Source organism: Pipra filicauda, unplaced genomic scaffold (genome assembly GCF_003945595.2).
Source record: "Pipra filicauda isolate LSUMZ 115617 unplaced genomic scaffold, ASM394559v2 scaffold161_size1661140_pilon, whole genome shotgun sequence".
NCBI lineage: Eukaryota > Metazoa > Chordata > Aves > Passeriformes > Pipridae > Pipra > Pipra filicauda.
The window spans coordinates 48,144-320,210 of NW_024104118.1; the positions used below are offsets into that span (position 1 = coordinate 48,144).

Genomic DNA, 272,067 nt, shown 5'->3' on the forward strand with positions numbered 1-272,067 from the left:
CCCCGTCACTGACACGGATTCTTGCATTCCAGGCAGGAGCTGGTTTGCATCCCACCTCTCTGGCCCCGTGGATCGGTGCATTTCCGCAACCAGAAGTTGTGAGCGGCCGCACAAAAGGAGAACTGGGGGGGGGTGTCTCAAACTCCTCTTGCAAACTTTTGCTGAGAGAAATGAGATGTGGCACCACTTTGAATCAAGGACTAGGAAAGGCTGGTTGGCTCCTGCCTCCCAGCAGACGGAAGACGACGAGCATCTCTGCTCGTGCTCTTTTCCCTCCATGAAACGCAGGGAAGAGGGTGGAAATGCTCTGTAGCTGCCAGGTGGATCTTCCTGAGGCTTTGCTCTGCCAATCAATCAGCTGCTGAGGGGTTAAAATAGTTTAACAGAGTCCTCAATTAGACCCCTAATAACAGGACACGGCACCTCCGAGACTCTTAGTCAGGCTGATTTCCCCACACGGGTTCATGTTCCCCTTACATCCTAAAAGGGTGCTGAGGGACCCTCCCTCTGCCCCCCAAGCTCCAAAATTCCGATTGAGGTTGATTAAGATTTATCCTTTTTAATTAAGATTGAGAGGCTGGAACCCCAGGGTGCACCAGCCTCAGGAAGAAGGACAATTACGCAGCAATTACACAGCCTTGTAATCACATTAAACATGGGATGTAGACTGAGATCTACCAAAGCCATTGTAAATGGGTCATCAGAGAGCCCCAGAGATGTTAAACGACTTGGGCACCTTCAGCTCTTGCCGAGGGGCTTGGACTCAGGCTGGGGAGGAGATGCTGGCTGAGAACACGACGTGACCTCGTCTCTGGGTGAACTCCTGTCCCTGGGACCTCACAGGATCCATCAGCACATCCCAGCCCTGCAGGCGTGTGAATCCCTGCCCTGTTCTCCTCTCCTGAGTTGGTGATGCATCAGCAGCGCTGTGGAGGTGTCGGGTGCCTCTCCCAAACCAGCATCTCCCAGCTCAGAGCCTCCTCCTTCTCCTGAGTCTGGGCAGCCCTCCTGTTCTGTCTTCACTCCTCTTGGAGAGGAGTAAAAACTGGGCGAGCCTTCACCCTCCCTCTTTTTAGCAACCCCCCCAGATGCTATTCCCAGCCCAGTGGATTTCCTTGGGAGATGAAAAGCCAACTGCACATACAGAGGATGATTAAAACAAGCCATAAAGGTGTTTCTGAGACAGGATCTGAAAGGTCAAACGCCTCTGACTTGTGCCTTGGTAAGCACCGGCCAAGTTGGCATCTCACAGGCCCTCGGGCATGTTCCAGTTTGGGACTCCTGCTTTGGGGGTGTTGACCTGGCTTACCCAGAGCCAGCCTGGGTTTTCTGCACTGTTTCTCCAGCCCCACAGCCCTGAGGTGGCAGAGGTGCCACACAGGTGCCAATGTTGGGGCACAGTCTGCTCCCAGGATGGCCAGACTTCTCCTGAATCCCACTCTTTTGTAAGGAGGCAGCAGAAGCACAAATTCACTCACCTTTAATTTGGTGTTGGGTTTGAAAAAAAAAAAAAAGTGGATTTCCCTATTCCTTCTCCCTTCAAAAGGCTGGGAAGCAGCATCAGTGGTGTTCCTGTGTCCTTCTGCCTGCACAGCCCTTCTTCCAGAACCTGCCTTTGGATCCCAGGAGCCATGTTAAGTGTTTCTTCTGCTGGATGCAGAAATTTTGGATTCTGATACCGTTTCCTCCCCTGATTTTCATCCCCTTAATTCCTCCTCTCTGATCCTTTCTAATTAGCAATGCTAACCCACACTGCTCTTGCCTTTTATCCTCAACTAAAAGCGGGCTTGGACTGGAATTAAATGGAGCAATGTAGGCTCAGGGATGCATTTTCCCAGTGAGGGAGTCGGTCAATGGGAGCAGTGATGGAGCTGAGCAGGTTGATGATGTGGTTTATGAGCTTTGGGATGGTTTGAACCCAGGAGAGCTTTTCCTGCCCTTGCCTGGCTGCTCCCACTCTCCTCTGGGTTGGAGAGAGCCAAGAAGATTCCCATCGACAGGGCGAAGGGGTTCAGCGGCTGAGAGGCTTGTGAGATCCACCCAGGTGGCACTTCAAGGGGAAACCACCCTCTGAAAGTTTGCTTTTTCCTTCCCAATTTTCTAGGAGAATAGCTAAGCCCTTGAGGAAGCAGCATCCCTCTGCCAAGAGATGCTCTGCACTTATCCTCGCCTGGCATTTCTCACTCGCTGGCTCCTTTTTATTCTCTTCTCGCAGTTTACAAATTAGTCAGCTTTGCCCAGCGAGGGAGAATTGATTCTTACAGTCAAACACCTTTTTTTTTTTTTTTTTTTTAATTTCCTTCCCTTTTTTCTAGCCTCTAAAAACAGCTTTTCATTCCCCCTGAAAGCAGCCAGGAGAGCTCCAAGAAGAACCCAGACACCTTGTCACACTTGCAGAGAGCTGCGAAAACAGTCTGCTCGGGCTGGTGGTGAGAAATTTTACTGTCTGGGCTTAAAAGCAGTGTCTGGGAAACATCTGGAGGGGCCAGGGCTGGCCTGCTGGTGGCACGGAGGCTGGGGATGGTGCTTTTGGGATGGGCGACTTCTTAGACCTTTTTCAGCTGGTGTATAGAGCTAAATCCTCATGGGATGGGGAGATGGGGGAGAGGATGCTCCTGTCTCCTTGGAAATGGGGTTGTGCAGTCCAAGACAGGCCACAGTGTGGGGGGGATCTTGCAAAAGTGCTGAGTATCCTCCCTGTGTACTCTCCCTCTCCCGACAGTGAGGAACCCCAGAGAATGTGCAAATCTGCACTGAAAACTCTTCTGCTGAGTTGTTTGGATTTAAATGAACTTATAAGCTGGAGCTGCTTTTGCAGGAAACCCTGAAACTACTTGTCCAAGTAGCATGATTTGGACATTGCCATAATGTTGAGCCATAAGAGTGTCACCCCTGGGGACACAAACATGCAATTCCCAAGGCCCGGAATCCTCTGTGCCATCAGATGCATGGAAAGAGCAGTTCCCAGAATGAGATGCTTGTCGTCAACATCACTTGGAGCTACATCTGTCTGGCAGCCTGTCCCCCCATCCTGCACCCCCTTGTGGGTCTGAAATGAGGGAAAAATCAGTAGGAAATACAATTTTGGTCCAAATCCTGGGTAGTGTTTCAGCTGTCCCCCTCCCTGCAGGGAGCATTCGGTGTCACTGGAGACACAGCACAGGGATTTCTCCTACATCTGCAGCACCATCAGCAGGTGCTGATGGCCTTGGGAAGGGCAGGGAGAGGGTCTGGGAGGTTACAGTGACTTGAGTTGAGGTGTCCAGCTGAAACTGGACACTGGAAAATCCAGTTATCCTGTCTTGAGGATAACTACCCCCGCAGATGTGCATGGAGCGAGATGCAAGCTTGATCAGCTGGTGCTGGAGGGACGGGGTCAAGGCCACCAAAGACCATATGAAGGTCCTGCATCACCTGAAGCTGCCTGAAATCTTGTACTGGGACTGCAGAGAGAAGCTGCAATGGAATCCTGAATCCTCCCTCCTCTCCCCCAGCTGCAGCAGGACCAGGGCTGTCGATGCTGGATGAGACACCGGGATGGGTGTCTTCTCCCCACAGGGTGAGGGGTGACATCCCCCCTGTGCTCCCCCAGCTGGCTCAGCCCAGCATGTGTCATTTTATTCCTGAACACCTGAAAATCCGATTTATGGCATTTTCCCCCCCTCTTTCCTCTACCTGGAGCTGCAGCATTTGGCTGCTGGATGTGGCACCTGCGACAGCATCGCCTGGGGCCATCGGCTACATGATGATGGGTCGAGTGACCCGCAGACAGGGAATTATATATAGAAAGGCAGGAGATAGATGTCATTAGAGAGAAGCTGGGAGCTGGGAGAGAACCTCTGGGCCCGTTTCTGCGTGGATGAAAGGAGCTCACTTCAGTGAAGAGTGTTATTATATTCAGATTCACATTTAGGCTTCTCCAAGTTGTACAACAAAAGGAATATTAAATGATCTTGCAAAATTTATGTTACAAATCAATGTAACCTGCATAAATCAACCCAACCCAAGGTGAGGTTTGGGAGGTTTGTTTTTTTTTCCAGTGGCTAAGTCGCTGCTTTAGAAATAAAAGATGCTGCATTCAGCTGGAGAAGACCTCTGGAAAATATCACACCTTCAGCCAGATACAGCTCCTTGCTCCCTTTTTTTTTTTCCTTGACTGGGTGAAAAAGAAATCATTCTCCAACTTTCTGGATGAAATGAATTTCTCAGAGAGCTGGGGGTGGGGTCACACAGTTTTAGCTCGGAGCTAAAACTTCTTGTAGGCGTAGGCAAGTACAACTTGGAGCATCGGGGATGGTGGAACTCTTGGAGCAGGAGGAAATCCGTGGTCAAAATCAGGGTTGCAGAGCTGTCTTGAGGCCCCTTTGAGCCCTCCAGGCAAGGAAATCAGCTTTTCCCTGCCTCAGGCTTGTTTTGTCCATGATGGATGTCTCTCCCTCCAGACTTGTACCTGCTCTTTTAGCTCCTGGTCGAGAGGAAACAGGAGGTCCAGTTCTTTCTGGAAATATTCCAGTTCTTTCTCCAGAAAACAATAAGTCTCTGGGTGCTTCTTCATAGGACCAAATGCTCCAGGAGATGAAAGCCTATAATTTCTCCTGGCCCATTGTCCTTCCCTGAGGGAAACAGCCACCTGCAGCCTCCAGCTCCCCACCGGACACCTCCCTCCTCCCGACCACTTCTCCATGAGTGTCAGTTTGAGGGGTCCTCATCCAGTTTTCCCAGGCTGTGCTGATCCTGTAGAGCATGGAGTTGTAGTAAAAGGGTTGAATCCTCTGTTTTGGGGGCTTTGTGGCTATGGACAAGCTGGGCCACAGGAGCTTTCCCTGTCCTGAGTTCCCGCTTTCTGTGTCCCCCAGGAGCACAGCTGTGGGATGAGCATGGACACAGGGAAGACCCCAGCTCCATTTATGGATCCCACCTTTGCAAAACCCCTGGGTGAGCCCCAAGCCTCCTCAACACCCCCACAGATCCAGCAGGATCAGTCAGGGATGCCACTGAGCTCTCCCAAGCTGTACTTCCACAGGCCAGACCTTCTTATGCATTGCTGATGTTACTGGGGCAAAAAATATTCCCTCTCCTCCAGGTTTAACAGCCTGTGTCTGTCTGTCCAGGTATGCCAAGCATCCTGCTCCCAGCTTCCCAAGTACCCTGAGCATCCTGCATCCTTCTTCCCTGGCACTCTGATCATCCTGAATCTGTCTTTCAAGGTACCCTGAGCATTCTGAATCCATATTCCCAAGAACCCAGAGCATCCCGCATCTGTCTGCCCAGGTATTCCAAACATCCCGCATCTTCCCAGGCACCCTGAGAGTCCTGCTTCCACCTGCCCAGGTACCCTGAGCATCCCATATCACTGCAGCCAGCCCCGTGCTCGCACAACTCCTGATCCACAGGAAGGAGGAATTTCTCTTTCCTTGCAGCTCATCCCTCCCGGTAGCTTCGATCGTCTCAGTTAATATTTGCGCAGAGTCTCTCCGTGCTCGCCCGTCCCGATGAAGTCTGTGTGCCCAGTGTTTGTTCTCCTCGTTCTCCAGCTGACGAGGGATCAGATCTCCAGAGCTTTCTGTGGCTCAGGAGGTCCCTGAGCCATAAATTGCCTTTTTTCTTTTCCGGACGAAAGTGTCAAAAACAAATCGCGGAGCCCCCAAAACTACCTGTGCACGTGTCTGATTGGTGCTGTTTGTCCCAGGTCTGTAAGACCCTCATCCATAACCCAGGGAATGGATTTGGGATCCTCTGAGAAGGAACATCGAGGAATTTGGGTTGCTGCTTTGTTTATTGTGTAGCTTATCCAGCAGTTTAACGTTTTCAGGTTGATTTGTTTGAGGGCCTAGTTATCCAGGTTTGGAGATTTTGCCTCCAGGCTTCCCCCTGATATTAACTCCCTCTGTGCCCCTCTCCCATTTGCCTCCCAGGTATTCCTGATGGGGAAGCCTTGCCGAAATTCCTAAGGGCTTGTGGCCTTGCTGGTGCAGGAGCAGGTCCTGTGGGAAAACAGAAGCAGGAGTGACACCCTGATGGTGAGTGGCAGGTGCTGGGAAAGACAAAAAAACAAGGAAAAGTTGGGAAAGGAGGGGAAAAAAGGAGAGAAAAAGGGGGCGGGAGAAGAGGGGGAAAGGGAAAAAGCTGGAAAAAAAGCAAGGAAATATTAAAAAAAAAAAGAAAACTGACAGAAGAAAAGGGAGGGGAGGGGAGGGGAAGGGAAAAGCTCCCCTCCTTCATGTGGCAAAGAGATGGACAGGCTGATCTTCCCCAGCACCAGGTAAGTTCATGACAAGCACCAGGAGGAAAATTCCTCCTGAAATGGAGCAGGGAATAGGATGAGCTGTGATTGCTGCTTTAGCAGGGGAGATGCCCCTCTCAGAGAGGAGCTCCATGTGCTGCCCATGTCTCAGCCCCCTGGGTACCACATCCAACATGATGCTGGGTGGGCAGCATCTCCCAGAGCCCCCCTGCATGTTCTGTCTTCAGGGAAGGGATAAATAGATCCCAAACTAAGAATTAACCCTTGATTTTTATTTATTTTTTTTTAAACAGATGGGGAAACTTGCTGTGGAATAAAGAAGGGCTGGACTTTGTCATCTCCCCAGAAGGGCCACTCAAGGGGCCACCCATCTCCATGAGGGATAAAGAAGGAGAAGGAAGAGACTCCAGCCAGCCAGCATGAGGAATTTATCCATCCTCAGCCAGGCTGGCAGGTGGAGCAGAAAATCTGCCGATATGTTCAAGGTTCTAATAAGTTTGGGAGTGTCCAGTGGTTGGTCACACGGAGCCGCTGCTGCTGAACAGCTTTTATCACTCCAGACACTTCTGCTGACATGGAGCGATTTGTTTTCCGAGGGGTGCTCCCTGGGCAGGGATCAGGGGAAGGATGAGCTAATGCTGCCTGACATACTTCATTTAGGAGATGAGACAAGGCAGCGAGGAGGAGAGGAAAGCTGGGAAAGCCTCCGGGGAGGAAAGCCCTCCCGCGCTGGGAAGGGCAGCGCGAGGGCATTGGGATGCTGGTGGTACCCAGAGCCCAGCATCCCAGTCTGGAACGCTAAAAGCAGTGATTCCCAGGCTCCAGCAGGGAAGAGCTGGCAGAGTTGAGGGTGTTCCATTATTATTTTGTTGCTGCAGACCACGATGACGAAGCACAGATGTCCCTCTGCATCTTCATGAGACATCAAAGCACATCTATCCCAACACACTTGAAGCCAAACATCCTCTCCGGGAGAGATTTATAGCGTGTCCTATTTTAAATGGACAGGGCAAAAATTGCCTTGCTGAGGGAATTCTTTGAGGATGAGAGGGGCTGGGGAAGGCTGAGCAATGCAGCCACGTCAGTGCCGGCTGAGCTTGCAATGGTGCTTCTGCAAAATGAAGGAAAACAGGTGATCCCTGCAAAAACCCAGAGCAAATCAACCTGGATTTATTCACTCGATTCGTTTCACCCTGTAGCTGAAATGTGGGAAGATCTCAGCCTTTTTTCCCCCCTTAGAATTGTGGAGGAAGGTGGCTGTGCCTGTTCCAGCGTCCCCATCCTGCTCCTCATTTCAGCCTTGGGGGGATTTGGGTTCCTGGGAAGCCACAGCAAACCTGTCCCCATTTGCTGTCTGATAACGTGGAAAAGCCCCTTTTCCCGCCCAACAGCAGCAGAACAGGGAGGATTCATCCTGCTTCATTTGCCACAAAGCACCTGGAGGTACCTGCTACCTCCTCAGGATGATGCCACAGGCAATTTATCCCAAACCAAGGGATTGTTCTGTGATGGATTTGTGGGGATTAATTACACCTCATCCCTGCTGAGATCCGTAACAAGATTGTTTCCTGAGCCTGGCTGCTTCGCTCTCTCCTCTTCTACTTTCCTTCCTGATTCAAAGCACGTTGTGTCCAGTGGGATTTGGGTTTGGGGTTGTTTTTCCTCCTTCCCCTGGGATGTTGATGAGGGACAACAGGCAGCAGGAGCAGCTCCAGCATGGGGAATGTCACCCCAACTGGGGCGTGTGAGAATGAGTCCCTCTGGGATTGCACTTCCCTGGATGATGCTTCAGCTCCTGTCCTGGGCTCAGGAGGTGGTTTTTCCATGGATAGGGCTGCCTCTGGTTTCAAGAGGAAGGTGTAACCCCCTGGAGAAGGAGGTGGGACCCAGTGCATGGTGTTTGGTCACTCCTTTTGGCTGCAGAAGGAAATTCCCTCTGGGTTGGGCAGGAGGGAAGGAGACTGCTGGTCCTCTCCCATCTGATCCCAGAGATGGATGTTAATCCATCTCTGTGGTCCTGGCCCTGAGCTGAGGCTCTCTGGGGTGGCACTGGGTTGTTTTGGGATTGTCCCTGTGTCTGTGCTTGCTGTCCCATCCCCATGCAGCCTCCCAGATGGAAGGGGAGACACCAAGGAAGCAGTAAAGCTGAAGCTGGAGCTGGGAATTCTGAGGAGGAGATCAAAACCTCTTAGCAGCAGGATCTTCTCCAGCCCTGAAGGACATTTAAATGTTCTCGTGCTCCAAGTGATTGACGGCGCTCGTGCAGTGACAGAGAAAGTCCTGCCTTGATTTCCTTGGGTTTCTCCAGGGAGCCAATGTGCCATGGGGAGGGATGAAGGGGAGGAGCAGGATGGCACAGATGGGCTTTGAGGCTGGAGAAGGCGATGATGGTCTTTTCCTCCAGGATAAAAAGGGGCAAACAAGTTGCTCCAGGACAGCTCCAAGCCCCTCCAACCTCTGCAGAACAGGTAACGAGGTGCTGGCCACATTTTGGGGTGATTCACCCTGTCATGGGCATTCAGCATCCAGAAAAACTCAGCTCCAAGTGAGAATTTTCAAGCTGTAGCAGCACTATCCCATGTCTAGGATGATCACAGCCCATCTCCTCACCAGAAATTTGCTGCTGAAACACAAGTTCTGAGCTGAAACCTCGTTCTCTTGCTCTGGATTACGTATTTTCCCTTTCTTAACTTTATTTCTGGATCTTTTGGTCTGTGATGGACCCACACCACCCTGGCTGTGCCCACAAACCCCAGCTCACCGTCCCGGCTGTTTCCCTCCTCCTGCCGCTTCCGTGGGAGCTCCGGGGTATTCAGTGGAGTTTAAATTGCTTTTATGGAAACAAAACTGGCTTTGGGCTTGCGGCAGAAATTCCCAGAGCTCCCAGGCTGGGAGATTGTTTTTCCTCAGTCAGATTAACGAGGTTAGTCCACGAGCCTGAGCTGATTTGGGGTGAGGCTATTCCAGGCTGGGTGTGGGCAGCCGGTGGCTCCGCGGAGGCTTTGGCAGGATAAAGGAGAGCTTTGTTCCAGCTGGGAATTCACCCTGCTAAAAGGGTTAAAAGGGATGAGGGCTTTGCTTCCCCAGGGGTTTTCCATGGGGTGCTGTTGGATGGATTTTTTGGGTCCCCTGCCAGCTCCCAGGACAGGTAACAAGAGCTTCTTCCAAAGTGAGACTTGTCCTTCTCCTCCCGGGTCCCACGTCGGATGCTGCCAGGGACCAGTTTGCACCAGTTCATTCCACAGGCATTCCCTTCCAAGCCATCCCTCTCTTGCCACAGGACCTGGGAATGAGCCACCCTTCCTGCAGAGGGAGTTAAACCATCCTGGGGCACCAAATACAAGGATTGTCTTGTTTCCTTCTCTCCAGGCGGGACACCAGGTATGTGGTTGGGTTCCACCCATCCCTGTGCAGGAGTGGGTCCCTGGAATGGGATGGGAAGGGGTTGAGATAATGGGATGGGATGATGAAATGAGGTAAGATGAGGTGAGATGATAAGGGAAGGGAAGGTTTGGAAAGGTTTGGGAAGGAAAGGTTTGGGAAGGTTTGGGAAGGGAAGGTTTGGGAAGGGAAGGTTTGGGAAGGGAAGGGGCTGAGGGTACTCAGCACCCATAGAGGGGGTGTGGACAAACAGACAGGATGGATCCTGCATCCCTTTCCCTCTGGACCAACTCAAGGTATCCACGTGTCCCCTTTTCCTCCCTCTCTTTACATTAGGGAGGGAAACTGAGGCACAGTCAGGGCAAGCACCCTTTCCAGCTTCCCAGTTCCTTCTTCCAAGACCAGTGAGGCCAACTGGAAAGACTGGGAGCTGCTGGAAGTGTTTCAATGGGGAACATGGAGCACCTGGAAGAATTGGGCTTTACTTTTGTTTTGCAGGGATGAACGGAATGAGGGGATACTTCCTCCGTTGACAAAGATCTGACAGCCCCCAAGGGCTGTGGAGAGAAGGATTTGGGGTTGCTGAAGAAAAAAAGGTGCTGTTTCCACCCAGAAACCTCCGAAAACTGGGTTTGGTTTTTATCTCCTGTTTCCCAATCGATTCTCCACACAGCCCCAGATCCGGAGCTGCCTCTTCCACTTCCTCAGCAGCAGCAAAGCAACTCACTGGATTTATGTGACATTTCCACCTCTCCCCAGCCCCAAAGCCAATTTCTCTCTTTGATTTTTTTTTCCCCCCAGACAGTTCTTGTGGCTTTCCCGACTGCTCCTAATGGAGATGTCCATCAGGGAGGACATTAACCCAGATATGATTCCAAGCAGGAAGGGATGCATTAACAACCATTTAAATCCATGTACATCACTGATCTGACTGAGGAATATGGGATAATTCCTCTTGCTCTCCTGACAAGTGATTTTTTTTCCCCTCCTCCTTTAAACCCAGCCATGCACAAGGATGAGGGTTTTTTTGGCTTTCCAGGCTGGATTCAGCCTTTTTGTGGCTGGGGAAGGGGATGAGCACCGTGGTGAGACACCTCCAGACCCACAGTGAGAGCTCTCAGCCCTTCCTCCAGAAGAGATTTCATCCCACAGAGCTTCTGCAGCAAACATTAAGGAAAATAAACCAAGCAAAAAAAGCAGTTTTTCCTGGCTGGGAATGGTAAACAGGAGCTGAATTTGGGGGTTGGTGGGTAAACCCAGGGTTAACCCACAGTCAGCCTCGACTGGAGCAGAAAACCTTTTGAGAGTAAATGCTGAGGTCTTAATGTTGAATTATATGGCATAAAGCAGAGTAATACTCAACCAATTACACTAATGCTGCTTATTTGCTCTTGTTACAGAGAGTAATTGCTCACCCAGAAGGTGTTAAATTAGAGAAGAGCAGAACAAACAAAACTATTCATTTTATTCACTATATATTTAAACACCTACCACTCTGGAGCGCGAGCAGCCACCGCTCTCCGGGTGTTCCCTACCCCACTTGAGAGCCAGACAAAGACATTTGTCACAGCTGTGGGTGGTGTTTCTCCTTTTCAAGCGGCTCTGGGAATGCCAAGGGATGTGTTGGGGTTTATTTATCCTCCCTGCCATCAGCTCAGCTTCCTGCCTCTGCCTCTCCCAGGCAGGGAGGGGAAACCGAGGCACGGGGGGAGTGGGATCACGATGACATTGAGCATGTCCAGCTAATAAATGAGGGGGTTTGGGGATCCCATGGCAAGCACAGGCTATCCTGGCAAGGTCTGGGGACAATCATCTGCTGGTGGAACTGCCACCACTGCCCCAGCCCACCCAGGGCAGCCTGGATGATTAAATATTAATTAATGTTTAATTCATTAGACCGGGGGGGGAATATTAAATACTAAAGAGTGAGGAGGAGAAGGAGGAAGAAGGAGACCAAGAAGAAGAAGAGGGTGGTGGGAGAAAGTTCACTGATCCTGGGAGTGGCTGTAGCATCCCTGTGAGCATCCCTTGGGATGAGCTGGAGTTGGGTGACTGAGACCACCCCCTAGTTCCCAACTGGAGTTGGGAGGCACTTTTGCCCTGTCTCTACCCTGCTCAGGACACAACCCTGGCTCCTGCTCCTGTTTCCAGCAGCCTTGGGATGAAGCAGCTGGTCCAGCTCACAGTGAGTGTCACCTCCTCCTCCTCGGGGTCCCACGGAGAGGATCCTGTGAGGGGCTGCAGGATCCTCAGGAGTTCTGCTCCTCAAACCACCTCATTCAACCAGTGTTAATTCAAGAGGGAGATGCTCGGGGTCCTCCAGGAACACCCTGTGGCTTGTTTTGCAGTGTGCTGCTGCACCCAGGAGGGGCTGGGGGTGCCTGGGGAGCACCAGTGTGGGGGGCTGCACCCCCTTGAGATCCAGCCGGCGTCGTCCCCCTGGAGCCACACGGCAAAATTCCACTGCTTTATTTAGGTTATAGCCGTGTCCTATAAATAACCCACTCCAGAGAAGTCTGCTGCAAACAACATGCTTTAAAAAACATGTTATTATCCACTCTGCCTTCCTAATTAATTCCATCTCCCGCCATCCATGAGTGAAGCCCGCAGGGTACCCGGCATCTGTGCTGGGTGGGACCCCTGGGGGGTGCTGGCACCCCTGAGGGGGAAACTGAGACCCCCAGGGGGATTCTGAGACCCCCACGGAGCTGTTGAGAGCCCTGAGTGATGCTGCAGGGGTGGGTGAGACAGCGGTGGGTGGGTTTTCAGCTGTCAGGGGTGTTGTCTGCTGATGCTGGGACAGCTGAGCCACCACGGGTCACCTCTGCTGGGCAGGGAAAGTCTTGACTTAATAAGGATTTTACTAAAAAAAAAAAAAAAAAGAGGGAATTTGCTCATGGGAGAAGTGGTCTGTGTTATTTTAGGGTGTTACTGAGGGTTACAGGCAGAGCCAGGGAGGGCATGTCTCGCCCCGGGACTGCTGGGTGGGAGGAGGAGGACGAGGAGATGCTCACTGTGAGGTGGACCGGCTGCTTCCTCAGGATCTGCCTGTGGATCCAAGCTGGTGGCAACCACGGAAGCACAGGAAGGATGGAAAACAAGGAGTCCAGAGCTGCTGAGGGTGATGCCCACCCTACCTGCCCTGTCTGAGATGGGTCCCCCAAGCAAGGGCAGGTCTGCACTTGGGAGCCTTGATGGTGACCAGGCTCAGAAGATCAGGGGACGATGCCCCCTGGGAAGGCAAAAAGCTCCAGGGACTTTCCTCTCACCTCGAGGAACATGATGGATTTCCCCTGCTCCGCTGAGAGCCCGGCTGGATGGCAAAAAAACATTAAAGCAATCCAAAGGGGCTGGAAAGCCGAGGCAGGAGTTTTGGGGAGATAAGGGAGGGAACATTGCTCATGCAGAGCCGCGGAGATTAGGGCGGTGACAACTTTGTTCAATTTCCAGGAGAAACCTCCGGCGGAAGGCGGGAGCGCCGGCACGTGTGCCGGGAGCGGGCGGCCAGGCGGAATTAAGGGATGCTTTTCCCTGTCACCTTTCACGTCCCCGACGGCTGGTGCTGCGCTGAAGGTTAACCTGAGTGATGAAGACAGGGCTCAGCAGCTGTATTTCTCTTAGGCTTTGCCTAAACCCTGCTGCTCCTGACGGGATGCTCGGCGTGGGTGGGGCTGGGAGCGGGAGCCAGGAATTCGGGTGAAGCCGTGAGTCCTGCCAGCGACACCTGCCTGTGGGTGTCCCCTCGGGCTGGGTGCTGGGGCACAGCAGCTCCTGGGGACAAGTGGGTCTCTCATCCTTTGGGAAAAGAAACGCACTGGATTGGCAGTGAGTCTCTTGCAGGATCCCAAGCTATAAAAAACCCGGAGCGACGCTACGGGAGAGCTTTGCTGACATCTCTGATGAGGCCAGGACGCAAACAGGGATGCGAGTTAATTATAAGCTCCGTTCAAAACACGTGGGGGGAAAAAGAAAATCACCTCTAATTGCTAAATGGGATAGAGGAATGTCAGCGTAGGAAGCAAGGAGTGCTGCCAGCGTTCCAAAACACCGGGAAGCCGTGAAGAGCGTGTTGGGAGAAGGACCCCCACCCCTTAGAGACCCTCCCCACCCACCTCTGGGTCAAGCATGAGGTGAGAAAGGAGCTGGTGGAGCCCAGGTGGGGTAGTGGCAGGTCTGGCACCTCCCTGCTCCGTCCCATAGATTGAGCCATGGGATTCCTCTTGAATTTTGCATTATTTGTGGTGTTGCCCAGGTTGGGGAGAAGGAGGAGAGGAGCCACCTCCCCACACACATTTGATTTTTAGTTTTATTGCCCCAAATCATATGTTTCCCCCCTTTTTTCTTCCATTCCTGCCTCAAGACTGGCTCTGCGAAGGGAAGAGCACAACCCTCATTTGGCTTTGGAACTCCTTCCCATGGGGTGCCATCGCCAAATTCACGGAGGAAAAAGACTTTTAGGGACAAGATTATTCAAATAATCCCTCTACCACTAACTTCTGGCATCATTTCATGCTCTCCTGTACCCACCTGGGAAACCAGGAATACAAAGCCCGGGGGGATTTTTGTGGGTTTGGCCAGGGCTGCAATGACAAATCTGCCTTTCCTTGTCTTGGAAATGACCCCATGGGTGGAATCAAGAAGGTGATGGTTGGACAGGGGATTTTGAAGGCGTCAAAGTGGGATTTGCTCAGGTGCTGGTGTTTCCCTTGCTGCAGCCCAGGGTGGGAGGGAGGGGAATGCAGAGCACCCGTCCAGGCACAGGGGGGGAAGGGATGGAGCAGGAGACATCCCGGCTTCCCTGGGGTCCATCCTGAAGGATGGCTGAGACCTGGCACACTCAGCTTTCTCAGCAATCAGAGGGATGTGAAGAACAGGCGTTTTTATTATTCCCTTTCAATCATTTTTCTACTTGTTTTTTGCCTGGAGAGAGGAGAGCCATTGGATGATGGGATAAGGAGATGATTCCTTTGCAGTGGTGGCACGAGCAGATTTCCTTGTCAGGTGAGGCTGTAACATCTCTAAATTTGGCTCAGCTGGGTAGAAAATTAATAGGAAAACCGTGGCTCCATCAGGGAAAAGTGGAGGTCTCTCTCCTCTTCCACTGGGAGCCTTGGGAGGCTTTAGTCCCATCCACTCATCCCCACAGCACAGGGACTGAAGAGCTGGGGGATGCTGACCCTGCTCCTGGGGCTTGTGGTCATTGATGAGGTGGGAACTGGAGAAGAAAGGGGAATTTCTGCCATAAACTGCTAAAATTCCCTGGGGGAAAAGTCTGCTGTTCCCCAAAACCTGTTTTGGGGCAAGAAAGCGGAGATTCAGGTTCAGTTAAATTCCCCCTTTTTCTCTCCTGTGCTTTTCCTCACCCGGCTGTCTTGAAAATCAACTCAATCCTGGAAAATCCGTATTAGAAAGGAGGCAGGAAAATCCTGGGAATGAGCTTCTGGGTGAGTTTGATGGGGATGGAGCCAGTGGAACCTCAGTGCCACCCTGCCCCACGGTGATCACGTGTCCCCCTGAATTCCAGGAGGTGACACCCAATCACTCACGTGACTCTCCCAATTCTCCTAAAAATAATAGCAACGAAAACCTATTTTTTTAGGGAATTAAGTCGCTAAGGAATTTGATCACTTGGGAATGCAGTGAACTCCTGGCACTGGTAATTTATTTCTGCAAAGGAAAAGTAGGATGGACAGGCTGAGGGGAAATTTGGGATTTGATCCCAGCAGAGATCCCAGCTGGCGGCTGCCTCAGTTTCCCCAGCGTCCTGCTTCACCTCACCCTCTTCTTTGGAATTCCCTTAGCTCTGGTCCTGGATACCAGCTCCCACATCCATTCCCATATAAATACATAAATATATGAATATATAAATAAATATATATATATATATATATAAATATTTCCCCCTATAAAGATAAGGGGGTAAAAAAGGCTTCGGGGGGTCCAGCCCCTGTGCCCTCTCCCCACTCCCCGCCTGGGGAAGAGGTTTCTGTGGAGCTGCGGGGGAGAAGCCCCTGCAGAGGTGGCTGTCGCCGGTGTCACCCCGGCGCGCTGGCACCGCAAGCGTGGGCTGCTGGCACCATCTAGTGGGGGTGGGACCCCCGTACAGCGGGACAGGCCCCTCGGTGTGTCCCTTCCCACTCCTTGGTGGCCCAGGGACGGAAGCCCTCTGGCCACCCCTCTCTACGGAGTCTGAGCCCGTGTGGGGCTGTGGGGATTTGGGATGGGGCCCTGCGTGTCCCCTCCCCGTTAAGGGTCATGGGTGGGGGTGGCAGCTTGTCCCCTCGGCCACCACATCCCGGTGGCATCACATGGCCTGGGGAGTGGGACGGGGTGCAGAGCCAGGTGGGACCCTCAAACCTATACAGCCCCCCCCCTCCTCCCATAACCCCTCCACCTCTCTCCAGGTCTGTCCCTGTGCGTGTCCCTCCCTCTGTACCCCCATATCTTATCCCTCCCCATTTGGGGAGAAGCAGAGGGAAGTGACCCACGGCCAGCCCCCCATGTCCCTGTCCCCACTCAGGACAGGCGGCTGTGGGGATTTGGGATGGGACCCTGCATGTCCCTCCCCCTCCCCGTTAAGGGTCGTGGGTGGGGGTGGCAGCTTGTTCCCCCCGGGCATTACATCCCGGTGGCACCACATGGCCTGGGGGAAGGGATATGGAGCCACACAGGACCCCCACCCTTGCACCAAACCCAGACACCCCCCCAACCCTGTCCCTGTGTGTCCTTCCCGATCCATCCCCCCAGATCCTGCCCCTCCCCACCCGGGGGGATGCAGAGGGAAGTGACCCACTTACAGCCCCCCGTGTGCCCCCCGTGGGGCCTTGGGGTGTGGGAGGAGGAGGTTAGTCCAGGATTTCCTTCCTGGCCAGCGCTGCGCTGCCTATTACATCAACTCTGGTATTTCCAGTCCCCGCGGGGAGAAGGGAGGAGCCAGGAAAAGCAAGGAAATATTGGGGGATGCAGGGAACTGGGGAATCCCACGGGTGGGATTCAGGCCCCTCAATAACACTTGGAGCCGGGATCCCCCGTGGTCCGGCTGGGCTTGGCCCCTTGGAGCCTCAGCCTGGCTCCACCCCTGGCTTTGGAGCTGGGAACGAGAGCGGCAGGAGGGAGGGAAAAGGGGAAAAGGAAAAATCTACATGTGGAAAACACACGTCCCAGTGGGCGGGACTTAAAGCAACAGGGAAATGCCAGGTGGCACAAGGGCAGCTGCAGGGACGGGAGGGTGGCAGGGATTGGGGTGCCCACCCCAGCTTTTGGGGTGCTGCCTCAGTTTCCTCAGGGAAATGCCAGGATACTGGGATGCTCTTTCCCAGCCTCCTTCCTGCCCCAAAATATCCTGCCTATGGATGCCAGGCTGGGAGTGTGGGGCTGTAAAAAGGCAGGAGGGGGTTCAGGGGACCCAAGAGAGGACAAGGAGCCCAGATCCTTCATTCCATGAGGTGAAGGAGAGAGCTGTAGTGATGATTCCAGTGTGGTGATGGATTCGGGATCGACAGGAGCTGGATCCAGCTGGCAGCAGGGTTGGGGACCCCCCGGAATCACTCCTCATGTCCCCCCTTTTTATTTAATATTTCCAGCACCGAGTTACCAACTGGTCTCCGGTTTTATTCCGGATGTTTTATACAGGACCCATCCTCATTTGGGATACACTACCATGGGAAAAATAATCCCAGATTGACCCAAAGAGTAAAATTCTGGGAGAAAACTCCATTTTTTGAGCACAGTTTCCCTTTGAAACCTACTGAAAGCTTTTGTGAGGGAGTGAAGGTGCTTTTCCAGGCCCTCACCTGGCATCAGTCCTCTGTGTGGATAGGCACTGGTGGTAGGTCCCTTTGGGAGAAAATGGGATCCTTAAAGGGTTAAAAAAGGGCTAAAAAATGAATTTTCAGGTTTTTATCCCAACTGGCTTTTATCCCATTTTGCCTGCAGCCAGCGCCCTGCAGCTTTTCCTTCCAGCTCCTGGAGGGTGGATCTGTGTCAGAAGTGGGTCTTAGGACCAAAATCCATAAAATCTTCCCCAATTTAAAGTTGTGGATCATTCCAAGGTAAAAAAAAAAAGTGTAAAAAATTGAAATTTCAGGCTTTTATTCTGAGTGGATTCATTTTGCTTGGAGCCAGCACCCTGCAGCAGCCCTTTTTCCCAGCTCCTGGAGGGCAGAATCCATGCTAGAGGTGGGACCTAGGACCATGATCCATAAAATCTTCCCCAGTTTAAAGGAGTGAATCATTCCAGGGTTAAAAACAAAGTGCAAAGGCCTGAAATTTCAGGTAAAAATCTGAAATTACAAGTTTTTATTCCGAGTGGATGCATTTCCTCTCAGCTCCTGGAGGGCAGGATCCATGCTGGAAGTGGTTCTTAGGCCCAAAATCCATTAAACTACCCCCAGTTTTGAAGGCATGAATCATTCCAGGGTTAAAAAAAAGTGTAAACCACAAAATTTCAGGTTTTTGCCTGGAGTGGATGCATTTCCTCCTGGCCCCAGGAGGGCAAGATCCATGCTGGAAGTGGTTCCTATGGCTAAAATCCTTAAAATCGTCCCCAATTTTGAAGGCACAAATCACTCCAGGGTTAAAAACAAGTGTAAAAACCTGAAATTTCAAGTTTTTACCCCAAGTGGATTAATTTTGCTTGGAGGCAGCAGTCCTTCCTCCTGGCTTCTGGAGGGCAGGATCCATTCTGAAGGTGGTTCCTAGGACCAAAACCCTCAGAATTCAACCCAGTTTTGAAGGCATGGATACTTCTGTGGTTTAAAAATGTGTGAAAACCTGAAATTTCAATTTTTAATCCCGAGTGGATGCATTTACACCTGGGTCAGGGAAGGAAGGATCTGTGCTGGACGTGGATCCTAGGACTAAAATCCATCCCCAGTTTTGAAGGTGTGACTCATTCCAGGGTTAAAAAGAAGTGCAGAAATGTGAAATGTCAGGTTTTTATCCCAAGGGGATTCATTTTGCTTAGAGCCAGCACCCTGCAGCCTTTCCTTACAGCTCCTGGAGGGCAGGATCTATGCTGCAGGTGGTTCCTAGGACCGAAACCCGCATAATTCAACCCAATTTTTGATGGTGTGAATCATTCCAGGGTTAAAAAAAACTGTCAGCCCCAACATTGCACTTCTTTATCCCAAGTGGATGCATTTCCTCCTCGTCCTGGCTCAGGGAGGGAAGGATCCGTGCTGGAGGCGGTTCCTAGTACTAAAACCCTTAAAATTGTCCCTAGTTTTGAAGGCGTGCATCACTCCAGGGTTAAAAAAAAAAAATAATAAAAAAAAAAAAAAAAAATGTAGAAAGGTGAAAACTCAGCTTTTCCCCGGAGTGGATGCACTTCCTCCCGGCTCCTGGCGGGCAGGACCCGCGCCAGAAGTGGTTCCTGGGACCCAACCCCGCCGAATTCAACCCAGATTTTGACGGCGTGACTCACCGAAGGGCTGAAAAAAAAAAAAAAAAAAAAAGAAAAAGAAAAAGAAGAAAAAAAGAAAAAGCGCCGCTCACCGCAGTCGGAGTTTTTTTCCCCCGCGCATCCCGCCCCCGCGGGCGGGCGGAGGCGGTGCCGGGCCCCCGCGGCGCCGCTCCCGCCCTCGGCCCCGCTCCGTGCGCTCGCTCCGCGGCGCTCGGCGGCGGTCGGGATGGCCCGGCGGGCGGGCTGGGGGCTCTGGGCCGCGCTGGGCTGCGGGCTGTGCCTGCTGGCGGGCGGGCAGGAGCCGTGGCGGCAGCTCATCCAGTGGGAGAACAACGGCCGCGTTTACAGCCTCCTCAACAGCGGCGCCGAGTACGTCCCGCCGGGGCAGGAGCGCCCGCCCGGCAGCCGCTTGTTGCTGGCGGGGGCGGCGGGCAGCGTCCGCCGGCAGGCTCCGGGCTCCGGGACGGTGCGGGGACAGGCGAGACACCCCTTCGGCTTCGGGCAGGTGCCCGAGAACTGGCGGGAGGGCCCGGTGGGCGACGGCGCGGCCGCGCAGCGGCGACCGCCCGCCCGCGCGCGCCAGCCTTCATCCTCCTCAGCATCGTCAGCATCAGCATCAGCATCATCCTTCGCGTACGCCTCGGCGGGGCAGCCGCCGTACCCCCAGTACCCCTTCGCCCCGCAGTACGAGCCCTACGAGGCGCCCCGGGCCTACGACGAGGCGTTCACCTATTACCGGAGCACCGGGACCGGCGGGGCGGCCGTGGCGGCGGGGGCGGCGGCGGGGGCCAGCGTGGTGTACCCCTTCCAGCCCCGCGCCCGCCACGAGGACTACGGCGAGGAGCAGAACCCCTACAGAGCCCACTACCCGCTGCCAGAACGGCCCTACATTCCTGCCGTGCCCCAGCCGGTGGACGGGCTGGACCGGCGGTATTCCCATAGTTTGTACCACGACACCGGGATTGCACCGGAGCAGAGCCCGGACTCGTACGCCAACCAACAAGCCGTCAACCACGGCGCGGCCTCCACGGATAACCTCCAGGCGGCCGTCGGGACGGGGTACGGGGGTCAGTACCCGCCCTACGAGCCGCAGCCGCCGTTCCGGGCTGTGGAGCCGTACGGGGTCTCTCGTCCCGAGTCCTACCTGCCTGCCAGGAGCCTCGAAATCCCCCAGGCTGTCCCTGATAGCCAAGCTCGGGTCAGCGTGGGCAGCGTCTACAGGCCCAGCCACGGTGGACGGGGTGAGTTTGGGGGGCACCCTGGGGTGGGTGGCAGGTCCCCTGGGTGGGATGTGCCCTGGGTGCTTTGTTATTCCCGAGGGCAGAGTCCCCTTCATCCATGTCTGATGCCAGTCACTCTTCAAGGATGCTCCCCCAGTGTTGTGGGGACAAATATGGCTAAGAGGTCACCGAGGGGCTATTGGACACCCTACATGTTTTAGGAATGATGTTTGAGGTGGTGAAGAACGGAGAGGAAAGGGAAGGGACGTGAAGGAGCAAGTCCCAGTGTGAGGTCTGGCCTTGATGTGGGTCTGTGCCGTGTCCCAGGGCATCTCATACTTGTGGGATGGGTCTGTGCTGTGGCATGAGGGGACACTGTGCTCGTGGGGTGGGTATGTGCCATGTCCCAGGCCACCCTGCCTGCGTGGGGTGGGTCTGTGCCGTGGGTTGGGGTCACACCGTGCTCCTGGGGTGTCTGGATGCCACATCTCAGGTCATCCTGTATCCACGGGGTGGCTGTGTGCCGTGGGCTGGGGGCTTGCCATACTCCTGGGGTAGGACAGTTCTGTATCCCGGGTCACCCTGGCCGTGTGCCCTGTGCCGGGTACACTCAGCTCACGGATGGATGGATGGATCTGCGCTGCCTCAGCCAGGGGCAGTCGCTCCCAGCGCTCCCCCCGTGCCGGCCACACCAGGGCCGCAGCAGGGGACCGAGGTCACAGCAGGGACACCCTCGTTTCATGTCCCACTGACCCCGATCCTGGTGAAATCCTGTGGCTTTCAGCTGAGCCTTGCCAAGAGTGTTTTTGCTCCATGGTAAGTTTGGAAGCAAGGCTGGAGGGTGTGAGGAGCAGCAGCCTGGGGGATCAGCCTGTCCCTTGGGAAGCCCATCTCAGCTGGAGCCTCTGACCAGTCTGACCCCATAACCCATCCAGCCCCATCCCTGGTTTCTGGGAAAAAGCCATCCCAGAGGATTTGGGCTGGGGGAAGCGTTCCTCCCAGCCCTGCCTGTTGCATGCGAGTGAGTAAACACAGCAAGAGCAGCCGGGCTGGGTCAGCCCAAGGTCCAGCTGGGAGAGAGCTCAGGGACAGGGTTTGTACAGAGGATCTTCCTCTGGATCCCCGCTGGCCTCACCAGGAGCAGCCTCTCCTGCTGGGCATGGGGTGTGGGGGGCAATGGGTACCGGAGGTGAGGGATGAGGGGGGTGAAGTATGTGAGGATGTGGGATGCAGGGGCAAGGGATACAGGGATGAGGGATGCTGGCAGTCCCGTGCCTCTTTGAGGGACGCCTGGGGACAGCTGCCCTGCAGATGACCCAAAGCAGCAGAGGGAAAGGGGAAGACGCCTGCCAAGTTTGTCGCCTCCCTGTTGGCAATGGCTGTGTCCTTCAAGGATCCGTGGGAGCTGGGCCAGGAGGTGATGGTGCTGTGGCTCCACCAGGGGAATCAGGGTGCTCGTGGGTGGGTCAGCAACCCTCGTTGGTCCATCCGCAGGACACCCGCCTCTCAGTGCCGGAGCCCCTGGCCTCCGCCTTCACATTTTTCCTTAATAAGTCTAAAGGCAGGAATAAAGATCATCCAAGCAATTTAGAGAGGTGGCCTGGCCTCTCCTCTGGGTCACTTGCTGCCCTATCCAGCTGAGCTTTGTTTAGGGAAAGCTGTCACCTCCCTGGGGCTCACCGAAAGCCCCTCCAAACCTGTCACCTGCAGGGCCACCCTTCAGGATGGTTTCTTAATTGGTCCAAACACTTCATAAAGCCGAATCAGATGTTAATTATGTGTCTAAGCTCTTTAAGAGCCTCTTAATCCCACCCGGCTCTGCAAGGAATGTGCAGCATTCCTGGCCCCTCGCTGGGGTACCTGGGGGGTTAATTAAGCAATTAGATCCCACCAGCTTTTATGAGAGGGTTTATTGGGGCTTGTGTGAGCACGGTGGATTGTCCACCTCCCTCCACCCAAACCAGATGGAGATACCTTGGAAGATGAATTGGAATAGTTTCCAGTCCTAAATCTGTAGGTGACCAAGCCATGGTGGAGGTGGGAGAGGAGCATCTCTGTGTGGGTTGACCAAGGGAGGGGGACTCTGGGCCAAGGAGATGGGGAGGAGACCTCAGACGTTTTTATGTCTCCTGCTCACAACCCAAGGGTCACCCAAATCTTGCTCTGGGGCTGTATCACCTCAGGCCAGAGTACCTCCCCTCTCATGGGGTTTGGACAAGGTGCTGGTTCCCAACAGGGCTTCCCACTCTTGACTGACCCCTAGGAGGCATCTCCAGGGGCTTCCTCACCCTGACCCCTGCTTGGACCCCATCTGCAGAAGGGTTTTTCGCCTTGACCTCATGGAATGGATCACCCAGGGTTGGTGTTGGAATGAAAGTGGTGTTTGGGAATTCCATGGGGTGATAGGGATTTTGTTACCCACTAAACTTCAGTTGTGGTGACACCTGGGGGTGCCATCACCCATTGATGGGGCACCTGGGCCAGGAGATGATGGTCTTCCTGGGAATGTCTTCCTTTGGTGGGTTTGGAGGTCAGTTTGGGTTGATTTCAGGTGTTTAACAATGAGCTGGGGATGCCAAGATTCAGTGGGGATGAAGGGGGATGTCAGGAGGTGCTGGAGGAGGGATTCTGCAGGGATGGGATGGGATGGGATGGGATGAAGGGGTGCACCAGAGGGTGTTGGAGGAGGGATGCTGTGGGGATGCTGCATGGATGGGGTGAGATGGCATGGGATGAGGTGGGATGGGATGAAGGGGAATATCATGAGGTGCTAGAGGAGGGATGCTGTGGGGATGGGATGGGATGGGATGAAGGGGTGCACTGGGAGGTGCTGGAGCTGGAATGCTGCAGGGGTGATATGGGATGGGATGGGATGAAGGAGTAATGGGGTGTCAGTCACTCAGGGTATCCCCATGTCCCCATCCCCACCGCTAAAACCACCCTGCTTTGGTGCTCCTGCCTCTCCAGGGCTGGGACCCAGCACTGCCGGGCACAGGGAGGAGAGGCAGCTGCCCTCTCGGAAAACTGCTGGAGCTGGGATTTTTGGGCTAAGCCCGGCACACCTGCACAAACAGCGCGGCGGGAGCGGGCCGGCCTTTTTTTATTATTCTAATTTTCACGGTGAAGAAGAAGGAAATCTTCTCTGGCAGCTCCCAGGGCAGGCCGAGGGGCCGAGGAGGAAAAACAAACATTTTCCTGCTGTGGTTGTCCCGTTTCGGAGGCGATGGCGGGGGGGCTGCCAGGGCTCTCACTTGCAGGAGGTGGGAAAACGCTGCCTCAGCAAAAAAAGTCAGGATTTGTCCAGCTGGGATGGGGACAGTCGGGTTCCCTGCTGTGCTGAGGGGACATTTGTAGGGTGGCAAGGCAGGATCCTGCCATCCCATTAACTCCAGCAACTCCGGCACTTGCGGTTTGACCCTTCACTGCCGAAAGTCAGGCGCGAGACCCTACAATAACAGCGGGGCCATCCAGGGCGAGCTCCGTCGTGGGGGGAAAATAAAACTCCCCGTTGGTAAAGGAGTCGGATTTCTCTCTGGAGCGTCCAAGAATTTATTATAAACAACAGTGGGGAGGAAAAGCTGTTTTATAAATGATGACAAATGTTCCTCTCGCAGGCCCCGGGGTCGTTCTCCGTTGCTTTTTTTATTATTAATTTTTTTAAGGGAGGGGGGGGAAAGTCTTTCCAAGCTCTCCTGATTTTCTTGCCCCCGGCTTGTGAGGCCCCCCCTGGGCATTACATCAGCAGCGATGACCAAGCGAGCGGGGCAGGAAACGAGCTCCAATGGAGTGACGTGATCCCTCGAGGGAAGGCAGGCCCAGAAACAAGGAGGCATTGTTCTTCTTGTCCAAGGAAAAATAGGGAAAAAAAGGGAAAAAAAAGGAAATGTGCTGGAAACTGTCTGGGGGCAAAGAACGGGTGGGGCTGGAGCCCCTGGGTGCCTTGAAAGGGGGTGGGGACAAGGATGAGGATGGGAATGGGGATGAAGATGATGGGGATGAGAGTGGGGACAGGAGCCAGGATAGGGATGGGCAGGAAGGTGAGGATGGGAGAGGGGTGGGCAAGAGGAGAGGAGGATGAGGAGTGATGATGGGGATGGGGATGAAGATGGAAACAGGACTGGGGATGGGCATGGGCATGGGCATGGGGATAGGAAGGAGGAAGAGGATGAAGGGTGAAGATGGGGATGGTGATGAGGATGGGAATGAGGATGGGGACAGGGATCGGGATGAGGAGAGGGCTGGGTGTGAGGATGGGGATGAGGAAGGGGATGAGGATGAGAGGTGAAGATGGGCATGGGGATGAGAATGAGGATGAAGATGGGAACAGGGGATGAGGATGGGGACAGGGATGGAGAGGAAGATGAGGAGAGGGATGGAGAGGGGGCTTGGCATGAGTATGAGTATGGGGGAGTGGAAGGGGATGAGGGTGGGGACAGGGATGGGGTTGAAGATAGGGATGAGAATTAGGAGAGGGATGGGCATGAGGACAGGGATGGGAAGGGGATGAGGATAAGGAGTGAAGATAGGAATGGCCTTGAAGATGGGGACGGGAACAGGGATGGGGATGGATGAGGAGGAGGGTGGGAATGGCAATTAGGATGGGCATGTGGGAAAGGAGGAGGGGCAAGGATGGCGATGGGATGGGGACAGGGGTGGGGACAAGGATGGGGGATGAGGGTGAAGATTGGTTGTAGATGATGATGGGCAGGAGGACAGGGATGGGGATGAGAACAGCACTAAGGATGGGAATGGGGGTAGGCTGGCGAGCCTGCAGCAAGGACAGACCCTAAGCAGGACTTTGCAGTGGGCTGGCAGAAGGGAAACTGAGGCACAGAGTGCCTGGGGAGTATCCCTCCCTCTCCCAATCCTTCTTGAGGGGCAGATGCTGGGGCATTTTCTGGGTCAGTGGTGGCGGAGGAGCCTTTGGGAAGGGGAGGTGTGAAAGGGCATTGCTGGGGGGGAAGTTCCAGCTCCGTTAGGGCTCCATAATAGTTTTGGAAACTGAGTCAGCCCCTGCCTGTCCCTACCTCTGTCCGTCTGTCTATCTGTCTGCCTGTCACAGGTCTCTTCAGTGTGGCCCCAAAGAACTGTTGAGAATTCAAGGAGATGAGGGATAACAGCAAGGGCTTCCTGGGGTTAGCTCTGCACTTTCACCCCTGTTTTGGGGTGAAAAACAGGAAACGGGGAAAGAAATAGGGATTCTCCTATCTTGGGGGTCATGTCACCCCTGTCCCTGACTGCCACAGGGGTGGGAGGCTCAGGGGAACCCCAGAATCCCTCTCAGGGGGGCCGGGCAGGGCTGAGTGTAATCGCTTCCAGGAGGGTGGGTTGAGCAATCCCGCTGTAGGAAAATGGAGGATTGGGATTTGCCAGCGGGAGCTGGGAGGGAAGGGGAGGGGAAGGGAGGATTTTCCATCTGCAGCTTAAAATTAAAAAAACGTGGCGGTGACCGAAGGAAAGCTTCCCCCCTTGGCCGCTTCGAGGAGAGGACTGTGGTGTCCCCAAGCCTTGTCCCCAAGCCCTGTCCCCATCCTCAGGGCTGTCCCCAAGCCCTGTCCCCATCCTCAGGGCTGTCCTCATCCTCCTGGCAGGTCTCCCCGACTTGGTGCCGGACCCCAACTATGTGCAGGCGTCCACCTACGTGCAGAGAGCTCACCTGTACTCGCTGCGCTGCGCCGCCGAGGAGAAGTGCCTGGCCAGGTAGGAGCAGCTTTCCTGGGGGTGACATGTGGCCTGGGATGAGGGGGACATGGGGACACAGCGGGGAGAGAGGGGGGACCCGGGGAGTGGAAGGGGGGATGTGCTGATAGGGGAGGAGGATGAAGGTGGGGGATGAAAGGGGAAAGGGGAGGGGAGAGAGAGGAGGGATGGGGAAGGAGGAAAAGGATGAAGGAGGAGGGTGGAGGGCAGCAGAAAGAAAGGAGAAAGGGAAGAGGAAAAGGGAAGGGGAAGAATAGGAAAGAGGGAGGGGGAAGGGAATGATAGGAAAGAGGAAAAGGGAATGAGAAGAGGGATGGGAAAGAAGAAGAAGGATGAGGGAAAGGATGGAGGAGAAGAAGGGAAGGGGAAAGGGAAGGGAAAGGAGGGTGGAGGAAAGAAGTGGATGGGAGAAGGAAAGGGGAAAGGGAAGCAAAGAGGAAAGGGGAAAGGAAAGGGGAAGAAGGATGAAGGAAAGAGGTAAGGAGAGGAAAGAGGAAAGGGGAAGAAGGATGAAGGAGAAGAGGGGAAAGGAGAGAAGGAAAGAGGGAAGGGGAAAGGAAAGGGCAAAGGGAAGAGCAAAGCAAAGCATGATGGAAGGTGTGTGGTGGGTTCTCTCCTTTTTTCATCATTTCCTTTTCCACGGAGGAAACTCTCCCTACAGAGGCGCTCGCTGGGGATTTTCCTCCTCGGGGTGCCAGGGCTGACACTCCACCCTGCACCTGGGGGGCTTCTGTCCCCCCGGGGCTGGGGCTGAGGGGACGTGGGGTTTGACCCTCCCTGATGTCCCCAGCACCGCCTACACCCCCGAAGCCACCGACTACGACGTGCGGGTGCTCCTGCGGTTTCCCCAGCGGGTGAAGAACCAGGGCACGGCCGATTTCCTGCCCAGCCGGCCCCGGCACAGCTGGGAGTGGCACAGCTGCCACCAGTGAGTGTCCCAACCCCACCTCCCCTCCATCAACCAACTTTTGGGGGCAGCTCTAAGGCTTTTTAATGGCATTTCCCCCGTTTTGTGGCTTTGCTTTGAGATCTTGGTGGGAGGGGGGTCATTGCCACTTGTCCCTAGAGCCAGCACGCTCCTGCAATTAATGTCCCCAGGGAGGGAGCTGGAAAGCTGCTGGGGACCCAGCGTTGATGAGGAGCCCCCAAAATCACATCTGGGGAGGGAGCGGCGTCATTCTGGGCGTCACCCTGACTGCCATCCCCCCTCCATCCCCAGGCACTACCACAGCATGGATGAGTTCAGCCACTATGACCTGCTGGATGCCACCACGGGCAGGAAGGTGGCCGAGGGCCACAAGGCCAGTTTCTGCCTGGAGGACACCACCTGCGATTTCGGCAACCTGAAGCGCTACGCCTGCACCTCCCACACCCAGGTGACCTTGGGGGGGCTGGGGGAAGAGGCTGCTCGGGGTTCATCCCCTCCCCAGCACACCTGAACCCCCCTTTTCTCCTCACAGGGCTTGAGCCCGGGTTGCTATGACACCTACAACGCCGACATCGACTGCCAGTGGATCGATATAACGGATGTGCAGCCGGGCAACTATGTCTTGAAGGTGGCCAGGGGCCTCGAGGGAGATCTTTGGGGCAAATATTCCTGTTTTGGGGGTGGCTTGGGGTCTTCCAACCATCGTGTTCAGGACCTTCTTTGCTGGCATCCCTTTAACATGGGTTTAGGTGCTGCTCGTCCCCCCTCTTACTAATTTTTTTGGGGGTGTTTTTTCCGTCCCTTTTGCCCGTTTTTAGGTTCAAGTGAACCCCAAATACATCGTCCTGGAGTCAGACTTCACCAACAACGTGGTGAGATGCAACATCCACTACACCGGACGCTACGTCTCCACAACAAACTGCAAAATTTCCCAGTAAGGAGATGGCCATGTGTCCTTCCCCATCCTTCTCTTCCTTATGTCCTGCTCTGTTTTTCCCTTGGCCATCAGAAAAAACCAGCTGGGGGTCAGACCTGAGTGGTTTAGTTCTTTTTTTCCTCCCTTCCATCTGTGTTTTCTCTGTGAACCAAAAAAAAGAAGCTGGATTTGGCCAATGGTGGGGCTGGGGATTGGTGTCTCGCTCCCTTTTGGGATGTTGATACTGAATTTTCTGGGATTTTGTTTTCTTTCAGATCTTGATGGGAGCAGGGCCAGAGGGATGTCACCTGCCTCAGCCTCTGTCCCCTCTTCAAAAAGAAAGCCTGAGCTCCTCTGCCCCACCAGAGACCCTGGAGCCTACCAGCAGCTCCTCGAGACACAGACTGCCCCCCCGCCCCAAAAAACCCCCCATGCCTTCACATTAAAAGGAGGGGAAGCCAGAATGACTCTTTGAAATTTTTTTTATACTTAACTTTTCTTTAATCTTAGTTTTTTACCATTTCCTGAGGGGATCCAATGCTGGGTTTTAGCTGGAATAAAGGCAGGGACCCATAAGTGCTGTATAATGATATAAATGCATACTAGCTCTGTAGTCCTTAACCCCTTTGGCTTTTTTTTTTTTTTTGGGGGGGGGTCTCTGGCCATGTCATGTTTCCCCAGGGGGAAGAAGACAGCCTGGATTTGGAGCTGCTGCCCCAGGAAGGATACTTGGCCCCTCTTTTTGAGGTGGCTGCCACGCCAGGATGCTCCAGGCACTTTTGGGACTGAAGGTGCTGGAAATCCCATCACCTTTAATGCAGAAATCTCTCTGTCTGCCCAGCTTTTATAAACACAGAGAGTCCTTGAGATGACTGGAAAGCTTGGTTTATTATTTTTATTATTATTAATGTTATTTTTATTTTCACAAGCTTTAAAACCAGAAATCATTAAAACACGTTGCTTTTGAGGGGTTGGTGTTTGACCGAGGCCACAGTGGCACCACAAAGACCCACTGAGGGACGTCCCTGGATGTCCTTGGGCCATCCAGGATGGGAATCTCTCCTGAGAGATGACTGTTGTCCTTTAATCCTGGATGGTGGGGACCAAGGGGCACAACTCATGGGGAGATGGGAAGGATGGACTCCTCAGGACCCCCCCCCCCGTGCTTGTTGCTGCCTGCCTGGATTGGAGAGGGGGTGTGGGACACGGCCACCCTCTTGTGACATCCTGTGGCTCTGGGAGCTGCAGCCCTGTCACCACACCCCACTGCCGGGTCCTTTTTCCCCCCCTTCCACAGCCTGTCCCCCCCAGCCCTGTGTCCCCCTCATTCACTCCTGTCCCCCCAAGCCCTGTGTCCCCCTCATTCACTCCTGTCCCCTCCAGCCCTGTGTCCCCCTCATTCACTCCTGTCCCCTCCCAAGCCCTGTGTCCCCTTCAGTCACTCCTGTCCCCACTTCCTCCTGTGTCCCCCTCAATCACTTCTGTCCCCCCCAAGCCCTGTGTCCCTGTCCCCCCCCCAGCCCTGTGTCCCCCTCAGTCACTCCTGTCCCCTCAAGCCCTGTGTCCCTGTCCCCCCCAGCCCTGTGTCCCCCTCTTTCACTCCTGTCCCCACCTCCTCCCGTGTCCCCCGTCCCCCCATCACGCCCCCTGTTAGCCGCGCCTCTCTCCCGCCTCTATAAGCCCCGCCCGCGACACTCCCCGCCCCCTTTCCCGCCTTCTCGCACAAGGCCCGATCCCGGAGGCCCATCCCGGGGGTCCGGGAGCCCAGCGCGGTGCCGTGTTCTCTCCGGGGCCCTGTTCTCTCCGGGGCCGTGCTGTCCGGGGCCGTGTTCCCCCGGGGCCGTGCTGTCCGGGGCCGTGTTCCCCCGGGGCCGTGCTCCGCGGGGCCGTGCTCCGCGGGGCCGTGCTCTCCGGGGCCGTGTTCTCTCCGGGGCCGTGCTCTCCGGGGCCGTGTTCCCCGGGGCCGTGTTCTCTCCGGGGCCGTGTTCTCTCCGGGGCCGTGTTCTCTCCGGGGCCGTGCTCTCTCCGGGGCCGTGCTCTCTCCGGGGCCGTGCTCTCTCCGGGGCCGTGCTCTCTCCGGGGCTGTGTTCTCTCCGGGGCCGGGCCGGGCCGGGGGCAGCGGGCGGGGCGGTGGCTGCAGTGCCCGCTCGCGGCCGGGAGGTGGCGATCGCGCGGCGCGGGACGGGCCGGGGACCCCCAGGCGGGACCCCCGGACGGGAGGAGGTTTGGGGGATACCCCCCGCCGGCATCCGGAGCTTAAACTATTGTAATGAAAGACAATAAAGCTGCCGTGTTCTCCTACTGCTGCCCTGTTGTTGTTCTGGTATTGTTATTTTGTCCTGTTATTGTGTTATTCTTTTAAGATGTTATCGTATTTTAGCTCTATTATTCTGATGTTTTTACTTTTTTTATTCTATTATGCTCTTATTACGTATACAATGTTTATTAAATAAAGGTGGTAGGGCAGGGCTGGGACTGAAACATGGACTGTGGGGCTGGAGGGGACATGAAGGCCCTGGGGCTGGAGCCAGACACAAAGTGATGTTGGAGTGATGGAAATGCTGTGGCTGGAGCTGAAATAAATCCCATAGGAAAGGGGATGGAGCTGCCTGGGGGGCTCCTAGGCAGTAAATACCACCTAAGAGGTCTGCAGGGGCTGTTCCTGGAACCCTGCAGGGCTGGTGCAGCCCACCTCACCATTGAGATCATCCAGGCTGGGCCCTGCACCCCGCCCTGCACCCCCTTCCCCCAGGAGTGGTGACAAGGCCAGGAAACCCACCTGGAATTCCTCTAGGGTGAGGGGACTGTCCCCCATGATTGGGGCCATTCCTAAACTGAGCCTCAGAAAGGGCTGAAACCCAGGTAGAGATGTCGGGGCCCTCCCCTGGCACTGGGGGCTCCAGCACTCCCATGTCCCAGGGGTGGATGCTCCCTCCCAGCCACATCCCCGGGATGCTGTCACAGAGGGAGCACCATGGACTCAGTTTGTCCTTCCCAGGCTTTATTGGGCTCTGGCCCCACGCTCAGGCCTGAGCACGGGCGCACCTCCTGCGGCCCACGCCGATGGCCAGCACAGCTGCTGCCAGCCCCACGCCGGCCACCACGCAGAGCAGCACCGTCCCCACGCCGAGCACGGCCGTCACCCCGCCTGGAAAATCAAGGGGAGTGTCACCGCTTGCCACTGGGGCCGTGTCACAGGGGTACATCCAGTGGGGACTCACCCTGACCACCCTCCTGCTGCCGTCCCCCCGCGCCCGGCTCCATCGAGAGCAGCACGGGGCCGATGACCACGTCAGCTTCAGCCTCTTTCCCTAGGGAGGAAGGAGCGATGAGGCTTGTCCTGCCACTCTGGGCTGTCCCTTCTGTCCCCGCGGGGACCTTACCCTTGGTGTCGTGGCGGCGGAAGCGGCGGCTGGGCCATCGCTCCAGGGGGTTGAGGCTCCGGGAGAGCGCAGGGGACCCGCAGTTGCCCATCTCGCAGCAGCTGCAGATGTCCCGGGTGCCTTCCACGGGTGCCCAGCTGGAGCAGGGTGGGAAGATTGTCACCAGATCCACCCGTGGCACCCACAGAGCATTCACCCCCCAACTCTTGGTCCATGACCCATCCCTGTGCTGTGCCAGGGCTGTGGGATGCTGGTGGGGACCTTCTGGATGTGCCCCATCCTGGCAAGGCGACTACTCACGTGTTTCTGGCTTTGTTGAAGGAGCAAGCCTTGTTCAGGGGGTCCGGTGTTTGGTCTGCTGGGGTCACCTTCAGGTGACAGGTGATGTAGATCTGTGGGGAGGGAAGGGAGAGAGGTAGGCACCTGCTGGTGGGGACAGTGTTTGGTTTTGGGGCTGGCAGGGGACATGCAGCCTTACCAGGTTCCTGGTGTCCCCTGCGAACCTGAAGACATCGATCCTGAAGCGCAGCATGTCCTCCCGGGGCCGGGGGGTGATGAAGGCAGAGCTGGTGTCGTCCAGCCTCCCATCAACCAGGCACCTGCGGTGGGATGGGGTGGAGTGGAGGGATCAGCACCCTGCTGGATTCCCCCCCCACACCCCGCATGCCCCAGGGCTCACCCGTTGAAGTCGATGATGGTGTAGTGGGGCGAGGAGTCAGTGCCAGGGCTGAGGGCGGCCACGCAGCTGTCCACGAACAGCCGCAGCGGCACGTGGCTCTCAGTGCCCACCTCCGCCTGGATGTTGAGGACATCGCCCAGCTGGAAACCAGTGAAGGGTCTCTCGGCACTCCAGTCGTCTGCAAGGGGTGACAACAAAGAGGGGGTGGCTCTGTTTGTCCCCAGGTCCTCATGGGAGCAAAGCACAAAAGCAGAAGCAATGGGGTTTGCCGGGGTGTCCCCAGTGCGGTGCTGGGGAGCTCTCTTGCACTGGGAAAAGGTGGAAAGTCCCCATCCACGGGTCAGTATGGCTTCCTACTTACCATTCATGAGGCGCAGGGAGAACACCAGCTTCTCCTCTGCTGACAGCGTGGAGCTGAAGGGAGCCCAGGTGGGCCGGATGGCATTGCTGCTCACGTTCTCCCTCCTGGGCAGGGACCACCATGCATCAGGATACTGCTCCGTGCCGATCCCCAGGGAGCAGGGTGGGGGTATCGAGGGCAGGAAGGCCTCACCTGGGGTAGTGGCACTCGATGGGGATGATGGCGGGGTTGGTGCGGATGATGACGGGGTTGCTGGCAGGGCTGGGGTCGTAGTTGAGCAGCGTGCGGTAAATGAGGGAATTCGGCGTGATCTGGGCACAAAAGCATTGAGATGCCATTGGAGAGGCCACTCCCCACCCTCAGCACCACCACCAGGCCACGTATCCAGCCTTTCCCAACTGGAAACGCTGGGGAAATCCAAAGAAAGGGGGGAAAAGGGAATGGAGAAGGAGCCCTGTTCTGTCCGCAGTGAGTTAAACTAATGGGCTGAAACATGAGTGAAATGGGTCTGATTGTGAAATGAGTGAAATGGCTTTGTGCTATCTGCATGGCTCCAGCCGAATGGGCACAGCAGCTGTAGGAAAAATGCTCCAGTTTGGGGGAAATACCTGCTCGTCCTTCCCCTGGGCTGTTCCTCAACGGTGCTCTGCATCCTACACCTGGAGCTCCCCCAGCCTCGCAGGGGATGCCCGGTGCACAGCCCTTGGGGCTGCTCCGGGAGGAGGGAGAGCCAGACGGGATCCCGGGACCGGGGGACGCAGTGCAAGGGAGAAGGTCTTACCTGCACGGTGCTGCCGCACTCGTGGAGGCCGGCGGTGAAGGTGACGGTGTTGTGGGCGCGGTTCAGCGAGGAGTGCTTGCACGCCGCCGGTCCCAGCGTCAGGTCGGCCGCGCTGACCAGGCGGCCGGTGCCGAAGAGGTCCCTGTGCACCGTCACCACCAGCTGAGCCTCCTGGCACTGCACCGTCACCGGGTGCTGCCTGTAGGTCCCTGGAGACGGGGAGTCCCCCACCCAGGACCAGGTGTTGGAGTCTGCCCGCGCCTCCCGGCTCGCCGGGTCACCCCAGGAGAAGTCCCAGGGTGGGTAGGCAGCCACCTCGCCCGCCACCCAGCAGAGAAGAGAGAGGATCAAGCTGCTTTCGGGTCCCATCCCTCCTTCTTCCAGCAAACCCTGGCACAGAGGACTGGGGCTGCTCCTTCAGCCTTTATATCCCCTCAGAAGCAGGAGCCGTCTGCCCCCGGGCTCCCGTTTGGGGGCCAATGGCACCCAAAGGGCGGCCCTCGTGGGTGCGGGGAGAGGGGAGGCATGACCCCGTCATTTCCGGGGTGCCGGGACCCCCTGCCCCCGGGCTGCCCAAGGCAAGAGCAAACATCCTCGTCAGCCTCTTTGGGGAAGTTGTTTATAAAACTCAGCAGAAGCCGGAGACGGGGAGACGGGTACAAAGTGACTTGTTTAGGTTAGAAGGTGATAAGGGGCTTTTCAAGGCTGCTGCGGGGGTGACAGCAGTGGGGAGAGCAGGGTCCATGATCCCAAATCCCGGGGACCATCCCAGCCCGGCACCATTGGCCCCCCTGGGACTTTGGTTTTCTGCTCGGATGCTGATGGGGGGGGGGCAGCAGCCCACATGTTCACAGTTCAATCCCAAAGGTGGGCTCTGTGCATCCCCCTGCTCTCAGCAGGGCCAGGATGGGGGGTTGGGTCAGCAGCAATGATGCAGAGCCCTCACCACTGTCACAAGTGTGGCTGTTCTCAGTGGGGGCCCCACACCCCCATGTTTCTGCCTCAGCAGTGAGGTCAGAGCCCCAGTCATTCCTTTTTATCTCGGTTGCCCTTCCCTGGCTCTTTCTGTTATATTTGTTTTGTTGCCTTCAGGGAAAGGGGGCTGGTGAGAACAGGGAAAGCTGCTTGAAAAGAAATCTTATAGATTTTCAAGGCTCGTTATTTATTAAACTCATTATTATGGGGTTATTTAATTATATATTATTACAAGGCTCATTATTATTATTATTATTATTATTATTATTATGGAGTTTCTGTTCCCTCTTTTGAGTGTCTTCACTCTTTTTCCCTGCCAGAGCTCTGCCAGTATCCCCTTGACTCCACCTGATGGGTGTTCCATTTCATACCCCAAACCCCTCGCCACCTTTCAGGATGTCCCTGGCAAACCTTAGGGACAGAATAAATGTCCTGATTTGAATGCTTGAGCTGGAACGGCTGAGCCATTTCTGGGAAAAGAAAGAGAAAGAGAAAGTTTTGGGGGCAGATGTTGACCATCCCGATCCTAGCAGAAATCCCACTGGGTTTGGACCCAGGACTGGCCTGCGCCTGACTTGACATCCCCAAAACCCACCGGTGGGAACATTTATGGACCAGGGTAAAACCTTCTGCTTTTCCCCAGGGAGCCAATGCCCCAGCCCTGTTGCTGCCAGTGCGTCCAGGACTTCTCCATGTTTAAAATACCTTGAAAGTGGCACTTGCTTGGAAATGCCGGGGATTCCAGAGGCTGAGCTCCTGCGTCAGGGAGATAACAGCAGCAGGCGATGCTGATTCAGTAAATACGTGGCTGCCCCCCCTCCCGGGGGCAGAATCTCTGCTCAGATGAGTCCTTGGCTGCAAGGACCATGGGAGATGCCTGGTCTCACCCTGGAGAGCTCCAGCATGGGGGTCTCTGGGTACCAGGGCTTGATCCCAGCAGGAGGATAAATCCCTTGGATGGATCACCTCATGTTTACAGAGCACAAATGAGAAGAGGGGAAGACCAGAGGGAGATATGATGACAGGCTCTGGGAAGAGAGGGTATTTCTCTAGGGAAGAGGGGATTTCTTCTGTCCCAACTTTATTCCAAGCACAGCACATTGGATTCATAGAATTGGAGCCACAGACCAGCACAGCTGGGAAAGAGCATGATCTCATTTTTTTGGGAAAGGCAGAGGCCAGAAAGTCCCAGGGCAGTGGGAAAGCACAAACCCCAGTGTTGCCCTACCATCAGATAAAGCACATCTCACTTTTCCTTTTAACAGAGTTTAAAGTCAAACCCCTCAGTCAGTGCTGGGGGTGCTGCTGGAATTGGATGGCTGCTCTGGATAGTCAGAGAGCTTTTCCCCATCCCCCATTTCCTTATTGACCAGACTTGGCCTCTGCTTGTCTTCCATCCTGACGCCAGGGGAGGTATTTTGGCTGTGCCCAATGGCAGAGGGAAAGGGTTTTAATTTAAAGGGTCCCTCTGTGTGTCTCAGCAAACCAGAGACAGTCCCTGCACCTATGCCAAGGAATGATGAGGGCCCTGAACACCTGGAGAAAATGTTGATCAAGAAGAAATTGGTGACAAGAAGGTTCAATGTGTCTCAGCAGCCACAACTTGTAGCCTGGGAGGAGGAGATATTTCTTCACCAGGAGAAGGTTTGGGTCACCTAAAATCTTAAGTTCAGCTTGGAACCCTGTACCAAAGAGCCCAAGGTGACATTTATCCCAGGACATCTGGCTGAGGGTCTCCAGGGCGCTGGATGACACCCCAAGGCACACAAGTTTGTGCAAAATATCCCTTTCCTCTGTTTTCTATGACAAAGACAAGTCCCCCAGGGCGGGTTAAAGGTCTGCAGGAATCCTCCTGCTCTCTGCAAATCCAGCCCAAGAGGTGGCTGTGCTGTAGGCAAATCCCAACTCCTCACAGGTGTCACTTTTCCATAAATCCAGGCACCTGAATTTTCCTCCTACAACAAACACAGCATCTCAAGATGTTCAGCTGGTCCAGTTCCAACACTGCCTAAAGTGTGAACCTCTCCCAGCTTCTGGAGAGCACTGTGGGTTTGGGAATGAACATCTTGCCATTATGGCCACTCTGCTGAGCGGAAGAGCCCAAATTCCACAGCACTGGAGGAAAAAAAAAGAGCAAGTGTGACTCAGGCATGTCAGAAAGTCCCTTTTTGGAGCGGGGAGGGGGGGAAGCAGAGGAAGAAATTCCAACCCCAGTCCCAAGGACTGTTTATACATTTCAGCCAAGGCTCGTTACATACAACTATGTGTAAATAGTCCTTGGGACTGGGGATGGAATTCTTGCCTCTCTGTCCCATGAAGAGCCAAACCCACAGACCCTCAAACTATGCTCCCTCCCTCATCCAGCAAAGCTGCACTTTCCTCCCAAAAACAGCTTGAGGCAAGAGGAGAGTGGTCCAAGTTTTATTAAATGCTTCACTCATCGAGTAAGGAATTTCCAGCATGGAGCAGACCCACATGGCTCCATGAAAAAGTAAAAGTGTTTGGAGACTAAACCCAACTCCATGGTTCTACAGGTGAGCAAACAGAGCATCTCGGTGGGGAGTTTTCACATTAGTTTCCAAAGAGGTGCTCTGGTAGAAGTTCAAGGAGGAGGGTAAGGCTGCACAAAGCTCTGCTGAGAGCAGGGCTGGAGGAGAAGGAGATAAAGTTGGGATTGGGGAGGCAAAGCAGCTCAGTTAAAGTCAGCACAAAGATTCGATCCATCTTCTCAAAGAAGACTTCTCCCCTCTCCTCACCAAGTCCCTCACAGTCATACAATAAAAAAAGTATAAGTCCCTGGTTTCAGCTTTCAGACAGGGTTGCTGGGTTTCTGGCAGACAGTCAGAGCTCCCAGGACAGCCAGGATCAGGATGACCAACCCAGCAACTGCAGCCAGCCCCCAAACCATCCACAGGTGACCTGCAGCTAGGAAGGAGAAGGAAGGAGATAGTTACAGCCACAGCCAGAACCTGTCCCCCAAACCACCCCACTTCCTTGGCTTTGCCCTACCTTGTGAAGGGACCCTCCTCGCTGTGTGATCCTGCCAGCTGTGGATGAGGAGAGGTCCAACCACAACATCTGCTTCTTTCACCAAGGGATCTGAAAGGGAGGATCTGTGAGCACTCCAACTCATTTGAACCTCTCCAGAAGTCTTGGATTGGCATTGAGGAGCCAACAGGTCATGGAGCAGCTCCAGCTTAGCATAGACCAAGAGACATACCAGGCTGGGAGGGCAGTTCTCTCCGGACACGTGCTCCTGGCCATCGGGAAGGAGCATGGAACCTCCCGGAGTGCCTGGCCAAGCCACAGCTCCTCATCTCACAGCAGGAACAGATATCCCATGTGCCTTCCACAGGATCCCAGCTGGAAGAGAGCCTGGTCACCAGCCCACCCTGTGGTAGGAACGCCTCACGTGCTTTGGGGTCTGTTAGGAGAGACCCAAACCCTCCCACCCGGGTGTCCCACCCCACCTCCCTGCAAAGTGACACACCAGGTAAGAATCTCAAGCTCCCCACCCTTGGCCAAGCTGCTGTTCCAGCTACTCACAGGTTGCTGGCTTTGTTGAAGGAACAGGCCTTGTTCAGAGGGTCTGGAGCTTGGTCAGCTGGGGAGACCTTCAGGTGGCAGGTGACATAGATCTGGGCGGGGCAGGCAGAACAGAGGGGTTTGGCCATCAGGTGTCTTCATGTCTTTCCCACACTCCACAAGTTTGGTCTCCAGTTGGACCACCAACAGGACTACCAACTCCCCAGGGCAGCTCAAGCCCCTCCAATTCCTTCAAGCCACTTGGGATTTCAGCTACCAAGCCCATCAGAAGGGCTTGTCTTGACCAGCATCAAGACTGATCCTTGGCTCAGGGGGCCATGATGTAGCAGCAGTACTACATCATGAGCATCCTGAGGTACAGGATGACCTCATTCCTATGTTGCCTTGGGAATGTAATTCTAGACAATAAATTTCATAGTGGAGCAAGGTTGTCATGCGGAAAAGGGAGTTAACTGCTTTAGGAAGGATTTACCAGATTGCTGGAGTCTCCTGCAAACTTGAATGCATCTACTGCAAACTGAAGCACATCTTGCCTGGGTCTCGGGGATATAAAAGTCGAGGTGGCATCATCCACCTGCCCATCCACCAGGCACCTGGACACAAACACAGGGGCCAGCAGGGTCCCACTGTCAGACATCTCCATAAACCTGCAGAAAGGTCCTTTTGAACAAGGGCACAGCCAGCTCTTACCCACTGAATTCAATGAAGGCATACTGGGGAGAAGAGGTCCTGTCCGGGGTCAGGGTGGCCACACAACTGTCCACAAAGAGCCTCAGAGGCACGTGGTTCTCTGCATCAACACCAGCTTGGAAGTGGAAGACCTCTCCCAGTTGAAATACAGCGGAGGCTCTCTCAGCACTCCAGTCATCTGGAAGGACAGAGGTCACCAGGCACTCTTAGATGGGAAGCTGGTTTGGGCTTCACTGCTTCCACTCAGGGAAACCCCAATGTGCACAAGGCCCTGGGGACTGCCCAAAACTGAACCATCTAGTGGAATCATGGCCACCAGAGGAGATCCTCCCCCCAAACTTACCACTCATGAGGCGCAGGGAGAAGGGCAGCTTCTCCTCAGAGGACAGGGTGTAACGGAAGGGTGCCCACGTGGGCTTGACACCATGGCTGCTCACGTTGTCCCTCCTGGGGAGGAGAAATGCCCACAGGTGAGTTCTCTGTGGCAGCAGAGGGGATTATTTGTTGCTCACTTGCCTTGGCTCACCTGGGGTAGTGGCACTCGATGGGAACCACGGCAGGGCTGGTACGGATGACAACGGGATTGCTGGGAAGAACTGGGCTGTAATTTAAGCTCGTGGTGTAGATTAGAGAATCGGGGGTCACCTGGGGAAAGGCAAGGCAATTATGCAGTCATTAAGAGTCCTGTTCCTTTGACCACACGCACACACAGGGCAGCACATTTGAGACCAGAGACTCAGCACTGAGATATTTTTTCTGGTCCTCAGCCAGCAGCATTTGTGCTGGAGGCAGGTGAGTGGCACTCATGCTGATGTAGGAATCCTCTAGGGTGGGAATCTGCTCCAGCCTGGCCAAGGACAGCCTGTGGCCAGCAGCAGAGCTAAATGCAGACATTCTCTAGCTGATTCTTATTTCTATTCTACAGTTTCCACGCCCTGGAACAACAGACAGGAAGGTCTGTCTCCCAGGATACCAAAGGGTGACTTCATCTGTTGGATGGGGGCACTTACTCATTCTCATGGCCCCCCACGTCTCTCCCAGGGGAGAGACCACTTCAAACTTAAGTTTTTGGTGAAGTAGCTTCATGCTACACCCCATAAGCAGCACTCAGATGCTTCCTGAGGTATCCATAGGGAGCAGTGGCTCCCAACACCGGGTTTTCCGCGCTCCAGCCTCGAGGTGGCAGCAGCAGCACGAACAGTCCTGGAGTGTTTAGCTACCTCTGTATTTATCAGAAAAAAAACCCCTTATTTCTCTGCCTCTTCCCTGCTCACACAAGCCCAGACAACACAGAGCAGCTCCTGCTCCTCTTGACCGAGGTGTTCAGCCTCCAGGAAAACTTTAAGGCATTTCCTTTAGCCCAATTACACCACAAATCCCTTCAGTCTCAGCACCCCAAGGCACCAGGGTGCAAGACAAGAGGCAGCCCCCCCCCTCCCCCTTAGGGGTCCAGCCTCCCACAACTTACCCTGAGGGTGCTGCCACACTCGTGCAGCCCAGCCACGAAGGTCACAGTGGTCTCAGAGGTGCTCCAGACCACGGGCAGGCAGGAGGCTGACCCCAGGCTCAGATCCGCAGCCCTGACCAGGCGTCCGGTGCCAAAGAGGTCCCTGTGCACTGTGACCACCAGCTGTGCCTCCTGGCACTGCACGGCCACAGGGTGCAGCGGGGCCATGGCCTGGAGCTGGGACACGTCCACCCACGCCCAGGGCTGGGAGAAGGTCCGTGGCTGCCCCAGGGAAGGATCCCCTCCGTACCTCCATAGCTCTGCCTCCCCTCTGAAGAGACCCAGGGGGTCGTAAGCAACCACCTCCCCAAAAACCCAGCACAAAAGAGCCAACCCGAGGCTGCTTCCAGACCTCATCCTGCCTACCAGGGTCCAGCACAAGGAGTAACTGCTGCCCAGGGAGCTTTTATAGCCCACCTCTCCCACGGCCGCTCCCACCCCAGGTGATGCTCAGCACACCTCCCATCAGGGCAACTGGAAACAGCTGAGAGACCCAATTCTCTGTGGGACCCCGCCACAGGACCCCTGTGGTGGGATTTAACAAGATGCTGGATTGGGTCCCTTGTTCACAGGAGAGATGCTGAGCTTGCTGTGCAGCCAACTGCAGTTTTTCCCCCTGTTCTTTTGGGAACAACCAGTTAGGACACACAGAGATGTGTCCCACCTTCAGCCTGTATCTCCCATCTCCAGGTTATGGGGTCCTTCCGTAGCAGGGCTGTTGGGGGATGGAGCAGGGAGGTGATAATTTCCTTATCAGGAATAAATTAGAGCTATTTGAGATTAGAAATAATAATTATTAGAATGATTAGGCCTGGAGCAAAATAGTCCCCATGGTGTGCGGGCAGTCCAACCCTTGTGGAGATGATTCAGCAGCAGGTTGTCTCCTCTATGGGGGGACAAATACTCCCAACTGGTTGATCCAGATGAATCACCCTACAAGCTTCCTCGTGCCTGGTTTGTGTGCAGGAGGAGAAGCAGTTTGGGCACTGAAGTGACACTGGGGAGGCTTCAAACAAGGATGTTTGCTTGTGGCTTAGTGCTTTGCTTCCACACTCAGGTGAGAACCACGTGAGATGCCCATGAATTTTAGGTGACATCTGTGGCTTAATCAGACTGGTTTAGCATGATCCAAACTGGACAACCGCCAGCAGGAGAGCTAAGAACCGTCTGAAGGGAAATGACTTGAGTTGTTCCCAAGGGACCAGGCTGACAGCCTTTCTTGGCACCTCCCTGAGCAAACAGGACCTCTTGGTGTTCTCTTCCTTGTCTTCAAGCCAACATCCTTCTCATGGGGAGCTGCACATCTCCCCTACATGAGTCATCCTGTGCTTGTCCTCAAGCAAACTATGGGACCAGGGGCTCCACAGAGGTGCTCCACACTGTCCCATCTCGATGCCTGCCCATCCTAAAGCCTACCTGTGGATTTATCGCTCCAGAGGTGACTTACCTGAGCCGTGCAGCCCAGTGTTGTCCCCTGGCCTGTCTTCTAGCAGACTGTCCTTGGTGGGAGTCATGGGGGACACTGAACAGCTGGTCTGAGCATGGTTCCACTCGTTGTCATTGTCTTCAACCTTCATGGACTTTCTCCTCTCTGCAGGGGTGGAGATGGACACCTGAGTGTGCAAAGAGGAGCCCAGTGAGCAGTCAGGAATGGAGACGGCCTTTGCCACTGAAGCACAGCTGAACAAGGTGACCACACGGGTCTGTCCCTGCCCAAATCAAGTCCTCTTGCCCTGATGGTCTCTGCTGCTCTGAGGCACCAGCACCACATCCTCATTCCTGGGCTGTGGCCACTTCAGCCACATCGGTCAAGGTTCCCTCTCTGCCTGACACAGGCCAGGAAAACTTTGGTTCAACGGCTGCAGACGAGAAGATGGGAACCTGTCCTTCCTGAGCTGGGGCAATAAATTATCTTTATCTTCTTGGTCCAACCCTGAAGCTCCCAAGCTTGGCAGGGCTTGCAGGCAAGGGATAAGCCCTTCTGATCCCATGCTGGGGATGCAGGGGGCAGCCTGGGGGTCCTCAGCCTCAGTTTTGTCCCACGCAAAGTTACTTCTGATGCTGGACAAGTCATTCATAGAATCATAGAACCACAGCCGGGTTGGAAAGGACCTCCGAGATCATCAAGTCCAACCCTTGATCCAACACCGCTGTGGTTCCCAGACCATGGCACTGATGCCCTTCTTGTGGGAGATGTGTCGGGAGGCACCAAATCCATCACAGTCTGTGGCAGCATGTGGGATTTAAGCAAGGCAGGGCAGGAAATGACTTGCAAACCATTGTGCCTCTGAGAGCTGTTTCAGTGCATGCAGTGGCGTGTCTCGTGCTGACATGTTGGCACCTCAGCCAGAAAAGTGCCTTCAAGGGACAAAGTTCACCCTGGCCCTGCAGCCCTGTGCCCTGTCAGCTTGGCTGATCTCATTCCAGTGAAATCTTGGAAAGTCCCAGCCAAGAGCCAGAGCTCAAGCAGCCTTGAAGAAAAGCCTCTGCAGAAGGTGCAGGTGGCTCTGAGGGCACCTCCTCGGAGGGTCACCTCCTGGAGACGTTACTAAGGCTGAAATCCAGGAGCCAGCTCCAGGCTGGGCTGGAGAGGTGCCCATTCCACCCAGCCACCATCCATTCCTTCACCCTCCAGCTCTCCCTTATGGATTTGCTGACTACCCACCCATCCCAGACCCATCAGCCAGGAGGTCCCACACGCTGGAAAGGAAAGAAAAAGGAACATTAGTGGAATCATGCTGTTCCTGAGCAAGGTATTGCCATGCCACAGTGAGGGCACGTTCATGGGGGAGCTGTTGCCTTCCCAAACCCAGCAAAAGACCAACACGCTGATCATCCCAGGAGGATTTATTGGCATGGTAAGGTGAAATGGAGCCCTAAAGGTCTCCACAGGGACCTCTGGAGGGTTTTCCAAGCAGCCACAGTCCATGGCAAACGTCCTGCTTTGCAGACCCTCACTTCCTCCGCTTCCGAAGTCTCCTGCAGGGCTGCCCACCCCGCTTGCCCCTGGTGGGAAGCATTGATTTGGGGCATTCCCACTCAGACTCTAGGCTGGGGGTCTCAGAGCGCGCTGGGCTGGCAGGGGGGGTGGCAGGAGGGGGTGTTCTGGGGGAGAGGGCCACAGCAGCCACTGGGACCGGCAGTTCATCCTTCTGTGGGGTGCTGGAAGGGAATAAGTCCAGCAAGTTGGAGGGCAGCGATGGCCAGTCCATGTCTGCGGTGGAGGGGTTCTGTGGGCAGGCCACAGACTGCACCAGGGGTCCCACAGCAGAGGCAATGGTGGCCAGGGACTGGGACGTGGCCCGGATCTCCCGGGTCATGGCCACTAGGTGCCTGTTTGCCCTCTGCTGAGCTTGCAGGAGGCGAGTGCCCATCCTCAGGAGCTTGTCTGCCTGCTGCACGTTGGACCTGGCCCAGCCATCAAAACCTTCCTGCAGGGAGGCCAGAGAGTCCTGGATGCTCCTGGGAAGAGGCACAGTGTCCCCATGGGCTGAGCCTGAGTCTTCCTCTGCTTCTTCCTCCCTCTGCATCAGACGAGCTGGAGCTGCGGGTAGGGGGGGGGACATACCCCCTCCCTGGTTTGGGCACACATGTCCTCGGCCACCAGAGGGGTCTGACACAGGGGCACAGGGCTGGTGGTGGGCCAGCAGGTCCACAGGGAGATCTCCTTGTGGTTGGCAATCCTGCCCGGGATGCTTGAGGTCAAGGATCACAGTGCTCTCGTCAGACAGGGAGTTGTGCTGGGAAGTGGAGGTACCTGTTGCTGGAAGCAGGAATGAAGGAAGCAAGAGGAGATAGTCAGGGCTCCAAGGGTCCTCAGAGCATGACTCGGTGAGGTGGAGAAGGGAAGCAGAGGCATGATGCCTACCATACAAAGGAGATGCAAGTAGTGGGGTGGGGGGCAGATTGTCCCCAGGAAACCCCAAATGCCATCCAGGACATCACCCCTGGACTCCTATATGGACCATCCACGGCACATGAGCTTGCCCTGGGAAGCTCAGTGGTGGACACCCACAGAAAGCCAAGGAGGTCATAGCCCAGGTCTGGAGACAGCAGATTCATCCCGAGGGATCCCCCACGTTCTCCCCCAGTGCATCTGGGGAGCACCCACCAAAGGTGGGTGCATTTGGGGAGCACACCACCCAAGGGCAAGAGACACCATTGCTTTGGAAGTGATGGGTGCAACAACAACATCCCATCCCTGGGAGAGGCTGGAATGTGCTCAAGGCGTGAGCAAAGGCTGGGTGGGGCACAGCTCTCTCAAGTCATAGAATCACAGAATGGTTCCAACCTGCAGGCCATGGGCAGGGACACCTTCCACTAGAGCAGGTTGCTCAGGGCTCCATCCAGCCTGGCCTTGAACACCTCCAAGGGTGGGAATGGGAACAGTCACAATGTTGAAGGAGATGAGAAACCCACGGAGAATGTGGTCTACACAGGGGTTATAACCTTCATCTCTGCTTTCAGTTGCCCCCTCCCCAACCCACCTGGCCAAGTGCCTCCTCACCTGGGTGCTCCGTGACACGTTCCACCAGCGCCTGCAGCCTGGCCCTGCACTCAGCAAAGGGCCCAGGCTCCGCTTGGTCCCCGGCTGATGGTGGCTGCAGCCGCTGGAGCTCCTGCAGCGAGCCCTTGATGAAGGGCTGCATGTCCATCACCTCCTGCTCCGTGGCGTACAGGCTCATCTTCTCCACCAGCCTCTCGCCCGCCTCCATCCGCCGCAGCACCCCCTCCACGTGCCGCAGCTCCCGCGCCAGCTCCCGACGGCCCTGCTCCTGACGCGCCTCCACCAGCCCCAACAGCTCCTCTTCCTCCTGACGGATCAGCCGCACCAGCTGCTCCACGCGCTGACGGATCAGCTCCCGCGTCTCCCGCTGCGCCTCCTCCAGCCGGGCGGCCTCGCCCTGCAGGGACGCGTAGGTGGCCTCGAAGCCGCTCCGGCGACGCCGCAGCTCCCGCTCCATGGAGCTCAGCTCCTCCTGCCTGCGCTGGGTCTCGCTGCAGATGTCGCTGAACTGCGAGTGCTGGTTGTCCAGCAGCGCGCACGAGCAGCACAGCGCCTTCTCACACTGCTGGCAGTAGATGCTGGCAGGGAACAGGAGCGCCCTTCAGAGCCGGCACGGCACTGGGGCGGCAAAAGCAGCTCTGCTGCCCTGGGCACCATTGCCCCTGCCCGAGGGACAGTGACAGGGAAACTGAGGCACGGGGGCTTTGCCTCACTGCACCAGCTGCAGGGGCGCCCGTCAGCCTGGGCCTTCAACCCTCCTTTGCTGCCCTCCCTCCTCCCGGGCTCCTGACAAGCCCATAGCACACACACTCATGGAATGGCATCTCCTGAGCTGGAAGGGACCCACAAGGATCATCAAAGTGCAACTCCAGGCCCTGTGCAGGACACCCCAACAATCCCACCATGAGAGCATTGTCCAAGCGCTCCTTGAGCTCTGGCAGCCTGGGGGCCGTGACCACTGCCCTGGGGAGCCTGTTCCAATGCTCAACCACCCTCTGGGGGTCCCATCATGGGACCCAAAGAGATGACAAGAACCCACTCAGATGAGGACAAGCCTTCTCAGACCTACCTCACAGGCTGGCTCCTGTGGTCTGGTTTGGAGCAGGACAAGCTACCTGTCCTCCTGATTCCCTGCAGGAAGTCATTTGCAGACCCTGCCCTGACGTCCATCACCCTCTTGGCTCTGTGGCTCTCCCACCTCAGGTAGCGCTGGTGGGCCTCGAAGCACTTGGTGCAGAGGAACTCGAAGCACTCGGAGCACCAGAACTCCCCAGATTTCCTGCAGTTGTCGCAAAACAAGTCAACTCCATCAACCATCTGCTTGTAGACCCTCAGCCGGGCCTGCAGGTTGGTGAAGAGCAGGTTGTCCATGACCAGAATGCCATCGGCCTGCGGGATGGCCGTGCAGCACACGGGGCACTGCCCGACGGGCTCGTTCTTGCTCAGGCAACCCAGGCACAAGGTGTGGAGGCAGGTGAGGAGCTTGAGGTTGGGCGATTCCTGCTGGCAGCCCTCACAAAGGAGGAACTGAAAGTCATCTTCTAGGAGCTTGGGGAGAGAGAGATGGGGAGAGGATGAGGAATAAGCACTGAGGAGTGTTTTTAAGAACTTTGGAAACCTCATCTTGGGGGTAGAGGTGACCCAAAAACCCTTCTTGGAGCAACCAGTGAGTAACCACTTCCCACCAGTGATGCCCAGGACAGAGTTTGTCCCATGCACTGGGATGAGGTTGGATGGACAGGGCCCTGCTGAGCCTTTCCTCTCCCTCTAGCAAAGAGGAAACAGTCCCCCAGCTATGGGGCTGGGGAGGACTGAGGAGGGGCAGATCAAAGGGTGGGGGCAAGGAGGAAATAGCTAAAGATCCCTGGATGACACCCTGGTAGAGGTGGGGACCATGGTCTCAGACATCCCCCCCTCCCTTCAGCCCATCCCTCTGGCCTCGAACTTCCCTCTCTCAGCGGGGCCGGGGGGGATGGACTGGGTACCAGTCCCATCCTCCCCACCACCCACCAAACCGGGAAGCGGAGAAACACCCCAAACTCTCATCCCCATCCCCACGCCTTGGGACAAGGGACTTCCTGATGTCCTGGACACCTCTGGTCCCCTCACGCGGCCGGAGTCCCCTCGGCGTCCCGCCCGCATCCCTCCCGCATCCCCCCTGGACCGACCGGGGCTCGGGAGCCGGACAGGGACATGGCGGGGCGGGAAGAGACGGATCCCTGCGTCCGCCCGCGCTGCCTGCCCCGCCTGTACTTTCGGTTTCTGCGGCTCCGGGAATAACTCCTCCTCCGTGACTGGGCGGCGGAGCCTCAGAGAGCCCGCTCACAGCCCCGCTTCCCGCCCGGAAAACGCTTCACAGCCGGCTCAGCCCTTCCCGGCCATCCGGGAGGGAGGAAACCCCAAGATCCCCGCCAAAAGGCTTCTCCCCCAAGGAGAAGCACCCCCAGAAATGTGTAGCAGCGTCCCCGTCCCTGCTGTGCTTCAGACGGGCACTGCCAAAGGCAGTTTTGGTGCCCTTTGCAGGCCCTGAGGGAGCTCGGGGGCTGTCCCTCCACCTTGGAGAGGATTTCCACATCCCTTTGTCCTGTATTCTGATCCTTTGCTCCTTCGTGCAGGGCATCGGTACCCCCAGCCATCTGCACCAGGGGGACCATCATGAAAGGGTACCACCACAAACAGGGGACCACCATGACTGGGGGACCACCACAGAAGGGGGACTGCCACAAAGAGTGGACCACTACAAATGGGGGCCATCAGGAGTACTTGGGGTTCACCTCTCCTGGCACCCCCAAAGGGAGAGGGCATGGCAGGACACTACTGTCAACTCCTCTGGGGTCTTTTGATGCCCTGAGGATCCCCAAAGCCTGGCCCAGGCTAGAGCCACCCAGCCCCAGGCTTTGAAGAAGATGTTTAACAGGTGGTTTAGTCTGGTTGCAGCTGTGAAACATTTCAGTTCCAAACATTTCAGTTTTGGAAACATGTTAATTCTCTTTCCCCCCGTCCCATCCTCTGGCAAGGAGCCCCTTGCATGGATGGGACAGGACAGCAAGACCACTCAGGTTTGTCCCACTGGCCCAGCAGAACATCCTGGAGCTGATAAAGCTGCCTGGAGCTCTGAGACATTTTAACCCCTGGGGTGCTGGGTGCTGTTAGGGAGCTGAGCATCCCCCAAGAGGCCACACAGCATCCTGCCAGCTCTTCCTCACCATTCCAGGACTTCATGTGTTCATCACAATTGAGCCTCCTTGACTGGCAGCTCCTCCCATGCTCTGGTCTCTGCCTTGGGGGAAACTGAGGCACGGGGGGTGCAGCCACATCTGCCTGCAGAATTCACGAGCCCAGCGCTGCCCAAGGCTGCACACCAGGTTTATTGTCCATCGAGAGTGGATAGAAAGGAAGCTTACAAAATAAATAAATATCTCTATATGCCTATATCCAGTCCCCGCCCCCTGTGGACACACCTCACAGCACACACGCAAAAGGATCTTGAAGCACAAATTAGCGCAATCACTAATTACAAACCGCTGTGTGGGGAAGGCAGGTCATCCCTTAAATTGCCACCTCTGCCACTTCCCCATAAGTGCCATAATCCCATCAGTGGTGCCACACTGGATCCCACTCCAGCCTGCTGGTGGCATCCCAGCCTGGTCCAGCCAGCCCTCGTGGCCCGTTTTGGCTGCCCACCCCATCCCATGGCTCCTGTCCTCAGCCACACTGTCCCCAAGCTCTCCTCCACACAACTGCTCAGCTCACACCCCTTCCAGTGAGATCCCTGGCCATGCACCAGGTTGTGGGGACACCAGGACATCAGTCTGTGCCCTGGTGGCACATTGGCCCAGGAAATCAAGGCCACGTTGGATGGGGCTTGGGGCAACCTGCTCTAGTGGAAGATGTCCCCTGCCCATGGCAGGGGGTGGAACTTTAAGGTCTTCCCACCCAAACCAGTCTGTGATTCTACGAAACTGGAAGCAAACTGGCGCATGGTGAGGTGCCAGCTGGTTCCCGTAACGTTGTAAGCAGGGGATGAAGAACAGAGGGAAAGCCAAGGACAAGGATGGGCAGCGGAGCTCAGCCTCAGTTTCCCTGCTCCGATGTTCACCCAACTCCCACAGCCTCCACAGGAAGGGCAGCAGGAGCTCCAGCATGGCAAGGCCCCCCACCACACAGCACGGTCCTCCCAAACGTCCCCACGCCTTGGCACACGGACAGAGACACAAGCACACAGACACGCGCCCACGCACACGCTCTATCGACGCTGCTTCATCGCCTTGACGAGCTCCTCCAGCTTCAGGGCCAGGTGCAGGTCACCTGTCACCTGCAGCCTCCCGCTCATGTAGGCACTCAGGGGGCGCAGGTCACCCAGAAAGAGGTCCTGAAGGTCCTTCTCTGACACTTGCAGGGTGACATCAGGAACGCCCTCGGGCACGCCACGGCAAATCCGCCCGCTGCCTGTAGGACACAGTGGGTGGGAGAGGGAGAAACAGTGGGTTCAGGATCCAGCCTTGATCCACCTGGTGTTTCCCTCCCCACATTTCATGAGATTTGAGATGGGCCAGATGACAGATGGGCCTCCTCCTGGCAGGGAGACTTTGGAGACAGGAGTCCTTACACCTTATGGAGATGAATTTCTCTTGTGTTGCTCCACCAATACCCTTTACAGTGGTCCACCTCCAAGCCCCGTCCTGCTTTTGCCATAACCACCAGGAAAACCACAGGCAACCATGCGGGGATGTATTAGGGTGCTGGAAGGACATCCTCCAGCATGGCAGGGGCCCTCCATCACTACCCCCTTGTGCTGGTGTCCTACGAGAGTCAACAACTCCTGAGGTCTCCAGGCCAGCCATGAGACCTTGCTGTCAATTTTCCATCAATACTCTATTTCTCAAAGAACATTCATGGTTTTAACCCAGAACAAATTATACTTTGGACTGCCAGGCAGCGTGGATTCAAGGTCATGGTCACCAAATTATGTCGCTCACCTGATGGGCCCCAAGGTGGCTTTCATGGAGGTACCAAAGGGGTTTGGTTTGGGACCTCTGATCACCAAGCTCAGTGGGGTTCACAGCATGCAAAGGGGGCACAGGAGCAAAACACCCTCACAGCTCCAACACAACAACCCCAAAGAGTGCTGACCTGAGGAGAGGTCTATGAAGTAGGTGCTCCAGGTGCCACTGGACAGGGCGATGTTGACCTGGTAGGATGCTCCCACCTGGCTGACCAGGGCCTCAGAGAGGACAGACTCCACCGCTGAGAGCAGCTCGTCTGCACTGGGCTTCCTCTGGGCAAGGAGGGGAGTGGTGGGAGGCTCCACCTCGTTCACCATCTCCACACTGTCTGCTGGGACAATGGCACAGATTAGGGGACACCTTTGTGTGGTGAGCCAGACCCACCAGAAAAGGTCTCCAGAGGAAAGAAACCCACTTATCCAGAAAGTCTCCAGCTAAGCAAGAAGAGGGCAACTGGTCTTGCCAGTTCCTGCTCCACTGTCTGCCATGGGTTACTCTTCCCTGGCTAACAGGGCGAGGAAAATTATCCCTGAAAAGTTAATGGAGCACCAATCGGTGCAGGGTTTCTGGAAAAAATCCACATGACTCTTGGGAAACTCAGGGTCAAGTTTGCCTGGTGGGAATGCTGAGATATGAGTTGGTCTTGAGCCCAGGGCTCCTGCAGATCTGCTTCTGCCCTTCCCAGTCCCTTCTCCAATGTCTTGTTGGAATGGTGGTGCTGTGCCATGTGCTGTATGGAGTTGTGCCCACAGCTCTCCTCCCTGCTACCAGCCTGTCTGTGCTGTGCTCGTAGGAGCATGACATCTCCCAGACTTTGACTCCTCTGACAAATAGCCAACGGACACAAAGGTCACCTGGCAGGAGGGACATGACCCAGCAGAGGAGCAGTGACCCAGGGTTGGTTACCTGCCTCCGGAGCGCCGGTCCCGCCGCCAGCCAGGGCCAGGGTGCTGCCGAAGAAATGGGCAGCCAGCTGCTGAATGGTGCCATCCAGCCCCTCCAGCCCCGGCACTGGTGGCACAGTGGCCGCAGGCCCCGCCAGGTTCTCCCGGGGTGGCTGCAGCACAGCCTCCATGCTCAGCTCCACCCGGTCCACCTCCAGGCCCCACGACTTGGTCATGTCATTAATCTCCAGCTGGAAGAAAGGGAGAGGTGTTGACAGCCTAGGCAGAGCTGGATATGGCCATGGAGACCACCTCCCCACCATGGCACCCCCAACCATCGGCATCCTATAGCTTGTGCTGCTGCTGCCCACCAGTGGGGTGTTACACCAGGCTCAATAGTCCTCCTTCTCCTCCAAGCTGTCAGCTCTCACATCCAAACCCTCCTCCCCCAGTTGCTCTCCCAGCTTGGAGGAGGCTGGGACAGGGGAGACAGCTCTGCCTTGTTCCTTTTTCCATAGTCCTTTTCCTTGCTCCCTTTTGGGCAACACATCCTGGCATGGTGCTCCACCAGGCAGTATCTCTGGCCTCCAAACCACCCCAGGCACCCCAGAGGTATCCCCCGGTCTCTTTTTACATCACCCCTTATAGACATTGAACCCACAAGATCTTGGCCTGGCCCAGGCTGACTGCAGGCAGGACTCACTGCCCCTCTGCCACTACCTTGTCCTTCTTCTCTCACCCAAAGCCCTTTCCAGTCTCCCTCCAGACATTTTCCTGATGGAGATAAGGAGGTCAAATCACAACACGTCAGCCTTTCTGTGCACCCAAAGCCCTTAGAGATCAGCCACAGAACTCTGGAGATCTGAAAATAATTGCTCCCTGCTAATCACCACGTTTTCCCAGCTCCGTTCCTTGTCCAGGTCTGTGGCCAGATAAGACTTTCAGCAGCTCCATCTTTTCCTTACTGTCACTTCGGCACCACGATCCCAAGGGTTTGGGTGTCCTGGGGGGCTCTGAGGCAGTCCTCACCAGCAGCTGCTCCCCGATCCTCAGCTTCTCCACCTGGATCTCACGGAGGCTCTTCTTCATCAAGGTCTTGGTCATGGCGTTCTGTGCTGTCATCCGGGTGGCCGCAATGAGGTCCTTCACCATCATGACGGACAACACGGGGTCCCACACCCGGAATTGGACATCGGCACCCATGGAGATGATTGCCCCATCCTTGGAGGTCACCTGGGGCAGAAAGGAGTCAGGATCTCTTCCGCTCTCCGCCCCATGGCCCAACCCTTGTGTGTAGATCCTGGGAGCAAAGGCATTCCCAGATGTCTTTGTTAAGAGGATTACTGGAAACAAAACCAATCCAAATAATTAATTTTCGGCTAGCTTGGATGGTGAGGACAGTTTCCAGCATGGGCTGTTATTTAAAGACATCTGGGAAGGGTAGGGACTGATGGTTTTGGGATGTCTCCAGCCAGGAACACCCTCTGAACAAGGCAAGAGGAGCTTTTTGACCTCAGGCAGGTGAGGACACTGACTACACAGCACCAGCTACAATGTCCCTGGCCTTGCCAGGAGGAGCTGAAAGCTGGGTCACCAAGGGCCAGACCATCCCAAAATCCACCTGCTCTGGGAATTTGAGAGCTACTTCTCTATCCCACCCTGAGGGATGGCAGTCACCTTGCAGGGGGGCACGTTGAAGGCCCTCGTCCTCAGATCCACCCGCTGCCAGTGGTCGATGAAGGGCAGCAGCAGGACCACGCCGGGCCCCTGAGGTGCCTGGATGCGGCCCAGGCGGAAGATGATCATTCGCTCGTAGGTGGGCACGACCTGGAACGGGAAAGTTTAGACCAGGGCGGAAGCAAAACCCTGGATCCTGCAACGCCAGGACCAGGGGCAGCTTGTAACTGTCCCCTTATGGAGGTTGGTTCTCATGCCACTCCTCACCTGCTTTCCTCACTTACCTTCAAGGCGAACCAGCCTGAGATGGGGAAGGTGACAACCATCAGCAAGAAAACCAAGGAGGTGATAATCCCATGGCAGATCCAGGACAGCCAACCCTGGGAGGTGTCTGCAAGATGGGTGAAAGGGGGATGTACCTGCTCCAAACCCCCCTGCCCTGCCCGTGAACCCCCATCCAAGCCCCTCCCCTCCCTGCACCCTGCACCTAGGGCAGCCAGCAGGGTGGGGGACACCCAGCCAGTGCCACACCCTACAGCACCCGGGGGCAATAGGGAGGAAGGCAGCAACTCCCCTCTCGGTGTGGGAGTCACCTGTGGTATTCCCAGCCATCCCAGGGGCTTGGGGCTCACCTATGGCATTCCCAGCTGGTCCCAGTGAGTCTTGCTTGTCTCTGAAGCAGAAAAAGCCCTTCTGGGCACCGTAGAACCCAATGCTGGACTGCTGGAAGCGGTCAAAGTCCCCCAAGGGAAGGGCTTGGTATCCCGAGCGGCTGAACATGGTGCTGGTGCCTCGCACAGGGCCTTGCTCTTGGTGATCCAAGGTGCTCCTCTAATCCTGGCTCCCTGCTGCCATCACAGCCATCTCCATCCCTGTCACCGTCTCCCTGCCGTGAGAGATGCAGCTGACAAGCCCTTCTGTAGTCACATTACAGGAGGACATTTGCTGGAAGAAATCCAATCCTTCAGGGGCTTCCCTGGCCGGAGTCTCACCCCAGCTGAGGTGCTGGAGGCTTCACATCCTCCCGGAGACCCTCTGGGCAGGAGCCGAGTTTGGAGGCAAAAGCTGCGACCCCGCGGTCACTGCTCACTTCGCACCCCCTCGGAGCCGGGGATGACCCCGGGGCGTCCTCGGCCGCCGGCCCCGTGGCCGCGGGGAGCGGAGGCCGCGCCGAGGATGCTGAGGGGAGGAAGGAGGGAGCCGCTATCGCTTCCTGGTCCGCTCGTCATGTGGCCGCTGACGGCACAGGGACGACACGGCTCATGGCTCACGGCTCGGTGAGTTGTTCCGGAGAGGCCCTGCCAGGGAAACGCTCCGCCGGCCGCGGGGAAGACGGGGGTCTCCATCACACATTCACACCATGGGGGGCTCCGCAGGGTACCCCGACCCCCCAGGAACAGGAAAGCGGGAAAGGTAGTTTTCCCAGGAATTCCTGCTCCGGCGTGGCCTTCCCGCCATGCCAAAGCCCCCCACTCTCCCTCTCGCCGGCTCAAAGGGTAGTGGAGATCCAAGAGCGGCGCTGCCGAGGGTAGGGGATGACAATAGTGAGGGTTTAAAGTCCCCCTCGGCTGAAGTGGGAGCCTGACACTGCCCCAGAGAGAGCAGCAGCTCTTGCAGCCGAGACAACACCCAGACAGCACAGCTCGGGGGTCCTACCTAACAGCTGGAGCTGTTCCTTTGCCATCCGAACCCCTCTCGGAGCCAGCATCCCCCTGGTGCCAACATCCTCCCGGTACCAGCATCCCCACCCCAGTACCAGCGTACCCCCGGTGCCGGCTTGCCCTCCCTCCCGGTGCCAATATTCCGCCCCAGTACCAACATCCCCCCCTTCCCTGCATTTCCGCCTCCCTCGGATTTTCCACCGGTACCCCCAGGCAGAGGGCAGGCAGAGGGTGGGAGCGGGGAGCCCCCATCTCACTCCTTTCCCACCCACCAGCTCCCTCGGTCCCTCCCGGCCCGGGCCGCCCCCCCCACCGTGCCTTCCCCGCCTTTTTCCCACCAGCTCCTCCTCCTTCCTTTCCAGCCAGGCTGAGGAAACGAAAGTGGACAGGGACGGCTGTCCCCTCTCGCCGCTCTCATGCCCGACAACCCCGTCGCGCCCCGGCCGCCCGGCCCCGGACCCCCAGCAGGTAACGAGGGGCTCCCCGCTTTCCTGGAGAGGGAGGCGGGATGGGGAGGAGGGCAAAGCCCGATCCAGAGTCTCCAAAAGGGACCTGCGGGCATTGCCTGCTTGGAAGGGTGCGTGTGTGTATTAGTTTTTAGGGTACAAAACCGTTGCAGGGGGGAGGTGATAAGTGGGGTACTGGCTTTGTTGGCGGGGGGGTTTCTGCCCTACCGGCCTGAGGGAGGGCTGAGGGGACGAGGAGTGGGGAAGGGGACACCTTTGGGGACAGGGCTTATGCCAACATTCCAGTGCTGCCTGGGAGGTTTTGCAGGAAACTTTGGGGACCGTTTCCAGGGTCCCCCCTTTTGCCTCCGCTGCTTTTCCCACTTGCAGAGCGGGAAAAGGCGGTAGCAGCAAAACGAAAATCGTTTGTCCCCACCCCCAGTCTTGAAATCCGAAAGTCCTGGAAAGTCCTGAAAGGGAAGGCGGTTGGGGAGGGTGGAGGAGGGCCTCCAAGAGCCTCCCACACAGAGGGTAGGCGGGAGCACAACCCTTTGCCTCCAGCGGAGAATCTCCCCGGGAGAGCACCTGGAGTGCTGCCACCCGCTCGCCCTCGGCAGGAGGGATGGAGAGGAGCCTCAAGCACACCCTGTGGCTCCTTCATCCCTCCCCTGCAGCAGTTGGGCAAAGTGGGATGCCCACAGGTGGGACTGAGCCTCCCAAACTTCCATCTCATGGAGGTTTTTTCTCCACATCCCACCTAGATGGAGACGGTGCCACTGCTCCCATGGAGACAAGATCCCAGCCGGATACACCTGTGTGCTCACCTCCATCCCACCCTCCGGCGGTGGAAGATGACTTCCAGTTCCTCCTTTGCGAGGGCTGCCGGCAGGAATCGCCCAACCTCAAGCTCCTCACCTGCCTCCACACCTTGTGCCTGGGTTGCCTGAGCGAGAACAAGCCCGTCGGGCAGTGCCCCGTGTGCTGCACGGCCATCCCGCAGGCCAACGGCATCCCGGACATGGACAACCTGCTCTTCACCAACCTGCAGGCCCGGCTGAGGGTCTACAAGCAGATCACCAGCCCTGGTGGTCCCAATTGCAGCCGGTGCCGGGGCGAAGCGGCCCTGGTGTGGTGCTGCGAGTGCGAGGAGTTCTTCTGTGCCAAGTGCTTTGAGGACCACCAGTGGTGGCACAAGAAGAAGAGTCACAGAGTCAAGAAGGTGGAGGAGCTGCGTGCTGAGTCAGCCCATCAATTCCTGGAAGACACCAGGAAGTCTTGCAACCTTTTTTGCACCAGTTCCAGTCACCCCGACCAGAGCCGCGTCTGCAGGTGAGAGTGGTGCCTTGTTCCTGCATCCCATCCTGTCCCAAGGGCTTTGGGGCTGCTGCTCCAGGAGCAACCCTGCCAAAGGGGTTTCATCACCTGCCTTTGGAGAGGAAAAGCTGCAACCCTGGTGAGACCCCAGGCAGGAGCAAGTTGTGATAGGGCTGGGGGGAATCACATAGAGCTGAGCCAGCGGAGGTTTAGGTTGGATATTAGGAAAAGAACCCGCCCCCAGAGGGTGGTTGAGCATTGGAACAGGCTCCCCAGGGCAGTGGTCACGGCCCCCAGGCTGCCAGAGCTCAAGGAGCGCTTGGACAATGCTCTCAGGCACATGGTGGGATTGTTGGGGTGTCCTGCACAGGGCCTGGAGTTGCACTTTGATGATCCTTGTGGGTCCCTTCCAGCTCAGGAGATGCCATTCCATGAGTGTGTGTGCTATGGGCTTGTCAGGAGCCCGGGAGGAGGGAGGGCAGCAAAGGAGGGTTGAAGGCCCAGGCTGACGGGCGCCCCTGCAGCTGGTGCAGTGAGGCAAAGCCCCCGTGCCTCAGTTTCCCTGGCACTGTCCCTCGGGCAGGGGCAATGGTGCCCAGGGCAGCAGAGCTGCTTTTGCCGCCCCAGTGCCGTGCCGGCTCTGAAGGGCGCTCCTGTTCCCTGCCAGCATCTACTGCCAGCAGTGTGAGAAGGCGCTGTGCTGCTCGTGCGCGCTGCTGGACAACCAGCACTCGCAGTTCAGCGACATCTGCAGCGAGACCCAGCGCAGGCAGGAGGAGCTGAGCTCCATGGAGCGGGAGCTGCGGCGTCGCCGGAGCGGCTTCGAGGCCACCTACGCGTCCCTGCAGGGCGAGGCCGCCCGGCTGGAGGAGGCGCAGCGGGAGACGCGGGAGCTGATCCGTCAGCGCGTGGAGCAGCTGGTGCGGCTGATCCGTCAGGAGGAAGAGGAGCTGTTGGGGCTGGTGGAGGCGCGTCAGGAGCAGGGCCGTCGGGAGCTGGCGCGGGAGCTGCGGCACGTGGAGGGGGTGCTGCGGCGGATGGAGGCGGGCGAGAGGCTGGTGGAGAAGATGAGCCTGTACGCCACGGAGCAGGAGGTGATGGACATGCAGCCCTTCATCAAGGGCTCGCTGCAGGAGCTCCAGCGGCTGAAGCTGCCAGAGGCCATGGACCGAGGGCAGCCTGGGGACTTATCCGAGTGCAGAGCCAGGCTGCAGGTGCTTGTGGAGCGTGTCACAGGGCACCCAGGTGAGGAGGACTTGCCATGGGGATCAGATAATCATGGGATAGTTGGGGTTGGAAAGGACCTTAAAGCCCATCTCATTCCACCCCCTGCCATAGGCAGGGACACCTTCCACTAGACCAGGTCACTCCAAGCCCTGTCCAACCTGACCTTGAATGCTTCAAGAGATGGAACATCCACAACTTCTATTCTTCCACTTCTTCTGCTCCCTGCAGCAGAAGAAGCCCAGATCCATTCCTGTGGGTCCTTATTTCCACTGGGGCCAAGCTTCGCTCCTTTGCTTATATGTCCAGAGCCCCTTTCTGGTCTCCCACCAGTCTAACAGGCTCTGGTGATGATGATTTTTGGGTTACCAGAGTCTCCTAAACCCTTGGGCCATGCCAGACCAAAAGGCTGGGAAAGGGAAGAGAGACCAGAGCTGCCCCTTCTTTGCTGCAGCTGTCAGGCAGGTTTTTCCCAGCTTGGCTGCTGCCAGGGCCAGGTGGGAACTCTGGAGGCTCCAATTCGGGATCTCAACCCTGCTCTCTCCATTGCAGATACTGAATCCCAACCTGTACCCGTGGTCGAGGTGGCCCTGGAGAACAACCTGGTGAGACATCAGTGTTTCATCCCTGTGTGGTGCCATGTGGGGAGGCCTCCTGCATCAGCCAAAACATACATTCTCCCTTCCTCTGATCTTTTGCGAGGGTCTACCTTCCCCTCCCCAGCCCGTCAGTCCCATTTTTTAATCAACAGCAAACCCCCTGGCAATGTTTCTGCCTGGACAGAGAAGAACCTACATTGTAGCCATCATTTTCCATTACCCAGGCATTTGCCTACCCCATCCCACTTCTCCAAGCCTGCTGCTTCATCCCTCACTTTCCGCAGGGAAAACCACAACTGTAGCACAAACCTTTAGCCAAGCCACAGGGCCAGGCTGTCCCTCAGTTTCCCCCCTCCTGAGGATGTTTCTGCCCCCCACGCTGTCTGGGGACACCCCAGCCCTGCAGGGGGGTCAGTGTTCTCCGGGTCCACCCTAATGCTGCTCTGTGCTCTCTCCACAGCAAGATGATCAAGTCTGGCCCAAAAACCAGAGCACTTTGCCCACCTCACCCGCCAACCTCAAGGATGTGCATGTGGACAAGGTAAGAACCATCCCAGCCAGGCAGGAGCCCTTGGGAGTTGCCACCCCGGCACCTTCCACCGCCTGTGCTCTCCCCTGTCCAGGCTCGCCCTGTCCCCTCATGGCACAAGAGGATGTTTCACTGCAAAGAAAGGGGCAGCCAGATCTCTCCCAAAATACTGAAGCTGGAGTGTGATGACATGCCAGGCCCCAGTGATCCCAATTCAAACCAGAGGGATTTCCGAAGGGAGCCCGGCACCTCCATGCCCGGACGGAACTGCAGCAGCAGCACAGATGATGCAGGTGGGGGCCATGAATGTTGCCCTCCTTGTTATCCCATATCTTTCTCTCCATTATGGGGGTCCATTCCCAGCCTCTCTGCACCCCCAAGCACTCAGAGCCTTGGCCAACCTCCCCTGGGTGACAGAAGCAGAGGGTGGGAGCTGCTTCCTAGGGAATAAATACAACAGCAGTGCTCGGGGCGGACATGGATGCTCCATCCAGCTCCATGTCCCATTTTCAAGGTAGCCAAAATCCAAGCTTAGGGAAGAGTGCATCAGCAGGGAAAGTGCAGAAAGGCTCCTCTGCCTCCTGCTCCAGGAGTAGTAAATTTTCCTGGAGCAACACCCACTGTAATTCTTAGGAAAACACATTTTCTTCCCCGAGCTGAGCCAGCCCCACTGCATCCCGCAGTGAGGAATCCTGGGATCAGCTCTGCAAACAGGATAGAGGATGAAATGCACCTTCTGAAGAGGCTGGTGCAGGATCCATGGGGTGAAGCAGCAGTGGAAGGGTTGCCCCCACCTTGGGGTGCATCCAAAGGCTGGGTGGTTCATGGTCCTGCGGCAAAACTCAGGAGAGTCGATCTGGTGGCATCCAAAATCACAGTCTTGGAGCTTCAGCATCCTCCTGTTCCTTCCACAGAAATCACCAGCATCGTCATCGGCAGCTCGGATGACAGCGAGGAGGACACGGTGGTGAGTGTAGTGCCAGACCTCCCTCCTTGAGCTGCGCTGCCGGAGAAGAGGCGGCCGCACCCCGTCGTCTCTGGGTGCCTTTCCCTTTCCTCCAGCTGTGCTTGGAGCCAAGCCTTCTCCTTCCCAGCAGCACCCAGAGACCTGCTTATGGTTTTCTCTTCCACTTCAGGTGCTCCCAGGTGGCAGGGCGTCCAGGTCATCCCAAATCTAGTTCTCCCAGGCCAAGACCTTTGCTCCTGGTTTTTCTGGAGCAGCCGTAAACCCCGCCTTGGTCTGCTCTGAGGTGGGATCCCCCGAGGCAAACCTTCCCAGTTGGTCCTTGTGGCTTCCTGAGAGGTGGTTCTCAGCTTAAAACCAATCAATTTGGATCTAAAAATCAAATTTGTGAGTTGAATGTAGCATCTGTGCTCTCAGAGTTCATCGGCCCTGTACCAACACGGGCTGAGATGCTCCCGGGAGCCACTGGAGCAGGGATGGACCACCTGAGCACCCCCAGAGGGACACTGCACAACTCTGGTGCTGCAAACTGGTGTGTGGCAACCAAATGGCCTTGGCTGAGGTGGTGAGATGATCCAAAGGGGGGGATCCTTGATGAGATACCATCACGAGTAGGGGATCCCCTGGGAACCAGAGGCAAGTGCGGCTGATTTGGGATTGGGAATTGGGGTTGGTTTTCCGATACTGGCTTAATGAGGGGTGAACACCTTTTTTTTTTTTGTATAAACTAATGCAGAATCTTTTCTTGCTCTTTCAATAAAGCTGTTCTCAGATTAAACCCCAGCCACTGCTGGCTTCCTTATTCATTTCCTCCTGTCCTGTTTTTCCTGGCTCCTCTGATTCCTCTCTAACAAAGGGAAAAAGAGAGTTGTGGGGCTAAAACCTGTCCCCAGTCCCTGCTAGTGGCAAAAAATCCCAAGGCTGGGGCTTTGGGGGATGCTAACAGCTTGCTGGGAGAAATCCCTGAGTGCACCAGGTGTCGTGTAGTACGATGTGGATTTAAGGGTGTAGCAAAGACAGGTGCCAGGGGTAAAAATCCCACATTCCCTGAGCTGAGGAGCCTGAAGTTGTCTGTTCAGCCATGTTTCCACCACTCCTGGGCTGCGGGTGGAGTTGCAGAGAGCTGGTGTGGAGGGAGATGGATGTCCCATCGCTGCAGGATACCCAGGAAAGAGGTGCAGGATTGTCCTGGGGGGAAAGAGGGAAGGAAACTAAGGTTGGAGCCTCTTGAATGTGTTGCTGTCCTGCTCCTCCTGTAGGGAGATACTCACTGTGGGTGTCCATCCCTGCTGATGCTGGGCAGGGGCTGGTGGTGTGGCTACTTTTGTTCATCCTTGGGAAGCATTGCTGTAGGCACTGGATCTGCTGAGCCTGGAGAGGCCCTAAACCTCCTTCTGACCTGATCCAGTCTTCCTGATCCAGTTTCCTCTAGACACCAACAAGATCTTTAAGTATCTCATGGAGTGAGGTTGCTCAGGCATGTTTATGTCCCTCTGTGATCTGCATCCATACGAGATGAACAGCAAGGGACAGCAATCCCTGGACCTGTGTGTTAGTGCCTGCATCCCGACCCTGCTCAGGACAAGCTGGATTCAGGGCTCTGCTCTTGATCACTTGTTTCTGACCCTGTTTTTGGGCTCTCAACAGGACTCCCCATGGCCAGCCCACTCCAGACACAGGACACACCCAGTGCCAGGACATCACACCTGTGGTTTTTGTGGCATTGCCACAAGCAGATCCCTGTCCCTGGCCAATGGTCCTCCCAGGGGTTCTCCTCATGCCTTCCCAGCCAGGTCCAAGCAGGCAGATTGTACTTGGATCCCTTCTCCAATCTCTTGCAGGCCTTCAGCGAGGCCAAGGACAGCAAGAAGCCCTCCAGCCCCACATGGTCCAGAAGTGGCACCTCACCCCACAACAGCACTGGCCCCACCAGCCCCTTGGATGACAGGTTGGAGCCGGGTGCTTTGGTGTTCTTCAGCCTGAAGGTTGATCCGAGAAGTGAGCATTGCCCTTCCCAGGGGCTGAGGGGCAGAGAGGGGCCTCCCCAAACACTTACTCCAGCCCCGTCCTTTCCCCTCCGCAGCCCAGAACATCATGGAGATGGCAGCAGTGAATGGAGACCATTCCTTCAGGACGCTGATCCAAACCCCCGAGTCAGTGCTGGCACTGCTCCCCGAGGGCGTGCCCTTGGAGGTGGGGGTGCAGTACCTCCTCTGGCACCTCTCCCTGCTCCCCGGACCCATCCTCATCATCTGGAACTTCTGGGGACTGGAGCTGCCCGCTCTCTTTAAAGCCCTGGCTGCCACGGGCAGGAAAGTGGACTTCTGCCATGTTGTGTGTGGTTACATGGATATGTTGTCCTTGGTCAAGGACAGGGTGCCCCAGGCCCCTTCCTACAGGCTGAATAACTTGCTGAAAAGGTACCTGCAGCAGCGACTCGGAGAAGGCGCCCTGGCCAAGGCCAAGGCCTTGCAGAATCTTTGGGGAGCCCTGGCACTCCCTGTGAGCCTGGATATGGAGATGATGCTCAGCCACCGCAACGCACAGAGCTACACCCTCCTCTGGCCCTTCGTGCAGGAGAAGCTGCTCACCAAGAGGGCGGCCAAGGTGCTGGCACAGCGCAACCTCGTCCTCCGGGATCTGGAAGAGGAGTGAGCACAACCGTGGGGTGAGCTGAGCTGGCCAGGTCTCAGGTTAACTGCACCACAGATGCAGGGATGCAAGGATGCTCACCAGGAACACAAGGATGCTCACCAGGGAGGCAGGGATGCTCACCAGGGGTGCAAGGTTGCTCATAAGGAATGCAGGGAAGCTCTCAGCAGCATTAAACAGGACTCCCAAACCTTCTCTGCTCCCAGCATTGGGCTTAAAAGGTTCAGGCCCCTGGGCCAGCTCTAGGGGGAAGAAATAACCTAATGGAATTAACGTCCTTATAAAATAAATGACACAACACAGGCAAGTGCAATTTACTGGGGCATCTTTCTTCCTCCTTTTTCCAGCCAGGCAGGAGGGGAGATGCTTGGCGTTCTCTTCACCCTGCCTTGCTCCCCTCCCCTCAGGACTTCCCCCCCCACCCCAAGGCCGGATGTGGCCCTGGTGACAGTCGGAGGCGGCCACATCGGGTGTCCCCGAGCAGGGCTGTGTGTGACACGGCAGTGAGGGGCACATGCCACCAGGTGTCCTCTTTGTACAGCCGCACACGGGCTGGAGCGCCGGGGCTGGCGCCGTCCTTGGGGCACTCACACTCACTGGTGCTCACACTCACGTGCAAACACTCGTGCACGCTCACATGTGCACACTCACATGTGCACGCTCACATGTGCACACTCACATGTGCACACTCACATGTGTACACTCACATGTGCACACTCACATGTGCACACTCACATGTGTACACTCACACTCCATTGTGGACATAAACTCACTTGTGCACTCACACACTGTTGCACACTCACTTGTGCACACTCACCCTCCCTGTTGCACTCTCACACGTGCACTCACGCCCACTTGTGCTCGCTCACACCCACACGTCTCACACCACCCGCATCCCCAGGGCCCACCAGTGGTCCCTCCTGTGCCTGGGGGGCACCGTGGCCGTCACTGAGGTGTCTGAGCTGCTGTGCTGGGCACAGAGGGAGAGGGGTGGGAGGGGTGGGCAGGTGCTCTGGGGGGCTTGAGCTGGGTGAAGGTGGACAGGAAAGGTGAGGGTGAGCAGGGAAGGATGAAGGTGGACAGGGAAGGGTGAAGATGGACAGAGAAGGGTGAAGATGGGCAGGGAAGGGTGAAGGTGAGCAGGGAAGGATGAAGGTGGACAGGGAAGGGTGAAGATGGACAGGGAAGGGTGAAGATGGACAGGGAAATGTGAAGATGGACAGGGAAGGGTGAAGATGGGCAGGGAAGGTGAAGGTGGACAAGGAAGGGTGAAGATGGGCAAGGAAAGGTAAAAGTGGGCAGGGAAGGTGAAAGTGGGCAAGGAAGGGTGAAAATGAACAGGGAAATGTGAAGATGGACAGGGCCGGGTAAAAGTGGGAAGGGAAAGTGAGGGTGGGCAGAGAAGGGTGAGGGTCTCCCCTCCAAGAGGGTGATAGGGGAGCTGCCAGGCTTGGAAAACGGGGGATACAGGGAAGGAAAGTGCCTCCCATCTTCTGGGAACCCCCAGGGAACAAACCATGTCCTGGACACAGCGATGAGTTATTGTTGTTACAGCAGTGATCCCAAAGGAGCCGGCACGTTGACACACAAGGCTTGTCACCAAATTCACCGTGAGGATCCTCTGGTGGCTGCTCGAGGGTTCTGCGGGGGATCAGCCTCTCAAGGGGCACAGGCAGAGGGCAGAGCCCATCTGTCTGCTGTCACCGGCCTCATCAAAGCCTGGTAAAACAATGACGGAGCCAATGGGCTGTGGGAGCAGGATTAGCTGTTTCTCTTGCCTTGAGCTGCGGTAAAGCTCATTCATCCCGCCAGAAAACGGTCTCTCACTGTGAGGGGAGCAGAGCAGCACCCAACAGCCCTCAAACCCTGGAGAAAAGGGCTTTGAGGGTTCCCCAGAAGCCCCGCCAGCTTCCATCTCCAACAGGAAGCTTTGACACTGGTGCAGACCTCCCTTCCACCCAGAGCCGCCCTGTGAAAATCCTCCTCCCAGGAGGACTCAGAGCCTCTCTGGGTTTTCTTAGCCCAATAAATAACTTCACTGAATTAAGCGAACCTCCTGAAATGATATATATTATCCTGCTTGCTTGATTGGCTGTTATTAATAATGCATTGCTCAATCTAAACCATTCATAAAACGACTCCCCGCCAGCCCCAAGCAAAGTGCTCTGGGACTTAGGAGGGGGAAAAAAAAAAGGCAAGAAAGAGAAGCATAAATCCTTTCTGGTTATGAAAACAGATTTCTTCCCCCAACAATCATGCAAAACTAATTAGAGCCAGAGGGCTGGTTCCTCTGCGTTGATTGTGCCCTGCGGGATCGCTGAGGTCTGCTGGCCAGGGTGGGGGAAGTCTAGTGCAGAGGAGGGTTCGCCTCTGTGAGCCTGGGAAAGGTCACCTGGATTACATTCCTAATAAAAACATAACTCTACTATCACCTGAACAGGTTTGCATCCCATGGAACATCAAGAGAGAGGACGGGTCGGTCAGGACTCTTGAATATTTGGAGAAGTGGTGAGGCCAAGCTGAGGAAAGACTTTCCTAGGTGGAAGGAGAAGCCACATTGTCTCTGGCCAGGCAGGTCCTGCAACCAGGATGCTCCCAGGGTGGTGGTTCATGTGTTCACCTGATCCTGGGGGAGCTGGAGAAGCCAGGAGAGCCCAAACTGGTGGCTTGGCCTTCTCCTTCTGAAGTAGGCAATGTCCCTGACCAGTGGGAGTTGTGTCTCTGGAGCTGCGATGGCCAACACCAGCCCCTATGTGCCACATGTTTAGGAGCACAATGAAACTTGGGGTGCCTGGGGCTGAGGCGAGGTGTGAGAAGGAGAAGTGGGCAGCTCCAGAGCCTGCTTTTCCATCCATCCACCCACTTACCCATCCATCCATCCATCCATCCATCCATCCATCCATCCATCCATCCATCCATCCATCCATCCACACATCTATCTGCTCATTTTCCCTCCCTCCCTCCCTCCTTGGTGCTCCCATCTGACTGGACTGCAGAGCCTCCAGAGCACTGTTGTTCCTCCCTGTTCTCAGCCCACGGGAAACTGAGGCACAAATGGTGACATGAACCCCTTGTGTCAGCTGGGAAGGGGTGAGTGGGGGTCTGGATGGATGGTGTATCCCATGCCATGCTGCTTCATGCTCCGATGCCCTCCCAGGTGTCTAGGTGAGGGTCTGGCCCTCAGGAGCATGGGGAGGGATGTGTATCTATCTTGTCACACGTGCCTCATCCCTGACCCATTTCTAGCACAACGTGAAATGTTCCTGAAATGTTGCCACTGTATCTAGGACACTTGGGTTCCTTCCTCTTGCATGATGGATGAAGGCATCATCCATCCCTTCGGAAGAGCTCAGCGGAGCGCCGTGGATAGCAGCCAAATCAGAAAACGAGTGTCCTCTCCTCACTGGTCACATTCTTGTGGCATTTGAACTCCCTTCCATGCTCCTCAAAGCAAGTTTTCCATCCCTGTGTCTCCCATCTGAGCTCTGCAGCCATGGGGCAACACCAGCATGGGCTAATCCATGGTCCTGCAGCCCCACAGCAGCACGGGGAGCTTGGGATGTGGAATAACCTGGGTGAGGAGCAGGGTGGGTCTGTTTGGAGATACTGAGCCCACAAGTGCTGCCCCACTAACCAGAGAACTCCCTACTGTGGGGCTCAGGAGAGAGTGACAGCCCACGGGTGTTCAGAAAGTGAGCAAAATGAGGGGAAAACGCCTATAAACCACAACTCCAAATGCCTGATGCTGTAATTCCCTGAGCACGGGTGCTTGGGAGTGTCACAGTGAGGGTGAGGACATGCTGGGTGACCAGCCAGCCACAGGGGTGGGATGGGGATGAGTCATGACTCAGCTCCGAAGATGCTGAGAGCACCATGGCCGTTCAAACCCTTCTCCAGCAGGAAGGGAGACATGGAAGTGCTGCCCTGTGGATGTATCCACTGGATTTGAAGCGGTGCCTCCCTTCTGTGTGGCCCCTCAGCAGATCAGTGTACCAAGGTGGCCTTGCCCATCTGCTCGGGACAGTTCCCTTGGACCATTCCCAGAGTTTTCCTTGCGGAGTGTTGGTTGAGTTGGGCCAAATCTGTGCTGGGCAGCAGGTGTCAGGTTGGGGGGCTTTGGACACGGCTCCTGGGAGGATGGGAGCCATCATCGAGGATCAAATCTGACATTTTGCTGTCAAGCAGCTTGTGCTCTGTCCCTCCAGTCATCACCCCCTCTCCACTCCCTCCTCCCTCTCCTCGTCCTTGGAAGAACACGCCCATCCCGTGGCCTCGGGGCTGGGATGCGAGGCCGAGCTCCCGCGGAGGGAGAGGTGGCCGGGCTTTTACTACTCCTGCGAGCAAGCAGAAAGGCGGCAGGGCCCCCTCTCAGATCCCCGGGGGTCCCCACGCCTGAAGCTCCCCGGGATGTGCCAAGTCCCCGTGGGGAATGGGGAAGGGGCGGTAGCTGCAGCTCTAGGCGGGGCCGCTGTCTGTCGCGACAGAGCCGGGTTGGAGACACCGGGAGGAGTGGACTGACCCATCCGAATCCGTGATGAGTCCGCCTCGGCACCCCCCGGCAGAGCTCCCAGAGAGGAGAGGATGGAGAGATGCAGGGGGGAAGGGAGGGATGGCGGGAGACAGGAATCGATCACGCTCCCAAAATCAATGGTTTCTCGATGAGAGGGGCAGGACCGAGGGTGGAGGGGGAGAACAGCCCCACACGTCGAGGCGAAACCACGAGGGGAATAGAGGGCTCCCTGCGCCTTTCCAAGGGGCTGAAACCTTCGGGAGGAAGCTGCGAGAGAACGGTCCCGTCTTGGGGACCCCCGGCAGCCCCCGTGTATTTCTCTCCCCTCCCATCTCCTAACCCCCTCCGTGTTTAAAAGCGCTTTGCATTCAACGAGCGCCGAGCGACGGGACCGGCTGGCACACGCCGCTCATCGCCCGTGGAAATACCGCATGGATCGGGCGTGGGGGGATGGCAGCACAACCCGGGGACCGTGGGCGGGAGGGTCCAACCTCCGCATCCCCGTCCACAAGCGCTCCACAAAGGGCTGCGACCCCGCGATGTCCCGGGAGGACGGGGGTAGCCGTGTCCCGCATCCGCCACGACGGCATTTCGGTCCCTCCGGGGGGGCACCGGGGAAGTCAAACCGGCGGACGGGGCTGGGGGGGGCTGGATGACGCCTGCTGCCAAGCGCGCGGAGTTGTATTCGTTGCTCTGCCGGGTGGGTGTTTATTTTGGTTATTTTGAATTTTTTAGGGGGGGTAGGAGGGTGCCGCGCCCGTCGCGGGAGCAGCCGGCCCCGTCCTCGCCGCAGGCTGGCGAGCGGCGGCGGTGGGTGGGTGGTGGGATGGGAAAGGGGTGGCGAGGAGGGAGGGGGCAGCCGAGCGGAGGGGGAGGCTGGCAGAAATGCTAATTCCTCCCTTTCGCTGTCGCCTCGGCAGCCCAGTGCCCGTACGGCCCCGCTCCGGCTCACAGCTCAGCCCGGAGAGGTGCGGGGGGACGGGTGGGGTCCCCCCGCCCCTCACCGTCGTGTCCGGGCTGGCGGAGGCTCCTCCGTGCCACAGGGACGGGGGTCGGGAGGAGGATGCGGAGGGCCGGTAACGACGAGGAGAAGGGCTGCGTGTTGCTTAACGGCACTTAGGAGCGGGTAAGGTGCGGGGTCAGCCCCGGTGCGGTGCGGGAAGTGGGGGAAAGGGGCGAAGGAGGGAGTCAGAGAGAGTGGAAAACAGGGAAGGAGAGAACTAGGGAGGAATGGAGGTGGGAGGGAGAAAAGTGGGGACAGGAAAGATGAAAGAAAGGAAGAAAAAAAGGAAAAGGGAAAGAAATAATTGAAAAAGGAGAAATTAAAGCAGGGAAGAAAGAAAACGAGATTTAATTAATTTTTGAGGGTCTGGGGGAAGGAAAAGCCTAATCAAGACGAGAAAAAGAGAGTGAGAAGGATGGGAAGAGCTGGATGGGAAAGGGAGGAAAACGAGCGAGAAGGGGAAGAGGGGATGAGCACGAGCGAGGGGCGAGGGGGCGGCAGGCGGGGGGAGCCGGGTACAGACAATGGGGCGCGGCCCCGCCGCCGCCTCCCGCCGGGCGGGGACCGGGGCCGGGAGCGGGGCGGGGACGTGGGCCGGCAGCCCTGAGACCCCCTGTATCCCTTGGCAGGGGGAGATGGCCCCGCTGCTGGCCCTGTGGCTAGTGGCCCTGCTCGGCTTGGCCCGGGCGTGCCCCGAGCCCTGCGCTTGCGTGGACAAGTACGCGCACCAGTTCGCCGACTGCGCCTACAAGGACCTCCAAGTGGTGCCCACGGGTTTGCCTTCCAACGTGACCACCCTCAGCCTCTCGGCCAACAAGATCACCTCACTGCAGCGGCGTTCCTTCGTGGAAGTGACCCAGGTCACCTCCCTCTGGTTGGCACACAACGAGATCCGCTCCATCGAGCCCGGTGCCTTCGCCATCCTGGTGCAGCTGAAAAACCTCGACATCAGCCACAACCAGATCGTGGACTTCCCCTGGCAGGACCTCTACAACCTCAGCGCTCTCCAACTGCTCAAGATGAACAATAACCACATGGCTCTGGTACCTCAGGGGGCTTTCCACACCCTGAAGGACCTCCGGTCCCTCCGCATCAACAACAACAAGTTCACCACCCTTGCTGAGGGGATCTTTGACTCGCTCAGTTCCCTCTCCCACCTGCAGATCTACAACAACCCCTTTGAGTGCTCCTGCAAGCTCCAGTGGTTGAAGAAGTGGATGGACAGCACACTCATCTCCATCCCTGAGAAGGACTCCATCACTTGTGCCCTCCCGGAGCAGCTCCAAGGAGTGCCGGTGGGGAAGATCCCGGATGTGCAGTGCGCCTCGCCCACGGTGCAGCTCACCTATTACCCCAACCTGGACACCACTGAGCTCTTTGATGGCTTCACCCTGACACTGCACTGTGCCGTGACGGGCACCCCACTGCCCGAAGTGAGCTGGAAGATCCGCACCTCCAGCCAAACCCTGGAGCTCAATGGGAACCCGAATGAGACCGCTGGGAAGGACCAGTCCAAACGGGACCCTGAGCGCTTCTTGGTCTTCAAGAATGGCACCTTGGTGATTCCCCACCTGAGCAAGAGGGAAGAAGGCACCTACACCTGCCTGGCTTCCAATGAAATGGGGAGCAACCAGACCTCTGTCAACGTGGCTGTGGCAGGCACCCAGAAATACCCACTGCAGCCCGGGAGGGACCCACTGGGGGGTAAAGCACAGCCAGGTGACAAGAAGCCTGGGGCCAAGGGAGCGAAGAATAGCGTGCTCACACCAGATGAGAGGAGCAAACCCCTTGGTCCCACCCGGCAGAGCCAACCATCCTTGGCAGCTGGGACAGAGTCCACGGGAGACGGGCAAATCCCTTTCCAGCTGCCACCCTTTGAGAAGAAGTGTGGCTCCACACAAACCAGCAAGTACATCTCCAATCACGCCTTCAACCAGAGCGGCGACTTCAAGCAGCACACGTTCGACCTGGGGGTGATCGCTCTGGACGTGTCAGAGCGCGACGCCCGGGTGCAGCTCACACCCACCTACACGCAGCCCGAGAAGGTCCACCTCAGGATGCTCTACCTGTGCCAGGAGAGCAGCAAGGGCCATGCCTTGGTCCAGTGGTCCAAGATTGAAGAAGGGGTGAACTCGTACTGGTTCCAGGGCTTGAACCCCGGCACCAACTATTCCGTGTGCCTCACCTACCTCGGGGAGGACTGCCAGGTCCAAGTGGTCTTCACCACCAAAAAAGAGATCCCCTCGCTCATCATCATCGTGGTGGTGAGTATCTTCTTGCTGGTGCTGGCCACCTTACCCCTGATGGGGGCCACGTGGTGCCACCTCCTCTCCAAATACCAAGGGAAGACCTACAAGCTCATCATGAAGGCCCAGAACCCAGACCAGATGGAGAAGCACATGGCCGCTGACTTTGACCCCCGTGTCTCCTACCTGGAGTCTGAGAAGAACTACAATCCCAGCGAGGTAGGGGAGGCAGAGGTGGAGGAAGAAGAGGAGGAGGAGGAGGATGAAGAAGGAGGCAGGTGGAGGAGGAGGAGAGAAGCCGAAGGGGCTCCGGAGCTGGAGCGAGAGGAGAGCGTGGCAGCCAGCTCCATGGCGGAGTCACAATCCAAAGCCAACGGCGAGGAGTTCGAGGTGCGCTCTGAGTACAGTGACAAGCTGCCGCTGGGCGCCGAGGCTGTCACCATCTCCCAGGAGATCAACGGCAACTACCGGCAGCGGCCCCGCTGAGCCTCCCCACACCCCCTCCACCCCCACCTCGGCCCCACCTCCTCCCCGGTCCCCAACCCCCGTTCCTCGCGGGGCATCGCTGCTGCTTTTACTCCGAGGAAAGACGGGAGTATCCTCAGCGATGCCTGACCCTCCTCCTCCTCCTCAGACGGCAGGACCCCGGGGATGCTCAGTGCCGGCGGGACGCGCTTCCTACGATTTCGTTTCCATTTTGGGTACCGGCAGTCCTTGCTCCCGGCTTAGCGACAACAACGATTCGCGGTCCCCTGGTCGCCTCTGCCCTCCGCTCGCCCCATATTTTCTTTCCCCTTAAAGGAAAAAAACGAAAAAAAAAAAAAAGATGAAAAACGGGTCAAAGAAAAAAACCCGATTTCCCAAAACCTTTTTCCCTGGAATTGGTTCAGTCCCCAGTGGGTCCCCTCCGCTCTTCGGTCCGGTCCCGCCGCTCCCTCGGTCCCCGGTGAGTCCCCTCTGCTCCCCGGTCCGGTCCTGCCGCTCCCCGCTCTGGCCCCGCCGAGCCCCCGTGCGAACCCCGCCGGAGCCCGGAGCCGTCCGCACCGCTCCTCGGCGTCATCCTCCCCGCGCCGCTTCCCGGTGGATGCCCGCCGCGCCTCGGTCCGGTCCCCGCCGCTCCCCGGTGGGTGCCCGTCGCGCTGCGGCGCATCCTTTTTTTCCCCGGTGGACACCGGTAGGTGCCGAGATTCCCCGGTCTCTGCCGCTTCCCGGCGGTGCTCTCCGCTCGCCGGTGCGTCCCGGGGCTCCCCGGTTCCTGCCGCTCCTGGGAGGTGCTTTCCATTCCCCAGTGGACACTGGAGGTCCCCGCTCCCTGCCACTCCCGGGGGTCCTCTCCGTCCCCCGACGGGTGCGGGTGCTCCCCGCGCTCTCCCCGTTCAGCACTCGGAGAGACCGGACAGCTCCGCGCCCCCCGCCCGCACCCCGAGGTGGCGGGGGCGTCCCGATCCCCCCTCCCCGGTCCCAGCCCCGGTCCCGGCAGGGCCCCTCGATGTGTTTTGGGTAGAGTAGCCTTGTAGCCAAGTGTCTGTGCCGTAGACGCGCCCGCGCTGCTGGCGGGCGGGCGGGCGGGCGGGGTCCCGGTCCCGGGAGGCGACGGGTCGCCGCCGCCGCCACCCCCAGCCCCACTCCCCGCGAGCCCCGGCGCCGGTGAGAGCCGCGGGCGCCCTTCTACGAGCTTCTGTCTGTGAAAGAGTCAATAAAAGGGATTGAAAGTGGAGACGGGTCTGTGCTCGATGGGGACGAGGGGGAGGTGGCGCCCGGTGCCCCCCGTGTTGCTCCCGGTACAGCCCAGTGCGGTCGAGGGGACACCAAGGAGGTGGCAGACGGCGCAGAGACACGTCGCCACAGCTACCAGCAAAGCACCCACACACATTATAAATATATATATTTCTACCCATAAACCGTGCACACATGCAGTACACATAGTATATTTCTGTATATACATATTATATTTCTGTATATACATATTATATATAAATTCACGCACATAATATGTATATAAGTACTCACGCTGTATATACACGCACACACTCCTTTTATACATCCACACAGGACGTATAAGCACAAATAATTGTTGTAATCACTGTACTATGCCTTTACACACACTACACACTTTGTATGTACGCGGTGTCTACACACATTATAATTATACATAAATTCAGTGTACATAGGAAAATAAAATAACCCAAATATATTATATACCGTTTAGACATACTGTCTATAAATTCGCTATATAGAAAAATGCAAACAATATTTTCCCCTGGCGCACACATCCCATACACACATGTGGAGTAAGAATATATGCAATATATATATACACAATGAATCTAATTTATATAAGCTCTGTGTATCTATAATAAGTGTGCTCAACATATGTACAAATACATGCTAAACGCCCACACTGCCCATGTACACACAAGTTTTTTCTCCCAACACTTGTCTCCCTGCAGCTTGCCTGGCAGGGTTAGTGTCACCCTGGTCTTAAAGTGTTCCCAGCCCGGAGACTGGGGGTGCTACGAAGGTGGCTGGTGGATTTATGCCCCCCATTTCATCTGGCTGATGATTTCAGCCCATAATTACATAGTCAAGATTTAAGGCTGCCTTTGATTGCTTTTCTTATCTGGAGCTACAAAGCCACATTTCCTCCTGGTGTCCCCGCTTGAGAGGCGGTGTCCCATCATGTGGGGACAGTCACCCACCCTCCAACCCCCACGGGTGTCCCCTGAGGCCCCACTGATGCTCCCCTCACGTTCCCCAAAATCAGCCTCCGCAACCCAGCAGATCCCTGCCGAGCAAACACTCCTTTCTCCACCCTCCGGAGAAAAATTCCTATTTTAAACTCCGGCCTCTGCATCTTTCTCCTGCAACGGGGAGAGTGGGGGAGGCAGACAAAGCAGGTCAGCGAGGAAGGAGGCAGCGGGCAGGAGGGGGTCCCACCCAAATGCCCCAAATCCTGGGAATTCAAGGCTGCTCTGAAGCAACCCAGGTGTTTGCTGCAGCTTTTAAGAGTCCGTGCCAAGCAGAGACTCCCCCTTGTAGACAAATCCCCTCCTGTGAATACACTTATAATTGAATTTCATGCTTAGAAACATAGAAGGAATAGAAAAAGAACAATCATTTCTCCCTCCCTTTAATTAGAGAATAATAGATTTTCCCCGCCTAACGTATCTACAGGGAATCTTGATGCTGGATTACACTGAGATTTGCTCCTTTTCAGGAGGGCTCTAATTAGTACCCGGTGCCCAAAGGCACAAAAAGTGGTCAAGGATGGAGCTCTGCATCCTCCCACCCCCTCCGTGTCCGGGGGGGGTGGGGGTTGGAAAGGGTTTCTCCTGGAAAGGGTTTCTCCTGGAAAGGGTTAAAGCATCCTGGCTGGATGGCTCAGCCCCTCCCAAGGCATTTAACCCTTCTGCACATACTGCCACCAGCCCGGGATTGAGTGGGATGTGCCCACCCGTGATGGTGACAATCTTACACCCACACAGCCTGGGCTGTCATGCACATGGTGTCACCTAAGCTGTGGGAAGGTGTCTGTCACCCTTCTCCCAGGACGGCCCCCAAAATAAAGAAGCTGTCACACACCACACCTTCCCTTCCCAAATTATTGCTTATCCTGGATCAAAAAGGGGTTGTGCCTTAGGGGGTTACAGATAAGAGTTTTGGGCCCCCATGGGAGTGGTCAGAGCAGCATCTTTCCCCTGCTCTGTGGGTTGGATTAAGGTTGGTCCCCTGTATAACCCCTGTCCTGTGTCCTCCTCTGGTCCAGAGCCCCTGCTCCCTTCCAGGTGGGCTCTGAAGGTGTTCAGGGTGGAGGGGTTGATGGATCATTTGCCTCTACCTCGCTCTGGAGTGATGGGCACTGCCAAGATCAAGCCCAGGGATCCAGGAAGCATCCCCCATGCTGGCCTTGTCCGTGAGAGCATCACACCCAAGAGGGGCAGTGACAGATCCCCCCAAATGCCTTGCAAAACAGGTCCTGAACCCACTGAAGAAAATCCCCAGCTCTCCTGGCGTGCCAGCACAGCCCCTGGGCAGCAGCCACGCTGCGAACCCGCCCCATGAACTGCTCTAGATTCAAAACAATCCCCTTCTGCCTCGCACAGCACTATTTTTAACCCCAAGCCTGTTCACAGCCCGGCCTCAGCCACGGCTGCGTCAGCACAAGTGTGAAGACAAGGAGCTGTGGCTGCCATACACGGAGGTGAAGCTCTCCCAGGGGAATCCAGCTCCCCCTCGCTCCACCTTCATCTTCCTCACGGGTTTTTACAAATAGGTTCTGGCTTGCTCCAGGATGGAGGTCCTTGCACCTCCAATCCCAGCCCCACAGCAAGAAGCTTTCCTACTGGAAATGCCCCAGTTTGGCCAGTACAGGAGGGCAGGGAGCAAGGACCTGCTCATCTTCCCGGCCCTGGATGCCCACCCCTGCCCTAGTGGTCCTGCCAGGCTGGAGGATGGAGTCTGAGAGATGAAATCCCCATCACCCACTTTTAAAAGCTTTTATCAGCAATTTATTGCAGGGCCGAGGAGATGACTCTGGGTGACAACTCCAGGTGACCTCCCTGTACCTCGACAGCTCTGGGTGACCTGCTGGCACCTCAGCATCTCATCCTCCTTCCTCCTGCCCCCGATGCAGCCTCTGAGCTGCACTCTCCTTCCCACCCTGCTCGGGTCCCGCACAGCCCCTCAGCAGTGTCATCCTGCCACTCCCAAGCCCCCAAAGCCCTTCACCCCCCTCAGAGACAACTCACCGGCCACCCCATGTCCTCCAGAAGCCGCTCACTCTCTGCCTGTCCCCCAGACGTCCTCTGCAAGGGATGGGACAGGATGGACCCCGAGATATAGGGCTGGGGGGCAGAGGTTTTATGAGGAAGGAGATTTGGGGGGCAGAGGTATGAGGGAAGAAGGCTTGGAGGGCAGAGGACTGGGGGCAGAGGGGGCCGGGCTCCGACAGCAGCCCCCGGGGGAGGCGGGCGGGTGGAGGAAGGGCCCCCGCAGCCAGGAGTGGGTCGGTGCCATGGAAAACAAAAAGGGCCCGGGGGACGGGGAGGGGAGGAGAAGCCCGACGAGGGCCGAGGGAACCGGCGGTCCTGTTTTCCCTCACTCCAGAGGAGCGAGGGTGACCGGGCTCCATCTCCGCGAAGCTGCCGGTGAAGGGGCAAGGGGGGCCGGGGAGGGCAGCGGGGGGCCAGGGACCGGCGGGGCCGGGGGAACGGGCTGGCCGGGCCGAGGAGGGAGGGAAGGAGGGAAGGAAAGAGGGAGGGTGGTTATTCACGGCTCTGGTATGCGGCGTGCGGGCCCTGCTCACACCGCCCCCGGGCTGCCTCCGCCCGCCCCGGCCGCGGGCAGCGAGAGGCGGCGGGGAGAGGTAACTGCGCCCCGGGGGATACTGGCGGGGGTAGGGGAGGAGGGATGGGAGGGAGCCGGGATAGGGGTGCTCCAGGAGCTATAAAAATGCAGGACCCCCCCCGCTCCTCCCCCCGGTGCTGCGCCGCCAGCCCTGCTCCCCCCGCGTCCCGCAGTGTGATGGGGATCTGCCCCTCGCTGGGCAGCTTGGACTGGGACAGCCGCGGGACACCCCCAGACTACACCAAGCAAGCACTTCAAAGGCATCAGCCAAGGACAGACACACACACACACACCCGCAGCCCTCCATCACCCCCAGAGCCAGGGGGGCTCCTTCCCCATCCCTCGAACCCCAGGACTGGGGTGTTCAATCCCTGCAGGATCCTCCCTTTCTGTCCCGTCCCTCCCCCTCAGTTGTGCATGTCTTATTCAGCCTCTCCATTACCAATAAAACGTCCCCCCCTCCTGCTTTAAATGACAGGGTTGGGAACTGGAAAGAGCAGCAAAATTTGCCTACAAGGCAGAGACAAAGGGGTCTGGCTGCCAGCTCCTCGCAGAGCTGCACTTAACCTCTTCCCTGGTGGGACACAGCCTCCAGACGCCGGGAGCCGAGCAAGCACCGTCCCCTTTGCGAGGCAGGAGGGAGGGGAGTAAGGAGTTAGCTCAGAAATATTTCACTCTAAAGACTTCCAGCAGCCAGGGACCCCACACTCCCTTGCTGAGAAAAAGCACTTGAGAAGCTGGTTTTTTCCATGACATGGAAAAATACGGAGATGGGGGCTTGGTTTGTGGTCTGAGAGCCTGCTGAAAATCCCAACAGCTTGATGGTTTAGGGGAAAGCTGGTTGGGAAAGAGCTGTGGTTGCTCTGTTTCTCCTAATTCCAGTCTCAGCAGGGTGAACTCTGAACCCTGTGGAAACAGCATCTTGGGGGTTGTATTTCATCAAAGATCAGGAAAAGATGTCTTCTAGTGGGGGTAGGAAAGGGTTTAGGGGGAAGTTCCCCCCTCACGCAGTAGTTGAAGGCTCTGCTCTTGGTGAGGAAATGCCTTCTGATAAGGGAATATTTCAAACAGTCTTTTCCAGCCAAAGTTCTGGGGATAATCACATGGATGCTTTGTTCTTATGTGCTTCCTCTTATTATTTGGCAAGAAAAAGCAGATCCCCTTCTCAGCTAGACCCATCCCGTTCATTGCCCCGTCTCTGTTCCCAGGAGGAAGGATGAGGCCCCTGCTCTGCTGCCTGGTCCTGGCTGCACTCCTGGGGCCCTGCCTGGCCTGTCCCAGCCCCTGCTCCTGCTCCACCAAGAAAAACGGGCGGCTGTTGGCCGAGTGTGCCTACAAGGATCTCCAGGAGGTACCCAAGGGGTTGTCCTCCAATGTGACCATCCTCACCTTGTCGGCCAACAGGATCAGCTGGTTGGGGCAGGGCTCCTTTGCCGAGGTTCCTGAAGTGCAGTCACTGTGGTTGGGCTACAACCAGATCGGGGTGGTGGAACCAGGGGCTTTTGCCTTGTTGGTGCATCTGAAGAATCTGGACCTGAGCCACAACAAGATCGCAGATTTCCCGTGGCAGGACCTCCGCAACCTCAGCGGTCTGCAGATCCTGAAGATGAACAACAACCGCCTGGCCGGGCTGTCCCGGGATGCTTTCCATTCCCTGAAGGACCTGCGCTCCCTCTGGCTCAATGACAATGAGTTGACCACCTTGGCTGAGGGCACCTTTGACAACCTGCCCTCCCTGTCCCAGCTGCAGATCTTCAACAACCCCTTCAACTGCTCCTGCAAGGTCTTCTGGCTGAAGAAATGGACCGAGCGCACCTCGGTCTCCATCACCAAGGGAGGGTCTACCCTGTGCGTGGCTCCCGCCAGGCTGAAGGGCAGAGCAGTGACAGACATCCCTGACCACCACTGCGTGGCCCCCTCGGTGCAGCTCACCTACCTCTCCAACCTGGACAACACGGTCATGTACGACGGGCTGACGCTGACCCTGCACTGCAGCGTGGCCGGCAGCCCCCCGCCGGAGATCCGCTGGAAGATCCAGACCTCCAGCCGCCGCATCGAGATCAACGGGCCCAACGTGGCACGGGATGGAAACGTCAAGCAGAGCCAAGAGCACTTCCTGGTCTTCAAGAACGGCACCATGGCCATCCCCAACTTCAGCAAGGAGGACGAAGGCACCTACACCTGTCTCGCTGTCAACGACGTGGGCACGCGGGATGTCTCGGTCAACGTGGCGCTGGCTGGGTCAGAGAATCCAGCTGAAGACCTGCTCCGAGATGACCCCCATGCCGGCCACCTCGGGGGGCGGAGCTGCTACAAGGGGGATGAAATGGATCCCTCGGGCATTGGAGAAAAGCTGGTGATCGTTTATCACATGCCGAGGGAGTCGAAGAGTGGGGCTGGAGGGGCCCTGCCCCAGGTCCACCTGGGGACCCTCCTGCTGGCTTTGGGCTTCGTGCTCTGCTGTTAAATGGGGGAGGAGGAAACGGTGCCTCGGGGGTTCCTCCTCTTTCTGTAGCATTTATTTTCACGTAGTGTCGTGCCTTTGCTGAGCTTCTGGGAACTGTGGGCGGTCAGGAGTCAAAGGGGGCCAAGACCCAGGCCCAGGGCTGGTAGTTCAACCCCTCCTTAGGTGGGGGTCAGGGCTGGGCTCTGTTAGTTGAAGGCTTCAAATGAGTTTGGGTGATGTCGAGCAGACCCACACCCTGCTGCCACTTTCCGGGTGTCCAAATCTGACACCTCCCCCTTATCTCCCTCCTGAGATCAAAGTGTAGCTGCAGGATTAAAGTCCACCCTCAACAAGGTGACCATCAATTGTCCCCAGAGCCCACCAGGAGCCCACCTCCACCTGCAGCATCCAGCTGTGTCCAGAGAGGGGATCCAAGGATAACATCCCTTCCATGACCAGCAGCTGGGCCCTTGGCCAGCCAGGTGCATCCTTCCCACCACCAACATTACCTGAAGTGGAAGGACCAGTCTGAGAATGGAAAAAGAGCCAGGGAATGAGGTCCTGGGATGCCAGGTGACGTGGCTCTGAGGGACAGAGATGTGATGGTGCTTTGTAGGCAGAATGGGTACAGCAGAACATGTTGGGTGGAGCCATGGGCTTGGATCAGGCCATTTTTCAGAGCAGGAGAAGATTTGCCACAGAATTCATCCCTGTAGGAGCACAAAGGGCTCCAGCTGGCTGGGTGCTGGGAGCATCTAAAATGCCTGTGCCTTCCCTGAATGTCACAGGATTTCCAACTCCCTCCCCTTTCACTGCTGAGACCTGTGGTCCAAAAGAACTCGTCTGGGCTGGACCCACCGAGCTGCCCTGCTTCAGCTCCGGCCCCGGCAGGGAGGGACTGAGCTCAAAGAGACCCAAATAATTCCCCAGCGCTCTTCCTTGACAGGATACTAAACAGGGGCTGCATGGTGGAGTGGTAGGAAAAAAGGTTGGGAAAACCCAGACTACAGAGAGAGAAGCTGAGCTGACCTATAAGCCATAAACACACTCCTTAAGTGCTTTAGCATTCCCATGCGGGACATATATACCTTATCCAGCTGTCCCAGGGTGCTGGGGAACCCTTTGTCTCCTGGTGGAGGGATTGAGCACCTCCATCTCCCCCACCTCGAGGTACAGCTTTCGTACCATCTGTGGGAGCTGGATGGACCCCTGCAGCCCCCTCACCTTATAACCAAACCTGCATGGACAGCAATAAATACCTTTTTTTTTAAAACAAGCTGGTACATGCTGCCTCTGTGCACCCCCAAATCCCCCAGACCAAACAGCACCTGGGCTATCAGAGCTCATCACCAACCCTCTTTGATCAAGGGACACCTCCTTTCCCCCACAGCTCCTCCAAATTCCTCCCTGAGCTGTAACATCCCCCCAGCTCCCCCAAACCCCTCTCATCCCACAGCATCCCCATAGCTCCCTCAAACCCTGCCTGTGCCGTATCATCTCCCAGTTCCCTGTGCTGCAGCATTCCCCCAACTCCCCCCAAAACCTCCCCATCCCATAGCATGCCCCCAGCTCCCCTCAGGGTCCTCCTTGTCCCATGGTATCCCTCAGCTCCCCCAAAGTCCTCCCTTTGCCATTGCATCCTCCCCTAAACCCTCCCTGTGCTGTAGTATCCCCCACCCAGGTCCCCCTGCAGTGTAGTATCCCCCACAGTTCCCCCAGATCCCTCCCTGCACCACATTATCCCCCCATCATGACCCTGGAGGGAGGAGGCATTTTTGGATACCCCAAAATCCCCCCATCCGTGTCTGCAGCAAGCTGGGGAAGGCAGCAACACCCAAATCAGCTGGGAACCAGCTATCCCAGAGCCTCAAGCCTTCACACAAGCTCTCCAGCCCCAAAATTCCTTATCCAGACAGCTCGTAAGGGTAAGGAAAGAGGCAGCCAAGGAGCTGCCAACAGAGCCGAGCTCTGTACGGCGCCGAGGTCTCCGTGGGAGTCCTGAGGCAGAAACGTCCCAGACCCAGCCAGGAGCTCCTCGCACGAAGGGTTGCTGACAAGCAGGAACATGTTTTTCCCATTACAGGATGAAAAGCAATGTGGCCCCAACGAGAGTTTTGGTTTCGTTTCATAGGATACAACTTTTAAACTCAGTTTGACATCAGTCTGACATCAGCTGACATCCTCCCTTCCCAGCTTAGAAGAGCAGGGTACGGGAGTTTATTCCTGCAGTCTCAGCTGGGAACAGAGTTTGGGGCCTGGCATAAGGATGAAAAAGCAAGTTTAGGCTCTCAGAAGCCCTAAGCCACGCCTGGAGGTCTCTGCCTGTCTCGCAGAGCTGCAGCTCCCATCAGCTCTGCTGTTCTGCCACTAAAAAAAGGGAATTCCTCCACCTTGGCCAGGTTTACTCATAGATTTCATGGCAAATTGTTAGTGATATCAAGCATCAGTCATTCCTAACAAACAGGACCCCTTGCCATGGCACTCCTGGGGTGGATGCTGCAGGTGATATCACACCTGGCATCACTAGCTGGACCCACCATGGGATAACACAACCCTCCGTCCCTCTCGTTTGCAAAGCCAGACCTGAATTTCCATTCCCCACACAGACAATTTTTCCTTAAGGGCCATTTGCAGCTGGAGCAGCTCCCTGAACCACCTCACCGTCTGCTCAGGGGTTGGGTGGAGAGGGATGTGGATGCACAGGGGCAGAGCTTCCCCACAACCATGGTAGTGCTGGGGGTTTAGAGATGAGGTGTGAAGCCACCACGAAGAAGAAAATCTCAGTCCTCCCCAGGGCGCTGTTTATGTCCAAGAAAACAAGTAAATCCATGTAGCCACCTCCTGTCTTCCTCCCAGGGCTGTCATCTCTCACCAGGGCCCCAGCCAAGACATCTCCAGGACGCCTGGGGGAGGGTTGTGTAAACAGATGCTGAAATCCAGCTCCACCCATGGCCCTGAGCTGCCAAAGATTTTAGGGATTACCAAGGTTGACTTCAGTGCCTGGGAGGCTGGAGGTGGGTTGGGATGGGCTGCAAGGGAAAGGTGCTTCAGGGACACCCAGGACACCCAGCACCCCTCTCTCCTGTGCTCTGCCGTGCAAACCAGGCACGCACACCTCAAATCCCAGAGCTGGGAACGCGGCAGGAATCGCACCTTGGGCTCCTGCTGTCTTAGAAAGAAACCAGCCCAGACCTGCCTCCGGTGGCACCGCTGTCACCCCGTTCGGTGACATTGTGCTCGTGCCAGACAGTGATCAAATGCAATTACTTTAATCACGTTTGATTGGTGGGCAGCGGATGCGACAGCATTTCCAGCTTCCGAGCACACCGGGTGGCACCTGCAGGCAGCAGATGAAGGCAGAGACCCCCCTGTCTTCCCCAGGACAGAAAGGAATGGGGGTCAGATGCTGTGGAAATGAGCGGCTCCCCACCCTGGTGTTGTGGGGAGATCTCGGGACCCTCCAGGCAAACCCCAAAGCACAGGGCTCAACCTCAGTCCCCCCAAACCACACTGAGGTGCTGCAAACATCCCAGCAAGAGGGAGGAGGGTCCTTGGAAACCTCCTTCCAAGCAGATCTCTGGGGCAAGGGGATGGTCCAGCAGCCCTGCTCAGTGCAGGGTGGGCTGCAAAGGCTGCTTTAGCAAGGCTGAGGTGTTTGTGATGGTGTTGAGAGGGAAGGAGCCACCAGGAGAACTTACCAAGAGCTCTGCTTGCTGCTGCCACAGGCATCCTTCCAGCCCATAAAGGCAGGATTTCAAGGATTTAACTGTAGAAAAAGGTGACATAGCAACACCTTGCACATCTCCCCTTGGTGCTTTAGCCACGAACTGCCCTGTTTCAGTTCCCATCCTTCATGGGAGCTGTAGTTTAGGGGCCAAATGTCATGAAGGGAAAGCAAAGTGACCAGTTTTGCATTGAAATTGCCCTAAAGTGGGATCATAGATTTGATCCCATCAACTCCTGGAGACAGGATGATGATGGTCCTCATGTCCCCCCCTGCCTGATTTGGGAACATCCAAGAGACCAAGGACACCCCGAGTGTAGGAATGAGGTATGTGATTTATTAACCTTCCCCGACTCGGCACATCCAAGCGAGGTATGAAACTGGTTCCTACGGATTCAAGCTCGTCTCGCTCGGAGGGACACCTACCCTGGGAGCTGCTGGCTTTGAACAGAACGGGGTGGCAACAAGAGGCACTGGGGGGGTGAGAGGACAGAGGTGGACAGAAAACAAACAGCTCTGCAGCCTCACAGCCCAGAACACGGGCACATGGGATTTTATCCTTCACAGAATTGGGAAAAAAAGCAAGTCCCAGGGTTAGGCACAGTGCCCGAAGGGAGCCAGGATCAGAAAGGGAGAAGCTGCGGATGGGGTTGGCAGTGGGGATCACGTTGAGATGCAGGTAATTCCTTGTGCTCAGGATGGTTAAGGATCCCTCCACACACCCTCTCCCTCCTTCCTTATGCCCTGGCACTGGGGGGTTTGCCTGCCTTGCCACGTGTCGGAAAGGCAGCTGTTGAGAACAGGTGGGCTCATTGCAGGAGTGACTCCTAAAATATCTCTGAGATGCCGGAAGGGTTTAGCTTGGCTCATCTCCTTCCAGGTCAGGCTTGGAGGTGACCCAGTTGTCGCCACCTCTGGGCCTTGGGAGTGGCTCAGCATGGACCTAGAGATAAAAACCAGCCCCCAACACCGCTGGAAAGGGTCCGGAGGCTGGAGAGGGGCAAGAGGTGCCCAAAACTCCTGTCGGTGCAGGATTAGAGTCAACAGGAGACGGGAACGGGATGGGACAGGAGCGTGCATGGAGGCAGAGAGAGAGGTGGGGGGCTTCTCTGTAGGTCAGGGCTTGGGGGGGCTGAGCTGGGTGCCGTTGGCCGTGGGGTCGGAGAGGGCGGTTTTCCGGCAGGCCGTCAGCGAGGGGTTATTGAGCAGCGTGTAAGCCAACCCCCAACGGGCTCGGCTCCGCTTCACCCGCGCTCTGCTCAGGGGCGTCCGCTCGGGCTGCATCAGCTGGATGCCTGGAAGGACATGGGAATGGGGGGCAATGATTTTAGTACCTAAAGAAGCTCCAAGAGAGACAGAGAGGGACTTTGGACAAGGGCATGGAGAGAAAAGATGAGGGGGAATGGCTTCCCACTGACACAGGGCAGGGTTAGATGGGATATTGGGAAGGAATCCTTCTCTGTGAGGGTGGTGGGGCCCTGGCACAGGTTGCCCAGAGAAGCTGTAGCTACCCCATCCCTGGAAGTGTCCAAGGCCAGGTTGGATGGGGCTTGGAGCAACCTGGGATAGTGGAAGGTGTCCCTGCCCATGGCAGGGGGTGGAACAAGAAGAGTTTTAAGGTCTCTTCCATCTCAAACCCTTTTGGGTTTCTATGATCTCAACCCCAGCTCCATCTTGCTGGGGCTGCCAAGATTCCATCCACACCCCTGGAAGCCTCATCCTGCCCTCGCACAGGAGCAACTCCTGTGATGGAGATTGTGATTTGATGTCCACAATCCAAGGAAAGGCGGCATAAAAGTAGAGAGGTCACCAGAACCACAACCCTCCATGCTCCCTTTACCCAAAACACCACCAGCATCTCCAGAGGAGCAGCAAACCCACAGAGGAGGCCCTGATGCCACCCCACGGTGACGGCTGTGCCTCCCCCTGGTTGAAGGTGGGAAGGTCTCACCCTCTTCCACGTGGCTGGGCTGAGGTGCCGCCGGCCGCTCTGGCCGGGCTGGCTGGAGAAGCAGCAAGCAGAAAGCTTTCATCACTGGGTGGGACTGGCTGACCTCGATTTTCAGATAGTGGCAGTAAGTGTGGTAGCCTGGGGGGACAGAGCTCATAGTCAATGCATCTGGTGGGGTCAGACTTCCTGGATCCCCCCCATCCCTCCCACCCTGGAGCACAGGGGAGGGTTGTTTGCCAGGCTCCAGCTCTGCCCTGCCTTCAATGCTGGGGATGAACTCCGCTCCCAAAATCCCAGCAGGAAAAGCAGGGGAAGGGCTGAGGTCCCTTTCCTTCTGCCTTTAGGACAGGAGAGATGGGGGTCTGCTGCTTGTGGAAATGAGGTCTGGCCATTGGTGAAACCCAGAAGGTTTCTATCCCACCTTTTGGGATAGAAAAGCAGGACCAAGTAGGCATCAGGAGAAGCCACTTGCTCCAGTTTTCCCATTTCTGAACGCAGGTGGTTTGAAGCCACTCTCAGTCCTGGCAGCTCCAGGCAACGGAGGAGCCCCAGACCACCTCCCCCAGGAGTTCAGGGGTGGGAGAAGGGCTCCCATGTTCCCAGAGGGGCTGCAGGGGGACCCTCTCCATGCCCTACCTGGGTCGAAGGTCTCCACGCCCCGGTTCAGCAGGCTGATGTCCAGCTGGCAGAAGTGGATGGCATTGTAAAGGCCAGAAATGACCATCCTCCACACCCCAGCCAGGACACCCACCAGGACGTTGATGGGGAAGAGCAGGTAGGTGACTATGTAGAGGGCTCGCCTGTGGGTGGAGAAGGAAGAGCACGGAAGACAAACACCACGGGATGGGAAGCACAGCCCTTCCCTGCCAGAGAAACCTGCCAAAATAAGCCTCCCTCCCTTCCCTCCCTCCTCATCAGACACAATCTCCATCTGAGGTGTCTCCATCCCATGGAGAGAGGCAAACACCCTTCCAGGCTCTCAGAGCACTGTCAGGACCTCAGAGCTTGGCCTTCAGCACACACAGAGTCTCCTTTTCTCCTCAAAGACTTGGAAACCAGACAAAGCATGAAGCTGGTGGTTTGGGATGGAGGGCACCAGCTCCCATGGAGGCCAGAAGAGCCCACAGCAGCCTCCCTGCTGTGCCAGGTGAGTGGTGGAGGTGGTGGAAGTGCCTTTGGTGGATGGAGCAGGACACTTAGATCCATCCATCACCCCGGCCTTCAGCGTAAGGCACATCTTAGGCTGTGACACATCTTAGGCTGTGACACCACGTGTGACCACATCTGCTGCCAGAACTGAGCTGGTCCAGCCGATCCTGGTGGATCCGGACTTCCTCAGGAGGTGATAGGGCAGGGTGCAGACCTCACCAGTTTCCCCCCACCAAAATCAAGGCTGCAAATGGACTGTGGCCCTCTAAAGCACCTAAAGAAACTTCCCTGGGAGCATCAAGCCACTTAAACACCTCGAATTCCCTTGAGCTCATGACCCAGTGGACACCACACCAGGGACATGTGTAAACCTAACACAGTCCTAGAGTGCTGGGCCTCGGGAGGGTGAGCTCTGTCCCCAAGGCTCACCATGTCCCCATACCTGTTGGTGAGCTCCTTCCGGAGGGGATGCTGCTCCAGGAACTGGTAGTGAGCTGCCAAATGTTGCACAATGACGGCAACCACCAGGGTCAGCCAGAAGGGCCTGGGCGGGAGGGAAGAGACAGGTTGGACACCGGGAGGGTGCCACACATGAGACACCGTCCCAGGCAGCAGAAACATCCAGCAAAGCTGGAAGAGCCCCCAGTAGAACACCCCAAAGCACATCACGGCCATGGCACCCACGTGGGTCTTCCGTCCCTTCCCGAGGGCTGGGAGCACTCACCACATGTTCTGAACGATTGTGAAGAAGGGGCTGCTCGTGCTGTACTGGAGAGGGATGACAACGAGGAAGGCAAACACCACCGAGCAGAAGAAGAAGATCACTTGCTGGATGAGGAGACCTGGGAGGGAGACACAGAGAAAGAGAGAAACCATGGAGGGGGAGGATGGAGAAGCAGTTCTCATTTTTGCTCTCATTCCCCAGATCCATGCTCATTGCTGAACATGATTTTCATTTTAATCCCATAAAATGCCCGTGAGATCCTTACCTGCCTCCCCCGCTCCGAACACGATGCTCTGTGCAGGATTTAATTACAAGTTCAGTCTTTCTTATCACTCCCCACATTATCCCCGCTGAGAAGAGCCATCACTCGGGGCTGCAACTATGATGTCTCATCATAAAATCCAGCCTGAGCTCTGATTTCTAATCATAAATCACACCAAGATCAGCAGCGACTGTGTTTCCTTGTGCTCAAGTTGGTGCTTCACCGCCCCTGCTCTACTTTAATCACTTGAAATCCAAGAGTTTTAAGAAGGAGGCGAGATCCAGCTCTATCAGGGATGCACTGAGCACTGAGTGGCTTGTGGAAAGCTGGTGCAAGGAGCTCCTGGGGGGCTCCCCAGCTCCTACCTCTGCACTAAGCTCAGCAATGTGCCTGCAAAACTGGTCTGCTTTCCCAAGGGATGGTCACTCCTGTCCTTCCATCACACCCCTGGACGCTCAGCCTGACTCCCCTGCCTGACCTCGGAGTGCTGATACAGTTGATTGTTGGCAGACAATGAGCAGAGTCACCTCCCATGGGGCAGAGAGGCCTTAAAATGTCTCCAAACCATGGTGGGGTAAAGATTTACACCCTATTTGATGTCCTCCACCCATCCCTGCAGTGGCCTCTCCCTCCCAGGCAGGGAGACGCGGGCTGTGATGGGGAAGGGGCACAGTAAGGAACACCCAGAATGACCAGGGCTGGGGGAGACAGCCCTTTGCACGAGATTCTGTGACAGCTTCTCAAATCAAAATATTTGGGCTTGAGCCAAAATGAATCATCATCCCACCCACCCCCCCTTCCTATTTTAATTCCTGACCATTTGGTGTTCAGCATGGTCCTTCCCGCAGAAGGACAGATTGTGTTTGGGGAAAGGGGAACAAAAGCCTCACAGCCATCCCTCTGCAAAACGGGGTGAGAAAGGGGGAAGAGATGCTTAATTCCAGGATAGACTGTGCAAGGTGGGGATCCACCACCCCTCCGCCCCCTTCTGCCCCCAGAGTCCTTTACCCAAGCAGGCAAAAGCTGTCTGGAAGCCGGCAAAGCTCATCCAGCAGACGATGGCTTGTCGGGATGGGCGGAGGATATGGGCTTTGTAGAACACGTCCAGCACGGCCCCTTGGTAAAGTGCCTTCAGGTTATTCCTGGGGAGAGAGTCCAGCTGCATCCCGGCTCAGTGGCAAGGACAAAGCCAACGGAGCAGGGACACCATCCATACCTGTGCATCACCAGCGTCCTCAGGAGCATGGCACAGGTCAGGAGGCAGCACAGCACCAGCGAGCAGATGTAGCACACTGTGGAGGAGCACAGGGAAAGGCTGGATCAGCCAGCCTGTGGCCAGCCCCAGGAATGGAATTTTACTGGAAAATGTATTTAAGGAGCATTGCAGGGGCTGAGTTACGGGGTTGCATGGTACCACACCTCAGTTTCCCTCCCTCTCTCCTTCGCAACACAGGGATCTCCAAATTCCATGTGTGAACTGATGAGACAGGGAAAGGGAAAGACAAGCTGTCAAGGGAAATCCAAGCAGTTAGGCTGGCCCAGCACTGGAAAAATCATTGGAGCAAGCTGTGATAAGCAGGTGGTGCGATGGAGAGAGCCTGGGAAGGTGCTCTCGGAAAAGTGGATGCTGGGGGGAAAGCAACAGGGGGGGAAGGAAGTCTGGTAGGAGGGATGGAGATGTCAGGGGGGGAAAAAAACATGATGAGAGAGGCTTGGTGATTCAGGAAGAGCCATAAAAAGCCTTCCCGGGGTCGGTGGTACCCCAAGGTAGTGCTGTGGAGGGAGGGGTGGCATCCCTGCTACCCCCATTCCAGGCTTTCAATTATCCAGGGGGCCGGGGGCCATCTGCTCGATTCCAGCACATATCAAAGCCCGCAGCCGAAGGGCAGCATCTGCAGCGCGGCCCTGCCTGCTCTCCCTGCCAGCCCTGCCTGCTCTCCCTGCCAGCCCTGCCTGCTCTCCCTCCCAGCCCTGCCCACCTTGGCATGTGGCGGCTGCTCGGAGTTGGCACAGCACCAGGCTCACACCACCGCCTTTCATGTCTGGGGTTTTGGCAGCTGGCTCCGAAGTCCCTCTGGAAGCTGCCTTATCACTGACCATGCTCTGGATTAGAAATCTCTCTGGTAAGTTCTGAAACCCTCCAGAAACCACCTATGGATGCAGGACCTGGCTGGGAACCCACCTTCCAGCGACCACAGGTAGTGCTTGACAATGTTGAGCTCCTTCTCCATGTCACCTGGGACAGCTGGGTTGTCTGAGGGCACCAAGCCAAACTGGACCAACAACACCACGACGTCCTTCGTCATTCCCGCCCGCACGATCTGGATGGTGGGAACGAAGGCTACCAGGAGCAGCAGGGCGACCTGTGAAGGAGCAGAGACACGTGAGCCCCGGGTCACGGCATCCCACTGCCAAGCCATCACCTTGGCTTAAAGACTTAGGGCTGGCTGAGCCCTGGGAGCACATGGCCGGTTGGTGCAGCTCAGCAGGGGATGGTAATTCCTTGAGGCACGTTAATACTGTTCCCATAGCCAAAATTGTGGCATGGCAGTGACCTCTGGGCTCCTCTGCCTTGAGAAGATGTGGCCAGGAGGCAGGGAAGGGGCTCTGCTTGGCATTTAATCACCAGCATCACCTGGTAGACAGCGATCACAGCCATGGTTATGGACACAACGAGCTTCAGGGGGATCCGGAAACCTATAAGGCAGAATCAGACAGGAGCCAAGATGTGGGATCATGGGGGAAGAAGGGAGCTGGCTGCAGGTCCACCCAACCCAGCAGCCAAAGCAAACACCCCAGGGAAAGCACTGAAACAGGATGGTTAATATTAGTCGGGATTTCCACAGGGAAATCCTGTGTGGATATGTAGCTGGGAGTGGTTTCTCTGTACTTTGGCTCTATGGGTCCATCCTCCTTTTCCATGAAATCTTTTGTGCCCACAGCGCCAAATGCCAGCAGCTGCATGCCATGGCCCCTGGGCTGCCACCTCCTGGGACACCCCCTGCTTCTTCCATGGGAGACAGAGCAAGGCATAGCTCCCCATTCCTGGTCTATTAGGGATTTAATCCACTTATGGCAGATTTTATTCCCTTATCACAGCCTTATCAAGCACCAGGCTGTTTATATTCTTCCCTATGAGGGTGGTGAGGCCCTGGCACAGGCTGCCCAGAGAAGCAGTGGCTGCCCCATCCCTGGAAGTGTACAAGGCCAGGTTGGACAGGGCTTGGAGCAACCTGGGATAGTGGAAGCTGTCTCTGTTGGTCCCTGACTGTCCGGGACTGGATGACCTTTGAGGTCCCTTCCAACCCAAGCCATTCCATGATTCTGTGCTATTGGCACAACCTGTGCCTGAACCTCACTGCCTCAGCCCACCCACGTCCCCCGGGGGCGCGGGGGGTCCATGTCCCCACCCCACACGCAGAGGCGTCGCTCGCGTGGCGCGTGGCAGCTGCCGTGGCACAGATGCTTTGGGGCAGGAGCCAAGAAAGGCATTTGCTGTCCCTGGGGAAGGGCAGGCAGCCTGTTTGCCGAGCTGCTGCTGCAGCCAGGAGAGCACCCCCAGCCCACCTTCCTCAGGAGTGTAGATGTAGGAGCATAAATACGTCTGGATCCTTGAGAGGAGGCTCTCTTCTATCTTCGTGGAGCTGGAGGAGGAAGGACAGGGTGAAGAGCATGTCCTTTGGGACAGGGAGCCTCTCTGTCCCATTGCAGGGCTGACACAGGTGCTCGCTGAACTGGCAGTGCCATGGGAAGATGCCATCCTTACCTTCCCTTCCGAGGGCGTTTGGATAGGACAGCCTTTAGGTACTTCTTGTAATACCCTCTCCCTGTAACCTTGAGGAAAGCAGTGATAAGTTGCCTGATTTCAGCACAGGAACTCTGATCTGGGGGGGCAGAGCATCTGCATCCCACCCAGCATCCATCTCTTTGCTCTACTACCCCTGGCCACCCACCCATCACTGGCATCTCTGTATGAGATGCAGGTGATGGCTTTCCAGCCCTCGTTTTTGCAAGGAATATGTTGGAAGAGATGTGGGCAGCAAATCTTCTGGTACAGCAAAGGTGGAAACAAACCTGCCTTGTTCCCATCAACAAAGCAGCCCAAAACCAGACACACCGGTAGGACGGCTGAAATCTCTCCTTCCCATCAGCCAGCTCCCAGTAAGTGCCTGGGGGGTCACTTCAGGCCACACTTGGGCTGGCTTTTTCCTTTGTTTTGAAGTAGGTTTTTCCTCCTCTCTTCCCAACAAAGCCCCGGCACTTCTCAAAGGGCCAGGGATTATCCAGCCTGCTGGGAAAACAAGGCGACCCCAGTCCCGGCCTGAAGGGGAAGCATTGATGCCTTAAGCCTCTTGTACTAAGGAGTTTACTCCAAAGATGGATTTTTCACTCCCTTTTCAAATCCAGTGATATAAACAGAGTCAATTCCAGTGCCTGAGCAAAGTGGGGAACACGTGCACTGGGAGCACCCCAGATCTCCTGATCCCCCAAGGCAGCGGGGCAGGAAAGTCCCCAAAACCATGCTGGTCCCTCCAGGGGTTCTCCCTGAGTTGCCCCATGGGTCTTCATTACCTCCTTATCCAAGGTCTCCTCCTGGACGGTGAAGCTCCTGACGAGCAGGGCTGGATACCAAAGGCTTAAGAGGACAAGGCAGAGGATGATGGGGATGTACGAGAGTGTGGAGTAGTACCTGTATATCTGGGGGGGAGCAGAGATGTCACATGGCACCACCCCAGCCCGGGGGTCTAATCCCGGGTGGGTGACACCACGGTGTCACTCCAAGGAGGTTGTGAGAAAGCCACCTCCAGGCTTTGGCCAGCTCTCCACTCCTTCCCCAGGAAGTGGGACACACACCTTTGGTGACTGGGGACAATCCACCCTCTGCCAGATGTGGACCACGCAGTGGCACCAGGACAGCAGGCAGCCCACAAGGTAGCTGAGCCTGTGCCGGACAGTGGCACAGGCGATCAGGGGGTAGTAGAAGGCTGGGTAGTAGAGCAAAGCCATGATCTTCCAGTACTCTGGGTGGTGGGATGGAGGGAAGAGGGAAGGGAGAGCAAAACACGCAAGAGAAGGCAGCGCCGTCAGTATGGACCAGAGCAAACAGGGTGCTCGGGGTGTCCCCTGGGCTGGGTGGGAAGGGGCCAGGAGGGTGCTGGCCTTACCCCGGGTGCTCTGGGAGGAGTGGGAGATGAATGGCAGAGGGTCCCTGTCCAAGACCAGCACGCACAGGGAGGAGAAGAGGATGCCGAACACCGCAGCCACCAGCCCTTGGTTGCCTTCCTCTTCCAGAAAGTTGGCTGGGCTGCAAGCCAAGGAAGGAATGAGCCTGACACCAGATTGTGGGCACTGTGTCCCCTTGCCAAGCTGGTTTATCTCCTCCTGCCACCCCCTTGGCTGCATGGTGACAGGGACCCTGAGGGCTGGGGCGCAGGGCCAAGGTACCTGAGCAGTCCTGGGACACCGTTCCAGCAGCTCTGGTGGAGGCGCCTGCGCTTCACCAGCAAGGACAAGCCCAGGAGCACGGCCAGCTGCCAGGAACACAACCAGGGGAGCAGTAAATACACGGAGGGGAAGTCTGGGGCATGATGCTGTGTGATGGGAGCCTCCATGGAGACACCATTTCACACCCTACACCCTAAACCCAGCCATGGCTGAAGCAGGGACAGGCACTTCTCAACCTGCCTGGAGGAGTCAGAGGCTCTAAGTGTCTCAGAGGGAACATACTGGGAAAAAATAAAAGGAAATCATAGAACTATGGAATCATTTAGGTTGAAAAAGACACCCAAGATCATCAAGTCCCACCATAAATCAAACCCTTCCATTGACTACAGGTACAGAACAAGGTCTGGAGAGGTGTGAGTGCTTTCCAAAAGCATCCCAGCTCCAGCTGCAGAGCTCAGCCCTGATAATTGAGAGGGCATGACCCAAATTGGGGGGCAGCAAACAGGATATTGGAGCAGATAACTCACCCTGTGGTACTCGTCAGGTACTTACAGAGATGGGTGCCATGCAGATGTGATACATTCTGGGAGAAACAGTGGGCTCACAGTCTGGGATTACAGCAGGAAACATGCTAGAAAGAGCAGGGGGAAATCATGTGTGGTTGTTCTTAGCCCCAAAAGGGAAAAGCAAAGGTGCTGGGGTGACGGTCACGCACACGGCACAGCGGAGATGTCCGTCTGGAATAAACCTCCCAAGTGCTGCGTTGCACAACCCTCAGTAACCAGGGATGAAGTCACCCTCCTGAGATGATTTTATGACCAAGAGGGAGAGATAACCCCCAGCAGAGGCCTCAAGCTGAGCCCCACAGGGACTGGGTAATCTCCTGCATGTACCAGGACAGCGAGACAGAACAGTTCAGCGAGGATGGATGAAACCCTGCCTTTGCCTCTTTTACACCCATGTCCCTTCTGGCTCCGGCTTCTCAGGGAATGCAGCAGTTCTTCCTGCCTAAGGCACAGCACTCCAGCTGGGAGGCTGCTTGTAGGACGTTTTGATGCCTTTCCCATGGGAGAGGGACCCGTCCCACAGCTTGGGATGATGGAGGAGACGGCTGCCTGGGGTCCCAGAGCTGCTCCCCCTCAGCCAAGGCCAGCCGAGCAGACGTCAGGCTTGGCTTTATTTATTCATTCCTGGCCTCTGTTACATCCCTTAATCTCTGCTTTGGCACAGCCCTCCTCCTCTCCCCAAGGTCAGGCACGACTGTGCCCAGACACCCTCACCCAACACTGGGCAGTAAATCCCTGTGCCGGAGAGCTGAACCCCCCTTAAGCCCCATAACTCGCATGTGGGAACCTCCTGAACCCGATAACTTACAGGGGAAGACACTCCCCCAAAGCCCTTCTGCCCTCCCGAACCCCACAGCTCCAATGGGGTGGGCAGAGATGGGAGCTCCCACGAGCAAGCCTGCAAGGAAGGGTCTAATAGAGAAATTGGGATTTTCCAGGCATCATATGTCCAAGCCTGTCACCAAACTGCCACAAAAAGGCTTTATAGGACCAGCTGCCAGTGACTGGCCTTGGATAGACCAGAAAATTCCTGCTGTCCAAAAATATCCAGGCTCAGAAAATCCTCCTGGCATGATTGAGAGTACAGGGATACCAAACACCTTTTGGATATCACCAAGGCTTCAGCATCTAAATCCAGAGCATCCAGAAGCCATCAGGTGGGAAAATCCTCCAGTGCTGCCTCCATCTCTTCACTGACCATGGCTTGGGGGACACCCAGAAAATATCCCCGGAAAGATTCTAGCAAAGGTGGAGGTCACACAGGTGGGGCTTCACCTGGGGAAACCAAGGCTGGGCAAGGGGATTTCAAAGCCTGTTTCACAATGAGAAAGATAAGGGATGAGAAGGAACCCTTTGGGTTGGTCACTGCTGGGATCCCCTCCCGGTTATCCTCAGGATTAGGTACCCATCCGTGGAGGACTAAGTCAACAGAGGGACAATAGATCCTGATAGATGGGCCTTGGGATGCCCGACTTTGAGCCTTGGGGATATGTTGGATAAATTGCCCTGCTGCTCCATGCCTCAGTTTCCCCTCCCATCAGGAGTTCTCTTGTCCTTGGGAAGGGCACTGAACTAGGAGGGCACAAAGTCCTGGGTCTTTGCTGCAAGGTTGGGCCCTGGGGTCCCATCCCCGTGGGAAACACAGCACTGCCCTTTGGAATACACTCAGTTAACAAGTGGATCATCATGGATGGGGAGGGAATAGGCTTTACAGGACCCATGGATACACTAATTTGAAGGGAGAGGGAGAGGACATCCATGCAAGCCCAGAGATGCAAGCCCTATTTTGCAAGTAGGAAACCTATTCAGGGTCACTGTGCCATGCAGGAACCTGTCAGAGTGTCCAAGTAGATTGGGTTGTGCTGCCAACTTTCCTCACTGCCAGCCAAAATCTGCACGGATGCTGGCAGAGAACTGGGACGGGATTAAGGCTGTGTCATGAGGATGGTTCCAAACCCAGAATCATGGAGTCAGAGCAGCCAGGAAAGTCTCTGGGAGCTTCAAGGGGGTCAGGGCAGCAGGTGAACCCCATGCACTTGACTTTGAATTTTGGGGAAGGTTGAGGAAAAGTGAGGGTAACTAGCAGAGATCCCCACTGCAGGATTTACCCCAGACTTTGCCAGGGGCACTTGGAAGAAATTAGGCAATTTAAGGGGCCAAAAGGAGCCTCTTAAATCACCTCGCCCGGACACAAATCCCGGCTCTGCTGCTCTGGGGATGTTGCTCTGTGGAAAGGGGATAGAGCAGCTGGGAGGAGGTTGTCCGATCCCAGCAGGGACAGGGGGACATGTGGCACCTGCCAGCGGGGCTGGACACTTACTCATCCTGTGGCACGGCCGGCTCCATGGTTTCGTAGATGTACCAGTTGGAAAGGAGGTCGTCATCGCTGGCAAGGCTGCTGTCCAGGAGAGCATCGTGCATCCCACCGGAGCCGTTGGCTGCCATGGCCGTCTCCTTCCTCCCTCTGTGGGCTGGAGAGAGATGGCGAGAGGCAGCAGAGGCAGAAGGTGACCGGGTTTGCACAAGGTGGGCCCTCCTGGGCACTTGAAAATGAGGGATGGAGGCGTTGAGCCAGGAGGCTTTATCTTCTCGGGTCACTCCCGCAGCCGGGGGAGGACCGGGAGCTTTCAAAATCCGGCTGTGCCCCCAAGGATCCAGCTTTTATCTGGACTCGGAGGAGGGATAAGGGGCGAACACCCTCCCCCGCCGCACATCCCGAGTGCTCAGGGCACACCTAATCACCGCGGCCGCTCCCTGCCCGCCGCGGGACGCTGATAGACTTGGAGCCTTTGTTTGGGTTGTTTAACAGTTTTTACGCCGACGACTTGAAAACCAGCGCAAGGGTCAAGTTTTGGGCTCGGCTGCTGAAAGGGGGATGAGATCTGACCGTGATCTGTGTCCCCAGTGTCCCTCTGTGCCACCAGATGCTCCCCGTGACATTCAGCCTCCCCCAGTCCCTCTCCCTTTGCAGCAATAAAGAGGAAGGAGGATTTGCCGTGGTGCCAGACCCAACAGGCTCTCATTTCTCCTTCTCCCAATTATTTTTTGATGATTTTGGCCCGCACAGCCCCACACCCTCTGCTGCTGTCCCAGAGCTACACCGCACAAGCTGCAACATGCCTCATCTAACACTGCTGTCAGAAAAGAAGTGCCCAAAGATATCTCCAAATGCCAGGCAGCAATGCTTGGTGCAGCCTCCAAGCCCTGGGAACAGCCCAGGACCTTGGGAAACCCCATCCCACAGCTCGGGGATGTCACCGAACTCTCGCAGGGCTCCTCAGTGGGATGGGTGGGAGATGGATGACTGAGCCAGCAGCTTTGCTCTGGGCTGTTGTTTGTACAGCTGGTGTTCACCAGGGACCGTGGTGGGTCCAGCACAGCTTCAAAGAGATTCCCCAGATCAGGGCTGTAGCCCTGCAGGCAGCCCTGGCTCTGACAGACAAGTGGCACTTGTCACCTTGTCACCATGGCCACACTGCCTGATGGACATCGCATCCCCCAGTCAGGTTTTCCAGGGACTCTCTCTATGTCAGGGTGTAAGGCCTGGGATCTTCACCTCCCTTCCCAGAGCACCACAACTCAGCTAGAAAGAAGATCCTCCCACTCCACCTTTTGGTCCCAATCCAGATGCCACCACCATCCCATGGAAGGATGAACCCCCCCAACCCCAGGAGAGCATCCAACTGGGATGGATCCCAGCCCCCCATCCCTGACCCCTGAGTGTCCCAGCCTCAAGGAATCGACTCTCCAGCCATCCCTTGGTTTCGCCTGTGCAGGGAAGCAGCTCTGACCTCACCTCCCAGGAATGCAGCACTCTGTAAAAAGGTAGAAGGAGCCTGTAAAGTTCATGGCAGTGCACACACAGGTCTGGAAGTCCCATTCCCCTCCTGTGGGGTCACCAAAGGCTGGCAGGGTTTGAAAGCAGGGGATGGGATTTAGACAGGTAAAGCAAGCCATGCCAACCTTGGAACAGGAGAGCATCCTGAGAATGCAGCATCAGGATAAAGAATCAGCTCCAAAAGCCACGCTGGGATTGTCCGTGCCCCCCTCTCCTCCCCCTGGCATCACCCAAAGAAGGACAATGAGCAGAAACAAGATGCACCTTCCCACCAGCCCAGCCAGGCAGCATCATCACTGTGATCCACCACTGATGCCACCTTGCCAATGCCTGGATTTGCAGCCACTCGGGGACATGGAGGCCAGAGAAAAGCAGGAAGGGATGGAGAGAAAGGCTCTATGAGATGTCTGGTGCACACAACTCTCAGCAGGCAGGCAGCAATGTCTCAAGATAGAACTGACAGTTTCTTTGGGTGGTGTGTCATATCCCCTTCCAAAACATCCTGCTTGGAGTATCACACACACCTGGATCTCAGAGCTCCGCTGCCCATTCCTGTCTGGGTTTGGAACCAAGATGAGTCAACACTGTCTCAGCACCAGGTGATCTTCAAGTCCTCCAGTTCCACCCACTCATCCTCATGAGGTGGGTGCTGTCCTGTTCCAGGAGATGGTCTCCTCTTGTGGTCTACCACGCAGGGTGGCAACATCTGGGTCACCATTTGTGAAAGGTCTGGAGAAACCAGGAGGTGCTTCAGAGCCTCCAACCTGTCTGCTGGACACCATCAGCCAAGCCACGATGGTGTGACACAGGGACATCCCAACCTGGACACCAATGCATCTCTTATTGCCAGGTGCTGGAGGAGAGACCTAACTGGGGGCGGGCATTTGGGCTGGGGAGAAGCATTCCATGAGGGCTTCCAGCCTCACGTGGAACAGGAAAGGGTTAACTCCCTATTTACTGTGAGGGTGGGGAGGCCCTGGCACAGGTTGCCCAGAGAAGCTGTGGCTGCCCCATCCCTGGAAGTGTCCAAGACCAGGTTGGACGGGGCTTGGAGCAACCTGGAATAGTGGAAGGGGGTTGGACTAGATGATCCTTAAGGTCCCTTCCAACCCAAACCATCCTATGATTCCTGCTCAGGCTGCAAATCCCGGTGTCCCAGGAGAGGAGGGGCAGGTGTGCCAAAAGCTCAGCGGGATCAGCATCCCCAGCCAGGGCAGGGCCCCAGCTCTCCACCCAGCTCGACGGGCGCCGGCTCCTCCAGCCCGGGCTGAGCCAGGAGCTCTCTGGCTTTGCAGCCCCCCCATGCCCCGGGTTTCCCCGAAACCCGATCTCTTTGCTCCTCTGTGTAACCTCTGCAGAAACAGGCTGGGCCTTTGATCGCAGCAGCCTCGCCCGAGATTGATGGGCTCAATAAAACTCCTTCATATTCTTCATTTCCCACTATCCATCACTCTCCGGGGAGCTTTTGCATCCCACCACTATGAATTAAACTGGGAGGGGAGGAAGGGAGCCATAAGGGAATTACCCCTCTTCCCTCCTCCCATCCAGCCTAATGGTGATGCCTTGTGTACAGCTTTTAATAAAAATGATAAAGATCTCATTTCACAATTGTTCAGGGAGCCCTTGGGCCGGGGGAAGAAGGGGGGCTGTTTAAGCAAGACCTCCTCTAATTCAATTGCTTGTTCAGGAGCTGCGCCGGGACCTGCAAAGCCAGGTGGCACAGGGGTGGCTTTGGAGGGCGTCAAAAAGAGGATGGGCTTCCCAAAGGTGGATTTAGCAGCTTCAGATGATGCCTGGAGAGGCAAAACCTGATCTGTCATTGGCACAAGCCAAGGCAGCCAACTGCAGCCCCAAACTCCACTAAACTCAGTGTTCCAGCCCCAAAAATGAGACGAGAAAGGTTGGTTTGCAGCCACTTGTGCTCAGCTGGGAGGGACAAGGGGACAATTGGTCCCATCTGTTCCCTCCACTGGTAACTCTGGAGTCCTTCAAGCCCCAAAGATGCCCCAGCCAGCCCTTGCTTTTTGAAGACTTTCAGGAAAAGCAGAGCTGTCTCCAAGTTCTCCAAACACAAGTGACAAGGAGCCCACACACACCCTGGACCCTCCAGCTGGATGCTGGGGCCTCCGGGAAGTCGCTCTCCACCCTTCCCCCCAGGGACAGCCTCAGTCCCAGGGTGCTGAGAACGCTGAACTCATTGCACTGATGAGTGGATGTGGGGAAGCCTGATGAGTGGATATGTGGTGAACTCTCCTTATCCCATCAGGAAAGCCCCGGGGGCAGGGAAGGGTCCGGAGGAAGTGTTTCATCCCATTGTGACAACATTTTCCTCCCTCCTCCCAGCTCCGGCTGGTTCTCAGCTGATCCAAGTCCCGTCCCCACCCCACCCCCTCAGCTCCTCCGCCCCCCATCCCCTCTAAATCCCTCCAGCACCTCGACTTCCACCACCCGGAGAGAGCCGTGGAGCTGCTCCAAGGCTTCACAAACCCTCTCCCTTCGCAGAGCTGGAGCTTGCAGATAATAAATCCACAGCGGAGATCATAAACAAACTCACCAGAAAGGCAAAAAAAAGCCCCTTTTTGCATTTTAAAAGCAAAGGCAGCTTAAACATTTAAGCCAAGGAGGCTGTTTAAGCTTATTTTTAGGCTCCTGACCCCCATCCTTGGTTCTTCGTTTCAAAGCAAAGGCAGCAGCACCTGCTGCTCACAACCCCCAGAAGCCAGGAAAGGGGAAAAGTTTGGAGGATCACAGTAAAACCTGCTGGCACAGTCATCCATCGGTGTGGGAAGCAGTGCTGGGGGAATCCAAGGCAGAGCACCCTATAACCTCTGCTCCTCTGCTGCTGGGGGAAGGAGCATCCCCCAGGAAAAGCAAATCTGGAGGTAAAACCCCTACTGAAGGGCAGAGCTGGGATTTGGCAGGGGGTCTGCACCCCCCCAGAGCAGGATTTGACTCTCTGTAAGTAAACAGGAGCCGCATTTACAACCTGGAGCAATCAGCTCCGCGGTGTAAACCCGGCTCCCCCCCGCCACGCCAAGTCTGAAGAAGAAACAACAGAAGAGGGGTGGGAAAAGAGGAAAAGAGACCAAAATAAAGTTACCTTCTTCCAGTCGCCCACCTCCTTGGAAGGCACCTAGAGGCTCAGCTGGGCAGGGGTCTCTGGAGCAGTGTGGCCTTGCTAAGCGGGGCCTAAAGCACTGGCTGGCGGGGGTCGGGCGTGGATGCAGCCATGCAAACCCAAACGCAAAGTTCAGAGCACTGGCGAGTGAACGGAGGCTCGCGGTGGCTCAGGGAACTTTATCCCCTCCATCGCCAGGAGGCCTTGGCTGGGGGCCACCCTGGGGTTTAGAAAATTAAAAGCAACCAACCCCGTGCTCGGCTCTCCCTTTGATTCGGCAGAGCTTTTCGGGAGAGGAGGCAGCTTGAGCCAGCCCCCTTCTTCCACAGCGCTCCGCCGGCTCAGCTGGGGTTTAACTGCTCCCTCCACGCTGAAATTTAGGGGGAAACCCAGGGATAGAGATGCTGCTGCATGCCTGCCTCGGGATGAAAACGTCTCTCCTTCCTCCCAGGATAAAACAAAGGACCAGCTCCTGACGGGTGTAAATCAGCCGAGCCCAACCCTTCGCCCAAATCTTGCGGCTTTATTTGTTTTTTCCCCTCACCCAGTGCAGCTGGGAACTGGGAAGGAAAGTTTTGGTGGGTGAAGAGCTTGGGGACAAACATCCCTGGGGACAAGCATCCCTGGTTTGGGGACACCACCACCCTGGACATGGCTGGATCCTGCCCAGGGCTCACACAGGAAGTGCTGAAGGTGCAGAGTGATGGTCCCACAGCAGTGGGAAAGGGATGCAAAACATTTTAGGATAAGAACTGGGGGATGCTTTAGCCTAGGGGCGGGTGGGAGCAGCTGGGAGCAACAGGAAGCTTTACCACTGCTCTCATCCACCTGCCCCTTGGCCAACACACCCTTCCCACACAGTCCAGGAGACACCAGCTTAGGAAAAAATATATAATCTGGACAAATACACACACAGCCCACATGTGACAGCAAGCCAAGCAAAAGAAAACTAATTAGGGTCGAAGATTTAGCTTAATTTTTAGCCAAAACCTTGTGGCAACACTAAACAAAATGACCTGAGGGTTTGTTGTTTTCTTTTTCCTTTCCCTGGGATTGTTTTTAAATAAGAAACACTGCTGTTGGATCCCAAAGCTGCTTCCTGGGAAAGCTGAGAGACTGGGAAAACAGCTGGTAGGGAGGGAAGGGGCTGAAATTCAGAGTCACAGGGGGTTTTCCTCCCTCCTAGACAAAAATATGCCGGCAATATCCATCCTGATCTTCATAAAGTGACCATTACATAGACACACACCAGCCCTGGAAGGGCTTTGTAGCTACCAAAACACCTCGAGGCACTCTAATACCCTACAAAGAGTTGGTATTCCAACAAATAATGCAAAACTTCAGTTTTGCATTGTCAACTCAAAAATGGCTGTCGGGAAACCAGCCACAAGCCTGGGATGTGTGGTTGTCAGGAGATCAATGGCATCCCAAGGTGCTGCAGCTTGTGCTGGATAAGCATGGAGATGGGATGGTTTTCCTGCTTCTCACACCTCTCCCAGTCCTGTGCAGCAGTTGGAGGATGCAGAGCCCCTCCAACACTGCTGGCCCCTCACTGCAGGCCCCACATGATAAGATCTCCCCCAAATCATGGAATCACAGAATGGTTTGGGTTGGAAGGGATCTCAAAGCCCATCTTGTTCCACTCCCTGCCCTTCCACTAGACCAGGTTGCTCCAAGCCCCATCCAACCTTGCCTTGAACACTTCCAGGGATGAGGAAATCCCTTTTTCTTAGTCTCTGGAGAAATATCCTCTCTTTGTGTGCATTGGTGTCCTGAGCCTGTTTTATCTTGTAACACTGGGTGAGGAGCTGCAGCATTGAGATCCAGGTCGAACCCGACTGTGCTGGTGGGGATCTCTCCCTCAGGAAAAGGAATTTCACATGGAGAAACAGAGCTAAGGACAGCCTAAACACACCTGTGGCCAGAACACTCAGCTTTCCAGACCCAAACCTTGAGCTCATTACACAGGCAGAGCTCCAGCCATCGGGGACCCTTTCATTCCACAGAACAAAAATCCACAGGCTGCCAAGACAGACAGACCTCACACAATCCTGTGAATCAGCCTCACACCCAACAAAGCTGTGGAAACTGGTATTCACCTTTCTGGGGGGCAAAGGAGGGTCTCAGCCCCAGATATGCCCCATTAACACAACGGGGGTGGCACCTCCTGACGTGCTGCACGTGTGTCTCTGGTACAGCCAGGAAAACTCTGCAGGAATGAGCCATGCCTTAGATTAGATTATGGGAAAATTAGTCTTTGATGATGTTGTCATTAGCGATGGCTCTGTAATGTGTTTGCACAAGGGCAGGGAGGAAATTAAGCAGGCTAGTTAAGGATGAAATAGCTCCCGCTTCCCCACATTAGAACCTGGAAGGGTTTTAATTGAGGCAAAGGAAACTTCCAGGAGCATTTGGGAGCTGAGGACCAGGGTATGATCCTTCCCACAGGCATCAGTTTTATCCTCTGGATTCCTCCTGCTGCTGAGCCCCAGGGAAGCAGAGCCCAGCTCAGTGGCATGGGGTACAAGGGGGGCTGAGGCAAGTCCCAGCTGCACATGGTGACACCTCCAGATGAGACCAGCAGACCAAATTACTAGGAATTTGTACCTGGAACAGCTCAGAGTAGCATCACACACTCAATTCAAGCCATCTCTGGGATCCTGGGAAAAACCACCTTCTCCAGCACAGTTCTGCTTTGGGAGCACTGTGTCTCCACACATGAGGGGAAAGAGCCACCAATTCCTCCAGCACCACTGAAAGCATTTATGCACTCAGCCCTCCCAAGGAAGCAATCCACCCATCAGCATTTCCCTGGAGACATTGGCTTGACTGGCAGTGGAATGACTCCCCCTCCTCATTTCACCAGCTCAGGCTTTGCACCACTCAGAGCACCCTTTCCTTCTACTCCAACTCAGTGCCCCAAACCCCTGAATTATGACCTATTTGCCTTCTGTCTTCATCCTGATCTCCACAGCATCCTCATCCTGACATCCTCACCACAGTGGGAGGTTAAATCCATGAGCCAAGGTCATGTCCAGGACAATTCCTCCAGGTGGGACATCAACCCACGTCTTTGTTCCCCAAAGAGAAACTGAGGAAGGTCCGGGACACACAACTGGTGCTTCCAGGGAGGTGTGGGAGAACAGGATTTATTTTTGAACTCCATCCATGGCCCATGCACATGGCCAAAGGGATTCTTGGAGGCAGGCATTTTGGAGCAGATTTTGGCTGGATGCCTTGCAGGTGCCTGGGCTGCTCCCATACTAGGGGGGAAAAGAAAACCCACCAAAATCTTACGCCGCAGGGTCCCAGATGGTGTTTTATCCCCCAGCCCGTTCCCCTCAAGGATAATCTTGTTGTTTCAAGCCTGCACCAGCGTGAAAAGCTTGGAATGTGGTTTTTTATATGGAGTATGGGGCTGTCTTAGAGAAGGACCACCTGCTAGCCCAGCTCCGGCTCACGTTTCACTGGAGACATCCCGAAAACTGTGGGAACGTGCTATTCTCAGTGGTAATGGGGGAAGGAGATATGACAGGGTGCTCTGGTGAGGATCAGACTGAGCTTCCAGCTCCTGCCTGACCCAGACCACCAACCCCCTTGATGTCAGTCCTGAAATATCCATGGTGGGACCAACCTTGGGATGCTCAGCTGGCTCAGCAGCAGGCTTACTAGGAAGGGAGCTCAGCTCTAGTTGCACCAGCCAGAAACACACACTCCAGCGTGGGAAAGAGCAGCCTGTGTGATTCTGGGAAAAGCAGCCTTGGACCAAAACCCCTTTGTAGGCAGGTCTGACCCAGGTCACCCCAGAATGCTCCTGACTCTCCTTCAGGCACCCCAGCAGCCCCACTTCCCCTTCTGCAGCCCAACCCTGACTCCTGGGACAGGCCCAGCCCTCCCTGCACCACTGAGATCCCAACTTGGCTGCCTGATCCCAGCAGAGATCCAAAAACAACCCACGGGTGCAGGAGGAGCAGAATTAGGGCCAGCAAAACATGGGAGCAACAGTCAGAGCTTGTACCATCCTCAACACCCGCATCTCCTGGAGCCTCCAGCACACTCCTTTGAGGTGGATGTCCCAAGGAAAAGGGTTCAAGGAGCCATCAATGCACACCCTGCCTGCACACGTGTGTGTCACAGCGTTCAGCGTCACCCTGGATATTCTGGGCTGTTGTTGGAAGGCAGCCACCACTTTGCATCTAGTTACCTGGTTCCCCAGCAAACAAACTGGAGTTCAAAGTGTCTGTCTTGCCGTTGCACAGGGGCAGGAAAGCTCTCGGCAGCTCCCCACGGCACCGAAGGATGATTTTTCAGAGACGGGGATTTATTTTCCTTGTTTGCTGCCTTTGAAAGCTGCCTGCGGAGATGTGAGGCCAACACACACCCAGGGGCACCTCCAGGCATTTTCCCTGCCGGAGAGGAGAGCGGAATCAGAGCTGGCTTGGCCCAGAAACCTGCCCCAGGCTGCCAGGAAGGCTTCCTCCAGGGAAGAGACCTTCAGACTCCCTGCTCCAAGGAGGCTTTATCCCCAAATCCTACTCTGTCCCCATGGCGGGCAAAGCAGGGGAGCCTCACATCCCCCTGACCCTGCAGCGCTCCCGGCTGAAGGCTGAGGAGAAAACCCTGGATTTTGAGTTCGAGGTGGTGAGTGCCCAGTTTAACCGTCGGGGCTGCTACGCCCTGAGGCTCACGGTGGAGAACCCGCTGCTGCAGGGCTCCGGCGCCGGCATCCGGCTCCGTGTCAACAGCGGGAACGCCGCCCGGAGCAGCACCAGCACCACCGACACCGTCGAGCAGAGACACCTCAACCAGATCTACTCCTTCCAGAGGAGGAAGTTCACATTCACCCTGCCCAGAGGTAAGGGGGTTGGGCACCACGGGGATTGTCTGACAGGGGAGGTGACCCAGGAGCTCGGATCTGGAGCAAGCACAGCTCGTCTCAGGCTTGCAGGCCCCGTACCACACTCACACCTCCACCAAACCAGTGAGCTGGGGTCAAAGCTGTCTGAGTTTCATGGGATGGATGGGGCAGGTCCAGCTTGGGGCCAACACCCCTGCCCAAGATCTAGACATGTGCAGGCTGGATAACCCGTTTTCTAGTGCTCACAGAGCAGAGCTAAGCAGGGCTGCTGAGGAATGAGCCCAGGAGATGCTCCTGGGACCACCAGCATTCCTAAGGAAGACTTCACCCCCCACCCTGCAGGTTTCTGCAAGAATGACAAGAACCATGACGTGCGGCTCCACATCGAGGCCCTGCGCTACCCCGGGCGGGCAGAGAGCCTGAGGAGGGGCAGGCGGGTGGGGGAAGCCTTCTTTGCCATCTACCCCCGCCCTGACCAGCCCCGGCTGAAGCTCTCTGCCAGGAGGAACGAGGACTGGTACCGCTACAGCGCCGTGGTGGCCTTGCTGCGGGTGGGCAGCGAGCAGCCGGCGATGCACTGCGGCCGCCTGGCCTTCACCGCGTCCCTGCACGAGCACCGGCCACCCCCCACGCCGGCTGCACCCCCACCGCGCTCCCCCAGCTCCCAGGAGGACCAGCAGGCAGCAGGAGCAGCCCCAGCGTCCCCAGATCTGGGAATTTCCTGCCGCTCACTCAGCACACCGGAGTCCGCTTATCACTCGCTGCCCACGGAGGGCCATGCCCACTTCGCCGAGGTAGGAGAGCCCAGATTTGGGGGCTAGAGAGCAAACAGGTCTGTTTAGGACAGGATGTGGCCCTAGAGTAGCTGGATGGTCCCACATTGGCTTCAGCTGGAGAAAAAGGAGAAAGGCAGTGGTTTCCATGGCTTTGAAGGGCGGCTTTGGGACACAGCACAGACCTGCCTCAGTTTCCCCCTGAATTTCTCCACTGGCACAGGCTGCCCAGGGCAGTGGTGGAGTCACCATCCCCAGAAGCATTCAAAAAACATGTAGATGTGGCACTTAGGGACATGGTTTAGTGGTGAACACCACAGAGCTGGGTTACTCTCTGGTTGGACTTCACCTTAAGGGTCTTCTCCAACCTAAATGGCCCTATGATCCTCTTTGTCCAGAAAAGGAGCAAGCTGGGACAAGCTTAAAGTGCTGTCAGGGTCTTGGTGAGATCACAGCCACCTGAGCAAAGCCAGGAAAGAGGATTCTGTGCCTAAACCATGCTCAGAGCTGTAGGAAGAGATCCCTTATGGGGTATTCACCTGGTTCTTTCCACCACAGCATGGTCCAACCGTGCCCTACCATCTACAAGACCTACATCTTGCCCCTACAGCACTTGTAAGACCAGAATTTCCAGCCCACCTGCATCCCCCTTACCTTCTGGGTGGTCCAGGAAGACCCCCAGGAAGGATGAAGCACCTCAGCATCTCCCTGCCCTCCTCTACCTCACTCTTCTAAGCACTGGGAGCAGCCAGCCCCCTTCAGAGGCAGTGGGGAGCTGGGCAGTGCTCCCTATAAAGGATGGAGAGAGGGCTGGGCTGTTACAAAATTCATTAATAATTTAATTAATTAATTACGTATAGGTGTGTTCTTTTCTTTATTTTCCTGAGGCAACTGGGGCTGTGGAGGAGCAATCCCTAGGGGTACTTAGGGGGTGTCTCTAAGTCTAAAATAAGTGTTGTTGGGGTGGTTGTGGCTGTTTTAGTTGGGTGTTTTTTTCTTTGCTTCTTTGGTTTTTTTTTTTTTTGATTTCTATCAAAGGTTCTGCCCCTGAAGGATGAGGTTCTGAGCTTGACTGTTAGAGGAAGGAGCTGAGATACAGAGGGGTCGCCCTGGGACACTGACAGGAATGGGAAAGGGGTTTTGGATCTCAAAGCTGAGTCTTCAAAACCTTTTTCTTTCCCCTAGAGGCTGCAGGCTGACCCTGAGCTCAGCTCCTCCCCGGAGCTCCTGGGTGGCTCAGGTGAGCATCCTTCCTCCTCCTCCTCAGTGCCTGCTGTGCTGAGTTGCAGCAGCTTCCACCTCTCCTCACCAGGGCACAGCCCAGACCCAGCCTCCTCGCCAGCGCAGGTGAGTGCAGCCCATGGAGAAAACACCACCCTAAATTAATATAAAATGCTATTATTTATCGTGGCTTCCAGTGCTGGGGAGGAGATGGAGGGGTGGAAGGGAACATTGGAACCTCCATCCCGTCCTTGGGTACCAGCGCTGCTCCCACAACTCCACGAATGGGGGAATGAGACACCAAACTATGCATTTTTACTACCAAAACACATCCCTGCATGCTGGCTGGGCCCAGGCAGTGGATGGCATCACCTGAAAGGCCTTAAAATGCTGAGTGTGGGCATCTTGGCCTGCCATGTCTTAAATATTTCACCCTGCAGCTCAAATCTAGACTTAAGCAGCAGAAATCATTGGGCAGGGCTGCAACAGTCCAAGAGGCTGTGTTTTTCTTCCCTTAGTTGTGTTAAAAGCTGTCTAAATAAAGGAAAAAAAAAAAGACAACCCTTACCCCAGGGGCTCCATTTCCTGCATCTCGCTGGAAGAATAACACACCCGTTGATGTGTTGTCTGTGCTGCTCTCGGAGGTGTCTCACACACCTGCAAAAACAGCGTTCAAAGCTGGATTGCAGCGCTGGAGAGGGGACTGATCTCATGGACCTTCCCCAGGCATGCTCTGGGCTCTCTTCTCCCTCCAGGGAGTCCTGGTGGGAGAGTTTGGGATGGTAGGATGGGTGGCAAGGCCGCCTGCAGCCTCCTGGCCGTGGGCAAAAGCTGCTGGTTCAGGGATGGGCCGGCAGCCCTCCCTCAGCCCCCCAGCTCTGGGCTGCGGTGCTGAAGAGATGACAGAGGATACTGCACAGGATGGCTCGTGGCCAGGGTGCAGTCATGAGGATGTTCTTAATGCTGGACACGTTCTTTGGTCCTGGTGACTCCACTGGTGAGGTTGTAGGGCCAAATTTGGGTTGTCATCCCTCTGTCCTGCAGGGTGCCCTGCACAGAGGCTGCCTGCTGCATGCCATGGCTCTTTCTCTTGTGCTGGAACGTGGAGCTAGTGGCTCTGGGAGACTTGGAATGTGTATTTCAAGTGAGTTACAGGGTACTGGAGCTGAGCTGCTCTCCTTGCTCCACGTGCTGCGGGCAGGATGCTGAGCACCACAAACCCGTGGCACCCCAGAGCGACTCCGGGCCCTTCGCGGCACTTCATCTCCCAGCGCATCTGTTATTCCCGGCCTGATCCGCCAAAAAATTACTGGCCAGAGATGCTTATTAGCGAGGTCTGATTGAGTTTGCTCAGCAAAGGTCTAGACGGAAACTCTTTGGAGCTGCGGGAATCGATAGCAATCAGCTGGGATGTGGAGCGGGATGCGGAGCTGGGCCAGGGGCGTAAGGAGAGGCATTAGCAAATGCAATCTCGCTCCTGGGCCCCTGGAGGGAATGCAATAAATCACCTGCTGCTGATGTCACCCAGCAAGTATTTGCCAGGATGGATTTTATTTAAGAAGTAAAAGCTGAGAGGTGGGGGGAATGCTGGCTCCTGCCCTCCTGGGAGGCCTGGAGTGATGGACAATGTGTTGAAGGGTGGCTGAGCTGTCCTGGGTTATGGGGAAGAAACAGGTAGAGCTGGTTTTAAACCTCTAAAAATGCTCCTGGGACGCTGTAGCCCAGAGCAAGCTGGGAGGTACTTGTGGGTCTGGAGCTGTTTTGGCTCTTGGTGGTCCAATCCTGAGTGTCTCAAGGCACCATATGTTGACCCTGCAGTGCACAGTGAAAGCGAACCCTAAACTGAGGTTTGAGAGACCAAGTATCTGCCTAAATTCAGGCAGGATTTGAGTGATCTGATTGATTACTGACTTTGGGGAGTCAGTGATGCTGGGGCTGGAGAGGGGTAACGTCATAGGGGTGAGGGGTTTCATCTCAGGGCTGCAGCTCGGACTAGTGTCCTGAGAAATCAGGATGCTGGCTACCACATCCATCTGTTTTGTTTTCCTAAGGAGGGGGACCAGCTCCTTGACACACTGCCTCTGTGCCGAGCATCTCCTCTGCAGGATGCTGGGGCTGATGGATGTGTGCTGAGCTCCCCGCAAAAGGCCAAGGCACGGGGATAATGATATTTTCCTCATCTCCCTGCAACCTGTGGATAATGTATTCCCAGGCACGAAGTGGGAGGCTCTGCTGGCTGTTCAAATGACTGGTGTGTGTTGCAGAGCCAGACGGCTCCCTAATTTTGTCAGGACTTGGGCACAGCACCGAGCAGATCGATAACGTGCCATGGATCATCTCTCAGTTGCCTTCCTCACAGGGAAGGAGGAGAGGGAAATGGGCTCGCCAGGATCCTTGTGGATCTCGCAGCAGGGCTCAGCTAAGGGGAATCAGCCCCCAAGTCAGCAGAAGTCATAGGAGAGTTTGGGTTGGAAGGGACCTTTAAAGGTCACCTAGTCTTTTAAAGGTCTTTAAAACCCTTAAAAGTCAGTCCCTCCCTCCAGGAACCATTCCCATTTCACTTCCCCAGTGGTGCTGGGAGGAAGGAGCCAGCTTTTGGAGATCTCCTTGGCAGTTGAACTTGGTTGCAAGCCCACAGAGTGGTTTGTTTCCAGTCTCCAGTGTCAGCTGGCAGCGAGCACCCAGCCCAGACCCACAGTCTGGTGCTGTCAGGGAACAAGGAATCGCAGCCTCCCCGCAACAAACACATGGGTTTGCACGCAGCTTGTACTCCTCCTCTGGATCCTGGCTTACCAGGGTGCAGAGGGATCAAGGAGTGGGATGAGACCCAGCTGGGGCTCCCCGTGGGGAGCACAGCCCATCCATGCCATGCAAAGTCCGCTCAAACTTGGGAAGCTTCAACAGGTCTGAAGAATGGGACCAAACCTGCTCCTGACTCTGTGGACACTGTGTTTTATCCCTTTGGATTCTCCATGAAACTACTTGGACAGTTTCAACAGGTCTGAAAAATGGGACCAAACCAGCTCCTGGCTCCACTAATGTTGTGTTTTATCCTCCATGGAGCTACTCTGACATTTGAAGCTTCAATGGGTCTGAAAAATGGGGCCAAGCCTGCTCCTGGTTCTGCTCAGCCTGTGCTTTATCCTTTTGGATTCCCCATGGAGCTAAGCAGCTTCCCTGGCAAAGCCTGTGTGGCTGTAAAGTGACTTCATGCAAGTCATAGGGAGGAGGAAAAAAGGCTCCTCAGGAGTAAAAATCACCTTTACTTTTTAAGCAGGATATAGAAAGTAAAGAAGGGGCTCCTCAAACACCGAAGGAATTTGAGGCACAGGGTCCTGAGGGGTTCTGAGCCACAGCTGGAATAATTTCAGCCTCTTTTGTGTGGGATTCAGGATGGGGCTTCCTTTGTAGCTGTGCCAAGGGGTTGGGTTTGGGCTGAGATCTTGCATTTCTGTCCATCTGCAGTGGTAGGGGATGCAGGATGAGGATCTCGCTGTGGAATGATGATGCCCTTGCAACGTGCCCCGTCTTTCCGAGCGGTGGCGGTGGGTAAAAGCTTCTGTCTCCCGTCAGCAGAGCAGTGGGGTTGGGGCAGAGGTCGCTGTTCCCGGGTGATGGATGGCTCGGCTGATCCACCCCTCACCCCACCGACAGTGACAGGGAGGGGGGAACAGCTCTAGCCCTTCTCCCCCGCCTGCTGCCCTGACGACAGGGTGAGGGGCCGGAGCTGCCTCCACTCACTAAAAGCCCAATGAGGCTGAAAAACAAACTTTGCTGACAGGGCTCACCCCGGGACGCGGCTGAGATGAATAATGCCGCTCCGGCGAGCAATTTGTAGGGCTTTGAAGAGCTGTCAGCCCAGGGAGGAGTGTGCCTTGATGGGTTCATTGGGGGCTTCGCCTCTCAGCATTCCTTGATCATCTAGCTCCGTGCTGGAGGGAGCCAGGAGCCAAAGGGGACCTGAGGCAAACGGCTTTGGGGGACTGCTTCCATGGCTCTGATTTAAAGATGATGATTTAGAGTGAAAACACGTGTTGCTGGTGATGTATTGCAAGGAAATTATATTCCTGATCGCTACGTGGGGGACCTGCAGCTGCCCAGCTTGATCCAAAATTCCCTGCACGCTTCTCCCTGCCCAGGTGGAGATCTGCTGTGGAAATGGGCCAGCAATGAGTGGCAATTCACCTTTTCTTAGCTAAAATGGAGAAAAGAAAAATCTTCTCAGTTGGTGAAGATGGATCCTCAGGAGGTTTTCCAAGCTGCTTTGTGATTTGCTCCTCTGCAAAACACAAACTCTGGCTGCTCCGAGGAGACGAAAGCTGTTGGCTCTAATTCCTGCAATTTCAGTCATCATGTCCCTTTAAGTGTCAGATAACTGCCTTGATGAGGAAAGCAAATGGGGTTAAAAAGAGAAAATTACTCCTTTTTAAAAGGTGTGGGGGGAGGGAATTGCGCTGGTGCCACCAATAAATATAGAAAGTGTAAAACTGTCCTAATGGAGCAGCCGAGGCGGTGCTGGGCTGCCGGCCCATTTCATTATTTGACAGGTGAATTGGGAGTTTTCCACGTAAATGGAAGGAAAATGAATTTGGCAATTTTTAGCCCAAAGGGATTCCCAGCCAGCAGCTATGGAGCTCCCCAGGGAAATTGTCTTGGAGCTGACATCCGAGGGGGAAGAGCATCCTTCCTCCTGGCGCCCCGAAACAGCCCTGTGATCTCTAACGAGCTCCCGCAGGGTCCCCTCAAGGAAACAAGTTGCTTAAAAATTATAATAATAAGCAGAATATATCAAGCTCAGCCTGAATCCGAGGGAAAAAAATCTCCCTGTGGCTGACTGGGAAATGGGAGCAGAGCAGGAATGGGGGTTACTGGAGCAGCGGGAAAGGAGGAGGCTGCCAGGACGAAATGATGAATAAAACAGCATTTGCTTGTCTTCCTCTCACTTTTGTTTTGCTGGGGATCTACTAGGGAGCTTTAAAGTGTGGTTTTCCTTGGAAGGTGATTTGAACCTGCTGCGAAGGTGTTGGGAAATACCCCTTTGGAATACAATTGGGTTTGTTTCAAACCCGAGCTGGCGCTGCCAGAGGAGATGGAGTTTTCCAGCCATATGGATATTTGTCTTGTTTGGAGCTGTGCTTGTCAGTCTGGAGCCTTTGCAGGGGGGAGGATCTGCTTGTGGGCTCCCAGAAATGGAAACCATGTGTGCACTGACTCCTTTATTTGGGAAGCTGATGGCTGTCCCTTGCCTTGCACATCCACGTCCGTGGCATTCTAGAGGTTATTTTTCAAGGATAAGGGCTCCTCTGGCAGGTGCTAATTATAGGTGTCATTACAGGGGGCCATGTTCTCCTCCCATCCCATGCCAAGCAGCTCTAAGGCACCCAGGAGCAAAACCTCAGCAATGGCTGAGCAAACAGGGAGAAAGCATCCATGCCTGGGCCCAGAGGGATACCCCCTTCCTATGCTGTGTCAGCAAACCACAGAAATTCTTCCCTGAGGAAGAGGCAGGCCCTGGCACAGGTTGCCCAGAGAAGCTGTGGTTGCCCCATCCAAGGCCAGGTTGTCCAAGGCCAGGTTGGATGGGGCTTGGAGCAACCTGGTCTGGTGGAAGGTGTCCCTGCCCATGGCAGGGGAGGTGGAACAAGATAGGCTTTAAGGTCCCTTCCAAGTCACCATTCCATGATGATGATCCCACAGGCCTTCCACTGACACAGGGAGACCATGGCATTCATCCTGCAAAAGTCCTTTGCTTTGAAGGGGCAGCATCCTGCTTCAGTCACATCCGTGCTGGAAGGACCACGGTGCTGGGGATGCCTGTGGGTGCAGCTCCATGCTCCCCTCCCAGGGGCGGGAGCAGGGGTCGGAGGAAGAGGAGTGCTGATACTGTTTTAATCTTCCTTTTAACTGTAATTGTGTTTGCCTGGCTCCCCCGAGCTCGTTCCAGGAGATGCATTTTTCCCAGCTAGATTGCTTTCCTTGTTTTGCTCATTGGAGACAGGCCGGGGCCTGTGTCGTGCCAGCTCTGCATTAATAGAGCCTCAAATGAGATTTCACAGCCTCAAATCTGATTAGCGCCGAGGCTCCGGTTGCTTCCAAGAGTGAGGTAGACAGATGAGGAGCCATGATGCTTGGGAGGGGGTGCAAATCCATACAGATACGGGGTGCCACGCTCTACTCTAACACCCTAGGGACTGACATGGAGCCTGAGGGCATGGGGCAGCTGAGATGCAACGCATCTCCCACCCTCAGAAATCTGTGAATTCAGGATGCTGGGAGAAGGCTGGTCTAGGTGAAGCATCCACTCACCCATCAGCCACCAAGGCCCTGCTGTAAACCCATACTTCACCCCCATTTTGGTGCCTGATGAAGTCTAACATCCCTCTCCCCATCCTGGCTTCCCTGTGCCTGGAGGTGCGTGCCATGATGGAGCTGACCGGCTGTTAGTTTGGCTGCTTGCCCCATTATTGAGAGATTCTCTGTGGTGTCCCATGGGCTTTTGGTGTGCTCTGACATCCCAGAGCCCTGAGCTCCAGCTGAGAGGTAGCTAGATCTGCTGGGATTTCCCCAGGGACACCTGGGAATCCAGCATCTTCAAGCTGTCCGTGCTCTGGGATGTCCTGGCCCATCGTTGGGACGTCCTGGACCGTGCTCTGGGTTGCCTCAGCCATACTCCAGGATGTCCTGGCCCAAGCCTGGGGTGTCTTGGCCATGCTCCAGCCCTTCTTCATCTTCACAGCGGCACAGTGCTGGAGGTGGAACCTGTGACCTGATCCTGCTGCTTGTTTAAAGCCAAGTGGCTCTTTATTTTCCGTCCGGGAAGGGAAGCAGCTTGTTGGTGTTTAGCTGCCGTAAGGAGGCTTGAATGGAGCCTGGGGAGACATCATGTAGGAAAACTCACACCAGCCCCAGTCCATCTTCACTTATGGAGCCTACTATTATTTTATGGAGTCTCTGGAGGAGGATAAAGCTGACACATTCCCAACAGCTACTCATAAATTGCCAGGAGCAGGGAGGAGCTTGGGGCTGTTGATGATTCTGTGACAGCATCGCTCACGGCTTTAGCTGGCACTGGGGGGCTCACTATAAAGGACCACAAGGGTACTGTTCCTTGTATGGTAGGACAGGGACTGGTTTCTTCTCCTGCAGCACCCCAAGGAGCTCTGGGAGGGCTGGGATTGGAGTTGAGGAGGTGAATGCTGCAGGCCTACAGCCCCAGGCTCTCCCTCTGAGCTTATGTTGCTCCATGAAATCAAAATTCAAGGAGAATTCTGAAATCACCGACCTTCTTCCAGAGGGGAAAACACAACCAGTGGTCTCCAGGTGTGGGCAGGGGCTGGAGGAGCCCCTGCAGTGCCGTGCCTGGAGGTCCCTGCTGGCTCCCAGCCCGGGCTGCCCTGAACTAAACGCCGGGCTCTTGAGGCTATTTATGTCTTGTCAGCTCGCAGCCAGAAGCAATTTAATCTTGGCTGAGCGCTGCTGAAAAGGAGCTGCTGGGCCCCGGTGCTTCGTTGGAGATGATAAAGAGTTGATAGAAAAACAAATTACGACGATGGCGGCTCAGACGCCGTTAATCAACCTCCCCGCAACAGCGCGGTGTGAATAATTAATAATCGTCGTTAAGGAGGATTTAAGGGCGGCTCGGGGTTAAGGTGCTGCGTGGGATCAGGGCAGAGGGTTGCAGGAGATGCTCACGATGCTCTGCAGAAGTCGGTCGATTCTCCAGAGCTCCTCAAAATGTTCCAAACGTGGTGTCACCAGCTTGGGCACACTTGAAATACATTTTATCTCCACCTCCGCAAGCTACAGGTTGCAAACTCCTGGGGGAGAGCACGTGGCTTGGAAGGATGGAGAAGCTTTTCTCCCACTAAGAGGGAGCTGCAAACAAGCGTGGGCTTCACCTGGAACTGTAGGGTAGAGATACTTCTTCCCTTTGGGAAGAAACACTGAATCTCCTCCTGGCTTTGAATAGTGACTGGGTTTTTTTTTTTTGGGTAGTTAATCACAGGCTTGTTGGAGGTTTGAGGTACTGTTTGCCTGAGAAGCCTGGCATTGTTCACACCTGCTATTTTTAAAATGGTTTGTTCTCCTGCTGAGCTTTATTTTGCTTAACCACTTGTGAATTTTCTGGTAAAACCCTCACTAATTATCCTGCTGTCACTGTTGCTGATGGTAAAACCAAGGGAGATGTAAATACAGTGGTGGGAATGAAGATGTGCACTAAGAAACCTGCTTCTGTTACCTGGAATGTGAAAGAAAATAGGGAGAATATAAGAAAATGTCCCAAAACAGTGATCTGGAGCAGTAAATAAGGATGGGGGAGTGGGACACTGGCCCAGCATCACAGCTTATGTCCAGGGCTCCCCCCCCAGAGCAGGGCTCCATCAGAGAGCTCCAAGGTGTCTGTGCAATTAAAGCAAGGTTGTTTCTGGGTTCTGCCAGCTGGAATTCCTCCAGATGGGGATTTTAGTGAATATTTGGCAAGGCTGGATGAGGCTTGAAGCAAGCTGGTCTAGTGCAAGGTGTCCCTGCCCATGGCAGGGGGTTAGAATGAGATGAGATTTAACACCCTTTCCAACCCAAACCATACTGGGATTCTGCGATACTTGGGATGAAAATGTTCACTGAAATTCCAGAACTGGAGCCTGAACAGATGCTCTCTTGACAGGATAGAGGGGTCTCCAGGGAGAGCATCCCTGCCTGCGTGCCTGTGCCTGCTTCCTGCCTGCAAATCTGGCACCATGCCCCTGCAAAACCCCCAACCATCCTTGCCCTCTCTCAGTGATGGATTGGGATCCATTCCCTACTCTGCTCTGCAGGTCAGGGGATCCTCCCCCACTTTGTGTTTCTGCTCCTTCAGTGCCACTTCCTGGCTGTCAGAGACACCAAGGCTGTCCCAGCCCCAAGCTCCAACTGGTTTGTGAGCTGACAGGAAAAAAAAAGGCGGGGGGAAGAAAAGCTGATTTACATGTTTTTCCAGACTGCTGGTGATCAGAGCACCCACCCAGATTTCCATGCCACAAGTGATCCTCAGCTTTGGGCGTGTTATCCCTCATGGCGGTGGGTCACCAAGCACACCACTGCTGCAACGGGGCAGCCTCGGGAGAGACGAGGGAGAGACAAGGGAGTGGTTTTAGGACAAAGCAATCCCTCATTACTGAGTTCGGAGGCACAGCCACGTGTCGGAGGGGATTTGCAGGCAGCGGCTTTGAGGAGCCCGCGGGCTGCTCGCCGGGCTGGAGCTTTTGTTTCAACCCCAGGAGGTCCAAAGATGCACGAAGGGTTTGGATTTCAGGGTCTGAAGTGGGGCAGAGTGGGTTTTAACTCCTTGCATCCCCAGAAACGTGAGATATTAGATGGATTAACGCTGTGTGCTGCCTGAGACGGCGGCACTGCGGGACGCAGGGGGTGGGGGACAGCACCGTCTCTCACTTGGCCGGGGTGTGATGGGAGCAGGAATGGGATGCGTGAGGAGCAGCTTGTGGCTCTGCTGCTCCTTATCACATCAGCTGGTGGGAATTAATGAGCTGGGGTGGGGGGAGCCCCTGCACTCCTGCCCTTCCCCCCAGATTGGGCCGAGATCCCAATTCCCGGCAGAGTCCCTATAAATTGCAGAGATGTCTGGGCTGGTGACAAGGGGGAGCAGGGGGATAACAGGAGCTGGAGAGGGGGGTGGTTGTTGGGAGGTCAGAGGGACATGGGGGCATAGAGGTGTCTTAGATGGTTAATCCCTGTTTTGGTGACCTGGCCTGGGATTTGTGGACCCCAGTGTAGCTGCCCCCTATGGCACCATGCTGGGCAGGGGTCCTGGGATGATTTCACCCTGTGCAGGATCCTCTGGTGCTGCTAGGTGTCCTCCCAGAGAGCCTGGCACCACTGTGGCACTGCTGTGACATGGTGACATCAGTGGTGTGGAGCCACAGGGGACAGAGTGTGGACACACCGGGGACAGGGAAGAGGCAGCTGTGATGGGAATGTGGGGGAGACACTACTTCCCTGGCTTGCTCTCCCTCATCTGGGACCAGTTTGGGATGTGGGGATGTGCTGGGATGAAATCTGGGCTCTCAGCACTGAGCTGGGCCATGGGGACGAGGTGGGGTGACAGGCACATGGCTGCAGCCCTTCCCACCTTCACGTATCCTCACTCGCTCCCGGCAGGTATCCAAGTCCCCCGCTGTGACAGAGGGTCCCGGGCACACATCCATGGCTGGTGGGGGACACGTGGCCCCCCTGGGGAAGGAAACCATCACTGTCACCCTCCATGGTGCCAGCAACCTGCCAGCCACACGCGAGGGCCGGGTGCCGTGGCCGTACGTTGTTGTGTGAGTATCCAGCATCTGCAAAGGGGGACAGCAGGGATCGTGGAGACACAGAGAAAGGGTTTGGGAGCTGCCACCCTCTTCATAAGCCCCAGGGAGGGGGGGAACCTCTCTGGCATTGCCTCCGTGAGACGCAGGGAGAGGAACCAGGACTCCTCGCTGCGATGGGGGAAGGCAGACACGAGGCACTCTGGCTTGCTGGGGTGTCAGGAAGAAAGTGTTCCTAATATTGAAAGTATAAAATGATGTCAAAGAATCCACAGGGTAATGCTGCCTGGGTTTGGGGATGATATCACAATAAATAAAAGAGTGTTTTAATAAATAAAACAGGATGTTGGGTAAGGAGGACTTGGCTCCTCGTGCATTATGCATGTGCCAGGGGACTCAATTAGCCGATCAGCTTTGGTCTGTGGTAGGAGGGAGGCCGTCCTGCTCGGCACTGCCATCCCAGAGGCAGAGGGGCTTCACTTCCCTGGAAAAGAGGGGAGAAAGCAGCTATCAGTGCCTTCAGAGCATCACCTGGCTGCGGAGCTTGGTTTTTGCAGGGCATCTCCCCAGGGCAGTGCCGGGCAGGCTGGTACCCAAGTGGATCCATCAGTGCCAAGGGAACAGGGCCGCAGGGTTGGGGTTCATCCACTGGGAACAATCAGCAGCCAGGACTGTGAAAGCCTGGAAACATCTCGTGTAAAGCAAACTGTTGCTTGCTGGGTGTTTTCCAGAGTAGAAACTCTGAGCTCTGTGGTGAAGGGGGTCCCAGGGTCTGTCATTGTGACAGAGTGCCCGGTGCCAGCCCCATCAGGCATCCCAGAGGCTCCCTGGGCAGGGGGGATGCGGGACTCCATCATCAGGATTTTGGCAGCTGGGGCTGGCTGACATGTGAGCTGGGAGCCTCCACTGCCACCCCTCTATCACCCCATCCTCTCTTTCCCAACCCCCCCATGCCAAGGACCCGCTCTCCGCCCCGACAGCCTGAGTAACTCTACGGCAGGACTTGTCTCTATTTCCATAAACCAATTATACCCAGATGATCTCCGGAGATTTAAACATCAATATCCTAAATGATAGCACGAGGGTGGCGTGTGATTGTTGCATCTCTCTTTACATTCTGGTGCTGCTCCATCACCGCATTGCCATGGTAACGGGAGAGTGATGGAAGGGAGGGGAGGGGGGTATTAGGGATGCAGGACACATGAGGGGCCTTTTAGTAACCATAGTGAGGGAGCCAAGGCAGAAGGGAATCACTGATTGTTTTTCAGGGCACTTGCTCTTTAAGGAGAGTAGCATGTTGCAGTTAAAAGGTGGGATTTTATGGATGGGAGGGAGAAGTTGGAGGGGGATGTGCTGGTGGGGAGTCTGGTGGCATCCAATCCCCCCCAAAACAGCCAAGTGATAACCAGTGGAGCCATCCCAAGCCCAAAGTGCCAGCACACAGAGCATCACCCCACATAAGGATGTGATCCAAGTGGGATGGGAGGGAGGGAGCAGCACCACTGCCCTCTGTGGCTGTGCCCAGTCACTTGTGCCTGGACTCAGCATCCCACAGTGCTCCGTAGTTGTGGGCACCACTACCAGAGATCTGGGGAGGGAAAGGTTTAGCAGAGCGAGCCTGAAAGACCTTGAAGAGCAGAAGATCCCACACAGGGGCTTTGGCTCACCCTGCCCCAGAGAAAGCCTCCTCCTCCGGGGATGCTCTGGGGATCTGGCATCACCTTGGCTCTGCTCCTCACCCTCTGAACACCCAGAAAATCCTCCCTCCCTGCTTCCAGGGGCATCGGTGGGTTTGTTCCGCATCTTCCTTTCACTCCCTCGTGCTCACAGACAAATAGCTGCCGGACCGGCAGGATGCAGGGATGACCTTGGCGTGCTGGAGCCGGGCGTGTTTGCAATTAACGGCACAAAGCGCCTGGCCCCGGCCGGCTTCTCCTCCCCGCTGAGTACCACGGGCGGGTGAAAGGACTTCCTCGCTCCCTCCTTTCTGCTCTTCAGTGCCCAGAGAAGCAACTCAAGGTCGCTGCTGAATGCACCAGCTGCTCCCAGGCTGGGGGATGGGGGTCCCTGTCCCCCTGCCCACGGGGGACCTGTGAAGGCAGCAGTCCAGGTCATGATGCCATGGGATGCTCTCAGAAAGGGTGTTCCTGCAAGTAAAACCTTTTGGCTCTGCCCAAAATTAAACCAGGGACTCAGCTGATAAACCCAGAGCACTGGGGCTGTGAGATCAAGCGGTCCCTCCTTGCCACAGCATCCTGGTGGGATGAAGATGGAACATCCCAGGGTTAGAAGACCGGGAGCAATGTAACAACTGGGATATCAGCCCCGAGAAATAACTCACCCTGTAGAGATAATAACTCATAACACCGGATAAATAAACATTCTGAAGGCTGGGCACAGCCCTGCCAAGCCCTTTGCTGGGCACCCCGGTGTCACAGCAGCGGGGTGGCTGCGTGCCGCCGTCCCCGAGCACCGTAGCCGAGACGTTGATGGGTAATAACTCCCCGGAGGCAGCCGTCTTTATCTTTTATCTTTATCTTTTATCGCAGCGGTGGGCGGATGGTGCATCCCCGCACGCACGGCAGAGCCAAGAGCCTGCCCCGGAGCCGGCAGGGAGGGATGCAGAGAATCGGAGGAGCAGCTCTTGGTGCATCCCAGCCGTGTCCTGCCCTGAGCTGTGCGATCTCATGTCTGCAGACCCCGCTCCTGCCCCTCCAGCGCGTCTGGAGCTGGCTGGGGGGAGGAGAAAACATGAAACCCTCTCTGCTCTCCGCTGTTCCAGCTGCCCCCGGCCTATTCATTTGGTTTTTGAGGCACACCCCTGTGCTTTGTGCAGTTGTGGGTTGTTTTCCTCCCCCTCCCCACTTCACAGCTCTTTTTGAATGCTCTCCCGTCCTTAGGCAAGTCTGTAATGAAGGGGGCCTGTTCTCACCCTCCTGCTCCTCCTCCCACACCCCCAGCCCAGGTCTGGCTTCATTCGGACTCTGAGCACGTTGCTGGGAGAGCAATCCCCCACAGAGCTCATTACTGGAGAGCCAAGTTTTTTTCCAGCCCCTCCAAAACAGTGCCAGCCTGATGGCAATTCCCACCTTCCAACGCTGGCCAGCTCCATCCCTGTGGGATGCAGATGGGCTTTGCCGGTGGGGAAGGGGACACGTGGGAGATGAAAAAGGAGCACAGGATGTGGATGCAGCATGGCTGAGGGCCCACTAGACCAATCTCTTCAGCAGGGAGAGGGAATGGAGATCTTGCAACCATCCTCCCATCCATCTGGGATGAACCTGCTCGGTCCCACCTGGAGCTCACCCTACAGCTGGAAGGACCTTTGCGAACGAAATGATCTTTAAGCGCCCTTCCATCCCAAACCATTCAATAATTCTATGCCTTATAATCTCTTTTCCCCCAGTGTTGGAGTCTCCAGTGACACCATCTCTTCTCAGTCACAACAGTGCCCTGGTAAACTGTCCCCAAGGGCCATGTTGGCTCTGCCCCATGAGGAGCTTTTCTTGGAGGGGCCAGCACCAGGCACTTCATCACCTTAATATCCAGAGCAACCCGTTCACAGGGCTGGGATATCTGTGTCACAGTGGGATGTCACCATCCCCTTTCACCCCATGAGTGGGGGTGCAGGGACTTGAGCTCACCACGTCACCAGGCAGTGGGACTCTGCTGTGGTTTTGGGACTCCAAGTGTCTCGCTGGGCAGTGGAGACGCCCTAAAAGATCTTCCAGCCCCACTAAAAGTGTGTGGGGGATTATTATTATTAGCCAAGCTAATGAGTAATTGGTGATTAATTGATAAAAGTGGGAGGAACAACCCCAAAACATGCCTGATGGTGACACCAGCACAGATGAAGAATTACCCAGGTCTGTAGCAGTGAACACAACCATAATTATTGCTCAGCATTGTTATGTGCCGAGTCTAATGATGACAGTCGTTAACATTCAATCTTCTCTCTCTTTTCCCAGCAGCATCTTCCCTGTCCCTTCATCAATACTGTGGATAATTAGCCTCCGGGGCCTGAAATAGCCTTTAGGATAAAAGGGGCTGCAAACCCCTTTTATCACTGGGGGTTGGGCAGGATCCAGGAGTAAAAGCAGCACTGAATCCCCAGCAAAGCCCCCCCAGAGCAGGGGCAGAGCTTTGCTGAGGGCTGGATGCTCGTCCCTCTCCCAGCTCCCTGCTGCCATATTCCTCACCTGTTTTCCTCCCTTTTCCTCACAGTAAGACCAGTGGAGGGGCTGAGCAGAAGCGGGAGGCCTCTCGTGCATCCTCAGAGCCCACCCACACACCCACCTGGGAGGAGGAGGTGGTGCTGGAAATGGATGCCGAGGATGCAGGCTGGGCAGGTGAGAGCCTGGGGACCAGGACATGGGAATCATTCCTCAAAGGGCTAATTTGGGGATATTAGGGAGTCCCTGCTCCTCAGGACCCCAGGCAGAGGGAACGAGCCATGTCCTGAGCTCATGGCTGTGGTGTCTGCAGGGCAGGACCAGGAGGGACGTGCCCAGGGTGGAACAGGCAGTGATGCTAGGCATCCTCCAATGGGAATCAGCATCAGAGGGGAAACACCCCCAAATCTTTCCCTACTGCCATCCCTCACCTTGTATCATTTGGAACCACATCCTGATGCTGTTACTCCCCACGCGGGGCTGCTAAATCTGTAATTGTGATAAAACTCGTGGAATTAGGGGCCAGGATTTGATTATAAAATCAGCTCCTTACAAAACAAACGTTAGGAACCAATCTTCACATCGTGCCTAATCCCATTAGGCCCTGATCCCGGTGAAATTGAGGAGATTTTGATGTACTTTTTGCCCCGTGCGGGATCATGAGAAATTCAGGGAGACTTGATGGAGCTTCCAGGTCTGCTCCTCCACCTCCCAGCATCTCCCAGATGTTTGGCCATGTTCATCCCCCAGATGTTCATCCTGAAGCTGTCATCCCCAGGTGCAGCTCACAGCTTTTCTTCCCCGGCAATACAGTTTCCATCCTTTTATCTCCCAGAAATCCGAGTGTGATCCATCATTGGTGATGACAGGCAGAAAAGCCACTTGTGTCTCGCTCAACCCCAGAACGTTTTCTCTGGTGCTTCTTCCACGAGGAGCTGGGAGAAAAGGAAAATTTCCATTTAAATGGAGCACTTGCTGTAAAGCACAAGCTCAGGGAAGCGTGGACCAGGCGCTTGCCTTCTTCATCTTCACTTTGGGGACGTGCACAACCTGTGGCATTCCCAGGCTGGCCAAGCAGGAGTTAAGGCGGGTGCCTCGGCGCAGTCATTAAGCTGGGGGAAGGGAGGCCCAACTCTTGATGGCAGCATAAGGAGAGGGCGGTTTTCCCTTCCATCAGCTCCTTTTTTTTCTTCTTCTTTTTTTTTTTTTTTTTCCCATAAAAGGCTCCTGTTCCTGCTTGTCAAATAAATTGCAGCTTTGCTCTAATTTAAGGGAAGAACTGGGGGTGCCAGAATCTGTGGGGTGATGCTGCCATGCCAGGGGACAGATGGGGACCAGGCACCTCTAAGAGGACTGATTTCATGGTGGACCCTGAGGCAGGGAGGGCTCAGGGCAGGATGGAACCCTGCAAGCTGAGCAGGGTGGGCTGGAGGCAGGGAGGTGGATTAGATGGATCAGTAGGAAATCCTGGCTTCTTAGATGGGAATCTGAGCTGTGTTGGTGCCAGCTTCGCTCTCCTGGAATTGCCTGGGACCTGTTCTTCATGGCTCCCTGGGATGCACATGTGTGTGTGTATTATCCTGGTCTGGGTGTCAAGCCTGCTCCTGTCCACTCCACCCTGGCCTTGTGAGGGGAAGGGCCTGCTGAAAATTAATCACTCCATTGTCTCTGTCCCTTTCTCACCCAGACCTTCCCCCAAACCTCTCCTTTTCCCTAAAACCCTCCTCTTTCCCAAACCCTGCTCATCCTGACAGCTGACCCTCTCCCTTCCAGTGCTGACCCTCACTGTGGCAGACAAAGCTACCAAGGAGGCACTGGGGACATTCCAGCTGCCAGCCCGGCATCTCCAGCCCTTCCAACCCCACCACTGCAGGCTGGTGCTGGTAGGTATGGCACAAACCCCTCCATCCTGCTCCTTATTCCTGCTCATAGTTTGATTTTCACCACTTGTAGCTGGGGGCTGTGGGCAAAGGGAGCCTTGTGTAATGCCATAATACCGGTGGGAAAACCACATTTGGCAAGTTGGGGAAGGTGCTCAAAGAGGCTTGTGAGCTTCCTGAGAGGGAGGAACAAGGCAAGCGTTGTGCTGGGCTCAAATGTGGTAGAAAAGTGACGGGATTGCAAGCTGGGAAGTGCTTTCACCCTCAGGATCCTGGGAAGGAGAAGCAGGGCAGGACATTCATTAAACACAGGTTGCTGTGCATTAATTAATGCAGGCAGGTACCCAGCCCCAGAGAAGCAGCTTCCTGAACCCTTCCATGGGCATTTCTCCAACCCAGGGACTTGGCCAGTAGCGCCCTGTACAGCTGAGGCCTGACAAACTCACTCCATTACTCCCCCAAAATCAAACTCTCCTATGCTCAGGCTGGCAGAAATGAGCTTACCCTTCCCTACATAGATTGGGAACGATGAAATATTTAAACACAGAAGGATTTATTATATTGATCTTTTCCGAGAAGGCTCAGGGGGCCACTGAGCTTTAATTACCAGTTGGTGCTTTGTTGCCAGTGATGGGCTGTCCATGCCCAGTGTCCATGTTTTGTGGCCTTGACCTTTTTCCCCCCACGCTTTGCTCTCCTCCACACACAGCCAAGGAGGCAGGACTCTGTGGGAATGGTCCTGCGTGTCACCATCACCCGCAAAAAGAGCTTCATCCCTCGCTGTGATGGACTGAGCTACGTGGCCTTGGAGGTGAGAGGTGGCCTTGGGGTCAGGGGTGGCAGGGAGGTGTGCAGGGTCTGCACGTCGTCTCCTGCTCTGGCAGCTTTTTCCCCTCCCCACAATCTCTGTCCCCTCACCATGGACCCTCCACCTCCCAGGTGCTGCTGCGGGGGCTGTCTGTCCCCCTCACCACCCTCCCCAGGACCCTCGTCGCCGTGGCCAGAGTTGTGAGCAATGTCCAGGAGTACAAGTGAGTGATGGCCAGGGGTCTGCTGGTGACACAGGGGGACAACTTGAGTATCCCTGGTGCCATCGTGCCCTCCCACGGCGCTCGGCTCGCTGGGGTGGATGTGGCCCCACACACACTGACCCAAACCTTTCCATCACTCCTCAGGCACCGCATGGAGAAGAATCCCATCTCTCATCCCAGCATCAGCCCCACCACCATCCTGTTCCCAGACCCTCCAGCAGCCGCCTTTAGCATCGCCCGAGCTGCCAACCACGGCTGCCCTCAGGTACGGGGCCGAGCATATCCACAGGGATGCAGGGATCCAGCAGCATCCTTCCCGCTTGGGTACCAAAGAGCATCCCTCCTTCAGCAGGGGAGCTGAGCACCCCACGCAGGAAAAGCTTCAGGGGCAAAACGATGCTTTGAGCGTCAGACATGGTCCTCACACGCAGAAACCCGCAGGCAGCTCCTCGTTTGTGCCTTTGTCCTTCATTTTTCCCTCTGCTCTGCTCACGCCTCCAGCTCGAGTGCCTCCTCTCGAAGGCAGCGACCTTCTCCTCCCCGGGCCTCAAGTACCGCGACGCACATCTTCAAAATAGCTGTTGCCAGGGAAACATCCCCTTTCCACACAGAGCATCGTCATTGGCAAGCGAGAGGAGGGCCCCGCTTTTGTTCCTGAGCCCTGCCAAAAAATTGGCGAGGAGGGAGGGAGGGGACTGGAGGGCTGGTGGGGCAGGGAGGAGGCGGGATGGAGCAGCAGAGCCAGGAGCCACTGCATGTAGCTGCCACTCCTCAAAAGCAGAGCTGCTCCATCCTTTCACCTCCGCAAAGTGCCAGCCGAGGGCAGATGTCCGGCTGCACCCAGAGGACGGATCCAGCTGGCCCCCAGTGCCAGCGGAGCGCACGCGTTTCTCTGGCTCGATCCTCCTCCCCCGTGCATGGAATTTTGATCGGCTCGGAGCGAAAGGCCCTGGATCAACACATTCGGGGAGCCCATAAATAAAATATCACGGAGAGGCAGCCGGCCAAATGCCAAGTCGCCCGTGAGGCGCTGAATTATCATAAAAATCACTAGTGTGTTTCATTCAGTACAATAATTATTGGTTTATCCCTCCACTCCCCCCGCTCTGCCTCCCTGGGTTCTTCTTGCAGGTAAGAGACGGAGGGAGCACTGAGACCCTCCACTTTGGGTCTGCACCCCCAGTCCCACCATGGCAATGGATTCAGGGTACAAGTTACCCCATCAACTCCAGACCAGATATAGGAATGAAATCCCTGTCTACTACCCAAGACACTGGATATCTTCCCTCTCCAATCTTTGCAACCCTGAGGCTGCTATTTCCCAGGGATATTTCTCTTTTGTAAAGGCAGCCAAAATGCATTTATTTTGGATTTACAGGCATAATTACAAACACAGACCCCCACAAAGTTGTGGGATCCATGCTCTGGGTCCCAGCCCCACATCCCTGGCACTGCTGCCAGCACCAAGCGGTGGGAGCCCAACACGGGAGGACGAGTGATTAAACCCGGCCATCTGGCCTGTGTGCTGCCTCCTCCTCCTCCTCCTTCTTGTCCTCCTCCTGCTCCTCCTTCCCTCCACACCCACAGGGCTCAGTCTGTCTTGGCACATCCCCAAGGATGCTCTTCCTGGGGAGCTGCGTGACCCCCGTCTCCTGCCTCAGTTTCCCCACCTGTAGGATGTGCTTCCCTCACGGGAGGATGAACTCTTAATGCCTGGGAGGAAATGTTAGGGGAAGGCTGGGGGGAGGAGGAGGAGGAGGGAGCATTGTTGCTCCAGTTCCAGAGGTTAATGGCTTTCCCTGAGTGAACTCCTGGGCGGGCTAATCGGATTCGATAATTCTGCCAGCCCTGTGTGTCCTCTCGCCTGTCGGTTCCCATCAGCGTCTGCAGCCAACAGCACTTGGGTTCACCTTCAGCAGGGCACCCCTCTCACTCCTTTTAGGTTCCCAGGTCATTAGCCCTTGTCTGCCTGGCCGGGGCTCCTGGAGACCTGGTCTTCCTGGCCAGGAGTAAGCTGAGACCTGCACAGAGCTGCCTGCAAGAGTGCTGGGTGCTCCCATTGGGCCAGCATCCTCTTTGTCACCAAAGGGATTGCCACACTGGTGGCAATGGCAAATCCATGGGGCCTACTACAGAAAGCCATGGTGTGTCTGTCCTCCCAGGACCAAGCTCAAGCCTTTGTGATGTTGGCCCCCTCTAAGATAAACCTCCTTCAGGGCTATTTTCCTTGGGAATTCTCCAGCTTAACCTACTTATCTGGAGCTTCTCACTCTTGTCTGCAGTCTGCAGCATCCAGACAGGCATCTGTGAGGAGAAGGGATGGCCTCATCCCTTGGGAAGGCAGGAGAGGGGCTGTAGGCTTGGCCACCTCTACCTCTGCTCGTGCCAACGATGCTGCCTTTGAACCAGCCGTTGGGAGATGAGCTGGGACAGCCAAAAAGGATGAAGGTGTCTCCTTCATCCTCCTCCTCCTCCCCATCCCCTTTGTTGTGTTTCTGCAGGTGGCCCTTGGCAGGGGGGGCTGTTGTGCCAGGATGTCTGCCCAAATCAGCGCATTGGCTCTGACGCCCCGGCACAGAGCATCCATCTGTCCCACCGAGCCAGTGGGAGACAGCCCGTCCCCAGCAAGCATCCTGCCCCCTGCCCCCGCCTCTAAAATCAGGGGGGGAAATCAGGAACGTCATCTCCCATCCCTCTGCTGGTGAGAGGAGCCATGTGGGCTCAGGACCTCCAACAATTGGGGTCAAATCAGCAATATGCTCCCACGTTTGACTTTTCCCTTCCCTGCTGAGGCTGAAACGGCACCACCTCCAGCGCCTCGTACAGGTCGATGCCAGGAAAAGTAACTGGAGGTGGCATTTTGTGGTTTTGAGATTTTCCCCCAAAAATTGGGCTTTCTGAGGCTGATGAAACAGCCCTATGGGCTGGGAAAGGAGAGGAGCAGCTGGAGGGTGCTGAGCTGGATCTGACTGCTGTGAGCTCCTCCAATCCGTGTGCATTTTCCTAAGGACTTTCAGGCACAGCCCGGGCTCCCAGCAGCCAAACTAAGCTATATCCCAGCTAAAAATCCCTAAGGATTCCCTGACAAATTCCTGAATGAGAGAGCCAGCCTGGTGCTGAGCCAGCACTAACAGCACTGCCTGATGCAGCCCGTCATGGAGGATTTTTTCAGGCTCTGAAGCATCCCAACCCCACATTCCCCATGCTAACACCTCCCAAGGCTGGATAATGCACCTCTGAGGCTCTCCGAGGTGCATAATGCCCATTAGCATCCCAAAACAGGAGCAGAGGGAGATGCCCCACTCTTCCACCCTCCCTATCAAAGCAGAAATGTGCTGATGCAGAAAAGCCGATCGGCATCTCATTCCCGCTGGGCGATGCTGGCTGAAGGGATGGAGTAACAGCATTAAAAAGGAGCTGCTGTCAATAAATTCTTGGCGTTGGGAAGTCAGTGTTAAGGTTGACCTTTGAAAAGCTGGCGGGGCTCTCCGGAGGCGAAGCGGAGTAGCCGCCAGTGGGGACAGAATGATGCCATTTCCAACGACGGATGGCAGCTCTGGGGATAAACATGCTTCCCACTATTCTATATATCTGTTGGGTGACCTGGAATTCATGTTTGGGAAGGGCTTTTGAGGTGATAGGCAGACCCTGAACACCTGCAAAGCAACCCCTTCCCACACATTAGTGCTGTGTTCCCCCACAAATACGGAATTTCCTGTTGTCTCTTAAGATATCCCGACCAGCCGGTCCCCGGGAGCAGCCATCCTGGAATGCCTCCTTCCTCTTCCAAGGCCAAGACGCTGCCACCATCTTCTCCGAAGACACGGCTCTGACAATTGAGTTTTATCCATACAAAGACGGTGAGTCTCAGACCCCACCAGGGATGCTCTCTGTCGTCCCAGCTTTGGCTGCTGTGCCCTCATCCAGCTGTTCTCATCCCTTCCAGTGTGGGATGCTCCGGGCACCCTCATTCCTGTGGGATACTCGGTGCTGCCCCTCACCAGCTGTGTTTTCCAGGAGCTGGCAGCGTGCAGCAGTGGAGTGCACGTGGATGGCCTCGCTGTGGAGGTGAGAAAGGGCCCGTGGGGTAACACTGGGCAGGTGATGGTATCTACAGGTGATGGTGGGATGATGGGATGATGGGATGGTGGAATGGAAATCCCACCTCCATGTCTGGGTGAGCAGCCTGGCACAAAACTCCCAAGCATCCCACAGGAAGCTGGGATCTCTGCTCCAAACCACAGCCCTGCACCTCTGGATGACATCTAGATGATGCCAAAGCCACCAGGAGCTCCAGTGGAAACCCAATTTGCCTCCCCAGGGCACCGACCTCCAAACCAAAACTGGAACCATCCCAACCGTGGGGCTCTGCCTGCAGCTCCTTCGATTCGAGGTGAGATGCTGGGGATGGAAAATCCCGAGGTGAGGAGGGATGGGGACAGGGACGGGGAGGAGATGGCTCTTTAGAGCTGCCACCCTCTCTCCAAACCTTTCAGCTGGGCTGGATATGGGTTTTATCCCTTGTGCATGTTGTCCCAAGGCTCTGGATCATGTCGTCAGGCAGCTAGAAAAAGCAGCATCGTTCTTGCCATCACACATCCATCGCTTTCCCAGGGATTTTGTCACATGCTCATATTCCCAGGAAATCCTGCCTGGAGACAGGGCACAGGCAGGGTATTTGGGAGAGGCTGCTCACCATCTCGGAGTGGAGAAACGCCAGGCTGGTTAACCATGGTGACAAATGTCCAGCTGTCTTCCTTCAGCATTTGTGCTCCCCAGGGATGTCACAGCAGGGAGGGAATGCGGCTGCTTTTCCTGGGGAGGAGGAAACCCTGCCAGCCCTTGGCTCCAGGTCCGTGGGCAGGTTTGGATGCGTCCACGAGCCCAATCGATCTAATTACTGCAGCCACCAGCCTCTGCTCCCATCTGCAAACCAAAAATCCTCTCCATAAAGTGAATTTGGGTCCGGTCTGGATGCTGCATCCCTGAGGAGCCGCGGCGGGCAGGGGCCGGCTGGTGGGGGGCTTTGGAGTGATTGCCCAGGGGGGTCAGCAAAAAGGGGTCTGCGTGTGATGAATTATTCACATGGGTGTCACTAAGTGCAGAATTAATCCTTTTGCTTCCAGCTGGCTGCTGCACTAAATTATCACTCGCAGTCATGCGGGAAAATGCTGCAGAATTCATTTAGCTGATTATTGTTTTGATCTGGGAGCTGCAATTTTTTTTTCTCCTCTTCCTCAACCTCTCCCATTCCGCTGCTCGAGCCCTGCCTTCCCTAATGTATGTAAGAGCTGGGAGTGGAAACAAAAAGCGAGAAAGCCAGAGCAAGCCTTGGGCTCTGGATAATTCATCCGGCAGCGGCCCAGGCAGATGGACCCGGAGCGATGCAAATCAGTGAGCGAGTTCCTACCGAGCGGGGTGAGGGCATGTTCTGCTCCTTGTTTCTTGCCTGGAGGTCAGGATTTTCTTAGGAAAATGCTCCAGCTGTCTGGCTGTGATCCCCAGCACCCCAAAACCAGCAGGTAGGGGAGGCGTTGCCTCAGCTGCGTGGGCAGGGACTCTCCTGCTTTGGGCAGCCCTTGGCTTCAAGGGATGCTTGAAGGCTTAATTTCCAGCTTCTCAGCTCATGGATTAGTCTTGAGCTTGGCTTTGGGACAGCAAGAAGGGGCCAAATGGGGGCCAAGAGGCACAGACAGGCAATACAGGACTCGGATGAACCTGGTGATGCCCTGGGCCTTTGTACAAGGAATGTCTCTGTGGTGTGAGGAGCCACAGCATCCCTGCCCATGCCTGGATCTGAGGAGACCCAGCATCCCTGTTCATCCCTGAGGTGTGAGGGAGCCCCAGCATCCCTGCCCACTTCCAGGTGCAAGGAGCTGCATCATCCCTGTCCATCCTTGGAGCATGAGCAGCCATGGTATTGCTGTCCATCCTCGGGGTGCAAGGAGCTGCAGCATCCCTGTCCATCCTTGGACAGCCATGGTATTGCTGTCCATCCTCGGGGTACAAGGAGCTGCATCATCCCTGTCCATCCTTGGAGCGTGAGCAGCCATGGTATTGCTGTCCATCCTCGGGGTACAAGGAGCTGCAGCATCCCTGTCCATCCTTGGACAGCCATGGTATTGCTGTCCATCCTCGAGGTGCAAGGAGCTGCAGCATCCCTGTCCATCCTTCTCCATGATTTCTCACCCCACATCTCTCCCCGCAGCCGATGGCAAAGGAGAACACTCACTGAGCTCGTTTTCTTTCCTTTCTTATTTTTCCTTTACCTCAGAGAGCTGAAAATGGATAACCCAGATTGGTTGGGCTCTTTATAACAAACAGCAGCTAAATAAACCCGAGGTGCCATCTGGTACCCGGCACACTCAGAGCCGGGTGTAAATCCCGGCTGTTCTGTGGCCTCTGCAGGGATTTCACCAACTCCTACCAGGGACGTGGATGCCCAGAGCTTGGTTTCAGATGCTCATATCAACCCTTTGTGCTGGGAAAGTGTCCTCAGTGATAGGGTTTTCCAGGGAAAAGGGGTTACCCACAAACTAAACTCCCTGTCTCAAAACTCTGCTTCGCTTGTAAAAGCCACAGGGAAAGGGTTTGGAGCATCTGCTTTGTTAAAAGCCAAGAACCCCAACACCAGGAATGAGCAAACAGCCGTGTTACCCAAGGGAAGGGGCAGTGCTGGGTTGCAGCCTCCTAGTAAAGGCACTGAGATCCCCAGGTTTGCCCCCACCCAGCCCTGTTCCCCCCCATCTTCATCCCCTCAAACTCCCCCTCTGGACCCCACAGGAGAACAAAAGACTTTGATCATCTCAGGGAGACAAAAAAATCAAAGACTTCAGCAAAACGCTGGTGCTTTAGCAAATTAACCTTTGGCATTCAAAAAAACCCAGGTTTTCCAGGTTTTTTTCCAGGGGGAAAGCCTGTAGCCAGATTCCTCCACCTCGGTACTGGCTTGGGGCTAAAGACACGACTCCTGTTTTCCCTTCATTCCAGATTTTCCTTTTTCACCCCAAATTTAGTGTCTTGCCCAAAAGAGATGAGTTTGACCTCACAGTAGCCAGTGGTAAAGCCACGTGCAGGTTCAGCAGGATGCATTCCCAGGCGATTCTGAGCCTCATCCAAGGGCTGGAAAACACACAGAGGAGGCATCTGTATTACTGAGGGATTTATTTATATCCCTGTTTAATAACCAGCCTTGTTTTACGCTTTGTTTTGGCACAACCCCACCTTGCTCAGCCCATTAATTTGGCACTTGGGACCTTCGGGGTCACCTCAAGCCTCTGCCACGAATTTGCTGAGCGCCCTTGGTCATGTCACCCGAGATGGGAGTCTGGGGACATGCTGGCACACGGTGACAGCCTCTGAAAAAAAAAAAAAAAAAGTGAAAAGCTAGTGCCAGGTTTTTTTTTTTCCAGGCAAGGGGAAAAAAAAAAAAATCAACAGGCTGGCTATTTCACTGCTTAAACAGCTTTAATTTATGTGATTGCTGCTGTTCCAAACCCGGAGCAGATCGGTGCCTGGTGTAAATTGTCACAGCGCCGGGGTGTAAATTGTCACTATGCCAGCCTGGCCATCAAACCCCTTTTGGGCTGGCCAAAAAAAATGGGTTTACAATTGGCTGTGGAGTAGGGAATTGCCATGTGTTTCCTGATATTTCAGCCTGGTTCGTACTCCTCGAGCACCAGAACTGGGATTTTATCCCCCAGTGTGGATTCTGACGCTGGTGAAAACTTTGCTTTGGGGGAATCGTATAATCATGGAATCGTTTGGGTTGGAAGGGATCTCAGATCATCCAGTTCCACCCCATGCCATGGACAGGGACACCTTCCACTATCCCAGATTGCTCCAAGCTCCATCAAACCTGGCCTTGAACACTTCCAGGGATGGCGCAGCCACAGCTTTTCTGGGCAACCTTGTGTCAGGGCCTCCCCAACCTCACAGGGAAGAATTTCTTCCTAATCTATTTTTTTTCCTGATAAAAATTATATTTAGCCCTTCCCCGCTGAGCATGTTTTCTCGGTGAGCCGACAAAGCCCCCGAGGGCTTCTGGCACAGCCAAACTGCTGCCAGCTGCTGATCGGCACTTGCCAGTCAAACACAGCCCCCGTTCCTCTTATTGTACGGAGGATTACAAGAGTCGTGATCTCGGCCAGGAAGAGCCAAACCAAGCAGGGAACGTCTTTGTTAAGGGGAATGGGTTGGTTTTCGCCGCCGGTCCCGGGGGAGCGTTCAGGGCAGCGCTAATTGAATTAAGAGCACGTTCGCTCGGGCTCCGACGGGCCACGGTGGCCGCGGCCATCGCTCCGGAGCGGCAGCAGCAGCTGCTCGCCGGCCTCCGTAATTGCAGCCAGAGCCTAAACTGTTGCATTTTGCATGATTCTGCTCCCCCGGGAAGGGGGAGAGTGGTGGGGCGGGGGGCGGCTTCACCCAGCTTTGATGCTGGAGGAGCTCGGCTGAGGTCGGGGCCGGCGGCGGAATGAAAGGCGGCGGCTCGGGGGATGCTGCTGCTGATGGTGTTAATGAGGCAGCGGTGGGGAAGGGCACGGGGCGCCTCCGGACACCTCCTGCTGCAGAGGGGGGATGCGCCCGCCCTCGTTATCGGCACTAACGAGGCGAGGCCGGGCGCAGGCACGGAGGAAAACCCAGAGAGGGCCACTTTGCCGTTGCCCATGCCTGTGGCCAATTTGGAGAGGGCATCCAGGCTGATTGCTCAGCCGTAGGAGCCAGGAGAGCAGCTGGAAGGTGGGGAGCGAGGATTTTCGGGGTGGGTGCGGGAATACCATGCCTTGATACATGAATCCCAGCGCCAAGGCAGGTCCTCATCACCCCGGGAGCCAGGACTGGGCAAGGCTCCATATCTGTGACCTTGCCACTCAGGTGGCAGCGAGGAGCACATGGACTCCATCGTTTATTCCATTAGATCCTGCTTCCCCCTCTAACTGGATTAGAGGGGAGTCTATAAAAGCCAGGCTGGCGGGAGGAGAGCAGGACGCGCAGAGCCGGGAGTGGGAAATGAGGGGCAGGGAAATCACATTACTACTGCCAGCAGCTTCTGGCAGGGCTCTGGCAGGGGTTGTTGGTGTGCCGGAGGGGCCTTATCCAGCAGGCACCCAAGGTGGGGGCAGCACCGGCTGGCAAAGTGTTTTCTAACATCCCATTGCACCTTCAGGACCTGGATACCCACCTCCCACCCACCTGAAGGCTGAGGATGGGCATGGGCCTGCTGTTTCCATCACCACAGGCACAGAACTGCCTCCTTCTCCTCCTTCTCCACCTTGTCACATTGTCACCTCAGGGATCCCCTCTCTGCCCAAAACTCCCCTCGTAACTTCCTCTTGGCCGACCCACAGCTCTTCCCCATCGCTCCAGTGGCACACTGGGGATGTGGATGGGGGGACAGGAGACATGCAGTGGATGCAGATCAGCCCAGATGCCCCCTCCTTGCCCCTGTCACTGCATCCATCCATCTCACAGACCATTGCCTCTCCCTCCCCAGAGACCAGCAGCATTCCTGACCCCGTCAGGCAGCGATGCCCTCCCCAGCCTGGACCCTGCCACACTCAGCACCCTCCAGAGCAGCGAGGAGCCACTGGCGACCCCCCTGTACCCACTTGATGGCCAGGTAAGGACCCACGAGGGCATCCAGAGGTGCTATGCCAACACCCTGCCCATGGCATCCAGCCTCCGTGAAGGCACACGCCATCCTCATAAAGGTGAAAAACCAACATAAATCCCAATTTTTAATCTCTCTTCCAATGTGTGCATGGCTGGGAGTGGCCGGTTTTACCTCCAGCCTGGCTGTAGCAGTGATTTCTTGTGTTGTGTGGAGCATCCCTGTGGATCATCCCTGGTATCCAGCTGTTTCGGGGTGGCACAGGGTCTGGAGGGGGGACATCATCCCATCACCTTGCTGGGGGCAGTGCTTCAATGCACCAGCTTCGATCTAATCGCTCAATCCCAAATTCATTTAGCAAATTCTCTCCTATTATCACTGCATTATGTGGGAGAACCCAGGCACCTCCAGCTCGTACCTTTCGGCTCCAGGAAAAAAATAAAAGCCAGCTGTTCTCCTCCTCCAGCCCTTTGTAGTGACAAATGGAGCCCTTGGATGAATTTAAACCCGGCCCTCGTGGTCCTAATGTCTTCCTGTGCTTTAAGCCATCTGGCTTTAAAAATAACAGGTTGTTAAAGCCCAATTCTGCTTATTAAATAGCTTGGAGAGAAGGGGGTGGAGGGGGCCCATTCTTTCCAAAACCCCACTTATTTCCCCATCAGTGGCTTCCCAGACCCCACCTTCAACCTGCGATTCAGGCAGCAAAGCAAGAAGAAAATTAGCAATAAAATAACCACCATAAAGAAAAGAATAATACTACAGCAAAGCTATTTGTTTTTCCTCCAGCTGTTTTAATTCCTCCAATCCACTGAGCTTTATGACTTCCCTTTCCACGGCTTCTTTATGCTCAACCTAATAGAAACCAATAACGGGGCGTGCGGGGGCGGGTACCACAGCACAGCTTAAATGCCATCGGGGTGTGAGCTCCGAATTTGATGGATACAATTACCCAGGGGCTCTGGAGAAGCCCCAGCACCCTCCAGACCTGCAAAGGATCCAGCCCAATGCTCCAAGCAGCCTCAAATTCGGCTTGCTGCATCCTCACAAGAGCATCCCTGCGAGGATGGGTGGGAAGTGATCTCAAGGATGTTTCCAGCATCCAATTTTAAAGCCCGAGTGGGGCAACAGGAGCCCAGAAATGTTTTGCACAAGGTCTGGGCACCCCTGCACGAGTATTTTCTCTTTTTCTGTCTAAAAAAACCCCATGGCTGGTAGGATTAATATTTCCCCTCACACGCACAACCTTTGGCAGCCGTTTTCTTTCCTTTGCTTTTTTTCTTCCCCCCTAAAGCACAAATTATTTTCACTTGGCTTGCACTGTGGCGCGGGGGGATTTGCTTGGAAAACCCGTCTCCTGACAGCCCCGGGAATCGGGGCTGACACCCTACTAATGGAGCGTGTGTGCGGGAGGGAGCCGGGACGTGACAGCCCCCCCGGCGGCGGGGTTTGGGGGGGCCGGGGGGGAAGCACTCGGCTGATCACAGTCCTGTCACTTCTTCCCGCTCCGCTCGGGCTGATCAAACCCGGATCCTCATCCCTACCCTGCGGCTTTGGAGGTCCTGCTCTGGATCTGCTCGTTAACGCCTTCATTAGAAAGTGGGAAAACAAAGCGATGAGGAACATTATCGGGGATGGGGTAACCCTCCTGCTTTTCCACCTCCCACGGGGGTGGAAATCCTTTGTGCCGGGACATTAACATCCCCTCCTCCCCGGGCTTACCAAGTTTTCCTGCTGGACGAGCTCTCCGACCTTAGGCTGAGCCTTGTGCTGGGCTCAGCCTAACCATGTTTTCCTACCCTCCTGCCCTCTCCCGGAATAGATTTGTGCCTCTCTTACCAGCTGATGAATAATTTACAAGCAGCACTTAACGATTAGGGGGGCGTTTTCTCCAGCCTCCTCAAACATTTGCTTCTCCTTCAAGCCTTTCTTTCTCCACTCCCATCACACATATTTCCCTGACCTGTCGATGCAGGGGGATTTACAAGCCACAGGGTCTCTCGCGGAGCTGGGAGAAGCAAATGTCGTATTTTTTTCCATGCTGGTGTTTTGTTCCCAGCGCTGCACGTGCACTGTCAGCTCCATCACGTAAGATAAGAGCCCAGATGTGCAGCTGGTCCCCAAAAATATCCCATAGAAGAGGAAGCCGTGATGGAGGGGGGCATTTCTTGCTTCCCAGCAGCATTGGAGTCCCTTTGCTGGGCCCATATCCAGTTTCTGTGTGATTTCCAAGGAAGAGGGGGGGCTTTTGCACCCACTGAGCAGGGTCTGCTGCCTCAGCAAGCTGGGAGGGGACACCCAGCATGGTGTGGTGCTGCTGGGCCCAGCAGCTCCTTGGAGCTGGTGCCTGAAAAGTGTTCTGATGGCGAGGGGAGAGGGGGGGCAAGGGGTGAGGGATGTGAGGGGAGAAGGAGCTGTGGAAAAAGAGGATGCTGCAAGGGGTGAGGGTGCTGGGAGGGGAAACCGGCATTCAAAGGATGAAGATGCTGCAAGGAAAAAGGATGGCACCCAGGGAGAAAGTGCAGCAAAGGGTGAAGGTGCCGTGGGCCCGAGGGTGCTGGGAGGGGTGAGGAGAAAGATGAGGATGCTGCAAGGAAAAAGGATGGTGCACTGGGAGAGGGTGCTGCAAGGGACAAGGGTGCTGTGAGGAAAGAAGAGGATGCGAAGGATGAGGATATTGCAAGGAAATAGGATGGGGCATGGGGAGAAGGTGCAGCAAGGGATTATGCTGCGAGGGGAGAGGGTGCAGCGAGGGGAGAGGGTGCTATGAGGGGTGAGGGTGCTTCAAGGGGTGAAGATGCTGCAAGGGACAAGGATGCTGCAAGGGGAGAGGGGGATACGAAGGATGGGGATGCTGCAAGGAAAAAGGATGGTGCACGAGGAGAGTGAGCAGCAAGGTGTGAGGATGCTGCAAGGGGAGAGGGTTCTGTGAGGTGTGAGGATGCTGCAAGGGGAGAGAGGGATTTGAGGGATGCAGATGCTGCAAGGGAAAAGGCTGGTGCATGGGGAGTGGGTGCTGCAAGGGACAAGGGTGCTGTAAAGGGAAAGGGTGCTGTGAGGGAGAGGGGAATGGGATAGATGAGGATGCTCCAAGGAAAGAGGATGGTGCACGGGGAGAGGGTGCAGCAAGGTGTGAAGATGCTGCAAGGAGAGAGGGGGCAGCAAGGGGAGAGGGTGCTGTAGAGGGAAAGGGCAACGTGAGGGAAGAGGAGGATGTGAAGGATGAGGAGACTGCAAGGGTAAGGGACAGTGAACCCCATCACCCCTGTGAAGGGAGAGGGTGCTGTGAGGAAAAAGGGTGCTGGAAAGGGAGAGGGTGCTGTGAGGGGTGAGGGGACAGAGGGGTGCAAAAGATGAGGATGCTGCGAGGGAAAAGGATAATGCATAGGGAGAGGGTGCTGCACGGGGTGAAGGTGCTGTGAGGGCTGAGGGGACACAGGGATGTGAAAGATGAGGATGCTGCAAGGGACGGTGCAAGAGGAGAAGGCGCTGTGAGGGGTGAAGGTGCTGCAGGGGGTGTAGATGCTGCAGAGGCTGAGGAAGCTGCGCGGGACGAAGATGCTGCAGGGCCGAGGGTGCCGCCGAGGTGCAGGCGGCCGCCGGCCCGTGCGAGGCTCCAGCCCCATCTAGCGACAGCTCCGCCGGTCCCGGCTCCCCACCGGGGAGGGGACAACCCTCCACCCCGGATACCGCTCCTCTGGAGCTGGGATGTAACCGGTTGGGACGGGGATGCCTCGCTTTGCCCAGCCCGGGGATGCTCGGAGATGTTTGCCGGGAACTGGACACCCATGGGTGCCCCGGCAGGCACGGGCACGGGGCTCAGTGCGCGGCAGGCTGGTGGGTACGGGGGGGGAAGGGGATCCCCCAGCAGGATTAAACCAATTAATAAAACAGGCCCATAAGTGAGCTGATGTGACCCCAGAGGTCACCACCCTGGCACTGCCTCCAGGAACAGGGGCAGGGTAAAGGCATTTACAGCAGAAACCTGCCAGCCACCCCAAATCCATCTGCAATGTCACCGCTGGGCTGGGGGAGAGTAAAAGTAACGGGAAAAGCTGTTTTCTTGGGGAGAAGGTGGGATGGCGAGGACGGGGACAGAGGGACGTGGGTTTTGGAGGGCAGCAGAGGGGGCTGGAGAGGCAGGGACCCAAGGGTAAAGGGCTGGGGGAGGCTGCGTGTGGGCTGAAGGGGTTGAAAATGATCCAAGTGCCACAGTTATGTTGCATGAGGGAGTTTTTTTGGTGATCCAGGCCCTGGGCAAAGGTGGGCTTTGCATGGGCTTCTCCTGCTTGGGTCTGGGTGGCTGAGGGTTTAGCTGTGTGGGGTAGGGACTGGGGACACCAGCACTGATCCAGAGCATGGAAGAAGAGAAAACTGTCTCCAAAATACCATTTTTATGTGTTTGGGAGTGCTTGCATTGGAACGTGTGGCACCCTTGCATGTCCTGCTCCAACCCAGCCCAGCAGTGCTACTAAACCCTCTGTGAACCTGGCACAGAGGGACTCATCCATCCTTGTTTAGGGACTTCTCAGCCTTTCCTGGTCCTAGGGCACCTAAAAAGTGTGGGAATAGGGGAGAGCATTTAACTTGGGTCCCATGCATGGATTTTTGAAGGTATGTTGGGATAACTGTCTCTGTGGAGCTGCCTAGTGCTGCCCCATCTGGCACTGGGGACTTTTGGTGATATTTCTCCACTTCTTCACATCCCCGAGGTTTGTCTTAAAGCACAAATGTGGATGTTTTCCTAGGAGGAAAAAACCCCACAAGGACTCAGTGGGAACCCAGAATAACAGCTGGAATCTGTTTCCCTCATTTTTTTAGTCTCAGGAGGGGGATTTTAGGTCTGGCCCCTGTTTGTGGTCGGGGGTGAGCAGCAGCACTGGGGGATGCTCTGGTCCATGCTGGGAGGAGAAACCCAACCCAGGAGATTCTTTCCCACTGGGCACCATCAGGAGCAGGGCATCACTTGGGGACATCACTTTGGCTGTCCCCCTCCCTCCTGAAAGCAGCAGGATGAGGGGGAAAACTGTTTCTCGGGAGCCAGGAGCTGACTCAGCCGGCATTTGCTCTCAAAAGTTATCCCACCTGTTCCTAGCTGCATATATTTTTTCCCTTTTTTTGTCTTTCTTTTTTTTTTTTTTTGTCTTCCTTTCATTTTCTTTGAGGAAAATAAACCAGCAGCGACTCACAGAGGACTCACAATCCCTGCTGGCGGCACAGCTGCTTCCTTGAGCCTTATCTTGAAGGAGCAGGCGGGAGGGTGGGAGCCCGCGGAGCAGTCTCCTCTCCGTGGAGCATCTCCCCTCCCCGAGCTACCCAGTGTAATCCAGAGGCTTTTATATCCTTGTAAAACACGATATCAGCAGCCGGCAGCTGGGCCCGGAGCCGGAGAGCGATGGCAATCGCCCGCCCTAAACTCGTCCTCGAGGCTGGGGGGGGAGCAGAAGATGTGGTGTCTCTATTAAATGGGACGTGGCACAGATTAAGCAGTTTTCAATGCAATCCAATTAAGTCCTAAATTGAATTGTAATGCTTTGCCTAATACACCCACCCCCCCCCCCAGCACAGCCCCCCCCCGGAGCTTGGGAAGGGAGTTCAGCCTTGATTTAATCAGATAAAACCCCGTTTATTTGCTGCCTTTCACATCCTGCCAAGGTGTAAGGGGAGCAGCCGGGCTAAAATTCTCCGTATTTCCCCCGGGAATTGGAGTTCCCCAGGAAAACACTGTGATTTTAGAAGCAGAGGAGGAAAACCGACGTTTTCCCCACTGATCTGGCCACCCAGATGTCCTGAGGGTGGTTTGGGTACCCAGGGACCTGGGACCTGGCATCAACCCCAGCCCCATCTATACCTGCATCCCAAGGGAATATGTGAGGTTGATGGGGGCAATGGGCAAAGCAAAGAGAGGCATCACCATCTCCTGATGAGTTCATGAGCTTTTGTTACAGAAAAGAGGGGAAAATGGGATTTTTTTTTTTCCCTCTGATCTTCCTAAGCCACTGCAGTAATTTTTTTTTCTCCTCAGATATGTAAATCCAAGCTTATCCCATCTTCCTAACAATTAAGGAATTAGGCTTAATATTCATCCATGGATGTTTTATTTGTGGAGCTGGAGGGAGATTGTGCTGCAGCAGGGGGTGGGGGGCCGTCAGGGGCTCAAATGCCTCTGTGCTCACACGTGTAACAAGTTGTCCCATCCTCAGCCTTTCTCATGTCCTCTCCTCAGACAGGGACGGGGTCTACACACGCCATGTGGATGCAGAACCCTCTGGCACACCCTATTTTTAGCAATTTTCGGACCTTCCTGCCTCCTGCAGAGGTTTATTTCTAGCCCCCTCCCCGTCTCGCTTTGCTCCGTGCTGCTCCATCTAGAGAGGAATTGATTCCAGCAGTCAAAGCTAATCGGATACATCAAAGCATCTTGGAGCAATTTGTTAAGTAAATATAAAAAAAAAACCCCAAACTTAGCCTAAGTAAATATGGGAAGGAGGGGGGGGTGGCATATCGGGTGATGAAAGGCTCCAAAGGCAGGAGAAGCTTCAGAGAAGCTTGGAAATGATGAGGAGGGGAAAAAAAAAATATTAAAAAATAAATAACGAGTGCCAGGAGTTTCAAAGCTTCCATCATTTCAGACGCGGATTCCCAGCCTTTCATCCCGGACCCCTGTGGGAAGGAGAGACGCAGCGATCTCTGTACGGATTTGAGATAGGAGATGTAGGGAAAAATGTCTTCAAATGCCTTTAACCCTGTCCCTGGGGTGATGCTGCCTGCCGGGATGGTGGGATTCTGAGCAGCGCTGGGCTGGGAATACAGGCTGGGGGAGCTTTTCCAGGCTCTGCAGGTGTAGTCTGAGCCTGGAAAAGCCGTGGTGGAAGGCAGCCCAGGCAAGGCAAGTGCATTATTGATGGAGCAGATAATTGCACGCTTCCCACCATCTCCTTGATGAAAAATTGATGGCACGGGATGAGGTAGCGAAGGGCTCCACTGACTTACACCGGCCTCTTTGTTCCCTGACAAACCCTGGAGCAGAGGTGGATGCGGGATGCCACAGCAGGTGGGAGGCACAGGAGCCTCTGTGGGACCCTGAAAAAGGGACAGGATGAGGGACAAGCAGGGACAGAGAATCCCGTGCCTTAAAACACGTTAAATTCAGTCTCAGGACGGAAGTGGGGTTTGCTCAGCAAATTATCCAGCCAATTATTCCCAGGCCAAACTCCAAGGTGGAGCTGAAGCCTGATGCCACCCAGCACCTCCCAGACGTGTGTCCTCCGAAGTTAATTGAGTGTTTGAAACATCAGAGGAGCGTGCTGGGAAGGCAGAGCATTTCCATGCATGGAAATGAGGCGCTGTCATCACTGGAGCCACCCAGGAGCGCTGGGATCTGGTGGTGGCCTCCACCAAGTCACTCTCCTTGGCTCTGCACTGCTGGGAGCAGGGAATAAGGCAAAAAAAATCAGGATGGGAATGAGAAGGGAGGGCTGGAAGCAGTGAGGGGCTGAGGTCTCCACAAGCTCTGATGGTTTTGGAAGCAACAATGGGATGTTGAAGGGGAAGAGATGTGGATGTCCAGGGCACCTGTCTGCCTCTGGAATTCTCCCATTCTGGGTGCAGACGGGTGATTTTGGCCTCCCAGCTGCTCCACGGAGGAGTTGCTAAGAGGCAAGTTGTGTTGTAGCAACAGCTGCCGGTGTGCTGGGAGCTCCATGCCACCTAAATCCTTTTGCCAGTGGAAAGGGCTTGGGAAAACCAGCTTTTCCTCATGCTACAGCCCCCTGGCATCACCGCAAGTCCCCCGGCTGCAGCTCAGGCAGTGGTGCAGGAACATGAGGTTTGCCTGGGGGGGATTTGTTTGGGGCAGGAGGAGCCTGGCAACCTGCTGTGGGCAGGGCTGACTGTGGGAACGGGGTGCTGGGGGGACCGAGACACCCCAGGAGCGGGAAGGATGCTCTACTACAGACCCTTCTCCTCCACTGTGAGTGCTGGGAGCGGCAGGTGGGGATGGGGACGTCATCTGGTGTCACCAAGGGAGGGGAGGACCCAGAGGTCCCTGTTACACCCGAGCAAGGGTGCCTGGCTCAACAGTCCTGCTGTGGAATGATGCTCATGGAGTTGCATCCATGTCTTACATGTAGCGGTGGCACTTGGGGACGTGGTTTAGTGCTGGTCTTGGCAGTGCTGGGTGAATGGACTTGATGGTCTTAAATGGTTCCATGATACAAAGTCAGGAGTTTCTGAGTACCCCCATCCTCAGGAGAAGGTCTTCCAGCCCTCTGGCTGTATCCAAGCCCCAAAGCGGGATGCTTGAAGCATCACAGCCAGTCATTCCAGAAGTTTTGGGGCAGAGCTGGACCCTGATCCCAAAGCAACAACGGCAAAGGTGTTTTGCTCCAGATGAAAGCCTGGAGAGCTGCTCCCAGCTGTGGGAAAGGGGATGAAGGAGCTTGTTCCTCCCCAGCCTGCTCCTCATCCTCACCCTCTGCCCTGATGTCTCCCGCCAGCTCCATCGAGATGACATGTCCCTCCCAGCAGTTGATGCCATGGCCAGTATCCTGCCTGGAAAGCAGCCATTCCCACATGGAGAGCAGAGGTACGGGGACCGCTGTGGGTTTGGCTCCTTCTTCTTATCCTCCTTGGGGTGATTTCATCCTTCCTTCACTCTCCCCATATTTTTCCCAGCAGCTTCTCCTCCTGCCCCAGTGCTGCAGATCTTACTCCTCATCTCCTCCAGCCTCCCACCCTTCCTGCACTCCCATCCCTCCCAGCACCCCAAACAGGCTCCTGTCTCCTACAGAGAGTTCCTTGGCCAGGGTTTTGCTGGTGTTTCACAGTGTCCCCCCTGCTCTTGGCTCTGCAGGTCCCAGGAGAAATTTGGAGATCGCCAGGAGCTGGTGAGTGCCAGGGAGACAGCAGGAGCAGGGACAGTGGGGACACTGCAGAGGAAAAGCAGTGTCCCCAAGGTTGGTCCTGGCTCCCAAAGCCAGTGAAGGTCTGGGAGGGGGTGGGGGGCAGCCCTTGAGCTTGGCTGGAGGGACCTTTACCTTGGGAACGAACCAAAACCTGGATGAAACCGCTCCTGGGCAGATGGGGAGGAAGGAGCAGAGCCTCTAGCTGCACCTGCCCCCCTTTCCCCCCTTCCCAAGGCTACTTGATGCTGCTGCAGCCCCTCCCCACGCCCTGGCCCCCCCACAGGCCACTGGCCAAGGCCATTCCCAAGGCTGGGAGCAGGGGGCCCAGGGGAGCTGGAGGCACACAGCTCCCTCTGGCCAAGGTCCCTGCTGTCAGGATCCTCCCAGCGTGGCAGAGAGGGGTATCAGCCTAAAAAGATAAAAATCCACAGGGAATTTTATCCCCCCAGCACCACCTGGCATCATCTTTCTGTTATTCTTCACCCCATCCCTTCTTTCAAAGACCTGCAAAGCCCTGAAAGGCTCAGAGCTCGGGGATGACTCCCAGATCCAGCACTGCTCCACCCCACATCCTTGGGAGATTTCCCCAAGGAAAAGATGGAGAAATGGAGGAGGGGTCTGTTGGGTGGAAGGAGAGGTGGGTGGATGGAGAGGAGAAGGTTTGGAAGGACAGAATGGATGGCTGGAGAAGAAAAGGATGGATGGATGGATGGATGGATGGATGGATGGATGGATGGATGGATGGAGAAGAGAAAGATTAATACATGAACATGTGGATGGATGGATGGGAAAAAGAATAATAGATGGCTAGAGAAGTGAAGGACAAGTGGCTGGAGAGGGATGCATGGAGATGAGAAGAATGAATGTATGAATGCATGGATGGATAGATGGATGGGGAAGAGAAGGATGGATGGAGAAGAGAAAAGAAGGATTGACACATGAATGGATGGATGGATGGACAAATGGGAAAGAGAAGGATGGATGGAAGAGGTAGAGAAGGATGGATGGTGTCAAGAGGAGTGGAAAATCTGGATGTTCCTTAGCTCTCCACAGTGGGTCTGACCCTCAAGCCACATATCCCGAGCTGATCCCTTGGATCTGGGGACAGCCCTGGCTGCCATGGGGTGCCAGCAGCTCTGCTCTGGGCTGGCAGGATGTGGGCAGCTACCGCCTGGCACTGAAGCGGATGGCAGGGGACCTCCTGTCCCTGCGCCGGCACGTCACCAGCCTGGAGGTGGAGAACGGGCACCTGCGGGGCAGCCTGGCCTCGCAGCAGGAGCTGGGCCACACGCTGCTCCACGACACTGACCTGCACGTCATGACCCGGGAGGAGCTGCTGGACAGGCTCGGTGTGTGGCGGGGAGGGGGCAGGTGGGAACTGGGGAACCTCCTCCCCAGTCCCCTGGCTGGGTGACAAGGATGTGGCATGGGCTCTTGCAGCCACCCTCAAGCACCAGCTGGCGGCCAGCACAGCAGAGATGAGGAGACTGAAGGATCGCGTCCAGCAGCTGCAGAATGAGCTGATCCGGGTATGGGTGTGAGCAGGGGCTGCCTGGGGGATGGAGTGGGCTGGAAAAGCAGGGGAGTAGCGGGGCCCCCCAGAGCCCAGCAAGTGCCTGAGAGCCCCAGGACCCCTCCATGAGGTTCTCCCAGGTGATGCCTCAAGGCTTGAGGCTCAGCACAGAGCTCCCTGGGGGAATTTCCTCTTCCTCCCTCGCAGAAAAATGACCGGGAGAAGGAGCTGGTGCTGCTCCAGCGAGCCCACCGGCTGCAGCAAACCATGCTGAGGAGGTGCCAGGATAGGGTGGCCAAGGCAAAGGGCTTGGAGGAGACTGTGCAGCAGCAGGAGAAGGTGAGCCATGGGGCATTAGGTTGGGGTGAGAAGGACAGACTGGAGGGCACAAGGCTCTGTGGAGCAGACGGGACCCTCTGTCCCATCTGGCTCCTCCATGAGATGATGTCACAGCCTGGCATTGGGCTGGTGATGTGGAGACAGCTCTGCCCTCTCCCACAGGTCATCCAGGTGATGGAGCGGGTGCTGCAGGAGAAACTCGCCAGGGCAGGCAGGAGCACGGAAAAGCCAGCAGGTGGGTGCAAGAGGGAATGAGGACTCTCGGGGGGGGGGGGTGGGGGTGGTCCGTACCCAGCTGCTGGGCTCCCTGGGATGATCCATGGTGGGGGATCAGTCGGTCCTGAGCCCCCCAGCACACATTCCTGGGCATGGGAGAGGCAAGGGCTTGCTCTAGCCCCCATCCCTGCACGGGGAGGGGCGCAGGACACGTCCCAGTGTCCCCCCCACGCCATCCCCCAGGTGAAGCCCTCTCCGGGGAGATGCACACCGCGCTGCTGGCCGAGAACCGCCGGCTGCGGGAGGAGCTGGCGAGGGCCGCCCACCCCGCGGCCCCCATCGCCCCGCGGCCCCCAGCCCTGCCGGTGAGACTGGGGGAGGGCACAGGATTGGGGAGGGGGCAGAGCCGTGGCACCCCAGAAAGCACTACTGGAGGGTCTCCTGGGGGCATCACCTGGATGGCATCTCCGGCTCTGTGGGGCAATAGCCACCCCACGGCTCGTCCCCGCCGTGAGCAGCGGGAGAGAGCGGGGAAATCCAGCACGGCCGTTCCCGCTCCAGCTCACCTCGTGCCCACAGGGTGTTTTGGGGGGCACGGAGAAGCTGTCTCTGCTGGCCCGGCTGGAGGAGGCACAAGCCCGCGGGCGGGTGCTGGACAGGCAGGTGGGCATCACCCCTCTGCACCCCACTTGATGGTGGGGGGCTTGGAGTGTCTCTGGCCCCCATTTTCTGGGGAGAGCCAGCCTGTTTTGGGTCTGTCCCAGCTGGAGAAGGCAGCGAGGAAGTGGGGCCGGGAGAAGCAGGAGCTCGGAACTCGTCTGCTGGAGCAGGAGAATTGCTTCCCCCACCCCTCGGTGAGCACACAGGGGGGACCAAGGACACCCCTCACGGGAGCTGGCAGCCGGTATTTGCTGCCAGCAGGAAGGATCGGGACTCAGAGCCACCCCTATGTGCTCTTGGACAGTTTGAGGGAGGGGTGCAGGGCAGGGGGGGGTCTCCATGCCCACCCTCACACTGGGGGGAATCTGGGGCCCTCAAGAATCCCAGAATGCTCCCCTGCCAACCCAGAGCCCTCTCACCTGATGCCCCCCAGAGGGCGAGGCTGCATTTACAGCTCCCCAAGACCTTTTCCTGTCCCTCAGCAGAACCTGATTGCAATGTCCACGGCCCCCCGGAGAAGACCCCACACTCTGCCCCCCCTGCCCTAACCCGCGCCCGCTGAGAGAGACGGAGAGACGCACTGCTGGCAGGAAGAAGCCGGTGCTTTTTCACGGGATGCGATGACAGAGGAAATGAGAGGCAAAGCAGAACATTGGAGGGGGTCGGAGGAGCTCGGCCGCAGTCCCTGGTGTGGTTCCCAGGGAGCCCCGAGCAGCCGGAGGGTGCAGCAGCACCAACCCACCCTCCCACCCCGCACTCCCTTCAGTTTATCTCCCCCGTGGCGTAAGCGCAGCCTTGAGCCAAGGCAGAGATGCAGCAAGCCAAGGCTGCAGCCCTGAAAGTGTCCCAGACGTCCCCCAAATCCCATCCCCAGGCTGGAGACTGGCTGGAAGGAGCTGAAAGTGCCTGTTGGGATGTGGGAGATGTCCCAAAATGGGGACGGGCTGGGTGTCACCCGGGATCAGGCTCATCACGCCCGGGACTCGAGCGGCCGTAAGGTCAAGTAGATGGGTTTGTCTGGGATAAGAATGAGATCAAACTTGGTCCCAATTTCCACTGCTCTCATGGTTTCAATCTTGAAGTTCTCCAGGATCTGGAATGAAAGAGAACAGAGCAGATGGGTTGGATAGGGCTTGGAGCAACCTGGTCTAGCAGAAGGGGTCCCTGCCCATGGCAGGGAGTTGGAATGATTACACAGAAAACTCTGGAGGTAGCCACACCCACGTGCCACTTCCCTGATCCCCCCCAGTGACAAGTCCCCGGTGTCCCCAGCAGCAGGATGCTCACCTGCATGAGGAAGAGCTGCATCTCCAGCTCAGCGATCCGGCGCCCCAGGCACTGCCGTGGTCCAAACCCAAAACTCAGTCCCTGGAAGTGCTTGGGGCCAGCTGCCAGCCAGCGCTGGGGCCTGAACTGCTCTGGCTTGGGAAAGACCTCAGGATCCCGGCCCATGGCGTAGAGACCGACCTGCACCAGCGTCTGTAGGGAGGGATCAGCCCCGTGGGTCTGGGCTCTCCACGTGGCTTTGCTGGGGTGCAGGGATGGCATCCAGCCCTCCAGCTGCTCCCTCCATGTCACCCAGGTCCCACAACCCCGTCAGGGTGAGGAGGGACCCGGTGACCATGCTTACCTTGGGGGGGATGCAGTAGTCCTGGAGGATGACCTCTTGAGTGGTGTACCTCTGCAGGGTCACGGCCACAGGGTGCAGCCTGGGGAGACAAGTGCCAAACATCTCATCCTGGGGACAGCCTCACCTGCCCACACTCCCCTTCGATTCATGACGGTTCAGGGAGGGAAGGGGCTTGGGGTGTTTTTCAGTGGGGCTCCTCCTCACCTGAGCGTCTCCTTGATGGCAGCTTTGAGCAGACGGATGGTTTTCAGCATCTTCACCCTGTCCCCTGCCGCCTCACGCTTGGCAGCCAGCACCTCTGCCCGCAGCTGCTCCTGGACCCCCGGGGCCCGTGCCAGCTCGAACATGGCCCACTGCAGCGTCATGGAGGTCTGGAGCAGGGCAGGGGAGCAAGGCTCAGCACCAGCCAGGACCTGCACCCTGCCCAGCCACCCTGCCCGCTCCATACCGTGTCCACCCCGCCCGCCATCATCTCGGTGACGCTGGCCCTGATGTCATCCAAGGGCAGCTTGTCCCGCATGATGAGGTTGCAGAGGATGCCCATGTACTCCTTGGTGCTCTTGCGTTGCAGCCGTAGGTCCCGGTAGACATTTTGGATGCATTTGTCCGCTGAGGAGACACGGAGGCATGGCATGGTCTTCCTCCCCCAAGGAATGGTGGAGGAGGAAGGCACCTCAGGACATTGCTGCCCCAGGGGGAGACAGCCTGCAGGAGGGTTATCCCAGGTGCCCAAAGATATCTGAGGCCACAAGCCCCTCTGGGAGAGCTGCTCCCCTCAACATGCTGCCCATCATCTGCCCTTCATCACTCCTGGATGATTCCCCTCGGCTCCGTCCCACAAGTTCCAGACGTGGAAACTCTACCTGGCATTGGTGATTGGACCCAGGAGAATGTCTCCAGAGTGGTGACATGGGGCTGCAGTGACTTGGCACTATGGAGCCAAGCCCTCAAAGGGACCTTGGATGACAAAGGGAGGTGCAGGCAAGGAGGAACACTCACCCTGGGAGAAGATTGCATCCCAGGCCTGGACGTGGTCCCGCCACGTCTTGGTGTTGAGGTGGCGGAGGAGGGCGGGTGGCAGGTAGAGCATGGGTGATGTGGTGTGGAACATCAGGCTCACGGCATCGATGAAACGCTGCGCGTCGGGGTCCACGAAGTCCTGCAGCAGCCCCAGGCGCTCCCCGTACAGCACATGGCACACGGCTGCAAGGACAGCACCCGTGAGGGGGCCCATCCCCATCCCCTTCCACCATCCCACGGCCAGCTCCAGCCTTTCCAAGGCCTGGCTTGGCCTCCTGTTTACTCAGGATCATGAGGGGTTGGTTTGAATAGGGTTGGCCACCGGTTGATGACCAGTAAATGATAAAAGAGTGTTTTATCAAGTATTGAGTTGTTCTCCTCTTGTCTAGAGAGAGGACATCCTGCCTGGAGAGAGGACACTGCTCTACACACTTCGGCCTTGGGAGAGACACTGGTGGGCCCATCTCTGAGGATGAAGCTTGGGGAAAAGGGTGGGTTTTTTGTGGGGACACAGGCTTTGAGGCTCATGCCCCTGACACTCACACTCCAGGGCGAAGCGGAAGAGCTCGTGGGTGAAGTCAGCCGTCCAGTGCTCCCGGCCACTCTTCTCCACCTGGGCTCTCGCCCGCCGGATAAAATCCTCACCCACCTGGCTCAGCAGAGGCACAAACCCCTCCACCACCTGTGGCGACAGCACCTCCTTGTTCAGCATCAGGCGGTCCGAGCGCCAGGCCTCCCCCGTCCTGCGGGACACCAAAGTGGGGGTCAGAGGTGTCCCCCTCACCCAGGGGATGCCACTCCCCAAAGCCCAGGACCAGCCGATGTCCCCATCACCCTCCTGATGCTCCAGCTTCTCCCCAGCCCTTGTGCTGGGGCTATGGCAATAGGACCTGGTAGCCCCATTTAGAGGGCACTCCCCGGCCCCCCGACTCACTTGAGGAGCACACCATAGGGCTTGTTGCGGAAGTCACGATATGCCACCCAGGGGGGGACACTGAAGCGCTCTGGCAGTGTCCCCTCTGCCTGGAAGAGGGTGGCAGCGTCCCGGGGGCTGATGATGTTCACACTCTCGTAGACACCCAGCTTCTCCCTGACGGGGTGAAGAGGGGGGTCAGCCCTGCACTCTGAACCTCAGCAACCCCAAATCAACCCCCCGCCCCCTTGCATGCCCTAAAATCCTGCTGGAAGGTCCCGTCCTGGGAAATGCAGGGGCTCAGCACCAGGATCGGGCCCTCAGGACTCAGGTGGGAATAGAGAGTGGTGCTGAAATCAAATCCCCAGCCCTTCTTTCTCAGATCCAGACCCTGTGGAGATCAGGGAGGGCAGAATCCTCTCCAGCTTCACCATTCCATCCTCCCGATATTCTACATCCACAAGGCACTGCCGCATGGTCCCTGCCCCTTCCTAGGGCACAGAGTCTGTCCCTTCCCGCCCCAGGTTTCCGGTCCCCTCCCAAGGACCTGTCCCTTCCTGCCTCCTGTTCCCTGTCCCCTCCCATGGCACAAGGGTCTGTCCCCTCCTGACTCCCACTCCCCGTTCCCCCCCAGGGCACCAGCTCTGTCTCCTGCTACCCCCCTCTCGCCCATCATTGTGGCATCAAGCCTGGTCAGCGCACGGCAAGCCAGGCTCCTCCAGCAGCTCAGTCACATATTCCCCCCTCCCTCGCCCTGAGCAGAGCTGGGAATAGCGGCATCATCCCCGTCTGGAAAAGCCACTGGGGCTGGGGAGCAGGGTGAGAGAGGCAAGGAGGGGGGCCAGATGCCACCTCACCTGTAAATGGGCCCGAACTGCTGGAACTTGCGAGCCATGATGTGGTGGACGTTGTTCAAGCCGCCCTCCTGCCAGAAGCGGTACAGGTTGAGCCAGCCGGCTCGCCACTCCCCCGGCAGCTGGTTGAAGGGCCGGGGAGTTGAGGGGGTGGGGGTGGCAGCCCCCCCAAGCCGGTGGCACCCCCCGGCTGGGACAGGGGGACATCCCCACAAGGCGCCGGGTTTGGGCGCAGCACGGGCGAGCATGGGAGCGGGCGGCAGAGAGGGAAGGGTGGCCTGGAGCGGGCGGTGGAGAGGGGAGGGTGTCCTCGCTCTTATCCCCGCTCAAGGAGAGGTGCTCTCGCCCGCCTCCCGATGAGTCACGGCCCCCCTGGGGCCGGGGACAGACGGACACTGGGGCATGGGGCAGAGCCAAGGGGTTGGCAGAGCATCGTCCCCTCCCAGCCTTGCCATGGCGGGGTGTGACAGGTGACACGCTGACCTTGAGCGGCAAGGGGTGACCACGGGTGACACTGGCAAGTGGCCTGTGTCACCCCACTACAGGCGGGTACTGCTGCCAGCGCTGACAATGAAAACTCGGCTGCCAAGGAGAGAAATGGTTTATCTGCCAAATAAATGATAAAAACGATCTAGGGGACAAAATAGTGGCAGTTAAACGTAATAAAGGTCACATCAGCCCAGCAGGGGACAGCCTTGGGGACCCCTAGCCAGGGTCACCCCAGGAGGGGACAGTCTTGTAGACTCCTGAACATTGCTGGGGGGTGTCTCACCTCCACCCTCCCCAGGACAGGGAGTGCTGGGGGGACACATCCCCACTTCCTAGGCTCCTTCCAGGATGGAAAGGCTTTTTGGGGTGTCCTGAGCCACGGACAAAGGCTGCAGCACCCGAGGATGGTGGCAGAGTCCCTTGTCCCCAGGCACAGCAACAGCCACTGGCAATGGCGGGGTGGGGGAGATAATGGGATGGGCTCTACTGAGGGGTCCCTGAGACATCTCTTTGGGGGGTCCCCCGGGTCTCTGGAGTGTCCCTGGAAGGGACTGGGAGCGGGACGAGCGGCGGGATGTTCGGGGCCGGGGATGCTGAGCCGGGCTTAGTGGCGGATGCGACAACGGCGGCGGCCACCGGGAGGCGCGCCTGGCCCGTCAGTGGCACCGCACGGGGACAGCGCCGACCGTGCCCCCCTCCCCGGCACCTGAAGCCTGTCCCCTGCCAGGGCATGGAAGTTGTCCCCTCCTGCCCCCCACTCCCTGTCCCCTCCCAGGAAACAGGGTCTGTCACCTCCTGCCCCATGAGTCCTGTCCTTTCCCAGGCCACAAGATCTGTCCCTTTCTGCCCCAGAGTCCCTGTCCACTTCCAGAGTACAGTGTCTGCCACTTCCTGCCCCGTTTTTGGTCGCCTCCTGCCCCACAGTCCCATTTCCCTCCCAGGGTACAGGATCTGTTCCCTCCTGCCCCATGGTCCCTCTCCCTCCCAGAGTACACGGTCTGTCCCCTCCTGCCCCAAGTTTTTGGTCCCCTCCCAGGGAGCAGGATTTGTCCCTTTCTGCCCTAGGGTCCCTAACCCCTCCCAGGGCATCAGCTCTGTACTTTACACCCCACAATACCTGTCTCTGCACATGGCATCAGGATCTGTTCCCTTCTAACCCACAGTCCCTGTCCCCTCCCAGAGAACAAGATCTGTCTCCTCTGGCCCCATAGTCCCTGTCCCGCTCCAGCCCCAGGTTTCTGGTCTCCTCCCAGGAATAGAATCTGTCCTTCCTTGCTCCAGGGTATCTGTCCCCTCTCAGGGAGCAGGATCTATCCCCTCCTGCCCCATGGTCCCTGTCCTCTCGTGTACCAGGCCCCATTGCTTATCCCAGCATGAAAACACCTGCTGGCTGCACGTGCACCCCAGAGCAGTCCCACAGCCCGGAGACATGATGGCACAGTGTCACTCCCTGTCCTTCCCCCCTGCACTGCCACTGTCCTGGGTGGGACCTGCTGCCTCCCCTCCAGACATGGTCAGGGCCCAAGGGACACAGAGGGACACACTGCCACATGCTGAGCTCTGTCCTGTCAGCCACTGCCTCCAGCCCCGAGGTCACAGCCCCCATCACGCTCAGCATCACCTCTGCACCCCCCTTTCCACCACCTCCCCAGAGCATGGGGACAACTCCCGGGCTCCTTCGCCCGATGCCTGTCCCCTGCACGATTAAGGGGTCTCACACACATTCTCCATGGGAATTCTCAGGGCCCTTCTTACCCTGAGCCCCCTACCCTGGCAGGGCTCCGAATTTTGGCGGCGCCTCTGCCAAGGTGTTACCGCTCCTGCAGCACAACGGAACCGCGACCGTTTGTGTCCCCTCGCGGAACAAACCACCGGGCACCTGGGGGGCTCTGATGGGAACTGGGGGGGTGGGCAGGAAGCTGTTCACGGGCTGCAAGCACCCACAGCAACACCCTGTCCCCAGCCATGGCAGCGGGGACGGGACTCGGAGCACAGCGGCTTCATCCGTGACGAGCAAAGCGGCACCGCGTGGATGGAGGCGGCGCTTCCCCCGCCTCCGCAGGCAGCCCACGGTACCCGCCTGACTCGGGTGTATCCCTGCTATTTTGGGATGAGCGAAACAGAGAGTCTCACCCCTCCCCAGTGGCCTTCTCCTTATGCCACCCACACTGGGGACAAGAAGGGCCCCCCCAGGTGTGGTTTCGTCCCGCCGGGAGGTGACACCGTGGGTGTCGTGGGCTTTCGCTTTCCACCCGTGGGGTTTTCCTGACGTGTCACCTCTGGAGTAAGCAGGTGACTCACCACCTTCACACCTTCCCTGGTAAACAACCCCCCTCCAGGAGGCCATTGAGACCCCCTTGGCTCTGCCCCACAACCCCAGATCCAATCAAACCCCAACCTCTCTGGAAAATCCCCCTCCTCAGCCTCATCTGTCAGAAACCCAGGGCTGGGAATGCCACAACTGCAGTGATTTAGGGTAGAGAAGAGGTTTTGGTGGAGCAGCTCATCCTTGTGGCATCTCTGCCCCCCCCAGAGCCAATGGGAATAGGCTGGGGTGGGTCTGACTTCAGGCAGCGTGATGCTGGAAGTGGATCTGTTTTGAAGGGAAAATAAAGGGACAGTGTAACATCGCTGGGATGGAGAGCAGAGCACAGCAGAGTGAAATCCATCTGGGAAAAGGGCATGGAGCTGCTGCTTTGCTTTCTTACCTTAAAAATATACCCTGCATTCCTGCATGGACCATCCTGTTTGGCTCCCCGCTGCTCACACCCATCCCGTGGGAAGGATGGTGGTTTTCATGTATTTCCCAACAATTTCTTCTCTTTTTGGCAGTGATTTCATCCCGGGGGTCTTCCCTGCTCTCCCACGAGTGAATTCATTCATTGCAAGCTTTCAGCTCCTGCCTACAAACAGGTACTTGGGAAAATTCCAGCAGTAAAACTGCTGCCCAGAAACCCCCTGTGATTCAATCTGGGGCTGGAAGGGAGGGAGGGAAACTCATTTCATAATATTATGTTGAAAAAGAGAAACTTTCAGTTGCAAACAGACTGTAACTGTGACCAAGCAGTTCTTGCTGGAGGGTTTCCCCTGGACGCAGAGAGAAGGGGGTGACCAGGCATGTGGTCATCATCCCCCACAGCATCCCTGAGGCACTGGTGATGCTTAAGGAGCTGCCAGAGCATCCAGAGGATGGAGCCATCTTTAAAGCCAAGCTTTAAAGTCAAACAGGAACAAGCCTACCTCGTTTTCATTCTCCTGCTTCATTAAACTGAATCTCTTCTTACTAATTTATTGCTTGCAATCCCAGACCTAAAACTTGCTGGGCTGATGCCTGGTTTTTGGGGTCTCCATCCAGCTGGGATGGGGTATCCCACCCTGATGGGATGCATTCTTCAAACAGGATCATCCCCCAGGGACGTTGGAGTGGAAATTCACAGCTCCAAAGGGAAAGCATTTGTGTGTGTAGCTGTGGGGAGGAGGAACATGGCAACTGGGAGGAAGGATGATCCCGTGTTTAACTTCCCCCAGCTTCTCCTGGGTCATGTAATTTCTAGTAAATGGCTGGATTTCCCACTTGGCCAGCCCTGATCCACCTCAGCAGTGTAGCATCACCCACACCTTGTCCTCCGTGTCCCAGCGTGGACCACAGAACAGACACCTGTCCAAGGCTGGTTAAATCCTGAGAGCCTTGGGAAAATGGGAGAAGAGCCACAGGGCAGCAAATAACCCCTACAAATAGAGCTGTCACACCACTGACTGGGAAAACAGGTTGGACAAGGGGTAAAGGCAGCTGGGAGCGAGCCAAGTGGGTGGCACAGTTTCAAGCATCTGATCTAGACATGTGAATTCCCTGAATAGAGCCATAAATACATTCATCCTCTTTTATGGGAGGATGGAAGGTGTGGCCATGATGCAGCAGCACCTCTTCATCTGGGTCTTGTAAATCCAGGGGTGGCTGTTAGGGTATCCCGATTCCAGGCTCCAGCAGCTCCTTCTGGGGTGGCTGTGTACCCCCATCCCACCAGGAAAAGCTTCCCAGTGGGGTGCTATGGCTAGAGACACCATCTCAGCTGAGTCAGTGCATCCACTGGGTGCTACTGTGGGATTTCCCACGAGCTCTGGCCTCTGATGCAGAGGGATACAGGATTTCCTGGGACTATTGTCCTTCATGGCAAACTCTCCTCCTGGAGCAGTCTCTGGTGAGGCTGGAGGCAGAAATACCCAAAAAAAAATGATGCTGGGAAAAAACTAAATGCTTGTGGCTTTTGTTTGAGGTGTACAGCCGTTCCCACTCTGCCTGTGCCGGAAGAAGCCCAGAGAAGCTGCTGGAATACCTGACCTTCCTGTGCGTGCCTGCTCCAGTGAAAACACAGATCCCAAAATAACTCCTCAAACAATGTGGCCATAGTTGGGGTGAGGGCGGTGACGTTCCGGCTTTTCCCTCCAGCAGCCCCGAAGCCACAATAAATCCTGATGCCTGTGTTTGCTCCCGGGTTTTGCCTCATTGTATTTAAGGAAACAGCCAGCGGGTGGTGGAAATGTATCCCAGAATAAAACACAGCCCAAAGGCTTCAAGTTTTCCTGCTTTTCTCAGGGAATTTAGCAAAAGGGTCCATGTTTTGTTCTGGCTGTTCCCAGAGAGTGGGGGATGGAAACCTGCTAGGGATGGAGATGCTGCTGCAGCCCCTGTGTGTGTCCATGAGTCTCCCTGTCATCCAGGGATCCCAAGTTGTCCCTGTGGTGCTTGATCCTGTGCTCTCAGCCAGATGGTTTGGGCAACCAAACTGGAATTGTTGCTGCCTGCACCTCGCTTCCAACCCACTCCCAAGGGGCTCAGTATCACCTCCATGCACTGCTCCCGGCCCTCTTGCCCAGGGTTTTAGTGAGGGAGTTCAGAGCTTTGAATTTCCCTTGGCATCAACAGAGCTGAGAATGCAAACAGCTTGGTGTCCATATACAGCACCCCAAAAATATGTCTGGGTGCTGGGTTCGTCACCGTTCCCGTCCCGGGCGAGCTCCCCACCTCCTCCCATGGCAGAGAGGGGGCTGCCAAAAATCACACTTCTTGTTTTAGCTCTGCTGAAACCCGCTGCCTTTCGGGCTCGTTTCTCCTCCTTTACGTCAAGCTGCCGCATATGCTGCCGGCGCCAGCGGGAAGTTTTCTGCCAAAGGCAGTGCTAAGGAAGAAAGGAGGCAGAGGAGGGTTTCGCTTTTGGCTGCCAAACTCCCCTTCTGCAGATCAGGGACCTGCAAAACCTCCTGCACAAATCCTGGGGGACACAGGTGCCTGTTGGTGCCACTCCTGTGTCCCCACCACCTCTGAGGTTTTGCAGACACATTGCTGCAAAACGGGGCTGGAGCTCAGGACCCAGCCACCCATCCCTGAATATTTTCCAGCAGAAGTGCTAAGAATAGCACACAGAAAGGCAGTTGGGCATGGATTGGGGTGAAGCCATGACACTCTAAAAGCCCTGCGCCAGGTCTGCCTTTGTGCCGAGGTGCTTTGATGGAGGATTTGAAAGAGAGAGGGAAGGTATTGTTCTCTCTTGCTTTTGTTGGCACCTTTTAAAAGCTTGAATTCCTGTTCTCTGCTTCCCTCCAGCCCAAGCCTGGCCTTTTCCCCCCTGCAATAAGCTCATTTTCCCCCCAAACCAGCTAAAAAGCAGGAGCACCATAAGCAGAAGGTGATGGGATGGTTACACACCCATGAGGACCACCACTATTTCCATTCCTCATTTTCCATGGGTGCTGCTCACACCCCTTTTTGGATTTTCCGGTGGGAATTTGCTCAGCTTCTCACTCCAGAAGGTACCAGCCTGAAGCAGAAGCAGCAAACCCAGGGCTGATTTGGGGCTGCTGCTGGTGGGACATGGAAAAAGGCATGGGGACCCCCCAGTCATGGGGAGGGGAGGGATAGGGGAGACCCTGGTCACCATCATAGCAGCATCCCTCAACTCCTGGTGAGAAACACAGCGCTTGCCTGCTCTTTTCCATTCTTTATTCCAACCATCCACTTTGGTTACAGTTCTGAAAGGTTTTTTTGGTAGCTGTTGTGGTGTTTTTTTCCATCTCCTCTAATCTGAACCCACCTCCGGCAATATTATAAAACTCTACAAGTACAGTAACGACCAGTTAACAATAAATAGGTATTTGTTAGTTCACGAAGTTAAAGTGCTTTGAGAAGGGATGTAAGAAGCTCTATCCTAGATTCCAGGGGGGGGGGGGGGAATACCTTGGAAATGTAGTGCAGTAGGAAGCTCTGGCCCGTTGTCTGTAGTCTGTGGTCACGAGAGGCACGCGGCACCTCCCTCTTGCCCAAAAGACTCCTCGGGCACTCCTGAGTGAGCAGGCACGAAGCAGGAGCTGTGCTGCTGCGACAGGTTATTGGAAGCATAAGACAGGATGCCCTCACCCTTACACAGCCCGAGGCTGGGGTGTTTCAGACTGGGAAAGGTTTGGACAAGGTGTGGGATCACCCTCTGCAGGGAGAGAATCCCGTTTTTTCACAGTTTAGTCTTGCTCGGAGACCTCAAAGCCCAAGAGAAGCAAACTCTGGGCCCCCCGTGTCCCCTCACTGGGGGAAGGGAAGCAGAGCTGCTCTGGGCGGTGGGGACAGGCACAGCCCCCCCGAGCCCGGCGGTGTCGCCCTGAGATCCGCAGCCTTTTTCCCTGAGGAAGCCCGGTCCCTCTCCCGGAGGAGCGGTGTGGGGAGCAGGGGTTGCCTGCTGCCCACGGATAAATGCCCTTAGCTGCCTGCAGAGGATTTGTGCGTTTCAAACGTCTTCCCAGGGCCTCCCAGTTTGGTTTGGGCTCTGCTTCCACCTTCCCTTCCAGTCCCCTTCCATCTGTCCTTCCCCACACCCCAAATCTAGTCATCTTCCAAGCCTTTTCCATGCAAACTCCTAACTTTGCACCTGCACTTGCAGGTTTCCAGTGCTAATTCCCGATCTCCCTCCCACATCAAAGCCAGCTGCAAACAAAAAATAATAAACCAAACCCCAAAACCCTTCCAGAGCCCAATTCTCCAGACCAGAAGGGGACTCACAAGTGGCGCTGGGAGCGTTCCAGCTGCTTGCCAACCCAAACATCAGCCACTAAAAACTTGGAGGCCTCAGTCCCCGTTCAGATCAACCAGTTCAGAAGGCCGAGGGCTGGCTCCTCCTCTTCATCACATGCACGTTCCTAAAGTGAGGAGTGGCCGTGCCCTGAGGATCAGTGCATGCACGTCGGCAGAAGTCCCCTAAACAGCATAACAGAGCTGCCAGGGAGAGGCTGTCACTGGTACAGCCAATGTCCCCCACGTGTCCCCAACCCCTGCTCCACCTGGCCCTGCAGTCACATCCTCCTCACTGAGGCTCTTCCACCGAGGCCAAAAACGGAAAAGATGCTGCCCAGGACCCCTCTGGGGACAATCAAAGATTAATGTCCAAGGAGCGCCTAAGAAAACAAGGATCTCGCTTCAGGAGCGGACAGCAAGTGCAGGAAGAGCAGGACGGTGGGAACACCGTTGTGTTCAGTGGAAGAGCTCCACCAAAGCCACCATCAGGAGCAGCTGCAGCCACGAGGCAAAGGGCATGGTTGCCTGGCCCCTCTGGAACAGGAACCGGAGCTGGTTCACCAGGCGCTCCTTCACCAGCGCCTGCTTGAAGCCGTCCTCCTCCGAGATGCAGACGTAGTGGCCGTAGTGGCCGTGGCTGACATTCTGGATGAAGTGGAAGCAATCCTGCTGAGGGTGGGTGGTGTTGCAGGTCTTGATGAGGCTGTTGTTGTGGTACCAGTTGTAGGTGGCGTAGTGGGACTCGATGGAGCAGTTGAGGTAATAGCGGGAGAAAGGGACAACTGCGATGTTCTGGTAGTCGTCTGCAGGAAGACATGGAGAAGGAGGGGTTGAGGCAGGATTGTCCAGGAACCACAGATTCCCCCAAAAGCACCTAGGGAAGACCACCTGGGTGGATGAGGACGTGCCCATGGCAGGAGGGGTAGAACTGGATGACCTTTAAGGTCCCTTTCAACCCAAACCATTCCATGATTCTGTGTTACACAGCTATTTAACAACAACGGCCCATGTCCGGTGAAGTCCACAGGACTCTTCTCCCAGGAATCAAAGCTTAATCCCTCTCACCCAGCTCATAAATACACTATCTCCCCTAACTCCAACCTGGTGTCTTGATTTCACTCCCAGTTCCCCAGCAATGAGTAGTAAAACCTCGCACAACCCATGCAAAGAATCAGCCACCTTGCCCCAACCACCGCTGGGGACATTGTCCTATGGCTCAAAAAAACCTTTCCATACCTTCCTTAATAGCTCCATTTTGGCAGTTTCCTTGCCACACATCCAAGTTCAGGTTCTGAAGCACCTCCCTAGCAGATGGAAATGGGAATAAGCATTAACAGAACATTAGGGAAGTGGCATTTCTGGGATAGGAAAGGAATCACGCATATGAGATAGAAGGAAATTTATTACCTGGTATTGTTGGGGTAGGGAAAACACCTCCCCCTCCCGCCCTCATTCCCAATTAGGAGTTTGCTGATGGCAAATGTGAGACCCAGAAGCAAAAAGATGGAGAAGGTGCTGCCCAGGATCCCTCTGGGGACAGCCAGAGGGTTGGGTTGGGGTTGGGTTGGGTGCTCAAAACGCCCTCAAGGGAGGGATGGATCCCTGAGGAGAGATCCCAAACTTTCTGGGACGGCACCGACATCGGCACTTCCCTGCCTGGACACAATGGGCTCATCTCTCTCTGTGATGGGAAGATGGCCTCAGAACCACGCATGGCCGTGGTCTGGGACAGGAATACCGAGGGTCCGGGTGTTTCTCCCGTGGAAGCAGCGGGAGCAGGCACCACGTACCGGTTCAGGGACACGGACTGGCAGGAGCCGTTGGCCCAGCCGCAGTAGGGGTCCCTGGCCAGCAGGCAGCTGTGGCAGTTGTTGCGATACGCCCTGCACATGTCCATGGGGATCTCCAGGACTTTACTCGTGGAGCCGACATACAGCATGGCCTGCGGGAGGAAAGCAGAGGGGATGGATGATCATCCTGGCATCGTGTCCCAGTGCCACCTGCTGAGTGTCTTCAGAAGGACGTGGAGCTCCAGGAGCGAGTCCAGAGGAGGCCACGGAGCTGCTCTGAGGGCTGGAGCCCCTCTGCTCTGGAGCCAGGCTGGGAGAGCTGGGGGTGTTCACCCGGAGAAGAGAAGGCTCCAGGGAGACCTTAGAGACCCTTCCAGTGCCTAAAGGGGCTCCAAAAGAGCTGGAGAGGGACTTGTGACAAGGGATGGAGGGACAAGACAAGGGAATGGCTTCCCACTGACACAGGGCAGGGTTAGATGGGATATTGGGATGCAAATTCTTTCCTGTGAGGGTGCTGAGGCCCTGGCACAGGTTGCCCAGAGAAGCTGTGGCTGCCCCACCCGTAGAAGTATCCAAGGCCAGTTTGGACGAGGCTTGGAGCAACCTGGGATAGTGGAAGGTGTTCCTGACTATGGCAGTTGGGCAGAACTGGATGAGCTTTAAGGTCCCTTCCAACCCAAACCATCCTGTGATTCCATGATTCTACTTCCAGACCCAGGGGCTGGCAGTAAACTGTCCGTCCCTGCCTTCCCTGCTGCCTGATTTTAAAGTTATGGCCCAACCCACTGTTTTCCTTCCCAAAGAACAAGCAGAGACCCACCCTCTTGTGATCCAGGATCATGGACTGGATCGGGTCCTTGTTCGGAAAGACCTGGAGCTCCATGATATTCTGCACCCCATCTGGCAGCTCCACAACCTTGTGGATGGATCCTTTGTCTAGGAAGAAAGAGAGGAGAGCCCTGATGAGACATCCTGAGAGCGGAAGAGATGATTCCAAGAGATTCCAACAATCTGACTGGATTCCCGACACCAGCCACCCAGAGAGAACAGAAACTTTCCCAAAAGCAGCATCCTGAGGGAACAAGGCTCAAGAATCCTTGTTGTTCACCCTCTTGCATAGTTTCCCCTTCCCAAATAGTCTTCCCTTCATCCCACCATCAACCAGAGAGAGGTGGAAGATGTGATCCCAGCTCATGCAGGGATCAGGACTCCCCAGGTGTCTCTGTACCCATTCCAGAGAGGGTGAGCATTGCCATGCCAAGCCCTGCATGTGGGATCAAGCTTCCCAGTGGGACTCTGCAAGGCGTTAGCTGCATTTAAACTCAGGCTTTTGAAAAATAAGACCAATCAGAGCATGTGTGGGCCCTAATCCAACCTAGGCCACCTACTGAGAGTTTTTTAATCATAGATTAGGAATTTAAAAAGTCCTTCCACAAGTGCCAGTGAACAGATTCCAGCACAGAGCAGAGAAAGGGATGAGCACAGCTCAGGCAGGTAAAGCAGGCAGGACAGGGAAGCACTGGGAAATGATGGAGCGTGTCCCTTTGGAAAGGATTTCTGCTTGTAAAGCCATACCTGGGGAGAGCTGTGCTACCCCTCTCTTGCCTTAAAAACACTGGCCCTGAGACCTCCCACAGGTTGAAGCTTGATGGGGTAAATCCCACATGCTTGGGATTCTGCTTTGATTCCGGCTTTGCCTACGCAGCCAAATTGGAAGTATTTAGTAGTACTTGGGACTTGGCAGCTCTTTTCTGCTTGACAAACATATGCCAAGCTGGGAACACAGCCCCTTGTTCGCTCTGCAGTGAGGGTCTCATCTGCTTCCCCTGGGCTCCCTACCCTCGAGGGGAAAGCTAATTCTGGGGATCTCCACAGGGAACGGTTCCCAGTACCTGTTGCCAGATAAAGCACATTGTAGTGGTGTCCGTCAGCCGCAGAGACCTCGTGCACCCCGATCTTCTGGTAGCGGTGCTTGTTGTGGAATAAGGGGCTCTTGGTGGGGGACAGGGGCTCCACCCGGTCCTCCACCTCGGGGTGGCTGTCGGCGATCTTGAAGGTCTCACTGGGGGTGTGCTGTCCCGAGGGAACACACTGCAGCAAGAGGGCACAAAAGCCACTGTCAGAGTCAGACAGGTGCCTGAGGATGAGGGTGGAGGGCAGGAGAGCTCGGCAGGGGAACAGCATGGACACCTCAGCCCGCAGGAGATGCCCAGCTGCGGTGCACAGCCCTGTCCTGAGGGCAAACACAGGCCCTGGGGGTGCTGCAATTGTGCTAGTGCCAGGTGCATGTAAGAGCCTGTCTCCCCATGCTTTCTGTGAAGGCATTGGACCTTCTCTGGCCTCCTTTTGTTTCCAGCAACAAGGCTCAGCTCCTTCCCGCAGTGCCTACAACCACCCTCTCTGCCCAGCTCTCACCTGGCGGCTCCGTGTCCCCTCCCCTGCTCCAGGTACCCTGAGGACTGCAGTGGCACTGCAGGGACTAGCTCTCCTGGCCTTGGGACCCCTCTCCACTTCACGTGGGGCAGCTCACTCACCTGCCCAGGTTTGATCTCCGGGTTGGGACCGTTATAGCCTTTGAGTTTAGATGTCCGGAACACGTCGTCAATGTCCCCAAAGGAATAGACACAGACAGCAGAGCTTCCCCTGAGGGCAGCGAGACAAAGAGGGGGTCAGGGAGACACTGGTCACCACCCCTACAGCTGGAACACAGCTGTGTTCATCACCACATCCACTCTGTTTCCCAGAGACACTAAAGGGCTGGAAGGAAGGATCTGGCCCGTGGGACAGGGCATCCCCCTCCCTGTTTTGCAGAGACCCTCACCAGGTGTTTGTGAAGAGCCCGTAGACTTTGGAGAGCCGCCAGTTGCTCGCAGGGACAAAGAAGACATCCTGCAACCAGTTGAAGTTGCCCTTCGTGACTGGGTCAACACAAATCAAGCTGGCCTTCAGGAAGGTGGTCCACTTGGAAGCAGAGAGGGAACTGGTTCCTCCTTTATCTTCCTGGGGGAGAGGGAAAGCAGGGAGTCAGAGTTTGGCAGAGAACACCACAAAGTCCCCAACTTGGGAGGGATAAGCCCCCCAACATCTTGGATGGATAACTGGGGGATGCTCCAGAGGTATGTCTGATGCTGGTTGCAGCAACAATCGTGTTCCTCTAACATCCCAGCAAGACAGGGCAGGTATTTCTCTTCCCTACAAGCAAGATGGGAGCCAGAGGAGGGGAGGGCCAAAGGACATGGCTGTACCCCACACAGACTCTGTGGCAGACGAGACATTTGAGGCAGAAGGGCCAAATCAAGCGTGGATAACCCCAGGTGAGCCACCATGTCCATTTGTCACCCCTGGAGCACTCCTGCCTCCCCACCACACATAGTTCCCGTGGTACCTTACACAGCTGGGCCACGCGGGAGATGTTTCTGGGGGCCTCAGGACTCTTATCTGGGTTGTCTTCACGGAAGAAGTAATAAATCTTGTCCTGGTGAGGCTCTTCGTGCCTTAACACGGTGGCTTTGACGAACTGAGGGTCTGAAAAGGGAAGTGAGCCATCAGAAAACCATGGCTTGAGCACACAGACTTCATCTGAAAAGCCACTGATGGGGACGAAGCAGCATGTTCTGCAGCCAACCACCCACCCGCAGCCAAGGGAGGGAATGAAACACATCTGTGCTCCAGGGAAAGGACAGGTCCGAGACCACCCGCTGTGCCTGACCTGTGCATTGCACCAACTGTGCTTCACCTGACACCTTCCCAGTGGCTCCCCTTCCTCTCCCTCCTGCCCAACATCCCAGACTCATTCCCTTGAGGGCCAAATCCACAGAACCTGGTGAAGCCTTGGCTGCTTAGCAGCAAAGGAAACCCGTCTCCCTTCTTGTTCAGGGAGGTGTTATCGGGGAGAAAGGATCCCTCAGTGCTGTTTGTGTTTGGAAAACCCAGTGATGCTGTTCCTATTAATACACCTCTACCATGACGGGCATCCCCGGCAGCATCAGGTCCCTCTGGGCATCGTTAGCTGCTGTTCCCATGGCAGGGAGCTCTGTGTCAGCACGGGATCAGCCTGGCAGCTCTGGGGCTCTCAGGTTTGGTTTAGCTTCCCCCTCCATGCACAAGTTCTGTTTTATTCTGTTGTTGTCTTGATTTAATTTTTCGTTTTGACAGAGGTTCAATAATCTCCCGTTTCCCGGTGTCAAGGGGGAGACAACATAACAAACTCATGGAAATGGAGGAGGGTCCTTTCCCTCTACCCCCACACTGTCCTCTGCACAATCCAATGTGATTCTGCCTCAGGGTCTCACCCTGGGCTGGGGTTTTGGAAAGAGTCACTGCCCGGAGTGGAACTTGTTCTTCCCGTTTCCACCACCGCAGGGCAGCTGATGGGCACTTTTACACAACCCTATTTCCTCCTATCTGAGAAGGGACTTGCCACCCTCATTTCCCCATTACTCTGAGGAACAGGAACTCACTTATCAGGTGTTTTGTGACAGAAGCAAAGAGGTGAAATTCCCTCAGCTGGCACTGAGGGGACCAGATCAGCCCTCCCTGCAACTTCAGGGGTGACTGAAGACCCCAAAGAACAAGCCCTGGAGCTCCACTCCGGCTGGGCAGAGAGGATGTCCCCCTCCAAGCTGTGGTCTGGTGGGCTTCCACACCTTGGGATTCTCCCCCACACTCACTCTGCATCACTGTGTCACTCGTGTAGAGCTCTCCACCCCCTCTCACTCGACGGAAGCGAGGGATCTTGCCATTCTGCTGGCTCTTCTTGATGGTGGAGTAGATGTCATCACCTGCGGGATAGGAAGGCTCATTTGCAGTGGGATGTTTCCGGAGGGGACAAGAAGGATTTGTAAGAAGAGAAGAAAAGAATGAAACAAGAACTTTTGGGCACATGAACTCACAGAGATGGTGGACACAGGTCAAGAAACTCAGTCCTCGCTGCTTAGGACTGAGCAGGTCTGGCAGGACTCCTTAGAGAGTGGCAGGGACAGATTCTTGGGAAGGATCCCCTTTTCAGGTCCAGAGCAGTGGGATTATTGCAGGATCTTCCTTCTAAGGACCCCTCCAACCCAGACCATTCTATGATCCTACGATTCCCCACTGTTCTCATTGCATTTGACCCTCCCACACAGACACTCGATCCCATGCCCTGGATGGAAAAAACCAACCTTGTGCCATGCTCTGTCCTAAAAGGATGTGCATTTCCATGAGGCAAAAGCAAGAAGCCCTAAGGCCAATGAGAGCAGGGGACAAAGGCCTCGGAGCAGCCTCAGGGGTCCCTTTTTGTCACAGAGAGCCTTTTGTGCACAGCACGACGACTGAAAAATAGGAAAATATGAAAACACCAGACTTACCATCGACGACGACGAGGGTGTTGGAGTCAGGGGTGAAAGGAGCAATTCCTCTCCCATCCCACGACGGGCTCTCCTTCCTCTGCGTCTGGAGAAGGATGGAAATGGACCTAAGTGGGATCAGGTGCCTACATCCACCCCTGGGGCAGGAGGAAAGTGGTTTTCCTTGCCTGGCACAGCTCAAATGAGGGAAGGACTCATACCAGGTTCCAGCAGGTGGGAGCGCAGGCACCGGTCCCACACACCAACATTCCATCTCCGTACTTCTCCACTAGCGTGAGGTAATTCTTATTGTCCTCCTGCAAGAGAAGGGAGAGGAGCATGAGCAGCTGTGAACAGCAGAGCAAAGCCCCCAGAACTAACAAACACACTGCTAGATGGCTTCCCAGCTTTTTCATGGATCTTACAGCTAGAGGAGGAGGAGGAGGAGGTCTTCACTCAGAGAGAGCACACACAGCTCCTTCCCCACTAGTCCTTCAACCCAAGTCCTTCAACCCTCACCCATCCAGCTGTTCCGCCGCAGGTGGGACCTACCGAACTCCCAGACATCATGCACAGTCCCTCATTTTTCACTGGGAAGTCTTCCTAGGATAAAAGAGAGAGAAAAATGCTATTAATTCCTTCCCTCTAAAGGCCAACCCACGTGTAGCTCAGCACTACAAGAAGGTCATTAAACACTGCACTGTATCCCTTTTCCCTACCCTTGGCATTTGAAAACCCCCGGGAAGGCTGGGTTGGATCCCTCAGGCCCTCGAGGTGATGAGGAGAAGTGGGAATGCAGGGTTAAAGTAGCAGGAATAACTGAACTGCTCTCCAGAGGATCTGGGAAGAGGATTTGCCGCTGTGGGGAAAAGGTGTTCAATAGTTTCTGGTGCGGACATGAACCACAGAGCTCTGGGAACACGGAAGGGAGTATTTGGGTGGCTGAGAAAGACAAGAAGGGGTCAGCAGAAAGCCAATGGGGGTTTTCCTGCTCTATGAACTCAGTGCCCAGCTCAGAGCTTCCTGCTTTTGAGAAAAGGTAGCCTGGACTCTGACAATGGAAAAGAATGGGAACGTAGCTTCTCCCCAGTGACGCCAGTCTAAGCATCACTTCTCATATTAAAGAAACAGTTCTTTACAGGAAAAATCCTTCCTGTGGGGCAGTAAAGACCTCAGAAGGATCACATCCAGAGAAGAACCCACTAATGGCTAGCACAGGAGACTTTCCCGTTGCTCCAGCTATTCCTTACACTGATATTGTGGCTTCCTGGTTGGATCAGGCAGGCTGGGCAGAGACCAGGCTCTTACAGGCCTGACTTTATAGAGTACCTGGAATTTGGGCTGTGAGACAGATGCTGGACACTTCTTATAGGGCTCTGGGGCCCATTGTGTTAGCAGAACATCCTTACCGTGTAGTTCTCAGAGGTTGCAAAGTCGTAGTAGTAAAGCTTCCCCTCTCCCCCGATGTAGATGGATGAGCTGTTTTCCTCATGGTAGAAGACTGGGTACTTCTCACTCCTGGGAAATACATATTCCTTTGCACCTAGGAACAGCACATTCATCAGGGAAACCACTGCAGAGAGCACACATGGCCAGCTCGGCTGATCCACTCCCTTCCCGTGCCCTTGGAGCGATGAGAAAAACATGGACACAGGGCTGGGAGCCCTCTGGGATGGCTGGCCCAGAGCCAGGTGGGCAGGGAAAGGCAACTCCCAGGCTCAGAGTGGAGCTATTGTCCCTTGGGCCCCAGGGGACAGGAGAGCTCCACAGAGGAGTGACCCCACCTGGCCCCTGCAGGACTTGTGATGGAGGAAGAGAAAGGGGAATTGCTGCAGGAGCTGTGGTAAGAGAGTGGGAGCTCAAAGAGACTCAGACCTGGCTCTGCAGCAGCCAGGTAAGCACTGCCTTCTACTGTCTGAGAGCCTCCTGCCTCCCAGCTTTGGGATGAAGGGCTCCATCCCCTCTCTGACCACCCTCTGACAACCACTCCAGGCATCTGCCTGATAGATTTGGCTCCTGCAACCTCCTGCACTTTATCACCCCCCTCCCTGCCCTGTCAGCATCCTACTTCCCAGGGCCAGGAGGGTCAGACAGGGTTTGGAACTCGCAGGCCAGAGCCCAGGCGTGACAGGGGGAAGATGCACCTAAACGCCACAATTTATGGGCTTCACAAGAAGTGGCTGCAAGACCTTGGACATCACAACTGGTTGCTGAAGATCGGCGGCTTTCCGGGCCCAGCTGGAAGAAGAACTGCCTGTCCTCTCCTCTTTCCTTCCTCTTTCACATTCTGGCTTTTCTGGCTCCTCTTTCCTACAAGCATCCTCCCTTCCCCTCTGTCCAGCCCGGGTGCAGGAGGTTGGTCCTGCACTGCAGGTGTGATTCTCCTCCCCTGGGGCTCCTGCTGTCCCTCCTTGAGGTGCCCTGCTCCTGCAGCCTTCTCTGGGGAGGTGCAGCCACATCTGGGCCCCTTCTAGCAGGTGTGCCAGGGCCCAGACTGCCACAGTGGGCAGCAATGACACGAGAGGGACTGCTCCTCCAAAGGGGAAAAGGCTCCAAGGATCAGGACAAACCTCTGCTTAGAACTCCATTTTCATCATTCGCTCTTCTCCCTTTTCCAAAGAAGGGGCCCCTCTCCTGGCAAGTGCTGCCACTCCCACACAGACAAAGGCTGGGGCTGCCTCGGGAGCGGGCGGCCTGCACAGACAGGCAATTAATCAGTGGCACGTGTCCCTCTATTTATAGGGGTTGTCACTTGGCAGGACAGGAAAGGCCAATCTTTGCCCAGTCCAACACTCCCCTTTGCCCAGAGCAAGCAGTGCAGGGGGCCTGCAGCCAAGGCTCCGCAGAGCCAAAAAGGGAAAAACACTTAATAGAGGTCACTGGGGCTGCTGAATTCCTGCTTGACTTGTGGGCTTATTCTCCACTTTGCTCCCTGGTTGCACCTTCTCCAGGTCCCTAATCCCTGCAGGGTTAAGCAAGCAATGTTTTCCCATCAGGTCTTGGGTAACCTGCCAAAAACCCACAGGTCCTGTTTTGCAAGGGCATTTCAACCACGAAGAGAGGGCGGAGATCCATCTTGGACAGAAACTAATGCAACACCTCTGTGTGCCCTTCCCCTGCTCCATGGGATGGAGCCCGCTGGGACCCTCAGCCAGGTAGGCCCAGCTGGATGACGGTCCCTGCTTGCCCTGTGTCCCCTCCTCAGCCTTCCCGTGCCTCTCCTCCGCCCAAGGACTCGGAGAAACTCCTGAGCATGTGCTGTGCCTTGTGGAGAAGCTGGCATGGAGTCTTTCAGAGTGATTCTGCAACTCATCTGCCCTCCAAGTGGGAAGCCAGCCAGGCCTGTTATCAGCCATAGACTCAGTCCAAGCTTGCCTAGGAGAGGACTAATCCGCTTTACACCTTCTCCCTTCCCAGAAGTCCTCAAAACCCCCACTCTTGGCCCAACCTGAGGAGGCCAGGCACACAGGAACTCCTAAAGCCCTTTTACCCCATCACCAACATGCTGCAAGTGGGTCTGCAGCAAACTTTACTCTTGTTTTCAGACCTCCAGCCCCTAAATTTGCTGCTCATCCAGACAAACATACATCTGCAGCCATTCCCTGCTCCTCCTCCTCCTCACACTTTTTACAGACTTCAGCCCTGTGCTCCTACTACCTTTGGGTTCCTGTGGAGGCTTTTTCCAACACTGCCTCAGCTCAGCGAGCTGTGCCAACCTGCAAGGACACACTCCTCTCCAAAGAGCTGAAAACAAACAAGCCCTAAACAATAATTTGGTCGGCGCCAACGTGTTATTTATCCTGCAGCTCCCCAGGGACTGCTCTGAATCACTAAGCTGAGAGTAAACAGCTCTGCTAGCCAGGGCCCACAAGTGTGGTTGTGGTTCCAGCACTGATTTAACTGGATTTGGAAGGGAGCCTTTAAGGGGGCTTCCAGGAGTGGATGCTGGGATCCCTCTGCCTCTGTGGCAGACCTGCACAGTTCAGATTATAGAAGCTGTTCAATCCCCTTTGCCTTTGCTTCTCCTCTGGCAGAATGGGGGGAGAAACCCTGCACCCCATTACATGGGGGTATAAATGGCTTCCAGAGCTAGGAATGATGAGGCAAAGGGTATCTAATGGCCCACACTATCATAGAATCATGGAATCATAGAATGGTTTGGGTTGGAAGGAACCTTAAAGATCATGTAGCCCCAAACCCCTGCCACGTGCAGGGACACCTTCCTCTCGACCAGGGTGCTCAGAACTCCATCCAGTCTGGCCTTGAACACCTCCAGGGATGGGGCAATGTCCTGCTATGTCCCCAATGGGACATGCTTGTTCTCGCAGTGCCAGAGATGCTTTTGACACTGCAAAAGAAAGGCTCTTCCCCTTGGAAGGGGAAAGGCATGACCCTGCCATCACCCTCCCTCCAAAATCCGAGTCTGGAGCTCCAGAAGACACAGGGCTCATTTCCAGAGCCTTGCTAACTCTGCCAAGTCCCTTTGCCTGAGTGCTTTTGCCTGGCATTTACTGCCAACCCCATGGATAGCACACAGATCAATGGCACCATTGTCCATTGAAATGCTAACCCCAGTCAGGCGGGATGAATGGGAGAAAGAGTGGCTTTGTGCTGGGGAGAGCACCACACCAGAGGCAAGGAGAATAATATTAAATGAGGGAGAAAGAGGGAGCCCGGTGCATCTCGGAAGGATGCCTGCAGGGTGAGGTAAGAGGGGAGGAAGGAAGTCAAGAGGGAGATGCTCTAGATGAGCTGAGGGCAGGGAGGCCCACCCTAAACATAGGACAATGCAGATGACAGACGGAGCAATCCTGCTTCCAATCTGACAGAGTGACATGGACACAGCTTTAGTGACACAGCAAATGGCTCTCTGGCTCCCTTTGGGTCCAGAAGCCCCTTCAGAAGGCACCAAGGGCCTGGTCCTCCCCAGCACCACAGCAAGGTTGGGCTCCCAGAGCATCCCAGAGCTTTGTGCTGCCACCTCCAGAACAGATGCCCAGCTAGAGAGGCAGTGTTGGCACGCAGCCTCATCGCAGGCAAACTCAACAAGACAGCTCCCATCCCGGCTGGAGGGCTGACTCAGCTATGGCTGTCCTTTCCCCCTTCACACTCCACCATTCCTGGTCTGGCAGCTGGCTCCGGCATCCCAGACACTCGGCTTAGTCACTGGCTTACAGTGCTCCCGGCACTGAGAGTGGGTGAGCCATTGTGGGCCTGCAGGTGCTGGGGGAGGAAAAATGAAAGGGGAAGGAGGATGAGATAAGCACTTGCTGATTTTGGGGAGCGGTGCTGATGCAGGCAAGAGGCAGATCCTTTACTTGCTGCCCATAAACCCCTTACTGAATGGGGTCCACCTTGGAATATGAGGGAAAGCATACTCTGGGAAAGCAGAGTAGGTTTACCTGCTCCCTGGAACTACCTGCCGCCCACCGCAGCCCCTGTGCTGCCCTCACCCAAGCTGCCCGTGTTCTCCCAAACCCTCCCGCCGCTGCCACAGGACAGGCACACAGGGTTGGGCCACCACCAAATGGCAAATCAGGATTTACGCTGGTGCGGCGCCGCTGCGGCGAACGCAGCCAAGTCTTCACCACGTTCCCGACGCCCAGGCAGCACACCCGGCAGCCCCGGGGACTCTCGCTGTAACACGTTGTAACGCCGTCAGTCACCGCGGCCTCGCGTCGCCGCGCCGGTGGCACCGCCACCTGCTCCGCTGCCGCGGGTCTGACAGCGGGCACGCTCCCGCTCGCGGCCCTTCCCTCTCCAACCGTTTCCCAGGTTTTACTTATTCCTTCCTTTCTGAATAGCTGCGACAGATTCCGACCTTGATGACAGCATGACTCTGCGGCAATCCGGCTGGGATCGGCTCTGGCAGCAGAAGGAAAAGCTGCCTTTTCCGTGCTGACTCAAGGACTGGCAGTGTGGGGGTGTCCCTGGATCTCATTCCTATGCCGGTGCCCTCAGCTCCCAGCAATGCAGGGCTGGCTGTGAGTCAGGGCTGTGTGCTCCGGGCTGCTCCACATCATTCCGTCTTTGGGAAGACAGGAGCCGTCTCGATGCAATGACATCAATCCCTCCTTCACTCCCACTTCCCCAGCGCAGGCAGGATGCATGACAAGCATCCCGGCACAGGCAGATCAATCATTTTCCTGAGAATGTGATTCAGGTCCACTGCCTTAGTCACCCACTTTGGGGCCAGGACTCTCCATCCCAGCTCCAACATCACTCAGCAATGGCATTTCGGTTACAGTATTCCCTCAGGTGAGACCAGGAGGACAATCCCTGGATTTCCTACCTGCTTGGCCAGATACCAGCCCTACCATCTCCTCTAAGGAGAACGTGGAAAGTCACAGCACCCATCCCAGAGGGATGGAGTCACCCCATGGGGCTGCCATAGATTCCCTCCATCCCTGGGAGCAGGACTGGACTGCACCACACCACTCCCATCCAAGAGCCACGTGCCATCTGCCTCCCCAGCTCCACCACGGACGCCAACAAGCACTTTTTTTTTTTTTTAGATGATCTATAAATTCCCAAATTTAGACATTTCGGAAAGAGGAAATATATCTCCAGAGAGCTGCTGTGCTAGGTTTTTCTTCCATCGTGACTTTGCCTGAAGGGAACAATGTGACACAAGAAAACCACAGTCAGGACAGGGATATGCTCCCCAGTGCCCTGCTCACCCATGAGTTTCCCTTTCCCATGGGATGGATGCCTTGAGCAGCCTGATGGGCTTCTGGGACCCAGCAGAGCCTGCAGCTACAGGGTTTTTTATAGGAACAATTTGACTCTAAATGAGAGAACCCAACAGGAACATTTTGGGGTGGTTGGCTCTGACCTGTCACAGCATAATTGAAGGGTTGTGAGCTGCAAGGTCTCCAACACGCCTTGTGAAAAGTGATACGTTTTTGTGGAGGGGTTTCCGAGAAGGGGGTGAAAAGGAAAGAAATGTGGGAAACCACTTCCTCCTCATTCATTGCACATGAAAAAACCTGCTTGGTTGATCCCTCCTCTCCCCATCTTCTGCCACCAGCATGCTGCTGAGGGATTGAGCTGCACCCCTGGCGTTGGAGTCCTTACTCCCTAAGGATCTCTGGAGCTGGGTCCTTACAGCCACTTCTCCATGCTGGAGCAGGAGGGGTGTGGAAAGGCTAAAGGATCACCCTGTGGGGAACATCTCTCACCGTACAGGGCAGCCTCACACTGTTTCAGTTCAGCCTGTGCTCCAACAGAGTCATCTCTCAAAGGAAGTAAAATAAAGAGAGCAGAACCAATACCACCTGATTCCCTACAGATTTCTATCCCATATTCCTAAGAGCTTCCTCCAAGACCAAATATCATACTTGTCCCCCTTTCACTCCCTCCCTGTTCCCTTCCTGTTCAGCTTGGAGCAGACTGGGAGCATGGTGACCATGAGCCAGTGCCCAGTGGCTGGCACAGCTCAGGAAGGGTTGGTGCCTGCCTTCCCCTCTCAGTCTCCCCTGCCTTCTTTTAAGGATGGTTGTTGGGACCCCCAAAACTCCTCTGTGCCTCAGCTGGGGAGCAGCAGCGGAAACCAGGCAGCCTGGTGCTAAAAATGTTTCTTGCTTAACTGAGACCAGACACATCCACGTGTTTCCTGCCCCTTCGAGCCCTCCGTGCCCTGCAAGGGACTGCACAGCTCCCTGCCACAGGAAGCCTCCCAGCTTCTGTCCATCCCACCATGACAGCCTGAGGGCAGGATCTGGAGAGCGGATCAAGCAGTTCTGTTGTGGGCATAAGTCCCCACCTACGTATTTGAAAACCAACACAGCCCCTCCTCTCCCACCGGGGCAGGAAAGGGCACCAGCCAGGTATGGCAGCAACACTGTGGTCACAGCAGCTGCCTTTCCTTTGGCCAGGCGTTCCCGCAGGTGCATCCCAAGAGCGTGCCCAGAGAGGACAGAGCACATCAAATGGTTTTCCAGAGTGCTTTCTCATCAGCCCGGGGCAGGCAAAAGCCCTGACCATAATTTTACCACACCCTCCATCCTGTAGGAAGGATGTAGCTCCCAAAAGCAGCAGAGCTGAGAGCAAGGGATTGGGCTGTGTGCTGCTTTCCTTCTACTTTCCACCTGTGACCAGATGGAAACTCCATCTCTTCATGCAGTGAACCAGTGAGCCCAGTACTGGGTAGCACAGGCATCCCACAGGGGAGTGGAGAGGGATCAGGGGAACACAGCCCTGAACCTTTGGCTAAGGGTTCCACAAGCTAACAGAAAACCCAGAAAAAAGAGGCGTGAAAGCACGGAGAAGAAATGTGGCTGTTACTCAAACCCAGCCTGACCTGCCTTACGCATTTCAAGATCGCAGGAAGGCAGAGCAATGGGTTCAATCTGGTATTTCTCATCCTGTCTTGCCCCTGAGAGTTTGTTGATGAGCAACATTTAATCATTCGCCAAGAAACCTCATGTTATCCTTTCTCACACCCCTCCCTAACTGCTTCCGAGCACCCCTCCAAAGGGAAGGGCAAGGCCACAGACAGACCACCAACATCAACAGCCTCTCTACAGCGGGACTTTTCCATCCTTGGCCAACCTACATTCCCAGCAGCCTCCCATCTTGCCTCTTCTCTGGCTTCTTCCCTCCCCACTCCTGCAGGTCCTGCCATCATGGGGTGTTTTTTGCTGCTGCCCTCAAGAGATCCCTGCCATCAACAGCAGAATGCTCCGGAGCAGAGGAAACAATTCAGCCTGCATTATCAGGGATATATCCTACAAAAGCTCTCAGCCTATGTGCAATCCAAATGCCTGGAAGGGCCACGCTTGCGGAGCACACTCTAACTAGACAAATATGCTTTTTTAGAGTTACACTCCAGAAGGCAAATATTCTGGCACATTAACAATTCCCGCTCTATTTCTGGGAGTGCCTTGGCAGCAGGCAGCAGTATTCAGTGTTGGGGTGAGCCGGGGCAGGAAGAAAGAGGGGGGGAGGGAACCTTTTGGCTTGGTAATGCAGCTGCTGGGCATGGGCAGGATTGCTCAAAAGCTCTTCTGAGAGCAGCGCCGCCGATATTCCCTCTGCCAGAGGCCTCCAAGCCAGAGCCTGCAGGTCCCAAACGCCCACTCAGCAAGCAACAAAAGAGACCCCTAACCTGCAGCCGGGGAGAAACATGCCCTGGATTCAAAGCCTCTGCCTTCATCAGGGCTCTGGGAACACGGGCAGCACTGCAGGGCTCTGCTCACCCCGGGAAGGCTCAAACCAGAGTGCTCCACGCTCCAGGAAAGATGGATTTCTCCTTATTAAACACAAAATGACTACATGACAGGCACGGCAGCATATTCCATGCATACTAACACACCACCACTATCTCCTGCATGCTCACCCCCCCAAAATTATGCAGCACTGAAGCCTGTGCTGCTGCAAGATGAGTCCAGAGCCTTTGATGCCGCAGATGCAGCCTGTCATCCAGCAGGTACGTTATTCCCAACCAGCCCCGGAGCTGAGCTGCTCGCTGCACCCTATGGATTGCAGGTGCTAAATTTAGAGCCAGGTTTTGTTACTTTCCCAAAGCTGTTCTCTGTAATGACAGTCCCGAGCTGTGCCTGTTCCTGGCGGAAGCTGGGGAACAGCGGCCTGTGATTATGGAATTTTATTATACGGTCAGTGGAACAATGGCAGAACAGCCACTGGATGTTGTGTCAACACAACAAAGGATGGTTTTAGCAGGATCTGAGAGTCTCTCCCACTAGGAAGATCCAGGGATTGATTTACCATAAAAAGCCTTTCAGGATGAAAATTGCCCCGGGCAGCTCTATCAGCATCCACCAGCAAAACAACCTCACTTAATTGCCTTCCATCTCCCACTCTCCTGCAGCTGGGAAACCCTACCCAAGCATGTGTCAACTCCTCCCAGCCCAGGAGAGGCCAGCCAGAGGTGGGCAGAGGGCAAGGGGATCTGTGACGTTCCCCATGGAGGTTTAAAGGTGGGAAGAATGGTTTGGAATGGGCTGCCCAGGGAGGTGGTGGATTCACCCTCCCTGAAGGTTTTTAAGATGAGATTGGATGTGGCATCAGTGCCATGGTCTGGTAACCACGGCGGGGTTGGACTTGATGATCTCGGAGATCTTTCCCAACCCAGTTGATTCTATGATTCTAAGATCAGTGGCTCTGGAGTTACAGTTCCCTGTAGAAAACAGATGAGATATGTGCAGCCAAGGAAGGGACTTCCTCCCTGGACTGAGGAGGGCCCTGCCATGCTCTTTCCAACTTCTACCTGCTGCTGGAGGCTTCTCACTCATGTAATGAGTATGAGGTGGATCTCAGTCCCACAGTCACTTGGGTTTGTGCCAGGACATGCCATGAAGCCCTTTCCAGCACCCCCTTTCTGCTCGCTTGACTCCCCACCAGCAGAACACACGATATCCATTCTTCTCACATCCATCCTTGGCTGCAGCACAATATTACTCAGACTTGGAAGCTTCACAGTTAGGCATTTGAAACCAGACACTGGGATCTGACTTCCCAAAACACCAAGATATGAACAAACCCATGATGAGGGTTGCTGTCAATAGCCCAAGGGCAAGTGCCTGGCTGGCACTGGCTATGCATTTCTCTAGGAAAATCCTAGAACTCCTTAAACTTCCCTCCCACGACACACATATCCTCAATAAAGCAGAATGTTTATCACAAGTGGATAATTAGACTTGGATCAGAAGGGCACTGAGCCAGTCAATGGGCCTCAAACTGGGGAGTGGACAAGTTACAGACCCAGAGCTGTCATTAAGGGCAAGATTTATTACACAAGCCCTGTTGCTCCAGACTTAAACTGCTCTGGATTTATTAGAGCTGGTAGGAGACACTTCCACATCCAGCTCCTGTGACAACTCTAACAGCATCCCCTGTCACACACAGCACCGGGTGGAGCTGGGATTGACGGGAAAACAGTGCCCAACAGGAGGAACAAGTCCTATTCTTGGAGCAACCAGGAATAGCCACATGCCATCAGATGTAGCTGGCTGCAAAACAGACAATTTCTGCCTCCTAACTCACCTTCCAGGCCTTTTTCTGGATACAAGTTTCTCTTAAAAGCACCTTGTACTCAATACTTAAGATTTAGTTTGTAGTCAAGTTTAGATTTAGTTTGTACTCAAATATTCAGGCTTAAACTTAGTTTGTCTTTTTAAGGCACCAAGCCTGAGTACCTCAACTACAGAACACCTCCACAGGCCAATTTTCAGCAATCCTGACCTCAGATCAGCCCTCGGGCTGGCACAAAGCTGGGCAGGAATTGACATCTGGCTCTCTTTTCCAGCCACAACTTCCATTCGTCCTCCCATTCCCGTTGTTCCTGTGTCATGCTCTTGCAACAGGAGGTGGTTGTGATTCAGTCAGTTTGTTTGGTTTGTTTTTCTTCTTCTTCAATCCGCACAGAGCAAAATATATTTTTCAACCAACATTTTCTGCTCCCAGCATCACTCACCCTGTGAAAACAAGCCATCTGCAGAAAATAGCATTGCTGGGAAAGCAAGAAGCTTTCTCCTGGAAATGGTGGGAGCTTCATGTGAAACTGTCCTACAAAGATGTTTCACACTCGTGGGACCACAAGGAGATGGTGATGCTGTCACTGAGGAGGAAAAGCTGGTGCTAGCAGCAAAAAACTTCTGGTTTGTCACATCAGTATGAGTTCTGCCCTATCTCATAGAATCCCAAAATGGTTTGGTTTGGAAGGACCTTAAATATCATCTCATTCTACCTGCCCTGCCACGAGCAGGGTCACCTTCCACTAGAGCAGGTTGCTCCAAGCCCATCCAACCTGGCCCGGAACACTTGCAGGGATAGAGCAGCCACAGCTTCTCTGGGTAACCTGTGCCAGTGTCTCACCACCCTCACAGGGAAGAATCTTTTCCCTAATATCCAATCTAAACCTACACTCCAGCAGTGGGAAGCTATTGCCCCCTGTCCCGTCACTCCAGGTCCTTGTCCAAAGTCTAGTTGAACACATCACCACCACACCGGTGGGCAGGGAGAGCTCCTACAGCACTCAGAGTCCTGCTGACAGTTTTCTCAAGGCAAGGAGGCAGCCAAGCTTAGCAAAGCCCAGAAGTTATTACAGGCAGCACAGGCAAATTCCCGGAACTGCCACTCCAATGGCCCGCTGTGTCCCAGGGCAAGTTGGAACCAGTCCACATGGTTGAGGCAGCCAAGGGTCAAGTGTATAACCTTTCTTTCTTTTCCCAAAGGGACCTGCTTATCTCCTCAGAACCTCCCTTCAGCTTGCAGTCTCACCTGTTAATAAGATGGGAAAAATTTAACAGCCAGACCCCATCCTACCCCAAGGTGTCAATGAAGCCACCAGAGAGGGACTGAGTTTGTCTTGGATCTACGCACATGCAGGGAAACAGGGACAGTCCTCAGCATGGCAGCAGCTAAAAATGACTCTGTGCTGCAAAGGCCCCAGGCTACAGCAGCCTGAGCCAGCCCTCAGGCTCCTTGCCATCCTCAGTGTTTTCCCGATGCTCGGTGACTTTCCGGTCATGAGACAGCCAGCCTGGGATGTCACCCTCCCGCTCCACAGAGAGAGGCTGTATCCCTCACCCGGCCGGCTCTGTCCAGCCCCGCGACACAGCGGGTCCCGTCGCTGCAGATGGATCAGCAGAGCAGACACGCTATCTGTGCTGACAAGCAAAAGCTCCGTGTGGGATGGGAAGGCACCTTTCGCAAAGCAAAGCCCAGCTGGTCAGCATTTAGCTGGAAAAATCCACGGAGGCAGGGGGAGGATGGAAATAAGAGGGATGATAAGAACATAGCGTGCAAGGTTGGAGCACTTGTTTCTGCACCAGCCCAGGCAGCTGAGGCTGAACTCACTCCCACACTGCCAGTCCCAGCAGATAAGGAACTCAGCATTTAGAATCTTCCTCCATTAGGACACAGGGAATGGCAACAGCCAGAAGATACCACGGCCCATCTGTGTGCCGGGCCAGCTGCAAAGGGGAACAGGGGCAAAAGCCTTGCCAGTAAAAAAGGTTCTTAAGCACTTGAGCTATGACCAGTGGTCTGCAGCTGACCTTTGCTCCAGGCATCTTCCCCCTAAGAGGAAGGAATCCTGCAGAGTCAGATGTGCTGTGCAATAACTGCTTGCCCAGATGGAGCCAGAGGTGGCCACCTGCACTGGTTGCTGGGAAGGCTCCAGGGGTCCCTCAGCCTGCTTTCCGTGGAATCAGGCTGATCTCTGGGGAAAGCGTGCCCCTTCCTCACCTCCCACCACTCTGTGCTGCGGCATCGGGGACACAAAATAAGGGCAGAACTGGGGCTGAAGCCTCATAATGGCTTTGTAAACCACGGAAAGACAAAGCTGCAGAACATCATGCTCCAACCACCCACCGCCCTGGCCTGATGCCACCAGTCCAAGTCCCCAGGACTGTGGAATTATTTAAATACAGGAGCTCCAAGCACCAAGACAGGCTGACTCTGCTTCTTTGTCTCCAGATCTGAGCTCGAGATTGTGCCACCTAAGCCTGGTTACATTTTTTCCCAGATTACAAGTCCCCTCATCTACTTCTTGCTGGGAACCCGGACAATGCGGGACTGGGGGGCAAAACAGCAGAGTGGTTCAGAGGTACCTGCAGTGCAGGCAGGGCTCTCCCTGGGCCTGGCAGGTAAGGGTATGGTGCTGGTGAAGGAAGCAAGGCTGAGAGATGGAAAGACATCAGCAGCTTTGTCCAGTACCAATTTCCTCCTCGCCCCCTGCACAGCAGCCAGGGAGGAATCCCACACATGTGCTCTTCCCTCCAGGAGAGAGCCTGGTTCTGGCCAGCCCCAGAAATCACCCCCTTCACCTACAGGGCTGTAGTGTGAGGAGGTGCCTTTGCTGAGGCTGCTGTACCTGATGCCTGTGCTGGGCTGTGGTGTGTAAGAAATTTAATTAGGTGAAGAGCTGCCAGCTCCTGCAGAGCCCAGGGCTGAGGCCAGCGCTGCACCACTGCAAATGCTGCACAACCATACAAAGGTCCTGGACTGCTGTGCTTCATCCAGCTCTCACCTCCAGGAATAGAGTGGTCAAGCTGAAAAATCAAGCCCTGCAACACCATCACACCCACAGTGAGGGACAAGCCTCTGTACGTGGCTGCAAACAGCAGCAGCACGCTGTGCTGAGCTGCAGGTTTTTCTGAACATGCTGAGTTTTCACTGTGTCTTGAGCATTGGGGAAGTTCAAGAAGACTCCTTCTGTCACCCACAGCATCCCCCTTTGCCCCTGTCCTATTTCTTCACCCTCCTCCAGATCCTCCTCCTCTTCTCCACCCTCCTCCTCCTCACCCACAGACCTACTTCGGAAGGGTAGAGGTTACACCAAGGAAAATGCAATCTGTTAACTAGGACGCAGGACTGAACGTGCCACCCTCCGATATCTCCCCAGTTGAAATCCCTCTTGGCCTGTGGCCCTGCTAAGCTCTCCAAAAAAAATTAGAGAAACAGATAAGCACAGAAGAGAGATAAGCTGAGCTGATCCCCTTGCAGGGAAGTGCCGTAACAGTAGCTGGTTTCAGTGCTTCCCAGTGACAGATTATGTTCAGAGCCACCCTGACACAGGTGCAGGGACAAATGACCACACTGTGTGCAGACAGGTGGGAATCAGCCACTTGATCCCTCTCTTCCCCCTCAGCACAGTTTCACTCCAGGACAGGCATTTCCAGCCCCGCCAAACCCTGATAATTTAACTTCAACCCTTCTGCCCTAAGCGGGGCAGGGGAAATGTCTAAGGGGCAACGTGTGACCCCATCCTCTCTTTGGCCTCCGGCTCCGTGCCTTCTGCCCCCTACCACTTCCATCCCTCTTCCCCGGCCACTTCATTTGCCAGCAGCCACCACAAATGACGCCATACTCAGAGCAACCTTTCCCTGCCCTCTGTGCCGGTGTCTCTCCCCTTTGTGCACCGAGGTGACAGGCAGAGGCCACCTCTGAGCCGCGCACACACCCCTCTCCCAGCCCTTCATCCCAGCTCTTTCATCCCGAGGAAGGGCACAGTAAATACCAGCAGAAGAATAACAGATGGCGCAGAACAAACCCGGGGAAATTGGTGTTCTCTGAAGTTGCCGGGGAATGGGGAGCACAGAGGAACTGTTGTACCGCAGAGCAGCGCCAGAGCCGCAGCCCGGCTAAACCCGCCGGCCCGGCCAAACCCCGGGGACAAGACAGGGTCTTTGTTCAAGCCTCCCTGGAGGGGATTCATCAAAAAAGCTTGGAAAACACATGATAAAACCAGCTTCCACACACCAAGCTCAGGCTGTACTCTAAGCTTGCTGCTTGAAAACATTTCTTTGTTCGGTTTCTGCTAAGATCAGATCTGACTGAAGCCCTTACGTGCCATTTATATATTTTCCCACAGACCAGGGACGTTTTGCAAACATTTACTCACAAAACTCATTTGCAGCAAACAGGGTAAGTAAATCAGTCCATTAACTATGCAAATACACGTCTGGATTTCCAGAGCACTGCAAGTTGGGGGAAATGGTTACAGTGTCTGTTTCAGAGCTTTTTGACAGCCCTTAATATACCCAGCTCGTAGGAAAACGCTTTTAAGAATATAAAAAGGAAAGAATAGTCTAAAAATGCAATTAAAAGCAACCAAGCAAGTCAGAAACCCCTGCCTGAGACCACAGGCATTTTAAGTGATTTTACAGAAAGCCAAAAGTCTCCCTGAGGAAACAAAAGAAATAAAAATAGACCAACTCCGCTCAAAAGACAAGACCCAGGTATGAAACACACGGTGCAGGGAGTAGCTGAGAGCTGCAGGGACTGCTGCTGCATCCCAAGGTTGCAGCTGAGTGCAGCCCGGGACTTACCTTGCGGCGCTGTGATGATCCTGGGGTTCACCTTGGAGCGCCCCGCTGCCCACATGCCCAGCTGGCCGGCCCACAGGGCCACCAAGAGGGCAACAGGCGAGCTCCTGCCCATTTCTACTTACTCGGGAGCAGGGATCGTGAGCCTGTGAGCCTGACAGCTGCATCGCCTGTCTTATACAAAAGCCTGGTAGCATCCAGCCCAGCCAATGGCTGAGACAGAAGGCGGGACTTATTACCCTAGGAACATGAAATTAAAAAAGCCCAGTAACTCTATTCATTTAGCACCTTTCGGCACTTTGTCTCTGCAGGTTTTACCAGGGTTTTTTTAGGTCCTTTTTGGTTTTTTTTCCCCTCGATTTGCAAGGGGAAGGTGGAGGTCTGATGGCTTTGTTTGCCCTCAGGCGCTGGAGGAAAGCTGCAGCTGGCTCAGGGTTTGCAAACAACTTCCCACAGAGGCTTGGAAGGGGAATATTAAGGTTGAGACGAATGAAATAAGAATGAAAGTATGTCTAAAAATGGCAGACCAAGGGTGCAGAGACCGATAACAAAGGATGGCTGCTCCAGGGTTGTTTAAATAGAAGGACATGCCCATGACAGAGAGCTATGCTCAGATACGGAGGCAGACACAGAACAGGAGCCTATGCCTGCCATCAGGAAGATGAAGCAAGGCTGCAGCATATCTCGTGTGCCAGCCCTCTTCCTGCTGGTGCTACACTGCAATGATAGCAAAGGACCACTCCTAGTAAAATAAAACACCACCCGAAAACCCACTCGGCGTCACAAGCTGACTACGCTGTCACACACTCCCTTGCCTGAGCAGTCAAACTCACCCGTGCCAGTGTGGGAGTGAATGACATCCCAGAGTGGATGTGGACAATCCACTTGGAGCTGGGATGAAGAAGACCCTGAAGGTGATCTCTTCCCTAAGATCCTGCCCTTACTTTTGTGATGCAAATGTTCTCCGAAAGGATGGGCTGCTGAGCACACCCCACGTGGCACAACCTTTAGAAAGTCACTTTGCTTTTCCAAACCTCCCCACGGGGAGGCCGGGAAGGGCTGACAGTCTTTGTGCAGCACTGTGAGGTTTGTTAATGAGAAGACAGGGCATTCCATGCACGGAAAGCGAGGTCGGACGTGACCAGAATAGGAGAGCCCCACGGGGAACTCGCAAGGATGAGATGCAGCTGCGCTCTTTAAAGTTGAGACTGAAGCTCAGACCCAGCACTGCTCTGCTCTTGAAGGAGATGAAGAGTGGCAGGGCAAGGGGGAGGCATTTTGGAGGAAGCAAAAAAAAAATTAATGAGCCAGCTAATGGTGAATTTTAAGGACCCACAGGAATTTCCCACCAACTCTAAGTGTGGGGAGGGTCATCTTTCTCTTTAACCACGTGTGTGCTTGGGTAATTACAGGGTGATAACATAGATCATTCCAGTTTTTCACTTCTGATCATGGTGATTCCCAGCCTTTGTGCTCCTGCTCATCTTGAAACTGCCCATTCCCTCAGAGGCAGCTGTATTTCCCTACCTGCCCCATTGCTCCCCAAGGTGCCAGACCACGTTATCACTTGTTTTCTCGCAGAGAAGAAAGGTATTTTCTTCCTGAAAAACACTTTCTTCATTAAGACTCTTTCACACAAGAGTGAAAAAGGACTGTCAGTTGTAAATCATCAGCCTAAGCCATACGACCCATGCAGGTTCCTTAATAAATGTGGGGACTAGAATTGCATCCACCCCAAATCTGGGCTGGGCTATGAGAGCTGCATATGTGATTATCTGTACTGCCTTTGATGACAGGACGCAGCTGGTGGGCTGGAAAACTGGCTTTCAACTCCCACTCTTGACAAAGTTACCAACTGGAAACAGAAGGGTTCTGATCAGAGAGGAACAAAGAGAGTTGCTGCCTCATTATAACAGTAAATCATTTGTTTTTCCCTTTTCCTTGCCCCTAACTAACACAGCTGGTGACTCCACGTGGTTTTAGCTTTTAGGTTGGGTATTTTGTTCCACCTACAGCTAAATACATGTTCCTGTGGATAAAATTTAGCCTGAAACTCCCTCAGCACTTCAAAAGTGTTCAAAGAATCACGGAATGGTTTGGGTTGGAAGGGATCTTAAAGTCCATCTTGTTCCACCCATTGCCATGGGCACACCTTCCACTAGCCCAGGTTGCTCCAAGCCCTATCCAACCTGGCCTTGGACACTTCCAGGGATGGGGCAGCCACAGCTTCTCTGGGCAACCTGTGCCAGGGCCTCACCCCCCTCACAGGGAAGAATTTTTTCCCTAATACCCCATCTAACCTACTACCTCAGTTTGAAGCCATTCCTGCCATTCCATTCCACTCTGGAGTCTTTCTACTTCAACAAATGGTACCACTCCATCTCTTAGACCAGGAGTTGAGAAACCCCAGGAACATGACTATTAGGGTCCTGGATTCAGAGTGATGCTGAAGCACCTTTTGCTGAGCTGGAGACTCAGCAGACAGCTTGGTGTGCATCAGCTAAAGCTGTGTGAGATCTCTGCATGCAGCTCACCAGCAAAAGAACCTGCAGAGGAGGAGAAAAAAAGGGATAGTGGTGGAACATGTGAGTACATAGGAGCATCCCGCCCAAAATGCTGGTTATAACTCTTCAAATGAGGAGTCTTTATTAAAGCGGAGCTCGCACCCAAATGTCTTTGCTCTCTCCAGAAGCTGCAGCTCCCCTTAGTGTCCTTTCTCCTCCCCACAAGCTCCTTCAGGGCAGCAACGTGACTGAGCAGTCATGGTGAACCTGACTCCCAGAAACATTGCACAGGACAACATTGGCAAAGTCATTCCGACACATGGGTATGATCTGGAAAGCACACTAGGAAAATACCCCCTGGGGAGGGCTGTCCCACAAACCTCTGAACAGCACAGCTTTGATGGAGGAGCAGCCCAGTTTGGGAGGAGCAGACCTGGTTTCGAGGTTGCTCCAACCCTGTCCCAGTTTGCAGGAGGTGCTGAACACAACACGGAGGCCTGAACACATCCAGAAGTGAAACACACACTTTCCAAAGCAGGCAAGGACTTCAGTGAGACAGTTTGTTTGCTCAGGACTGCATGCCATGTCCTATCCCACAAGGAATGCATACACAAGCAATCAGATTCCAGGCACGAGCTCCCCGCTCAGCCCCCTCCTGCAGAGGTTTCCGTCTGCTCCACTCAAGAATCAAAACTTCCACGATGCAACTTATGAGCAGCTTTTTTCCAGATCATGCTCCTCACTTCCAGCATGGATCAGAAGGCAGCCTCCCCCAGGAATCTTGTCAGATTTAGGAAGCACAGATTTTTCCCTAAGAAGAACAGTTTTATTCATCACTGCAAAGGAGACAGATTGCCTGAATGTTTGTGGCCCAGGCAGTCCAACTACCATGAAACCTCCTGTTTCTCTTGGCATTAGAACAGGTATGTGATGACACTATCCACAAAAACATATCCATTACCTTCTGTTAACCTCAGATCAGGAATCTGACCCTTGGAAACACGAACACATACAAATCTTCCACAGAAAAAGACATCAACAAGACAAACATTCCTATCCCTGCAAAAGCCAGCAAGATCTTTTCTCTGTTGTGCCATCAGAAACCTGCTCCACCTGGGCAGTTGTGACAGTGCCATTATCAGCCAACACAGTACAAAGAGAGACTTTATTGAACCTGGCACAAAAGGCTGAGGATGCTCACCACATCCATCATGCATGTTTTCCACAATCCCTTCCCAGACAAGACTGGGAGACTGCCTGTTTTGGAACAGAGGTGGAAAATCCTCTGTTAAATGTGTGCAGGAACCTGCTGTGGGATGGACCAATGGCCCAAGAGACTGGGACAAAAGTGTAAATGACCAGAGCTTTGGAATATCAGAGTTTCTATTTCTTACCTCTTGCATCTTGCCTTTGGGAACAAGCAGACTTAAACGGATGGATTTTGAAATGAAACAAGTGAAATTCCACTCACTCACTGTTTCTTTTAGTGCTGACAGGCCTTTCATTCCTCAGATGACAAAGTAAGGTGGGAAGGAAGCAAAGTGGATCATTTATCAGCAAGCTGCTGCATTTTCTGCTTTCAACACAAATTCTCCCCCTGAGCTCACATTCCTTGCAGATAGCTATGGAACTTCAACAATCCCTTCCCAAAGCCACAGCCCTGCAGTGGCTGTCAACCTTCCAGCCTCTCCAGACACACAGTTTTCATCCAAGCTGACCTCCATCACCTCTTTAAACTGGGCTGAGTCTGGAGGGTGTGATCTGGGGGGGGGGAGATACACCTTCCCCCCCCTCAGTTCTGCCACAATGTCAGAGGACAGCACGGCAAATCTACTGCCCCAACAAGTGTCACAAAAGGGATCAAAAGTCCCCATATGCTAAATGCCACCCCCAGGGCTTTAAGAATGAGTCAGGAAAGGGCTGGAGGAACCACGTGCCCCCAGGAGAAGTTTTTCTAGTAGACTTGCCAGTAAGGAAACTAGTGGCAGAGTTGATTTGCACTCAGTGACTTGGAGAGCAGCACAAAACCCCTACCTGGGACTCCCCTTCTTCAGTGCTTCCCCCTCTGCCCTGAGGAAACCGCAGGGGCTCCCCCAGGCAGGACCCTCCAGATCAGAGTCTCACAACATAATTCACTGGTCACAGGTCCTGCCTGAGGACTGGCCCCAAACTCAGCTTCGATGGCCCCAACCGTGTCTCATCCTTTCTGTTGACAAATGAGTTTCACCTGAATGTTTGTCACGTAACCTGCAGCACCGAGAGTGGTGATTCAGGGACGACTCACTGACGGGGCAGGAAAGGAGACAGGGGTGCCAAAGGCTTCAGGCATGGTAAATAAAACCCCATGCAGAATCTCACCCCATTAAAATAAAGTTCATACAAAGAAAAGAACAGAAGTTGCTTTGTTTAGCCACATTCCCACCATGGGAGTTGCGCAGTGCCAGCTCCGTCTCCCTGCAAGGGCCCAGCAGGTCAGACTGTGTTTTGTTTACCTGGAATTCTTGGTCCTTCCTTTCTTGACTCTTGTGCTCCTCTGCCTCCTGGCAGGGCCTGGATTTCAGGGCAGCCTGTGGGAATGGCTACCTCTCAGACTCCTCAACAACTTGATTCCCATATCTGCCAGCAGCTCTGGAAGGCTCTAAGAAGGGGTCCAGCACCCACCATCCCATAAACAAACTTATAAACCTGCTTTATCAGCCCCACCAAACTCACGAAATCCTCCTGGCAACACCTACATTAAGGTCCAATCCCCCTGCAATCTGCTCTCCCATCCCCTACCATAATATGGGTTGGAATTTTAGCCCACATTTTTCTCCAGGGAACCAAAACAAGTTACAGGGTCCCCAAGGAGCCACTTCCAACTGCTGCTGAAAAAAATGCCAGAGTCCTTTACAAGCTGACCAGACACATAATATTAAGTGGAGGCTGCTCAGGAAAGTAAACTCCTTTAAACATATTAAGTTGACCTTGTAGTGTTCCGGTGCTTCCAGCAGCAATATGTCTCTCCAGGAAGGGAGAGACATGGAAGAAGGAATCTGTCTCCTGCTCCTCCTTCACATTTTGGCCCCTGTGAGCCAACCCTTGGCCAAATGACGCAGAGGGAAGTGCCTGCAGTAACTCAGAGCCTGCCTGGTGACACAAAGGCTCAGCACCAGGCACACTGGTTTCTCTGTCCATCAGACATGGGAAGCTCTCCATCTCTTCCAGCAGGAGAGTGGGAACAGTGAAGGATCTCAACATGTCCTGGACCCTTTGACTTTCTTCCTGTCTCCCATCTGCCTCTCCTTGTGCAGGCTCCATGCCTGTCACCTGCTTCCTGATTATTATGGGTCCAGTTTGTTCCCACACACCTCATTTGGGAAAGCGATTGCAGGAAGCCATAAGCAACGAGGTCACAGACTTTTGGGAGAGGAGGAAAACAGGAATAAAAAGATGAGGTGGAGGGGGAATAAATGGACATGAACTCACATGACCAGACACCAGCTGGCAGGATGGGATGATTAAATTATGTGTAACTGAGAATCCTTTGGGATCAAAGCATTTAATGACAGGGAGCTAAACCTCAGAAAGGAATCCTGCACAGACAGGATGATCAGCACTCCTTCCCTTCCCTGGAACAGGGCAAACAAACCCATTAGCACAAAGGTAAACAGTTTGGAGTGTGCTCTGCAGGATGTCAGGGCAGCAGGCCGAGCACTGCTGGGGGATCACAGAGCTCTGCTCTCATCAGCAGCTCCTTCTGCTCCAGTGAGATTAAATGACAATTTTCTACCAGACTGCCCAGCTCCCCAACTGTCCTTGTCAGATCTTGCTGCCTCAGTGGCCACAGGAGTCCCAGGCACCCAAAAATTAAACCTCAGAGCTTTACTGGGACCTGTGCCACAGTCTGCATGTCACCTCCTCCTTCCAGCTGCTGAACAGACTTGGAACCTGTGGCCACTCCACAGGACTCCTGGATGCAGGGTGGCACAGAGGCTACAAGTTTATCTGTGTTTAAAGGAAAAGGTCATGAGGGGGTCTGTTAATAGTTAACACCCCATATCTAGCTCTAGAAGTCCCTAAACCTCAGACAACTGGATGCTGGAAAATCTATTAGAGACAGATCTTTCTCTGCTCACCCTGTTAAGTATTTCTGCAGCATCTGTTCTTGGTCACTGCAGGAAGACAGGGAACTCTGGCTCTGATCCTGCACAACCCATCTGATGCTTTTATGGCTCCTGGACTGGAACTCCATAGCTCTCAAACTCAACACCTAAACTAAATCATCCCTGCTGAACAAGCAGACCATGCTCTTAAATCAGCAAGGTATCTATTTCAGTGGTAGGGGGGAAAAAAAACCCGACCACCTCTCAAAGGGATTTTGGGACGACCATTCTGTGTGCTGGCAGCCTAGAACACTCAGAATTCAGCCAGGGACACTGCATAGTCAGAAATCACAGAATTCCAGGTTGGTTTGGGTTTGGAAAGACCTTAAAGCCCACCTTGTTCCAAGCCCTTGCCATGGGCAGGGATACCTCCCACCTGACCAGGTTGCTCCACAGAGTCACCTGGTCTCACCTTACGAGCATTGGGTTGGGTTTTCTTATTTTGTTTTTAGTTTCCAGGCTCAGTTCAGGAGGACCAGAGCCAGGAAGCTTCATGTTCAAAGCCAGTGGCTCCACCATTGTCTTGGACTTCAAAGGATGGAGCAGGGGATGTTTATCTTCTTCCCTCTGAACTTTCCTTTTGCTTACCATGCTCTTAAACTCATCTTTGTGAGGCAGGACTAGAACTACATGCAGTACTATAAATCAAAGGATTATTTATAAGTCACAGTGTTCATGAATATCAGAATATTATAAATATAGAAGGAAATAGAAATATTCTCACAGCGTGACATTTTCAGTCCATTTCTGCTTTCCCCAAGTTAAAATAGAGTCAGATGCTTTTAAAATCACACGGGTTTATTGTGCTGTTCTCCAGTTAACATCACGTGGACTCTCAAATCTGCATCCTTAAAAGGATATTTTGATGACTAAAATCAGACCTCCCTTTTTGTCACTTCTAAAGGAAAATGTTGATTCGTGCTAAGAAAGGGACCAAATCCCTCAGGACAAAGGCTGCTGGGAAGCTGCACTGTGTCCCCTGCCCTATCTTCGGGCTCTCACCTTATTTCTGATCAGTTGTCCCAGCATCAGGAAAACTTTCCTCCTTCCTCCAAAGTTTCCCTGAGAAAGAGTAAGACCAAAATGTCATTATTTTCAAGGAAATGCCACCAGGTCCTGCTGTCCCCCTCTTCCCTTGGCCCTGCCACTAGCCTGTCCCACTTGGTGAGGCCCTTCAGCTCACTGAACCAGCACAAAACTGGAAAAAGAAGGAAAACTATAAATTATTATGTGTATTGTCATTTCCTACAAGGACAAAGCTGGGAGCAGCCAGGAAACCACCGAGCCCTCTGCAAAGAAAGCAAGCTGATGGGCAAAGACTCTGCCAGACTAATTGCTGCTGCTGTTCCTGCTGGAGGTATCCTGCCAGGCTGCCCAAGGAAATTCTGGAACACTGGAGAAAGTCGCCTTCACTAATGTTCTGAATTAATGTGCCAGAGAGGATTAATGTGCCTGAGGGGCCAAGGGGTATAGCCCCATAATGTGATGGGAAAACTATGGTTCCTGTGGTAGGGAACACTAAGAGCTTCTGTCTGGCTGGGAGAGCAAAGAAGAAACATTATTCCACAGAAATCTGTCCAACACAAGTCACGTGAAGTCAGAAATCAACCCTGAAGGCAACTTCTGATCTGGTGCAACAAGCCACCCAAGCACACCCACCCACGGAGATCTGTGTCTGTACAGAAACAATGAACACCTCAAACATCAATGTCTGCTCCCGGGATAGATCTTATCAGTTGGGTTCACTTCCCACATGGGAAGGGCTCCAGCATCAGTGTGAAAGCAGAGGAAGATGGAGTTGGGTGATCATGGAGGTTGAGGTACAGCGAAAGCCATCCGGCAGATTCCTCTCTGTCTCCATTTCACCCTTTTGCTGGAAAATTAACCTCCTTCCAGCACTGTTTTGCTCCTCACAGAGACAGTCACCTCAAAATGAAGGAGACGAAGTGAAACAGCCCTCAAGTTGGCCAAAGTGAAAAAGCAGAGAGCATATGGTGCAGAGCCCAGATCCCATCCAAACTCCCACCCCCTCCAGGTGTCCACAGTGATGGTCAAGGCACGAGAATGAATAACAAGATTATGGAAAACACAGGAGGGAAAACAGCTGCTCCCATCCCTGCTGTAAACACCCACTGTTACTGCTTCCCTTGTCAGCTCCTCTACAGGCAAAGAGGGAACCGAAACAAAAGTTTCTCTTTGATGTCAGAAACAGGAGGTCCCTGCTTACGTTGGGGAACTGTGGTTTGACCTCCACATTTTCCCAGGGTTAGCCAAGCACTTCCCAGTCTGCTCCCAGTGAAGTGTCAGGCCACAGATGCTTGGCTGGCAAATGGAGGGTGGTGGAGGTTGGGCATGCAGGCAGGATACAGATAAACTGAGATCCAACCAAAACAGATTCATCTTTAACCCAAAAACATCCTTTTAAGGAGAAACCAGGGGTGGGGCAGGAGGAGGGGAACATGTCAGGGCAGCGGCACCAAGGATGGACCACAAGGACTGGGTAGGTGGGAGACAGCACATTGCAGTTTGCTCCCAAAGAGCAGAATCTGTTGTGGTCAGCCACTGACAATTTAGTTTATCTCATTCCAACCCCTGCCCTGGGCAGGGACACCTTTTACTAGTCCAGGTTGCTCCAAGCCCCATCCGACCCGGCTCTGAACACTTCCAGGGATGGGGCAGCCACAGCTCCTCTGAGCAACCTGTGCCAGGGCCTCACCACCCTCACAGGGTAGAATTCTTCCCTAATACCCAATCCAAACCTACACTCTTGTAGTTTAAAGCCATCCTCCCTTGTCCTATCACTCCATGCCCTTGTAAAGCCTCGTAAGGATCACATTCATCTCCCAGCATCACTTCCATCTCCCAGCTGGTAGCAGGAGCCACTCAGCCTCTGGAGCAGGTGGGGAGGCAGCGCTCACCTGGCTGCTGCAGAGCCACTTTTAAGTCACTTTGAGCTTCCACCCTCCCACAAGAGCTCCTGCAGCAACGTTCCCCCTTCCTCCCCCTCCATCAGCAGCCTTGCAGGTGCCAGGCAGAGCCTCTCTTCCCATCCCTGCAGCTCTAAATTTGCCTGGTTGCTGAGCACGTCTATTCCAGGCAGCCGAAGGCAGGCGAGGCGAGGGAAGCGAAGCGCACGCAGCAGTCGTGTCGTGAGTGGCAGCGCTGCCAAGTTCTCCTCTGATACAGCCAGTTCAGGCAGGGAATGTGTTTGAGCTGCTGCTCCAAGCCAAGTAATGCCATTTGTGAAAGGAATCGGAAAAAAGTTGTTTCCATCCCAAATATCCAGGCAGTTCTCAGTTACATGGGGACATGGGGAAGCAGAAATAGCCATTACAGCAGAAAAAACTACTTGGTAACAAATGTGGATCAACAAAGGGATCAAATTTTAAGAGTGAGGTCAGGACATGAAAAAAAAATACCATTTTGGGACACCAATAAACACTGAGAATTGACATAGTACAGGAAAACAAACTGGTCACTCTGGTCTCACAGCAAGCCCTGCTTGCCCCGAGCAGACCCAGGAGAGCCTGCAAATGCTTCTCAGCTTTGGGCAGGAGCATCTGTGATACGGCTAATCCGCAGTTATCCCAGGAGGATTGGGGGCTGACAGCAGGGCTTGTCTCCCCAGTGGGGAGGGGTGGGAGGATGCTCTGCATATGCTATTTCCTCCCCCAGCAAAGCCAGGAGCGAAGGCACCAGAGATGGGAACGGATTAATCAGTTTTCTTACACATGAAATCCCAGCCACCATTTAGACTGGGCTTCCAGAGTTCATATTGAGGGCAGGAACCTGGAAGGGTGTATAGTCAGGAAAGCCATTTATGTCCATCACATCTTATCTCCTACATATTGAAACATAAAAACAGTCCCTCCCTCCCAAGAGTCTTAATCCTCTAGACAGGATTAAAGCCTATCAGTCAAGAGCTACCCCGGAGAGAACAATCCCACATTTGCTGGGTGATAGCTGAGATGGTATCAGTAAGGATCAGAGAGCTTGGAGAGGAATTAGAGGGGAGCACAGCAGCCTGAAGGTAAAGTAGGAGAGTATTTTCTGCTCTTAGCATGCACAGTGGCATTTCAGGCAAACCCGCTCCCAGTTCCCATTTTCATGCCTCGTTAATCTCAATGGTACAATCAGAGTGATGCCAGGCCCAGCTCCATGTGTCTGGTTTCTCTCAGCTCCTACTGATTGTAATTACAGGCAAATAGATTTAATTGGCTTTCCACCCCAGGTCCTGGGCACCTTGTGGCCCCCTGGATTAGAAGACACTTTGGCAAACACTGGCTGCAGCCAGACTGGGCTGTATCAGTGGCATTTCTCCACCTCTCACTCTGGCAACGGCCTCAACCCTTGTGCTTGTCATTCTTTTGTTACTGTCACTTCGTGGTGGCCATGAACTCCTGGACCCTCATCCTTGTCAGCTTGCATGGGAGTGCCCTCTGCTGAAACAACAGCCTCCTACAGAGGCAAAGCTCTTCCTCCAGTTCCCTTCACGCCATTAGCACGTCGCCTCAGAGATCTGGAACACAACCCAGGACAGATCACAACCCAGACAGCAGGCAAGGGAACACAGCCCATTTAATACAGAGAGAGCACAGAAAGGTGGACTGAGGCATATCAGGTGGGCAGGAATGAAACAACAGGCAGGACAATGTGTAGACAGACCAAAGATTGCAGAACTGAAGGGGTCACATCTCTCCAACACAAAGCCACCTCTTCCTTTCTCCGTGCTGGACAAAGTCCTGAGGTCTTGTCTCTGGAGGGTAGAAGGAGGTTGGAGAGAGTATCTGAAGCTGGAGGAGCTGCCCTCAGCATGCTCAGTGCTCCCAACAGGAGAGCAAGGAGAGGGGCAGCCACTCCAGCTGGTCCATGCTGGAGAGAGGAACCCCAGTGCAAAGAATGTCACGAATGTCACGGCTGCCTCAGTGCAACTCACCAGCCCAGCCAAAAATTTAGGGAGCCCCACCAGCAAAGATGAGCTCCAGGGCAGCCTGAATGTCCCCCCCAGTGGCCTGCAGGGCTCGGAGACTTAGTTCATCATCGTGTATTCCCATGTCTCGCAGCTGCTGGAGCTGTGGCTGCCACTGGCTCTACACACAGGAAAGAAAAGGAGTTAAGGTGGGTGTGAGAGTCCAAGCAGGGAAAAAAAGTCTTCTCCACAGCCCACTCTTCCGTGCTGCATTTTCCCTCCTCCTCTAGCTCACAACCACAATGCTAAGTGTGCAAACAGATCCTGAAAGCTCAAATTCTTCCTGCAAACTCCCCAAAATCCACTATCCCACCATCCCATTTCCAACCAGTACTTTTATAGTGGTCTCTCATGCCCCCTCCAGCTTAATGTCCTGCCACAGGAGGTGGCTGGAAGAACCATCTCCATGCTGTAACAGTGGGATATGGGATTCTACGGGCTCCTGAAGGAAGAGGCTGTGACACTGACCTGCAGACTGGGCTGCCCTGAGGCCTGCAAGGCATGTTGTAAGGCCTGGCTGAACAGGTCATTGGTGATGGGTGTTCCTGACTGGACACTGGATGACATCGGGGATGTCCCAGAGGAATGACCCTAGGAGGAAATAAAGTTGTACACCAATCAGGAGAACACTCAGAGGAACCAGAGCCAGCACAGAGCAACACCTGCAGCACCCCTCCACCCTCAACCTCATATGGAAGAGAACTCAGCCACGAGGAAACGAAGAAGCCAGGTGTCCCAGACCTGAGCCGGGCTTGTGGCTGTTGTTACCTGGGTGCCAGGGGTGGGACCGTATCCATGAGGAATTAAAGCAGCCAGGTGTCCCCGAGCTGAGCACTGTTACCTGGGTGCCAGGGGTGGGTGTGTGGGAGCTGCTCTCCGGGGTGCTGGCCAGTGCCAGCGCGGTCGCCAGCTCGCTCTGGGTGATGGGCCGGGGTCCCGCAGCCCCCGTGTAGCCCAGGGAAGCCGGGCGGGAGCTGGAAGTGCTGCTGGATGGTGTGGACCTGGTGCTCTGCATGGAGGAAAAAAAAAAAAAACAAAAAACACACCTCTGATGTTGTTGTTCGTGTCTCAGTAAAACCCGGCTCACCTGTGCATTCCCACAGATCCCTTTCCTAAAACACTCAAACCTCACCAGTGTGGAACTTTTTAGAAGTGACAGGGTGGGATGTGCTTTTTTCCACAAACTCAGCTATGGAAACTGGCTGTAAACCTTTTAATATGTCATTCACCAGCCTAAAACCACAGTGTTATTAGCCTGTAACAAAACAATTCATTCTGGAAAGGCACTTCTTTGGCCTAAATATCCAGTTTCTCTTAAAAAACACTTTGTCCTTTGGAGAGGAAGACTGCAGAAGGGCAGGGAGCAACATTCCCACGCTTCTCATCCATACACAGCTATCCCTGCATCCATTTGGCTATGAAGGTGTTTCCTCTGAGGACATGTGCTGTTTCATTCTTATGTTGTGTGTTCAGCACTCACGAAAATCCTCTCCTGAACAGCATCCAAGCATACCACAATCAATATGTTTGTCTCCACAATACCCTCAGGAGCCAGAGCAGCTCATGCTGTTTATCAGACAGGAAGAGTAAAGCTTTGGAGTCTCAGGGCTACAAGCTAAACCCATACTGAAAGCCCACAACAGATGTTCCACCCAAAGTGACCGCTTACCTGGTGGAAATCATCTTCATCATCAGAGAGACCTTCAAAGAGAAAGCCACCTGCAACCAGGAAGGAGAATAAATGGTAGGAATTAGGTACCAGATGAGAATCCCATGGAGTTAGGAGAGAGACCTCAGCACCAAGAAGTTCATGTGCACTGGGAGACAGGTCAGGCCCATTCTCTGGGCACTGCAGAGGCCACGGCCAACACTGAGCACACACACAGGGCTGGAAGAGGCCCCGAGGACAAAGTGCCCCAGGTGAGTCTCATCCAGTCCAAAATCTATCAAACCACAGGAAGTGTTTCCAGCTCAGGAACCCAAACCTCTTGTCCTTCCAAACTGGGGGTGACTGTGTCAGTACAGCACAGATGGGGACTGCCCATCCCTGGAAGTGTCCAAGGCCAGTTTGGACGGGGCTTGGACAACCTGGTCCAGTGGAAGGTGTCCCTGCACATGGCAGGGGGGTGGAACTCAATCACCTTTAATTACCCTTCCAACCCAAACCAGTCTGTGATTCCATGATTTTACACTGGCCTGCAAATTCTGCAGCACATCATTCCTGCAGGCTCTCCATCACCTGTGTGGTTGAACGTACCTGGCATGTCCCGGTAGGAGCCAGAGGACATGGCTCGGGAGGATGTCTCCGGGGCTGGGAGCGGGGTGCTGCCAGCCACTGAGTGCAGGACAAGGACAATGGCATTCACAAGGGCAGGGTGAGCTGGGATCAGCCTGGAGAGAAACAGGGGAAGAATGAATCACGTACACAGGGAAACTAAGAAATCAGCCCTTTAAAGCTTAGGGCACAGCCATCCCCACTGGCTGCACCAACACCGCTGGTGTCCAGCACAAACACCTCCAGGCAGCTGAGTCTCCTTTTTGATCCCATGTTGACCTTTCCATGGTTCACATCTCCCACATACTCTCATGGGAGCAACTTTGGTGTGAGCAACCAGATCCAGATCTGAACTCATGATCTGGAGACAATGATGGCCCTGGCTCCTACTAACTATCTTTGGTTTAATCCAAATGGTACACCTCTCTTTCCTGCTGCTGAGGGAGAAGTATCCTGGCCTGAATCCTGGTGTATCCATACTGGCAGGCAGGAGCAGAGCCCTCTCTCCAGCCCCAGAGAGAAGCAGTTGATACACAGTGAGACAAAAGCACTGCTAAGTCACTGCCCAAGCTCACGTGAACTTACGTGTCCAACATGTTGGGGTCTGCAAACACTGAAAAGAGATCCTTGTCCTGCAGGACTCCTGGAAGGGACCAGGAAACATGATGGGACAGGATACAAGAAACAGGAGACACTCAAACAAAAGCCATTTTGTTTTTCAGGAACTGAGTCACAAGCAAACACATAAATACTCTTATTATTGTTCTCTCTCAAGCCTTTCATGTCTTCCTGGAGAGACTTTTGACTACAGCCACACATCCAAGGGATGGGGCCTTCCCAGCAGATCCCATGGGTTCTCCACCTTAAGGGCAGAATCCAATCTGACCCCCAGCTCACTCCAGCCAGGCTGTGATTGCATCCCAAATTCTATCTGCCTCAGACTAGTATTATCCTGGGTCAGAACAAGCGAGCTAAATTTAATGGACATTTTGGTAACACTCTGCAGCAAGGAGAAAGCATTCATCCCTACTGTTCCCTAATCCTTCTGAAGCCAACACCCATCCCCAAACATTCCCAATGGAGCACAACTTTGACACCTGAGCAGTCACTGACTCTTATGCTCCACAAAGGGATAAAAAAGGTCAGTTTTCCGAGACAAGGGCAACACTCCCTTCCCCCCCATCAGGAATTATATCCACATTCGGCTTTCTCTCTCCCTTCCCCCTATTAGGAATTAAACCTTTATTTGGCTTTCCTCAGATCCTCTGGACCACATCTAGACTCACCCAAAGCAACAGGGTCGCTGCTGAGGCCAGGAGTAGCTACAATGATCTGATCCAGCGACTCCTTATTTCCCAGCATTTTGAAGACCTGCCAGGGAAACCAGAGCAGACCAGCAGCATCACCCAACAAGGCTCCACTGTGGGATTCTCCTCACAGGGAGGGGACAGCCAAAAATCACCCCAAAAGCACAGGAGGAAGCCCCACTCACTGCATCTCTGTAGGCAGGGCTGCTGTGCAGAGCAGTGTGCAGAACACGGAATTCCCGGACTGCTGCCACCTTATCCACAGGCTCTGAGGAAAGGAAAACAACAGAACAAAACACAATCTCCCTCTGTTAGCTTTAACAGCCATTTTACATCCCACTGGGACTTCCATGATGCAATTCTTTAATATCCTTGGGTTAAGTTTGTGTCTTGGTACAGTTACACAGAGTAACACCTTACTGCACTGTCAGGTAATAAAAATATACAGAAATATCTTCCTACATGTACCAAAGGAGTTCTATTAAAGACATAACAAGTCTAAACCACTCCAGTTCATTCTACAGTCAGGAAGAGCAGGAGCACACACAAGCCTGCTCATCCCTGGAGCTGAGGAACCAGCTTTGCTCCAGATTGTCTTGCAAAATTCAGGCTGTTAAGGAAGGGATAGTCCCTCTCCACACTGCATGGCTCATTCCTTAACTCTTCTGTCAGCAAGAAAATTAACACCCATTTCCTGCTGTTAGAGGTGGGGAGCTCCCAAACAAACGGATTAATTCCGCCTGGAAACCTCAGGAATGAAACAAGAGAAGCTGTTCCTCAGTCCCTTAAAAACATACCCCAAAGAGATCCAAAGGGTAACCCCCCCCCCCCAGTCTGCTCCTCACCCGGTTTCTGATCAGGCTCGGGCCAGGACTTGCGCAGGACATGGACGGTGGAGCCGGACTGGATGCCATAAAAATCCAGGGTCTGGTCATCCCTCAGCTTCCGGCCACAGTAGATCAGGTCTAGGGGGAGAAACACCCAAAGATAAACATCTGTGACCCCCTCAGAAAGGGCTGAGGGTCTAAGTGTGACTTAGAGCTCTGGGGGTTATTGCTGCAGCTGCTCCATCTGGCCAGGGAACAACATAGGGAAGCTGTGGAGCTGAGGTTCAGGGAGGAAATCATGGAGTTGATACACAGAACGTGACTTTGCCACCTCCCCCTAGAAGAGCCAACCTCTCTCACAGTTCTCATGAGAGATCTCACCAGGACACAGAGGTGTTTGGAAGCCCAAAGACTCCTTAACGAGGGCACTGACACCACTGGAGCTCTGCGATCCCAAGAAAGTAGGGAATATTCTATCCAAACCACATGGTATCAGATTTCTGTGTGCAGCAGAGCCCCTGCAGCACACTCTGAGTCCTCACCCCGCGTTATCCGGCGGTGCTGAGCCCTCCCACCACCACCACCAGCAGGATGTTGTGTCCCAGCCGCAGCGAGGACGGGAAAAGGGTGTCCTCAAGTGGCAGGACTGCGACAGGATCCAGGCGGGCACCCACCGATGAGCTCGGGGTCCGGGATGGACTCCTGCAGCTTCCCGGTGATGAGCTGCTTGAGGTGGGAGATGCTGCACCCGCCCAGCGGGCACTCGCCCAGCTCCGCCTCCGGGAGGTGCAGGATGGATTTGGGAGCCAGCGGCTGCTCCGCCAGCTTCACGGCGATGTGCCACTCGGGCAGGGACATGGCAGCCTCTCCCTGAGCGCGGCCAAGCCGGACTGGGACCTGCAGAGCTCTGGAACGGGGGAAAGTGGACCCCAGTGAGACCCCCCCATCACCCAACAAACCCCTGAGACAGTCGCGGGAAGCCGTGCCAGCCCCCCCCGCCCCCGCGGCGTAACCAGAACCCGCCGGCCCTCAGGAGGGGTCCCAGCAGTGCCAGCCCCAGACCGACCCTCCTCAGGGGTCCCGGCCGTGCCCCCCCACACCCCTCAGCTCGGGGGGTCCGGCCGTTCGCCCCCCCCCGCCCAGGCCAGCGCTACCGCAGCCCCGCCTACCAGAACCGGAAGTGCCCGCGGGCCGCGCGGTGCGCGCTGGGAAGTGGAGTCCGCCAGAGTACGTGGGAACGCCCTCTGGCGGAGACGCTGCTGATTGGCTGGCGTGGCTATGACGAGCCAATAGGAGGGTGGCCGAAGGTTTAAAAGGAGGAGCGCGGGCGGCGGTGCGCCCGGCACGGCGCGGTCACCTTTAATTAACCACATCTCATTAATTAAGCGCCTGCCATCCCTCCTGCGTGGATGAGGAGCTCCTGCAGATACGCCCCGAACGCAGCAGGGACGGGCTTCCCCAAGCTGAGCGCTCTTCAGCATTATCTGCTGCCCCATCTCCTCATCCTCTCCCAAAAAAGGAGAGGCCACTGCTTCAGCCACCAAATCCTCTGCCAAGGCTCCAACTTTTTCTGACAAGAAGAGCTGTTTGTGTTCTAAAAAAAGCCAAGTTACCATGAAAGTCCAGCCAGGCTGCAAGAGCCACATTCCAGGCACGCTTTCCTCCCTAACAGCTCTTAAAATGGTCCGAGCAGCACCAGGGGCTGTGACAGGATTTAAAGAGAATTTAGAAAACAAAATTTGGGTAAGTTTTAGCTACAGGCCAGGTTCGAGTCCAAAATCTACCACACAATAATTCAAGGGGACAGAGAACCCACCCTGAAATAAAGCAAAATCAGCTCTTCTAGTGTTTAAACCTTGGAAGTTTATTTGTTTTCCTACAAAGGAACCTAAAGGTGACAAACCTAAAGGTGACAAACCTAAGTTTAGTGTCATCCTATCCGCGTTACACAGGGAAAGTGAACAACCCTCCACCTGCTTCCAAGCCCCAGAGAGCCACGAGGAAGAGGAGCAGGAGCCACAGGAGAACTACAGCCTAACGGGCCATTAAACTGCACATCACTAATTGGTACCTCAACAATTAAAATGTGGGATAAGGAACAGTGGGACAATTCTGGTCCAACATGGAAGGAGGTCATCCCAGCAGGGACAGCCCAGGGTGGCTGCCAGCAGCCCCTCTAGAAGCACTTGCGATGGACGATAGAGGGGCCGGACTCATCGTACTCCTGCTTGCTGATCCACATCTGCTGGAAGGTGGAGAGGGAGGCCAGGATAGAGCCACCAATCCACACGGAATATTTGCGCTCCGGCGGGGCGATGATCTTGATCTTCATGGTGCTGGGGGCCAGCGCCGTAATCTCCTTCTGCATCCGGTCAGCGATCCCGGGATACATGGTGGTGCCCCCAGACAGCACGGTGTTGGCGTACAGATCCTTCCGGATGTCCACGTCGCACTTCATGATGGAGTTGAAGGTGGTCTCGTGGATGCCACAGGACTCCATGCCCAGGAAGGAAGGCTGGAATATGGACTCGGGGCAGCGGAAGCGCTCGTTGCCGATGGTGATGACCTGCCCGTCAGGCAGCTCGTAGCTCTTCTCCAGCGAGGAGGAGGAGGCGGCCGTGGCCATCTCCTGCTCGAAGTCCAGCGCCACGTAGCAGAGCTTCTCCTTGATGTCCCGCACGATCTCCCGCTCGGCCGTGGTGGTGAAGCTGTAGCCCCGCTCCGTCAGGATCTTCATGAGGTAGTCGGTGAGGTCACGGCCGGCCAGGTCCAGGCGCAGGATGGCGTGGGGCAGAGCGTAGCCCTCGTAGATGGGCACCGTGTGGGTGACGCCGTCCCCGGAGTCCATCACGATGCCGGTGGTGCGGCCAGAGGCATAGAGGGACAGCACGGCCTGGATGGCCACATACATGGCTGGGGTGTTGAAGGTCTCAAACATGATCTGGGTCATCTTCTCCCGGTTGGCCTTGGGGTTGAGGGGGGCCTCGGTGAGCAGCACCGGGTGCTCCTCGGGGGCCACGCGCAGCTCGTTGTAGAAGGTGTGGTGCCAGATCTTCTCCATGTCGTCCCAGTTGGTGACGATGCCGTGCTCGATGGGGTACTTGAGCGTGAGGATGCCCCTCTTGCTCTGCGCCTCGTCCCCCACATAGCTGTCCTTCTGCCCCATGCCCACCATGACACCCTGGTGCCGGGGCCGCCCCACGATGGAGGGGAACACAGCACGAGGTGCGTCATCCCCCGCGAACCCAGCCTTGCACATGCCCGAGCCGTTGTCCACCACGAGGGCAGCAATCTCCTCGTCCGCCATCCCGACCGGCCTGCGGGCAGGAAGGACAGGGAGCCATCAGTTGCTGCCCAGAGGGGACAGAGCAGGGACAGCACAGAGCCCTGAAGTGTCCCCTGGTGCTGAAGGGGTTTAATACAGCAGGGAGCCCCAAGAGCAGGGCTGAAGGAGCCCCCTTCTGACATGAGGCGGAATATGGAGGGCTCTTGTAAATTAGGCTCTGAGGGGTCTGTGGAGCAATGTAGGAAGATGCCTATTTTATCTATTTCTTCCCTCAAAATACACATACATATGTGTCTGAGAAGACAAGCACAGGTCTAGTGGGAGGTGTCCCAACCCACGGCAAGGGGTTGGAACGGGATCAGCTTTGAGGTCCCTTCCAACCCAAACCATCCCAGGATTCTATGATTCCTGTTCCTTCCCCAGGGGTCAAAGTGGACCATCGGGGACCCCCCACACACCTACACACACACCTTTACCACAGACCTGAGGAAGCAAAGATCCCCAACATAAAGCCCTCCCCTTCCTACTCTCCCAGGCCCCATACATGGAGGGGCCCCTAAAAACCCCCTCGAGGGCCCAGACAGAAGTGGGAGGACCCCAAAGCCCCCTCCTCGAGGGCCCAAACGAACACTGAGCCCTCCAAGGACCCCACCGGGCGACCTCAACCCCCTCGAGGGCCCGGGCAGATGCAAGGGACCCCTAACCCGGCCCGATCAGAGGACTAATCCCATCCTCAGGGCCCGAACGGATATGGGGACCCCTAATCTCCCATGAGGGCCCCAGTGGGGACACCAACCCCACCCTGAGGGCCCCAAGAGACACGCCGGGATCCCTAAGCCCCGCAAGGGATCCTTCAGACCCCTCTGAAAGCCCAAACAGACACAAGGAGAGCCCTAACCCTCCCTAAGAGGAGGATCCTTAGAACCCTCCTCGAAGGACCAAACAGATATGGAGCCCCCGCCCAGACACGGGACTCCCGGGGCCCCGCTCACCCTCTCGCTCTCCCTCCGCCCCGCCCTCGAACCCACGGCGCCTCCTCAGCGACTGCCCGCACTGGCACCGTGCGCGCGCCTTTATAGCCGCCGGAACCGGAAGCCGACCGGCGCTGCGCTGTTTTATTGGCTCCCGTTCGGCCCCCTCCGCTCCCGGAAGCGGGGTGGGCGCTTCTGCCGCCGCGCACCGCCCCCGCCGCGCCGCTTCCGCCCGGGCGAGGAAGGGGCGGGAGGGGCAGGAAGGGAAGGAGGAAGGGAGGGCAGGGGAGGAGGAGCCGAAGCGGCCGCGCAGGGACCGGCGGGACCCGCCACGGGAGGTAAGGGGGTGAAGGGTGGGAGTTTGCGGGGTCGGTGGGGCGCTGTTCTGGGGGTCGCGGCACAGCTCCCGTGTTCCCCCTTACCTCCCGTGAGCGGCGGTTTCGGGTCCCCGCCAGGACGGGGTGGGTCGTTGATGGAGTTGTTTACCAGCCCCCGGAGGTGTCGGTACTGCTCGGCTCCGGCTTTAACTCTTTCCGGCAGTTCCCGCTTGGAAAGAGCTCTTTCCAAGCGCCGCTGGCGGGCGGTTCCTTAACTGAGCCAGTTAAAAATTGAAATCAAGGGGCTGTTTAATTGAAGGGCTCTCCCAGGGGTTAAAAGCCCTGGGTGGTTAAAGCGAGTCCTGGCCCTGCCCTGGGGGGGAGAAGCACAGAAAGCGAAGGGGAGCACAAAAAACAAGGGAGAGGCACAAGAGCTGAGGGAGGGACACAGAAAGTAAAGGGGAGACACCAAAGTCAAGGCAGAGACACAAGAAGGAAGGGAATATCCATGCTCAGGCTCTTAAAACCTGGAATGGTTTAATGATTTGAGCCCCAACTCCAAGCTGTCACCTCAAATCCCGTCCTGAAATTATGGTTTAACTGTTTTCTGTGAGCAAACCACCTCCTTCTTGATGTAAAACTGGCTGCAAACTTGCTGTCTGTCCAGCACAACGGTGATAGTTGCCGAGGGCATATTTGCTGTACCTCAAATCCACCCCTCTTGGGAGGATTTAGCCTGGAAAAGAGGAGGCTCAGGAGAGAGCTCCTCACTCTCTACAACTCCCTGACAGGAGGTTGTAGCCAGGTGGGGATCAGTTTCTTCTCCCAGGCAACCAGCAGTAGGACAAGAGGGCACGGTCTTAAGCTGTGCCAGGGGAGGTTTAGGTTGGATATTAGGAAGAAATTTTTTACAGAGAGAGTGATCAGCCATTGGAATGGGCTGCCCAGGGAAATGGTGGATTCTCCATCCCCGGAGGTTTTTAAGATGACACTGGATGTGGCATCAGTGCCACGGTCTGGGAACCACGGCGGGGTTGGATCAAGGGTTGGACTTGATGATCTCGGAGGTCCTTTCCAACCCAGCTGATTCTGTGACTGTGTGAGGCAGTGATGCAGCCCAGCACCAGCCCTGCCGTGCCCTGTCCCGCCGTTGTACCTGAGCTCCAGGAAACGCGGGCGCCGCATTCCTGGGTGTTGCCGCTGCCCCTGAGGTGTGTTTGCTCTGCGAGTCTCAGGTCATTTATTACCCTCCAGGTCCCTGAGGTGCTCCCAGTGTCCCGGTGCCTGCCCTGCCGAGTGTCCCCCGGGCAGGGCGGGTGACACCTTGGGTGCCACAATGCCCACCGAGGTGTGGGCTGGGGGTTCCTGTGCTGCTTTGTGGTGGCTGTTGCAACACCCACACCAGCTCTCGTGTGGAGCCAGGACAGATGGTGCGTTGTGCCTTCCCGGGGAGTCCCGGGCTCTTCCCAGCTGCCAGGTAGTGCAGGGTATTGCTCCTGACATACTAATCCACCTGATGGTGTTGCACTTGCAAGCTGAAGCCACGCCAGGTAAAAATGCAACTGCACCTGCCAGGCTTTTAATTTTCATTGTTACTTAGTGAAGAGTTTGCACAGGGAAAAATGAATTTGGCATGATTATTTAGAGAAGAGAGAGAGAGAGACAAATGAGTTAGGCACATAGCACTTAGTACAAGAGATGCTGTCTGACCATCTAGGGATGCTGGAAGTTGTCTTTCACTTTGGAAACTGCTGTCTGGTAGATTATTAGTTGCTTTAGAGCAGAATTGTGCCTGCTTTGAAACATTTTTTTAGCAAAATAATCTCTTTCTTGCATTGTGTGGCTTGAGTAGCCCCGTGCTGGCTGTAAACAGGGTAGTGGGAGGTGGCAGGAGATTGGAGCTTGTTTGTAGTTGGCTTTTCCTTTGTTTCTCCAAGCTGGCTGTATTTTGATATCAATGAACCTTGAAGGGCAGCAAGTGGGATCTGTTTAATCATCTTTTCACCCCGAGGAGAGCAGTCTTTGTCAGCAGGGCCTGTTGGTGACACAAAGTCCAAAATACACACGGTCATTTTAACGGTCGGGGATTAACGGCGCAGTTGTCTTTCCAGGATTTATCCAGAGCTGTGTTTCCAGCTGTGGTCTGTTCTGTTGGTCTTTGCTCAAGTGCTGGCTCAGCAGGTCAAAATGGAGAGCTGGGAAAGCTCTTGGGTCCTTAGGCTGGGAAAATTGAAGGGAGGACATGGATGGGCCTTGAAACTCCAGGATCCAGAGGCAGGAGTTGCTTGCTGCTCCGCGGTCTTTGCTGTAGTCTCGTCTCCATCTCCTTGGGAAAAAATAATGCTTAAATAAATTTAATTTTTAAAAGAAAGATATAAAGAGATATAAAGAAAGTATAAAATGTCAAGGATTTTGTAATGCAATGAAAGCACAGGAGAATTTAGCAATAAAGGTGTGCAACAGATTCCTGCCTGGTTTTTGATATAAATATGATCAAAGCTTATCATCCCGGCTATCTCCTTTTATGGTAGCATTTTAGGAGCACCAAACCCTGCACCTAACCTTTCAAAAGTAATTATTTAGGAAGCATGGAAGGATTGTGACTGGGCCCATGGACAAAGGCATTTCAGATGGTGTCTTTGGGGTATAGGAGGGTGAGGTCCCGGCAAATGTGTTCGGCTCGAAAATACAATTAAACAGTCTGAAAATTGAATGCAAGTTGGAGCCCGAGGCTGTTAAACATGGAGCTGATTGTTTCACGGTCTCCTGCACAGGAAAGAGCACTGGCTTTGCACTCTATTTATCCTCTTCCTGGGGAAAAGATGAAAGCATTTTATATTCATACGGACAAATATTTGTCTCTCTCTCAGATTCTACCCGTCTCCCAAGGTCGGGGCTTGAACCCTGCCGGATAAAGCCGGAGCCGCCCCCCTCTTTTCCCAGCCATGCGAACTGCGGGATGAAGCTGGAAGCTGTGGTGGAGCAGCTGCAGAAGCAGCAGCAGCAGCAGCCGGCCGTGCAGATGGATTCCCGGGAGCGGCGGGAGCGGCAGCTGCGGGAGGCGCAGGTGCCGTTCCCGCAGCAGCTGGCGGTGCAACGCGCCGTCCTGGCCGCGTCCGGCCGCGCTCCGGCCGCATCGCCCGGCGCCCTCCTGGCCAGAGCCACACCTCCGCCGGGAGCCGCCCGGGCTTTCGATCAGAGCAGCATGAATTCTGAGCCTGACGAGGAGGAGGAGGAAGAGGAGGAGGAGGAGGAAGAAGAGGAAGATGACGAGGAGGAGGAGGAAGAAGGCGGTTTGGAAGGCAGCGAGCTGGATGGCGCTGACGTGACAGGGAAGGAAAGCTGCTCTGCTCTGAAGTATTTTCGTGCTCCCAAAGTTGCCCATCCCAACCAAAGAGTGGCCTCTACCTCTAATCCTCTCCCGGCTCCAGGGCACCAGCGGGGGGGGCAGCAGGGCAAAGAAGAACAGGGTAAAGACACTACTAAGCAGCTGCATTCCGGGTCCCCGGCGGGACGCCCGAACTGGCGCTTGGACGAGCAGCTCAAACAGGTCAGTGCTAACATTCCTTCCTCCTAAAAATGACCGTATTCGGTCAGCCTGACGATTTTTTTTTAGCCCAGTGTCCTGCTACAAGCACTTGGAAGCACTTTGGAGGGCAGTGCTTCCTTGGTGTGCTCTTCCGGGTTTATTCTTTTATAAAGAGATTCCACAAGAACTTTGCTTTACTGATTTCCAGCTTGGGATAGAGGAACCCCCCAGCCTGTGAGAACCTTTGTAGGGAGGGATTTGTGGGGTAATCCAAATGGAACAGCCTGGTGGTGTATTCATTTTTGGTGCAGGCACTTGCCTGCCAACATCTCACTCGAGTTATTTCTCATTTGACATCTACAACCCCTTCGTGTCAGACCTCTGGGATGCTGGAACTTTGGATTTCTGGGTGGTAGTGTGGGCAGGCAGGGAAGAATGTCCTGCCACTGATCCTGGGAGTCAGACCCACTTTATGTTTCCTGAGTGGGAAGGTAGAAAGAAGCCAACTTGCTGCTGCTTGGTAGGAGGTTAATTCTGTGTTTGACTAAAGAATTACTACTACTTGTAGATAAATGCCAGAGGATCATGGAATTATTTTCTGTGTTGTAAGTGGGTATTTCAGTGGATTACTGTGGTCTTCCTACCTGGCTATTCCTGCAAACCAGTTGGGTGTTCCTACACTAGTGCACGTGGCAGGAACTCCTCAGAGTTGCCAACTGAATGACAGTGGCGCTGGTGGTGCTATAAAACTTGCAGGGGATGCAGCAGGCAACCAGTTACTGCTGTTTTTTCTCTGTGTTTGCTTCACAAGAGGGGTTGGGTTGAGAAAAGAGAGTTGCTCAAGCTGTTGTAGGGAAAGGAGGTGGGTTTGTTGGTCAAGGGGCCATTGCTTCAGAATTTACTGGATGGGAGTGGTGTAAACTTCCTCTTTCAGGGCTCTGGGTGGAGAACAGGAGGCAGGGCTCCAGTGTTAACAGATCACTTTCTTAAAAAAGCCAAATAACCTTGGCATGAGTCTGTGGTTGGTTTTATTTCTTGCTCAGCTGGTGCTTCTTGCTTCTCTTGTGAGAGCCCTGCAGATCTTACTGGTGGTCCTGGGAAGGCAAATGACCACAAGACCAGCCAAAGCTGGTCTTAGCTGATGTGGAGTAATAAAAAAAGAGAAATAAAACACTATTCTACAATTGGCATACTGTGCACTAATGCTGCTCCAGTCCTTTGGCCCGCCCCTGCACTGATCCAGTATTTCGGGAGGAGGTCACAGCTTAGGCTGGTTTCAGGCCAGTTTATTCTGGGAGCTAAAGTGCACAAATCTTCACCAGGAAAAACTTAAAAGAAAAACTCTTACTGCTGTGTTAATCTGATTTACTGCTGGGGAGGCAGACAGGAAAGGAAGGAATCGGAGGAATTCATGGACATCGAGTTAAGGAGCGGATTATAAAGGAACAGCACGGGTGTGCTGTGCTACAGCAGTTCTGGATGGTGGGAAAGCATGGCAAGGAGTGGGCAGGTTCACATTATCCCAAAATATTGTCTCCTGGCACAGCCACTGGAGATGGAGTGCCTTAGATCCATAGTTGTGCTGGTGAATGGTGTGGTTAAGGTGGGGTGTTGTGCCCACAAGGCCAGTCGAAGTGCCCAGTATTGGTGATGCTGGTGCAGAATATTCCCCTTGGGCAGGGCAAATGCTGCATATCAGCTTGTTTGCACTCCCCAGCGGAGTCTGCATTCCAGGCAGGAAAACCTGAACTGCTGAATCCCAGTTTAGAGCTGGGGAGCAGGGGATGTGTGGGGAATAAACTGGGGTGACTGGCATGGCAGGAAAGGGGGAGAGTTGTGTGGAGGAACTGTGGACTGGCCTCTTAAAGCTCAACAGTCACGCTGCCTTGCTTGATATTTTCAATTCCCAAGGCATATTTTAAAGATACTTGGATTTTATCTTTGCTCTTTGTCTAAATTGGTTGTGTTGGGCAGAAAACCTAGAATAAAACACAGAAGTGCCTCTGTTCTCCAGTTTGCTTCCAAAAGATTCCTGAACTAGTCTTTTTTCCAGCTTCAGTTTTGCTGGAGGCTAATCACCAGTCCTACTCCCACCTCTGGTGGTATTCCCAGGATGCATAATTCCCAGGCTGGTGCCTGTGAAAAAGTGAGGAAAAGTCACTTTATTTCTTCCTTTCAAGTGTGGCTTGTTCTTCTGAAAGCCATGCCTTGGAGAAAAATGTCCCTTGGAAGTGTAAGGCTAAGATTGCCTGTAACAGCTGTGACATGGAGATGGAAGCAACCAGGAAAATGAAGCCACTTGTGTTCAGTCCCGGACAGCCAAGTAAATAATTGTAGGACAAGCCAGCAGACAAAAGAGCTGGCTCAGCTTATGGCACGGGGGCGGTGGGAACCTTGTCAGCACAGAACAACAAGGGAGTGGAGGTGCTTGTCAGGGAATTGCAGTCCTGAAAGAATAGCTGGGGGGAGTGTGCTCCGCTCGCTCCTCTGACTTGCTGGAATCCCCTGAAATCCATCACGGCTCCCTCAGCCTTGCTGGAAAAGGGTGTTGGGTGCTGCCTGTCTTGGAAGAAAAATGAGGGTTTAATTCCACAGGTGCAAATGTTGGTTTTGGTGGATGGTTGGGTGTGGGTGCTCACATTGCTCGGCGATCCCTCTGGTTTCCTGGAAGAGCCGTGTGGGAGAGACAGGAGCACAGCCACTGGCTTGGTGCTGCCGGCTCCTTTCCCACCCGAGCAGTGTTGTCAGGCTGTAACTACAGCACACACATTCCTGCGTGGAACGTAAAAATAAAGCCAGGGTTTCCAGGCCTTCTTCCATGCAGCAAGGGAAGTGTCCACAAAGCAGCCAACAGACTTCCAGGGAGTGGTTCGTGGTCTGGTTTTCGGGGATGTCTCACAGTAGATTCTCAGAAATCACCAGTCACTCCTGAAAATCCTGACCTAACTTTTACAAAGGTCACGGTGTTTATTAAGATAAGTCAGCTTAAAATAATTACCGTGCTTTTGCTCCAGGGTTCAGGAATGAGTGGCTGGGATTCCATAACCTTAAGTATGTGCCTCAAGTGGTGTGTGTGGAGGTATTGCTCAGGAGATACTCGTTAATGCAGGCAGGGGAAGGTCCCAGGAATAAAAAAGTGGCATTTCACACTGTGCTTTTTGCCTTGTGGTTATTTCAGATATCCTGGGCCCGACTCAGGGTTGGATTTTTAGCTTCCTTTGTGTGTCACTGGGTATTTTTCCTTTTATGATGTACTGGGAGGAGATTCTTCATGCATAGCTGGTATTAAATATTTGGTTTCTCTTTTGCTGTAAGGACAGATCTGAATTCTTAAATCACCAGTTGCTGCTTCTCTTGAAATTCATGATTTAGACTCAGGTCTTCATCTCCAGAAACAATTCCATGGGTGTGTTATATTGCAGTGGCTGTGCTGGATCTGGAGGCAGGAAAGTGAGCTCATTTATATCCTGAGGAAGATATGGCTCATTTTAGGATTTATTCAGGTGCTAAACTTATCTATAGGAATAGTGGCAGCTCATCTCCTTCAGTGGCAATTTGTAGGAATTGAAGCTGATGCTGGAGACAGGAGGTGGTAAGAGCTGGAATGTGTGGTTTTCTTGCACTTGTGTTTTTCTCACTTCAGGGTAAATAAGTGACTCTCAGTGTGGCAGTGAGAATTTCTCTTCCCACCCCATACAGCACTGAACAAATCTTCTTGTCACTTAGGTTTTAGATGATTCCTCTGAGTATTTGTGAATAGGAGTCATTCACAGAGAGTCCAACTTTTCCTTAAGGATGAAGAAGCAGATTCCTGTTTGGCAGAGAATTGTGTTGGTGCCACAGTTGCCAGGTCATGGGAACACACGAACGAAACTTAATAAAAAAAGGCAATTAATCAGTTTAACTTCAGCCCATTCCTTTTCTTTCCTTCCCCATCCTCCCTGCCATTCCTGAAATCACTAAAATGTTTTCAAAGCCCGTCTTTGAAGCTCGTGGATGTTGAATTGAGCTCTGTTATTAGTAAAGCTGGGAAGGGTTGATTCCAATTCCAGCAGAGCTTGTGCAGGCAGTAATTATAACTTGGCTCCCTGTGCTTGAGAACTTGCAGCTCAGGGCAGCAGCCCTGATCTTATCGGCGTTTTGTAGTACAACAGTTTTCTTTATAATAGCATCTGTTTCACTTCCTAAGGCTTAACTCTACCCACAAAAGGAATTTCTGTGGATTCTCTGATAATCCTGAAATTGCTGCCCCTGTACCTTTCCATTGACTCGGTGCTTTCAGTCAACCCATGGGGTAGGGGAGGGGTTTTCTTGTTCTCTGCAATGTTCAGCCTCGCCCCTAAGTGGATATTTCGGCAGATTCCTGGCCTAAAGCCTCTGTCCAAACTGAAGCCCTGTAGCGAGGAGGTGCAGAAGGAGTTCGAGTTTCATGCCAGAAGTTTTTATTCCTCTTGTTTGGAAGGGTTTTGTCCTCCAAAGAATGGGCTGGGCGAGGCAGGGCAGTGTTTGTCATCTCCTGTCTGCTCGGCAATTCAGGATTAACTCTGGGTCTTGAATGTGGGATTGGAAACCAAAATTGCTCTGGACATCTGAGCTTCCCTCTAATAAGATATTCCAGGTGGTTAGGGAGTAATCCTAAAATAGGTGCAGATATAATTGCTCCTGAAGCCAGGCCTGCAGCCTCTTGGGGAGGGGGCGGCCCAGGGTGCTCTGGTGGCCTCTGAGGTGTCTGTGGCACGGGGAAGACTCTGTGGCTCTGCCAGCAGCTTGGGAAGCTGGCCAACCCTTCCCAACACCTCTGCCCTCCCTCTTAGCCTTTGCATCAGGGGTTTGAGCACGTCCAGTGCCACCTCTACCACCTTCTTCTGTGAGAAACCAGGGAAATTCTGGGCCGTGGTAGTGCAAGGGCTGTTTGTCAAACATCAGCAAATTCCCTGGATTTGGGTGGGGGGAGAGGCAGGAGTCTCCTCAGGGAATTATCTGCCTCTCTGAGCAGTGTTTTTTCCTTCCTGCCACTATTGCCTGGCTTATACAAAGGTCTTTTAATGACTTGTGAGAATATATTGATTTCTCAGGTTCCTGCCGTTCCTACGGAGGAGGCTGCTCAGCATAGGGTAACTTTTTGTTTTCCAAGCAGGAATGGAAAGGAAGCTTGATCCAAAGCTCCTGCTGAGCTCTCTTGCTGGGCAGAATGGAGCTTATTCTGCGTTTGGAACACCTCTGGAGCTCTTTAGTGATTTACCTGTCCCAGCTGTGCTCAAGTTGCCGTTTGAACCACTGCCGATATTCGGTGTCTCTGGTTGTAGCATTGGCACAGCCCCAAAGGTTTTGGTGAGTGGAATAGTCCCTCCAGATCCAAGCTGAGGCCTGGGAAAGAAGGGCCTGTTGGCGCTTGTGCTCTGTTCTCTGGATAAACACATCTTTATTCCTGTTGCTGAGCTGACATTCTGTGCTAGCCTGAGGCTTTGCCAGCTCTGCTCCCCAAACCAAACCTGTGCTCTCTCCCCACATTTCCACAGCCCACCCTTGCACTGAGGTGGGTGAGCAACCCTCTCCTTATCTCCTCTGATAGCTTAATGTGGGAATTGGAAGCTGGCTTTAAACCCTTCCAGCTACTACAGGAGGAAATGCTAATACTGTCCCTCACGTTGGATCACTCCGTGTCATGCCAGGTGATATCCATCTCTCCTGATTTTCTGGACATATGGCCAAACACTGATGGCTTCAGCTCACTTTAAGCTCCTTTTCTTCAACGAGGTGTGGGGGAGCATTGCTCCTGTGCTCTCCAGAATCTCAGGATGGAGCTGTGGGAAGTAGGGTGCATATATTCTACTTACTCTCTGTAGCAAACCTTGTCATTCTCTTCTAATTACACTTTTTCTTCATAGAGAACCAGTAAAACTTGTTCTGTTTAACTTTTTAACTTCTGAAGAGTCTTTAAGCCCTTTAAAAGTTTTATTCCTGGAAATTATACTGAGTTGAAACCCACTGGCAGGAGCAAATTATCTCCTTTAAGCCCACTTCTTTCTTGTCCCTGTCCTCAAACGTAGCGGAATAAGCTCTCGACCAAGAATTCCCTATGGAAGCAAGTGGTTTGCTTCTTGGAGCACCTATTTTAACACCACAAGCAGTTTTGCTGTCTAGATCTATAGCCAAATCCAAACTTGGGAAGGAAACAGCCAAAGAAAAGGGTCAGAAAACTGAACACCTTTGCAAACCCTTTTGCCTTGGAGTGTGTAAAGTTGAGGATGGGAAATATCTGCTGCCTCCTCCTTTCTCTTCCACTGTGTCTTATTCTGAGTGTTTTCTTAGGTTTGATCCAAGTTAACAGTCAGTGGGGTTTTAGGAGCAGCTGAATGTTTCCATAATTAGCCAAAAACCTGTGGTTTTAATCTCTGCTGGAGAGAGAGACTCCAGGAGAAAGGACACATGATGAATCCTCCTGTGAACAAAACCAGTCTTCAGATATCTTCCTACAGAGAGAGGGCTGGGAATTGATCTGCTGTAATAAACAGCTGACATAACAGAAGTGGCAATAATCCCCCATTAAATATCTTTCAGCTGATGGGACTCACTGGATAATTGACTTTCCAGCAGGAATTACTGGCTCAAACTAAATCAGCAGGCATTAGGGCAGCTCACTGCAGTGTGTTTGAAAGGGGGAAACGGAGCTTTGCCTGGCCTTGACAAGAGCTATTCATCTTTGTAATTCAATGTGTATGTCACAGCCAGATGACTCCAAGATTTTGGATATCTGAGCACCTCCCTAGTTCCCATGGGGTGGTTTTTGGGGGTGCTGAAACCTCATGCTGTCTTTTCTGTCCTGGTGTTTATCAGGACAGGGCAGTCGAGCCTGCCTTGCCAGGTGGATCTGGCTCTTCTCTTTCCTTGAGTGGCTCTGCAGGAACTGCTGCACTGGAGCTTTATGGAGTTGATGGTGTAAAGATGCTTGGCCATATTTCACCATCGTCCTGGTGCTGCCATGCTGGTTTCCAGCCCTTGGTGGTCATTCCAGAATGATGATTTACCGAGTGGAATAGGCCTAACTAGACTAATCCTTTTAATGTCTAAGAATGAACCTTAATCCAGCAAAGCTGAGCTTTCCATTTCTGTGGGGAAAATCCACATCCTTCCAGGAGTAAGGGTCCTGGCTTGGCAAGCAGCTTTCCAGAGGGATTATTTCCCTCTTTCTGGTCGTAGGTTTGTAGGCAAGCATGGGGGAGGGTAGCAGGGCTTTTCCAAGTGTGTTGAGTGTCATGAGGAGAACAGAAAGGAAGGATGCCAGGGGAGTTCTGGGAAAAAAGATGGACAGGGGGAGCAAAAGCAGCATCTCTCTAGGTGTTGGACTTCATTACAGCAGAGCACCTGCTAGAGGGGAGTTAATATCCTTCTCTTTAGGAGATGAAGGAACGTGGCTGTTGGAGGTGTTGAGGACTTCCCTCTAGAAAGGTTTTCCTGGCGTCAAGACAACACTTCGGAGATAATTTCTGTGGAGGGGAAAAAAAGCCTTAGAGCTGGAAAACTTGCCTTACCTTCAGCAGCTGCCTGGAAGGCAAAATGCCACTTCCCATTTTGTGTGAGTGTCAGAGATCCCAGGAAAACAGGCTGTGACAAATACACGAATGCTCCCCTTCTTTCTCGTCATCTTGGTCTAAGCCAGCAGCTGCTTTTGCACGTTTTTGTGCCCCAAAATACACATTGGTAGCTTTCCGGGATTGTCCACAAATTCCCTGGGAATCCTTTCATCCTTTTCTTTTCTCTCTCTCCCTAGAATGGCAGCGTGACCTGGAGTGATGATGGTGATGGATGCCGAGGAAGAGAAATCTCACGAGACTTTGCCAAGGTCAGTCTGATCATGAGGATTTCAAGGAAGGGGGAACTTCTGGGAATTCTTCCCCTGATCCATGACGGGGGGTGACCACAGAGCCCTCACTGTTGCTCTATGGTGAATTTGTAAGAAGGATGTTTTGTCCTGCAGCTCTGCCTACAAACCTGCTATTTTGAGCTATTTTGTTGCCTTTACTCACTGGATTGTAGCTTGAACTAAGAATTAATAACCAGGCTTTTGACTTCTAAAATTTTAGTCCGTGCTCTCTCCATCTGAAAGGAGAATATTTCGTTTCTAAAAGCTGCTTAGTCCTGTGCTCATAGATTTGCATGTGGCATCTGTGTGTCACATCAGCTGCAGGAATTCATTTTAAACTGAGCTGGCCCTTTCTGCTGGGGCAGATAATTGTTCTGCAAACACACCGGGGTGTTTTCTTCCCAGAGCTGGGTGGGAAAGGAGAGCTTCCCAGGAAATGAGCCCAAAAAGCCCCCCCTCTTCTTTGGACTAGATGAATACCAAGTAGCTTGCAGCACCTACGGGGAGGCTGAAATATGTATTTCCCAAGGAATCTTTGCTTTTCCATCGAGCTGCTCCACGAGAGTAGCTACAACCAGGAAAAAAAAATTCCCTGGGGTGTTGCAGGGTTGTTCCTCGATGCAAACAAGAGAAGGAATTAAATTCTTCATGTACAGCTTTGTCTTCTGTCTTGTTCTGTATCCCCCTGGATCTCAGAGCCTCACTTCAGCCCTTCCAGACTGTCGCTTTTTGGCCTCACAGGGTTCTTGATAGGTGGAAATTAGATTTTTTTCTATTCCAGAAGTGGTTGTAAGATGACACTCGTGTCTGCCCCTTCTGAAAAATGAGGGGATAATGCTCACATATAGTTCTCTCTTTTGGAATACAGTGTCTATGGAACTTTATTTTAATTGCTTGGAGGTTTTAAGCCTTTTGGTAAAAATTATTTCTGCAGCAACTCGATTCTAGGGTGGTTCCTGATATTTTTGAAGGCTTTTGGTTTGTTTAGAGGAGCCTTCCCTTACAGGCACTAGTAGCTATAAGAAAGCTCTATTCTTTCATCTCCTCCTTCAAGGCACTTGGAGTTTAGCACTTATGTGACAATCCTTGGAGGAGGGAATTGTGAGTTTAGGAGGCACTGCAGAGAGGTTTTACCTCTCTGGTGCCACAAAGGTACCACTGATCTGCCCCAAACCACTGTCACCTTCCTTTTGCTTGTCTCCTCTTCCTTTCCAACCTGCCTTCATAGCTTCTGTCCCCTTTTCCTCCAGGTGGCTTCAAACCCTGCTCGCTAGTGGTGCTGTTAACTGAGGTGAAGGTTGGAATTGATGATCTTGGAGGTCTTTTCTAAGCTTAATGATTCTGGAAATCCTCTTCCCTTTGGGATGTCAGTCTCTGTACTTGGATGAGTTACTGAGGGGCTGAGCAAGGCAGGGTATGGTGAGGGTCCTCAGATTGTCACTGCAGCCCTGGCCACAAAGTTGCTCAGGAATCTTTCCTTGTTTTTCCTCTTTGCCTGAGGTTTCCTTTCACCCCGGCAGTGCAAACACAGATCACACACTAGAAGAAGCCAATATCACTTTATTTTCTCATTGTGGATTGTACCTTCATTTTTATTTGTTTTCCCCCCAGCTCTATGAACTGGATAGTGATCCTGAGCGGAAAGAGTTCCTGGATGACCTCTTCATTTTCATGCAGAAGAGGGGTGAGTTGAGCATTTGTTTGAACTCAATGAGCAAAATAGGACAGGGGAGTGAATTCTTCCCTCCTGAGTTTGAAAGAACAAATCCAGGCCTTGAACTGGCAGATCAGGTGGAAGAGCAGAGCTGAGGCTTGAGATGTTTCTCTTGGGAGATGAGGAGTGCAGTAGGAAAGATCTTCTGCCCGGTAACTTCATTCCACAGGCACTATTTCTTTACCCTCCTACCCAAAACTGATGATGTCCCCGCACTGAAGGTCCCCAAATCCCTGAGGACTTTTGAAGCAAGGCTGAGTAGCACTGAGAACTCTCTGGTCTCCCTTTCAGTTGACATGTCTCGTGTTTGATTTCAGTGGCGTGTATGAATGCCTTCACAGCCACTGTCACTGCAGTGACATGCAAGCTGGGGACTGGGAAAATGGACACCAAGCCACCTTTTCCTGTGGATTCCCAATGTGTCAGCTTTCCAGTTAGGAATTCTGTGCAATGGAGCGTGGAAGTGCAGACTTGCTCATATTCCTTCCCCTTGCTCCCCTTGGTGTCAGCAACTGGCATCTCTCCCTGCTACAGGAGTGGGGATGCTGTGTGAAGTCTCTGGGATGTCACACAAGACTCTTTCTGTCCCCTAGTTATCAAAATTCACTTCCCATTGCAAACTGTTCATAATTAACATGTATTTATATGTGGGGTATGGTATAAAATATTCCTCTCTGAACGTTTGTGGTGCTCTCTTCTTACCCCTCCAAGGGTACCAGTTGTCTTTTGAACTCTGCATCTTCAGATCTCTCCCTCCAGGAGGCTGGATCACAAGTGGAGGGAGGGCTGTCCAATATTGCTCTTCATATCTACATCCATTTCACCCACCACATAGCTGACTTGTGTGGATTTTTTTCTCTCCAGCAATTTGAGGTTATGCTTACAAGTTATTAAAAATTAAGAGCTGGGGTTTTTGCTGATATTTTTGGCTTTCATGTGCAGAGGCATAACCAGGATTAATTAATTTCCTTGCAAATGTTAACCTGAGCTCCCTTGTTCAGGTAAGGGCTGGTGACTGAGAGACAGGACAACAATCTGCAGGGTGTGATTGGCAGCAACAAAAACCTCCAGATGCCTGGAGAGAAATCTGCTTAATACTTCAGTGTCTCCTTCCTATTCCCTTTTAATTATTTATAATTGACACGTTCACAGAGCCAGGGCTGAGCTGGTCACCAGCTGGTTGCTGGAGGAGTTTAGCTTTTAATCAGCTGGGTATTTCCAAGTGTGTTTGTTTTCTGGAGACTCCCTCGTTTTTCCTGCTTGCCAGTAGGCTGATAATGAAATAGAAGAGCTCTGCACCCATGGGGGAGAGATGCTGAGAGCCTCTGCCAGAGGGCCTGGAAAGGTTTGGCCCTGCTCTGGGGGACTGGCTTGAACTCAGGGTACACAAGGCACTTATGGGCCTGCTTTTTACGTGGGCACCTCAAAAATAAAAGGGCAGAAGGACTCCAGGGAGCCAAGTTCCCTCAGGTTGGTGGGAGAACTGGACAGGATATGCTGAGCTATGGGAGGTGGCTTCTCCTCTGTCCTTAATCTGAGCTGTTGTGTCTTCCTGCAGAAGAAATATTTTGACTTGACATATCTTTTTAGGAGCTGTGTGTCTATTTTTCCCATTCCTGCTCTTCCCAGGGTTTTGGTTTTCTAGCAAGCAGGTGGGTATAGCCACTGTGTCCTGTTTTGAGAGCTTTGCAGCAAAGCTATCGTGGAATAATGATAAGGATTCAGGCCTCATTTCTCCTCCCCTTGCTTTATGGGCCAACAAACATCCTAACCCAAGGCTGAACAGCTTCCTTGTTCTGAGAAAGCCCCCCCAAATTTGGCTCCAATGTGGGCTCCTTGCACCTGAGAGCAAAGTGCTGTGTTTCTTAGCTGGTACGTGTGAAGAGCTGCTTAATTTGCACCTCGTGTCTGAAGGGGATGGAAAGCAGCTCTGCCAATAAAAACATTGCTGCTGTAAAAACAGGGATTTGCTGCTGTCCAGGAGGAGCCAGAGAAGCGCCAGCCCTTGTTTGGGGCTGATGGATTTGGGGCACAGATCACAGACTGACGCTGAACCAAACCAAGCCCGATGTGAAAGATAAATGAGAGATTTCACAGGAGCTACCAAGGAGCTGGAGGGATGAAAAGGTTTGGTTGTTGGTGCTGCTTTAGGAATGTATCTCGAAATGGGAAGCCATGAAACAGCCTTAATGCAGATCAAATGTGCAGGTCTCCTCTGCCTCTGAGCACAGCAGGTTGTCGCTGAATGACTGCAGCTGCAAGTGATAAAATGGCCCTTCAGCAGCAATAATGATGGAAGAGGGAGATGAGAGGGAAGCTGTAACTCTTCCTTTGTTGGGTGTTTTATTCCTTGGATGTGTTTAGGGGAATGAGTCCCACCATGGCTGTGATTGAAGGGGCAGATGGGGAGAGGAGGGAGCATGGCTGATTGGTGTGCAGGACTGGCTTCAAAGCAGTGCTGGGACATGTATCCCCACTTCCACCTTCCCTTTCCTCACTTCTCCCACAGTCTCACAGCAAGGGTTGTCTTTCCTGGCACTGAGAAGGGATAAACAGCTTAAGCAGTGCCTTCCCTCCATTTCCATTGCTCATCTGCTGTCTTGTGACACACTGAGCCTTGAGGTTTGGTTTTCAGAGCTGTATTTGGCGCTGAGGCCCTGGCACAGGGTGCCCAGAGTAGCTGTGGCTTCCCCGTCCCTGGAAGTGTCCAAGGCCAGATTGGACGGGCCTTGGAGCAACCTGGGCTGGTGGAAGGTGTCCCTGCCCATGGCAGGGGGTGGAACAAGATGGGCTTTAAGGTCCCTTCCAACCCAAACCGTTCCAGGATATATTTTTAACACCCTGCTGCATGAGGGCACGGACTGAGGATTCCCTGTTAGTGCACTGTGGAGTGAGTTGCATCACAGGCACGGAAGCTGGATTTGTTCCACCTGCCTCTGAAGACACTGCAGGCAGGAGCAGTTTAGTAAGTGCCCTAAGTGCGTCCCTTCCAGTAACTCAGGGTATCTTGTGTTCCCACATCTTTTGTATTAACTGAAATAATTTTATTACAGAAATGTCTATAGCCAGATGGGCAAGTTCACTTACTCAGCTCAGCTTTGGCATCTCCCACTTTGGAGCAGTGGGATTGTTACGTCCCTGGAAGGATCAGTGATTGTGCAAGACATTCCTCTAGAGAAGAGCTTTGCTGGGGAGGAGCTCTGAGCGTGTGCTGTGGTGTATTAGGAAAGGCTCCTTTCCAGGGAAGCTGCTTTGTTCATTTGAAGTCCTGCCTTTGTGAAACCCTCATAAAATGTCTGCAATTGTACAGCTCTACTAATTCTGTTCAAGGTTCCTGTGTGACCTAGGTTTTCCCAGGTGGCTTGACCATTCTGGTGCTTGATGTGTACATACATAGAAGGGGCTTTGTAAGCCTGACCGTGTGGTTTTAATGTTTTCCTGCTGTTGTATGCTCTGGCTGAGCATTTTGGATGTGGAAATACAACAAATCCAGGGGATTGACAGCAGCATTTACTGATGGATTCTTTTATCTCTAGGCCAAGTGGTTGTTTATGCAATGTCTGTTTAGGGAATACGCTTCATTCTTCCACTGATTCAATTCTCCACGTTTCTTCTTTTGATCCTCTGGAGATATTTTTGACTCTGAATTAAGCAATGTAGTTCTCTAAATGAGACATCAATAGACATAAATTCTCAGCATCCTTTGCTCGTGCTACCTGCTTAGTGCTGCAGCAAATGCCTCCCTAAGCAGCAGGTGATGCTCTGCCGTGGAAAATTCCCACCTGAAACACCGCATAGGTTTCTTCTGGATGGTCCCAACAAACCAGGAAAAGTGTTTTTCCCTGTCAAACCCTTTGATTTGTACACAGCTACATCTCTGCCTCCTGTACTTCCCTTACGAGCCTCTTTGGTCACCTGTTCTGACATAGAGTGAGAAAAATGGTGACCTGTGTCTTGTGCAAGTGGAATGCAATGGGGATCCATGAAATATTTTAGGTTTTTCCTTTCTGTTGTTTGAAAGAGTGATTTTTCCTTAATTTGTAGAGAGAACTGCCATTCTGGTTACATTCCTCTGTTCTTTAAGTGCCTGGAGCTCAGTGGCTGGGAACAGAATCCACCACTGCATGTACTTACACACCTGGAAGTGATGGTAGGATTTAAAACAAGCACAAACCCAAGTGCCTGGGGTCTCCAAACAACATGAATCCAGCTCCTTTGGGAAGGAATCCCATCCCTGAAATAGTGTTCCTTCTAGCATCCCAAAAATGTTGCAGAGAGTGTCTTGATGGTCAACCTTAAGTTGGTGACTAAGCCTCCACCAGAAATTGATATTTTGGGTGGTTTACCTGCCAATTCCAATAATTTAGGAACAGTTATCAGCAGGTCTTTCCCATAAACCCCAGATTTTCTCCCTGTTTTTCATACATGAAAACATTCATTACAAGCAGATATGACAGGTTTTTTCTCTAATTTGGAAAAAGCCTGTAAGCTGCCCTTTGCAAAGATCTAAAAAAAAATCTTTTCTGGGAAAATAAACATTACAGTTCAAATAATGAATTATCCCTTGGTTTTAAGCTGATGAAAATGGTGTTTTAGAGTGAATATTGCTTTAGCTTCAAAGAAAAATCATACAGCTGTGGCTGTAATTAATGGGAAAATAGTGTGAGGAGTTTGCTTGGTTCTGGCTTACAGGAGATTTGTTTTAAATTTAGTCAGGGTGAGGAATGTTTGAGCAGCTGAAATGTTTGATTGTGAACTGGGTTGGCACTGGGCAGGGTGCAGAGGAAATTAATGTGAAGTTATTGAGTGTTGTTGCTTTGCATCCACCTTTCTGTAGCTTATTCAGGTGATTCCACCTGCTGCAGGTGAGGATCCGAGTCTCAGGTGCTCCTCTCTGGGTGTACAGAACTGAGTGATGGAGTCAGAGGCATTTTTTTTCTCACTTCCCCTGCAGACTGAGGTGTTGAATTTTGTCACGTTTCTCCAACCCCCCGAAACTGGATGTTTGTGTCTCAAATCCTGCTCCTCTCAAGTCCTTTCTTACATTGAGACTTCCTCTTCCCCCCTCAAATTTAACATCACTTTTTTAAATGATTAATGAACTCCTGCAGAAGTGGCTCGGCACTCAAGAGATGACCCTGCAGATATCCAGGTGTGTTTCTACCTCTCCTTGCCTGGAGAAGAAGAGTTTTATCCCCGTGTTTCTGTGGAAACCCAACCACCGCTCGCACGGGGGTTCAACATCTGGTGAAGAAATTGGTACTGTGGAATATATTGGACCCAGCTGGGTACAGGAGAACAAATCTCCATGGGATCTCTCTTCCAGGGGAAGGTTAATGTGGCTGGAAGCCTTGGCTAATGTGAGCAGGGCACTGGATGCCAGTTAAGGAGCCGAAATCTGATAAGGGACTGCCGAAATTCGATAAGGGGCTGCTGTCAGCCCCACTCAGGGAGGAGGGAGGGACTGATGGCTTTGAAGGGGTGCAGATAAGAAGTGGCCTCCTGTCAAATAGAACATGATTGATTACCCTCTATCCTGGCTCCCGCTTGGATAGAAGTGTCTAATGGGCTGCAGGCTCCAGATCAGGTAGTGACATTCCTGTTGGGAGGTGGGAATGCCATGCCCAGAGAGGCGGGAGATCAGCTGTGGCACAGCAGGGAGGAGAGAGGTGCTTTCCCTTCTGGATCCCTTTGCTTTTTATTCTAACTCTGAGTGAGCCAAACCAACAAATAAAACTCAGGCAGCTGGGGTGGCTGAAGCTCCAGCTTTGCCTGGAGCCAGCCAGGATTTGTCCTTGGAGAGGTATTCAGGCAAACCAGGAGCTGAGGCAGCGCAGGGTTCAAGTTGATTTGCTCGTGTTCAACGCTGTAGAAGTGAATTTTCCCTCTGTTTAGCCTGGGAGATCATAGACACCAAGTAATTACTCTGCCTCTCTTCAAAGAAACATGAAGTTCTCATCAAGATTTGGTTCAATATTATTTTAAACCATTGTAGACTTTTCCAGTTTCCTGGGGAAAACTGTTCCTTTTGGCTATCTGATATTGTTTCTCTTTGGAACATATTTAGAGTGGAAGGAGCAGCTTTTTCTTTACCTGTTACAAGTTGTGGCTTAAAAATGCTCCTTCTATGCCCATTTTTCAATCCAGAACATGTTTTATTGCAACTTAAATGTTGCTGCTTGATGGTGGCCCTTGGAAGGGAATCTCCATCATGGAGGACTTGGAAAGCCAAGCAAACCCCTGAAAAATTAGAGGGAACTTATTTCCTATAATTTGGTTAAAAACAGACTCTGGGGCAGTCTTCATCAGTCTGCATCTTGAGGTTGAGATCTGACTCTGAAGTCTGGCTAAGAGAGGATGAAGAACAGGAAAACAAACCCCCTTGGGCAGCGTGGTTGGTTGGGTGAGGAAGATGATGGTCCAAAGTTTAGTCCCTCAGCAAGGGACAGCTGAGTGAGGGAGCAGAGCCTGCATATGCCAATGGCTTGGCCAAACCCCCTTCCCAAGGAGCTGGTTCACAGGTGTAAAACCAGCCATTCCAAGGTTTTCTAGGGTTCACAGCTTCCTCAGCTGCTTAAATAGCTTTTGAAGAGTGAAAATCAAACAGTTGCTGCCTCTCCAGAGCAGGGGACGTTGAGGCCTCTCCAGATAAGCCCTTGAGGCTTCTCTTCCATCTGCCTGGAACAGAAGAGGCTTTTGAAGGGGTGAAATTCCCTTGAAGGACAGAGATGTTTATAGCTACAGTCAGCCTTCCTCCAGGAAAACTCTTTATTCCAGAAGTCTGAATTGTAGCCACAGCTATCTTTCTCCTCAGAAAACCAGGAGCCTGTGGGCTATGGGATGACTTCCCTTCCAGAGTTTGCCTGTCCAAGAGTTTGTCTTCCTGAGGTCCCCCATCAACTCTGCATCTTTCCTTTTCCAGTGGAAAAAGGCTCCTTGTGCCCCCTGTTTGACTGATTCCTTGCAGGAATGAGCCAAGGTACGTAGCTCAGGTTATATTAAAAGGAAAAAAAGTTGTTTTCTAAGAAAACTAGGAGAGGAACCAGTCATCTTCCTCTCCCTCCTGAAGTCAGGCAAGGCTTCAGGCATACAGAATTTCTGAGAGCTGGCAGGAGAGGGAGGCTTGGAAGTACAGTAAAATGAGTTTGCCATCAAAAGGCAACAAGTCTTATGCTGTGCCCCCGGCTGCTGACCTTTCCCTCTGGAATTCTCCCCTCTGACCTCGGGATCATTAATCCTGATGCTGCCAGATGACAGTAATCCATCATGGCCCCTGACAAGCCTTGCAGCCGCCTGTGAAAGGATCCGCTCGGCTTCAGCATCCAATCGTCCCATGATACTCGTTTTTCAGCCTTTCCTGTTGGAGCAGTGGGGGTTTCCAATAAAGACTTTATCGCCTCGGCTTTCCTCAGAGAGGGCTGGGGGAGGAGAGATCCAAGGAAACACTCAGCCACGGCCTGCTCTGGAAAATACAGAGAATTTACCAGGTCCAAACCCAAAATCATTCTCTGCCCGATCTGGGCCTTGTTACTTGGAGTAGCGCTGCAGGAAAGGATGGAAAGGAAATTATTCCATCTATGTGCTCAAATGGTAGAAGGATGGAAGTAGTTTTGTCCCTGCTGTAGTTTCTCTTCTGTGTAAGGAAATGTTATGGGGGGGGGAAAACAAACTAGAGGTTTTCTTAGTTGATAAATTTATATGCTGTGTATAAACATATTTAGCTTAATCTATAAATCTGTATTTCTATATAAATATCTGTTAGGGGAGTTTATATTTAGTTTACAAATGAAATTTCAGGACACTTTGGCCTTGTTCAAAAGCAAGCCTGAGGAAGGGAAGGTGCCCAAGGGCTAGTGAGGTGAGGAGGTCAGATCTCAGTGCTGTTCCTGCTCCACCTGGAGCAGGCTCCTTGGAAATGTTTAAACCTTTATTTCCCGCGGATCTCAGTGCTGTTCCTGCTCCACCTGGAGCAGGCTCCTTGGAAATGTTTAAACCTTTATTTCCCGCTGATGTAGATGATGTTTGTGCCTTTCACTGGAGCATTTGGATAAATATACTTTGTGTGGTTTTCCAGCTGCTGAGCTGAGGGAGTCTGGAGAAGAGTAAAGGTGTGTTTGGGATAAATGCAGTGTATTAAAAAGTGAATATTTCTTAATACTTCTGTATTAGCAGCTTGTTCGCCTGAGGAGCTTTATCCATGACCTTCCCTTTCACTCTCCATCTGGTCAGTGTCCAAGGAGAGCTGGATGAAAGTCCCCTCTATACAAGTTAATGCTATTCCCTAAATTGGATTGGGGAAAAGTGGGTGGCTTTGAGGGTGGCACCAAGTTGCTGGAGGAGTAGGGGGGAAAGGGACTCGATGCTGCCCCAGGGGAGTAAAGGCTTTGCAGCTTTAATTAATTAACGAAGGGGCATTTTGGGGGTGTAAAAGCCAGCCCTGGCTCTTCCTGGAGACCTCGGAGGGAACTATTTCCCTGTTTTCCCTTTGGGTGTGACTGTGGTTGCTGGGGCTCAGCTGATGAATGATAACTTGGGGCCGGTAACATGATCGTTCCCAGCGCTCGGCGGGTCCCCCGGGGCTGTCCCTGGGCTCTTAATCTGCAGTAACAACTCCGAGACAAAATGGAGGCTCCGCAGAAAACGGAGCAAACTGAGGCTTTTGGGGGTGGCCAGCTGGGATGGATGGAGCCAAGGGAGCGTTCAGAGGGTTTGGAAGCACCTCCACCTCTATTCCCCCAGGGAGCGGTCACCTCTGAAATGCAGGAGGAGGATCTGCTGCAGCTTGTGGAATTACTGCTTTGTGGACTTTCTGCTGTGGGCAGGGAAGGGGTTGTTTGGACGAGGACATGTCATATAAAATGATATGAATCTGGTCAGGTGCTCCTGATGTTTGCTTGCGCTTTAAGAGTTGTAACTTAGCGGGATTTTCAGCCCTTTAAAGTGAAAAAATTTACTTTTTTATCCACCATCTCATTAACGTGTGGGAATTGGCACCATGAGCTAATGCCTAACAGGCTTCCAAAAGAAAAGAGAGGGGAAAAAAAATCCCACTTGGATGTATAATGAGGACATCTGCAGAGCTGAGCTCCTTTTCACTGAACAGAATAAAACCCATTTATAAGGGCCATAAACTCCTCTGCTCCGGGGCATTAAGCGAATCGCTGGCTGAGGAGCAGTGGCACGAGCCTCCCCTGTGGATTGGGTATTCCATGATTGTCCATTACAGCCCTTCCCAGGCTTTCCTGTGAAGGCTGGTGCTGACCATTGTGGGAGACAGGATACTGACCTCAGATGGATGGCTCTTTGATCCGGGACAGTATTTCCTAGGCAAAATAAAAGGGTTGCTGCATCAGCTTTTTTTTCCCCCTTTCTTCCTCTCCATGCCTAAATCTCATTAATTTGACTTTTAGCACTTTGAGGAGCTTCTAAAGGGGCACTAACAGGTTAAAAATCAGATTTTCTTTTCTGTTAATCCAAAAGATGACAAAACTGAGCAGGAAGGATAGAGCTGGTTCCCTGTCCTGCCCTCAGAAGGACAGAACAAGACCTTGGTTTGGGCTCCAAAAGGTACTGGGATGCTTGGTGCTCCTCACAGCTGCTATGTGGCCTCGTCAGTGAGTTATTTGGGAGCATTTTGAGGGAAAAGGAGGGTAGGAGGATATAAGCACTGTGTGAGCAGTGGAAAGAGCAGCCCTTTATTTACCTGTCAAGGTTGTAGCAAAAGGTTCTGCACGTGACTGTGAGGGGGGATGGAGATGTGTGGGGAAGAGATGCTCTCTAGTAGCTGTTCCCAAGCAATACAGAACAACACATCCTGGGGAATAAGGGAGCTGAACCCCAACATAGAGTATCTGGAGTTGCCTGGCTGCTCAGCACAGCCAATACAGATTACTTACTTACTGAGCACAGCCAATACAGATTTTTATCTGAGATTGCCCTGAGCTCATAAAACTGATTCCTCTGTGCCTCAGCCCCAGGATTGAATAGTCCCAACTTCCCCTCTTTCTGTTTTAGAAGTTGCTCGTTGCTGTGGGTTATTATTGGTCTGATAATTGCTTTTGCCCACAGGAAAGGATCTTTCATGGAAAGGATGTGCCATGTAGCTGCACTTCTCTGCCTCATTTACTCGCTCATGCAGAGGCCTCAAGCCAGGCTGCAAACAGAGCTCCTGAATTTCCTATTGGAAGGAATATCAATAGCCCCAGCCTGCCAGTTTTCTTGGCCTCCTTTTCTCCCTGACTCCATGCTCCTTTCCCTGCTGTTTCCCTGCAGGAACTCCCATCAATCGGATCCCCATCATGGCAAAGCAGATCCTGGACCTCTACATGCTCTACAAGCTGGTGACCGAAAAGGGAGGGCTGGTGGAAATCATCAACAAGAAGATCTGGCGGGAGATCACCAAAGGCCTTAATCTGCCCACCTCCATCACCAGTGCCGCGTTCACCCTGCGGACACAGTAAGTCAGGAGGGCTGACAGCAGGGGTGGCCTGGGCAGGACCAGGAGCTGGGCTCCTGGATGTGGATCCAATCCCTTGCACTGCCCTCTTTTTTGCCTCTTCAGAGTTTAAACTCCTCAGGGCATGGAGGGTCTTGTCTGTCTCTGAAGAGCACTTGGCACAGGGAAGAAGGAGAGAGGGAGAGAGACCTCCTGATTTTGGGCATCAAGTATGAGCCTGATCATTTCATGTGTGTTAGCACTGGAAACTTGGAATTTAGCAGCTCCTCACTGTGAAGATTGCTTTTCTGAGCTGCAGTACTCTATTGGGGAAGAAAGAAAGGAAGTAAAAGTGGAATAAGCATCAGAAAATAACCATGAAAGTAAAATGCCTGAAAAATTATGCAACAGGGCAAAGCTGTGCTTTAGCTGTGAAAAGCTGGGCTCTGGAAATCTGCTGTCAGCTCTTATGGGTTTTTTGGGAGTTATTAGAAACCCCTGAGTCCCAGAGTGGGAAGCTCTTGCCGTTTCCTCAGCCTTTGATACAGCAGGCTGTTCCTGCAAACCTGTGTGCTAAAGTGATAAGGTTTGGTGCTGCCCAGTACAAATGACTTGAATCAAGGGCAATTCCTCAAACTTCCTTCCTTGAATTACGTGTTGTGGTCTGAGACCTTCGTTCTTAGAATTTTAGATTCTTGACTGTAAAGGACTTGTGGATGATTCTTAGATGGTATTTTAGCTGTAAAGAAATCCTGGATGATTCTTTTCTGCCCTTGTGGGTGTAGTAATATATATTCATGTGTTTTCCTACAAACATTGAGTGAATTCAGGGTTTTAGCTTTGCCCAATGCTTATCACAGCAAAGGCTCCAGATCCACCAAGAACCTCAGGCTGAGAGTCTTCCAGCCCCCAGTGCTTGTTTCCGTAGCCTGTAATTCCATGTTCTGCTGAGCAACTGCTGGAGTTTCCCTGTGCTTCCCTCTCCCCAGGTACATGAAGTACCTCTATGCCTATGAGTGTGAGAAGAAATCCCTGAGCTCCCCGGCTGAGCTCCAGGCTGCCATCGACGGGAACCGGCGGGAGGGCCGGCGGCCCAGCTACAGCTCCTCCTTGTTCAGCTACTCGCCCACCACCTCAGGGCCTCCCTCCCTCCTGTCTCCCCCCAAAATCCGCTTCCCCATCATCGGTGTGGCACCAGGCAGCGGGACCAGCAACCCTCGGGTGTCTCCAGCAGCAGCCATCAGAAAAGGTCAGCTACTTCTGCTTGCAGTTGGAGATCAGGGAATCACAGAATCAGCTGGGTTGGAAAGGACTTCCGAGATCATCAAGTCCAACCCTTGATCCAACCCCGCTGTGGTTACCAGGCCATGGCACTGATGCCACATCCAGTCTCATCCTAGAAAGCTCCAGGGACGGTGAATTCACCATTTCCCTGGGCAGCCCATTCCAATGGCTCATCACCCTCTGTAAAAAATTTCTTCCTAATGTCCAACTTAAACCTCCCCTGGCACAGTTTAAGACCAAGCCCTCTTGTCCTACTGCTGGTTCCTGGGAGAGGAAACCAACCCCTGGCTACAGCCTCCTGTCAGGGAGTTGCAGAGTGAGGTCTCCCCTGAGCCTCCTCTTCTCCAGGCTGGACAGCCCCAGCTCCCTCAGCCTCTCCTCACAGGACTTTGTGCTCCAGTCCCTTCCCCAGCCTCATTGCTCTTCTCTGGACCTGCTCCAGCACCTCAATATCCTTCCTGAACTGAGGGTTTTCCATTTTATCCATCCAGACTGCTTTGGATTTGAGATTAGTGGGATTTGGGTGGCTCGAAATGACCTGCCTGTGGTTTAAACCCTTGCATGAGGGACTAAGTGACTCTCTCCTCCTTTTCCAGGTGACGGAGTGCCCTTGACTGTGTCTATGCCAAATCGTATTGCTGTGCCAGTGACCTTGAGTAGCCAGCAGGCAACTGTGGCAGCAAGAACAGCCACCCTGGAGCAGCTGAGGGAGAGGCTGGAGTCGGGAGAGCCTCCGGAGAAGAAGGTGTCACGGACGACCGAGGAGGAGCAGCGGCTTGTCCAGCAGGCTCTGCAGCGCAACCTGTTCAGCATGGCACGGCAGATCCCCATGAAGATCAAAATCAATGGCAAGGGTGAGCAGCAGAGACAAAAAACACAGACAAAAAGCCCTTGGAAACTGGAGCAGGGAGGGAAACGCTTCCAGTCTGGAATGTCAAACACACAGGCTGGGTTATCTCTCAGGGTCCCAGGCAGAGGGCGCATCAAGAAGGTGTTAAAGTGGAGCACAACAACTGCAAAGCTGAAGTGTGGCAACGTTTTGTTGAGCTTTACTGCTGGTTGTATTATCCAGCCTCATCTGAATCCAGCCTGGATTCAGAAGGACCTTTGCCATGTTCACAAAGCTCTGCATCCAAGCTGATCAAACCCACCTGACCCACCCAACGAGACCCTTTCTCCAAGCTGGTGACCTCCTGTGTCCAGCACAGCGAGGCTGCTGCAGGACTCAAGCTCTTCCACCTCCACAGAACTTCCACCCTGTTAATTGACCGTGGAAGTAACAGCTTGGTACAGGTCTCCAACTGCAGGAGACTGGGAGAGAGATGCCCAGCTTTTAGGAATCCTTTCCCAGGTGGGGGGAGGAGGCCATACAGACCTGTGTGTCTGTGCGGGGCCCTGCGCATCCCAGGGCTTTTAGCAAGGCAGGTGATTTCTGCCCACATCTGCACAGCCTCAGGGCAAAGAACTGCTGGCAAGGCTGGGTTAGGAGGTCACATCCAAGCAGCATTCATGGCCTGGGAAGTGCTCTCCTGAAATGCTTTGGAAAAGGGGACTCACCCTGGAAAGGTCACTCATTGCAATCAGTACTGTGATAGAATGGCTTCAAAAGTTGATTAATGCCCTGACTCCCTTACCTGTCCTGGGGCTGCACCTCACCAGGCAGGCAAAGCCTCTGTCCCAGCAGCTGCTTCTTCCAAACCTTTTGATCCTTTAAAATTAAAGGCCTCATCTCCCTACTAATTGTATATTTGGAAGGAGGCACAAGGCCAGGCCAGTTTGGCAAGGCTTAGAAGGGAAGAGGTGTTCTTGTTCTAGCAGTGCTGGTCAGTGCTTTTTTGGGATGCTTTGCTAGAAATATAGATGGAAAAGGGTCAAAGTAGATTCCTCTGAAGCAGCAGCAGCTGGGATTGGGACTTCACAGTTCCTGTCAGCTGTGCATCCACCTAAATTTCACATCACAACTAAAATAGTGAGTAAAAGGGAATACAAATTTTATCAAGTAATGTTCATTCCCTCTAATCTCACTTTACTTTCACCCTGAACTTCCTAAATCAAAACAGAGGGAACAATTTTAGTCCTTACAAATAGTAACAGGCTGAGCCCTGAGGATTCAGGGATAGTATTCCCACCTTTGTGAGCTGACTGCGGGCAAGGCTGTCCTGTCTTTCGTGCCCTAATTTTCCCAAGTGCACAATCAAAATCATAATTTGCTTTGAGAAGTGCTTTTGATAAGCACAGCATGAGCTTATCACAGCTTGATAACAACATTTAAGTTAAACCTTAAGAATGAGGAGTTTTTAGGGGGGAGTGGCCTTGCTCTCCTCAGTGGGGGAGCAATCCCGTAATCCAGGCTCACTCGTTATGAAGTGCTTAGGTTGGAGGTTCAGAAGGTTCTGGAAGAGTTTGACATTCAGCTCCCCTCAAACATCACTGCAAACTCAACCCCTGCTCTTCATTGATACTTCCAGAGCTGCCCATCACCCTCCAGGCTGAGGATATAGGAAAAGGTCCCCAGATTTCAGGCAGAGTGGACTGTTTCCTGGGTTTTCCCCTCCCTCCAGTGGCCGCTGGAGCTGCTGCAGTCCAAGCACACCAAGTCAGCAGCTCCCTGAGGAGTTGAGAACTAGGCCTGTGCTCCCAACAACGGCCACAGTCCAGCTGATTTAAGTATGGTCTTGTCTCATGTGCTCCCAGCTCTTTCCTGGGAGGGGAACATCAATTTGGCCTTCAGGGAAAGATTTCCAAACGCCCGTGAGCTCCCAGCCTCCCCCCAGCTCACACCAAAGCACTTACACGCTTTCATAGAATCCCAGGGTGGTTTGGGTTGGAAGGGACGTTAAAGCTTATCTAATTCCACCCCCTGCCACGGGCAGGGACACCTTCCAGTATCCCAGGTTGCTCCAGGCCCCGTCCAACCTGGCTTTGGGCACTTCCAGGGATGGGGCAGCCACAGCTTCTCTGGGCAACAGAAATAATAGAACGTGGACATCACGTGGGGACTTCCTCTCCAAAGAGGGGACAAAAGGAGGGCTGTGGTCACTTCTGGGGAGCACAGGGAACAAGATAGTCACTCTCTAACTCTGCATCTCTTCTTTCCTGGAAGAAGACAAGCCCGACTCGACAGCAGCACTGAACTTGTCACCCAACGGCATCGGGAGCATTAACATGTCTGTGGAGATCAATGGCACCACTTATGCTGGTGAGAAACCCCTCCTGGGAAAGGGGAGAGCCAAGCTGGGGGAGCAGAGTGGGAAGTGGAGGGGGTGATGTGTTCCCGGGGGCTGGGCTTTGCCGAACTGGGATCTGTCTGGATCAGAAGGTGCAGGAGGAGGCGATTTCTCTTCTCTGTTTTGGGCCTGGCCAGGATGAACACCCTTGACTTGGTGTTAATATTTTTAAAATGTAAAGGGAGGGTTTTCTATGAAAGTGTTAATAGGAAAGCACCTCTTCTCCTGAGGAGGTGCTTTACTCAGCATTTCCTCACACATATCTGGCAAGCAGGAATTGTCCCCTGTACTCTGCTCGAGCAGTTTTGCTTCTGCAGGTCACACCTGCACATCCTTGGGCAAATCCCAAGTGGGAGGCCTGGCTCTGCCATGCAATGGAAGTTGCTTCTCTCCTCCAAAAGTGTATAAGCTGTTTGGGATCTGTTTTCTGTAAGGACAACATCCCTGTGACAGGCTGCCAGACCAAGGAATCCCTTCCCTGATTAGCACGGAATTCTGGTCTGGCTCTGAGCCTTCTTGTCGTGCCCTGAGCCTCCCTCTCTTGGGATGGGGTCTTTGGGACTGGATAGCTTTCCCTTTGCTCTGTGTCCTGCCCTTCCCACTCCATCACCCTCCTCTCTGCCTCCCAGGAGTGCTCTTTGCCCAGAAACCCGTCGTCCACCTCCTCGCCGGCTCCAGCACCCACAGCTCCTGCAGCAGCAGCAGCAGCTCCCACTGCTCTCCCAGCCCTACCTCATCCCGAGGAACGCCCAGCACGGAGCCCTCCACCAGCTGGTCTCTCTGATGGGCGGCCCATTCCCTGTCTCACACTGGCCTCTGGCTCCCGGAGCGAGCCGGGAGGGAGTCGCACAGATACCTCATCTCAAGGAACCTGCTTTTGTGGTTGGCCAGCAGCAAGATGATGATGATGATGATGATGAAACCTTTCCATGCCAGCGAGTTTTTCTTCATCATCTCTTTGTCCAGCCTTTTTTCTTTGTTCTCCCCCTTTCTTCCTCCCTTTTGCTCTTTGTTTTCTTCCTCCTCCTCCTCCTCCTCCCAGGGTTTGCTGTGTTCCTGTCGGGGGTGGGACATGGAGGGGGGGCACGCCTGGCGTTTTTCAATCAGGGATGGGCTCTAGGAGCTGCGGGTTGAGACATGGCTGAGACGTCACCAAGGCAGGTTGTAAGAGCTGGAGTTGGGGCAGGGAAACTTGGTTCTCCTTGAGCCAGGAACCACAAGGACTCTTCCCACCAACCAACTCCGTGTTTTGACAATCCTAAGAGCCGGCGGGGTGCCTTGCCCTGTCCTCCCTTGTGCTGCAGAACAAGCAAACTGCTTGTTTCCTTCCTGCTGTTTCCATATGTCCTCACAGGAGGCTCGTGAGCCTCCTTCCCCCTCTCCACGGTTTTGACATGAGGGGAAGGAGTTCCTCCCTCCCTGCCACATTCGAACCCTCTCCATCAGCTGCTTGGTTCTTGCCGGTGCTGCCTGATCCCTCCTGTTGCCTTCAGGCTTTCAGAAGTTTTAAATGCCCTTGACCTTGCCTGTCTCTCATGAGGAATTCATCCCACTGACCTTTACCCTGACAGCCTGAGCTTGTTGTGGCTCCTCTGATCCTCTGCCCCCGTGACACTGTCACTTGGGTCGATCCAGGCTTTCCTGAGATCAGCCATCTCACTTCTGCCTCTTGAGGTGGCTTCTGGTACCCCTGGAAGCTGCCCACGTCTGTGTGCTGAAGAAATAGGAGGTCATCTCTGCAATCCATCTCGTGGGGGCCACATTGTGTGCGTGGGTGTTGTGGTTAATGTTATACATGTGGGGTTTTGTCTCTGAACAAACCCAGCTGCCCACGCCCCTTCAAACTGCACCTGAGCAGCGAAGACCTTTTGCTCTCCGGGGGAAAGTGGAGAACAGGAAATCAAGCCCTTCCTTGCCCTTTCTCCTCAGACCTCCACTTGGAAGCAGAGCTGGCCCTGACTCCATAAATCAGCTCCTGCTCAGGTGGCCTCGTGCTGTCCCCCTCTCCTTCTGGCCTTTCCTCAGCCCAGAGAGATGATCCAAACTCCATCCCTCCTGCCCTGGTGACGTCCTTCCCATGCTTCAGGCCCAAGTCAGGTTTTTTGAGCAGATGAAATACCTCAGATATGTACTTGTTGTTGGGTTGGTTTTGTTGGTTTTGGGTTGTTTTTTTAACCTCTTCAGGAAGTATTGGCATATCTTATCGCTTGGTTTTTTAATATGTGGGTTTGCTGACATTGTGTTTGTTTGGTTGTTTGTTTTTTTTTTTTAATTTTTAAATGTATCACCAAAGACAGAAAGTTAAAACAAGGCTGAGCAAAGCAGCAGTGGTTTCCTCATCCTTTAGGCCAGCAGGAGCCAAGCTCCAGCATCATCCCAGGACATGTGCATGACAGGGGGACAGGTAGAGGCATGAAAAGAGGGCAGGAGTGATGCTCACTTAGATTTGTTCTTCATCTTGGACACGAGGGTGTCTCCAAAGTCCATCTGACTTTTCCAAGCCCCAGGATCTGTGCCTGTGTTGGTTATCCTGCTACCTGACATCCCGAGGACTGTTTGGGAGCCAGAGGGTGGGAATGCACATGTCCTCAGATGGATGCTGCTCTGAGATGTCCCATCCAGCTGCTTTTAGTTGGAGTAGTGCCCACCCTCTGGGCATGGGGAAGCTGGGCTGATCCCGCAGGCCTCCACGGCATTTCATCCTCACAGACTCCCAGAGGTTTTTCCAGACTCTGGGGCTCAATGAGATTATTTTCTTTTTCCCTTTTTTTTTGTTTTCTTTTGATTGTTGTTGGGGTTTTTTATTTTATTTTATTTTATTTGGGGATGGGGATGGGGCTGTTTCCTCTGAGTGGGACTGGGGCACTTTTTGCTTTTCCTTCTGCTTTGCTCTCTGGCCCTGGGGAGCAGAGATTGGTCCGGGGTGGATTCTGTCTCACACGCTAACGTTGTGTTTTCTTGCACAGAAAGGCACTCGAATCACTGAACTGCTTTGACACTACTAGAGTATTAATGTTTATAAGCTTTACTCAACCTAGACTGGAACTAGCCAGGACTAACAGATTGTTTTGTATCCAATTCAGGGAAAGAATCAGGTTGGGATGCGTAACAGATACCTCAGTTAAATAAGCTGCAACAATAAACTGGTCCTTTCTCAGTCCAGTGTGACAAGGACCATTCAGACTGTGAAGAGTTAACCCTTTCCTCTAAGCCTGGCTTTGATCCTGGCAATCTGAGCTCCAGATCTCCTACTGAGCTGCCAGGCTTTGGGGACAGGGTTATGGAAACCAGCAGCAGAGCCGGGGAAGGCTGAGCGAGGGTGGTGGATCCCCCCCTCTGCTCCATTTCATCGATTGTGTAGTACTCAGGGTTTGATACTGCGAGTAGGACTGTTCCTGTGTGAAGTGCTCCGCTTTGCAGTGTTGCTCCATCCTCTCCCAACTCCACACCAGCCAAGGTTTTGCAGCGAGCAGCCAAAAAGAAAACAGCCCCCAGCTTGCTCCAGTGCAGCCACCATGCTCCTGTTTCCAGGGGGAGATTTGCCAGCTGGGAAAACCAAACCAAACCTGCTTCAGGCAGCTCCCAGTTGATGCTGGGAAGGCACAAAAATTGGGACAAGGGGGGGAGAGGCTGTGTGTGCCTGCTCGGCTCCCAAAGTGAATGTGAACGTGTCACACCAAGTCCTTTTGGCCACTGCATGTGCATGTGTGTGTGTGTGTGTATGTGCTCCAAAGGGATTGGGATCAGATGTTCTCTCCAAACAGCTGCAGCAGCCTTGCTACTAGTTTTCTTACCTATTTAAAAAAAAATAATAAAATAAGTAAATAAAAACAAATGTGATAGCCTAGGCGGTGGATAAATACCTCAACGTCTCCTTCCAACAAGTGTCTGTATATGTTGTTGTTGGGTTTTTTCTATCTTACAGGTTATCTGAATGTTTATATTCCAATAAACTTCTACCTCTTCACACCGTGACCCCCAAGCCTGTTCTATGCCCCTGGCTGTCTCCCTGAATTTAAAGATTTCCCTTTTTTTGTCCTGGGAAATTATGCCTAGAGGCCGGGTCAGCCTAGCTGAGGTCTGGATCCTTGCATGGCTTTGGGCTCCCAGTTTGGAGCTGGGCTGGTGGGATGTTTTTAGGGATGGTGCCTAGGAATGAACTGTGTCCCTGTGGGCTGGAATGATGGAGCTTCCAGGTTGGATACTGACAGAAACCATGTGGGATCTCCTTTCCCAGGTGCTGCTGAAGCTGCTGTACCTGTCCCATGTCCCTTACCCAGGCTGGGGCAGGAGCCTGTCTCCCAAATCCCTCTCCTGTCATCACCACCTCCCCACAAAAAGGACATTTAATGCTTCCCACTAGTTTTGCTGTTTGCACAGCACCTGGACGCTGTTTTTCCAGTCATTGAACCAGTTTGGTTCACCAGGAGAGGAGCTGATTTCCAGTCCCTTTTGTATCAGCTTTTCCAATGCCCCATATCTGCAGTTTTGACCGGGGGCCTGTTTGTGTCCGCTGGGTCCTGGTAAGGGGATGGAGCCCACGACCTTTCCCATCCTCCCACTGAACTCACTTAATGGAATTGGGAACCTCTCCCGTCCTGCCTGCCCCCTCCATCAGCACCTGGCTGCAGGTGAGCCCCCCCACAGCAGTAAGAGCGGGCTGGCCTCACCTGGGCTCTGGTCCCAGCCTATCCAAGCAGCAGGCAGGTGAAGGCAGAGCCTTTCCCCCCACCTTCCCTCCCCTCCTGCCTACCACTGGGTTTGGCTTTTCCCAGCTTTCCCTGCGTGAATGCGGCCGAGACAGCTCAAGGACTCACCTGCCCTCACCTCTCTCCTTACAAGCCCGATGCCTGAGGCAGGTAAGGTGGGGTCTGGCAGTGGGGGGTGGAAAACTACCCTCGGTGTGTTGTTGCCGTGGGGTTTAGCCACCTGCAGCCTTAGGGTCGGAGGAGGGAAGGTGCTGGGCTGGAGAGAGATCTTCCCTGGATCCAGGGGTGCTCAGACACCGGGTCTCAGGTGACAAGGGGACGCTCTGGTGGCCACCACAGTCCAGGATAGCCCTGCAGCCCAGGGACAGCCCTGGAGCTTGGTGCAGCATGTCCATGCACAGGATCCTTCAGCTCAGCTGCCCCAGCTCCCCAAAGTGGGCACCCCAAGGGGTCTGATGCACCTTCCCGTTCCCCCCAGCCCTGCAGACCCACGTGTGTCCGTACACCCGGGATGGGCACACTCCAGCCCTCCCAACTCGCTGTCCTGGGGCTGGACAACCACAAGCATTGGCAGGCATTGTTTGGACTGGAATATAATCCTTCAGGCAAGTTTACATCCCAGCCCCCTTCCCTCCATCCCTCCCTAAATGCCGCCATTCAGCGCTCATCCCAGCCACAACCTGGCTTCCTGAACAAACAACAAAGGGCTGAGGAGAGCCCAGTGCGGATTAAGGCACCTGGGGAGTGAAACCCAGCCCAGTGGGGTGAGACAATGCCTGCTTTTCTCCTTCAAACGCCCCCATCCCTTTATGGAACCCGGCTCAGGCACCGGCACAGCTTTGTCCAGGTCCTGCTCTCCTTAATCCCTCCCTCCAGGGCTGGAGGCGAAGGCAGGTCTGGGCACAGGGAGGTTTTTTCCCAGCACAACCACGCAGATGCCACCTCTGAAACGCATGTTTCCTAAGGAACTTTAGCCCTGATGGCCAGGAGTTTTGTTCCCTGCTCCCTAAATGCACAGTGTGCAGGGATGCCACCCTGCCAGGGAGGCCACAAACCCCACAGGTATCCCTGCTGGGAGGGATAAAGCCCAGCTCACCGCCCACAGAATCTCAGTCCTCTGGGCACAGCTGGGGGAGGAGGTTCCCCTCTTTCAGGGCCAGGCTTGGGTGTCTCACACCTCAGGGCCCACTGCTACTTTGAATCCAGCCCGGACACCCCAAATCCTCCCTTGCAGGTGCCTCTGCTCCCCTTCATGCCCTTGTGTCCCCCACCAAGCATGGTGCTAATCATTCCCAAACTGCGTCAGCCTGGCAGCAGGGCTGATAATTCCAGTGTTTTCCATGGTCCTTATCATTCCCAGGGCGAGGCTGGGTTTGTTTTAGCCTCAGACTGGTGTCAGGCTGCCCGAGCACGGTGCTGGCCCCACCAGCTCCTCTCTCACCTTCTGGCTTTGGGATGCTCCAGCTAAATCCCAGTTTACAAAGAGGGGAAGTGGGTCCCAGGGGATGTGAACTCCCAGCTGTTGTTCCTTCCAGTGCTCCAGCACCCACGGAGAGTCACATTGGCACAGCCTTGGTGAGATCCATCCTTCTAATGGTGCCCTTTCTCTCTCCAGTGCATCTGCAGATCTTCCTCGGTGCAGGCCTGTCCCTCCTCTGCCTCAGCATCCTCCTGGGCTGTGCCATGTGCTGGTGGCACCGCCGGCACCCAAGTCCCCACCCCAGCCGGGAGTGGGCAGCCATGGAGCTGGGACCTGCTCTGCCTGCCATGACTGTGCCAGTGCCCATCCAGCAACAATATGAGGAGATGGCAGGAGAGGTGGTGGGTGCTCGGGCAAAAGAGGGTTCCTTGGCATCACCAGCATCCTATGGGAGTTTGCTCCGTGTCAGAGCATCCTTGCCCACTCTCCCCTTCCTCCCGCAGCTGGCGGGAGCGTGGCAGCGCCACTGCACCATCTCTGGAGCCAAACTCCTCCGCAACAAGGAGAGCCCGCTGGTCCACCCCGTCGCAGGATCCCCACTGCCCTCCGAGCAGCGTCCCCGGCTCCACTGCGACTTGTCCTACTCACCACCCGAGGCCATTCTCACCGTGGCGATTCTCGGCGTCTCCCACCTGCCCAAGGGGCTGCAGGATGACCGGGGCTCCTACGTCAAGGTGTACCTGGTGCCGCGGCTCCCGGCGTGCCAGCACGTGGCCGTGCGCTGCCGGAGCCTCCGCCCTGCCCCCCTGGAGCCGTGCCAGTTCGGCCCATACAGCCCAGAGGAGCTGAGCAGCTTCACCCTGCGCTTCGCTGTCTACGCCAGGTCGTGCAGCCTCAGGGACTCTTTTGTGGGAGAGGTCCTGTTCCCCTGCGCCCAGGCCTCTTGGGACCCCCAGGCCTCTTCCGGCTACACCTGGGAGCTGGCGAGCACCAAAGCCAAGCTCAGGAAGGTCAGGATGGCAGCAGTCTCCAGCAGGGGGTTGTCCTCATGTTTTGGCTGAGGTCTGCTTGGTCTCAGAGCCCCAAAATTCCACGGGAAGAGGCAGAGCCTCCTGAGGCATCACCAGTTATCCCTGTGGTGGGCTCCACTGTGGTACAAGTCCCTGTCAGTGTCTCTGCCGAGGGGCTTTGCACCTCTGATTCAGGGAGTGGTGGGGTGGAAGGGGTAAATGCAGACCTGGCACCATCCTTGCAGTGATGGTGAGCATCAGATCCTCCTTCTTGACTCATTTTTGCCCATTCGTAACTCATTTTTGCCCATTCTTGACCTCGATGGGGGACAAGCATCACTGAGTTGGAAGATGAGGCTGGAGAAGGTTTCACGGCGTCTCCTGCTCTCTCCTCCCATTCCAGTGCCTCAGAGCCCACAACAGGAGCTGCAGCGTCCTCTCCTCATCACCCAAATCCCTCGGCCAGCTCTTCCTTCTCCTCCAGTACCAGGCTCTGGCCAGCCGCATCAAGGTGCTGGTCCGCAAGGCACAGGACCTGGGCCGGCTCTCACGCATGCCGGGCACACCAGGTAGGACACGGAACATGGACCAGGAGGTGAGGAGATGCCCAGGTGGGCACAGGCAATGACTTCTCCTCTTTTTTGCATGGCAGATTGTCTTAGTTCCTCTTGAACTCCTCTTTTCCAAGCACGGCAAAGGGTTGGAATGAAATTATCTTTAAGGTCTCTTCCAACCCAAACCCTTCTGTTATTCCATGAAAATGAGCACAGGAAGTGTAGTTGTTAGGATCCAGATATCCCCAATATGGCCCCAAAATGCTTACAATATATGTATTTATGGTCAAAAATTAGCATGTGGGCTTTCTATCCTGCTGGGTGTTGTCACCTCTGGCTCTCCCCGCCCATCTGGAGCCTGGGATGTGGGCAGGGATGCGAGGTGAGGACTTCAGAGGTCCCTGCTCCAGACCCCAGAGGAGCAGGTGAAACCTCAGGAGCTGTCTGTGCTCTTCCCATGGTTCCACAGAGGTTCTGTAGCCCCCCTGGCACAGCTGGGGAACTTCCAGCCTCCCTCCCTGCCATGTGTCCAAAGCAGGTCCCTCTCTCCATGGCTCTGTCTCCATTTCCAGGTCACTACATCATCATCCACCTTTACCACAATGGCTGTGTCATTGACACCAAGGAGACCAAGTCCATCAGTGGCTACAACCCTGTGTGGAACAAGCCTTTCCTCTTCAACATCCCTGCTGGGGATATCCAGCAGCAAGAGCTGGCATTGGAGTTCGTTGTCATGCAGGTGAGGTGGATGGAGGTGACCATGGCTATGAAGGTGACCTGGATCTCCTGTGCTCCTGCACCTGGGGGGTTCAGCCCCCAGAGGAGCCATTTCTTGATGCCCACAGGAGGTTGCTGGGGTGGGATCACCTTTTTGGGACGATGGAAAGCCACCAGCCATGTCCCATTTCCCCTCTCCTGCCACAGGCTCGCCTCCACACCCGTGGCTCTGCGCTGGGCTGTGTGCGGGTGGGGCCACGTGCCCCTGGGACCGGGCTGCTCCACTGGAGGGACATGTGCAGCCAGGGACCACTGGAGTCAGAGCAGTGGCACCAGATCCAGCCCAACACCCTGAGACCCTGATCCTGCCCACAGTCCACAGACAGGGCTTGCCCAGGACTCAGGTGCCCACAGGAGTGAGCCAAACGGGATCTCCGAGCCATGGAGAGGTGAGGTCTCACCCGCACATCCTTGTGGGATAAGTCTGGGCTCCAACTCCAGGACTGGAGATCAGTGGTGGTCGGCACAACCCCTTCCTGAACGGCTCTGGAGGAGACTGAGCCTGTCTGAGGTGGCTTCAACACTGGGGAGAGAAGAGGAGCCTTTCTCTGTTCTGTCCACCATCACCACCTCGGTGACTACACACAGAACCTTGGCCGTTGCAGGAGATGGGTGGGAAGATCACCCAGCTGGGAGAGCAGCCCCATGGCCACCACAGTGGTTGCATCTACTGCCCCTTCCAAGCCACCATCACTAGCCCACCCTTCCCATTCAGCCCCCTGAGCTCGGACACACCTGAGAGAGGAGCCACGAGGACGTGCTGATATCACCTGGTGAGAAAGATGTCCACTGGCATTTTTAATTAATTGCTGACCCAAACAAGTGGTTGATAAACAAATAAAGGGGTCAGGGATGATTGCATGTGTGGAGTCATTGGAATTCTGTCCTACCCATGGGCCAGCAGTGTCCATGGTCCACCATGTCCTCTGGAGCGGTGGCCTGGGTGAGAAGGGAGGTCACCTTGAGGGGTGGGAGAGAGCAAATCCCTGCCTGGTGCTAATTAGTGAATTATCAGGACTGAGGCCCCTCTCCAAGTGGGCTAATTGGACACAGAAACTCTTCCACCAGGTCTTCACCCCCAGGCTGTGACCCATGGGACAATCCCAGCTCCCAGCCCGTCTGGTGGAAGGAGTTTGTCTGCAGAGGCCACTGGGGGATGCAGCGCACAGGCCACTGTGATGAAGACCATGAGGAGGGTCACCATGGCAAGGAAGGCCATGGTGAGGGTTGTCACTGTGGGGATCATTATGGTGAGGAAGGCCCAGTGGTGAGGAAGGCCTGCAGTGAGATAAGCCATGATGAGGAAGGTCATGGTGAGGCAGATCACAGGGAAGAAGACCATGCTGAGGAAGAGGATGGCCGTGGTGAAGGTAGGCTATGGTGAGGAAGGCTGTGGTGAGGCAGACTATGAGGACAAAGACCCTGGGGAAGAAGTCTGTGTGGAAGATGAGGATGGCCATGGAGAGGAAGGCCATGGTGAAGGTGATATTGGCCCTGATGACCATAGGGAGTCAGACCACAGGGATGAAGCCGTGCTGACAGTGAGGATGGCCACGGTGAGGAAGGTCATGGCAAGGAAAGCCATGGTGAGGGTGAGGATGGCTGCAATGGGGAAGGCCATGGTGACAGAAGCTGTAGTGGGGAAGGCCATGGTGACAGAAGCTGTAGTGAGGATGGCCATGGAGAGGAAGGCCATGGGGAGGATGAGGATGGCCACAGTGGGGTAAACCACAATGGGGAAGACCACGGTGAGTCAGACTACAGGGAGGAAGACCACGGGAAGGAAGCCGTGTTGAGGGTGAGGATGGCTGCAGTGAGGAAGGCCATAGTGAGGCATGAGGGGCCAGAGCGTTGCGAAGAGTCGCCCTCCTCCCACCGCTTCCAGTCCCGGTTTAACCCTCGTCCCGTCCCTCCGGGGCGAGTTCAAGGCCTGTCCCGCTCCCTCCCGTCCCTCCGGGGCGGGTTCAAGGCCGGTCCCGCCCCGTCCCGTCCCTCCGGGGCGGGTTTAACCCCGGTCCGGGAAGCGGAAGCGGCGGCGCTGCGGGGCTGCAGGAACTGGGCCGGGCCGGGCCGGGCCGCACCCGCCGAGCGCGGCCGGGGTTTGGCGGTGAGACCGCGGGGACAGGCGGGGGGAGCGGGGCCGGGGGACACGGCAGGGACACGGCAGGGACACGAGGGGAGGCGGGCGGGGAATGGGCCGTCCCGGGCGGGCCCAGCCGGGTAACGGCCCCGTAACCCCCGCTCCCTGCGGGACCCTCGGCTGCACAGCGCCCTCCGGCACCGCCGAGCCTCGGGCGGGCTCTGCCAGGGCCGGGTGTCCCCCGGGCCGAGCCCGCCTCATGCCGCACCCGTGGGTGAGGGGTTTAACACCTGGAATCCCCTCGTCCTCGCAGATGCATCACTGCAGGAGGTTCCGGTCCCCGGAGCAGGAGAGCGACCTGGGACACAGGTGGAAGCGGAGGCGGTCCCGGAGCAGGGAATACGAGGGCAGGCTGCGGTACCCTCCCCGCAGGGATCTCTCCCGGCGGTCGCGATCCAGGAGGTAGGAGCTCTTCGGGGCGGGTTATCCGGTAAACCCTCGTCCTGATCCCGCTGGTGTTGCCGAGCTGGCATTCATCTCCTGACTACAGGTCGGCTTTAAACCTGTAAATCCCAGGGAATGGAAGTGAAGGCTTTACTTGTGTGCGTGTGGGTGCATGCGTGTGCACGCGCGTCTTCCCTGCTACGCTAAAGTTCTTCCCAAAGATATGGCTTTAGTATTAGCAAGGGAACAGCGTGCCCTGGAATCACGTTTCCACGCTGTGGAGGCCTTAAAGCCTTTCTCCCAGCAACCCACTTCCTTCCGACAGGATTAAGATCAGATTTAAAGTAAACAACAATTTAAAGTAACAACGCTCCTCCCTCACCTCAGAAAGGATCCCAGCTAAAGGATCCGACCACTAACTGACCTCTCCTGCTTTGGTTCTGGATTTTACCTTTGATCCTGTCTTTGTTCAGCGTTTCCACAGGGACAATTAGGTGCTGGAAGCGGGATAAGGCCTCTGATAAGAGGAGGGTTCTGGAAGAGAGGCAGGAGCCATGTTGCAGCATGCGACCAGAGTAGGCTGTTGGTCCTGGGGCTGCTGTGGTTCCACTGGTTGGACTGGGCAGGTGCAGCCAGGCTGGAGCTGAGCTCATCTTTAAATGTTCCCCACATTAATTCCTCTCCTCAGCCTGGCTTTTGTTTACTTGAGGGAAGCAGATTGTGAAACACAGCTGGCGCACGCAATGGACTTTTCCATTTTTTCATCCGATGGGTAATTTGGGACAGATTTGGATGGAAATAGGCTTTTGTTGGGTGAAAACAACCTTATCCCTTAGTTTCAGACCCAGCCTCTCAGGTCTCCTCTGATTCTGAGTCTGTCAGATTGTTATTCTGTTTCCTGTGTTTGTCCAAAGTGCACAGTGAAGTTTCACCAGTGATGAATCGGTGAATAGATCGATGTTGCAGCAGAGCCACATGGTTTGTGTTTTGGGTGGTTTAGCAATGAGCGAGAGCCACTGCTGCCTTGGCAGAGTCTGAAATTTTACTCTGGAACCATGCTGAGATGAACCCCCACACTCAAACCTGTGTCCTGTTAAGCTGTCAGTGAGGGGAGCTGATTGTTGACAAGGCAGAGAGGTGCAAATAGCAAAAATTCCTGTTTCCGGGCTGAAGGTCTTGGTTAGCGAGGCCACTGCTGGGTGACAGCATTGATCTGGCCTGGCACATGCCCAGGATTATTTTGGGAAGCCAGTGCACTACTTTGATTTCAGAATTACAACATCTTCTACCTAAAACACAGCCTCTTTCTCAATGAGGTGTGAAGCAAGATTCGCAGTGAGGTCTGGTTTGTTAGACCAGCTGGGGTGGAGAAGGCAGTTGTGCTCTGGGGGGAAGAAGCAGGAAGGGCTGCCCTCATCGTTGGTGTGCCCACATGGTACCCAAAACCTCGTGTGTGATGTCAAAGGTGAGCTTTGTCTGACAACTTCAGGTCCTTCCTGATGCAGAGATGAGCTCGTCCAAAAGTTTTCCTTACACGCTGGGAGTTTGTTGTTAGCAGGGCAGGTGCTTGGCTGTGCTATGGAGAGCAGATTTTCCTTCTGGCTCTTTCCAATGATCTGTGGAGCTGGTGTTTGTGCTCACCAAGGACTCGGTGTTTTGGGACCTCCAGCCCCCCCTGGGGTGACAACTAGAGCCCTACTGCTGGGTTTAGTCCTCATTTATTTAAGAACTAATGAGAGACCTTCCTGAGGGAGGAGGAATGATGACAAACACTTGTGTGTGGTGGCAGAGGTGGCTTAGGTGAGGTGTAATGATAGAATCCCAGAATGGTTTGGGTTGGAGGGACCTTAAAGCTCATCCAGTTCCACCCCCTGCCATGGGCAGGGACACCTTCCACTAGTTCAGGTTGCTCCAAGTTCCATCTAACCTGGCCTTGAACACTTTGAAGGGTGGGAGTCCACAACAAGGTAGGCAGCTCAGATAGAGCTCTCTGATGGTGGTTTTCCCCCAGCTCCTTGAAATGTGGGAATGTCACACTGTTTTCTCTCACATACCTCCACAAGGGTCAGTATTTGAGGCACAGCAGAGGGTTTGAAGTTCCTGCCACAGGGAGTGGGAGCAGGAGGACATCTTCTCTCTGGTGACCGAGTGAGAGGATCTGAAGGAGCAGCAGGGAGCTGTGTTGGGGGAGTGAGCTTGGATAGGAGGCAAAGGCTCTTCCTCCAGAGGGTGGATGGGCACTGGAACAGGCTCTCCAGGGCAGTGGTCACAGCCCCAAGCCTGACAGACCTCGAAGAGCATTTGGACAACGCTCTCAGGGTCGTGGTGGGACTCTTGGGGTGTCCTGTGCAGGGCCAGGAGTTGGACTCGATGACCCTCGTGGCTCCCTTCCAACTCAGGATGCTCTGTGACTCTGCGACTTAGCTCCAAGAGGACTGGGCCTTCCGTGCTTTTCCACGCTGATAACAGCGTTGTTGTTTGTGCTGCAGCCATGAGAGGATGCCTTACCACAGGAGGTGCCGGCGGGACAGCGATGCCTACAGGTTCGAAGAGCGGAGCCCGTCGTTCGGGGACGACTATTACTCGACGCGCCCGCGGAACTGGCGGCGATCCAGGGGCAGAGGTCAGCACCGTCCCAAGAGATACCAGCACCACTGCCGGAAACGCAGGAGCAGGTCTTGTAGCAGTACCTCCTCGGTGAGTAGCATCCAGAACGAGCTCAGGAATGGTCAGGGTTTTAACTGTTCTTGCCTCCTTTCAGCTCCGAACACTCTGGGTGAGTAACTCGAATCCCGTTTCTGTGTTTGTTTTCATTCCGTGGAACGTAAAGTCCCAGATCTGTGTCGTGTTAAGCGGGAAGCACTCGTAGCTATTGATTTTTACTAGTCCAGCCCCTGTAGCCTTAATACGTGAGGGAGCTAAGCCGTGTTCTTTGCGGCCAGGGAAGGGATCAGGGAGAGCTTCCAATGGCACCCATGTGACGGGCTGACGAGGGCGAGCCTTGGCTGCAGGCCAGCCCTGCTCCCAGCGATCCGTGTTGCTCGGCTTTATCCGTGGCCAGGGCTTCGCTTCTGCCTACGGCCACTGCTTCTCACAGGGGGGGGGTTTGGTATGCAGCATTCCTCGGTTTGGCTTTGTGCCAGGATCCCCTTCTGGGTGGGATCCATCAGCCCAGGTCTCCGGAGTTGTTACTGACCCCTGTCAGTGCTCGGAGGCTCCTGCCTTCTGAGGGTACACGTGCCCCCCTTCTGCTGTTTCCACTGGGATTTCAGCTTCTTTGCAAACTTAACCCTGAAACGTAGCATTCCTTCCAAGGATTACCAGGGAGTATTTGGAGCTGGGTAGGGAGGCTGGTCGCAGGAATGCCCTGTAAGTGGTGTGAGACCAAGTGTTTCACTGCTCCCCTCCTGTAAGGAATGCTCCCACCTCTCACTTTAAATGTTATCACAACTAAATGACCAAGTCTGATCCCAGCAGTTGGATAATCTGCATGGCTGGGAACTCCTGAACTCATCCTTTTTATTTCTTTCCAGTTGACTTTTTAATTTTAGTTTTAGAGAGAGCCAGGGCTGTGATGGAAACGCTGCAGTGTGCAGGGTGCTTACAGTGGTGATGCTTTGCAGGTTTGGGCTGGCAAAAGCACAGTCCTCTGAAGCCCCAGAGCTCTCCCAACTGTCCTCTCTACCTTCTCCATTTCAGCTGATTTTTTTGGGGGAGTTTTGATCTTAGCTCATTACTTTGGACCAGCTGGGGCAGCGAGGGGCACAGAAGAGAAGCCCACTGGAAGCTCAGGCATGGAAACGTCAAAGTTTCCATTCATTTCTTTGGCTGTAGAGATTGTAACTATTTTTAAGGCTGACTAGAACAAGATGAGGAATTAGGGCAGCTCGTTTCACGGACCCTGGGTCCTTGCAGGAATGTTCGGCTGGTTTTCCAGTAGAAGCTTGCAGTAGCAGGGGGTGAATATGACCTTGGACCTTGCCTGAAGTGTTCCCTGGGAATGAATTTACCTGTCCTGTTCTTAAAGTTCTCCCATTTTTAAAATGGCACCCCAAGGCAGATGTGCCCCACCAGGTCTGTGCGCAGCCAGTTGGGCACATGGATTTAGGATCGATGTGGTCGTTGGTTCTGTCAGGATGGGAAGGGCTGGTTCATAGCCAGGGCAGGACATGGCTCTGAGGAGCTGGAGATGGATTAACCAAGGTACAAAGAGCAGGATACACAGAAGGATAACTGCTACTCTGGCTTCTACTGGACAGCCTGTCCAAACTGAGCGCTCGTCATGCTTGCCAGCGGAGAAATGACATTCTTCTGGCACAGCCCTCCTTCTCCTTGTGCCTCTGGCAGCATCCTGCAGTGCTGCGGAGGGAGCTGCTCCTCTGTGGGGAATGGTGGTGCCACGCAAAGCCACCTTCACACTGGAGCTTCCCAGCTGCTGCTTCCCTTTCCGGAAGAGGGGGGCGTTTCCCTGCCCGAGAGGTGGCAGCGGCACCAGAGGCCGTAGCTAACAAGAGAGTTTTCTTTACATACCTGTAGCTGTTGATGACTTTTCTGTTTTGAAGTTAGTTTGTGTCTTGACGTGTCCCTTGCAATATCCCTATCGTTATATATGCTGTGTGCCTTATGAAATGCTGGGATCTGGAAAATCCAACCACCGACGCACCGTCGTCTCTCCACCTTTGAATGACCACACAAAATGCCGTCTCGGGGGGCGGTGTGTACAGAGAAGCCAACAGAGCAGTAAGCGCAGCAGGAGCGTGGAAGATGACAAGGAAGGTCACCTGGTGTGCAGGATCGGCGATTGGCTTCAAGAGCGATGTACAGCCACCTTTCGTAAAACTTTACCTCTCTACTTTTATCCCCGTGTTAGACCAGATCTCTCGTATTGTACTGGAGGGGTCTCTAGCGTTTTATTTACTGACCAGTAACTTGCCTGAGGCAGATCATAGACACTTGAGTTTAAAGAGTGTAGCAGTGAGAGACGTTTTTTTTTTTGTTTGCTTTGAGGTTTTACTGCTGTGAAATTGCAGGAGCTCAGCTCTCTCCAAGCCCCCGAGGTTCACATCCGCTCCTGTTTTCTCTCCTAGATGAAATTGTCGGCAGCCTTGGTGAAGGCACTTTTGGCAAAGTGGTGGAGTGTGTGGACCATGCCAGGTGGGCATCTTTCCCTCCCTGGTAACTCATCTGCCCCTTGTGAATCAAGCCCAGCTGGTCACGAGCATGGCAGTTTCACCTGGGCTCCATGGCATCAAACTTGTCACCTGCCACGTGTTGCTACAGGAGGAATTGTTTCTTAGAGCAAGTGGAAGGGCTCACACCTCAGCCCCCTGAATTTGCAGGCTCATGTCTTAAGGGAAGCAGGGCAGGTTTGTTCAGTGGCACAGGTTCATAGAATAGCATCCTAGAATATCCTGAGTTGGAAGGGACCCACACGGATCATCAAAGTCCAACTCCTGGCCCTGCACAGACACCCCAACAATCCCACCCTGTCCCTGAGAGCATTGTCCAAGCGCTCCTTGAGGTCCGTCAGGCTTGGGACCGTGACCACTGCTCTGGGGAGCCTGTTCAGTGCCCAGCCACTCTCTGGGGGAAGGACCTTTACCTGATATTTAGCCTAACCCCCCCGGGCTGCAGCTGTTGAAGGCTGTTCTGCCGCAGTGAGCTCCAGCTGAGAGGTGGGCCCAGCGACCTTTTCATCTGCCAGGGCACTTCTCTATTATACTTTTTAACCTCCTCTGTGATTACATTTGACGCTTGTCTCTTTCTGACCTTGTGTCTGGCTCTGAGCCATGGAGTCAGCTTGCCGTAGGAGCCACAGCTGGCTTTCCTGCCTCCACAGGAATCTCTGGCACAGTTGGAGAGGGGAGGTGGCTGCTGGAATCGCAGTGACGTTGGGGATTGCTGTGTCAGGAATATCTCTCTGGAGTGTTGCCCAGCAATAACCTTTCGCTTCAAATTAACTATTGCCAAAGCAGCACCTTTGGCAGAGCTTTGTTAGGACAAGTGACACATGAAACCGTGGCTGGAGCAACTGGGATGTGCCCTCTCCCTGTGGGCTGAGGATGTGTGGACACAGGTTTTTCCTCTGATTCCATCCTTCTGTTTCTTCCCTTACAGAGGCAAATCGCAGGTGGCACTGAAAATCATAAAAAACGTTGGAAAATACCGAGAAGCAGCCAGGCTCGAAATCAACGTCCTGAAAAAAATCAAAGAGAAGGACAAGGAGAATAAATTGTAAGTTCCTACAAGACTCCTGGTTAGTCAGAACCACATCCTTGCACACAAGATATCCAAAGGAACATGGGGCTCAGGATGTGTCTCCTGTGGTGAGGGGGAAACTGGTCTCATCCCTCTGTTGCTTTGTCCCATTGGAATTGGGGAGCTGTGTCTAAAGGTGGCTTAGCAAAGCAGGGAGGTGACTTTCTGGATTGCTATGCTCCTGAGTCAGCTGGCTTGGAGCTTTGCTCATCAACCACTTCTGAACTGGGCAGGAACAGGGACTGTTCTGTGGATCCCTGAAGGATGGTTAATCCATGTCTCTCTCTCCCTGCACAGCTTGTGTGTCCTGATGTCAGACTGGTTCAACTTCCACGGCCACATGTGCATTGCCTTTGAGCTTCTGGGCAAGAACACATTTGAGTTCCTGAAGGAGAACAACTTCCAGCCCTACCCTCTCCCTCAGATCCGGCACATGGCCTACCAGCTCTGCCATGCCCTAAGATGTAAGTCACCCAGGGCCAGCCTTGCTCCCCAAAATGGGCTAGGAGGGATCTAAGGAGGAGCTGGCTTGGTACTTGAATGGACAGATCTGTGTGGGTGCTTCTCTCTGGTTCTTACAGACATTTTTCTCTCTGCCCTCTTCCCCCTGTGCAGTTCTACATGACAACCAGCTGACTCACACTGACCTCAAGCCAGAAAACATCTTGTTTGTCAACTCGGATTTTGACACTCTGTACAATGAGAATAAGGTGAGTTATGTCCAAAGGAACAATCAGGAATAGCCTGCCTTTCCATCCCTACAGAAATTTGATCTTCCCTGCTTCATACAGGCCTTAAAAGCCTTTCTAGTGGGAACAAACGGGAAGTCAGGCCTCTTCTTTCTCCCATGTCTTTTGAAAGCCTTAAGGCTGCCTCAGTGGCTCCAGTCCCTGGAGTGCAGTGCTCAGTGGTTCTCCTTACGCTGATCTGGGCTGTAGAGAGCTCAGAGCTTCACAGTTACAATCCCTCTGATGAGTGGTGCAGTTATGGGGGCAGGGGGTCCCTCTCAAAGCCTGATCCTGACTTCTGTTTTACTTGCAGAGCTGTGAGGAGAAATCCATCCGGAACACGAGCATCCGCGTGGCAGACTTCGGGAGTGCCACCTTTGATCACGAGCACCACACTACCATCGTGGCTACCCGGCACTACCGTCCCCCAGAAGTGATTCTGGGTGAGAACTGCTGGGTTTTGGGGAGTCTCAGGGGGGCAGAGTGGAACAGTTGTCCTGGGATGAGGAGCCCTCCAGTTCTGGGATAGATAACTTCTGTCCTGGTGTAATCTCTGTGGCTCCAACAAGGAACTGGTAGAAACCTGGTGGGGTTTGTTGAGAGCACACAGTTAATTTGATTTTCTTTGCAGAGCTGGGCTGGGCACAGCCATGTGACGTCTGGAGCACTGGCTGCATTCTGTTTGAGTATTACCGTGGCTTCACGCTCTTCCAGGTAGGCTTCTTGTTCCATAAGAATCCCTTATGTCCAAAAGGGTTCAGACTTAAGTGAAGGGGAGAGAAATGCAGATCAGGCACTAAAAATCAGAAGCTGAGTGTGAAAGTGAGCCCAGGAAAACTGATGGTTTGAGGACTTGAGCCTTGCTGGAAGGGACAGGGTTCAGATCACCCTGGGTTCTGGGTTCAGGTAATTTCTATTCCCTCAAGAAAGGGAAAATCAAAAGAGAAAGATGTGGATAGGACCTGTAGCATTCCTGATGGAGGCTTGTCTCTTCCTCCCTCTGTACTTCTATAGGTGACAGACCTTTTGCCATCAGCTCTCCAAGCTCTGAGTTAACCCACCATTGCTCTGTTCCTTTGCAGACCCATGAGAATCGTGAGCATCTTGTCATGATGGAAAAAATCCTCGGGCCCCTTCCATCTCACATGGTCCACAAAACTCGGTAAGAACCTCTTCCTGACCTCAGCCCAGGCCCCTGGTTGTGGTTCAGGACTCGGGACAACAATTCTCTGTCCTCCCTGGGATGGGTGTAACCAGGGGAGATACCCTGCCTCGCTGACCATCGCCCTCCCTTTGCAGGAAGCAGAAATACTTCCACAATGGCAACCTGGTATGGGATGAGAACACGTCCGATGGGAGATATGTCCAAGAGAACTGCAAGCCCCTGCGGGTAGGTGCTGCTCCCTTCCCCAGATCGGGGGCCAGGGCTTGGGAATGGGAACTACCCTTGGTAACTGGTTTTTATGGAGCCCCAGACTCGCATCTGCAGTGATATTGGTCTGGCTGAGGCAGGATGGGTACTAGGGAAGTGGAGGGATGCTGTATTTCGGAATGGGAGACAGCCCATACCTCAGGGCCTTGGGTTGAGTCCCTCTCTGTACCCCCCACTCTTCCCTTTCAGACATACATGCTGCACGACTCGCTGGAGCACGCCCAGCTCTTTGACCTGATGAGGAGGATGTTGGAATTTGACCCTTCCCGGAGGATCACGTTCTCAGAAGCCCTCCTGCATCCCTTCTTTGCTGGCCTCTCTGCAGAGGAGAGGATGCTGTGCGGGCGAGGCACCAGCCGGGACCTGAGCAGATGACGGCCGGGAGCTGTAGGCATGGATCAGTCTGGCCTCTGCAGCTCAGCCCCCCTCTTCTCCCCGAGTCCAGAGGGGCTGGGGCACTGCCACAGGGACCCTGCGGAGCAGAGGGGGAAGGAAAGCTCCATCGGAAAGCACAGATTTGTCTATTTATATGTTGTAAAGTTAAAATAAAGTGTTTCTTATTGTTTGATACTTCCCTTGTAGGCAGATGTAGAGTTGTATTGCTTCCAGCTTTGGCTTTTCTGCCAAAGGAGAGGGAGGTGGTGAAAAATTAACTGGACTCGTTGAGGGTGAGTGGGCTGAACTCGCCCTGGTCTCTGCCCTTGCAGGAGGAAGGTTCTAGAATCAGAGCAGAATAAATAGCTACACACAATAGCACACATGAATAGTTGCACTTTATTTCAGGGAATCCCCCATAGTGGCAGGAATTGGTCATTACAAACATTAGGTCACAAATGGAATATCAAGCAGTGCCACAGCACAGTGATCTTCATGTGTCTGTGACCAGAGCAGTACTCTGGGGCAGTTCCTATGATGGTGGGTCAGGTTGGGAATAGAAACTATCCCAAACACAGATAAAAAAAGTGTTCCATTCTTTGAATTAACCGGCAAGGTAGGAGACAGGGGAGAAGAAGGGACTTAGACCACTTTCTGGGTCTCTGAGTGCTCCAGAAGAGCTCACATCTCACATGTGTTTCAGGTGTGGGAAGCCAGTACTTCCTCAAGAAACATCTGAATCTGAGGGGAAGTACAGCCAAATACCCAAATCTACCAGAAAGTGAGCACGCTGTGACATTAACACAGCCCAGAGCTGCCAACTGTGCCCTAAACACTGCACTGGTCAGGACTGGGAATCCCTTTCCTTACATGAGGGTCTGTACCCTCCTGTTGTGCAACACTGTTCACTTTACTTCATTTTATTTTTTGTTTAAACATGGGGAACCATTGCAAGACTGGCAACACGCAGGGCCTCAGTGCTTCCCAGAACTCAATCCCTGCATTTTACCTGCTCAGTGCCTTCCAGGCAGGTAACTTCAGCCAGTGGCCTGTTACTGCTCCGTGGGTACAAGCTACAGTACAACAGCCAAACCCAGAAAGAGTTTGCCCAGAAAGGGCAAGAAAAACCTACAGAAAGAAGAAATTGAACCAGCAAGTCTCTTATTGAGTGTCTTGAGCAAAGAGAGTGAAAATAAGGAGACTAAAGCTAACACTGACTACAGCAACAACCTTTTTAACCCACTGTTGCTTCCAAATATAAGATTGAGGAAGTGGAAACAGCTGAAAAACCAAGAAAGGCAGAAGGAAACCTTGTGTTTGTGTCATAAATAACCACCACACTGCTGTCCTGTCCCAGTCAGAAAGAACCACAGCTTGGTAAATGCCACAAATGATGCTTTGCCCTGTCCACAGGAGAGGAACAGCTCGAGGGCAGGGCCGCCCTCTATCCCAGCACTGCCGAGTCACTGAGCCCCTCCAAAAGCAGGTGAGGGGAACCAGGGCTCCAGCCAGCAAGGACAGAGCCCTCAGTCCTGCTGAGGTAGATATGGTGAGGTGCAGGGGGAGAGACCTTGGGGGCTGCAGGGTGAGTCCAGCACTCACCCTCCTGGGTCCTTCCAGGCTATATTCATTCATTAACTGCTGCTTTCCAACTAGGGAAGGCTCTTCCCTCCTCCTTTGATACCCCTTGCCTTTATTCCAAGCAGAGGAAAGAGAAAGAGGAGTGTCTGACTAACTCAGATCAGAGCACATTGAGTCCATAGGTGTGGTGTGGTCCAGGCACTGGACCCACATGTTCCTGTGCTTCAGCCTCCACAGGGATCTGGCTGCCCTGGACAAAGGCACCGTTGGAAGGTCTGAAGCTCTCCCAGATGCCAGAGCAGGGCCTGTGCAAGGTTTAGGCGCTTGCAGGAGCCCTGGGGACACGTAAGGTATGAGAAGAGCAGCAGAGCTTCAAGCACTGCCCACACTCACAGCATCAGCCCGATTCCTCCAAAGGAACAGTTTGGCCTTACAGCACCTTCTGCATCTCCAGCGCTTCCCTGGCTCAGCTGCCAGGCACAAAGCCCTCAGGGGGCACACCAGATGCCAGTACTACAGATTCCTAAACTGATTCCCAAAGCCAGCTAGCTAATGGTTCCTCAGCTCATCCCTGCTCCAGGCACTGCACCAAGGCTCCAGTGGGCCAGCAAAATGAACACAGGGAATAATAACCCAGTGCTTCCCAACAGTGCACGGGAAGACAGTGCACCACTAAAACAGATTCCCTATGGAAATTCAGCCTAGAACCCCCTGCCATACCCCTCTAGGACCGCAGCAGTTCTCACCACACCATCTCCTGCCAGCAAACAGGACCCAAGTCCTTCCTCAGGCTGGCTCCCAGCACAGACACACCCACAAGCCCACCCTACATGAAGCCTTTGATTCCAAAGGGAATGAATGGATCCATGAGCTACTTCCCAAGCCCTACCAAATGTAAGAGGGACACTGGAAGCACAGTAGGAACTTACCCAAAACTTTACCTGCACCATACGCCGTGCCACAGACCCAGAGCAACACTGCTCTGCTTCACTCTCCTTTCCCTGGTTCAGCCACTCACTGTGCCAGAAAAGAAGAATAAAAGAAACAAATCCAAACCCCACAAGTATCCTGAAAAAGTTTTCCATAACACACCTCAAGCCCACAGGCCTGAGCTTCACCCACAAAGTGAACAAAGAAAAGCCAACAGTATATAAGCAGTAAGGCCTAGCTGAGGACATCAGTGTTCCCAGAGCATGTGTGACCTGAGAGCCTCTGGCTCCTGACACAAGCTTTCTGAAGAGGGAATGCTCTCCATGAGGGCCTGGAGAGGGAGGGAGAGAAAGCTACACCTGCCTTCCAGAACACAAAATGGGAGGGGGAGTCAAAAAGAATACCGGAACCAAAACAGATTCTCCCTCAAAAGAAGGGATTTCTACACAATCAAGGGGTACTGTTCCCACCAGGATGTCCTTGCTGGGAATATCCAACCAGAAGGACCAGAAGCACATCTCAAAGCTCCAAACTACCCTTATGTGTACCACCTCCCAGCCGGGCCTGGGCCACAACAGCCACCTTTGCCGGGGACAGACACCATCTTCCTGCACGTTCCTTCATCCCATGGCACAAGAGAATGAAAACAGCTTTGCAGGAACATTCGCTTCTTTTTTTTTTTTTTTGGTTCATTTTATGATTATTCTATTTTTTGTTTTTTTAAATACACAATGTTTCTTCTGGAAGGCAAGCTCTCCAGAACTTCACATCCTTAAGGCGTCATGAGTTTACCAGCCAGGACCCACCGGACAGCTTATGTGACAGAGCTCCTCCTCCTTTCTTCTCTCCCTTCTGAGCCAGGACGGGCCCTAAGTGGAATGCAGGGGGATGACGAATTTGCAGCCGAAGGGCGAGTGGTAGTTTATTCCCACTTCCTGAAAGACCTTCTGGGGAATGCCAATGTCACAGAGGTACACGCGGCCCGCGCGCTCGCCCAGGGGCAGGGGCAGGCCCAGGGCCAGCGACCACTTGGCGTCGATGCCCAGCTCCATCTCGCTGATCGGGGGGTCTATGCTGAGGACGGGGGCCCGGTTTTGGTTGGCCCAGTCCACAACTGCTTTGTACCAAGGCTGATCTCTCAAAAAGGCATTTTCGTGACAATCCAGGCAGTTGATCACTAGGTCAACGGGGGTATCTGGGAGGTCTGAAAGAAACACAAACACCGCTGAGCGCTGAGAACAAGCTGAAACCATGAAGGCTCACTGGTGTCTCCCCTCTTTGCATTGCTAAAAGATTTTGGGTTTGCCCCCAGCATCCAGTCTTGCTGCACAGTTTGGTCTTAGCAGCTGTTATTGCCATCCTTCTCAAAAAATACCCACATCAATATTGAACAGCTCTTTAACACTTTGGGAACACCCACAGCCTCTCAGGTACAAAATCACATCGAGTGGTCAGCATGTGAGCAGTCCCAATACTGCTGAGCTCACCAGTCCAGGCAGCCCAGGGAAGCAGTAGCGCTCTCTTTCCATGAAAAAAGGACCATTTTCTATTTCACAAGCTGAAAAATAAGGCTGTTTTTCTGGAACATACCAACTACCTCTGCTATGGAAAGGAAGCTGGTGTGCTGCACTGCTGCCTGCCCCACCAAGGTCTGTAGCTCTCTGCACTCACCTGCTCTGTATCACATCTGCTGCATTCCCACCATCTGCTGCATTCCCCTTACCTGACAGACCACAAAGTCCTTGGTGCAAAATCATGCAACTGTTTGGAAGGGACCTTTAAGTTCATCTCATTCCACCCCCAGCCACACCTTCTGCTAGACCGGGTTGCTCCAAGCCCCGTCCAACCTGGGATGGGGAAGCTCAAGCTTCTCTGGGAAACCCATTCAAACCTTTTATAATGTTTTGTAACAGGCAAGTAGCTCTGTCAGCCCAGGACTGGCCCTATTTCCCAGGTTTGTTTCTCCCAAGTTTAAGTGAACCAGGTTGGAAAAAACGACTGGTGAAATGACACTCAGAAGCTGGCACTCACAGGAGCTCAGTTTATTCTGTGGAATACTGAAACAGGAACTCTGACAGCTGCTGGGACTAACTCAGCAAAGCTGCCTCCTGTTTAGCAGCAGCAGCTGCAAGCTCATTCATTCACAGTTTCAACATGCTGAACAAGGTAGGCCCTTATCCTACAAGAATGGCTGCTCTCACTCAGATCAATACAGCAGCTCTTCCATGTTTGTTCCGACCAGAAACATCTGTAGCAGCACAACTGCTCCACTGTTGGGAGTGCCTGCTGTCCCTCCAGCCTCTGAGCAGCCACCCAGCCACGGCAGTGCCACTAGATGGTGCCAGGGGAGCGGGCAGGCACCAGGGAGCCACACGCCAGAGAACCCATCTGCTCCTCAGCCGCTTACCTTTGACGCTGGACACCTGCTGGCCTTGTGTCTTGCTGAAAAGGTTCAGCTCGTTGGTGATGGATTCCAGCATCTTGACAAAGTTGGGGAGGAAAAGGATGACGTGGACGTCGTGGTTGGAGAGGTGCCGCCCGCAGCTGATCCCCTGAGCCCCCTTCACGTGGGGGCCGCACAGCAGCGCTACCGTGGGCCGCTGGTGCACGTTCTTGGGGTTCAGCCTGAAACACAGACAAAAGGGACTGTTGATAAACCCAAAAGCCTCCTGCCTTCTTCCTGCATGAGGAATTTAAAAAAAAAAAAAAAAATACACCAATCAGTAAAATGCAAATTGCCAGGTGTTTTGCAAATCTTCCGACGCTGTGAAGAAGGAACCCACATCCCTGTGTGGCGCTGACAGTAGAGAGCTGCTCTGCTTGCAGGTTCATAGAATCACAGACTGGTTTGGGTTGCAGGGACCTTTAAGATCATCTTGTTCCACCCCCCTGCCACAGGCAGGGACACCTTCCACTAGACCATGTTGCTCCAAGCCCCGTCCAACCTGGCCTTGAACACTTCCAGGGATGGAATCTGTGCCAGGGCCTCATCACCCTCACAGAGAAGAATTTCTTCTGTATATCTAACCTAAATTTCCACTCTTTTAGTTCCTGATGAAGAGTCCCTCCCTGGCTTCCTTGTAGGTCCCTTCAGATACTGGTAGGCTCCTACAGCCTTGTCTTCTCATTCCCTTCGTGACTTCCTTGCACCTCCAGCTGAGAGCACAAGGTCCCAAGGTCTCTGACTGCAGAAGAAAGCTGACTATCCAGCCTTAAACATACGGGGTGAGTTTCCTCATCAGAAGAGTCACAATTAAAAAACAGAAATGATTTCTACTCCCTAAGCATTATCAACTGCAGAATAAAGTTAATTTGGCCTGGAAGCCATCAGGGCTTACAGCTGACAGGGTCAGTGTTCCCTGTATGTAATCACTTACTGCTCTGCATCAAATGATCAGGTCCTCAGAAAGTACTACTGAATAAACAGATGGGGGTTTCAGGGTTAACTTTCATGTCAAGAGCAAGTAGTTTGGAGCAGCTATCAACAACATAATGCAGGTGCAATTTCTACCCACATCAACAACCACGGAAGTGCAGGCACAGAGAAGGCTCTTCAAAAGAGTCAGCACGTTTGTTCATGCAAAAAGCAGTAAGTGCACTCCAAACCTGCTGCAAACAGCCCTCCAAAAGAGCAGGATGCTCTCAGGTGAGGTGCAAATCCCTGAAAAGCTAATTTAGCCCTGCAAAAAGCTAAGCAGCACTTGGTTTTCATGAGCTGTCTTCTGGTTTTATTGATATCATTAAATCGTAGCATGTAAAAACAACAAAGGGAAGGTTTAATTACATGCAAACAGGAGGAGCTCATTAGATATTCTGCAGTGGCTTAATCTGCCTCAGGTAACACCTGTGCAAAGCTCAGTTCCCTGAAAAAATTCCCAGTAAGGGGAGAGAAAAATCTCATCTCCCTCTGCTTTGAGTCAAGAGACACTCCTGGGATGCAGGAGCGAAAAAGAAGCCCTTTGGCAGCAGGCACCCAAACACCAGTGACCTTAGAGGAAACCTCTCAGCCTTGTAGCTCACCTTTAGTGGAACAATATTTACCTGTTGGGTCCCCCGAGGAGACTTAGGGCCATCTGGCTGGCACACACTCCCGTCATCTCCAGCCTCCGCTCCAGAGTCAGCCCGTGCTTCTCTGCCACCGAGAGCAGCTTTTTGTGGAGCTCATAGGACACACTTGGAACCACCAGCCCGGAGTCTAGGGTTCAAAAAGAGGGGAGGGAGACAGAAATGGGGACAATCAGAGACAGAAACAGCGGCAGTGAAAAAGCTTATTAGCTGTTACCAAGGGTCTGCTTCCCCCAGTATTCCAGATTCTTCCCGAGACCATCAAACGAATCCAAGGTAGTGCATCAGCCTACTCTGAGTGAAGCAGAGACAGCTAAACACAACTGCTGAGCTTAAAATAACATGCTTCCACAAAATTGAGCAGGCGATTTTAGCAACACATTCACTGAGAAGGCTTTTGTGACTTATAGATGGAATATTAAGTTTTTTCTTAATGGTTTCCAGGCCACCAGTGCTTTAACCCACACATAAAGTGTTCCTGAGCACTGTGAAAGTCAGAAGAGAAGCTGTGAAGCAGATTTCCCATCAAAAAAAGCTTGGGTGTGCTTTGCTTCCTGACATTGGTCCCCAAAATCCCACATATCACAGCAAAACAAGTCATCCCACATTTGCTAGGCAGGCATTCCCTGAGCTGTTCCGTGCCAGAAGGGCTGCTCCAGACACAACAGCTGGATCACGACACACTACAGCAGCAGGGAAATGATCAAAGAACAAACCCTGCAGAAATAATTCCCAGGCATTTCTGACAGCCTGGCCTACCAAGCCAGGAAATGCTCCAGCATGTGGATCAAGGGAAAACAAAGAAGGGAGGTTTTGTTAAGTGCTGAGAACAGCGCCTGAAGTAGTCAGGGATACATCCTTCCCACTCCCTGAGTAACTGTTTGGGATGATTCTTTATACTTCCCTGCTCCAAGCAGGCCAAGCTGGCGCTGATTACACATAAATGAACCCCACCACAGCATCTGCAAACTCTCCTGGAAATAAACACAGAGGATTACTTGCCATCAAAAGGCAGCTTGTGCCAAGGGGAGCCACAGGGATTTTCTGGTGGTTATTGAATAGCAGAAGACAAGAAAACTGGAAAGAATTACTGATGGTATTTGGAGAGAGAATGCAAAACCTGAGGAACAGGTGAGAAACAGCTGCATCACCCAGCCAGACATCACAGAGTCATGGAATGGTTTGGGTGGGAAGGGACCTTAAAGCTCATTTTATTCCACCCCTGCCACAAGCAGGGACACCCCCACTAGACCAGGTTGCTCCAAGCCCTGTCCGACCTGGCCTTGAAAATTTCCAGGGATGGCACAGCCACAGCTTCTCTGGGCAACCTGTTCCAGGGCCTCACAGGGAAGAATTTCTTCCTAATACCTGATTTAAACAGCGTACCCTTGAATATCTTCAGCCACAGCAATCAGCCTCTTTATTCTAACTTTTCTCCAAAATAATTCTGATCTCCAACCCCTTTGCTCTGCGTTTGAGGACTTCCACTACGTGGAATCAGAAGCACACCCAATTCTTCCCTTCAAGTATCCTGCAAGTTCTGGATGTCTTTAACTATCTCCCAGGTAAGGAGCAGAACAGATTAATTCCCTTCCCATATGGGATGGCCATATAGCTGGAGCACAGCTGCAGCAGGAAAAGCTCTCAGCCTCTTCTCTTCATATCATTCCAAGCTAAGCAAGGAATCCCAGCTGAGTCCAGATGTCAGCTTCAACTCTGGGACAGGCAGATGAGGTGCACGGGAGTTAGGCACTATGGGTCAAAAAGGTCCAGGACTCAAACCGACACCTGCTACAGCTCAGGCACAATGCCAAACATCAGGTCAAAGCATGAACTCAATCCCTCCATCAGCTTCTCTCTTCTCCATTTACCAGTTTTCACCACCCAGCAGCCCTGGGTCACCATCACGCTCCCACCAGCCACTCCCACCTCTGAACTGGAGGTGACAGAGGCCTCCCGAGTGCTCATGGCAGCCCAACTGGGTTTGGACTGCCTGTGCTAATGGGAAAGAATCGTGGCAATGTGACATGGCGCAGTGAAAACACCCTGCAGCACTACAAGCTCAGAGGGGAACAGCCACAGCCCACACATCCGCTCCGGGAGGAAAGCCAACCGTTACTCGTGGGTTTGGGCTCCTCTGCAGACAGAAAACATAGCAAGAACCAGTTGTAACAAGCGAGTGCCACATTCAAATGAGAAACGCAGCACGTATTTTAATTGTGAGAAACTATGTGTACTGCCACATTTCCCCAGATGCCCCAGTCACCAACCACTAAGCCAAGCTACGGCGGAAATGGGAGCTTTCGCACATCTGGAGGTTTTCAGAGTCAAATCAGAAGTGCTTCTGCAAGGTCACAGCAAAATGCTGTGGAACAGACACTGCTGAGTCCTCCTGGACTTCATTCCTGGACTGCCTGGTGAAGTCCTTGCAGATAGTGAGGGCCCAACCGTGTCGCAGCCGTTGACCTTGCACGCTAATTGCCGATGAAGTCACCTCTGCTCCCGGGCTCTCGTTCCAAGCAAGCAGGCACATTATCAAAGCCATCCCAGACTCCTGATAGCAGCCACCGAACACTCACAACCATGAATAACCCTGAGCCCGTCACTCCAGTCACGCACCTGCCCTGTGCTCACCCGCCCGCTCCGCAGTCACGCAGCCCCGGCTCTGCCCCGCTCCCATTCACGGTTTTCCTACTTCATCTTATTTTTCAAAGCAAGATTTTGAGGGAAGATTTGGAACGAGTGACCCAAGGTCAGGATTTCCCCAAACAGTTCAGGGGGACACATCATCTGCTAACCCCAAACAGCGAGCTCCCAAACTCTATTTTTACTCCTTCTGAGCCACCCACAAATTCCCTGCTTAAATTTTGCACAAACTCCCCAAATTAGGACAACAAAACAGATGATCCATGTTCTGTATCGACCCAATTTAGTATTGGGCTTCTCTGTACCCACCCACATCCTTCCCTCAGCGACCAGCTTTAGTAAAACTGCATTTACCATTAGCTAGATGCCACCCAGTGCCCAGTGGGTTAATCAAAGGGGGTTACTGGGAGGCAGCATTTAGCATGCCAGTTTGTCCTAATTGCTCCCTCTCAGGAGCAGGCTGTCATGCCAAGAGAACTTCCCTTCTTTGCCCTCACGCAAGGTCCAACCAGTCAGACTGGCTTATCAAAAGCAGACTCAGGGAGTTAAATAAACTCTGGCAGAGAGCAATCAAGGAGGCGACGTGTAAACCCACAAACAATAACACTACTGCCACAAAACTGAACCCGTGCCAACTTTAATTATGTTTGGGTTGGACAGGGCATCTTTATTGTTTGCTAATGAAGGCAATAAAATAAATTAGCTCAGGCCTTTTAATATTAAATAAATGTATTTTACAGCTGCCTGGGAAAGAAACCTACAAGGCAGATATAAACTAAACAGTTTTGTGACATGCAGAGTCACACTGGATGGATAAAACACCCTAGGGCAGCAGAAGGACCAAGATAACTCTCAAAATGTTAAAGAATTTGGAGTTTTTCTCCCAGACAAGCCCTGAATATCATTCTCTGATGCCCAAATGCTTCCCAAGCTTGCAGGGGCAGGGAAAAAGGAGAGGGTTGATGGTAGAGGAGCTCAGTGTTAAGGCGTTAAGCCCTATTTTTTTCTCTTGACTATTTCCCCAGTTCTCTAGTTCTCTGCTAAAATAAATTTTCTATTTCTTGTTCATTGCTAAAATAAATCCAGCCAAGATACAGGAATAGATCAGATAGAACTATACTTAGGATCTCCTGAAAGCTGTACTAACACCATTAATTCCAACAATAAATTCCAGGTTGCAGAGCCTTATGGTCTGACAGTTTTACACCTCATGGTCTGTAACTCTTGTCCACGTCAGACAGATGGGACATTCGTGCTGTCCTTTGCTGGTTGTAAAGCTGGAATCACCTGCCTGCAGACTCAGCAAAACACAGTTGTTGCCCCACAAACACGAATGATTTTCTCCACAACTTTAAGGTTTAGATTTCTTTTCATTAATCATCATTATTTTTAATTATGACAAATTCTGCGGGAGTTCTGGCTGACCTTCCAGCGTCAGCCTCTCCCAGCATTAGTGCACAATTCACTCCAGCTGAGCAAAAAAACTATCAGAGGGACAAAGGGACTTTGCCCCAGGAGCACTTTGTTTTTTTCCGGCGGTTGGATAAAGCAAACTTCATTTGCACTTTCCTCAAAAGATCCCAGGAACACTTCACACATTCAATATACACAAAGCAGTCATCCAGATACTGAAGAGCTAAAAGCTACAGAGAGTAGAAAAGTCAGTCAAGGACATGGCACACCAAAGAAAAAGCCATACTGTTGGCATCACCCTCACAGGACGTGCCCAGCCTTAGTTTTGAGGTCTGATCCTGGCTCATAAGTTCTGCCTGCCCATATTTTCTTTCGCCATCTCCTTATTGTGAAGAAAAAAGGCTGTCTGAAGGACAGGCTTGAGGTCTGGTTAGGAGAGGACAAAAAAATAATGACACTTAGTCTCCTTTTTTTGAGCACGGGCCTGCTTTTACTTGACAACTTTGACAGCACCTGAGTCTAAAAAAATCACATTTATTTTCCAGAAAAGAGATGTGAGATGGAAACGGGGTATTTTCTACACTAACAGTGTAAACTAGAGGAGAACCTGCTTTGCACAAAGCCTGACCAGTACAGCAGGGAAATAATAAACACCTTACATATGTGAGAACCATGAGGACAGCCTGGCATGCTGGAGACTGCCCTGTATAGAGTCACTGATGATGAACTGGGACGCTCCACCCTTCTGCAAAATCCTTTGAGCTACAACATTCCTGCAGTATGTTGGTTGGCTTTGCTAACAGACCTGATCCCAAAACACAGTGGTGTTCAAACACAGGTTGTTTTAGTGCCAACAGAAGGAACAGAGACAGACCTAAGCCAAACATGCATTTAAATTCTCCATCTGGACAGCTCTGGAAGTAGAAAAAGACAGCTCGCACCTCCTGCAAGTATTGGCCTTTCCAGGGAGGTAGTTTTTGTTAAACACTTCCCAGTAAACAGATGGATCAATAGCACCTAAAAGAGTCAAGACTACTGGTGTATTTAGGAGGGATTCACATGTGGAGCCCCAGGGAGGGACTCAGCTCAGTTATGATCCAAGACCTGGTAAGCCACATTAGTTTCAGGTTTTCACTTTTGGCTGGAAAATATTCCCTGCTTACTTCTAAAACATATGGTTGTGCCTACTTGACAGCCTGGCTCCAAAAAATTAGCTCTCAGAAAAGCATCCTGGTGGACTGAAGCATTTATCCTATACATACCAACTTATTTGAGTCAGTACTAAAACCCCAGGCTGGAAGCCCTGCAGATGAGTCTTTTGGGAAACTGACCTCAGCAGTTTGTTTTTCCCTCTGCACCATCCTGGTTACTTCCTAGCTCCGTGGCATAAAGAAAGCACACAGGGATTCACAGACTTCTTCCTGTCCCACAGTGATAAGAGCTGGATATTAACTCCCTGTCAATCTACAGCATCAGTGTTTGTGCTGTTACAGCAGACAGAGAATCACTGTCTAAGTCAGGGCTCTATTAACACAATCATTTTTCAGATTGGCCTAGGGTAAAAAAAATGACAAAGCACTTCTTTCTTCTATAACTAGGAAGTGTTTTTTTGCAAGCAGAGCTTCCCTTAGGAAACCAGAAAAAATTCTGTAGGGAGAATTCCTGCCATAGACATGTCCAAAATAAACGCTTTTGGAGCTCTTGGCACTCATCTAATTTCAGCAGCTGCTCTTTGAGCCACTAAGAGGCAGGCTACCTACAGCTCAGCATCTTCCTCCCAGCTGCTAAACAAAGAAATTGGGATTATTTTTTTTCCAGGAGACATTCCATCATTACTCCAGGCAGACTGTCCCTCTGAGGGTTGCCTTGCTACAAAAAGCACTCGACTGACTGCCAGAAACAGCAGGCACGTTACCACTGTTTACAAGAGCTTTTGCTAGATGGCCATTAGTATTCCCTAAGGAAAAGTAAACTTCCTCAGTGGACACAAAGGAAGCCATCCTCTGTGGGAAAAATATCCCGAGACACAGCACTGGGACACTTCTATCACCGTTCATGGGACTGTGAACGTGCTCAGCTCAGCGCAGGCGACAGGTCACTGCCTGTCGTGTGACAGGCCAGCTTTTCTTCCAAACAAATCCAGAATTCTAGAGGGGAGACTAATCAGCCAACAGTAGCTAATGAGGTCAGTGAGACCCTGCAGTGACCAAGTGGAGTCGCTGACCACCCTCCCTGGGCAGCCCTGCCAAGAGCAAAACAAGACACTTCTCCTTTCACTGGGCTGCTCCCCTCAGCACGCTGCAGACGGGCAGCCAGGAGTTCCAGAGGAAAGGATGATGGAGTTCAGCAAAGAGGATTTAGTTTTTATCCCTCAATTTACTTACTGCTGCCTATTGTATGGTGGTTTTCCTCTCAGGAATTCTACTGCTAGAATCCCGTATCAGCCATTCTGCTCAGATTGGCTGCCAACAGTGGCTTAGCTTTTGTTTCAGACTAGACACCTACAGAGGCCCTGTCTCCTCTCAAACAAGCCAGCTGGAAGATGGATTGACAAGTAGGAAATGTTAAAAAAAAAAAAAAACACACAAAAAACCACCAAACAAATAGGAAATCACATACAAAATGAAGAGGTACTTATTCACACAGCACACAGGCCATTGGTGCAGCTTCTTGCAACAGAGAGGTGCTGAAAGACTGCAGAGATTTAAAAAGTAAGAGGTTAAATTAAGCAGAAAAAAAGCCCTTAATACTGAACTCTCTCTGCTGCCTCAGGAAGTATTAGAATTGTGGAAGACAAAGCAGCAGGGAAAAGTCTCACTGCATGTTTCTTTCCCTTTTCCTTAAGGATCCTTAGAAACACAACACTGAGCTGGACAGTTCTGCTAGGACCCACTATGTTTTCCTCTCAGTCGAGACCAGAATGGAGCAATAGGAAGAGGGATGACACAAATGGAAAACCAGGATACTGTTATATACCAGAACCATTAAAAAGAATACTTTCTAAAATTGAAAAGCAGCAAATCACAAATCCATCAGCTTCCTTCCCTGAAGCATTTCACACCCCAGATGGAGTTTCTGGGCAGGGAAAGAATGACAGACCAAGGGCCTCCTCACACTTCTGCTCAGACCACCGGGATATCAGCTGGTTTGTGAATCTGCAAAAAGATCTGAAATTTGATTTTATTTTGATGTGGAAAAGAAACGTTCCTGGAATGCCAACTTTCCTTTACTCCTACATTTTGCAAGCTAAAAACCAAAGGCAAGACATCCCAATTAGGCTTAAGTTACGAGGAGCTAAATGTGGCACAAAGCACATCTGCTATACTTGATAGCTTGTGTGTGGATAGAAATAAAAAGATTTGTCATAGTAAAATCTATTCACATCCATAAGTGGCTCCTTGTGAAATTACCATTATCCGGTGTTTGGTCAAAAAAATTCTGCTGAATACGAAATAAGAACTCTTACTTTCCCCAGAGCCAAGGATTAGGAGCTGATTAATCATTCCCTACATTTTGACTGAGGAGTACTGCTCACTGACTCACCCCACTTCCTTCTCCTCCATCCAGGAGCTGACTTGGTGGCAGCAAGGACCAGAAATCAGAGTTGCAGGAAAACATCTGCACAGCAGCTGGCACCAGTGAGTCAAACTAATTTCCCCCGACGATACACTGGAATATTTCAACTCAAGCACCTGCCTAGAAGGTCTTCTTTCCTTTTACAACAAAGACCAGCCTTCCAAGGCTTAGTCTTTCATACAGCAGCAGTGGACAGTAAGTGGGGGTGGAGACCTCACATAAAAAGCCTTTTGTACAAAGAATGTTTGGAATTATGGATGGGAAGAGCCAGAAGTGTGTCTGGAACTGTATTTACAGCTATGCAGAAAGTTAGAACTACGACCCAAAGAGTATCAGAAGCACATGAAATCTCCTGCCTTTAAACATGAAAGCACAAAGTCTGAGACCATCCCTCTGTCCCTCTCCAGAGCCAGCAGACGAGTCCATGGTGGTTCACCAGGCTACTGAAGTCAAAGCAAGGATTTGAACACCTCTCACACAGTTCCCACTCCTGTTATCCAACCATCAGTTTTGCTCCCTACTGTGAAAACACTTACCTTGCTGCCCTACCTGAATATTTGTTACCTCAGAAATATTGGAAATAAAGGCTGTATGTAGATACACAAATCCAACCTTACGTGAACAAATGCCCTTGCTTGTACCGCATTAAGCTGACAGACACCCCTTGGAGAAAAAAATCCACCCTGTGTGTCCCAAAAAAGCAGGAGTTTGAGTCCTTATCAGTAAGGGACGTGGCATACCCGTGCAGAATTCTTTGTTAGCGTTCTGAGGTACCACAATCCTTCTGTAGACTATGGGCTCTGATTCCAAGATGTTCTCGTCGTGCCGATAGCGAGCTGGTTTCTCGCTGGGGGTCCCCCGGGAACGGGTGCCACTCCTCCTCTCATAAGTTTCAATCTCTTCAAACACAGCTGCCTTGTCAAAAAGGGCCAGGTTCCCTTCGAAATCAAAATCAGTGTCTGGGATTTCGTCGATGTCGTCCCCAAAGCACTCGTCGTCCTTGCTCTTCATCTGCCCGTTCTTCAGGCCGCTCTTCTTCGGAGTCACTTGGTTCGGATGACGGCTACTGGATGACCCTGAACAAAAAGAAAAGCAAGTTGGAAGTGTGTCACAAATGGAAAAAGCCACTTTCTCAGTAAATTTTGTGAGAGAGGGGAGCTAAAGCTTACAGTCCCCGCCCTCCAGGGATACTCACTTCCACAAGAAGCCGTCGACCTCATCCCTGGCATTACTCATGCTCAGCTAAGCCAGCGGAAAACAGAACAAGAGCATCAGGAAAGGAACTTTCAGGGACTTTCTACCAGCAAGGTTAGAAAAACAAGCTCCACCACAGTAGCAGAAGTGTTTCTCCATGTTCTATTTAATCCCAGGCAGTATCACATGGGTGGCAAGATAATAAACTAACTGTAATCTACAAGTTTTCCTCCTATACTGAGCTCATGTTAATCTAGGTGTGTGGCCCAAGATCTTCCTTGGAATTTCTCTCAACTTCAGAAACTAGTGTGTTTTATTTCACATTAATGATCTTTAAGGGAGAACTTCAAACTGTGAATATAAAGGATCTCTTTTTCCTCACCCTTGCTATCATTTCTGAATTACATAGTCCATTCCCTCATTCCTGTTTTGTTATCCTACTTATTCATCACCTTTCATGTTGAGGTACACTTCTTTCCAACCACAAGTCATTGGGAAAGCCCAGATTCTCTGGAGTGAGACTGATGAAAGTCTCCTGCTTATGGCTGGAGATCGACTGATAGAAATATGCAATTACAAGGTCAACATATCCCTTTACTTGCTTATTTCTTACATTATTGTTCAGGTCTAGACAATATCAATATGTTTGTCATTCCTAGTGTTAAATTTGCAATTACTACAAAATATTTCAGGCCAATTCCTGCAATTACAGGAATCACCAACAGTGTCCAACAGATGGAGTAAGTTATCAAGCCAAAACTGTTTACTCTACTGAAATATTTCTAGTTGTTTAACATAATTACTTTTGTGAGGGATTTATACAAATGAGTGTGAGATAATCCATTTGATAACACAGAAACAAACAACGTTAAGTCATCTAAGGAGACTCAGAAAACATCCCAAAAGATCTGCAATGCAACAGGCACAAACTCCACAAGCAACCTTCAAGTTACCTGTCTCCTTTCTAGGTGCAGACAAGTCCAGCTTAAACACATCTAACTTATACCATGCAAGTCAGCTAAGAATATGTACTTTTATTCCTAGTTAGGAATGCTAGTTAGGGATTTTTCCTGTATTTTAGACAGTGTGTGATTTGATTTTTCTAGAGAACTGTTACAGTGACTAACCTGAAAGCTTTTCCAGACCCCACAGCAAGACCCCAAATCTTCAAGGCTTTGCAGTCAGTCATCATTCCTCGTAAAGAAAAATACCCAAAACATCCTTCTTCAGTGAGGAGAGACTACAATACACCTTTTGTCACTGAAGGACAGACAGCAGAATTCTAGAATTGCTGGTGACAAAACATGATTTAGGAGAGGGGAAAGGGTAAGGCTTTCTGGCAAGTAGAATTCCAGTAGGCACACTGCAACCACTCATTTACGTGCATAGTTTTGAAAGCTTTTCAAAAACAACTTCCCATCTGTCCTAGACAAACAGTTCCCAAACCAAAGGTGACACATAAACCACTCCAAAGCTGGACACAACTTGGTATGGAGCTATAAACTGACACTGCTGACAACAGAATCACATCTGCTGTTGCTGCTATGAAGAATGAAAATGAGAAATGAAAACACAGCAAAACAAGTTCCCTCAAAACTCAGAAACTGCAGGTCAAAGCAATAGCCAAGGGACTCTAGAATAAGCCAGAGCCTAAAATGCCACAAGGGCAAAACATGCCTGCTTCTTGTGTCAGCACCAAGTGTTAGAGCAACTCAGGTTGATCCTGTTACACTCCTTGCCAGATTCCTCTGCAGACAACTCCACGCTCCCCTCAGCTGACCTGGAAAGCACAATGTGGGGACAGGAGCAGCTGATGTTAGCACTGTGTAAATGCCAATGGAACAAAGGGCTGCACCAGCAAGGCTGGGAGAACAATGGCTGGAAAGCTCCCCGGACTCCCCTGCAGCCACAGTGAATGGGAGCCAAGAGCGTACCACATCAAAACATGCTGGCTTTGTGGTGGGCAGCTCCCTAATCCACACCGATGGATGCCAGCTCTGGAATACTGCCGACCCACACAGCCAGATGGCTTTTTACTGACCGCTTTGCAATATCCCAACAGAAGTTGCACAGAGCATGGCAGGGGCCTCCAACAAGCTGTGACCACAGTAAGAGTCTTCCCCTTAAAGCATCATCTTTTAGACGGGAAAATCAGGCACCTGGTTGCACTCAGGGAAAAGAAAAGAGCCAAGAAAAAGGGCAAGGGGAGGAAAGGGAAAAGTCAGGCTACAGAAAGTCAGATCTCCTAGTCCAGCTCCTTTCAGATCACAGCTTCCAGAGCCTCTGCCCTGGATGAAGCTTACTAAGGAGAGCAGCACACGGCTCCACAGCAAGCTGGCAGCTCTGCGCCACACAGAAAAGCACCTCCCTCAAAGGATAAACAATCCTTCCTGGGCTTTTTTTGTTTCTAAGGGAAAAAAAAAAACAACCTTTTCAAGTATAGCACACAAGCAAATGTAAAGTCTCCAGCAAGCTGGCTGTGTTCCTGCAGGATCCCTGAGGGAGCTCTTCCCGCCAGCCCTGGCACAACGAGCCTGGTGCCAGCACGGCACCAGAGCCATTGTTGGGAAATCTGCGTTGGTATTTGTTGTTTATTGATTCCTGTCACACAAGTACTCCAAAGGGGGAATTCTGTCCCTGGCTCGGCACGCTAAAGGCCAACAAGAGGTCAACTTTCAGCTGTATTAAGCCCTGTATGACTGAAGTTCTGCATGACACGTCAGCCCATTCTTCCCCAGAAACCTGCACCCACAATCTCCACAAAGCCAGGACCATTCCCATCCCCCTCCCAACACTCACGCATCATTCACCCTACTCTCCAAATACACACATTTTAGAGGGTAAGAGATCATTTCTCTACCTCCTTTATTCCAAAAGGAATACAAGCTAACAATCTACAGCTAGGACCTTGTTCAACTTGTTTCAAAGTCTGTAAAATAAAATGTGACCTGCTGTTGTGCTTATGCAAACCCAACACAAGGTATTTGTGGGCTGAAGCACTCTCTGCTCCCCCTGGACGGGGTGAAAATAATCCAGCTGCTGGTGGGGGAGAAAGACTTCCAGAGGTCTAGGAATTTCTCCATAAAAATACAGCCTTTGACCTCTTTAACTCATCCACCCCACCTCGGTTTTGTTTCTTTTCTAAATACAAGGGGGAAGGGGGGAAATTGAAGTCATGGAAATACACTGGATACACACTGATGCTTCAACAATTAAGTCATGGAAATATGCTTGATATATACTGACATTTCAATAACTGGATGATGAAGATCTGGAAAGCAGGATCTCTCAGGGGGCTTTGATAAAAAAAAAATTGAAAAACCCAGTTTGGGCCCAATTTTGAAGATTTTATCAAGAGAAACAAAAATAAAAGATGTTTGACTTTAGGATCATCCTCATTAATTTGTATTTTTAACAGCACAGCAAAAAAACATTTGTAATTATGTATAGGGTGATGTTGTAATAGGTTATGGGTATACAGGCTTTAAATAGAAAAGCTTGATAGTTTGTTTCCAGTTCCTTTTAAAGAAAAAGAAGAGCCTGGAAACAGTGCAATTTTCAAACAGGAAAGACAGCAAGAATGGGGAAATCTTTGAATTAGCATCAGACATTTCTTATGTATGTAGAAATATACTCTATTTCAGAATAATACACAGGGTGAGTCAGGGAAAATTCCCAGCCCCGTTTGCAAAGTTCTTGCTGGAGAAGGGCAGATGTTGCAGCAGTAACTCAGGCAGGCAAAAAGGAAAGCAGCAGGATAACACACAGACTCACAGGAATTGTGCCTGCGACGGAAGCTTTTGGATTGAGTCAGCGCTTCCAGGTGTCGATCCATGTAGCTCTTGGAGCACTGCTGCTGTGGAGAGATGATAATATCCTGATTCTTCATGTCTGTTCTCCTTGGGATATTCTGTGGAGCACTGCTGGAGATGGGCTTCTTTAACACTTTCCCAGTGCCGTTCTGACTGGGCCCCACCTGGCACCCAACCCCAGGGATGCCTGTTTCCATCTGCTGCAGATCCCCACATTTTCTGCTGTCCCCTGGCCCTGGGATCTCCAGAATCTTCAGCTCAGTAATGTCACCTGCCCTAAAAACAGGACAAGAAAACCAGACGTTCAGGAATTTAGCACTCCAGGTACCTTTGCAAAAAAAAACTCCTAAAGAAAAACATCCAGCACTGTGTGGTGGGATTGTTCTGATGCCATTATCAATAGAAACAAGGGAATAAAAGGATTTTAATACTGAAACACACAGGATATTTCCACAGACATCAAAATACTAAACAAAAATAACAAATAACCATTTCAATACTTCTATACTGCATCTGGATTTTGTTTGAAAGGTTCTGTTCTCAGCCGAAACAGGAATCAGTCAAGCAAAAACTGGAAGCAACTGGCCCAGACCTCTGTAAAAATCTGCATTAATTTAACACTTTCTAGATAATTAATTACTCTCAGCCTTGAGGCTTCTATTACTTTTAATCCATTTCTACAGAATGCCACCCTTAGATTAGTGCAGTTCATGCTCAGATAAAGATGGTGCTTCCCATTTCCACAGAAAAATATTATAAAGAAAACTTATCTAGCACTGGGCACAAGCCAAAAGGAAACAAAGAAGTGATTATAAAGATCTCCATTTGCATTGATTGCAAGAAACACATCAGAAATTCTAGTTTTAACTTAGTATTTATCCAAGTGGGATATAAAAATAGACAGACTTCCACACATCTCCTGGAAGGATGTAGTTATTGCTTTTCTCCCACTCTCTCTCTTCAAAACCCAAGGAAAAAAAGTATTGACTTTGTGGAACTAATCTTATTGAAAAGTCAGTGACTCAGAGTCTTAACTAAACATTCCAGGGAACAGGAAAACATCCAGTGATGAGTGACTCTTATTTATGCCTTTTAAGCACGGTGTTACCAGGAACTGGTGGGAAAGAACTGCTGAGGGCAAAGCTTTGAAAAGCACGTCATCCTCCTCAGTTACCCAAAACTTTAACAACAGAAAGAACACACACAATAATAAAGAAAGGTATATATATACACACAGAATCTCACCCACAAATAACCTCCAAGCCTGAGCTACCCACTCTAGAATGTGAGCCAGGAACTAATCTCCTGACACAAACTAACACAAACCTGAGAGGCACTCAGTAGCAGTAAGGAAATTTAGGGCAAAAGAGGTCATTTCTAGGTGGAAAAAAACCCCAAAACAAAACATCCAAACCACAACAGACCTTGCCTGGAAAAAGGCAGGGGGAAAAAGAGACAGACACTAACCTGAAGGTGACTTCTGGCACGAGGCATTTGACCCCGTTATGGAAGGGCCGTGTCAGGGAAATGGTCTGGCTGACCTGATCCACAGCCGACACTCTTCCTTGGTAGACTCCCAAGCTTTCTCCACAGTTAATTGACACAATGCTCCCAAGCCAGTCTGTAGCCATATTTCTGGCACACAGCTGCTGTAAAGAGACACAGACCAGCCTGTAAGAAGAGGCAGAAAAGTGACAACCTGAACTAGCATCAGCCGCATCCCCCAGCCCGTAACCCCGGCTCCCACCCAGACTCTGGCTCTGCCAGCTTTTCCTGCCTTTGCAGGGAGGAAACAGCATCCCTATGGACACCAACGATCCCAGGGAGAGGGAAGATGCCTGGAGGGGCTTTCTGAGGATAACACAGATGTCTGACTAACTGATTTCAGGATTTACAGATTCCAAGAGTATTTAGTCTTGCCTGTGGACATTCTCCCTGTGAGTTCAAAAAGGGAATTTATCTTCACTTCCCTGTTTAAAATTTTGGCATATGAACACCGGGGCAGAACACCTTCTGTGAACAATCACAGTGAGATAATTGATCTCTGCACGTGCAAGTGAAAACCAAAACCTTTGAGGGAACAGAGAGACACAGAAGGAGGGAAAATCCCAAACACTGGAGTCCAGGACAAAAGTCTCCACGCTCTGCAGAGCCTGGATTATTAGTGTCACTGCCACAATTAAATAAATGAGAGGGGGGAAAAAAAAAAAAAAGTTGCTCTGCTTTCCAGCACCAGAATCAGGGACAAAAACATCAAATTTGTTTAGTCAGATGTGCAGCCCCAACACACCTGAGAGCAGCTAAATACATCCTTTGATCTGAGATTTCCTTAGAACACAGGGAGGTGACAGGCTCACTATCATCACCAGAGAGCAAGAGAGATGACAAGCTCCTAAATGTATAGATTTGCCTTTCATGCTGTAATCAAAGAGGGAGAATATGTTTGATATTTACCCTAAGAAACACGGCAGATAACCCACGGAGATCAACATCAACATACAAATCACATTCCTGGGAGAGGCATTTGAATTCTCTTCAAGCCTTTCCTGTGCTGAGCTTCTTGGAAAAAGATGCAAGGAAAACAAAAATCCCTGGATGCATAAAAAAATTGGACTTCTCCCAGCTTTCATAGGACTGAAAACAGGGGATGCTTCAAAGGGCAGAAAACACTGAATTTGGTCACTAAGTCATAAATTCATCAGGACCAGCCTCCTTTCCTTCCTGTTCTGTGTATTTATATTAACCCATGATGACAATGTCTGCATCCCAAGGTGATGGCTGATAAAAAGCACTCTCAAAACAGATAACACATCCCTGAGAACCTGTAGCAAAACTAAAATTTCATTTCCTCTCCTGTTTTGTTGTTTTTTTTTTTTAATGTCCCTTAGGAAATAAGGGAAAAGAGTTCAGCACACGTCATCACCTTACACAGATCCTTTCTAAAAATAAGACCCTCTTTTTAGCAAAAAAAAAAAAAAAATCTATGTTTGAGTGCAAATATAAACTAAACTATTCCAGGGCTGGATGGGGGTGGGCTGCCCTGATTCCCATAGGAAAACACAGAGTTCCCCATAGGTAAACACAGGGACACCCTCCACAGGTAAACAAAGGGTTCCCCACAGGTAAACACAAGGGCCCCCCCGAAAGTAAACACGAGCCCTCCCCCCCACAGGCTAAGACGGGGCCCCCCACAGACAAGCAGAGGGGCCCCCACAGCTGAGCACAGGCGCCCTGCAGGCCTCCCGCCCCCTTGGCTGCCCCGGCCCAGCCTCCCCACCACGGCCCGAGCAGGCCGGCCAGGCCCTGGCACCCCAGCCGCGCCTCACGAGGCCCAGCCCTCTCGGAAGGTCCCGTCCCAACCCAGCCCGCCCCCGCCGAACCCCCTGGCGTGCCGGGCCGAGGTGTCCGTCCCGCTGCCGCCCCCCGTTCCCCCTCACCCTCCGTCGCCGCTCCCGCCTCACAGCGGCCCCTCCGCCTCGGCGACGCTCGGCCTGACGCCACTTCCGGCACCGCCCCGCTCGCGCGGCGCTCCGGCCGCCGGCGGGACCATAGAGAGGAGCGGGGCCGCCGCGCCGGGCGCATGCGCAGTGCCCGCGCTCCCGTGGCGCGGGCGAGCTCTCCTGAGCCCTTTGCCACCTCTGTCCCCTCTGTCACCTCTGCCACACACCCGCCGTCTCCGTCCCGCCTCCCCATGCCCCGCTGACACCGTGGTCACGCATCCCCCCGCCCCTCCATGGCTGTCGGCATGTCCCCACCACCTCCATCGCACCTCCGTCGCCTCTGTGAGCTCTGTCACCGCTCCATCGCAGCTGTCGCATGTCCGCTGTCCCACCCTCATCACGCCCTTCACATATGTATTCCTGCTGCTGCTGCATGTCCTCTGTCGTGTCTCCATCACTGCTGCCAAATGTTTTCCATCCCCTCCATCAGACCTCCATCCCCTCTGTCACTTTTCCATCCCCTCCATCACACCTCCATCCCCTCTGTCACTTTTCCATCCCCTCCATCACACTTCCATCCCCTCTGTCCCCTTTCCATCCCCTCCATCACACTTCCATCCCCTCTGTCACCTTTCCATCCCCTCCATCACACCTCCATCCCCTCTGTCACTTTTCCATCCCCTTCTTCACACTTCCATCCCCTCTGTCCCCTTTCCATCCCCTCCATCACACCTCCATCCCCTCTGTCACCTTTCCATCCCCTCCATTCCCTCTATCACCTCCGTCATCTCCATCCCCTTCATCCCCTCCCTCACACCTGAATCACCTCTGCCACACCTCCATTCCACCTCCATCATCTTCGTCCCCTCCACCCCTTCCATCACACCTCCATTCCCTCCATCCCCTCCCTCTGGCTCACCAGCAGAGACACAGACACATCATCTCCCACTCTCTCCTCGGCTCCATTAGCACCAGCTTTCCCCGCTCCACAGCTGGAGGCTGTTTTGCTCATTACTGGGAGGAAGGAGCGGGTGGAGTGCTGGATCCGTGTGCCGATGGCTAAACACAGGCTGGGCCGGGGACACTAATTAAGAACAAAATCATTCTGACAGCAGCCAGTAACAATAACACGGAGGTGAGCGAGATCACAGGAGGAAGGCTCCTCTGCTACAGAGCAGCTTTCCATACCACAACACCAAAATTAAAAATAATTCTGTGGTCCAACAAGGCTGGAAACCCCAGAGGGCTGATCCCTGCAGGGATGCCACTTCAGGGATGCACAGACTCCAATTTTCCACGTACTCATTATTTGCATGGGAATTTAGTGTTTATTACCTTTTTTGTTTGTTTTAAGGGAAATTATGCAAAGCTTCAGATTTAATTGTGCTCTGAGATGGGGACAAGCAGAGCAGGTGATGGCATGAAACATCCCTCCATGGATTGCTCCCTGAAAGGCTGGTTCTGACCTATTGATTCCATTTTTTTCGGGGCTAGAAAGGCTAGTCTTGATTTTTAGTGAAGTCCTGAACTGATCCAGAGCTTGGCATCACCTCTCTGAAAATCCCAGGTGAGACTTTAGACAGCAGGAGGACCAGAGTCGGCTCCCATGGGGACTAAAAACTTCCCCCAATGCCACTGGTGTCCAGCCCACTCATGTCCCATAGGAAAAAAACCTGATGCAAAACATCTAGTCAGATTTTTAAGGATGACAGAGAGGTGTGGGGTGTTTTTTTGCCCTAAAAATCATTTCCCAGTGGAATAAGACCAGCAAGAAACTTAAGAAACTTTCAGATAAGCATTTATTGGGTTAGAAATATTGTGTGGTTTCTATCACAGCACACAGCTGCATTCCATACAAGTACAAACAAGCAAGAATCGCTGCTCTGTTTGCCATAAGGCTTCACCTTCCCACTGGCTAAAGCGGAATGCAGCATAAGGCACCTTCTGCAGTCCTCAAATCCTTGTTCCTTTAATTAGTCTGGATATAGAAATCTATTGCTTGATAAGAAAAAAACCCTATTAATTAAAAAAAGCAGCAAATACAGAGTTAGTCTGAAAGCCAGAAGTGTCCTACTGTTCCTCTGTCCTTCCTGTCCCTTTTTCCCAGTCCCTTGATATTTTCCAGGCTTTGTGTTAGGAGTTCAGTTAATATCTCAATTTATGAGCAGCATTGCTTATGGACATATTTATTTTTCCTAGTAGTCTGCCACCAAGGATTGGTAGAAACACTCAGGAATTCACTCCATGAGTTAACATTCAAGGAATTTAGGTGGGTGGGTGCACACAGGACAGGTCCTCTTCAAATGGGTTCTGGTGCAGCCTTGAGAGCCCTTCAGAAGGCACCTGGAGCAGCGGGAAGCACCCGTTCCCATTGGCACAGAGAGCTGAAGGCTTTGGAAAACAGGCTTTCCCCCTGTGAGATAAGGCTGGTCAGGTTTCTCTGAGGTTTATTTATATTTGGATGAAGGGAGTTGTCCATCGCAGCTCCAGCTCAGGGCAGAGGACACCCCACCAACATCCCACCCTGCTTCTCCCACCCCCCAAGCATCCTCCTCCCCACCACAGGGCTGCAATCCCCCTGGATCTCTCCAAGAGGCATGAGTGCTGGACCTCTGGTGAACATCCATGCGGGAAAGGGTGATGGAGCTGGCTCCAGGCGCTACGAAGAGCCCGACAAAGCCGGCTTTGTCCCACCCTGCTCCCATCCCCATGAGAGGAACAAGCCTCCAGCGAAGCAACACAAGGGGCTGTGCCTTAGCAAAAGCAGGCTGTCTGACGCTGAGGGCTGGCTTTCCTTCTTCTGGTGGCTTATGGAGAGCTTTTCATGGGAAAACGCTGCTTGATCTGGAAGCATTCGCACTTCTTGTACTTCATGGTCAGTCCGTACTGAGGGGTGATGTCCACCTCCTCCCCGGGGCGGAGGCTGAACTCCAGCTGCTGCAGCAGGGTGGTCAGGAAGAGGAAGATCTCCCAGCGGCCGATGGTCTCCCCAATGCATCGCCTCTTCCCCAGGCCAAAAGACAACACCTTTTCACTCTCTGCCCTGTTTATCTCCGTCCCCGCAGGGTTGAGGAACCGCTCAGGGTTGAAGGCTGAGGGTTCCTTCCAAAGGT

At 53.9% G+C, this 272,067-nt stretch overlaps 19 protein-coding genes and 1 long non-coding RNA gene across 31 annotated transcripts in view; 9 read left to right on the plus strand and 11 right to left on the minus strand.

The window, feature by feature from the left end:
- The first annotated feature begins 19,254 nt into the window (after positions 1-19,254).
- On the plus strand, positions 19,255-28,759 carry LOXL1 (lysyl oxidase like 1). The gene is made up of 7 exons (XM_027712335.2): positions 19,255-20,269; positions 25,840-25,948; positions 26,739-26,876; positions 27,168-27,324; positions 27,409-27,504; positions 27,695-27,810; positions 28,068-28,759. The coding sequence occupies exons 1-7, from the start codon at positions 19,255-19,257 to the stop codon at positions 28,072-28,074; spliced, it is 1,638 nt and encodes a 545-aa protein (XP_027568136.1). The 3' UTR covers positions 28,075-28,759.
- Positions 28,760-30,815: 2,056 nt separating this feature from the next.
- On the minus strand, positions 30,816-33,588 carry LOC113983302 (zona pellucida sperm-binding protein 3-like). Its single transcript, XM_039379247.1, is given in 11 exon segments — positions 30,816-30,940; positions 31,014-31,103; positions 31,176-31,312; positions 31,476-31,567; positions 31,654-31,774; positions 31,855-32,032; positions 32,216-32,319; positions 32,408-32,526; positions 32,997-33,386; positions 33,527-33,559; positions 33,562-33,588. Coding segments are annotated over 11 exon segments (1,416 nt in total).
- Positions 33,589-36,413: 2,825 nt separating this feature from the next.
- Positions 36,414-40,071, minus strand: LOC113983301 (zona pellucida sperm-binding protein 3-like). The gene is made up of 9 exons (XM_027712333.2): positions 39,676-40,071; positions 38,734-38,852; positions 38,551-38,654; positions 38,208-38,385; positions 37,990-38,110; positions 37,518-37,609; positions 37,192-37,334; positions 36,981-37,070; positions 36,414-36,896 (listed from the first exon to the last, which is right to left on the minus strand). The coding sequence occupies exons 1-9, from the start codon at positions 40,069-40,071 to the stop codon at positions 36,781-36,783; spliced, it is 1,359 nt and encodes a 452-aa protein (XP_027568134.2). The 3' UTR covers positions 36,414-36,780.
- A 2,494-nt stretch (positions 40,072-42,565) lies between these two features.
- Positions 42,566-47,082, minus strand: LOC113983275 (protein PML-like). 2 transcript variants are annotated; one of them, XM_027712286.2, is made up of 4 exons: positions 46,390-47,082; positions 45,291-45,769; positions 44,222-44,799; positions 42,566-43,477 (listed from the first exon to the last, which is right to left on the minus strand). In XM_027712286.2, exons 1-4 carry the CDS (start codon positions 46,414-46,416, stop codon positions 42,669-42,671), a joined length of 1,893 nt encoding a protein of 630 aa, XP_027568087.1. In that variant the 5' UTR covers positions 46,417-47,082; the 3' UTR covers positions 42,566-42,668. The 2 variants fall into 2 exon arrangements, with proteins under 2 accessions (XP_027568087.1, XP_027568086.1); XM_027712285.2 differs by lacking the exon at positions 46,390-47,082 and having other exon boundaries at positions 45,291-46,343.
- Positions 47,083-47,566: 484 nt separating this feature from the next.
- On the minus strand, positions 47,567-52,994 carry STOML1 (stomatin like 1). Of its 2 annotated transcripts, XM_027712253.2 has the most exons (8): positions 52,781-52,994; positions 52,421-52,674; positions 52,073-52,179; positions 51,789-51,938; positions 51,141-51,344; positions 50,134-50,362; positions 49,355-49,558; positions 47,567-48,670 (listed from the first exon to the last, which is right to left on the minus strand). In XM_027712253.2, the coding sequence occupies exons 2-8, from the start codon at positions 52,566-52,568 to the stop codon at positions 48,468-48,470; spliced, it is 1,245 nt and encodes a 414-aa protein (XP_027568054.2). In that variant the 5' UTR covers positions 52,569-52,674; positions 52,781-52,994; the 3' UTR covers positions 47,567-48,467. The 2 variants fall into 2 exon arrangements, with proteins under 2 accessions (XP_027568054.2, XP_027568056.2); XM_027712255.2 differs by having other exon boundaries at positions 49,355-49,555; positions 52,421-52,993.
- On the plus strand, positions 52,850-61,494 carry PML (PML nuclear body scaffold). Of its 2 annotated transcripts, XM_027712246.2 has the most exons (10): positions 52,850-53,065; positions 53,812-53,917; positions 54,657-55,224; positions 55,877-56,454; positions 56,986-57,038; positions 57,493-57,573; positions 57,656-57,854; positions 58,476-58,528; positions 60,367-60,523; positions 60,609-61,494. In XM_027712246.2, exons 2-10 carry the CDS (start codon positions 53,866-53,868, stop codon positions 61,178-61,180), a joined length of 2,313 nt encoding a protein of 770 aa, XP_027568047.1. In that variant the 5' UTR covers positions 52,850-53,065; positions 53,812-53,865; the 3' UTR covers positions 61,181-61,494. The 2 variants fall into 2 exon arrangements, with proteins under 2 accessions (XP_027568047.1, XP_027568051.1); XM_027712250.2 differs by lacking the exons at positions 60,367-60,523; positions 60,609-61,494 and adding an exon at positions 58,698-59,327 and having other exon boundaries at positions 53,009-53,065.
- A 5,116-nt stretch (positions 61,495-66,610) lies between these two features.
- ISLR2 (immunoglobulin superfamily containing leucine rich repeat 2) lies at positions 66,611-70,653 on the plus strand. The gene is made up of 2 exons (XM_027712252.2): positions 66,611-66,813; positions 67,320-70,653. The coding sequence occupies exon 2, from the start codon at positions 67,326-67,328 to the stop codon at positions 69,420-69,422; it is 2,097 nt and encodes a 698-aa protein (XP_027568053.1). The 5' UTR covers positions 66,611-66,813; positions 67,320-67,325; the 3' UTR covers positions 69,423-70,653.
- A 3,297-nt stretch (positions 70,654-73,950) lies between these two features.
- Positions 73,951-77,995, plus strand: LOC113983290 (immunoglobulin superfamily containing leucine-rich repeat protein). The gene is made up of 2 exons (XM_027712313.2): positions 73,951-74,083; positions 75,491-77,995. The coding sequence occupies exons 1-2, from the start codon at positions 73,951-73,953 to the stop codon at positions 76,747-76,749; spliced, it is 1,392 nt and encodes a 463-aa protein (XP_027568114.2). The 3' UTR covers positions 76,750-77,995.
- A 2,772-nt stretch (positions 77,996-80,767) lies between these two features.
- STRA6 (signaling receptor and transporter of retinol STRA6) lies at positions 80,768-104,957 on the minus strand. The gene is made up of 18 exons (XM_039379261.1): positions 104,926-104,957; positions 92,870-93,020; positions 90,536-90,614; positions 89,984-90,069; positions 89,704-89,843; positions 89,393-89,559; positions 89,111-89,236; positions 88,305-88,372; positions 88,106-88,182; positions 87,174-87,235; positions 86,721-86,901; positions 85,755-85,830; positions 85,547-85,680; positions 84,277-84,394; positions 83,995-84,096; positions 83,040-83,203; positions 82,404-82,541; positions 80,768-81,747 (listed from the first exon to the last, which is right to left on the minus strand). The coding sequence occupies exons 2-18, from the start codon at positions 92,992-92,994 to the stop codon at positions 81,569-81,571; spliced, it is 2,022 nt and encodes a 673-aa protein (XP_039235195.1). The 5' UTR covers positions 92,995-93,020; positions 104,926-104,957; the 3' UTR covers positions 80,768-81,568.
- On the plus strand, positions 101,797-143,742 carry CCDC33 (coiled-coil domain containing 33). Its single transcript, XM_027712323.2, has 23 exons — positions 101,797-102,360; positions 102,706-103,157; positions 104,322-104,483; positions 114,513-114,676; positions 118,886-119,010; positions 120,607-120,716; positions 121,423-121,524; positions 121,653-121,744; positions 121,889-122,009; positions 125,475-125,604; positions 125,691-125,812; positions 126,066-126,137; positions 131,238-131,363; positions 139,850-139,938; positions 140,206-140,239; positions 141,411-141,606; positions 141,698-141,786; positions 141,978-142,109; positions 142,272-142,344; positions 142,569-142,690; positions 142,905-142,988; positions 143,090-143,179; positions 143,471-143,742. Exons 1-23 carry the CDS (start codon positions 102,051-102,053, stop codon positions 143,531-143,533), a joined length of 3,060 nt encoding a protein of 1,019 aa, XP_027568124.2. The 5' UTR covers positions 101,797-102,050; the 3' UTR covers positions 143,534-143,742.
- A 9-nt stretch (positions 143,743-143,751) lies between these two features.
- LOC113983294 (cholesterol side-chain cleavage enzyme, mitochondrial) lies at positions 143,752-149,723 on the minus strand. Of its 3 annotated transcripts, XM_027712325.2 has the most exons (11): positions 149,647-149,723; positions 147,886-148,008; positions 147,406-147,473; positions 146,570-146,725; positions 146,179-146,378; positions 145,615-145,818; positions 145,064-145,224; positions 144,820-144,986; positions 144,616-144,694; positions 144,273-144,464; positions 143,752-144,078 (listed from the first exon to the last, which is right to left on the minus strand). In XM_027712325.2, exons 3-11 carry the CDS (start codon positions 147,441-147,443, stop codon positions 143,956-143,958), a joined length of 1,320 nt encoding a protein of 439 aa, XP_027568126.1. In that variant the 5' UTR covers positions 147,444-147,473; positions 147,886-148,008; positions 149,647-149,723; the 3' UTR covers positions 143,752-143,955. The 3 variants fall into 3 exon arrangements, with proteins under 3 accessions (XP_027568126.1, XP_027568127.1, XP_027568125.1); XM_027712326.2 differs by lacking the exon at positions 149,647-149,723 and having other exon boundaries at positions 147,886-148,103; XM_027712324.2 differs by lacking the exons at positions 147,886-148,008; positions 149,647-149,723 and having other exon boundaries at positions 147,406-147,834.
- Positions 149,724-149,864: 141 nt separating this feature from the next.
- LOC113983295 lies at positions 149,865-152,363 on the plus strand. The gene is made up of 3 exons (XR_003539049.2): positions 149,865-149,963; positions 150,724-150,804; positions 152,166-152,363. It is a non-coding gene; the product is annotated as an uncharacterized LOC113983295 (long non-coding RNA).
- A 1,509-nt stretch (positions 152,364-153,872) lies between these two features.
- On the minus strand, positions 153,873-178,001 carry SEMA7A (semaphorin 7A (John Milton Hagen blood group)). The gene is made up of 14 exons (XM_027712148.2): positions 177,860-178,001; positions 163,472-163,605; positions 162,615-162,665; positions 162,284-162,379; positions 162,084-162,168; positions 161,409-161,519; positions 160,124-160,263; positions 159,560-159,738; positions 159,273-159,381; positions 158,631-158,829; positions 157,559-157,674; positions 156,739-156,890; positions 156,185-156,252; positions 153,873-155,751 (listed from the first exon to the last, which is right to left on the minus strand). Exons 1-14 carry the CDS (start codon positions 177,969-177,971, stop codon positions 155,405-155,407), a joined length of 1,899 nt encoding a protein of 632 aa, XP_027567949.1. The 5' UTR covers positions 177,972-178,001; the 3' UTR covers positions 153,873-155,404.
- An 11,059-nt stretch (positions 178,002-189,060) lies between these two features.
- UBL7 (ubiquitin like 7) lies at positions 189,061-194,804 on the minus strand. The gene is made up of 11 exons (XM_027712154.2): positions 194,558-194,804; positions 193,902-194,021; positions 193,242-193,324; positions 193,036-193,120; positions 192,335-192,392; positions 191,732-191,865; positions 191,144-191,193; positions 190,316-190,483; positions 189,943-190,065; positions 189,442-189,595; positions 189,061-189,261 (listed from the first exon to the last, which is right to left on the minus strand). Exons 1-10 carry the CDS (start codon positions 194,739-194,741, stop codon positions 189,458-189,460), a joined length of 1,143 nt encoding a protein of 380 aa, XP_027567955.1. The 5' UTR covers positions 194,742-194,804; the 3' UTR covers positions 189,061-189,261; positions 189,442-189,457.
- A 919-nt stretch (positions 194,805-195,723) lies between these two features.
- Positions 195,724-198,270, minus strand: LOC113983228 (actin, cytoplasmic type 5). Of its 2 annotated transcripts, none has more exons than XM_027712159.1 (2): positions 198,162-198,270; positions 195,724-197,200 (listed from the first exon to the last, which is right to left on the minus strand). In XM_027712159.1, the coding sequence occupies exon 2, from the start codon at positions 197,188-197,190 to the stop codon at positions 196,060-196,062; it is 1,131 nt and encodes a 376-aa protein (XP_027567960.1). In that variant the 5' UTR covers positions 197,191-197,200; positions 198,162-198,270; the 3' UTR covers positions 195,724-196,059. The 2 variants fall into 2 exon arrangements, with proteins under 2 accessions (XP_027567960.1, XP_039235188.1); XM_039379254.1 differs by lacking the exon at positions 198,162-198,270 and adding an exon at positions 198,068-198,153.
- Positions 198,082-230,479, plus strand: ARID3B (AT-rich interaction domain 3B). 3 transcript variants are annotated; one of them, XM_039379250.1, is made up of 9 exons: positions 198,082-198,325; positions 201,328-202,007; positions 209,758-209,829; positions 211,462-211,534; positions 221,837-222,020; positions 222,989-223,248; positions 223,880-224,137; positions 226,387-226,482; positions 227,140-230,479. In XM_039379250.1, the coding sequence occupies exons 1-9, from the start codon at positions 198,118-198,120 to the stop codon at positions 227,292-227,294; spliced, it is 1,986 nt and encodes a 661-aa protein (XP_039235184.1). In that variant the 5' UTR covers positions 198,082-198,117; the 3' UTR covers positions 227,295-230,479. The 3 variants fall into 3 exon arrangements, with proteins under 3 accessions (XP_039235184.1, XP_039235185.1, XP_027567954.1); XM_039379251.1 differs by having other exon boundaries at positions 226,390-226,482; XM_027712153.2 differs by lacking the exon at positions 198,082-198,325 and adding an exon at positions 198,362-198,478.
- An 877-nt stretch (positions 230,480-231,356) lies between these two features.
- Positions 231,357-235,283, plus strand: LOC113983300 (synaptotagmin-5-like). The gene is made up of 6 exons (XM_039379248.1): positions 231,357-231,369; positions 232,835-233,040; positions 233,143-233,649; positions 234,053-234,218; positions 234,776-234,942; positions 235,128-235,283. Exons 1-6 carry the CDS (start codon positions 231,357-231,359, stop codon positions 235,281-235,283), a joined length of 1,215 nt encoding a protein of 404 aa, XP_039235182.1.
- A 1,701-nt stretch (positions 235,284-236,984) lies between these two features.
- On the plus strand, positions 236,985-246,495 carry CLK3 (CDC like kinase 3). Of its 3 annotated transcripts, XM_027712149.2 has the most exons (13): positions 236,985-237,087; positions 237,374-237,522; positions 239,994-240,201; positions 242,229-242,322; positions 242,592-242,658; positions 243,622-243,738; positions 244,060-244,226; positions 244,378-244,472; positions 244,804-244,933; positions 245,122-245,204; positions 245,573-245,652; positions 245,790-245,880; positions 246,112-246,495. In XM_027712149.2, the coding sequence occupies exons 2-13, from the start codon at positions 237,374-237,376 to the stop codon at positions 246,295-246,297; spliced, it is 1,467 nt and encodes a 488-aa protein (XP_027567950.1). In that variant the 5' UTR covers positions 236,985-237,087; the 3' UTR covers positions 246,298-246,495. The 3 variants fall into 3 exon arrangements, with proteins under 3 accessions (XP_027567950.1, XP_027567951.1, XP_039235187.1); XM_027712150.2 differs by lacking the exon at positions 236,985-237,087 and having other exon boundaries at positions 237,258-237,522; XM_039379253.1 differs by lacking the exons at positions 236,985-237,087; positions 237,374-237,522; positions 242,229-242,322 and having other exon boundaries at positions 240,173-240,201.
- A 178-nt stretch (positions 246,496-246,673) lies between these two features.
- EDC3 (enhancer of mRNA decapping 3) lies at positions 246,674-269,024 on the minus strand. Of its 2 annotated transcripts, none has more exons than XM_027712145.2 (7): positions 268,952-269,024; positions 266,982-267,185; positions 265,477-265,790; positions 261,249-261,584; positions 252,850-253,003; positions 251,216-251,433; positions 246,674-250,012 (listed from the first exon to the last, which is right to left on the minus strand). In XM_027712145.2, exons 2-7 carry the CDS (start codon positions 267,143-267,145, stop codon positions 249,678-249,680), a joined length of 1,521 nt encoding a protein of 506 aa, XP_027567946.1. In that variant the 5' UTR covers positions 267,146-267,185; positions 268,952-269,024; the 3' UTR covers positions 246,674-249,677. The 2 variants fall into 2 exon arrangements, with proteins under 2 accessions (XP_027567946.1, XP_027567947.1); XM_027712146.2 differs by having other exon boundaries at positions 266,982-267,163; positions 268,952-268,981.
- Positions 269,025-271,525: 2,501 nt separating this feature from the next.
- Positions 271,526-272,067, minus strand: part of LOC113983220 (cytochrome P450 1A4-like) — a 4,430-nt gene continuing 3,888 nt past the window's right edge. Inside the window, exon 6 of the mRNA XM_027712144.2 lies at positions 271,526-272,067. This exon is cut by the window's right edge and continues 2 nt beyond it. Within this exon, the coding sequence (XP_027567945.1) occupies positions 271,763-272,067 (305 nt within the window). The 3' untranslated portion in view covers positions 271,526-271,762.

Coding starts and splice junctions, on each gene's coding strand:
- LOXL1 (XM_027712335.2), top strand. CDS start 19,255: ATGGCCCGGCGGGCGGGCTGGGGGCTCTGGGCCGCGCTGGGCTGCGGG. Junction 26,877..27,167: donor GAGTGGCACAGCTGCCACCA/GTGAGTGTCCCA, acceptor CTCCATCCCCAG/GCACTACCACAGCATGGATG. Junction 27,505..27,694: donor CGGGCAACTATGTCTTGAAG/GTGGCCAGGGGC, acceptor GCCCGTTTTTAG/GTTCAAGTGAACCCCAAATA.
- LOC113983301 (XM_027712333.2), bottom strand. CDS start 40,071: ATGAGGTCTGGAAGCAGCCTCGGGTTGGCTCTTTTGTGCTGGGTTTTT. Junction 38,853..39,675: donor AGTGTGGCAGCACCCTCAGG/GTAAGTTGTGGG, acceptor GCCTTTCCCCAG/GTGACCCCCGATTCTCTAAT. Junction 36,897..36,980: donor GAGGAGGGTCCCTTCACAAG/GTAGGGCAAAGC, acceptor TCTCCTTCCTAG/CTGCAGGTCACCTGTGGATG.
- LOC113983275 (XM_027712285.2), bottom strand. CDS start 45,844: ATGAGGTTTCCAAAGTTCTTAAAAACACTCCTCAGTGCTTATTCCTCA. Junction 44,800..45,290: donor CACAGGAGCCAGCCTGTGAG/GTAGGTCTGAGA, acceptor GTTCCCTGCCAG/CATCTACTGCCAGCAGTGTG. Junction 43,478..44,221: donor ACGTGTCACGGAGCACCCAG/GTGAGGAGGCAC, acceptor TCCTGCTTCCAG/CAACAGGTACCTCCACTTCC.
- STOML1 (XM_027712253.2), bottom strand. CDS start 52,568: ATGTTCAGCCGCTCGGGATACCAAGCCCTTCCCTTGGGGGACTTTGAC. Junction 52,180..52,420: donor ACCAGCTGGGAATGCCATAG/GTGAGCCCCAAG, acceptor CCCATCTTGCAG/ACACCTCCCAGGGTTGGCTG. Junction 51,939..52,072: donor CAGGCTGGTTCGCCTTGAAG/GTAAGTGAGGAA, acceptor TTCCCGTTCCAG/GTCGTGCCCACCTACGAGCG.
- PML (XM_027712246.2), top strand. CDS start 53,866: ATGCCCGACAACCCCGTCGCGCCCCGGCCGCCCGGCCCCGGACCCCCA. Junction 53,918..54,656: donor CGGCCCCGGACCCCCAGCAG/GTAACGAGGGGC, acceptor CATCCCACCTAG/ATGGAGACGGTGCCACTGCT. Junction 55,225..55,876: donor GACCAGAGCCGCGTCTGCAG/GTGAGAGTGGTG, acceptor GTTCCCTGCCAG/CATCTACTGCCAGCAGTGTG.
- ISLR2 (XM_027712252.2), top strand. CDS start 67,326: ATGGCCCCGCTGCTGGCCCTGTGGCTAGTGGCCCTGCTCGGCTTGGCC.
- LOC113983290 (XM_027712313.2), top strand. CDS start 73,951: ATGGAAAACAAAAAGGGCCCGGGGGACGGGGAGGGGAGGAGAAGCCCG. Junction 74,084..75,490: donor CCATCTCCGCGAAGCTGCCG/GTGAAGGGGCAA, acceptor CTCTGTTCCCAG/GAGGAAGGATGAGGCCCCTG.
- STRA6 (XM_039379261.1), bottom strand. CDS start 92,994: ATGGCAGCCAACGGCTCCGGTGGGATGCACGATGCTCTCCTGGACAGC. Junction 86,902..87,173: donor CTGTGATCGCTGTCTACCAG/GTGATGCTGGTG, acceptor GCTCCTTCACAG/GTCGCCCTGCTGCTCCTGGT. Junction 84,097..84,276: donor ACAATCGTTCAGAACATGTG/GTGAGTGCTCCC, acceptor CCTCCCGCCCAG/GCCCTTCTGGCTGACCCTGG.
- CCDC33 (XM_027712323.2), top strand. CDS start 102,051: ATGGCGGGCAAAGCAGGGGAGCCTCACATCCCCCTGACCCTGCAGCGC. Junction 102,361..102,705: donor CACATTCACCCTGCCCAGAG/GTAAGGGGGTTG, acceptor CCCACCCTGCAG/GTTTCTGCAAGAATGACAAG. Junction 125,605..125,690: donor GTTTTATCCATACAAAGACG/GTGAGTCTCAGA, acceptor CATCCCTTCCAG/TGTGGGATGCTCCGGGCACC.
- LOC113983294 (XM_027712324.2), bottom strand. CDS start 147,650: ATGCTCGCCCGTGCTGCGCCCAAACCCGGCGCCTTGTGGGGATGTCCC. Junction 145,819..146,178: donor CTTCCGCTTCGCCCTGGAGT/GTGAGTGTCAGG, acceptor CTGTCCTTGCAG/CCGTGTGCCATGTGCTGTAC. Junction 144,987..145,063: donor TGGCGGGCGGGGTGGACACG/GTATGGAGCGGG, acceptor GCCCTGCTCCAG/ACCTCCATGACGCTGCAGTG.
- SEMA7A (XM_027712148.2), bottom strand. CDS start 177,971: ATGGGCAGGAGCTCGCCTGTTGCCCTCTTGGTGGCCCTGTGGGCCGGC. Junction 162,380..162,614: donor GCATGATGTCTGGGAGTTCG/GTAGGTCCCACC, acceptor CTTCTCTTGCAG/GAGGACAATAAGAATTACCT. Junction 157,675..158,630: donor TGTGCTTTATCTGGCAACAG/GTACTGGGAACC, acceptor CTTTCTTCCTAG/ACAAAGGATCCATCCACAAG.
- UBL7 (XM_027712154.2), bottom strand. CDS start 194,741: ATGTCCCTGCCCGAGTGGCACATCGCCGTGAAGCTGGCGGAGCAGCCG. Junction 194,022..194,557: donor CCCGGACCCCGAGCTCATCG/GTGGGTGCCCGC, acceptor TTCTCCCCCTAG/ACCTGATCTACTGTGGCCGG. Junction 193,325..193,901: donor CGAGCCTGATCAGAAACCGG/GTGAGGAGCAGA, acceptor TCCTTTCCTCAG/AGCCTGTGGATAAGGTGGCA.
- LOC113983228 (XM_027712159.1), bottom strand. CDS start 197,190: ATGGCGGACGAGGAGATTGCTGCCCTCGTGGTGGACAACGGCTCGGGC.
- ARID3B (XM_039379250.1), top strand. CDS start 198,118: ATGGAGCCCCCGCCCAGACACGGGACTCCCGGGGCCCCGCTCACCCTC. Junction 202,008..209,757: donor TGGACGAGCAGCTCAAACAG/GTCAGTGCTAAC, acceptor CTCTCTCCCTAG/AATGGCAGCGTGACCTGGAG. Junction 226,483..227,139: donor CAATGGCACCACTTATGCTG/GTGAGAAACCCC, acceptor TCTGCCTCCCAG/GAGTGCTCTTTGCCCAGAAA.
- LOC113983300 (XM_039379248.1), top strand. Junction 233,650..234,052: donor CCAAAGCCAAGCTCAGGAAG/GTCAGGATGGCA, acceptor CTCCCATTCCAG/TGCCTCAGAGCCCACAACAG. Junction 234,219..234,775: donor ACGCATGCCGGGCACACCAG/GTAGGACACGGA, acceptor CTCCATTTCCAG/GTCACTACATCATCATCCAC.
- CLK3 (XM_027712150.2), top strand. CDS start 237,320: ATGCCGCACCCGTGGGTGAGGGGTTTAACACCTGGAATCCCCTCGTCC. Junction 244,227..244,377: donor GCTCTGCCATGCCCTAAGAT/GTAAGTCACCCA, acceptor CCCCCTGTGCAG/TTCTACATGACAACCAGCTG. Junction 244,934..245,121: donor TCCCCCAGAAGTGATTCTGG/GTGAGAACTGCT, acceptor TTTTCTTTGCAG/AGCTGGGCTGGGCACAGCCA.
- EDC3 (XM_027712145.2), bottom strand. CDS start 267,145: ATGGCTACAGACTGGCTTGGGAGCATTGTGTCAATTAACTGTGGAGAA. Junction 253,004..261,248: donor TAACAAAGAATTCTGCACGG/GTATGCCACGTC, acceptor TTTGAACCCTAG/ACTCCGGGCTGGTGGTTCCA. Junction 251,434..252,849: donor CTCCTCGGGGGACCCAACAG/GTAAATATTGTT, acceptor TCTGTGTTTCAG/GCTGAACCCCAAGAACGTGC.